Raw genomic sequence first — 288358 nt, 5'->3', positions numbered from 1 at the left:
TTTTTTTAGAAGAGACTTGTACTAAGGTGACCTCTACTGTTTAAAAAAAAGGCTTGCAAAAGCAGCCCTCTCCTAAATCATCCAATGGTCCTAAATTGCCAAGACAGACATGGATACTGCTGTGCTTAAAACTATTTGCTTAATTCACTGCTGTTTGGATTACTACAAATGATTTTAAGGTTTCTTTCTCATGCACTGGAAAGTTCCCCTGCCATTTACTTCCTAGCCATTTGCGTGCAAATTCTGCCTGTACTGGGATCTCTGCCATTAAATTTTCTTCACACTGAAGGGTTTTCTCTGCTCCTGGCGGGGCAAAGTCGTGACCCAGAAAAAAATTGATTCATGAATTCTCAGGGTGCAACTAAAGAAGAGAGGAAATATGCCTTGGCTGAGCTCCTACTAGTGACAATTTAAAACCTGTAATTAGTTTGGATTCAAGCTGCAAAAGGAATCTGAATTTAAAACGCATTAATTCAAACTGATATATTAACTTTAACAAAGTAGATCCCTTATTATGTAGAATCATTATTACAGTCTGTTTTGCTAACTGTTGGATTCCAGACTTTATTAACTTAAATTTTATTAGAAAATGCAAGTAATTGCTGGTGAACAACTTATCTATGTGATGGTTTTCCTGGCGAAACAGAACTTTTTATTGGGGTTAGTTAGCTTTAACACCTCAGTTATGGATTCTATTTTTGTAAATTCCCATCATCCACATGCTGCACAATGGCTGAGGCCACTTACCCCCCGCTGGTATCAGGACCCCACATCCCCTTTAGCTAACTCCCTGACATTTCTATGAACTACACAGCTGAAATGTTATACAGTAATTAATGTTGATCCTAGCACACACACAGCCTCCAGTACAAATTAGGATAGAAAAGGTTATCATAATATTTTGCTAGTCTGTTTGGTAGACTTGAATTGCTCCCTGTGGGGGACAAACAAAAAAGGTATTTTTTAAGATTTCCATGATGAAGGAGCGTCCAGGTATTTTTAGTCAAATAAACTAAAAACTATTTTGAACATTTTGTCTAAGAATATTTAGCCGTGCTGTTTGCACATTTTGATACCTGCAAGGTCGCGGGTCCGTGAGGAGTAGTTTGTTTGCGGTATGTGTTTTTGCAGATGAAGCGATGTATGGTGACTGAAACTCTTCACTAAAGCTCTGTTATCTTGCGGAGTTCAAATCCAGGTACAACTAGCAGCTGGATCCTCTCGGGCTGTCAGTGGTGTCTGAAAAACACCCAGAGACTAAATAATTTAGATTACACCATTCTGACCTGTATAATTGTTTAAATGAGTAATGCAGCCACTAACTGAAAGAGGTCAACCATCTGTAGAGGAAACATAGAATTTGGTTTCATTTCCAAACAAACTTTTGAAGCGCAATACTGTGGGAGGTAGGAAAAAGTCTGCTGACAGATCAACGGCTTATCTGCTACACCAAGGGTAAAACTTCTATCACTTGCAGAAAGTAACGTTAATAGAAAACGCTCCTGAGAGAGTAGGTTTAGCACAAATAAAGTTTGATCCACTCAATATGCCATTAATTGTCTTTTTTATTTTCCGTGCTTTACCATGAAGGTGCCTTAAACAGTTATGATTAGTACTGATGGATTCTCATTACTCGTTAAGGAAGACCACAATCTTATTTAACTATTTTTGAAGAAATTAGATTCATGGTGGAATTGCTGAAAATCGTATGGCTTGTCAGTTTTCTTTTCGGGAAAAAGAAACCAAACCCTAGAGAAATTGCTGCTAGGTTAGGAATTGCAATCCTACGTCCCTTCTGAAATTGCAAAGAGAATGGGTTCCTCATCCTGAAGCAGGCGTGTGAGCGTACGTGTCCTGAATTTTTATTATTTAGCACATGTAAATACATAATATTTGCCTTCCCACTCACATGCTAATATGCCCATTTTCATAAGTAATGAAGAATTTTGCATGAGTAAAGTTTTTTTTCTTTTTTTTTTCAATTTAAATCCCAAGGTACATTTCTTCTCACCAGTTTGTGCACAGTAAACCCAATGTGAAACAATATTCCCAACGATTAATGTCCTCTCAGTAATTTTGATAGCATCTATAGCTGCATCGAAGTTTTCCTGTCATTTTCTGTCTTACTTTTTTTTTTTTTAATTGGAGAATATATTTTATATGCAGACTGAACCTTGCTTAACACTGTGCTTAACACTGCACAAGATTGCAACTTGACAAACATATATTATTGAATGACGCCATTCATCACATTCAGAAACAGAAGTGAAGGCCAATTCCATTTAACAGACAGTGTGAGGACTGCTGCTGAATGCACAAATGGTGCTCTGTAAATGTTGCCCCACTCGTTTATTAAGGCCCGCTTAAAAGAGAACTATTCTTCAGAGATGGTAGACAAGAATCTGAGACTTCATATTGAAATGCTTTTCCCTGAAAACATGCTCAAACTCATATAGACTCATAGAAATCAATACAAACTGATGAGTAGGGGAAAACCAATGTGCTTTCTCACCCGGTAGTGAAATTCAGCTTTGTGCTTGTGCAGATACACTGCTTTTATATAGGTAACAGGATAAATCTGGGGATTATCCCAAAGCAATGTTTACCAACCCTCCCCCAAAATTCTTACGTAGTAGAATGCTAGGACAATGTTTGTACAACCCAATAAAATAATGTCAGAAAAAAAACATGTTTGTGCCTGAGAAAATACTCAGCCTTTTGAAATGAGGACTGAGCACCCCAGACCCAGACTATTCTAGTAGAAAATCTCCATCACAGGTCTGTGAATTAATGTGTCCTTTTGTTTACTTTCTCTCTGAACCCTTTGCTGCTCAGTGTCCTAACCCAAAGAGTTAAGGAATAAATTATGTCCTACCTGAGACTGCTTTGTCACAAGATGCAGGTTTGGGACAGCCCAGAACCTATATTCTCTAGCTCCTGGTTAAATATGCTAGCCATTATAATATAATGTATCAGAAACCTTTTGGCTTCCAGAGATATAGTGGGACAAAACAGGAGACAAAACTGAAAGGGGTGATTTGAGAGTCAGTCAAGAGTAAGAGGGTGAGCTGTAAATCTCAGTCTTTCACAGGCACCTATGTCAAGACTTCAGAGAATCCTGACAGGTGTATCACAAGGAGAATATATCACAAGGAGAGTATATCACAAGGAGGTCATATCAGGGATTGATTTGGAATAGGTATGTTCCAGAGATGGACATATACTCCTTGTTTTTATAAATGAATGATGTCTTCTTAATCTTGGCAATTTCAACTCAGAATTTTTCTACCAAAATTCAATTGTTTGAGAATTGCAATATGACACTGAGTTACTGATCCATAAATCATACCTGACATTTCAGAAATTCTACGCACGTGCCATGAATTCATTTGTATGTCCTCCAATACCACCCAGGCCAGACACTAACATTATCTTAGAAATATTTGATGTTTTTTAATAAAGCAGTTTTCTGAAAAAGTTTTATTAGAATCGAAAAGGGTTATGGGATTTCAGCATTATTTTCTATGAGAAAATTTTAAATAAATATACTTTTATGACCATATGTAGACTGAATTTTTTTAGAATTATCATTTTTGAAAAAAAAGTATGAAATATTGATTTATTAGCACAAATATGACATTATTTTTACCACCATAAATAGTCTGTATTATAACACAGATTGAAAATTATGCAAATAATCAGATTCTGCTATATACATTGTCTTAAATTAGAGTCAGTTGAGATAGCTGGATTTTAACTAGTGTGACTGAAAGCAGAATCTCTTCTGGAATAGAAAGCTTTTATAGGCAAGTAGAAATAGTCATCTGTTTAAAAGCCTAAGTCGGGGCTGAGCGCATCAGGGAATTTGAAAAATTGCTAGCACACATTGAACCACCCAAGCAAATGAGGTCTAGGGAATGGATATCCAACAAGTAGAGAAAGGCAACGTGATCTTCACAACATGCCATGTCAGGGAAACTAGGAGTGAGAGATTATGGCACTCACGCAACAGATCTTCGCTGCCTGTTCCTCCATCTCTAAATTATAATGTTTCAATAGAGTGGAAAATTAGGTTCATAGAGGTACAAATTAGGACTGAAATTTATGGTCCTTATAATGACTTGTATGAATATGAACTTCTTAGAAAGAAAGAATTCCAAAAATGGCATTTGGGTTTGGTGATTTGGTCTTCACCAATAGTAGGTAGATAAGTGGTAAATAAATGGTAAATTTTATGGTAATGGGGCTTTTTGTGTTTGTTGGTTGGTTGTTTGTTTTCCTTGGTAATTGTTAATGTAATGATATTAGTACCTGATCTTGTAACTGGTACCCACAAATCTAATGCACCAGAATTTGCTCTTAGAATATTAATATGTTTTCTGGTATGTGCAATTCTTCTGTGAGCTCCAAACAGAAAGCAGACTATCTCAAAAAATACATGCATCTTTTAGTTCTAGTAGCAGAAGTACGTGAGCAGATAAACAAAGTTTGTTCCTTTGCATGATATATTAATCTCTGCTAGTTTACACAGTCTCTGCCAGTTCTTGAATATCTGCATTCCTAAACTAAGGTTTATGAACATCATGAGGAACACATGCAGTGCAGTTGATGTTTGTCATCATCTGATTTGTACATCATCAAAATCATGATGTAGGAGTGTCATGTTATGGTACTGTACTGTCACATTTAAAAGATGGGTATTTTAAAAGATGGGTCTTTTAGGATATTTTAAGGGATTTTATTAGAGTTTTTTCCTGTCTCTTAATTGATGAGTCAATTTTCCACATCCTGTTTTGAAGAAAAATTTCAGAATATTCATCTAACATGATAAACTCAGTTTCGCATTCCACCTAGAACAACTCCTCCTTTTTTTATATTCTTACCTATCAGATAACATTATATGAAGAAACGGGAGATGCAAACTGATTATTCAGGGTATCCACAAGTGTACTACCTGCTCCATGGTTAGTTAGGGCATTTGCCACCTATTTTGTGTTTTGAAAAGATAACTTTCTTTTAAAATGAGTTGCAGAAATGCAAATTAAAATATACTCATATAGTTGTGATGACACTTTTTCCATTTTGTTACAGTCTTTGCAATATTTTGTATTTTTCTTCAAGCATAATTTTGGAGACATTTAAATATGAGAGACACTAAACTGTCATTTAAAAAAAGTGTTTTGGTGAAGCGCTGGAAGGCCTAAAAGACTCAAGCGAGGGGAAGCAAATGAAGGGAACCAAAACTTTCTAGTTTCACACAAAATATTTTTTTATCATTTTAATTGAATGTAATTATAGTACTGGATTATTGACAGTGTGTACTAAGGGTACGAAGTCCTGGAAACTGAAATTGTACAATCTGCTGCATAGGCCACGTTGGTAAGACACAATTTATTTTTACATTATTTTATGCTGTAAAGATAAAAACATGTAAAGATCCAGAGATTCTTTAAGAGAATAAAATGTCTTTAAAATCAATGCAACATAAAACCAGAACTAATATTCTGTTTCTAATGGGAAGAAATGCTGTTTTATAATTGCAGTATACAGTTGTATTTATTACAGACGACATGCTTTCTCCTTTAAAGTCTTTTAAGAACTGTATAAGCCACTTTTAAGTTACCAAACGTGGGACCTCTTGTACAAAACTGTGCCATCACATCAGCATGTAAGTGCACTCTGCATAAAAAAGGATGGGGATTGATTTAGGCCGCACTACGGAGCCAACCCCAGGCTGAGAGTAGCTTTATTCTCTGCTTGTTTTCTCAGCTTTTTATTCATTTGCAATGAGGGAGTGTGGTGCTTTTTTGAAAATGACTCTCTTGATGAGGCCTCTGATTGTAAAGTACTTTCAAACTGGGAACTTCACCACCTTTGTTGCTGAGTGGATAACTTTTCCATTAAAAAATGTGAACATGCTTTCCACCAGCCCCTTTCCTCCTTCTCATTATTGTTCATGTGCATCGAAAGTGACTTTCCATACCAGACCGCTCACGGGAAGCTAGCAAAAAGGTACCCATGTTCCGGTGCAATCGCATGATAGCAACCAATATTTTCATTGCCAGATGGTACTAATAGCAGTTCTCTAAATACAACTTGAGTATTTATCTAATCCCCTTGATCTCTGCAGATCTCTTACAGGCTTCCCATTCCCAACCTCCTCTTCTTACAATACCTGTTCACCGAGCATGTAGACACGAAACCATATAGTGAATTTTAGTCTCAAAATTAACTGACTTAATGACAGACTTTTAGTGAGAATTTGTCCCTGGAAATGCCTTCGTTTCTGAGCATTTTTCCTTTTCCAAAAATAGGCAGGAATACACTGCATCCGTACAGACTACTACTCACTACCCACGGTACTTCCGCTCTTCTGATGCTTCTGCCCAGACTTAGCCCACATTGACTTACTCTCTTGCTCTCTCTCGGAAATAGAGCAGTATCCTTCCTCATGAAAACTGGATGGTTTTTTCTCATCATGATTTGGAATTTACCTCTCTGATACACCACCCGTTCTTCCTACTGTACTATGGCTGTAGCTGTCAGATCTTCAAATCAATGGTAATTTACTAGGGAAAAAAAAAAGATAGATACTTAACATTTTAGCAAAAGTTTGGGCAATATTTAGCACTTGAGTGTTAAAGGAAGTGAGAATTCAAATTGTCAGCACTTAGCACTTTCATTCATATTCACTAATCTCAGGAAATTATGTCCTGAGAAACCAGTACATACTTAAAATTGAAACAGGCAGTTTAAAAAAGAGTCTGCGTGGCATCATATTTGTCAGTATTCAAAGCAGAGACTGATTTTTTTTTTTTTTCTTATTAGATTGGTGGGTGTATCTCTTAATAATTTATTGCCTCTTTGTTTGCAGCATCCCAGGACAGAATCGCTCACAACCTATTATTGGAAGACGTTACCAAACTCTGTCAAATTTGGATGTGAGATTATGTTATACATTATAAATTACAGCAGCAGATGTTCTTTTAAAAAGTTGTGGTTTCTTTAAATGATCTAGCTGATGCAACTCTTTGAGTCACTCTGGTGAGAGACAAAATTGATGACAGGCTGATTTAGTGGTGCACTTTTTAACCAACAGTTTGAAGAGATTAGGAGGTTGTCAGAAAGATATCAAGAGAGGTAAAGGGATTAATTTCAAAAGTCATTTTAAATTAAAAACTAATGGGTAGCTTGCTTTGAAAACTCTTTTATAGTTGGGAGTAACTGAATGGAAAATCAGCCATAAAGAAAACTTTTCAATTAGTATAATTTTACTTTTTTTTTCTTAGGCAGATGATTTCTGGATGCCCAGTAGCATGCTAACTTGTCTCAGAAAAATGTAACATGAACATTTCTTCGTAAACAAATTAATCATTTAAGTTTCTTAAATATTTCTTCATCCCTGAAAGGTTTAAATTTTAACAACAATAAAAGATGTCTATCAAGTCAATAGACAGGAATGTGTTCGGCTTGACAGATAAATATTTTAAATAAAAAGTGTAATTGTCATTGAAGAAATAACAATGAAGTTCGAAAACTACAATTAAAATATTTTTTAAAAACCTATAGCAAAGTAAGCTAATGAGCAGGAAATGTTAATTAAAATATGTTTATAACTACAAAAGAAAAAAGTTTTTTATCAGAAAATGTTGGCATGGAAGATGAGATATAGATAGATCGATAACATGTGAGGAAAGACAGTACAGTTGCCAACGTTATGAAAAAAACATGCCTTGATAATAATATTGGAATTGTTAACCTACAGGTCCAGTATTATTTTCTGTAAGGAGAAATTCTACTCAAGCATAAAAAAAGAGGACTGGGAAATGCTTGAGGATTTTACTCCTTGGTGATTCCATGTAGTGTCTTAGATCACATGATTCATTGTACCCCCAGAACTAAAATTATAGAAACATAGAACCATAGAATCATAGAACGGTTAGAGTTGGAAGGGACCTTAAAGATCATGTAATTCCAACCCCCCTGCCATGGGCAGGGACACCTCCCACTAGACCAGGTTACTCAAAGCCCCATGTGCCTTGCCACCCTCATAGTGAAGAAATTCTTCCTTATATCTAATATAAACTGTTCAATAAGTTGTTCAGTTCTTTCTATTACGAGAACAAATTTTTTTTCAGTATGTCCTAGCTTTGTCAAAATTTAGCAACCTTACCTGAACTCTACCCAAATTTCTACGTGATGTGACATTTCAGTGTTTTACTTCAAGCTAATTTTATTTAATTATTTGTGTGTGCATACATACATGTGTATATTTAAAAAAAAATAAATGTAAAATAGAGCTGCCGTTTCTAAAATCAGGAAGAAAAAAACCCACCCTGTTTGGTTCATGTTCAAAAAATTACTGTAGTTCATTTGTTCAGATGCTCTAGTGCAGAGCAGCTCACAGTCCTGTCAAGAGTAACAGGCAATGAACATTTGATGTGCACACTGAAATTTGGCTAAGATTAACATAGCTACAAGACTGTGAAAAAAATCTTGAGTTCATGTGCAATCAGAGTTCTTGTATCTGGATGGTCCGTCTCCAATAAGGAAAGCTACCTTTGCAAGCAATCGTCTTTGCTGCTACAGCTGAGAGAACTGAGGACAGAACGTGACCTCCCAGATCTCCGAGCGTTGGCCCCTTTTGGCTCCCAGGCAATGTGGACGGAAGTGGGTATGCCCTCACTCAAGTAAGCGTTTGCACAGAATATACAGAAATATAGCCAAGAAGCGGAGGAAGGTTGCAGAAGCTCGAGCGACGCATTTACAGAGGGAAAAAGATCACTGGGAAGATACTAGGCAATTGCAAAGGGAGGGCTGAAGGGAGAAGTGGGATTTGGTGGGTGACCAGGAAAAAGCAAGGAGAAAGATTGGAATGAGACGCAAAGGCAGAGTAGTCTGATCATTAAGGCTGAAAACAGGAGTCCAGTGAGTCTCACTCTTCTGCAGTTAAAAAGTAGGTATGAAGTTATTCATTTCATACATGGACCAGGGTTGGTCCACATAAAGAGTAGTTACTGTGTTGACTTCTGATACCAGAAACTCCATAGTTCTAGGAGTCTTCCACTAGACACAAAAGTCTATTTTTTTAAACTTAGAAACTTTTCTAAACATGAGGTGTTTGTTTTCACAGGTAATGAAGCAGAAGAACTAAAGATATTGTATTTACTAAAATACTGCAGTGAATACTTTAGAATGCATTATGATGCAATTGCATAGATGCATTATGATACAGTCCTTCACTAGATGATCCTCTTCTATTTCTTCCAGAGTAGCCACATCTTTTTCAGTTAAACCAGTAATTTCTCTGTGCCCCAGGTTCTCACCAACAGAGTGGGGTAACACCACCATGCATCTCCACAGAACTTTGTGAAGATAAATTCATTAACTTTTTATAGCATTCAGATGCTGTAGTAAGCATACCAAAATACTGAAGAAGAAATCTGTAATACTGTGGTGAATACTAAAAAAAGAGAGATCACACTTTGAATAACTAGTCAAATATTGAATAACTAATCATTCATTAAGAGAGGCAGAGACTGTACAAAAATAGATAGGCTCAAGGAAGGAAACAGCATCATGATACTTGCATAAAGGGGCTGAATTAACATTGCTCAAACTATATTAGTTTTAACATTAAAAGAGTTTGATTTTGTATGTATAGTCTCTTTTTATAACCTCCAGGGTATTATTCTATATCTCTGTCTCTGCATGAAGAACACATATGACCCACTATAGCAGAGTAAATGTTTTGAAATCTTCCTTTTACTTATGTTCACAACATATTCCCTTGAGTCTGGAAAGGACTGTTTCTCTGATTTTACTTGTTTAAAGTTGCATATGAATATTCTATCAGCACAAAAATTAGTCTGGCCTCCCATTTCCAGCTTTTATTTTATCCGTCAGATTGCATTTCATTCTCTGTTTGTCCCTATTTTAAAGGAGTGAAATGAAGTAATGTGTAAAAGAAAATAAAGGGTTGAGAGGTAAAGTACTAATACTATGTAAGGAACAGCCATACGGGAATTGTAAAGTATTGCCTGCGCATTACATAGGAAGTGATGCAAGGCACTGTGTTCTAGTCCGTGTTCATGCATGCATGTAGTGCCTATAACAGCAAAGAAAAAGGGAGAGTGAGCGGTACACTTATTTATCTGTATGCTTGTGCCCTACGCTTAAACACAAAAGATGGTAAAGTGTACCATTAAGTATGTTTGAAGTGATCCAGCTGGAAGCAGAGTAGTGCTCTTTCTAATAATATGTCTGTATTCCTACAATTATCATCTTCAGGCTACCCCTACTGCCATGCAGCAGCTACAGCAGTTCTTTGAAGTTTTCATTAATGCAGGATTTTGCAAACTTATTTACTACAAATTCTGCTGTTCTTTATTTTATGCTTGTATAATGCAACCTCTTTTGCATTCTACCACAATTCGTCACAAAGGAAATGTAAATGATTGCAGTGTGAAAGCAAGCATCATCTTTTAGCTCACTAACCAATGGATTATTTAGATCTCAACATTCCTTAATCGCATTGAGATTACAATAGCGTTGAGTAATAAATAGGAGTTTCAAATATTTTGGCAGGACACATGCTCTCACATCTATTATACATCCCAGAGTGTTCCTGTATGCCTGTCCCCTATGCTGTGTTTTTAACCACACCAAAGCAGAGGTTGTGCTACCTCCAGAAACATACTGAGTTGGCTCAGGGCCCCCCAGCCTGTCCTGTGCCATGACGCTGCCATCATTACCACTCACTGCTCTTGATACTTCCATACCACCTGACTTTCCCATACTGCACGTGTATTTTTCAGCACTTCTCATCAAAGTGGTGTAAATCTCACCATCCAAGTGCTTCAAAAAATATATATCATATACATAGATATACTCCCATACTACCCAGAAAGGAGTAGCAGAGCTGTAGGCAAGCAAAACTGAGACAGCCAAGACAGAGTGACCGAGTGAAAGGCTGGGATGCAGGGCAAGAGTTCAGAATAGTCTCAAAGGCAGAGATCAGACGTAGCCATGGGCTCGGTAAATCCTTGGCCAGAACCAGTCTGTGGTCAGAGTATTCTTATTCCTTTACTTGCCAGAAATCTGTCTGGTATCGCTTAACAGGACTGAAACCTTCATCTCAAGCCTGGCAATGAGACTTAGGAATAGCTCCCCTGTTAGCTTTGCCACTGATTGAATAATTTTAAATTAATTTCAGGTACTGTCGGTAGCCCTGAAATGTACATCAAGGCTGGTATAAAATCCAGATGATTGAAATGCTGTCAGCAGTGACTCCGAAGACTGTTTGAGCTATAATACAGTCATATTGGTCTGTTGAATATTTTGTATGGAAATTCAGTGTATTGTGTCCACTACTTGAGGTTGTTTAGTCTAAGACCTAATGGACATAAAATGTAATGTCATAAATTTATCCAGAATAGCTGGTATACAACTACCTTTTGGGGTATAGACGCACGAGGAGGTCAAGTGTGCACATGTATATAAGACCTAATACTTTAGACCTACCACAGAGGCCTACAAAAGCAGGACCTGCAAATGACAGAATCTGCATTTAAATTAAAAATGCTTCCTCAGGTATTTGGCTGTAAGTTCTATGGCAACTGGCATTTTCTAGGGACATTATATCGCTTTGTTTCACAGGTGACATGCCTGTATTTGACTAGGACCTTAGCAGACATATCCCAGAAAAAGAGAGGGCAGCAAAAAAATTTACCTTTGCCTTCTTAATGTTACAGTGCTGTTTGACGGATTACATAAATGGTTTTTTAAAATGGTATATGAGAGAAACAGATCCAAATGGAGTTTATTGTGGAATGTATTGTTCCTTAAACGTTTCCACAATTCAGGTATGGAGACCTTTTCCATTCTTTTAAGAAGTTAGTTGTGGGTAGGGGGGTTGTGGGTTCTTAATTTGTTTGTTATGCTCAGAATAGCTGCAAGAGAGAGAATAAAGAAACTTGTTGTTGTGTGTTTGCCTATGTTCAGTGTAAACTTTTTCACAGAATTTTCAATACTCTCAGGTTAAGCTAAATCCTTATGTAACTAACAAAATATGACATGGTTTAGTTCCTGAGTGGTCAGTGAGAATCACGGGTTCAACTCTGAAATCTTGGTAGCTACTTTTCTATAATTCAAGTGACTCTTATTGTCCCTGCTACACCTTCTCTGCTGGGAATGTTATCCCGTAATCAATATACAAAGCAACAAGAGCAGGTGATAGCAACCAGGGATCTGTTTCTCTAATCATAGACCAGCTTGTGAAAAAATGTTTGTGGGAAAACCAAAGATATTGAGTCCGAGAGGACAAGAAATGAGGATCCGATCAGATTCCGTATCCAAAGCAAAGACTGTACCTTGAATATCTTCCTAGCCTAGTTTTAGCAATCAGTTTCAGGCAATCATCAGCAGCAGTTCGGTAAGTCTACAGTAAATTAGGATGCTATAGCATGTTTTCTGTTCAGAAACAGTAACTCTGCTTCAATTGGGTTTTAAATGTCTTCCTAGTCCTGACATAATCCTAGCTGCAGGCTTTGTTGAGCCAACTGGTGTTTATTTTGAAACTGACATCTTAATTCCAGTAATCTGACTGCTCGTTGTAGGTCATTATCTCACCAGCAGTGTACTGACCACTATACAAAGAGGTGGAAAGGGTAAAGAACCTTTAACTGATGTGTTAAAAATCATGCAGTTTTGTTTGAATTACTGTGAAAGTTGTGTTCATGTTTCTGTTTTCCACCCCGCTCATCAGTTGTTTGTAACTATGCTAGAAAAGATTCTCTCCTGGCTGGAGCCCAGCAGATTGGTGCTCAGCTTGAGAGGAACAGTATTATTTAACTTTGAAAATATTTATTGATTCATGTTTTAATTAGCAGTAAAAAGCATTTTGTTTATTTTCAGAACATTTTCCCCCTCATATTTAAGGGCAAATTCTACTCGTTTTGTGTTTCACTTGCATAAAGGTGACATTTTCATAGATGCTTGCTTGGCACACGGCAGAATCATGTACTTGGTATCCTGCCCTTGCTTTTTGGAAGATCCAGAATTGGCAGCTATGGTTATGCGTAGGGGGTTTTTGCTCTCTCTATAATTTGCTACCCAGATCAAATATGGAAATTTTTAACCCATATTTTGTGGGTTTATTGCATTTTTGCATTTGTAGGTGTTTTTCCTGTAATATGCTTTGTTCTGACATTTAAACACAGAACAGATATGTTTTAAATGCTTATGCTTAAAATACCATTCATCATGTTTCTAAGTTTGTACAGCGCATTCCAATGAATAGTTAACATTTTGGGTCCCAAAATAATCTCTACAAAGCACCATTTGATGGAGAAGCCAGGAAAAATGGTGGCAAGTAAATCCAGGTTTAAATGATACTGCATTCTGATCCAAAATCATGCGTCTTGTCTATCTCAGCAGCATTCAGATTAGGAACTTTTAACAATGTCACTAATGTTACTGGTACTTGCAATGAATGTCAAGTACTGATAGAAAGTATTAATTATTATCATTGCAGCCTTGAAAGTTGAAGCAATGTTATTTTATAACACAAATGCTTCAAGCATCCAACGCCGCTTCTAAAACAGTAGAACTGGGCAAAACATTCATGAGGAAGGCATTATTTGTTTGTTTTCAACAACAACAAAAAAATCTATTTTCTAATCTGCAATTGATTTAGAAGAAGATAATGACATTTTCAAAGTAGTGAAATTTCATTATTCATGCTGCAGTTATTTACAGAAACTTGAGACATACATCCTTTCATACCCACGTTTTCACTTGTGAATTTTTAAAAAAACTTAATGAACTATATGGACACTGTGAGCTAGGAAGCTTTTGCACATTAGAGTCCTTCTTATCAGATAAATATTTTTAACCATTCCTTATGTACTGGTAAACCAATGCTTAGATAAGTGAAGGCATGTGCTCTGTATATCACAAGCCTGAGCACTTCCAAACAAGCTCTGATGTTTTGTGTTGTGTTGTTGCAGACCACAGCTGACTGTCTTGTTTCTTTGCCGATCGTTTCCAATGTAGAAGAGACAAAAGAAAAGTTAATATGTATGTCCACTCCTCAATTTGTGCTCTCCAAACCACAGCGGGCTGAATTAATTCATTGATGGCTATTTAAGTACATGCATTAGGGTGTGAAATACAAAGCTTCCTTTTGCTGACCAGCTTCCCTGATTGGGTGCAAATCTCTAGCAGAGCAGATAACTAGAGGTGATACTTTTTTACGTTGTCTCTCCGTGAACTATCAGAGCTTTTCTGGAAGAGCCCTGGGATTCCTCTCAGCCAACTTTACTCACATGAAAATTAAACATCTGGTTTAACGTAATTGTTTAGGCTCCCTTGCCATCACCTGAATGGCAGATGCCTTCACAGAGGGACCAACCCCTTTTGCCTCGGAGTAGGATGAAATGGCCCTTAGTGGTTTCTTCTTTTCTCCATTGCTAGAAAAAGGAATAGAGATGACAGCACAAGGCTCGTCTGGACAACTGTTTACAGAGCAGATGTTAGGTGAGGTGATCACCACACTCAGGGTGTCTGCAGAGAAGTTCGGCAACCTGCGTGCCTGTTTAAGAAATTACTGTCCTCAAGTGTCCATTTGCATGAGAGGATTACCTCAATAGAAACAATGCCAGAATGGCTGGTATGTCTTTGCCACCATCCCTGCAAGTTGCTGCAAGAGAATCCAGAGCAAAAGCCAGGGTGCTTGTTGCTAGTTTTCAGAGCTCCTATGCTTACAAACAGTGGTTTAATTGTCCAGTAATACCTTTTATACCTTTTAACTCATGCGATTAGTCTCAGGTTTTTTAGCGCTTTGGTGAAAAAGTTTGTGAGTTTGAGTTAATTCATGAATCTATTAGTCTCATTTTGACCCATTGGCTGAGAATTCCTGTAAATCAAATCAGCCCACTCAAATTTCTTAAAATTCAATTTATATTTCTTTTTCATCGACAGTTTTTACACTTCAGAGAAAAAAGAAAAAAGAATGTTGCTAGTTTCCTCACCAGCAGGACAATAACTCCTCTCAAGGCTTTCACTTGCTCATCTCCCCACTTCAACCTCAGATATTTCTAACATTCTGTCACTACCTATGTCTAGCAGAGAGGTTCCAAAACTGCCATTCAAAGTGTTTCTCTCCCCACAGATGGGAGCAGATCTATTATCCATAGCATCACCAATCTTTGTCAGCCAATCTGTCAGCTATGAAGTCATAAATTATAGCATCCAAAAATTCTTTCTGTTCATACTTTTTCCCTATTATTTTAAAAAATATTTTAAAAATATTTATCAAATCATATAAATAAAAATCTGAATTTAGCACTTCTTACAGTGGAATTCCTTTTATTCTACCATAAATCTCTAATGGTGGTGATAGAATGGCATAACCATGGGGTTTAGAGCACATCTTACTAGAGACATATACCATGATTTACAGTTTACAGTTTCCTCTAAGTGAAGACTTTGGATGAGAGAAAAGGTTATTTTGTGTCTTTGAAAGTGTTTTAGTCATGATGTGTAACTCCATGCAGTTGCACATCTAATAAACACAAAAAGAACAAACAGTGTTAACCTGCAGGTCTACATCGGCACTGTTTCCATTAGTGCCAACTTTATATCTGTTACTGCTGTCTTTCCTGGAAAGGATCTTCACGATCGCTGAGTCCAATACGCTGCCACCACACAGACAAGCATTATATATGTGTTCATCTATCAAGCCCTTAAACCCAGCTAAGCAGCTTGCCTGCACTACAGGCAAGGCTTTCTTGATGTTCACACATGCTCCTGAATTGGTTGGGACATCTATCTGAACTTCATCTGTCTGCACTAATCAGGGTAATCTCTATTAATCCCTTCCTGTAAGATCCACCTCAATCATCCCAGTAGTTCTGTTCGCTGGTTTCAGTATGAGTTTATTTGCAGTGACTATGGATGACCAGACCTACATACAGTAGTAAAATAATCTTACCAGTTTCTTGTGCAATGGCATTAACAGGTACATGGGTCTTCTGGAAATACCTCGATTAATCCAAAATTAGTAAAGTAGAAGATTGTATTTTGTTTTTTCTCTATCCCTCAGCAAAGAACATGAATCAAGTAAATCTCACAAGTCTGTCTTTCCTTTGATTTTTCCAGATAATGATTTCTCATATATGTTTCATTGCATTTCTCTAATTTCACTCCTTAGTATTTTGATGTCTTTCTGTGGAACATTTTGATTATGACTCTGTTTTGCACCATTGGCAAATTTCAAAACCAAATTATTTTGGGGGCTTAGTGTTATTAACAAAAATATTAAGTAGCATCAGGTCCCACATCATCCCTAGGGAAAACCAGTAATCTGCTGGTTTAACAGTTTTTCAGTTCAGTTCATTCTTTTCTCCCTTTTAGCAATCCTACATCTCTTTTACACATTTTCCCGTTATCATGTCTCTCCAGTTAAGTTAATCACTAGTTAAGATAACCTCAGGTGGTTTATATAATCTACTACATTTCTACATGAAAATTAGTGTGATGATTGCTTTGTAGAAATGCAGTGGCTTGAAGAAAGCTTGTATTTGTGTCCTGCTAACCTTAATTGTTTTGTAGTCCTAGAAGCCCCTGGTCCTTCATTTTTCTTTCTCTGCATTGTCTTTTTTCCTTCCTCTTCTGTCTCATTCTCATTTGACCTCTTTCACTGTTCCAAGTGCTAAATTCTGTCTCCTCAACCCCTTCTTCCCAATCCTATTCACATTCCTCTTCCAAGCCAAACCCTAGACTTTGCCTTTTCTTTCTGAAGCACGTAGCCTGTCCCCTTCGAACAATTCCCTTGGTGTCGTTCTGTTCTTTCCACAGCTTCTCATCACTGGCAGTTGTGAGGAGAAAGGAGGATAGCAGAGCAGAAATAATTAATATAAGCAGACATGAAGGAAAAATACTGAAGTGCAGGAAAAAAAAAGGTTTTTTATGTCACAGACTTTTATGTCACAGGGAAATAAATTTTTCAACAAGTTTCTTTTCTGATGTTGGTGATACCTGAATTTTGTTTATGAGGTGATATACCTGAAGAATGCATGTATTCAAGGTCATATAAGAGTGTGATTAACTCCTTGTGGCACAAGTATCCAGGACTATGACACCCTTATCAATTTTAGGCCATTTATAAGAATCATAAGTGTTTTACAAATTCTGAAAAAAATATTTTTCACACTATTTCTTAAGTCTTTGAATCTTTGGCCTCAGATTTACACAGTGAAGAAGGAAAAAATGCCAATTGACAATTGTCTGCATATATATAGAGAGAGGCAATGCTTACATGTATAGGCATATGTATGTATGCACATACATATACATACATATTTATGTGTATAAATCTATGATAATCCTAAACTAGTTACTCTGCAACAGTTAGTATGTATAATGCACATTCCCATGAGGTGTCACACAGCATTCAGGGAACTAGATAAGAGACTACTATATAATTCACAGCTCTGGAAGATTATGTGGCCAAAGAAAGAAAAGACCAACTCTATCATGTCTTTTTAAATTTAATTTATTTATATATAGAATATAGTTGCAGTATTAAAGACCTGGCCTCCGTAAGTATACCTTGAATAAGAGCACATTAAATATAGTTCAAGTAAAATCTCTATCAGTGAGATGTAGGGTCACAAAGAAGACATTTCAGCAATTGTGTCCTTTTTCTGCTACCAGAAATGTAGTTGTAACAGTCAGTGAATTGGGTTGTTTTATGCAATACAGGAGGTACCATTTTACCGTGTAATTCAGGAAACTAGTTTAAATACAACACTCTAGATGATCTGGTCCGTAGTTATCTCGGAGGAAACCTCCAAGGTAGCCACTCCCCTCTCCTTTTGTTACTGAAACAACAGCTGAAAACACCTGAACCTTCAGGTTCAGGTATAAAAGCAGGGCATTGTCAGTGGTAACCCCTTATTCTGAAACACATTTCATGCAATACCCTAACGAGAGGATTCTCCTGAACTTCAAGGCATTAAATCTGTTAACTCTAAACTTCTCAGACACATATAGATGAAGGCTGCTGCTGCAATTAGGAGAAGATTTCATGTACATGATTTTGATAATTTTGTATTTCTATTACACGGTCAATATATTTATTGTGATTTCTTTTGAACTGAAAACATCTGATTGACACCATAGAAGTTAAAATAATGTTAGCCAATGTAGAACATTTGGAGGAATATCTGTATTCACTCATGAGGGATGAAAGAGGGGACTGAAAACATCGCACGATGGCACCGGACTACTATAGTGTGATTGTGCCGTAGAAGTGTGAAACAAATGGAAGGTATGGAAACGTTTTGAACTTCCACTGAACTACAATCTGAAAGCCTTGGTTTACAAATACATATGAAAATTCTGCTTTGCAGTGAACAAAATATAACCTTTTCCAAAGGAAAAAAAAATGTGGAAAAGAAAGAGCATGCAATATACCCGTGTTACCAAAAAAAAAAAATGATTGATTTGTTTGTTGCTAAATATAGAGTAAATCTTTCAACAAGGTTCCAGCCCTAAATTTATTATTACCAGTGCCTATGATCTCTGTGGAATAAAAGTAGGATATTAAAGCTAGAACACCAATATGAAGTTTAAAACCCGTGCTTTCTAAACCGATATTCACTGAGTTCTACTAACTTCAGACTCAGGTGAGTGCAGACCCAAGGAGAATATTTGTAGTTTAACTGATCTTTAGGGCTTTTCTTTTAATTTTGCTAATATTTTTCACCCTGCATTTTCTTGCAATTTAACTTCTCTACTAAACATTAAACCTTATAATTGTCTAGTTTATAATCAAGCTACCACAGTATTTGGTTATTACTATCAAAGCTAGGGTTTAGTTTATACGGTTGCCTGTCTAACACGTCTTTTCAGGATTTCTGTTGTATTTTATGCACTTCACGCTGACAAGATCTCTGTTTTAGGGAGAACTGGGCTTCTTGATAAAGAAGTCACTTTAAAGGTATTATTTCATCCTGAAATATAGCCATACATGAAACACAGAATTCTGGATATTCACAGAAGTTGATAATCAAAATTGTTTAATTTTGATTTTATAAGTATTTAAGTAAATTTTTATTCTGGACCTACCCCTGCATTTGAAATACTGCATCAGCTTTTACTACTTGTTCCCTAACCATTTCTTCAAAGTCTTCATTATTTTATTAGAATATTTATTATTATCTTCATTGAAAGGCAGCTATTTAATAATATCAATTAGCATGTCTTCCAGCACAAAAGATGAAACCATTTTTTTTTAAAAAAAGCACCCTACTTTTATTCAGTTGCAGTAGTCTTAAAAAGAACTAGCTGCTTCCTCCAGCTATATATTAGATATATATTTGTAAAATGCTGAAAGAAAGAAAACAATGTGTACTCCCTTCTTATTTTTCTTTTCCCATTACATTTTTTTTCTGAGGTTGTGTGAAAATTCAGGCTGTCTGACATATCTAATACAGTCAATTAATTCTAGAGAAGCCAAAAATTATATCAGTCATCTATCGTTCTTCCCTCTTTGTAAATGAAATCTCATTTTAAATAAAAACTTCCAATTTTTTAAAGTAGTGGTTTAATTTTTATATCAATATAGCATAATTCAGAATACTTCTCAGCATTCCCACAGTGAATACAGAGACATGTCTTGAGTTAGTCCATAAATGCCCTCTGGTGACTATCTCCAAAAATGCAAGCAATTTTTCCTTTGATATTACTTTTTTCAATACCCAGTAGAGTAGTTCAGCCAACTGATGCTGAAAAAATAACAGAAAATAAGCAAACAGCAATTTCAGAGATCAAACTCCTATGCTTGGTAGGCTTTCTTTAAGTTCTGTTTTGTTTCTCAAGACCGAGGTTTTAAGGGAAGCAATGGCAATATTAACCAGATACAACTCTTAGTTCCCATGGTATTAAAATTCTATTATAAGACATATATGATAGATAACTTTAATTTATTTAAAGAACAACTTGAAAAAACAGAAATGAGGGATCAAAGGGAAAGTGGATGAACAGATCAAAGGAAAAGCAATGCTGAGAATTTAGACATCAGAAAAATTGTCCATTATACAAACATTAAAACATTATACTATAATGTTCTGACCTGAACTATAAAGGTCAGACTGATAAATTGTACGAAAAATTATTTCCCTAAAATTTTAGGTCAATGAAAAATTATTTGCACAGATTAGAGTCTTTTAGTTCTTTCTCTAACTAATAAATTTCAGTATGTATTATAAATCATTGTTCTTTAGATTGTGACAAAATTACTGAATTTGCTGCAATTTCATCACCTGTGCACAGGGAAGACACAGTTTGTTCATACAGAAGTGGTCAGACTTTGTCCCTTGGATTTTATCAATCTAATATAAATAAGGAATTGAAAATTTCATTTGAAAGACTGTAGAATCAATAGAAATCTGCCTAGCTTATACGTATGCACTGCATTCCATTGAATTTACTCACACAACTGGAAATTTTTCTCAGAACAATTCCTCTAATTGACACCTTGTGCAAGTCTGTTGTAGCAAAATTTCTGAAAGAAGGTCAAGATAAGCTTTCCAAGTTTAAAAAGTTTGAAGATGCGCAGAGTGAAGACAACGGCTCAGAACTGCCAGTTGTTAAGAAAACTAAGAATTTTAGAACTTGGAAAGGTAAGGATAGCAAAATATGTCATTACCCTCTGAAAAGAACCTGATGGCCTAGTAACAAAAAATGTAATTTACTGTCTCAGTTCCCATAAGACAATGGGACGTTCACTAGAAAGTATCAGGCCAATAAATATATACATGTTTCATGCTCACATTAGGAGCATTCTAACCAAACACTGCATGCCCTAATACAAAATAAATAAAAAAATCAGATTACTCTGTCCTCATTGAATATTTTTCCCTGGGAGATATAAAAGGCTTTACATTTACTGAGACTAAAAGATAGTCTGAGTGCATCCAGAAACATTCCAGCAATGAGTTCAGGGAATGATTTTGTAACAGTTGATATGATCCAAAATTTCTGTTTTGAAAGATAATCTCAAATTCAGAATAGTCTTAAACTCACTACAATGACACAAGCTACTGTGATAGAATAAATACATAAACAAAAAAAATTCACACCTTGCGTTTCAATTCTATTTGGGGAATCTGGCCAAGACTAAAGTATTGTTTTTGTATGAGTTAACAAAGAAATGCTCATCTTTTACAACTCTCTGATAATATACCTAGAGAATAACAGCATGCAACGTTCATATTGAGTACTGATTTGATTTGCTACATTAACTCAAATACATCGTTAAACAGTGAAAATCATGTCTTAATAAAGACATAATAGCTGTGTCAACAGCTTCATCTTAAGAAAAAAGTCTGATTTGTGCTGTGTGTGACAATATGCCAAATCATGAGGTTTCCTAAATTACAAGCAGATTTACTATACTCAAGTGTTCATAAAACCATATATGTCCAGACAACTAATTTACTTCACCAAACGTAAGCACTGTCATGGGAGAGCACAAAAGGGAGTCGTTTCGAACAAGAGCACTCCAAAAATGCAACCCCAAAAAACCCCAACCAAACAAAAACCCCCCTGTGTCTATACTACTGTAAGTAAAAGTGGTAACATAGATGGTTTATGTTGACTTTCACTAGTTTAGATAAATTACCAGAAGGGCTCGATAAGTCTAAGTATTGATTGAAAAAAAAATAAAATCGGTAGTTTAAGTGCCTCAAGACTGTTCCTTGGACTAAGAAATAAGATTTATTTGCTTAAGGAGTTTCTGTGTTACCTCGTATCAGGGACTTGGGATGTTGGGTTAAGTTCAGTGTTTGTGGTGGGAGACAATTGTAAGAGGCAAGTAGGGAGGTAGGTAGAGAGATCTCTAAATGTGCAAATGCACATAAAAGTAGCTTCAGTGGCCGTGAGTTATACCACTGCCATCTACTTCATCTTCCTGTAGTTTATCACTTTTTAGCTAAACGCATCAGTTTTATCAATTTATTTATAAGAAGTTTGCAGTTTCTATCATTTTCCTATGTTTTTATCACATACCTACCTTAGTGTGGTGCTGAAGCTGATAAATAATACTGCTTATTAGATATGGCAGGTGGAATGAAAATGTTCCATGTAGACTGTAGCCCCTGGAAATGGTCAATAGCTTTATTTTTACATTCAATGTATTTTTGGTGTTGCTGGTGGCATTGTTGTAGACAAAGGAACCCTGCCCAGTATGAATACCATACTTTTATCAAGATGAATCTGGAATGCTTCCTAGGTTATACATCTGCTTGCTCCATCTAATTTACATATCAGAAGATATGCTGACCAGGGGATATGGGGAGTAATTATATGTATTACAAGTTGTTAGGCTACTATTTCTACAACTGCCAAAGACTCATCACCACCACCCCCTAAATCTAAATAAGCTTCTGGTTAGCTGGCTGTCAGAAGCAAGTTAGGATGCTTGTGTGCCAGACAGGACTAGCTGTACTGCGTTTACATGCTATCATGGACATGTTGCAAGACTTGTCACAGGCTAAACATTTTGCCACTGACTAGAGGACAATAGCTTTTAAGCATTCTACCATCATACATTGTACTTGAGATTCTTTATCCTTTTTTAACGATTTCCTGTTTCTTTATTAATTGTTTTTCATAAGCTGTGTTCATTGTAAATGGGCTCTGAACAAAAGCAGTGGTAGAGGCAGAATGAAAAGAAAAGGCTTGCCTTTAAGGCAGAGACAGAGCTTCTTCTTACAGTAGCCTCGACAGTTGGTGCTTCTGTCCAGCCTAAAAGTGCAGGGACAGTGTCAAGACAGCAAAATGCCACTATGTTTGCTTGTACTGTGCTGCCTAAGTGAAGTGGCATATTATAGTAAGGCCAACACTTGAGCAAGCCACCCAGGTTTTGCTACTGTGGATGTGGCTTGACATGCATCCAACAATGAAGAGAAAAACTATTGGATAGTATACTAGCTTGTACCTTAGTTTTCAAGAATTTTAAATCATTTGTCTGAATTTCAGCTATCTATTGGTATCCATCAGTACTCAGGTCAATTACTAGAGAAGAACAAGATTTTGAATGTTTCCCCCGAGAATTTGATACAAAGCTTGGTTCTTCTTCATTCATCCTCCCCCGTCAGGAATGATGAAACATTAGCCCATGTCTTTTATACACACATAAATTGTGTAATATGGTGTCAGATCCAGAGTGTTTAAAAAAAGATTAGCAGGGAACATGTAGTCTTAAGTAAGTGGATGTATTGCTCAGCAGTGAACGCATTTAAGAGGCAGCCTGTCATTGTGAAATGGAGAGAAGAACACCACCTTGGTGAATCCAGTTAAACATGCACCTGTATATAAACCTTATGGCATCAATCTGAATTTGCACTGTACTCCATACTTGGTCAAAATTTTGCTTGCTACTGTCTATATGAGAAATATAAAATTAAAATTCTCTGACACAGACTTTCAGAAGTGTCCAGGCAGGGTTAGACCATTATTTTTTAATGGAGACACACTGGATAATTTTACCATCAGCAGCTCAGCGGAAGGCATTGCTCCATCTACTCACCCAGCCAGGGCATGCTGCCTTCAGAGCAGTGGGACACTAAAACTCTCCTGGACTGGACTGGTAAGAAATGAGGGATGTCCAGCAGAAATGCAGGAGGCCTTTTATGTCCACGCTCTTGAAGAGATAAGGGCAAAGTTTAGCCCAGGTCTAGGTTCAGCTGAGAGCCTACCATTTGATTTGATACAGCCATACTGAGATTTCTTTGCTTGTTAAAAGTGCACAGTCAAAAAAGCACATTTCTGGAGAAAAGTCGTTAATATGTGTTAACAATGTGTTAATACAGGTACCTAAGCTCGTGTTCTAAGCTTCAGTAGACACTTTTGAAAAATAGTCCTCATCTTCAGAAACTTTATGTAAGCACAAATACAGGCTGAGGCCCTGAGGAGAAGGACCTGGGGGTGTTGGTTGATGAGTAGCTCAACATGAGCCAGCAATGTGTGCTCGCAGCCCAGAAAGCCAACCGTATCCTGGGCTGCATCAAAAGAAGCGTGGCCAGCAGGTTGAGGGAGGTGATTCTGCCCCTCTACTCTGCTCTGGTGAGGCCCCACCTGGAGTACTGCATCCAGCTCTGGAGCCCTCAGCATGGGAAAGACTAGGGCCTGTTGGAGCAGGCCCAGAGGATGGCTACAAAGATGCTCAGAGGGCTGGAGTGCCTCTCCTATGAAGGCAGGCTGAGACAGTTGGGGTTGTTCAGCCTGGAGAAGAGAGGACTCTGGGGAGACCTTATAATGGCCTTCTAGTACCTGAACAGCCTACAGGAAAGATGGGGAAGGACTCTTTATCAGGGAGTGTAGTGATAGGACAAGGAGTAATGTTTTTAAACTAAAAGAAAGGAGATTTAGATTAGATATTAGGAAGAAATTCTTTACTGTGAGGGTGGTGAGACACTGGAACAGGCTGTCCAGAGTTGTGGATGCCCCGTCCCTGGAGGTGTTCAAGGCCAGATTGGATGGGGCTTTGAGTAATGTGGTCTAGCGGGAGGTGTCCCTGCCCATGGCAGAGGGGGTTGGAACTAGATGATCTTTAAGGTACCTTCCAACCCGAACCATTCTATGATTCTATGAAAACTTTCAAGTTAGTAGCTGTAGCTTGTACAAAGTGAATCACAGTAATAACTGTGAAAAAACCCCAACCGTAACTATGATTTTGTATGAAACAGTAGCCAATAGTCAAAAGTTTATTAGTACTGATATGGTGTAGCTAGTAAATTTTCCTTCATGTGATTTAAGCTATCATCTGCCTCTACCAGCAGACAATGACTTTTGCACAAAAGGCTTATGGTATTTGTTTAGTATTATATAATTTGTTTTAAAACATACCTAATCATCTAACTTCTCTATAACAGTTGTGAAATATGCACAGACACCTAAAGAGAAGACACAGCATTATATTTGATAATGAAATTGTTTTGAATACTTAAATCAAAAGAAAAACAGTATAAAATCATCAGTGAATTAATTTTATCCATTTTTATTAACTCCAGTCATAAATCAATACAGAACTATCGGACCCAAAGTTTTCCAAAAAGTTCAGAGTCCTGTTGACATCAGAAAGTAATTGAGATTGCACTATACAGTAGAAAACACCTTCTTTATTCTGTATGTCACCACTCCTCTCTTTTTTCTTATTTCATCCTTTCTGTATATAGATGAAGAGATTATGGATCTGATCCTCCTGTCTCTTCCTGTGATATGACTGATTATGATGTGAAATAAAATTTGAGGACTCTACACATTCTCTGGATCAAATGCAGCTACATAGCTCCCATAAAAGTTCTGTTACCCTCCGGTTCACAAGATTTTCTCCGTGTTCTTTCCTTATTAAATACGGTCTTTAACAATATCAAGTGTTCAGTGTTCCCATGTGATCTTACATCACTATGACATCCAGCTTCCAGCATGGAATTTCATTTGAGAAGCTAAGAAAATATAAACTTTAATTTCCTCAGATGACTGTCTTTGAGTTAACTGAATGTTGGATGTTAGCAGAAATCTATAAATTTTAAAAGCTACCAGTAATGCAGAACTGTGTTTGTAGTACTGCATTTAACAACAGATTTTAGGTATTCGATTAGCTATTCCTATTTATAGCTGCTTTGTTAGCTATAGCGAGAGATTATTAAGTGTCGTACCTACATTACTTGAGAACCATCCGATATGAGTAATTGTATTCATTGATCTTTGAATTATACAATAAATAATTAAAAATAATGCTAAAAATAAATAAATGCTAAAAAATATTATCATCTCAGTCTAGAAATGAAATTTGGTTTTACAGGTGACAAATATATTTTAAAGGCTAAAGTACCTACAGTTAAAAGAGGACTTTTTTCAAACTTTACAGATTTGTTTTTATTCTTCAATAAATAAAATGAAATACAATTAAAAAATTGATTAGCTAAAAAAAAATAGATAAAATATTTCGCTGTTAATTTCTGTGACCAATTCTGTTCTGTGACTGTATTCCAGAGGCAACTTACTACGAACTATTTTACCGTAGCTTTTTCTTTTAATCTTTCTTTGCAGAAGTAGTTCGCAAGACTGAATAAGATTTAACAGAAACGATTCCTGAGTTTCATTAGAAAGTTCCATAAATCCTCTTTAAATAACCTCCACAGCATTACAGATTTGTTAAGCATGGTCTCAGTGCAGTTTTAGAAAGATTTTTTCTTTATTTTTGAGAGAGTAAATTGGCCCACTCTCCATACTGTGATAAGAAATGGAACTGAACCTTTACAGGGTATGTGCATTAGTCCAAATAACTAAAAAGCTGTAAACACTGCTAACAACTTATTAAGTGCTTGTTTGGGATGCATGCAAAAGAGAGTAGTTTTACTAGAAAAATGTTTTTTTTCATGACAGTGATATCTAAAATGTAATGTTGTTTATTTTAGTATAAAGTGATTCCTATGCATTACAGATGTAAAATGTTGGTTGTTAAAAACATGCTTTTGCAGGTGCACAATGTCCTAAGAACAAGGAAGGCTGAGACCATTCTGCAGGTGTAGATTATAATAAGAGGAATTACTTTTCTCTTTCTCCATTTCTTTTCCTTATCAAATCTTTGCAGTATCTCAATTCATATTAAGTATCATTTCTGTCTGAGGCATATAATGCACTTTTATATATATATGTGTGTGTGTGTGTGTATCTACTTCTTCAATGAATAAAATGTAAGGTATGATCATTTAAGAGAATGGAATACTTTAATTCCAGTATTTTAGCGGTGTTAAAATACTAAGAAACATCTGGAAGAACAGATAAAAAGAGATAAATGTTTAGCTTTGTTATGAGTAACACGCTAACATGCGATTAGGTTGTAATGGTTGTAACTTAACAAAACTGTTGTATGAAATATTTTGTTTAGCATTCGTTAAAAACTGCTAATGTACTTGTGGTTTTTCGTGGACTGTATTTTTATGCATATTATTAGTGGAATACAAATATGCAAAAAAGCAAACCGCTTGGTGTCATAACGTGAAAAGAAATTTTACACCAATCTTATTTTTAATTTGTATGTGAACATTTTTACCACAAATTCCATATTTTAATAATACTATCCCAACTCTATTTTTTAGACTCATTTTGTCACTGTTTTGTAACAGAAACACTGTAAATATTATAGATGTGGTAAACTATTATACTTGTTTTCTTATAAATGAAATGATCTGTGCCAACACTGACAAAATGAATTAATGTGTTACTAAGGCAACAGTCACATTATATGCTTTCTCTTTCACAGTATGCGGTAGAGCATATGGTTTACTCTTAATGGAACACTAGCTTCTCATTAACATACCAGTAGCAATGTCAGAACTTACAAACCAGCATAACAGGGAAATGGAAAAACTTATAAATTAGACCCTTTCAGCATTATTGAGTAGGAAATGACTGATGTTGCAAGGTACAATATTTAGCTAATACCGTGCCCTTTTCTGCATCTTTCCTCTCCAAAAAGAAAAAAACTTTTCCTTGTAATGAATACAAATATTGAGGTGCATTTCTTTTTTCTGCTTTAAAATTATTGACATTCTTATCATTTTTAAAACCATGTTTCAGTATTTTTCTTTCTCATGCTGTGCTTTACGTAAGCTTCCTTTCCTCTAGAACATATTAATACCAACAACGTTATGGGGAAAATAAAAAGTGTTCACCTCTATAAATGGATTATCCCTTCAGCAGCTCCAGTGAAACAAACAGGAATTGTAAAACGAACCACATACATAACTTCCTTGGCCAGTCAGGATCATGCGAAAGAAATGGACACACCAGGCCACTGGCTCATCCCGTGGGGACAAAATAACGTTATCAGACCTTCACTGGAGTTGTTTGGTGTTGTCTGCCAGATGAAAGACAGTTCCCCTAACTGCAAAAGTTGCAACTGGTTTATGCCCACTGAAGTATTTTATCTTTTTTACCTAGTGTCTCCCAGTTTAGAAGTGTCTGTGTCAGGACAGGGATTACCTGTAAGAAGGGATTACCTAAAACTTTCTTATTTTCTGCTTTTACAAAGAAATTGAGTGTGAATTCTGAGTGTCAGTGAATACGGCAGAATAAAAGCTCTATTTATGAGATTAGTATTTCCGCTTTAAAAATTTATAACAACTATTATTTCCCCCTGAAAGTAAAAGAAAATACTGTAATAACGAAAAAAGATATGCAATTACCCTGCATTTCCTTCACTTCAGTACTCTCATCTTTACATCTCAACCCAGCAGTGATACAATCGGACGACCTTGTTGTATGTGGTTGTCTACAGTCCAAGTCACTGCAGGGGTAAAACTCGAGCTGTCTAAGACTGGGTCAGTCCAGAGTTTCGTGGGAACTGGCACCTGGAACTGAAATTCCAAACATTTCATGCCACAAATTATTGAATCTCGAGTTGAGGAAAAGAAAGTGCCACACGTGAATGGGTTCAGCATGACTGCAGTACTTTTACTGACAGTGAAATTCTCATTTCAGAAGTAGTTCTATGTGATCCAGCGAAATTATATTAAGTAACAGTACACAGCATAAGGAAGATCACCACAATCTTGTCCTCTGTGTTATTTTGCTTTAAAACACATATCTATAGGTGGTTTTAGAAGTTTAAGGCTGTTATACAGTACTCAGGGTATGAGGAAATCTTGATTAAAAATATTATGTGCAAGACAGAAAGTTTGCTCAGCTTAGTCTGCTGAGGTTTTTCTTCTTATTCATTCTCAATTAATTTTTTTATCTCCTCCCTTCCATTTTTTTTTTTTTTTTTTTTTTTTTTTTTTTTAGTTCTACGACATGTTTTTCTGCTGTTTTCATCACAGTTAGGGAGGTTTCTAAAACTACCGGTTAAGGACTATGTTTTAAGAACTAAGCCAGACCCGTCGCTGCTCCTAAAGGGTTTTAGCAAACAGTAACGAGATCCAACACAGACTGAGGGCAGTGAGCTAGCAGTGCTTACAGCCAAGGCTCCAAAGTCAAACAGCAAGAACTGTTTACACCCAGGTGTGGGGGTGTGTGTGTCTGTGTGTGTGTGTGTAAATAAACACGGTAAGGCATACTTCGCTTGCGGAATCCTATTCTTTCATTGAGAGGAAGTAATCAACAAAAAAGTGTAATTATCAGACTAGCTTAGCTTCTCTTTTTTTCCAACTGTATTGTGTATCTGCACCTGAGCGAACCCTTATCTCACCTCATCGAGGATACCTAAGCTGAGTATCAGTTTAACTTCAATAACACAAACTGTTACTGCAATTAGTTCTATACTAATTCAGCAGCGATGTTTGTGCTGTATATATTTTTACTAACTAGAGGTAGTACATCCATGTCATTTGTACAACATAAATAGGGTAGGGACGAGGAACCTTTGCAAACTCCTTGAACTTTATGAAACCCCAAGATAATTGCCCTAAGCACAAATTGCTTGTTAACTCTCTATTCTTTCATAACCAACCTCTGCTAAAGAAGCACTCATTTTTACCATTCACCTTTGCACCTCAGCATTATATGAAGCATATTGCCATTGAACAGCAGCACTCCTAACTCCTGCCACTTCCACAAAAATGAAATGCAAAGGGTTGTTTACTATTTCAATGTAGACCGTGTCGTTACTTGATCTGGTCAGTCCTTTGTTGGACTACACTGCTTCTATAGCAAGAAATCAGCGTTTGCAAAGAAGTTGTACAGTCATTTGTAATTACTTTACAATACAGTAGATGGTAATAAATGTCTCTGAATGAAGTTCCTGATTCAAAGAGATAATTAAAATGTATGTCCATCTGACCCCAATTCCTGCCAGCTTTATGTAGCCACCATGCTTCCAGTATCTTTGAGACAAAGAAACTCTATGTTGTATTAACAATAACATTGAAAACAATTGCTGAAATAAATATTTGGTCCCAACTGGACTCTTCTAATTCTGGCGAGGCTTGTGTACTATAACAATGGTTTCTTTTGCCAGGAAAAGCATTATTTCATTGAATTTCTATTGGTGTTAAGACTTTAAGACTTAGCCTAGGCATCGTGCAATTCTAGATACCCTCTTCAAGAGAGAAAATTAATTAGAGAGCAGAGGAAGCCAGCATGCTTATCATTTGATCAGGTCATTGACATAAGTGCTTCACACTTTTTTAACGCCAAAAGCTGTCTTGTACACCTGCTCAGAGGTCTCATCAATTTTATCTGAGCAAAGCCAGTTCTTTTAAGCTTGTCCAGGGAAAAAGGTGGGAATTGTGATGGGGAGGCAAAAAGAGGGAAAGATGTGTTGCAAGCTCTTTATCTTGATCTGACTGTTTGTTTTTGCACTGATGTATGTAATGAAACAAAGAGGATTTAATTGTGGCAAACAGAAGCCTATTGGCACCCAGAGGGATCTCATTTTCTCTCTTACAAGTCTTTTTCGTTTCAGGTTGCAACATCATCTTTTCAGCCTATCCACAAGGCTGAGTTTCTTACCTGGGGCTTAAACTTGTGAGGCGTGAAGCTCTTTTGTTTTGACAGGTGCTCTTTGCTACACATCAGCCTACCACTGGCAGTGCTAATACACAGAACAAACTTCAGATATGCTAATGACTGTAGTTACCAAAATTCTGTCTCTAATGAGTTTTATTAGCTTACTTCACTTTTAGTTCTTAGGATAAAGTGGTAAAAACAAATTGTGCCAATAGAAGACCAAGAGAGTTTGTTGCTTGTTACACATTGCATGAATATCTCCAGTTTTTATAAAACCTCTGGAGTAATGATGATATCATAAACTAGTATGTAACAATCAGACTATAACCTCTTGCATAGTATAGCTGCATGGAAGATGTTTCAAGTATAAAGAAAATGCATGGAGGAAACTTAAAATAATCCTTTAATTAATGGCTTCCCAGCTCTTCCAGAAAGGGACTTCCTTTTAGCTGATCAGCTACCCTGAGCCTAACATATTATTTACATATTTTGATCCTTAATTGGTAGTCTAGAAGGTCATTATAATATCAATAATGAATAATAACACATTTTTTAAGATGAAAAAGTGGACATTCAGGCCTTGAAGTTGTGAAGCAAGTTGTGACGGCAGTTGCCTTGCCTTGCCTTGCCTTCCCATCCCAGGACCCGCCGTCACTGAGGTACCTCGTAGGTACATCATAGGTACCACTTGATGACTAAATTCTAACTATCTGTTTTGTCAATTAAATAGCATAGAGCTGATGTACATGTTCTCTTGCAGTTTAGAAGGAACTTTAAGGGCCCCAACTGCGGTTAAAAAGCCTGAAGGAGCAAGGAATATTGGGTATGGACAAAAGGTAGGGAAAAAGAAAGAACTCACCAATGTTCTGTAGTTAGTGGGTAGAAATTGAATACATGGTACAGTGTAGCAAAATCATTAGTGAACAATAATTCAATTACAATTTGTTTCACAGTTCTAGTGATTTCAATACAGTTCTAGAAGAACATTTTTTCCAGTGGCTTGAATTCTGTTTCCTAAACTTGTCTTTGTACTTCGAAAGAACAGAAGTCACAGCTGTGGAACCTTGTAAAAACAAGAATGCATCACCTCTCTGCAAGCTATTCAGATGTCAGTATATCTGAACAGCCTATGAGAGGTCAACCAACTCGGACTTGATGGCATCAAAGATTTTTATTTTTCTCACCTCTAATTTTATCCTATGAGTAAACTTTTAGAGAAGTAGATATTTCATTGTCCCATTAAGACACTGTCTAGAAAGGTATACCCTGTCATCTCTATTTCAAATAGCTATGAAAGAGTATATCTTTCTTAATCTTGCCACTTTGAATAAACTGGCTTGACTACTGTGATTAAAGCAATCATTAAAAATCTTAAAACCAGAGTGCAGTACCGCTTGTTGGAAATTGTAGGTTTTTAGGCCTCAGCTTCTTTTTCTTGTAAAAGCAAACTGATTTTTTTATACCTAGTGTGTCAACCTCTGATTTTTTTTCTGGAAGGGACACTTGATGCTTGAAAACATAATTCTGCATACACAAGTGTTTGGATGGAAAATATTTGATCAGTTTTATTTACAGCTTCCAAGAGCTGCATTCAAACGGAGTCTTCTATGAGGAGAAAGGGCCATTATTAAGACTGTGAAATTTGGAAGGGTAATTTTGCCCAGGACCACTAGCACAGTACTTACTTATGGCTGAACTTTTAGGAGATATTTTGACTTAGTGCTGGCAGGTGCTCATCTTTCGAGGTTTCATCCTGATGTTCCATGCTTACTTCCGTTAGGTTCTTTAGAAGGCTGAAAAGTTGAGCAAATCCTGCTGAGATTTGACCTGTGAGCCCAGAGTCTAGATATTGGCGATCTACTCTTTTTTAGTATACTCCTCAACTTGTCTCAGTGAACCATGCAGGAAAGAGAGAGGAGAGCCTTCCAACATTACCCTAGTTCTTTTATTTTCAGGTGGCTCTACTTAAAGCCATAGGTTTTTGTAATCTTGTACAGGCAGATGGACCTAAAGCCTTGCAATTCGGACTAAAATTTACATGAAAACATATGCATGGAGGAGAACTGATACATGCGACAACTTACTAAAAGTCAGTAGGGAGAAACTGAGCTAACGAGGTTTGTTGGTAAATGTCTGGATTACAGTGAAATGCGCCACAAAGTGTGTCTCCATTAAGCTTGGAATCACTGAAGTACCTCAATGGCTTTCAACTCCAACTTGGTGTACTGTTGGCGAACCTTTCCTGGCTGTTAGAATGGCCACTAAATCAGGTTTCTGTCAGGACTACAAAGACGAAGAACTAACAGAAAAGTAGTCCAATGTTAATCCATAAACATTTTGTTATTTGTTGGTTGGTTGGTTGGTTTTTTTACAGCACTTACACTCTTGGATGCAAGGGCTGTCAGACCGGGGGATGTCTTGGGGCATAGCTGCATTTCTTTGTAGGAACTGAGGATCAAAGTCAGAAGAGTTGGACCTTTATTCCACCATGTGGAATGTTACCCTTTTTCATTTCCTCCTCTAATCAACTCTGAAACAGAAACAGAACAACAGAAAAAGTATATCAGAAGGAAGTTAATGCCTGAAGTTTGTTGAACAGAGTTGTTCTATAGGTCTTATACAAAACAGCTTCCTACCCCCTGACTGGCTTACAAGGAAAAACTTCCGTGACTGGTGACTCGACTGTGTGCTCTGCACAGTCTCCAGGGGTAGGAGTTTGTGACAGTACGTCGTTCTTTAGCAAGATTTCCTGGCTGGAAATAGAAATTAGGCATCTTTTATCAGAAACAAGGTGCACATTTCAAACACTCAGAGCTCTCAATCACTAAAGAAAATTTGGTAAGTAACAAGGTGGACCCTTTACTGTTTGAAGTATTTAATTAAAGATTTGAGTTCTTTCTGCAATATTCAATTAAAAGTTCTAGGGAAGATGACTAGGATGAGATTCTACAGTCTATCCTGTGAAAGAAATTAGAGTCGCTATACATGTGATTTCTCCTGGATTAAAAAAAACAATTGTCTCAATAAGCTTTATCCCTGTCCTTTGGTCCTGTTATTTTCCAGACTTGTGACAATTGCATCGAAGAGAATCTACCACCCTGCCTTTGCACTTCCTGCGTACTGCTTCCTTTCTGTTCCGTCTTAACTCAGGCCAATACAGTGCTTTCCTTGAAGTCTCTTCACAGCAGGTTTATCCTGGTTGTTTCACAACCCTTCCGCCTTTTTTATTGTGCTATAAAATATTTAATTTGATTTGTCTAGTTAGAAATATTTGCTACTTTGGGGGGCTGGTGGTGGTGTATTGTATTCAGCCCATATTCTCCTTGGAAAAACACAATCAATGTGTGAATCTATCACATATTTTCCAGAGTGTGAACTTCATATTTATTCCTATCAGATTGCAAAATCCACCTTGATTTCAAGTCTAACTTATGTTTTGCTAATTTCACCCTTCAGCTTTTATTTCTAGGGACTGCTGGCACAAGACCTATAGCTGCGAGCTATAACTGCTCTAAGCAGTGGAGAGTCATCTTGGTAGCAAAGTTTGCCTGCGAATTGTAGGAGCTGAAATGAGAAGCTTGCAGCTGATGAGGCATCCTGCTGAAGGAAGGCATCTTCTTTCACCATTTCCTGAAGACAGACAAACTTTCAAGAATTTCACAAACAGGGAGAGATAAAGAGAAGTCATTACATTTATGATATTTGTTTTTTTCCAGTGATTTTTAATCTTCTCTATTTTATTAAGTAAAAAACAACCCTCGCTTAACAGAGAGAGGGCAAAACTTTTGCTACGAGGAAGCTTGATCACATCGCTGATTTGGCTCTTGAAGGGTTAAATTGTAACCAGAGACCTCACTTTTCAGGGAGATTCTAGTAGTTTAAGTGACAATGGGAGTTTGGACTTACTACTGGGATAGGAAGTTGGACGGCAAGGTTCAGCTCTTATGAGGGAATCTAAGAGTAAGCCAAGAGGCCAGAAGGTTAAAGGGCAATGCTCAGGCTTCCCATCAGCTCCAGAGACTCCAAACATTCAAGCATTCAGAGGCTGGATTCCCTCATGACAATCAGATGAATGGCCAGTAGGGACCCGGAACTAAAACTGATCCTGCTTTCACCTCAATGTAGCTTGTCATCCACCCGCATTCATTTAAATGGAGGTAATAACGGAAGAATAATTCTACTAGAAGTCATAGACAAGAGGAATTAAAGAGAAAAATGGTTTCTCAAATGTCTTTAAGTCTAATTCCCTGTATTTTGAACTGCAAACGGAAATGTAGACAAAACCAGTACATGCTCAGAGAGCTCCGACTCTATTGTATTTTTTGGCATGTCTGTGTGCAGTAAGGTATATTTTGCACTAAATATAGCTTTTTAGAGGACATAGCTTACTAGAGCTTCTTAGAGGATGTAGCTTAGAGGGCTTACTGAAGTTCAGAGCACAAGCTTTCGCAAGTTACAGCAGTAAGACTGGAAGTTAGGAAAGATGACGAAGAGCTGTTGCAACAATCATTCCACAGTAGAAAGACTGATTAATATTATAACATTTATTAATGATGCCGAGCAGCTAGGCAATATGTATGGTCCTGCGTGCTGCTGTTTTTAGGATGAGAAACGAATTCTGAGTTCTGGTTTGTTACGAAGATCTTGCATGATTTTTTATTTCCCTTTCCAATGTAGATAAGAAAAAGATGAGAGCATCTTTGTTCACAATTCCATGTGGTTTTCCAGTTGTTGCTTTTCCCCCAGTTTTTTCCTTTTTGACAGCATTACACTAGTGTTAATTTGTTTAGGCTGTTTCTACAACGAATAAAATAGCACTGTACTGCAATCTTTCTTCCTGGTCTCCTCATGATCCCCAGTTTGCTTTCAGTGCCTTGTGTTTGCTTTCAATCAGTGTGCCCATATATTTTACCTTCTGACTGGTTTTCTATGTTTTGAGCAATGGTTTCTATAATTTCTGCTTTCTGTTTAGCAGAGGAATGAAGGCTGCATGTCTAGATCCTACATGGGCACTAGCAAGCTGCAAGAAAATTGTACGCCATCTTTCTTAGAACAGCATTTTCATCACAGTTTTTAGTGCAGTCTAATTGAATATCCCCTGCATGTTTCCACATCCTGGCTTCTTTACGATAATACACACATACAGCTCCTGTCCTAACCCCACTGAGAAGTAAAAATTTGAGCTTGATTTTTGTTTTCTTTATTTTGGCCCTCTAAAAGTTCACCATGAAATCAATGAACAAACGAAAAATCTTAATCTAGATATTTTAACCATGCCTAGAGGGGCTTCTTTGCCAGAGTTTGACTGTCTTGCAAACAGCTTAATGCAGTGCTTGTAAAAACCTATTTTACAACTCTTTCTGGTTGCATTTGCAGAAGACAAAAGATTTATTCATAATCTCATATGCTGTGGCATATGAGAAATGCAAGTTTGACAACAGATATTGGTAACAAGGGATTTTTTTGTTCAATTGGTTTTTTGGCAGGAAGTGATGGGGAAGACATAAAAAAAGGAAAAAATCTGTAAACACCAGATCTATATAATGAGTCCTTTAAAGCAAAATACATGAAATTTAGCTCCCTGGGTGCCGAAGCAATATATATGAGACTAGTTACTATGATTCACAAAGAGCCATCTTGCTGTTTAAGTACACTTTCAGCTACAGCAGCTGTTTTGATTCATAATCTGTGCTATAGCAAGGTTTATTTTAAAATACCGAGCAGGGGACAGGGCATTCAAACATCAATTACTTAACCGAGAGGATTCAAAACCTGAAGTGCTTGAAACTGAAATGAAACACATGGCAAATATTTTGCTTCCTGTCATACGAGGGATCCGATCCTGCAAGCTGCGTGAGTGCAAAGCTCCAGTTTGTCTGCAGTCAACAGGTGAAATTCTGACATTATCGTAATCAACCAAAAATCTTTCCTTCACCTTTCACAGGACTGCTTTGGCCGCAGGGATATTCTGTGAGCAGGGTGGGGCGAGGTCTCAGAGTCTTTGAGTTCTTGACATTTTCAGTTGGATTCGCTACAGGCTTGTAAATATACATATATATATATATCTCATTTAATGCTATTCTTTGGAGGTGCTGGAAGAATGACAAAGAACGTCAAACCTTCAGTCTCCTGGAAGGAAAGTTTGAATACTCACATTTGGCTCTTGCAACCATAAGCGGAGCCAGTCCACTTCACATAGGTCCTTCTCTGAGAATTTGCTTTCAGTTCTTCGTGTAACTTAAGTTGCAGCCTATATATGGCAGAGTAAGATTAAAAAAAAAACAACAAAAAAACCCAACTATATATTTATAGGGATATATAGCTTCAATCCCGTATCCAAATCAATATAAACATCTCAGGGTGGAAAATACTGGCCAGTAACTATTGGCCTCTTCCTGTATTTGATAAGGCCGCCCAAGCCCTGTACTCCCAACCCAAGCTAATAAGTCACCAGTCACGCAGCCTGCAGGATCCTTTCACCATGCCTTGGATCACTCACACGTGAGGATTGCCTGGATAGATGATTTGCAGGATCGGGCTCAGACAACACCTGGAATTGTCAAAGCCTTCAGACATACAGATGGTTGAGAGGAACTTGTATGTGGCACTCAAATTATTTTGTTAATGGTGCCATCTCCTGGTAGCAATTTGCTAATCTTTGCCCCCACAAACTTGTTAAATACATATACTTTTTTTTTTTAATACCGTAACACTGAAGAGAGCTAAACAGAATAATTTAGATTGGTTTGTCTGCTGATTTTGTTTTTATTTTTTAATAAGGCATTTTCAAGTAGGAAGCAAGCTCTTATTAAACAGTGGTGCATTTTACAAAATAACTTGCAGGATATAGACCCAATGCTAATTGAAAAGATTATTTTTTTTTCCTACTCAAGTTGTTTTCACTTCTTGCTTTCATAAGTATCAAATAACATAAAACCGAGTAAAAGTAGATGATACTCACAGAAGGCAATGGTTTGCATACCAGAGCAGATCCTAAACCAGCACATTTTGTGGAAAGCAATAGTGGAGTTCAGAGTGGGTTCAAGAATGTTTGACAAATGAACAAAGGAACTGTACGCTGGAAGAGCCTGATGTATGTCTAAGTCAGTAAGAAATCTGTCTTCAAATTTTGAATGGGACTAGTACTGTTTGAATGCCACGTTCAGAGCCTCGGAAGGGCCCTCTTTTCAAGAGACCTAAGAAATAAAGTGCTGTTGAATTTGGAAACACTAAGACATCACAGTGGAATAAGTAAAATATCCAAGTAACAGATCTAATTACCTGATATTACACCGAGGAAAAATGTTTTCCTAAATTTTTCCAATAAGTTCTTTCACCAGCTTTGTATTGTGGCAAAGATATTGTAAACTCATCTTCTGGAGCTCTCATTCTGTTTCTGTTCTGGTTGTGCCGCAGACTTTGTTGTTACTGGGAAAAAACCCGCTTAACTGAGATACATCTCAATGCTTTTTATCAACAGAAAGAATTTGTAACAGGAGCGATGGTAGTTTGTCCTTCACAATACTTCTGTAAAGATCAATTAAATAAAGTTTGCAAAGTGCTTGTATACTAGAAAGTTTGTAACAACACAGTAGCTAATCTAACTTGTAGTACAATTCCTGTAAACAGGTAAACTTCTTAGTGATGCTGAATTTAGCTTTTACTGTACTTAGATTTGATACAAATATTTCTGTAGAAAAATACACCGTCTCCTGAATGTATGGATAAGCTTCACTTACAAGCAGGAACAGACATGCTTTCTGCGTAAGGACTTTGCTGCTGCAGATTCCATTTTGATGCGGTATTTGGGTTTCTTCACATAGCTGTGCTTGGAAACCAGCACCAGACTTATTCTACTCTGCACTTGAACAATGTTATCATACCCCAAAGTTTAAGCAGCCAACACCTCTGTCTTTTCCCAAGTGTGCCTCTTTGACTGGAGGAAAGCAGTCTTGTATTTTCATTTGCCACCTATTTGCCCTTATTCTTCCATGCTCATCCTGTTGCCATGTAGGACCTTCTCAGTCTTCCAGCTAAAGAGAAGGAGGAGATGCAAAGGTAATGCAGTACCAACCTGTCCACTTCAGAACTGCAGCTGGTTTGCCCTGACAAATGGAAAGACCCTCTCGCAGAAACGCCTTGTTGGAAATAGGTCTTATTCAATAAAGACATAAAGGAGACCAACCGTAGCCAGTTTTGGGAGACCTCACAAAAGAATCATACAGGAAGGTATTCCAGGGGAAAAGAGAATTTCTATCCACATGTGATGCCTGATGAGCAACGAAGCCGAAAGGGTAGCAAGGGAAATAGGGGAAATGTCACCACATGTAGTGTGTGGACCACAACACAAGAATTTGCAAGGGAATGGAGGACTGGGCTGCACATCTACTGGGAAAGGTCAAATTATGAAATTGTAGATTATTTACTTGGGGAACTCTAATGGTGGATACATGCGAGATGCACACTAAATTGCTCGATAGAGTTGAGCATCTAGATGTTTGTACAAAAAGCTTAGCTGAAGATAGGCTTTAAAAACACAGAATTAGGAGCAGATTACAATCAAAATGTTGAATAACAAAGCAAACTGTCAAAGTTGTCAGTATATACTAGAAGCCAGACACTGAACAGTTAGAAAGCAAGAGAGTGGTGGGACCAAAGAGGAAGAATATCAAGATGTATAAAGTAAGAAGGAAAAAGAAGTCTAAGAGCAATAATGAGCTCGCATCAATTTTTAGGTGGTTTTATATCTTACCTTTCTTTTTGTATCCCCAAGTGTATCTCACTACAGTTTAGCTGTGGTTTTTAACTTGTTTTTCCACTGTGCCGCTGTATTCCAGAGAAAAATCACTGAGATCTAAAGATAAAAACATTGCATTTGGCGTCTGTGGATATAAGTAAACCAGATTAATTTTTACTCTTATGAGTACACCTGTCATTTGACCAACCTTTCTAAAGAACTTTCAGGATCTTATTTATATTCAAATCTTTTAAAAATTTTTAATGCGAGCTAACCTTTTTACTTCATGGAGGCTCTTTGCACGATATGTTAATTATCAATTAAAGGGCTAATAATTTCAATGAACGTATTTGAGTTATATATCTCACTATTGTCTTATTGACTGCTGCCTTTGAACTGAAAGTTTGACATTCAGCACTCTTTTCGATGCAGCATGATTTTAAAATTTCGCTGGAACCGGCTGCCTATTAGTATCTTGGCAGCACCGCACCGTGAACTCTGCCGACTAGAGCCTGCCAGAAGTACTGTATTGATTCCTAGCTCTTGGGTATATCTGCTTCTATATTTAAAAAGAAGTTCTTGCTTTATTATGGAAATTGAAGGCAGAGGGGAACCTGATTGCTCTAAAACAGAGAGTAATTAGCAGCAGCGGTGGAAACTGAACCATTCTGACATCAGACAGGAGGAGACAGCTACCTATCTTATAATGAATTATTCTATTTTCACATTAAAAATTTCATAGGAGGCTGGCATATTACATACTTCGTATACGCCTAAGGCTTTCTAAAAACAGAGCGATCACTGCTTCATTTGAGAAAAGCCTCAGGACTTGTTATGGATCTCCGAGTTAACTCATTTATGCAGATATCCAAGATGGCCAGTAGGTGGCAAGGTACACAAATGCACAGAGCTGCTTCTGTGACTGAAAGACTACAAATCGCATGAGAACTACTTAGCAGTAACCCTGAAAGGACTGTAAAGCAAAAGCCTCCTCCCTACTGAAAGATAGTCTGTAGAATTTCAGCATTTTCAGTTTTCCCTAAGTATGATTCCTTATTGAATACTACAGTTTAATAATAAAGTCTGCACTGAGTTGGAAATAAGCTGTTGTAAATAAGTATCTTATACAAAACCCCAAAAATATGAAAAGATGTTGGGAATGGAGTAATATCACACAGTCTTTTATTTCACAGGTATCATGCACATCAGCCAACACGAGGTCTGGCTACTGGTTGGCTCAGAAAATTGGCAACACCCTGGCGTTTTTGTCTTTGATTACTGGTTTGAGTTCAATCCAGGATGGTAATAGTTACCCACTAGGCTCAAAAGAGATAGCTTTGGCAGTTTCAGGCCAATGCACGATTGTCCACATCATAAAATGATGACAGCTACTTGGCAGAGTGATTTGGAAGGGGAGGCTAAGGCTATGCCTGAACAGTGAAGTTGTGCTTCTTATGCGGCATATTTAGTTAAAGTGATATTATTGTCTGGATCTAGTCATACTTGCATACATATTTCTGTGTGAGTAGGGATTTAACCTCTATAGCTGTAAGAGACTTTTGTGTCCATATGAATATGTATAGTCTAGAGGCTGTGCCAATATAATTTTACTGGTAAAAAGCCCCAGCTTAGCCAACAAAAGAGTACAAATATTGAGAGAGGATTAGAGTAATAAATTAACAATTTTGTCACCCTTAAGGCTATGAATACATGAATAAGTCTGCAAAACAAATTAGACATGGAGTATGTGAACCATGATTTTAAATATCTGTGATAGCAGAGTTATTAAGCATGGAAAACACTGCAGTATTTATAATACTAGTCCTGCATCCTCTGCACTACCTAGCATTCCCGCTCTGTTGCCTCCATCCCCAGAGCCGAGGAGGTATTTTCTTCATAGGCTGTCTGCTACAACAGTGGAAGAGTTGGTACGCAGTCTTCTTTCTTCTGCCCAAAAAGCTGCCTGAGTCTCCTTTCAAGCAAAAGCATCTAGCAGATCTACAGTAAATCTGGAAACAGTGGAAGTCTGCGAGATGCAAAAGGAACTGGGTGGGTGCAAGGGGTCATGAAACTGCAAAGGGCCCCGAGGCTTTTAAAGGACGGACAGGGATTGTCCCCTGCCCCAGGGGGGCATCCTGGACCCTCAGCCACAGGGTGATTCCAGGTGCAGGCAAGGTCAGCTTTGGCTGGAAGGCTGGGGAACAAGAAGCAGAAGAAATGATAGTCCTGGTGTAGGCACTGACAACCCTTGATCAAATGAGTAAATTATGTCATGCGAGCACACTTTTTTTCATATAGGGCTGTGAAAGAAATGACACACTAGTCTATTTGTGCGTGTGTTCTTTATTACATTGAATGGCAAGATTGGTTTCTCGGTATTCATTGAGAGGTGCTCCGCATCTTGTATAACGTTAAGAGATACACAGGTGCAGTTTAATCTAACATCCTATGAAACTATATCCTACTTTGCCGTAGTACTTTGTTAGCCACGTCCTAAGAGATTTGTAGTGAACAATGTTGGAAACCCACGGATCTGCCATGGCTGGCTAGTGCCTGTTATGAGGACTTCAAGGGCTGTGCCTTTACTCAGCAGCTACCGTGTGGGGACTGTGATCTCTGAGGCAGCTGTGGTTGTAGTTGTAGGTACATTTGCAAGTTCTTTAAATGTCTGACAAAAAGACTTCTTTGTAAATGGCTTGCAATTCCCACTTCACGCACACAGTATAGCCTTTGCCTCCTACACAACATCTCATCTAAGGATGCGTATTCTTTGGACACATCCAAGGTGACCTGGAAAGGTGAGAAAACATCACCCAGTATGCCTGCCTTTTCTTCGCCTTGCGTTCCAGATTACTGCTCTCTGCTCCCAAGTCATTCATTTACTTTCTTTGTCAGTTTGCCATCTACAAATGGAGTTAAATATAGAAACGTAATGAGGGGCTGACTGAGAATATTGTACATTCCTGCATATTTTTGAATGTTGTACTTTCCAAGTGTCATTAATTCCATAAGAAAACTAATATAAGTTGGAATAATGTCTGGCTGTGAAGGTATTCTTGTTTTGAGGCTGCTTTTGAGGTTGATTTTTTTTTTAATGTGAGCTTGTTTTGAGCAAGCCAGTTTATTCATTTAAACCTATGTTACCCTGGCTGTGAAGCACAAACAGTGGTATTTGCCTACTTTCTCACAGACAAGTGGCTAATAGTCATAAATCTTTAGAAAAGGTCAAAGTATTGCACATCAATAGTTGTAAAAAGGGGAACAGGACTCTGGATATCTAGCAGTTTTTCTTTGTGCTGTTTCCAATTTCTAAGTATGGATTCATCATCCCAATCCTACAGCTTTCTCTGAATTTCCTGAAATGTTGTGACCTTGAAAATCAACAGTCTGTGAAACTTTTCCCTCATGTTTTACTGAGTTCAGAGAAAGAGAAGGTGTATTTCAATTTTAAATACATAACACTATCCTTATGATGCTTTGCTTAATAGGAACTCGTCCAACTTTCCATTAATGTATATGCATATATATAGATATGCATTTTTTAGGCAAGGGAGGCGGTTTTCAGGCCACAATGAATATGGAAAAGCCTTTATCAAACTCAAAGCAGTTAATCTTGAACTGGCCCATTTTCCAGATGGAACTTTGATGTACAAGTCTTCCCATTAAGATTAAGGTAAAGTTGAGTTTAGCCCAGGAACATAAAAAGCGCTTCTTATTAAGAGCTCCTTATTTCCCTATGAAAGACTGCAGTCATTATGTTTCTACTAGTAGGTCTCATTTTGCCTGTTAGAGGTTTTCCAGCCTGGGGCTGTGAGCCAAAAGCCTACTCTTAACTTTTCACCACTTTCTGCCATGCGTGTTCTTGACTGTACAAGCTTTTGAACTTACTTCCTTTTGACAGAATAGGGCCTGTGGGTACATACATTTTACATGAACAAGGGTTTTTAACATCATCTTAATTATTGTTTTTATTAAGATTGCTATTCATAACACCTGTAGTGATCATTTGTGGTGAGTACATGTAGAGGCACAATGCCATGAGCAAGAGTGGCAGCGTTAGAAACCTCAGCAGTCCTTAATTACTCATGAGGACCTTAAATCCTATTTCAGAAGAAATCAGGAAGCCTGAGATGCCTAGAAATCCTCAGGGATTCAGGCTTGCAAGATCCTCATTCACTTTCGCGAAATGCAATCAAGGACTCTGGCCCACGATTTCTGCCAAATCTGGCTACAGTAGTTCAATACCTGCACTCTCTCTCCTGCACCTTTCCCAAATGTCTCCCTGTAACAGAGCTGGCAGAATGGAGCAACGTAGCTCCAACTCACAATCCGGCAAATTAACTTAAACAATAAGATAAAAATTGTCCTCAGAGGCTTTACAGTGTCAATTAGAAAAGTTGAAATGTTCTATTTTCGCTCTAAGTCCAGTAACAAAGACCTGGGGGCTGAGACAATAACGTCTTAAACTGCTGCAGCTGTTTACTTGGTGAATGTGAGCCAGGTCCCTCAAGTCAATTTTTATTTTTTCTTAAGAATATGTCAGTACTCTTTCCACTTATTAAATTTAGTGACCTAACGGCTCAAAATTAACTCATGCTTTTGTACGCCTAAGTCAACAGTGGAAGCAAAATGAACTACTTCTCAAAGGGTAGTTATTAAGACTCGCTGAAAAATCAGCCCCCATTAAAAGTGTAAGAGGTCATCATCAATAAGTCGCTATTCATTTTGGAAGTTATATCAGAAGTTATTTAGGTTATAGTTGGCAAATGTATCATAAATTCATATTGGAAAATAGTTTGTCTGGATAGAAATGCTTCAACAGAATCTGCCAATTTTTGTCAAACTTTGGCAGCACACATGTGCTTGCAGATTTTGGTATTTGCCTTAAAGGCACGTTTTCATCGTGCCTGTTTTCCTTGTTGCTCCCCTGGTTGGCACCCTGCCTGGCAGACTTCTGCAGCATGAGGCCTCAGGCCCTCCAGGCTCACAGCAGAGCTAGACGCCCTTGGGTGTAGGACCTCAGTGCTTGGGTGCCCAAGCAAAACATTTCATTTCATGGGACCTTTCAAAATAGCAACTTTTCAGGCCAAAGCATAAGTAGACTTTTCTTAAATTCTTATTTCTGAACAGCTGATGTTCAAGTGAGTAGATGTGCTCAGTGAGGCAGCAAAACAGTTCACACTTTTTATAATGCTTGTTCCCTGTTCTTCACCTAAGCAAAGCAAAGATTCAGTGAGAAGCACAGACAAGCATCAGCTCACCCAGTAGACCCTGATTTCAGCATTCACTTGCTGCATTGCTAGGAACGAGCTGAGCAAAAAGCAAGTTGAAATTCTGCATCCCATTTAGGTGTCAAATTTGTCACCACTGAAAAGTATGTGACCTACCAAGTCAGTTCCTCTGGCTTACATTTGATTTTGTTGAGCTCTTTACCATCTGGCACATGCAGAGTAAACCCCAGGAATATGAGACTCTCGGTTCAGACATCATGGTTCTGGTCATAAGGTAGAAGGTGGCCAGTGCAGTATGTGGCTGGCTTCCTTTGTTGCTAGAATAAATTATAGCCTGTCTTTTGTGTGTGTGTGGGGGGGGGGGGGGGGGGGGAGGGAGAAAAAATAAATTAGCATCTCCACATCTCCAGGAAAGTGATAAGTTGAGCAAAGTTTGGGGTGCTAAACAGCTACAAGGACAGGGCTCTGGTTTATCTGCATGAAGCAGAGCTTTTCCAGGGTGTCAATATTTTGGTAGGTCTATCGGAATAATACTGCACCATAATCTGCACCGTAATCCATAATTATCCAACTCTGAGCTTTCTCACTATGTCTTATGTACTGAAGTACATGGGGGTTAACCTGCCCAGTGATTCACTCTTAAAATTTCCCTAGGAGTTTTTCTTTTTTTCCTTTCTCCCCAGTTTCACACAATGCCAAGTATCTGTTCCTGTTAGTCCAGTAAGGTTTTGTTGGGTTTTTTTCCCAGTTTATTAGCATTTTCCATCTCACCTCTGTGACTTCACTGTCAAGGATAAATTCAGGTGTGCAGAAGAGGTGTTGATTTACCCAATAACGAAAAAGAAATAACCTGGTTTGTTTAACCTCTCAAACAAAAAAATGACTGTTGTTGACACACAAACCAGATGGTTCTCGCCTTGCCATGAGGTCAGGTTTTACAACTTTATAGTCACCGGAGAAGTGAGATTCTAGGAAGGCTTTTCAGTAGCGAGGTGCAGAGGGAAAAGAGAAGGGAGGAGGAAGAAAAGGGGAAGGCAGAATATCCAGATAGTTTTGAAGAGATCCCGATAAGCTGAGAAAAAGGAGGTCTGATGTAGTATCTGAGACAACAGGAGACAAGGCTTACTGACAGGAATTCCCTTCCGTCCTGCGGCGTGAAGGTGTGGATGGATGGTCACACGCGGCTGAGCAGCTACGCGACAGCTGAGCTGTAAAAGTTGCGCAAGTGCTTGCTTTTTGCTCACCTTATTATTTGCTGAGTTAGTTAAACTGCCTGCACAAAACAGTGGATAAAGAAAGTATATATGAATGAATAAAGGTGATGGTAGAAGTGAAAATGGCAACTTAACATAAATCAGAAGTTCTAGCTTCCACGTACGTGTTGGCTACTTCTCTGCACTCCACAGCTAAGCTCTGACACAATAAACGTGTCTACAGATGCATGATTATGTGTACGTGTGTGCTTGATAGGCATATGATATGCAGTAGGACAGCAGAAAAGGAAATCCCATCAAAACATCCCCAGGTCGGTATTTATCTGCAGCATAACCGTTGTTGCATTTTGCTTCCGTGATGCATGCGCAGGAACTGTTGGCCTAATGGAAAATCTAAAGGGCATGGAAACATTACTACAGGGCAGCCTACCATTCCCTTTCCCTGAGTAAAACAAGCAAAGGAAAATCATGTAGGATGACACAACCCCAGATTTGCTTCAGCACACTTTGATGCTGATGTATCTGGAAGACAAAGTTTCCATTTAGGCTTTGAGTTAGGAATCAGTGAATTCATCTGTCTGGCTGAACTGCAAACAGCTCAGATTTCACAGCGCGACATTTTTGAACAGCAGCAGGGAAAATTTTAATTTATTATATTGGCTAATGGCAGATTCTTTTTTGAAAAGCAATGAATATTTGCACAACAAATTCCTTAAAGTGATGAAGCTTCAGTACTAAAAATAAAAGGCTTGGGGAGGAAAAGAAGTATAATATGCCCCTAGTAATAAAACAAGAGTTCCTTTGAAATCATGTTTAGTAGCTAGTCAGAAAGTATTGCAGAGTAGCAATTTGTTAATACTTCTGTCTCTGCTCTGTTGGTAAACAGTTTATCAAAAGTGCTCCATGATATTAAGTATGTTTATCAACATAGGCCTGTGCTTAGCAAACCCTTGTGCATGCTAAGTGTTGTTATGGCAGAAATCAGCAGGTGATGGGGTTTGGCATAAGTACTTGATGTCCTTCCTCCATTAAAAGTTGTGCTGGTTTTAGTTTTGTCACCCAGCTTCTTAGAGATGCCATCGCAAGCTGCAAAGTAGTTTGCTTTCTCTTTTAATCTTCCGACTAATGTCTATGGTTGAGAACAGCATGCCAGTATGCTATTTGACATTTTTGAGAATTTGTGTCGTTCAAAATTACCTTTGCTCAAGGGTTGGTAGGCTGACTGTAAATAAAAACAAGCCACTAATAAAAACCTGACTCACCTAAACTGATCAGTATAAAAGCAGAGCTCTAAATCTCTGTTACTGGTTAACACAGATGAGTGAGACAACAAAATTAAGGCACTTCTGTGAGGTCATGGCTCCTTACGAACACTTGATATCAACATCTGAACAAAGTCTATATGATTCTGATAATTTTCCTCAATTTCCGTTTAGAAAAGTTACTTAATTTGGCCCCAACTTCTGAAGCTGTTAAAATACAGAATATAATCTTCATGTATCCGTGAGTCCACCACTGCGCATTTAAGTAGACTTGCCTTTAAACATACATACACACTTTGACTGACAGAAATTTTATAATCATCCTGAATCTCTTTTTATTTTACGTGATTTAAGATTAAGGCTGGATGAAAAAGAAACAATGGCCAATGATTAGCCAAATTCAGCCTTGTGGGAAAGTCCTGACCGAAAATATAGGCATTAGAGCATGGCAGAAAAGTCAACACGTTTGAACTCAGCCCAACCAGAGCTGTTTCAGGACATGTTACACGGCTACTGTTATCAGAGAGCTTCCTTCCAGGGTCCAGCTGAAGTGGCAAAGGATTCCTGAGCTTGAACTGCTGCCTGTCTTTTCTGGCAGTGGGAGTAGGGGAAAAGGGGTGGGGAGGAGGAAGAAGAGATTACAAAGTCATTTGTCACAACAATTTTTCATTTTCTATAAAATACAATTTTTCTGTTTGAATAAAGGAGCCTTTTCTTTATTTCTTCTACAGTACACACTATCCGTCCAGTAGAGATGCAAAGTAAGTAGAATTCTGTTGGCTCTGGTCACGTTATGTATCTGGCCTAAACTTCCCCTGGACAAAGCTCTTCTTTGAGGAAACAATGGATTTATCTGATGAAAAGCTCATGATTGTAACATAAAGCCAAGTACATCAGTAGAAGTTTATCACATGTGGCTCTAATCATTGCACACTTCTGCCTCTCATCCCATGCATCTCTTCTTTTTCAGCCTCACACTTCAATACCTGTATATCAACTGGTTTTTTCAGACATGGCCTGTGGCATAGAATAATTTTCATCTTGTCACCGAGTTACCCTGGCACGTGTTTTACAGTGCAGCCTGAACCTCTCTCACAGTTAAAGCTAAATGGGTTAGGTTGGAACACTAAGTAACGGTTAGAAATGAAAATTAGTATCTTTGAAGTTTTCAGGGGAAGGAGGGTCGGAACCTTGTCAGTTTAATAGAAGTCAGTGGAAAAGCAGAAGCAGCACTTTTCTCTGAAAAACAAATGCCCATTCATTTCACTAGTGCAAAATCAGTGTACTCAACTCCCCACTCCCCAGTACATTTCAAAACTGACTGGACTTCTGATATAAAATCGTCTGAGTAGGGTCTTACAAAGTGTGTTTTATAGGTACGCAGGTTAGCTGGCAGCATTTTCCTTCCTACCTCCACATGGGCTTCTTAATGATTAACTAATCTACTCCACCTGATGCCATTCTAGGGATATTTTAAACAGAAAGATCAATCAAATGGACCTATTTTAACAAGGCTTTTATTGAAAACATACACAAAGTCAACATGTTATTTAGCTTCTGAATGTACATATTAGAGAATATTCATATTAGAGAAGAATATTTTAAGAAAAGGGCAAATACAACCGACATATGCTGCAGTTTACATTACTAAGGCATTTAGGCTTAAGAGCAGGTTACAGTGCATGTGTGTGTGTGTCTGTGTGTATCTATATACACAGACACACACACACACAGGTTATCTGATTTGAAACTGTACAGTGCTATGCAATTCGTTATTTTTTGCTTTTTCTATTTTTTTTGACACTAAATAAAGCTTTTATCCAAATGGTAGAAGTTGTTCACAGAACAGCAGTTATAATCTACTCTTCAAGAGTTTGCTTACAATTACAATACTAACGATGCACAAAAAAACCCCCCAGATCTTCATGGGAAAGTTCTCTCTTACCAAAATGAGGCTCAAGTAAGAAAAACACTAGTTTGCAAAGGCACCGTGGAGACAGGTTTTAATACATTAAATACAACATGAATCATTCACAATAACAAGTTTAGTGTTTCTGGGAACTTTTGTAAATACAACACAGTTGGTCACACAAAAATGTTTCTGTTGATTTGTCTTGGCAACTCAGATACATCAACAGTGTAACAGCATAACAGCTTTGTTCCCATCTGACAGAAAATAATGGCAGTTCTGCAAGGCAAACGTTAAACCTGACCGTATATATTTATTAATTCCACAGTGTTTTGACAGATTATAGGGGATGCAACTTAAAGGATGCTGACACGCTCACTGAGGGCTTTCATTTCTGTTTCTTCTAGCTTGGTGTTTTCATTATGGTTAGCGCTTGGACTGATAAGGTGTGCTGGATACTGCAGTCCATGTTCTCCTGAATACTGTTCCCATCGGGAGTCGTCACTTTCATGGGTGATGTAACGTTCCCCCATTTTACATTCAAGCTCCCTTAAATCTAACCAGGTTTGATAGTCCTGAAACAGAATAACAGTATTACTTTAAAATTTCCTAAAATAAATAGCATTCCCTTCTACTACCAATAATATGCAAAGTGCTATTAACTCGGCAATCTAAAGGTCATGCATTCCTCTTGCTCTGGAATGGAAAAATCTTAAAATTAATGAATACAAAATCTGCCTATAGAGATAGGTTTCATCTCTAGAGGATTGTTTGATATAATAATTTTATTAAACTCTGACATAAGTATAGTATGGAGATGTTATGGGTTGTTTTGCAGAATGTATGGATGGTCTACAGATTTCCATAATATCTAAATGAAACATGGGTGGTAAAACAATTCCTCACAGTAGTCATAAGATGAATATGGAAGAAGAAACATCTTTAAATCATACATGTACATCCTAGTGATCTGTATCACACAGTCAAGGCAGGCGCTCCACCTCAGGATAACGGTGCAGTATATAAATTCAGCTTGGGCTAGAAAAAAATCCGTTTTTCCAAACTTAGGCAATTACTGGTGTGCTCAAAGAGACATACACGTCTAAACACCGGGGTATTTTGGAATTCCTTGTTGACAGTAAACACTAAGGCTGGAAACTGGTTTGGTTCTCATGCTGTTTAGACCATCATGGTGTGCAGCCTCTGATTTGCCTAAAGTACATCTCAAATTTAACAATTCCTTTTCTTATTCCCACCCAAAGCACACATGAAGCTGCAGTAATAAAGCCAATCCTAGCCCCATGCAGACTAACCTCTGCTCATAATCCTGTATCCAGTTTTCTTTTTCTCCTTCACCTTGCCTCAAGCTAAGACAGAACCCTGGTCACCCAGCCACAGCACCAGAAACCCACATGCTGTAAACGCATGAAAGCATTCATCCTTACAATCTCACACCCTGGCCCAATTCTTACCCAGGCATCCTCTCAGAAATCATCTCTACATCCCACTGCCCTGCACCACTGTTATCTTTCCTTAGCCCACAAGGTCGGGCTCGTCTGGAAAGAGAACTCATCTCATCCACGGTGCCAGAGCTGCTGCTGTACTGCCTCATCTTGGTTCACCTCTACTCACTATTGCACAAGCAATAAAAAAAAAAAAGTGGATATAGAGAGGGGAAGGACTGTCCCAACATGTGAGACAGCGAGCACCCTTGCTGCAGGCCTTAGCACAGATCACCTCTTTGGTCCCCAAAGGCTCAGAAAAATGCCTTCTGCAATGATTGCCAGGGAGAAGAGCAGTCTTGGAGGAAAAGACTGGAGCGTGACAGGAAACCTGTGAGGAAGAAATCAGGCCCAGGAAAAATGTCCCTGAGGAAGGAGGGTGCAGGGTAGGAGGTTGCAGCCCTTTTCCTCCTATACCAGCAGGTCACCTTCTACTTTGAGAAACAGTTGGAACTGTAAGGTACTGGAGTAGGAACTAGTTTTCAGTTTGGATAAAGATTTCTTTGAGACTGTAGATCACGCATCTGATCTGTGCCGCGTCTATGGCATGAGCACTTTCCTAGACGCAAATGTGGATCTCTTGGGAGATCCCGAGGGCTGAGGTCTCAGCCTGGCCTCAGCCTATCCCGGTCTCCAGGGAGGGGCCCAATGCCCCCAGCCGTCCCTGCTCCCTGACTGGGGGTGGTGGGACGGGCCCTGGCTGCTCACTGCACTGGTTCTGTTTTAGGTCTTTGACTTGCAGTGATTTGGCTGCTGTCAGGATAAAAAAATTACCATATGAGGAGCAGAAGACAGTGTCTGCTAGCATCTCAAAATTTCCTAACATTTCAGTTTTTTCTTGAAGATTTCAATTGAAGGTGGCTAACGTATTTTCCTGGAAAGCATATAACTTCACTAGTTCTTCTGATGACTGCAAAGTGAAAGCTGACTAATTAGTTTTAATAAGAAGTGAATCAGGTAGGCTCCAGGCAACAAGATGATTTAAGTCAAATGACTCTAAGGCTTATTTTTTAAATATATATACATATATATGTGTGTATATATATATTTATATCATGTTCTCAGTGGAAAAAAAAAAGAAAATATTTTTGTAATGTATTTTGAAAACATGAGTTTAGTATTGGAATCTAATACTTCAAAAATTAATAAGAAACTATAGGTAAATTGGTGAAGGAGCATAAGGTTCTCAGGATCTGAATATATCTTCAGGTTTGTAGATTTGCTTAGATTCTACTGCGCTTAAAGATGAAAATTTGTTATATACTGAAAGCCTAAATGAATAAGAAAAGACACGGAATTTGTAGCCATACCTGTAACCACGGGTGGCTTAACGTTTTGTCCACACTGTAGCGCTTTCTCATTTTCACTTGCAACAAATTATTTATGAGATCAATAGCTGAAAGGAAATAATATTGGAAAATGTCAGTTTAAATATATTTGTTTCAACTAGGACATGCAAACAGAGAGACAGACAGACATGGTAGTTGTAAAAAGAGGAGACTGCTGAATATTATCTTGGAAATCAAACCAATTGTGGGAATGAGATAAAAAAAGTCTCGGGACTTCTGACAAAGGCGGCACTGCCAGGCGTTCTGAGACATGCTTTTCCTGGAGCAGATGGTCATTAATTTTACTTTTTCTGTTGTGGACAAACAGATTTTTAGCTTTTTTTAGAGTAAAGTATAGTTCACGCTAAATTCTTTAACTCATGTTTATTTTGTTCCCTCTCAAAATGTCTGTGAAATGGATATGGGATCAGAAATCCAGTGGGTAGCCAATAAGACCACTACTGATAGATGGTTTGAAAACTCATTTGTTTTCCAAAATCATGAGGTTAATCTTTTTCCTCTTTGTTGGTAAAAGAAGTTCTCAAGTTCCAAGTTATGAGGAAGAGACAGAAAAGTCAGTCATACGCCATGGTTCAGTTAAAGAGTGACTTCTCATACAACCTGGGAAAAAGTAGTGGCCATAGTTTTTATCTGATGCTTGGAAGAGGAGAACATAGTTCTTACCCACTGCAGAAATCTGGGTATCAGCAATCTTTTTCAACACTGTCCCCTTACCCTTAAATTCAGCAGAATTACAGTAAGACTTCAGTCTGTCTTTTTGATAAATAGGCCAGTGCTGAATGTGAATGTAATAAAGTTCCCATTTGTTTATCTTCAGTGGTATTCAGGTGTATATGATCTTCAGAGTTAATTTTTCATCATTTACTAGGAATCTGTTTGGCAAATAAGTCAAGAACTTGATGAAAGAACTGATTGTCCTGGTAACTGATTTCAGTCAGCCATCTGTTGAGATATAAGTGCGTGTTTCCCAAGATGTGCCTCTAACTGCCAAGTACCTACTGAATATTATTCCTGCCATGGAGTATTGATAACGTCTCTATCATGCATCTTCTGTCCAACCCACTGGAAGCAGATGTGACTGTGAGCCATAGAAGTGATGAAATTACCCATTCAGCCTCCCTCAAGTTACAACAGGATGAAGACCCCTTTGCCCCTTTTTTTCCTTCAGGACAATGACATACTACATGTAATAACATATTTCTTTGTATTCTTGGGGGAAATTGCCAATGGCTTGTTGAACAGACTCAAAAAGCATTGGTCTAGAAATAATCACAACAGAAGGTACATAAAGTAAGACAGAGAAGGAAACTAAGACAAAAGTGAAAAGGCAGCTTCACAGGATGGTTGGAATTGTCAGTGTTAAGGAATCATTTGTTCTTCACAGCAGTTTACACAGATAGTCTGCTTTTTTGCCACTGGAATATTGCTGTCTCTGTAACAAGTTTTGGTGTTTGTTTTTTGTTCTTTATCTAGGGTTCTTTTTGCCAGGAAAGTTTCGAATATCACTTGCCTCTTAGCAATCAATAAGCACCAACGTGACTATTATGAAGACTTAGGGCCCAAACTATTTGATTCAATTCCATTTGCTTTAATACACAAAGTTTTCAACTGTGGGTGAAGAAAGAGATCAAACATGAGTTTCAACAGCAAAAAGCATTAGCTATTTTTTACCAGGAAATCATGCAATCCAAGAAAAGGCACTTCTCAAGCGTAAGAGTTCTGAGTATCAGAAGTCAAGATGCAAGTGACACGTGCTGGCAAGGCAAGAAAAGGACAGTGCTGTGTAAAGGGACGCAGAAACTAGGGAGTTCAATACAGACAGGCTGAGTGCTGGAACTGAAGGATTAAAGGATTTCCTTAGGGATCTGGAATAGTCTGTTAAGGAGAAAATTCTGAATTTAACTGGTGTTAAATAAATTGTGGAGGTTGACACTGATAGGTTCTGTGGGACTATTTAAAGGAAACGAGGAAAGATCCTCGTTATTCTCGGTTTCAGCTTGAAAGAAAACCACCCTGTCCTGATAGTGTCCTCACAGCCAGTATCTAACACGGTTTGGTCTGGCTACAGTTCATATAAGATGTACAAACAGTAACATTCATGTTGACTCAATTTCTGAATGAAAAAAAAATATTTCATATAATTAGTACTTTGATGATTACATTTTGAGTCGTACTGCTTAAGAACATTGGAGATAAAAATTTGGAAGGTATTAACATTTAGTTTAGACATACAACTTCAGTGTGATTCAGGGGACAAAACTGGGGCATCAACTGTTAGGAAATTAAATTTTCTGTCTAGGAAGATAAAGCAGTTTTGAGGCAAGGGTAGCAACTACACTGTATTTTAAAGTAAATTTTATGAATTTTCACTAGAGACTGATTATTGTTTTAAAACCAGGTTTTAAAGTAATACTTGTCAGACATTTTAGGACCTTTATAAAGTTTGACAATATTCCTCTGTAAAATCAATAATTCAATAAATGCAGAGCGTTAAGAAAGACCTACGGCCTGCACATCATCCACGGGAATCCAACAGATTATCACCAAGGAAGCAACCTGAATGAAAGTTCTGAGAGGATTATGGGACTGCGTTTTCTAACACTTCTGTGGGCCCCTGTTTACTTCCTGTGATTTAAGGATAGCATAAGTAGCTAGCTGAGGGCTTATGAAGTTCCAGCAGCTGGACTTTTTGTTAAAGGTGATAAACTAGCCAACTACTCCAATAGCACGGCTACTGGTCATTTAGATAGGTGATCATTTAGCAGAATCCCCAATGGGAAGATTCAAACACGACTTTAAAAAGCTGTATGTGCCCTTGATTTCAGGAAGGATTGCTCTTTAGTTGGTTCTTTTACTGGAAAGCACCTCCGGAGTCAGGAGGTTCATGTTTCTAAACAGCTTATGGCAGTTTATTAATATGGCAAATAATTAATTGTACTAAAGACATGAACAATTTTCACTCTAAGTATTTTTTTATTTTCACAGAAGTTAAAAAAAAGAAATTACCTTAAGAATATCAAGAAAGGCAGTCCTAAATTAACAATAAATTTATATTTGGTCCAGAATTTTTAAAGTACACCCATAATATTAGCTACTCTTACAGCCATCACTTGTAAAAATTTAAGCTGCTGACATTAATGTAAAACTAAGGACTTCCTAGGCCCTGGATTCTTCTGAGTATAGCTCTGCTGATCAGTGGTATAATTTTTTTCATAGACATAAACCCTTTCCTTATTGCGGTCAATACAGCTTTGTTGACAAATGCTGTAGTACAAATGCAGTTATTTTTGGCAAAAAATAATCTTCAGCTGGCAGAACTTATTATTTTCAGGGACATGGATTCAAGAAATCCTTGGCAATTAAAAACTGCACCTCTGTAAGAGAGTTTTTTTAATACTAATCTATCCTAGCAAACATATGTAAGTAGAGCTAAGACCTTACTTTAAACAGCTAGTTAAACATTTACTGAGGTAGTGAGCATCTTTGAGCTATAACATGCATTTGACCTCCTCGTACTTAATGCTCATTCCTGTGACTTTGTCATTAACGCGTGAAACAGAGTTCCTATTCACATTATGCTGAAACAAGTCTATATAAATACTGTCTTGAAGGCAGCTGTGGTATTTATTCTGACTCAAAAGCAGTGTAACAGGCACACCATGATCAAATTTAATGCATGGAAGAAATTGCATTGTTTCTTCCCAAATTATTTAATAATACAAAGTAATGTGAAGCAGTGTAACAGGGACACCATGATCAAATTTAATGCATGGAAGAAATTGCATTGTTTCTTCCCAAATTATTTAATAATACAAAGTAATGTGAAGCACCTAATCAACACTGCGCATATCACATAGCTCATCAGCCTAGTAGTAATAGCTGTGTTGGTAGCTGATGGAAAAAAAAATTATGAATACAGTGATTTATGAAAATTCCACAACAGAACAAAACACACCATGAATAATCCAAAGCTAGACACTGCACATTTTAGGACCATGCAGTTCAAAAGAACAGCCACCACAGTGAAGACACACTAGGTAAATTACGCTAACAGGCAGAGGAGCAAAATCATTCAGGGAGTTCTGTCTTTATATTTAGTAGTGTTGTTTTTGGGGTTTTTTTTTGTAACCTGTAGCTAAATCAAAAGAAATCTTTTGAGATGATGCAGATTGGGTGGACTGGAAAGTCAAAGTTGGAAACGAACAGTAATGCTGTTGTAAATAGGCTCCATGTTTGACAGATGTGAAATTTAAAGCTGTAAACCAGGAAATAATTCTGCAAGTAGATGCCTCTGTATGAATATCTAGCAAAATTCCACAATGAAGTCTGAACCAAGGTCAAATTGTCATACAGCAATTCAGTGAATTTGGAAATGTAAGCTGGCTTCAAAACAATTGAAGACAGAACAGAACTAGCAGACTGGGCAATGGAATGTTGAGTGGCTGTGACAAAATCTGGTTTTCTAGAAGATACCCAAAGTTTACAACAGCAACTACCTCTCTACTGTAACGTCTTACAGTTCTGTTTAGGTGTACAAACACAAACTTGGTTTTGGGGCAGTATTCTTTCAAAAAAGAGAAGCTATTGTAAAAAGGCGGGAAAATGCAGCTGTTTAGTGGGGGTGGAAATCAGAATTCCCTATTGAGGAATCTCTGGAAAACCTCAAAATGTAAAGCAATTGGGTTTGGTGAAGTTAGAAAAGGGATTTCGTGCATGAGGGCTATGCTTCGGGAAATTATGCTCACAGGAATGTTTTGAATGGATAATCAGTTGGGAAAAAAATACATTTCTGAGAGCTACAAAAATTGAAAATTCTTTGTTTTTATAGGTTAAGTTTTAATGGGGAAAGAGGACAGACAAAGCATTACACAAACCCCCCCTAGAATTTCTCAGCAGGAAGAGTTGATGAGATTAATCCAGGTGTTATGACATCAGACAGACACATTATGGAGAGAAAAGAGAAATAGTCAATGACTAGACCACACTCCTGAGTGGCAGAAAAGACAGAACCATTGATAGCAACCGAAAGACATTAGAAACACAAAAATATTATCCTCAAATGAATTCTGCCTTCTCTCTTGGCTCGTGACTGTAGATTTTTATTTTAAAAATTGCTAGAAAATGCTACAGAAAAGTAATTCTCAAGAAAATAATGTAATAGTGTGGTCTGAGTTAGTTTTATGACACACTTTTTCTCCAAAATACAGTTTCCATATGTTCTTGCTCTGAACTTGCTAGACGTTAAGTGTATTATTTATATAATTACGCAGTTTAAACTGTTATGGGTCATGTTATGGGTCATTTATAAATCTATCGCTTCATCAGTGCAGTTTAGAATTTTAAAAGCCAATTGAATTTTACCTTAAGACCAATAATTGAATAAGGAATACAGGATGGGAACATTTAGGTTACTTTAGTACTGTCATTGCTTTTCCAGACACAGTGTTTAGGTATGACCTATCTAATTTTTTTTTCCTTTTAAAGTTTTGCTCCGCTCTGTGTTCCAGCTCCCAAATTAACATGTTGTTGCTTGGCAATATGAGAAAAAGCATTTACTGAGCACTAAAACCAAAGTGGGGATAAACAGAGCATCATTCACTCTAATTTGTGCACTATTCATTAAATGCAATGAAATATGTGATTCTGCTAAAAAGTAAAATATCTGAGCTCTTAATTCCTTTCTGTTTACAATAAAAATAGAAGTAAACGTGGCAATAACTAAGTTTAGCTACTCTTAAAGTTTTTACATGAGTAAAGGTCTGAAAAGAGTACTGAAAAAACTACAGTCGCAAGAAGTTTTACATCCAATTTGGCTCTCTGAGACAGAGTAATAGTCGTAAGCAAGAAACAAAAAGGTTGAGCACTGTTCTGCTTTCCTCAGTGTCGATTTTTGCTATAGGCATGCAAAAATTCCTAACACTGCTTTCATTAATCATTTTGCGAAAAATTATCTGCCCTTTAATAAAATTGTTTCACAGACACTGGCAATGCACTTGGTTGATGATCACTTCCTTTAATCTAAAGTGAAACTTGCATAACAAGGTAAAAACCCCACAACTTCTGAAACATTTACAGTTCCACTAAACGTACACACACAGAATTTCGAGCAAACGAGTTCCTGCGGTTTCAGAAGTAACTAGCTCAGTTGTATCATCTGCGTATGTTTGCAGTCCTAACTCAGTACAGTTATGAAGTAACCCCCCCTATCTATTGTTTTAGGGTATCTGTCTTATCTACCATCACTTGCATCAAGCAGGATTGTTGATAGAGAAAGCAATAGGTTTGAATAAACACTTATTTCTTTTTAGCTCAACCTGATACGTAATTCCTTGTACTACTTCTCACTGTTCTACAACAGTGTTTCTAGGATTATCATACCATGAACATTCACAGCAACCAGTACTGACATATTTCAACAGTAAAAAGAGAGGAGAGAGTCATGCATATTGCATTTCATATGTTCAGCGAACCTGAGGATTTTTATTGGCATGCATAAATCAGAGTTAATACTAATACTGTGGAATGATAGCCTAGCTCTTCTAAGAGCACTGAATTCTCAGTGTCTGGCTGCTACTACTGAGGCATGTAATATAATCTCTGTATGAAGGTACCACTTTTAAAATCTAGCTGTAATGTACAATTCATAGAGTCCATTGTTGAGGACTGCTTGAACACAGCACTGTCTTTTGGACATACGAGAAGAATGCAGTAAGTAATGGAGAAAGAAAGAGAGTATTTACATTATGTACATTATTTTTCCTTATGATAACCTTTTGACAAATGGCTCTTATTTGTCAAATTCGCCCAGCAAAACACTTTAAAAAGATCTTTCCTACCTGCATTAAAAGTAATACTTATTTTCCATTTCTTTTATCTGCAATAATAATACTGGTCTAATCAATTTTGCTTTCAATTTTTTAATGCTATAGCAGTGCAGCAAAATTTTGGTTGAAGGTTTCTGTGAAGACTGTGGGTGTTTATTATGTGTTAAACTTCTCTTAAATATTTGTAGAAGTTTTAAAATGTCAGTAAATAAATTGGACTAACTGCTGGATCTTCACAATTTTTTTTTTCTTTCTTACAACTAAAAATATAACTTAAATAAATTTGTTTTAATTTTAAAACAAAGAATAATACTTCTTAGAAGAAAATACCTGGGTAGATCCTTCAAGACAAACAACAATTTCAAATCATACCAGCTTGAAGAGATAGGTTGATCAATGCTTATTTATAAAGAGCTTGTCGTATTCTGCTGCAGGATTACATTCCACATTGTGATATAACTCCCTTACAAGCTTGAGTGGAAGAACTAGGAGATGATAATTAATGTTCTCTTGGGAGAATTATTGCTTGATACAAATTCCAGGAAACAGTTAAACAATAAGTCTATTATGCCTTTTAAAAAAATCTATTACGGATCATTTATATGAAAACTTAAATATTAAAAAAAGTAATCAGTCATGTATGCTAAAACTTCTGTTGAAAAACCTTCAATTATTAATAATAATTGGCAAAAAGAATAATGGAAAAGATGTATCAGGCAAATACCCCATTCATTATCTTAACCTTTTTGGGAAGCTGAAAGACCTTATGACAAGCTAAAGGAGGATTTTCAAGTGCACAAATGTAACCTGTTGGGATCGAAACTAATTCCCTGTCTGAACTTCACAGATTTATAGCATTTAGTGCAGAGAAATTTATGAGCCCCAGTGACTGTATTTTAGTTACCAAAGTTCACATTTAATTACACAAATGGCTTGATGTCCAAGTGCTGACCAGTGATGAGTAGTGTTCCTCAGGGGTGGGTACTGGGACTGGTACTGTGTAACATTGTTGGCAACACGGACAGTGGGATTGAGTGCACCCTTAGCAAGTCTGCTGAGGACAGCAAGCTGTATGGAGCAGTTGACATGCTGGAGGGAAGGGATGCCATCCAGAGGGATCTCGACAGGCTTGAAAGGGGTGGGCTCATGCCAACCTCATGAAGTTCAACACGGCCAAGTGCAAGGTCCTGCACATGGGTTGGGGCAATCCCAAGTACATATACAGGCTGGGCAGAGAATGGATTGAAAGCAGCCCCGAGGAGAAGGACTTCGAGGTGTTGGTTGATGAGGCACTCAACATGAGCCAGCAATGTGTGCTCGCAGCCCAGAAGGTCAACCATATCCTGGGCTGCATGAAAAGAAGCGTGGCCAGCAGGTTGAGGGAGGTGATTCTGCCCCCCGACTCTGCTCTGGTGAGACCCCACCTGGAGTACTGTGTCCAGCTCTGGTGCCCCCAACATAAGACCTGTTGGAGCGAGTCCAGAGGGTGGCCATGAAGATGATCAGAGGGCTGGAGCATCTCTCCTATGAAGGCAAGCTGAGAGAGATTGGGTTGTTCAGCCTGGAGAAAAGGCTCCAGGAAGAACTTATAGCAGCTTTCCAGTACTTAAAGGGGGCCTACAGGAAAGATGGGAAGGGACTCTTTATGAAGGAGTGTAGTGATAGGACTAGGAGTAACGGTTTTAAACTGAAAGAGAGGAGATTTAGATTAGATATTAGGAAGAAATTCTTCACTGTGAGGGTGGTGAGTCACTGGAACAGGTTGCCCAGAGAATCTGTGGGTGCCCCATCCCTGGAGGTGTTCAAGGCCAGGTTGGATGGGGCTTTGAGCAACCTGGTCTAGTGGGAGGTGTCCACACCCACAGCAGGGGTGTTGGAACTAGATGATCTTTAAGGTCCCTTCCAACCCAGACCATTCTATGATTCTATGAAATAAGTTCTATTTGCAACGTTGAGTAAGAAACTTCATAAAATCTTTAAATAACCACCTGTGTTTCCCCCTCCAAATGCTTCAGCGATTGATAGCATCGATTATCATGGCACTGTTCAGGACTGTAATCCAGATTAGATGAGTTAGGACACTGGGTACAGATTTGCATTTTAACCATGATATATGGTCACAGATAACGCAAACTGGATGGGGCCGGCAGGTGTACAGGGCCCATGCACGTGCCCTCTTTTTGACCTGCACAGGAGCGTGGACCAGAGTAGCTTGCATGAGAAAACCGTTCCTTTATCTCCCCTAGCTAATCTGGAGTTTGAGTTCAATTTTGAGCTCTAAAAGTCAGCGTTATCAAATAGTACTTGGACAGATATCTAGACGCCAACTCCCTGTGTTAAACACAATGGATCTGTTCAGATTGTTTTCAGGTTTTTGTTTAGCACAATAGAGTGGCTCATCAGTTAGGAATTCAAAATATATAATAAAATCACAATGTATAAGCAGATTTTAGTTTAGTCATTTGCTTAAGCGTATTCTTTCTCAACCTTCTGCATGCTTGCAGCCTGATAACCATCAACTCTTAATGAAGGCTGTGATTCTATGAAAGGAGAGATAACACCCCAGTAGGTGAGTTTTCTGTAGGTGCTCTACTGAATCTTCACCTCTGAATGTAAAAATTGATCTTCTGTCTACCACAGTAGAAACTTGTGGGAGACAATTTCTTGCAGCCTCTTCAGTGTTGATTGCTGTTTGCTTATCTCTAGCGCCAGATAAAGCATTGCTGCCAACAGATTCTGTCAGCTTACATATCAGAAGTGTGTGGAGGTTCAGGAGGACTTCAGTGTGTAATTGTGCAGATTTATATCTGCTTTTTTTTTTTTTCCCCCAACAGATCTCATCAAACTTCATCTGCCACTGAGATAAAACAACAGACAATGCTCTCAAAGCATTTTTCAGCTGAGAATCTCTCACGGCTATATTACAATGAGCAGTAGCCACACTTCTCTAAGGCACCATTAACACACAAGTTAAACATGTCACCTGAAACCCAAAAATCTGTACTGTAACTAATGGAAATTGTAAATGCTAATATTTTAATCAAATTTGGTACATACTAATATTCAGAAAAAAAGATAAGAATCTGATGTTTGTATTGTTTCCTCTAAGACTTACGAAGCAATCTTGCAAAAGGTTAAGGACATAGAGATAATGATTTAAAAAAAACAACCCAGGGAAAATCAAGCTGCCTGAAAATCTTTGTTATGTACAAGAATTGTTGGTGAAACCAGAACTATTATTTTTGTTAAATGCCCTACGTAACTGTTTTCAGAGACATCTTTAATAGAATTCATTTACTTTCTTTAAAGATGTTCATAGTGAAGCATTCACATTATTCTTTTACTACCAAAAATCTCTGATGTCTTTGACTAGAATCCTAGTTTCCAAAGCCTCATTGGTTATCTCCAAGCCTTCCCCCACCTGCAGAAAGCCTCTTCTATGACACTTTCTCACACTGTTCTTGAAACCTTATCTGCTTGGAATGGTTCGGTATCTTTATCTTCTCCACAGAAAGACTATCAGGGTACAGCATTCTACTGAATAAAACTAAAGTATTGGCACAAGTAGAATGAGAAAAAGACTGCAGAGGTACTAGAGCTGAAAGAAGAGGTACAGAAGTAAATATAAGCCACACCAGTTTCAGCAGCTGAGGTTCCCCACAAGATTCTATAGCAACTCAACCTGTAGGTGGCTTCGTGCCTCCTTCAGCGCCTCCCTGAGAGATCCCAGGTTACAGGATTATGCCATATGCAGTCTAGACATGCTCTGCAGGAAATGTCTAAAGCAGCTGACAGCACGAAACAGAGACTTCACATTATGGTACCTTGAAATTTCAATTATTTTTTTTTCCCCCCACTGGTACATACAGGGAAAAAAACATAAGAGCAAAATACAACTACTCTTTTTTAGCATTTATATAAAACCAGCCACAAACAGATATTACCTTCATGAGAAATTTCTTTCCAAGGATTAGGTGGATACATGAAAGCAGCATTCTGGATTTGGTCGTGTATGTCTTCATCTTCATTGAATGGAAAGGTACCACTGAGGCTTACATAAATGATGACACCCACCGACCACATATCCAGAGACCTGTTGTAGCCTTTGTTTCTCAGCACTTCTGGAGCAAGGTAGGCTGGCGTTCCTACAACTGAACGCCTAAATGATTTCTCCCCAATGATTCGGGCAAAACCAAAATCACAAAGTTTTACCTGTTTAAAGAAAAGTGCTATAGTAAGACAGACGTTATTTTTATTATCAAACACATACTTGAGGAACTTTTAGCATGGTTTAGTTGCAAGATGCATCTCCTACTGTTTCTTCAAGGATACTTTTTGTCGAACTCCTCTTTGAGAGGAATAAATACCCTTAATTCCACTGAGACGTTAGACCAGATTATCAGTTCATTGCATCTCCTCTATTCTTTCACTCCATGAATACACCATGGTAAACTCAGTAACACAGGACAACTGAGAATGAAAGAAATGCAGTTTCAGGTGAGCCTAACATCTCAGGCTGCTGGTGAAAGTAGTAACACAAAGTAATACTAATTCATTCATAGCATAAAAACACGGCAAGCAGAAAAATTTTCTTACGTTTGGCTTTTTTCCTAAATCACGTTAAGTTGACAAAATTTAGTTCTTGAACTTCCACTTTCATTTTATTGTGGACCTAGTTACACCCTGCCTCTCTGCAAACTTCCTTGTCTGATTTCTTCAGAGGCAAAGATTTATCTGCTTAAAAATTCTCACTGAACACCTCAGTATACATCCTTCCTTTCCAATTACTGATACTGATATTATTTAGAAATTACCAACAGTGCTCCTTTTGAATACGGGCAGTTGGAGGAGATCACAGTTGAACTCTGCAGATCAAAGGTAACAGGAGCTGATAGAAATACTTCTTAATGAGAAATACAACAACGAGCCAGAAAGGATATTTAAATAGTCTGCAATCTACCTGGCATTTAAATGCATAAAATTAAGGAAGAAGGTCTTGTTCTTCATGAGCTCTACCCTAACTTTCCGAAAAATAACTGCCTTTCCGGTGACTGCTTGCAAATTGTCACTTATCTGGATCAAATCAATCAGATAAGTAATTTCTGCTGTAAATGTGCGCAAATTAGAGACAGCGCACAAGTAATGTCACACTTGCAACTCTGGTTGAATATTTTAGGCAAATGACAAAAGGCAAGGATTTTTCAACGTTTCTTGTTTGGAAAGTTTTTTGATTAAGTAATCTGTTTTTTCATATCTAAAAATCCTGTGTAGTTCCTGGAGGAGATACAGAGAGGTCGCTAGTCACTTTTTTGTTTGTTCATAAAACAATGATTGCTAACACGTAGTAACTTAACAATTTATCTTAAGAAAGGGCACTTTCTACTTGCCTGTGGGAAAGGATCAGCTGATGCCAATAACACATTTTCTGGTTTGAGGTCACAATGAACAATATTTTTGAAATGAAGATGTCTTAAAGCAACAAGGATCTGTGAAGAAAGAAATCAGAAAGAAATTCAGTTTTGAATGATGTAAATTTTTTTTGGTTTTATATTGTTTGGACAATATCGGTGATCAGAGAATCAAGGACCACTGTAGAGAAAAACAATCCAACAAGAATGTACCTTTTACAACAATGTCTACAATGGGAAAAAAACAAAGCACAAAAATGTCAGCTATTATTTGCTGTGCCTCATTTTCTTGATGTTTTACTGTCTGAAATATGATTTCTTCCCCCTCCAAAGACTTCATATCCTAAACACTTTTTTTCAAAAACTGGATTCTAAGTATTTGTTTACTTTTTTTTTTTGTGAGAACTTTGGATGCAGGGACATTTGCAAAATGACCTTCCAGATCTAAATTCACTCAAAAAATTTCACAGAAATATTATGTGATCCATTTTAAACTTTTTCTTGAGGAGAGAAAGCATAAGGAGCCTTGCATGAATTTTTATTCCATTCCACACACAAGAACGTGGCAACAGAGCATAACAGAAATTTTTATCCTATTCCTGTGGCTTTAATTCCTTTCCTTGTGTCTGGTCAGGGGCTGGCAGAATTTCCCACTATATTAGAGCGGGGAATGTCGAGGAGGCTGAATGAACCTGGGAAGGCAAGAAACCAAATTCTGAAGCTGGTGGCAGTTTCTCCCATGAAAGCCTAAAAAATAGGGAACCTACTACAGTCTACCCTGAATAATAAACTTCCACCACAACACTGTTGTTCCTGCTCCTTTCTTTTTTCTGACTGCTGAAACGTGGACTGCTCTGACTCTGGGGCAGCTCACTTCTCAACTGCGTATCCAAATGTAAATCAGTATTACGGGCAGCCACAGAAGCACTATGATAATGTGACAACAGGAAGAACAAAAAAACCCCAACCCAGATCACACTGTTAACAGAAGTCATACAGGAAACCAAACTAATTTAATCAGAGGTAGTGCTGAGATCCAATCTCAGCACAGAAAATATGCACAAAAGTGCATAGTACGAACTGCAATGGTTAGGCATCGGGCAGCTCAAGAGGCTCAGATTTCTTTGTGTAGGTCTTCGACAGTTTGCTGTTAGTGCTTTGCGTCCATTTCTTGTGCTTAATTCTTGAAGCATATGAGAAACTGTAGCTTGATGGCCCTTCCATCCAGCAGCCAGACAGCTGTACACGTGTCTAGTTCTAGGTCGTCTTAATGGTTTACGACCTACCAGACAATGTACACAAAGCCGTCTGTACCATCCCTGATATTACAATTCAAGCTTTCATAAATCAGACAGGTAAATTATGCCAAAAGCAAAACATAAGAAACAGTGATAATAATTGACCTCAAATCTCCTTCTAGGTCTATAATTAATTTCTTACCTGAGTAATTAAAAACTTTGTTATTCTTTCTGGCAACCTGCCCTTTTCACTTGATAAGATCATCTCCAGCATGTCTCCATGGAGTTTTTCCATAACAACAAACACTCTTTCCGGTGTCTCAAACATACACTCCAGATTTACAACTCCAGGATGGTGAAGATTCTATTAAAGATAAATACAGCACTTGAATAACATAGATTTCCCAACATGATTACTAGGTTTTGTCATTACATAGCCAGTCTTCACACCTTCCTAAACCAGACAACATTTCACTCTTTCATAATTTAAACTGTGTGCCTAATCTGTCGGCAACAGGCATGAAATATCTAGGGAGAGCATAGGAGGATGGATGAACTTCAAATAATTTTAACAAACATACATGTTCCTTATTGTGCCTGGTGGTTAAAACTGCAGAAACTGTAATTCCTAACATTAGATTCCCAATATATTTGGTCTTGGCTATTTATGCAGATTAAGCAGCAAAAATACTAGTAATTTTTGCAAAATACTAGTGATTATCAATTAAAATAATTATCATATTATCTGATATTTATAGTAATGTATAAATGGAGTTAATATGGTAAAAAGAATAGAAAAATACCTGTAAAATTGCAACTTCATTACGAAGTTGACTTTCCTGTTTAGTTGGAAACCTTAGTTTGTCAATTATTTTAATGGCAACATCTCTTCCTGTTTTACGATGTTTTCCTGCATTAATAAAAGAAAAGGTCTCTATCAATTAACATGATTAATTCTGAAAAATGTTCCACTTCCACTGGATTGTACAAATGAACACAACCAAGTAATTCTCAGAGCAGGTTTACAGCAAATTAAGTCACGTAAGTCATTAAAAGTTTTCTGTCCTTTCCCTTCTTCCTACCCTTTGACAAGAGAACTTTTCTCATAATCATCTGACAAAGCTGTTTAAACGTGTAAGAAACATACAAATGAGAAAGCAGGCTCTGCATTTCAAGAATATAGATGCAAAGTTAACTTTCTAATATATATATATATGCTTGTTCGTATACTTAAGCTGCATTGTCTGTAACTGGCAGGTTGGAGGCTTAGTCCTTCAACAGTAGTTCCAGACTAGCAAATAAGGAAATAGGTGATTGCCTTTAGGCATGTGAGTGCATGTCGCAGGTTTATCAGACTCACAGAGATACTTCAGTGAGAAATTTGTAGTTAGTTCTCACTTCACGCTGTCTCAAACAACAGCTGTATGTAGATACAGCCCCAAAAACTGCTGAAAAAAGGGAGGAAAACCAGGAAAAATTATTAAGAAAATAAACCCAAAGAAACAATTCTAACAAACTACTGAGAAACAAAGGAAAAAAGCTCACAAAAACATGCCAAGAAAAACAGCAGGAAGAATAAAGTATACATTTTTTTCTTCTTCAGTTATAGTTCTCGAACACTTTTCCGCACTTACAGAGAAGATGAAGCTATTAATATACACTGACCCACTACTGGGTAGAAAACTTCAAATTACAAAATGACTTTGTCAACAAAACCCAGTTTCATTGTTTAATGAATGCTCCTTACATGAAACAATGGGAGCTAATTTCTGTAACAAAACATTTCAGAGTCCAAATACTTTCACCATTCAAAAAATTTTCTATCTTAAATATAAGCGTAAATGACACCAAAGCCTTACCTCCATAAACAATTCCAAACTGTCCTGATCCCAATACCTCATCTGGGAAGATCTGGTATACAGTGCTAATATCCTGTTTATATAAACACAACAAATATTAAGCCTTGAGAAACAAAATTTGTATTTCATTTGCTTTTTCTAATGAGAAGTAGCACACATTTACTATAGTACATTTCAAAACATATTATCTGCCAAAAACATTCATACAAGTTTTCTTAAAAGCCACGTTAACTGCAATTGCTGTAAAAGCTGCTGCATCTTTGACAGGTTTCAGCTGCTGCCATATTCCAGGCAAGTAGCCCTCGGTGCACAACATCGCACTTTATCTTTGTGAAACGTCATGATGAAAGTAGATATGGAAATGAAGAGGGTCTTGTTAGCAACGTTCTACCCAGATGTCCCAGGATCCCAGATCTAGGAATTGCTGCTGGTTTTACCGAAAAGGGAGAAATTACAAATTTAAAATGTTCTTGCAAAAGTTCCTATGTCAGCTCACATCAACCACGGAAATGCAAGTGGTTTCTTAGTTTATAGAAAGCTTTGTGAGTATCAGCAGTTCTGGGCTTTGGCTGTCTGTGTTTGTCCACTGAGAGGGGTAAAATATTCCATCCGTGCTGGAGAGGGAGTCTCACATCTCGCTGTTTCTTAGTGCCCAAACACAGGCTAAAGCACAAGCTATTAGCGGATTAATTTCGGAGACTCAAACAAACCTCAAATCTTGAAGCTCAGTTTCATTTTCCTGGTTTTTAACCAGCAGCAGATACAATGAAGAGTAACAGAATGCCAAGGACTTGATGATAAAGTCTGTCTTGCTTTTTCTTAGGAAACAAACGGACACATCTTTCCCTAGGATTTTTCCGGCAAATACCAGAGCCGCCCCAAAGCTATTCTGGGCTGCAGGCAGTCCTGTTTATTTCCTTTGCCCCCGAGACAGAAAACCAGTGGTGTGACCGCATGCCCTGTGTCTAACAGTCCTAGGTAAAAGAAACCCAGACTTCTTTACATGTGCGCAACAACATGTGTAACTCTTCCTTCGGACAGAGCTTCATCTCTGTACAACAGAGAATAGCTGATCTCTCAGTGACGACAGGAAACAGTATATTTATCAAGGATTGTGATTGGCTTTACAAAGTCCAGCTGACAGAAATCCCACGAACTAGTAACTCCTACAGCTCACTTTTTCTTTTGGTAATTAACTCCCTACAAGGACACGTAGTTACATTCTGTGTTAAAAGAAATTACCCACGTGTAATTCTTGCATCTCAAGACAAGGTGCCATGAAGACGATTTTTCTCAGAAGTTCGCAAAGCTAATTGTTTGTTAATTTCTACAAAGTAAGTCAAAAATGGCTGATGGGAACTCCTCTCCAACATTCCTCTTTGCCAAAGAAATCAATGACTTCGCAAGCTTAATCATAGCACGTCTAGCACCAGCATCCAGAGAACACTCACCACATTTTCTTGCACTTGGCAGTTTGACACAGAAATACTGATGGATATATCCCCTGGGGAAGAAAGTAAAATATACTTTAGATTGCTGTGCTTTTAGTTCAAACATGTGGTAACAGGAAATGACATTTACATTACATCAATATCTACTGACAGCTCTAGAAACAGGACCAATTAGGTCAGCTTGTTCATCTAACAGCCAATATAAAATCACACCAGCCCACAAATACGTGACTTCAACAAGTTTTGTGGTGCATGGTAAAGAACAGAATTATAGATTTCATTATTAATTTTTAATAGAGGAATCTCTTAATTCCCATTTTTAACCTTACTATTGTTTTTTGTGCATTCTTTTTTAGGGCTTTATAGTTCATGCAAATAACGTAACTGCAAATAGGGTAAACTGGTTTTATTCAGTGAATGTAATAATATATTTTTTATAGTGTTATCTACAGAGTATTTGATGCTCTTCACGTCAATACACATTCAAACTGGGATATGTACTGTTAAAAGTAATACACATTTCAACTGGCTTAAGAGACATTATTAAAACACATAATGGAAATAAAAACTTGCACTTGTGCTTTAATACAACAAATATCAGATCCAAGCTCTACAAAATCAGAGTTTAGGATGCTAACATAAGCATTTTGAACTGTAAATCTATTGAGGGGTTCAATAAAACCTGAGGATATGCCTACTGCTGAGTGTATCACACAAAGACGTCATTTTCAGGAGGAAAGAACGGTTCTTTGGAGCATCGCCACTTCTGTCTCCTACCTCTGCCTAGAATTTCTTAGTATGGATTTCAGCCTCAATCAACATCAGTGTTCTCTACTATAAAGCCCGTACTACACTCTGAAGACACTCACTCCTGCCCATCAGCACCTTCCATTGTTGCCTAAGTAGCATGAGTAAGTTCTGCCCCGTGTGACTTATTCCCTTGTCCTTTCCTTAGGAACAGAATGATTTTGGAATGGAATGTTTCAGTTACATAGAGGCCTTTAATCACTGCCAATTTGTTTTCAAATGTATGTGCTGTTTTGTGTTTACCTGAAAAAAGGCAGGGACAAAGACTTTGAGCAGAAGACAGAAGGTTGCTGTCACCCTCAGTCCCCACAGGAGCTTGTTCTAAAGGTCTCAGATGACCTCAATTTTCGCATAAAACCCCCAAAGATAACTACTAACTTGTAAAGAAAATTTTCGAACTTCCCAAGAGAGAAGACAGCTGTCATTCTGGGTACAGCATTTTAGGTGATTTATTTAGCTATGCTGGGCTCAAACCAGGGGCACTAGGCAACTAGCCTGATTGAAATGACACCCAGAATTTGACACTATTTTATGCAGGAACCCAGTCGAGAAAGCAAAGGATGGAACTGATCTAATCTGATATGTGAGCTGTTGTGCCTGGAGACGTAATGCCACAGCCTGTTGTATCACTTTGTTTCTGAAGGGCTTGCGGTCTTATTAGCATCTCGCGCTGCATTGATAGCATCCAGACATCAAGTGCTAAAGAGGGTATTTATCACAACAAAAGTTCTAATCCAAATTGTGTAGCCATACCCAAATTTGCTTTACACTAACTAGGCTGAGTAGGAGAAGCAAAGCAACCACAGCAGCACATGGCCAGTAGTGGGGAATTGTTTCCTCTGTGCTACTTTGTTATCAGTCCCTGAGCTAGATTTAAATGAATTTCATGTTTGGTTTGCATAAGCTGTCATCTTTGCCAGAGAATTACCCAAAGGTACGTAAATTGGAGGCAAAGATATATTCAGTCTTTTTGGTCCTGCGTAACATCTATGCCTTGTTGTGCTTAGAACAGCTGCTCTTCACACTTGAGTTCACTTCATCTCAGCATGGGACAAACTTTGCGGCAGTTGTATGGCCAAATGTGATGAAAGGGAGCATATCATCTATGCTGCAGTGACCTAAAGAGTGAAGAGCTGCTTCTGCAGATAGCTAGAAACGTAAATGACAGTTGTGATGGGAAAAATCTATCAGTTCCCAACTGGAGCTCAGAAAACTTCATGCCTCTGCACAAGGACGCTATTACTCATGTCAGCAACGCAAATGTGGATGAGATGCCTTATAAATAGAACTATTTGCTCGCTAACAAATCTGCATCTTGTATGTTAATAGAGACGTCCTAGTATAAACTGGAAACACACGGGTGAGAAACTGTGGCATTTAAAATAATGTGCAGACAGGTGATATGCCATGACAGAACAGCCTTTACTAGCTGTGCAACACTTCCGTTTTGACGTGTGCATAAGATTGAGTAATATCATTTGTGATATGACTCTGCTTATCTGAAATGGAGGAAATGAATAAACTTACTGTGTAGGCTGGGTCCTGACCCAGTTGATGCCCCTTTAGGGATGACGGGCATCAGGGCGTGCTGTATTGCCATCTCCCACATGCGCGCCACATCGATGCCAATACCACTGGTGATAACACTGTTATTCAGTGGGACACTTGAGAGGATTTCTATGTTTTCTCCAACATAATAGACTATATTTGCTGTGCTTATTTCAAAACAATGAGGATTGGCTCCTTGAGGCAGTAAAGTGAAAGTTTTTGCAGGTTCCAGAGACAAAATTTCAGACAATGGGATCTCCTAAATGAAAAAATGTATCATTTTATATGTTGATAATCTTGACACAGAAAACTACAAGCATAAACTTTATTTAACTAATTTACGATATTAGCTGTTGCTTTTAACCACGTGCTTCTTGTAACCTGAAGCTCCATGACACTGAGGACTGTTGATGGTAAAATACTAAATGTTTCTCTCCAAGACCAAGTAGAACTTTACTTATTTAATTAAACTTATCGAAGAGAGGAGCGAGGTGCCATCAGACAGTAGCAGCACCACCCATATATCAACAGAAATACACTAGAAAATTAAACCCTGTTGAGTCCTTATTTAATAAAATGTATTTGAAATGAATTATTTGCAGAATAAATCTATTCAACATGAAGATTACAAATCCACATTTCATATAGGTGTAAAGTTGATTGTTTCATCTTGAATAACACTTATGGCATGTTTCACTGACATATTTCCCCGAGAGGAAGGCACATGAAAAAAAATAATTCCATTACTAAAACTCATTGCAGTAATGCCTAAGGAGTTTAACTGCCTCAGATAAAATGATATGAGCATTAAAATAATCTTTTACCATCAAAATCACAACATAGGGTCCAAAGGACAGAATTTAAATAATATATACGATACCTAATTGTTTGGAAAGACTCTGTATTATGAATGACAGAATGTCAGATGAGTTTCGTGCCAGAATTTGTCGTTGGTACTGAATTGCCCCTGTATAAAAACCTTCAGTTTCCACAACATGTATTTTACAAGTCCCCGTTAGCTGACACCTTCCTGATCTGAGACTCGTTTGTGAAAGGCAAAACACAAATATGCAGCTTAAATAATGAAAACAAACATAGATCAAAGTTAACCTACTAGTGTACTTGTAGTAAGTATCTACTAATCCAGCAAGTCAGTCATTATATTCTGCTGGCACAAAAAGAGATTGAAAAATATTCCTTACTTTGTAATATTTGCTTCCAGTATCATTTTGAAAAAGTGTGATGCATTTGCTGTCCAGTCTCCAGTAGTGTCGCTTCCTCTGCAATGAAAAACAAGGGGAAAATCCTTCTAGCGTTTTCCAAGTAAATTAATAAAATGTTCATTTCTCAAAAGCATCGCTTCCAAAAGGTTTCATTAAGTTTGAAAAGATCAGTTCTGAATGATAAGGATTCACTTGCTATTACAAGATTTTTATGAGGACTTCATATTTAAGTTTAGGATTTATAGGGCCACCCTCTGTTGTTTTGGTAATAACCGAGCTCTGTTCAAATTGTTCACATTTTAAAAATTTAAAATGTCCCTTTGTTGTCCGCATTACATTCAGCACAATTTGCTGCTAAAACAATTAAACTTTCTTTTTCTATCAGTTATAACACTCCAGCTCACTTTAGAAGGCCACACACTAAAGTCATTACTCCTGCTGACTCCAGGTCAGACTGAAAATAACTTTTTCCTACGCTAAATCTATTTTACAAAACCCTCAATTCACCTAGCAGTAAGATATCTAGGAGACCGCAGCTGGAAGGTAAAGCTACTTTCCAGAACCCCTAAGGTGCTAATATTATTTTTTACTTCCTTCAGAATGTCTTCACATTTGGCTGCCTGTGTTAATGCAACTGACACATTCAGATATTTTTTTGTGTATTTCAGCTGTCTCCCGTTTCTTACAAGCAGTGCCAGTCCTCAGTTGTGACATGAGTCAAGACATTAGGAATGACAAATACTGCAAAAAAAGCCTTATATGAGTGACTGTAAATTCTCAGAGTATTGTTAGGATTTGATTCTGTACTATCACATAGTACGTACTAAGACAGGAAGAAAGGTCTTCCTTCACATTTCTTACCAGTGTGTCCTTGCTTGTATAGTGAACCATCCAACCCTCCTTCATTACTGTGCTACTTCTCCTTTTTGTGTGCTTCACAGATTGTACCACTCTCATTAATGGAATATTGTTGCTGGTTGAAGGGCTTAAGAATAAATCAATAAAGGCTTTTAAAAAGAAGATAACTTTGGACAAAAAGAAAAAAATCTTTTAAATCAGAATATACATATACATCCAATATCCACATTTATATTTATCATCGCTATCAGACCTGGACACTATTTTATTTTGTCATTCCAAGTATCTTGAGATTACAAAGAAAAAACAATTGTAATGCTACATCAGGAGAAGGCACACACACGCACATACACAGGCACACACACACACACTCTCTCTCCCAAAAATATTCCTAAAGATGAGCTAAGAAAATGGGCAAATGACTAAGGCCTCAACCAGGGTGTGGGAGCCACAGCTCAAGCCTGTGCTATGCATGATTCAGAGCAGTACTTGATCGCGAATCTCTCATAATCTAAGTAAACACTGCCCATCAGATTACTGTCCTGTGATCTTCCTTGGGTTCAAACACACAGTGGAGTTATGAAGGTTTACAGAATAAAAAACGCATCAGCTGACCAGCTGTGTGTACCCTGGCAGGGCATAGCAGAGAATCTGCTGGAACCTCTCAGAGAAAGAGGTTTATGCTAATACATTTTATCCTCAAAGACCTAAAGCAACATCCCATTGCCGTGCACTCTGGGGTATGCACACTGAAACTTTCCACGACTCGGCTAACACACAGTAAGTCGGGAAGGCATGGGAACTTGACAGCATGCCTGATAGCACCACCAGATAACATCTGGAATATCTAGTTGGAGAGGTTTAAGACGCCAAGCCCATCTTCCCACTTTCCTTGCTGTTGGAGTTAACCATTCCTAGAGCAGATTCTGCATAATGGACTATGGACTCAGAATCTGCTCAATCCTAATCCTAATTGCTAAATTATTTCTGGCAGAACTTTACGTGGAGATGCTGCATTGTACGTGAAAACACAACACAGAGACCTCATGCATTCTGCCCTGCTGGCAAAGCTATTGGTGCAACAACTCCAACAAAAAAGGGCAGAAAGTGCCCAGGAAAAGAATAATATCTGAAGTTTCCACAGTTGTTCTGACTGTGGGTGTCTGCAGACGGCCCTGCTTCACTATAACGCATCCTGGAATGAAATAACTATAACCAATCCTGGAAATAAAACATTTTCTACATTGGCAATTTCCAATGAAAACACAGAACATGCGCTGTCTTAGAGTGTCATTAAGAGTGTAACACAGAGCTAATTTTTTTTTTTTTGCCTAAAAATGATCAAATGAGCTGCAGAGTCCCTATATAACTATTCTGGTCTGTACTGACAAGATATTAAGTTTTCATGGGCTTTTAATAGATCACTTAAAAATAATCCATGGACATGGAGACTACCCTCACAAATGTATTATTGCATACATTGCAAAGGTATTACTGGAAATACAGGGATGCCCCTCAACTAAGTAAAACACGTACCTTGGTTATCAATGTTTTTATTAGTTGTAATTGGGTATTTATATTTTTTTTTTTAAATGACCAGGCATTGTACTTTTAGTTGGGAAAAAATGCTTGGGAAAATAAATTTTAAAAATTGTTCTTTATTGCTCACGCACAAATACAGTTTCACATCATAATCTTCATAAGAGAGCAGATCTGTAACAATTACTTGTGCATCAGTTTTCAGTTGCTACTTCAACTTGACAGTAACTTTTAAGTTTCTCATAAGTTCCTAATGCATCTATTAGTGAAGCAATCTCACTGCAATTTCAGAACCGCCACATATCACTAGCTCTCTCCATTCTCAAGGAGTGAGAATAGGGTCCATATAGATTCCCTTAGGCATGACACTTCCAAATAAATAGAAAAGAAGATGGAAGGTATGTTCACCTGATCATCCTGTTAGACTCATCATGATCTGGATCAGCATCCTGCATTTCCCCGTTGTCACTATGGCATCCTGTCATTGACATCTCAGAATCCTGAGCTATAGATTCTTCCATGTCATCTATAAAACCACTGTTTCTTTCACTGTCATTGTCGTCACTCCCTTCTTCCATGACCACGTCAGACTCAGCTCCAGGACTAAGGAGATCTGGAATATAAGTTCTGAAGGTATTATCTGAAAACATACAATACTCCAATCACAACATCCTGACACATTTTGAGCTCCAGGAAAACTCAGGTTCTCTTTGGATCTGTCTCTACTCGGTATGTATTGGTGAAGTGTGGTCTGCAACCAGCCATTCAGAAAATCACGACTGAAAACTGTAAATGCATCAAAGCAAAATACTTTCAGAAATACAACTTTCTATTAAAAACATCAAAGTCAAGGCAGAACTTATCCATGGACTCCTATCAAACATTCTACAATCACGAACTTTATTTCTGAGATCTGGCAGATTTTCTATACAGCTTGAGTATTGTGTACTGGCTTGATGGCTGTTGACAGGCTACAGCTGCAAACTGATGCTAGGATAGCAGTAATTTCAAAACTAGGAATTTTGTAATATGATGATGACATGGCGATGAACTACTGAAATAACTCCCAAGACAATTACTTACAACGTGAACTATATTTTGGGGGAAAAAAGATACTTCCTTTGCACCAGTGTTCCCTGTGAAGGCTGCATAATATGGCACAGTAATCCATAAGCTTTAAACTTACTTACATAAGGACTTACTTTACAAAAACAAACAAACAAACCCAAACCAAAATAAAAAAAATAATAATAATAAAAAGGCATTTTGTTAAAACTCAGCCTGCTGCTATACAGGCTGTGATCTAACATGTCAAAATCATCGGTACTGTCAGATAGGAAACACACAAAGAATTTTTCTGGGATGTTTGCAGTGTTTTAGGAATTTGAAGTAAGGTAAAATCACATAGAATACACCAAATATTATCATCAAGAAACTGTTGCCTAATTGTGTGGAGGAAGGTTTCTTGACAGTCAATGTAGAGGGTGCTCCAAAAGAAAAAGCAGAATGAACTGGCTGACAGCAAAACGTTATGAATTGATAGCATTTCACTCAAATTGGAAGTGCACAGCTGAAAGGTTTGTTCCCATGTACAGTAGTCTTAAAATGTTTGGGTATAAGTTACTGATTAAGAGACACATCATACTTCATCTCTAGCAGAAACAGTCATCCAGTCATGAATGACACTTTACAGTGCAAGGCTCTCTCTTTGCTATTTGTACAACACTTTTAAATCTCTATTTTTAATAAACCAAATCACTTAAAAATAACCTCCCACATTTAGTGCCTAATGTGTTTCTTAATGAGACCATACTTGGAATTTTGTTGCTTCAGCTCTTCCTTCACTTACTATTCTGGGGAAGATGCATCACACAGCAGATGGACAGAGTGACAGATACTGTATTTATTTATTAAGTTTGAAAATAATGTGAACCAAATTACTGTAAAAATAGAAATGAGATACCAGGATGAAATTGCCTTTGATAATCCTATGGACCCTGCATCAGTCATTTAGGATACACAATTAAGAATTCTACCGTGATGCCATGGATACTATACTGTGGATATTATTTGGTGGGGAAAAGCCAAATTCTATAAATTTTAAGAGTACACTCGGAGTAAGCCTGGTGTACGCGTTCTCACCCCAAGTGGCCTTGCACAAGCTTTCCTCACTCAGATCTTCCTCAGACAAACCATCACTTCCCATCAGGCTGGCATCAGTCGTGCGTAGTCATGCAAGTCAACAAAAGTAGTGTGTTGCTTGTGGGGCAAAGGCGGGGAGAGGGCACAGAGGGTGTGTTGGAGGGATGAAATACAACTGCCTCAAATAGAAAGAGGGAACTTCAAGGAATAATTCAGAAACAAATGTAAATTTTGTTCATTTAGTCGAGTTGTCCAGAAACAAGGCTTGCCTTCCTGTCTGCTCTTAAGGCTTTTGATCAATCATGATTTGCACATCTCGCTACAACTGCACTTATGAAGGAAAAAATTTATCATTCATAAACAGATTTAGTTACTTTCTCTGACTGCAAATCCCAGGGAAAACTCTATACTGTTATCAATGGAATTAACATAACATGCATGTTTAGCTCTTAGATTTGAAAATCAAGCTATAAACTTCCATAAGCATTGTTACCTGCACTCCTGAAGAAATAGTTATGTTATGGGATGGTTAATGGTTAAGTGAGCTATAAATGGTGTAAAGATTAAATAATAATAAAAAAAATAGTAGTGACTCCAAGGGTCCAGTTTGAGGTGCATCAGAGAGGAACACGCAGTAGGATTACAACATCAACCTTCTAGAAAATCATGCAACTTATCATGTTTCAAGTTGGATACTCGGCATCTGAAATATTTTTGCCTACACTAATTGCCATGAAACAGAAAAACAGTCACACTACTATGAGAAATACTCTGAAAGATATTAGTTAACATTCCTAATTTTGAAAATTCTTGATATCTCTTCAGTAAAGTAGATCCCCAATTTAAAGTTTGAAAAAGTACACCTAATAAGGCGCTACTTCATTAACTTCAGAAGCAGTTTAGCCTGACAACTTAACATGGTCATATGCATTAGAAACTGAACACTTTACCACACTTCTCATTCCCTTATCACATAGAAAAGTGACATTTTCAAGGCAATCAACAACTCATCTACAACCACCCTTTTTTCTCCAGTACCGTCTGTCAAGCCTACCCATACATTCCTATACTTGACACGAAACCGACAGCACATGTATGGGAAAATCGGCAGATACCCAAGCTTTTATTTCTGGCAACTGATATGATTTATTTTTACGCCGACAGTAAGTGGTAGAATTTTTTCCTGGAGGGCCTTCCCAGTTCTTCCAGGTATACTTTTCCTTCTCAGGAAGATTATCCTAAAACAAACACTTTTTTCTCCCCCCAGATTAAAAAAGCAATTTTGTGCTTGCATCTGAGAGGTGAGTGCCAGCTTCTCATGCGTGTAGCTTTTTGCTTTATTCTGGCATGCTGCATTCAACAGGCCATGATCACCCAGCCGTTTTGCTGCTGCCACCAGCTCTGTGAAAGTGACTCCTATTTGGAAGACACGTGCTCAGAGTTGATGGCGTAAATCCTACCACTCGTAGGGTTCCTCCCACACTTCGTCTTCGATGTTCAACAGAAATATCGCAGAGGAAAGGCCACTCCCAAGCAATGGAAAAATGTGTCTTAGTACACATCACAGTTTTACCTTTTTATTTAACTGATGGCTTAAACAATGACAGAAACATTAACGCAACTTACCTCCATTAATGGCAACTTCCCCCAGACAGTTATTTGGCACTTTAGGAGCACAGCGTTTATGACAGTTGAATCTACAGTCTGTTAAGAAAAAAAGCAATACAGGAAAATTATTTCTCTTTTTCTGTGACACAATGATATTTTTTTCCTGCTATCCAGACTATAAATGTTGAGCCCTATCATCTCACTAGTATAAAGTTAACATGTCCAGAGAGCGTTCCTTAGCCTGGCTGTGTGCCACCTGCCTGCGGATGGGACAGGATGAAGATGCCAGAAGCTGCAGCCAAAGCACATGCTCAGCCCATCTAGGGGAGCGATCGGGAGACCTGTCTGCTTGGCTGGACAGCCAGAGCTGCTTTTCCAGTGAAAGAAAGAGACTGGGCCGCAGTACACCCACTGCAGCTTACGTGACTGTCTACAAATCAAATGGTGAAGACTGAAAATTGAAACAGCAGAACCCGAGCCAACAACTGTAAGCGAGAAACTATTTGTTCTTTTCATCGCAAAGCAACTTTTAGGCAGCTTTCAGTGGAGGGTTCCTTCAATACCTTCCTTATTTTCTAGATACTTTCATTTCACTCTACCTTGACTTTTTTTCCTATCTGTAAGCAGTGCTTTATTAGATGTCATCTTAACTGTTTTCTTTTGGCTTATGGAACACATTTTATGTAAACTAAGATCTGTAACTTATTAACACACCTGGAAAAGCAAAGACTCAGGAAGGAAGAAAAATACTAAGGATATCTATATCCTTAAAATTATTTAACTTCAGATTAATCCAATAACCAACTGAGGTACAGCAGTGCTAAACTGTAGGTAAATATTTTTTTAAAAATCAGGTTAATATTTGCTTATGTCACTGGGATTCAAAGTGAACTGAAACAGGCGATGCCTTTACAGAGATTTTGCTTTAGTTAAAATCACATCAGAATCACACCTTAAGTTAAAGGAATGCAGCAACTTTGAATCTTTGCAGGATGTTAGTTCAAAGAAGCAACACAAAGCATACTGATTAAGTCTGTGACAGCTGCTGTTTAGTTTAAAAGAAGGAAGGTGATTTTAAGGAACTGTTAGCTGACGTTATCTAACACCGTAGCACGCACAATGCTTTGTATTTATGGGCACTCTAGCTGGCTAAGGTGAGCCAGTAGTCTAGGCCACCATCCAAGGGGCTTGACTCACTTTGGCACCTGCTAAGGTACACCACCATGAGACCTGAGACCACATTAGTCACACTGAAAAAATGTTCGTTTATATTCTCATATAAGCTCATCTTATTTTATTTCCATTACAACTCCCCCCCAGACCCTGAACTGCTGGGACTCAGGCACATGCATCAATTTAAGCATAAGACTTTCTAGCTGGGAAACAATGAAGATAGAACACAGTCCTTCGTGTTAACTATTCTGCTTAACTGCCTGTGAGCACGCACCAACCTCGTGCCAAATACAAGATATTTTACACCTCGATGAGAAACATGCGAGCTACTGCAGATATACCGCAGGGTAAGAATGAACGCAGCCAGCTCCCGCAGAACAGCAATTACTGTAATTTTGACTCCAGCTTAATCCAATGTAATTGTACATGTGCCTACACCTAGACAGTTTAGTGAGGAAATCATGAGTAAGGCTACAGCGTAACTACTCAAACGCTAATTTACTGATTTTATTATGCTTAGCTTTTATGTTCCTAAAGGGCGTTTACTTACCTTTGCACTGCAAACCCTGTCTAAAAAGCCCTTTGAGAAGCTTCTTACAGTACTGGCAAACTGTTGGCCGTGTGTAAGAGTGGATGACAAAAGTGTGAGGCACTTTAACCTTGGACATTAAGATCTTGTCTAGCTGAATAGGTCGTCCAATGTAGGACTGTGAATTTGATCTCTTCTCTCGCCCAGTGAATGATTCTGACGGTGTCTTTTGCTGTGAAATACGTAAAAAGAACATTGGAAATAATCATGATGTATTCATTTTTAAAAGATTTTCATATTCACATATACTCACCTCAAGAACAGTAAGTCATATGTCATAAAAAGTAATGTAAGTGCTTTTAAACACTAATAGAGCGTGCAACATACCCCCTTCTCAGACTGCTTTTGAAAAATTGGAATGGTATCAAACAATATCTTTGCCAATGCTACTATCATACTTTTCACATTGTGGCTGAAACAGGTTTTTATTTAAAAAAAAAATGATTTTTTTAATCAAAATGAAAGTACTCACTAAATATTTCTCAGAAAAGCATTTTCTGTTCTGATAAAAACACAAGCCATTTTTACCTCTCTTATTTTCTGTTTTATATCAAAAGTAACTTTGAAAGGCTGTATTTTATGTATAAACATTAAGAAAATTATTACTTTATTCCATGTACGTGCAGGTTTTTGATAGAAAACAGAGCAGTACTTTCCAACCCATTTATTTATAATTTTTGCTATCGCTAACCTTACCACATTTAGATTATGCTCAATAGATCACAATAGGTATTTAAATGCATATACATATATATAAAAAAATAAAAATATGTACGAAGACACAGAGTCTAAGGTATCTAATCAAAAGAATTCCTGAAAGAAAAGAGTTACCTTATCTTCTCTACTAAATTAATTTAGATGTAAATATGCAAATTACCCCAGAAAACAACTGACCCAGAAAACTGCCTTCTCCTAAGAATTGCACCTGAGAAACAACCAAACTACACCCATTGCTAACATGGAAAGGAGAAAAAAGTGACAAGATGCAGTCTGATCATTTAAAACTCGGCATCTTCTTACCACCATCTGCAAATAATCCGATAACTGAAGGCTAGGAAATGAGTCGTTCCCCAGTGAGCCTGCACTGTTCAAAAAGTTGTAGTAGCTGAAACTTCAGATTGGCCTAACTTGAAAAACTGTTGTTTCAAACTAATAATGTTATAGGAAATCCTGAGAAGGGTGGCTGATTATAATTTCTTGGTCACCAAAATATAAAAATACATTTTTGTATGCTTCTGTCTGAGAATCTTGGAGTAAAGAGGAATTTGAAAGTCATTTTGATGGCAGAAGAAGCTAAGGAGGTCCAGGCTTTGCCTTCATAACGTATTTGCCATAGGGGGAAGAAAAAAGTTTCTTCCTACCAAAGACCAGATAGGTTTCTTGCTGTGAAGTCCAGAATTTTTCTATTGGTTATACTGCAGAACTATCTGTCTTTCCAAAGATGCTGAAATTTCCAAATTTGCTGAACATTAGAGCTACCCTGCTAATTGACAACAATGCCAACATCATATGCTTATCCACTGCGTAAATGTCATCCTGTTAAATCAAGAGAAATATGCAAAATACATTGTATGAGCCCGGCACATGTGGTCACCATAAACAAACTAGACTGAAACAAGTATAAGAAAGCATCTGCTTTTCTTCATCACAAATAATAGGGGAAAAAGTACAGGTATATACTTTGATATTACACGTTTACTTTCTGAGTTTTAGATCTTCATGCTCTGTAAAGTACTTATGTATATGAACAAAAAACCCAAAGCAGTCTCAGTTTAGGATTAAATTTATTTGTTAGTTATCAATATTGCTTGCCTAACATTTCCAAGGCAGATTGCATTAAGTCTTACGAAGTCCACATGAGCAGGGCTTTGGAAGGGAGGGCAGAAGCCCTTCAGGAAGGGAGAGAGAGCCCACGTGTACAGCACAGACTGCATTGCTCAGCTTATGCAATCTACCTGCAAATGACAGCCCTCACTACTTGTGGACACCACAAAGCTCACACAAGGAGCCAGAAATAGCGATGCGGTCCTCTTAGTCTTGTGTGTAGAACAGGGACAATTTTGGCCCAGACTGATGCTACTTCAGTCTTTGTGTGGTGCCTTACAAGTTACATCCCCAACCCTACACTATGGTCAGATACCTAGCTCTGAACGTGCTCTTCAGCGCTCACAACAAGAACAGTTATACGTGTGACATACTAAATTTAAATATAAGTGTTTTCTTTTTGAAGAAAGCAATTCTTTAAAGGTTTGCCTTAATTCTAACCACTACCTGCAAGGCATTAGTCACAACGCTTTGCTGTCTTTGTCTTGAATATGGACGTTTGGTGGACTTTTCACATCTAGTGACACTATTCTCTTAAAATGTACCTTAATTGAAAAGGAGTAAGAATTTCTAAGGAGAAAGAGTTCTGTTGTTTTCTTTCATTATGTCACTAAAACAAATTAATATTTCAGTTTACTGTTCTTACCACTAGACCTATTTCTTGACAATCTTTCTCTTGTCTGAAGTACAAGTGATCCAATATTTCCTAACAGCATGATCCCTCTTCAAACCCTCTGTAATATCGACTAAACTAAATCTACTTTGTACTCTTTGCCTTCGCTTTCCAAATTATTGCCAAATCAAAAATTATTTTGGCAACTAAATAGTGCTAAAAGCTTTAAAAAGTCTAAATTACTTACATTTAGTTAACCTCATGCTCAAAGGATTTTAGAGAGCTGGTGTGGCCCAGTTTTTCCACACCAAATGCCTTGCAGGTTTTAGAAACATCAGTAACGATGAAATGTACTGAGACTAATCTCAGGCACTTACATGATTAACAGAGAGAGACAGGCTTTGCTCCAGCTCTGACCACTGAGATGCGCTCCCTAGATCATGTCTGATCAAATCTCAGGTGTGGTACAGTATGAGTGTGGGAAAAATTATTTGCTATATTTTTTGCTTTTTCAGTTTGATGGCAAGTTTTTCCAGTTTTAATGTATGTGCTTCTGGATGGTTCTGAGAAAATATCAGGTTGGACAAAAAGTGAATTCTGCGTGCTCTACATTGACTCGACCATTTCTGAAAGATAAGAGTTATAACTCATCATACTATCAGCTTTGATCAAATACCGAGTTACCACTGATACAGCATTGGTACTTTTGTTTACTAAACTTGTTTCTCAAAATTTCTGTCAGTCAATGAACAGTTATAATTTTTGAAGGATTTACTTCAAGTCTCACTTCTCATTTTTGTGAACAACTACATTTTTACTGGTAATTTGGAAGTGTTCTCCACAGTTCAAGGGGTAATGGATACTAAACAAAAGATTTACCTTTTTGGAAGACCCACTGCAGAATGTCAGTCTTCAAGACTGGTTCCTACTTTATTTTTTTAACACAATATCAATATTCAAAGTGCTGCTTATATTTCTGTTAAAAATAATATACTGAGAATGACTAACAAGCTCAATAACAAACGAACATGATTTCACCACGTTTACCTCAAAACAAGTGAAAGGAAATAGGTAGGCCTAAACTCACTCCAACTGTTTGTAGAAAATATCTTTCAGCTTCTTCCAGTTACAGAAAAAGTATTTCAACCTTTCGTTGCCATTCTGCAAGCACTGGGCTGCTATGCAGTAGCAACGTAGCACACTGTAACACACCAGCAATTCTTAATTTACAGTGGCTTCAGGTCGAGTAAGAGGTAAAGTTGAGCTTCACCCTTCTCCCATACTCTAGAAAAGACATCAGCAGCCCTGGATCCGATCTCCTGCATGCCCAGGCCTGATACAATGGACTCGTGCTCCCTTCTTTCTTCCAGCCAGAGGGAAGTGACCCTCAGCTCCTGCTTAGAGATAGCAAAGGGAAGGGAAGCTGGTGACAGAGAACTCAATGGCAGCAGCAGGCAGAGCATCACCCACACCCCTCTGGTGACTGACTGATTAGAAGGAGGAATACCTCCTCCCTCTTGTCAATGATAGCTTCTCCTCCCAATAACTTCCAAAACTCCTGTCAGTATCCCTGAACTTTTAACTTCCAGCACTCCCAGCACCAGGCAGATTCCACAAATTAAAGTCCCTGAAAGAAAAGGAAACCAGGAACTATCCTATTTTCACTGCAAAAGCAAGAATCTCTTCCACAAAGCACCTCTTCTTCAGCCGGTGTGCCTGGTTTGTTAGAAAGATAAATTAGTTTTTCCTGGTAGTCAGCCAGACTACTGACTCAGCAAATCTGGAAACTTCCCAGGAAATGATTGCTTAACTGGATTACACCATGGAAACTAACAGCCTGCACGGCTCCAAACACTAACCAGCCCTTTAGAACAATCATCCCAGCAAGGTAATCTATACTTTAACAGCTCAGAATATGATTTTCCAAGTGACACCACATACAAAGAAACTAGTGCAGATATTTAACTGTACAGATGCGCAACCAAGACAGTGACACTGCTCACATCCAGAGACTTCAATTCAATTATGCCTTAAATTATGAAAATATCTAACAGAATCCAGTGTTTGGTAACTCTTATATTTTGAAAAAAAAGTTGTTTGGGTTTTTTTTTATTCCAAGTAGGAAGAGGTGACGAGTTTTTCCACAACACGGGGCATTCTGCCTGACTCTTATTAGCTGATGCCTTGCCCCTCCTTCTTGTTCAATTTCTTCGAATTTTTGGAATATACTGAAGCTACTCATGGTTTATCTGGTGAGCTTTGTTAAAAGCCATTCAAGGGCACAAGAAGTTTGTCTACAGTAGCCAGAAGTGCAGCCATTGTGCAGAACCCTGTCACTGTAGGAAGGAGACAGTCCTTCACGTAAACCTTGCCCAAATCCATTGCAAAATACAGTTAAGAAGCTGAAATAAATAATGATTCCCTGCCAATGGATTCAGCTGTTCTTACTACCCGGGTGAGTGTGACTGTCTTCTAGCACCACATCTATCCCTGCCAGGCAGAGAAATCAAAGGAACTTCAGGGAGATGCTGAAGGGACTAACGGGAAGCAATAAAAGCTGCCTGACTGGATGCAGAGTCAGCCTCCTGGGAACAAAGACAAGGACCAGCCCTGCAATCCAACTGCCTGAAACGCAGAACAGACTGCTGACATTGTCTGACTTCTAAAAGGTTTCAACAGCCCCACTAAAAATTCTGACAAAACTTTACTGAACAGCTTCATGCTCTAGAAGAGTCAGAAAAGAAATACTTCAGTTTTGACATTTGATCATCTTACTTTAAATCATGCTTGTGGAAACATGTTCAAGTCAGTAAACGTCACTCAGAAGAGAACAGGCTACACATCCTATACTCTCCTAAATAAATAATTTTTCAAAATTGTTCACAAATAGGCGCTAAACTTTTGCAAGACTAATATCTAAAAAGTATTGTGACATTATTCCTGTACTTTACACTGAGATATTCAACCTAAAACAACATAGGTACTCCTACAATTCTGAAATGTTTGCTTTAACAAAAGAAACAAACTATCATGAGCTATTTTTTTTTTTAACAATTGGGAAAATGGATGTATATTTAAAAAAAACCAAACAGCAATAACTGTCCGCATGAAGTTACTTTTCCAGTGTTGAAGCATACTTGTTGAAACATGCACTTCCTTCCTATACTATATAGGCAGAGGATAAAGCCTTAATATGTTCATACACAATTTCTTCACAGGAAGCTACTGTCAAATGGGGTGCTAGATATCTCTGTAACCACAGGAACTACTATGTTTTTAATGTAATGCAAATGTTGACTTTCTTTTACAAATTAAACTATGTGACTGTAATTAAGTGAATTCAAGGAAATAAATCTTCAGTTAAATGTACTGAAATACCACACTTAGAATGCAATCAACTGTGTTGTCTTTCGAGGCTTCTTGCACTCTTCTCTTTAAGTCAAGTGTATGAATTAATCCTACAAGCACCATAGTTAGACAGCAGTGGTCTGAAAAACACTTGAGTGTTACATGTGTAAACACATCAAAGAACTGACTCCAGTACAAGCTGCTAATATTAAACTATCCACAGATGGAAATTATTATGTACCCTGTTCCTCCACTCAGACATCAATACCAGCAAACAGCGGTTTGAATGCTCTGTCTGTAACCTGCCTTATTTTGTAAAGCAACAAGAGAAGATTACTGGGTTTCAGCGGTCGTCGTGTGACTACACTAACTTCTCAGAGTCAGGGATTTCCCAAAACAAAAGCCCATTGCTGGCAAAGGATTTGTTAGTGACAGCAGGCATAGTGGGGCTCGTATAGCACAAAGCTTTCTTCCTGCATCTTACAGACTCAACTTCCTTCAAAAATATTAGGTTTAGTTTGATCTTCTATTATGTGCGTCATAATTTTAAGTAATAAACTATTTTCATGTAAGTCTCTTGCACTACTAGAATGCCCACATCATGAGCCAGACCCTGCAGCTCAGTTGTTCCTACTGCACAGAAGTAATTAGAAAGAAAAAAAAAAAAAAGGCACGTACCATGATACAAAGGTGGCATAGCCAAGTTATAGTTCAAGACAAAACTCTTGAGGGAATTGTTGTATAATTCTGGTCCACGCTATCACATATCAATAGTGCCCTTTTTACATAGACATACAATGTCTATGTAAATGCATCCCATTTGACACTGTCTCCACGCAACCCTTACTGAATCGGGGATAACCAGACAGCCTTTGGGCTTAACCACAGCCACTGGTTTGGAAAAAGTTTTTGCACTGGACAAGGGAGGTCTAGACCAACCAGCTTGGCAACGTTAGTCTAAAGGGAAGAGATTTTGGGGGCAGTAGGATGTTACCAATGCAGAAAAAAAAGTTTATCTATTAGAAAGGAAAGCACCATTGAACATGTTTGGACCACATAAGTGGAGATAAAAGATTGTGCTGATTGCCACTATTCCTCAAAATAGAAATCACGCTTTGGGATCTTGTACCATTTCAGAAGACCCTGCACTAACATGAACGATAGGAAAGTAAAATTTGTGCCGCAGGGTTTGCCACTTCTTTGTATTTTCAGTATGTGCAAACCCTTGTGTCAGTACTTAGAAACTCCAAAACCTTTGCTCTGAGTGTATATTTGCTTAGACGTACCATACACTCCTAAAGAATTCCTACTGTCACAGTTGCAGAGCACCTACAAGTCCTCAGTTAAAGTCGTGATGACTTCTACAAAAGATCATAAACTGACAAGTATTATTATTGTTTGTCTTTCCTAAAAACAAAATAGGGAATTTAAGAGCAAGTGGCAATTACCAAAGGAGAAGAACATGAACCTTGCTCCTCTTCCAAGCTGAAGAATCAAATACCCGTAAAACCTCTCCAAGGGATCACAAACAAGTTGCATTCAAAAACATCAGCAGACATGGCACATACGAAATTTCAGAACACATATATCTTAAGCTATTTACCATTTCCTATCTGTCTTCCTAGATATTTGGAAAATATTAGGTGCAAAATTGACGGAATATTTAACACTTTCCTAAATATACATCTTTTAACTTAAAATAAGTGGTTTGATCATCTTTTAGATCTCAGCTAGCTGTAACAAACTTCTGAAATAATCATATTTGGGCAAATTAGGCCAGAAAAGCTCTAATGCAGTTTGAATTAGTCACAAGAAATTCAGTCCTACAGTATCTAGTGCATGGCAGCTAGTACTAATTGGGACTACTATTATTTTATGGCACAGCAGTATATAAGGTAAGCCATTCCAAATTTATTTTCTGTATCCTACAATGTTTTAATTCAGGGTTCAGCTGGACTTTGAATGCATAGACATGCAATGCCTCGAAGAAAAAAAAAAAAGGAAATTACATTTTCTAATAGTTTTTGTTGAGTTGCTTTTTACCTTTAATATGTTTTAATATTTCAAATAACGGTACAAAAACAAGAAAACTAAAAAAATTATACCTAAAAGATTGTGGAATTAACTTAAATTCCTTTTTAAGTATTTAATTTTCAGTGTCAGATTCATTGAGTTCTTGATTCTCAGTTCTGCTCAGTGCATGAACCTCGACTCACCTGGTAAATCTGGCACTAAATCAATGTAAACATTACTTAGGATTGGTTTAGTTCACAGCCTACATCTCACACTTTTATTAATTCTAAACAACATTTAGATTTTGGACCTAGCCAAATTTCCGGGGGCATTCCCCAAAATAGCATAGGGGTTTTCATTGAACAAGTGAGCACACTGAAAATAAGTTCCCATAGGACAGACAGGAATGTACACCGTACATCACTGCAGCGTGGCAGGATAACTTGAGGGTGACAAGAATAGACCATAACTATGAGGGGTATTAAGAGTTAACTTGAGTGTCTTTCTTCAAGAAGAAATACTGCTTTTGCCTCTGAGAATCTTCGGTCTAATGAACTGTACTCTAGCCATTAGAAAAAGGACTCCTACTAATTACAACTGGCTTAAGGCACGAAGCTGCTCTCAGCTGCAGCACCCTACCTCTTCTTTAACCCTTCCCCCCTCAAGGGCTCCTTTTTTCCAGTCCAGTGAGTTGGGGAGGCATACAAGGCTCTATAAGGACTGGGAAAAGGAAATGCGTCTTCTGTCTAAGTGTGGAAAACGAAGGCTTGGTAGAGTGGGAATTTTTAAGTCATTGGAAACGAGGATTCCTTATCTCAGTGGAATAAGAAAAAAGAACAGCTGTATTAAGAGCTGAGTGTAAGGGAAGAAAGAAAATGGCCATCTACAACTCAAGACAATTCCCACTCAGACACTCTACTGTACTAGTTCTGCAAAATCATTCTTCTATATATAGCTGAGAAGCCTCGAGCCAGCTCTGCTGATAACAAACCTACAGAGGCAGGCAACACCTGGTGCTGTGTATTCTGTAATACGTAAATAATCTTTTTAACTAAAATTATTTAAAATTATTTAGTAAAATATAATTCTTGATTCTTCATCAAAAAGCAAAGATAATATGTAAGTAACTCCAATATTCCACTTACCTGTGCCCTGTAAGACACAGCATTCCTATTTTAAATGCAAAGCTCAGCTAGGCTTTTTCTGAGAAATCACTTCGAATGTGTCTATAGGATTGCCTTAACACATCAACACTCATTGCTTCTAGAAGAATGAATAGAGCTTACCAAAATAATGGCAACATATATAAAAATACAGAGAAATAAACTTCTATTGTGTCATATAAACGTGTTTTAAAGCAAAAATATAGACAGTTAACATATTTTTTTTCTTTTTAAAAAACAAACACAATTTTGTTTTTCCTCCAAATATGTCTATTTGTTTTCATTACTACTTTTAATCACTGTTCGTTTAGCGTAATCCACCACCATCGAGACTGATGGATTTACCAGTTTTCAGATAGCTCATACTTAGAATAAAACTATCTTAGATATTACAAAAAAACTGTTCTATGTATGCTTGTTTGTATCGTTTTATGGGTATTCTGTGGAGTTGTAATTCTGGGGCACATTACGATATTTAGGGACACTAGAATAAGAATATATGTGGTTTAGGAAGAAATAAAGTTGGGGGTTTTTTTAAGAGATAAGACTGGCCATGATAATCTTCATGTCAGTGTAACAAAATATTCCTCAGATTAACTATGCAGTATTTCTAAAAAGGAGAACATTTGCAAAGCCTGCTCTTCTCTGGCTCCATCTCAAATACATGCTGCAAGGGAAAGATGCCAACATTTCATAGTTTCAAAAACTTTTGAAACTTTAAACAAGAAACAAACCTATTTGGAAAATCCATATTGAAAGCCAAAGTGGACAACCTTTGACATGAAGTACCCATTAAAAATAAAAAAAAAAAAAAGTTTTCTCATTCAGACTTTATACTCTTTTTATATATAGCTGTAACTTAGCTGTATACTGCTCATGTCTATTTCCACAGAAATACAGAATCCTTGGCTGCTTTTTTTAATGAAACAATATTCTGGAAAAAAAGCTACTACACCGCATTATGGTATTAGAAGTTTATTGCTGGTGAGCACTTAAAGGCCAGGTTTGTTCAGCTTAAAATAAAATGTTTATTTTCTACATTACTCCAGCAAATTCCCAACGTTCTGAGAGTGAAGTTAAAAATTTCTTCCCATGTGTTACTACCAGTAAAAAAGGGCTTCAGTCCAACCAATGACTTCTATCATGCCTAAGAAATGGAAAAGCCACTTTTGTATCAAAATATTTTAATGTTAGCTAATTTTACTGTTTAATGTAAGAATTATGACCTTCCCTTTGGAATCCGGACTTCGGAGTTTTGCACTGAATATACTCTTTCTAAAAGAAAAATAGATGCTTTTGAGTTCTAAAGATCATAAAATCTAATCTGATTAAATTCCTGCATTTCTTCGTGTTGACACTGATAATCATAAAAGAGCATGTTCCTGCTATCAGGGTAGGGAATACAGCAAATACAGTACATACCTCATAGCCAGGGCTGACAGGAGACTGAGAAAGGAAGTTGGAAAGAAGAAAAAACAGAACAAAGAATTAAGGGGGGGAAAAGACAGAAAATAATGTTACTTTTAGAAGCAAGCATGAATATCTGATTATTTTATATTTTCATTCTTTGTTATAGAATACAATGCAAAAGAATTGCATTTGAGCTAAGACAGGTAAAAATCTGGGTTACATAGCATCCTCCTAGTTCTACGTGGCTTTAGCATTTCTGTTTGCTGAGTTATACGCTACTGAGTTAAGAATCAAAAAAAGGATATTGCCCAGATTTTATTCTTTGGAGGCAGATTTTTAAAGCTGCACTCAAATGTAGCCTCCAGTCAATTTCCAGCTCAAATGAAATGCTTTATTGGCAAATGAAAACATTTATACCCAAACCGAAACTGTGTCTGGGTGTAGTGGTTCCCTATGAAACAATAATTAAAGTACCCTTTGCAGGATTCCACAGTATCCTGTCTCAAAGATTTTTTGAATGCCAAAATTTCATAATTTAGGGCATAACTTCTTCACTTTGTAAGTGGCATTTTTCCAGAAGCCAGACTGACAAGCTAAATTTAACACTGTGACCTAAAGTTGGCTTCTTTCTGGTCCACACAACATGTAGAAAAAAGGTTCTGAAATTATAACTTGGTTAATAATTGCATCTATGAAAGATCTCCAGGAACCCTTCCTCTCCCAACTGTTCTGACTCTGCATAGTAAATAGGGGTAGAAATAACATTTATTTTAGTCCTGTTTAAAGAATTGTCAGATATCTGATTGAATACAGTGTTCACAAACCGAGGTTATGCTTTGTTACCAGTGATTCAAGTGCTACACCAATACTAGTAACAAATGATACGATTTTGTGAACAAGGATGATGTTTCTTAGTATATTCACATAGACCGTAGAAAAATGAAACACATTCCAAAGTGCATGCTTTGATTGGTACCACAGTATAAACTGCTATAAAACTTATCTCACAACTAGTGCAGAAGAATGGAGTCCAAAGGACAGATCTGATACAGGAGAACTGACACCTTACGCACACTTAAAAAAAACGGGGGGAAAAAAAAAAAGTTGAAACACATTCAATGCAAAAAACCCAAAACAAAAAAAAGACATACAGAAGCCATATGTGACAGCACAGTATTTATAGAGAGTATACCAGGACGCTCACTCATACAATTTTTTAACCAAAATTCAAGAAACAATTCAGAATTAGGACCAGCCTTCCTCAAAATTTTCTGCCTTGGTCTGAATAAGTCAGCCTTTCTGAAACAACCTACTGAGAATTACGAATAATCTATCAAGATTTGTTGCTGCAGTTTTTGCAGAACTTAAGCACCTTACTCATTTATGCAGCTTTTCAATTAAAAATACAGATTCATAATGTTAACGTTAATTTCCAAGTAGCTTTAGGCTAATGATAATTAGCAGCATAAGTACATAATTATGGTTCGTAGATGGTACTGCATATAACACCAAGTCTACATCATTTGCAATAGTGTCCTTTTAGTATGTCAAGTTTAATAAGTTTAATATTCTAATTGGGAGGAAAACATGATAATTGTTGTGTGTACTTATAAATTCTTTCCTCTCTTTTAAACCTTAAGGTTTTCAAAACTTTCACTTAGGAGTGGATTCATTTACACACAGTGTAAATTCTTAAGTATTCAAGTATATTATGACCATGAGTGTTAAAAGGAACAAATATGCCAAAGATAAAAAATAAATATCATTCTAACTTACTCCAGTCATTACATTTTGTTCTCAGAAGAGTTGTTTTCATGATGGAAAAATACAATATTAATGCATATACAAGTATATTTACGTGTGCCTCTGTTATACTGTATATCTACATATACATCTACACGGGTATATACAGATATATACATATATTCACTGCAAAGATCTGTTGAAGGAAATAATGGAGATTTTTCCTACTTTCTTCTGAACACTTAGAAATATGCTAAATACACAGGCCCCAACTAATTAAGTATAGCCTTGACAGTGGCAGATATTCAGTTTGATACTGTGGTGTTTGGGTCACAGTGCTCTCCTGAGGGCAAATCTTTCCTGTATTATAAACCAATGGATATAATGGTCTGATACGGAAGAAATTCAACTTCTAGTTCCAGAGACGACATCCTCCAAGACGCAACTACTCAAATTAGCATGGGTGTCAGGTTTAGACCTTCAAAATAACCTAATTCTTGACAAAGGGAGGAGACTCCTGGGAGTGTCAGAAGTGACACATACCTTAAACCCACATACCTTAAGCTGGTGACCTCCCTTTTACGTCAAGATGCCTTTTCAGCAACACTTGATGATTGACATACCACCCCCTCCTCTGTAGTCTGTAACAGGCAAATCCAGATTGTGTAGCACTAAACGTCATTGTTTCTTATCAGCAACACCCATGGCCTCTATAGCTAGGAGATCTCATACCAGAAGGGCTTCATCCGGCACGCTGGGCGAGGGCTCTGCAGAAACTGTCCGAACCGTGCTGAGTCCTGTTAGGGAAACGTTTGACAGGCGCCTTTTCCGTACACCGCTGCAGTTGTTAGGGATTTTAAACGCACATCTCTTATGGTAATTCAGACCGCATCCTGAAAAGAGAAATTTAAAACCATCTGATTGAAGTTTATTACTGGAAAAAGCAAAGAACTTGGTTTTCTGTTAAAAAACAGCAGGGGTTCAAAAAACACCACCCTTGTTTTTCATTAAGCCTTTTTCCTCTAACTCGGCTGGTTTAGTTCCTATATTCTAGAATATTTTAGAAAGATATTGTTATGAGCTCTGAAGAGTTGTATCTATAAGCAGTGTTTTTTCTTTGATTTTTCAAAAATCTACGGTCTCGATGTGCAAGAAATTTTTGTGATCCGCATTTGGGAGGTAAGGAAGTCTTTCACTGGATGTGGCACTGGATACAGTCTGACAGGAGTGAAATCACTGTGGCAAAATGAGAAAAAAATAGTACAAGTTCATATGGGCTGACAGTAATTTCAGTTAAATGATCTGAATTAATGTGATATTGCATTAGATATAGGCCCAGGCTCATAAGGCAAGTGTAAGACACAGAAAACCTTTTCTTAAAAATACATATGGGCCAATTATTCTGCACTTTGGGTTACAGAGCTGTATCTAGGAGGCCTCGGAGCAGTCAAAAGGATTAGTTCATTAATCAGTTAATTATTTTGACAGTTCTTACTGTCTCTACCTACTGTAATTTTTTTCCTGATGCCTAGCCAATTTAAAAGCAGCATCAGAGACAATACGCGTAAGTGGAATGGATGGGTCTCTTCCCGAGACTGAAAAAATCCCACCTCACTGCAGCTTACCTTCGCATTTGAGCCCCTGACGCACCAGCCCCCACAGCATTTCTCCGCAATGGTCACAGAAGGCTGGCGCTCGATACGAATGCACAAAGAGAGCATGCGGCCGGATTTGAAAGTCTTCAAATGTAGCAGAAGCTGCAACAGGAAGATCATTCAGGGAATGAGCAAAATTAGTGACATAACTAATACGCTTCGTTTACGTGGTAATTCATCACAGAACAAAGGAAAACACTTTTTTGGTCATTGTGATGATGAACTTTCAATTTTGTATTGGTGGTTATACTGTATTTTGAAGATAAAAAGATTTATGACATACCATCAAACAATGGTATATCATATAAAGTGACCACCGGAAAAAGAATAAAACTGATTTTACAAACTTGCAGCAATAACTTCTCTGATAATATTTATCCAATAAAACACAGGAGGATAATAGCATGTCAAATATTTATCAGAAACTGGCAGAGTTCAATCAAATGTTGTAAATTTTCCAACATTCTCTTTTAGAGACTGTAAAGGTCTACATACAAAAGATAAACTGAATACATCCAGTAAAGAAACATATGGGTTTTTTTTAGACAAGTAAAGAAAAATGTATCAAAAATGGGCCATTTCAGGTGACCACTTGGTATATCGTATTCAGCAGCCCGTGTTGGTATCAGTGAACTGATCGCTCAAATTGTAAATATACATCAGAGTTTAAAAAGAAAACACCCAATCATCAGCAAAGACAAAAACCTTGCAGAGCAGTCTGGAAGACTCCTCTACATTTCCCTTGCAACTAGCGTTAACAGTTGTAAAAGTTACAGGGGCTAGTTAAAGGCACCAGTGTAAACTATAAAAATAAACAATGACATTTTTAAGAACTATTTAGTATACAGAGGCAGCCAGTACCACATTCGATTTTAAAATATACTTTAATGAAATATTTTCTTTTTCTTATTAAATATGCTAAACTTGTATCAGACGGTCTCAGGAAAAATACTATCTGTCAAATGTTATTAAACATTAAGCACATATGCAAAAATTTGATCTCCTTCAAGATGATTAGGGGACTGGAACACCTCTCTTATGAAGAAAGGCTGAGGGACTTGGGTCTCTTCAGCCTGGAAAAGAGAAGACTGAGGGGGGATCTTGTCAATGCTTATAAATACTTGAAGGGTGGGTGTCAGGAGGATGGGGCCAGGCTCTTTTCAGTGGTGCCCAGGGACAGGACAAGAGGTAACAGGCACAAACTTGAGCATAGGAAGTTCCACCTAAACATGAGGAGAAACTTCTTTACCCTGAGGGTGTCAGAGCGCTGGAACAGGCTGCCCAGAGAGGTGGTGGAATCTCTGTCTCTGTAGACATTCCAAACCCGCCTGGACACGTTCCTGTGCAGCCTGCTCTAGGTGACCCTGCTCTGGCAGAGGGGTTGGACTAGATGATCTCCAGAGGTCCCTTCCAACCCCTACCATTCTGCGATTCTGTGATTCAAACTGCCATTTAAACAAGTGATTTAAGTTTGTGCTTACTCTTCGCAGATAACAGTATGAATGAACCAGGTATGGAGCCACTTTACATAGAAAAGCTTTGTCTCTCAACAGAAATACTTTCCTGATTTGCAATTGAGAGGAAAGAAAACTTTTTTTTTTTTTAATGGTTCAGTTCAAATGAATTCCTAACAGATTCAAATACCCTTAGTCTCTGGCTTGTTCTTTGTGTATTAGCGAAAAGAGGACCAAAAATCTACATACCAATCAAGAAAACACTTTTAACTAATTAGAGCAGAGTACCAATAAAGACCTATGCCCTGGACTCAGTTCCTTCTGTGCACAAAACTGCTACTTTTAGGAAAAAATTTTCCAACAATGTCTACAGAAAAACATGTTTCTAGTCTCAACCAATTTCCATTCTAGGAATCTTTTAACAGAGATATTTGGAATACCATCACAAAAGTAGGATCCAATGATAACAAACCTTTTTTTAATGTTTATTAAAACAATCCAAATCACCTAACAGTCTGTTTAATTCAGGATTCCATTTTCTTTCCCCAGAATTATTCTGTTCCTAGTTTTCATAACAAGCCATGTTAAAAAGCTTACTTAATTCATAAAATTAGGACTTCATAAAACAGTTAGAACATCCCGAACCTGAAATAAGAGAGTTTTATATTTATTTAACAATGTTAGGCCAGCCATTTTTTTCAGACTCGAGGGCTTCCAAACACATAAGGATACTTGTTCAAGTGTGTTATTTTTCTAATTTTTTTCCAGTCTACAGCAGTCAAGTGCACTACTGTTAAGGCAATGCTCACTCTGTACTGGTAATGCTGTCCTTGCTATACTAGAAAACACAACTCATCAGAACACATTTTAGATGTTGAACAGAATTCTTGTGATTTTACCTTGGATAGGACTTATCGGCTTCCAGCAGAACTGCAACGTACACTTCTTTGCTATTGTCTCTAGTTTAAATTTGCACATAACAAATATAAAACCAAAAAGCTCACTAAAACAAGATTCTCAGTGAGCATGCATTTCTCCCCAAGGGAGAAGACAAGGAAATACACTACTGTAAGACCCTCAGACATGATAGCCATGAATTTTGATAACACGTGAATTTTAGAGATGCAAGCTTTTTGTTTATAAAAATACACTTTCCTGAGGTTATTTCTAAAAGCACACAAGTAATAATCAAAGCACTATTAAAATATGAGTGATGTGTAAAATAAAAATAGTGTAAGTCTCAATGTAGCAAAGGACTTAAGTATGTATATAAGTTTATGCCTATTTCCCTGAATATCTACCTAAAGTTAGGCATGTATTCAAATTCTATTTTAAGTAACTGACGTTTGCTAAATTGGAGATTGGAGCGGAGTTTTACATGGATATGCTGGGTGGCTTTTCAAATAGTACAAACAGTGCAGCAAGAACACAACTAAGCTTAGAAAAAGCAGTAACTTCAATTTAGCTTAGTAATGTAGATAATGGATTAAAAATTCTTTACTCTACCTTAATATCAAAATACCAGGTTTTGTAAAAAGTAAATATCAATATCTCTGTAGAATCAAATCTGACAGTAAGACCTCCCAAAAGCCGTTTTGCCTTAGGGATTTGGTCATTTAGCTCTCTTCCTGTGTCCTGAATTCAGTTCCATCTGAAGCTGTTAAGTGAATGGAAAATACTTTGTTGTCGAGTGTCACCCTCTCAACTCCATTTTTGGTGTACTGGTCTCTTCCCACCCCCCACCGCCTCTTCACAAATGGTGAAGAAATAATTGATATCCTTTCCGTTAAAGCTGTAACTGAACCTTCTGGTCTCCCTGCAAATTAATTAATAGGTTATCATGGCTCATGATCTTGTAGGCAAAAAAAGTAATTTAGAAATAACTTTATTATATCTTTTCTTTAGTTCACGTTACAAATATACGTGATATTAAATAAATACTACTCTTAGCAGTAATAATGTTAATACAATTTTAGGGAGACAGAAATCAAATACAAAGAAACCTCCCAAAGTACTGAACTTGAAGTTGTATGACTTACGATAAACCCACATGCAGTATTACATATTTAGCTTTTTTTTTATTTAGACATCCTTCAATTTAAATGTCCTTAAAATTTCTTGTACAGTACACGTTGCAAAGCAGAGATGACCAAATTTCAAAGAAATTTCCTTTCAATGGAAGCTTAAATTGCTCCAATTAACTGCTTAAGCATTTAATTGATTACTAAATTAACATTGGTATTTTTTTCCTTGACAGAGAAGTAATTGTCTGAGCTGAATTACAGCTGGATTTAAATAACTCTGCAGCAGGTTAAGCTGTTGTTTTCATGGCGAACTCACCCTCCTGTATCTGTCATATCTGCCGCAACAGCAAGTATGTAATGGAGTTAAAACTCATCAGGGATGAGTTGACTGGCGAAACTGTTCACCTACCGTGAACTCTGAGAACACCTGAACTATATTTCTGTAATGATAAGGAGCAGGAGCTAGAAATGAAAGGTTTGCCTGACCTGAAGGGTCCTGAAAGTTATGGTTAGGAGCTCCAGAAGCCAAAGACAAAGCAAAGAAAGGCAGGAAACAGTTTCAGGGATTGTTAGATCCTACCTTTGTACAAGGTTTTGGGGCTGGAATACAAGAAAGTGCAGACCAACATCCCAAAAAATCACTAACAGGGGACTTACTCTACAGCATAAAGATACTCTTAGGCACTATCCATAGAGAAGGTCAGCAACAAATTGAACTTACCAACAAACTTACTAGATGAGGAACACCAATCTGTTGGTTGAAAAGGTAACCGAGGCAAGTTCTAGGATGTTTCCATCATTATCAAAAAAAGATACCAATAGTAAAGATAAGCGGTGATAAATAACATTCTTATTCTACATTTCAACCCTCCTGGCTGAATAACTGGAACTTATCATATCATTTTACATAATGGTATGTTAAAAAGACCATATCATTTTATACCGACATGATAAATGCTCAAAAATAAGAGGCAGGGAGGAAAAATGCATTTTATTTTAAGAAAGCTTTAAATTTGCCAACCACTGCAGAACACAGCAGTAAGAGGAATACAAAACATCATCCTTTCTCCTTCTTTTCAAACTGTTTTGGCAATGTTCCACTCTGTTGAAAGGCATGGAAGTGTTTTGGAATTTAATTTTTAAGGTAAACAGAGTGTTTTTACAGGCTTCAATTTACGTGTTCTCATCAGGCCCTGCAGACAGCATTCTGTTTTCTTGTCTCATGAAATGATGTTATTTCAGAATACTATTCACTGAAACTAGTGTGACATTAGGACTTGATCTGCAAGAACTATGTTAACCAGCAAAGTTACACAAATCTTTAATCTATATAAACATGGATAATTTGTATTTCTTGTTCTGCCACCTGTATGGCATAGTTGACTTTCTATGGCTAAACCTAGCACGGCTTAGATTTTCAGATCATGCAATTCCAGAAGCAGTCATATATGAATTAGGTTCTGCTTTTAAACTTCTTTCACCATCTTGTAATTTGTAACTTTTTAAAACTGCACGTCTAGAAAGGCTTTCATATAGCTACTAACAATCAAAGTTTTAACTTTCAGAATAATCCTGTGTTACTCACTGAAAAAATGAGAGCCCTGGTGATGAAGAGAAAGATATGTATACTTTTTTCAAATTAAATGGAGACCTTTCTTACTAACGAAAAAACTTCTGTCATGTCAGCCTGCCCTTGCACTTTGATGGAGCACTGATGCTGCAAAGGCAACTTTCTGGCCGTATGTAAAATGGTGCAGTAAAAAAAGAAGTAAGTTCCAAATATGCCTACAACCGTATCCTGAAAAACTTACTACTCTGCAGAAAAGTCTGCAATATTACGTTCTTAATATTATACTGTTACACTGCTAACTCTCAGGCTAACTTGTCATCATCTATTTAAGCATTCCTAGTATCACCAAAACACAGACATTGAAACTACAACAGTTTTGACAAGACTATTTCATCAAGTCTGTTAATGACTTGGCTGTTAATGGCTAGTACTCCTTGTTCTGGGCTCAGGAGCAGATCTATCAGTCAGCACAGCTGGAAATGAGAACAAGAAGCCATTGCAACTCACAGAGGCAAGGTCCTGCTTTCAGAAAGAGGCAAATAATTTACTGATTGTTTTGAGTTCCAAGTCCAAAAGGGCTTTGAACTATTAGCAGAGGTGAAATCCTGCTATTACGAGCAACAGAGCTTCACGTAATGGGAGCTGTCAGCTAGCATCCATGCCTCTCGTAGCATAAGAAACCACCAACCACACGATCAGCGGCATCTTGCAGACATTCTCCTGCTACCCTCTCCCATTTGGAATGCCTTTAAGAGTAATGTATCCCGATGACTTCCCGCAGGCACTCGTAACTGAGCCCTTCCCTAGAAGAACTACTGGCATTCATCACTTAAAAAATAAATATAACATACCGTATACATTATTCCTCTTCAAGCACTGATTAAACCATAACAATTAATGAGCGTATACACAATTTTACTGAGCTAAGAGAAAGGAAAACATTTTATTCTTTTCACTGTTCCATCCTGGTAATTAAAATCAGCCTGAGTTTTCAGAGTTCCATCAGTCATCAGAACTAGGGCAGTTCATACAAACCAAAGATTTGATCTCTGATCTCCATCTTGAAATGTGATTTAAAAATCACATTAAGATTATCAGGACCTTATACGTAATAGAAATTACAACTTCCTAAAATCTAGACATGTACAGATTTATAATCACTCTGTCTCTTTTTTCTGCTCTGAAATAAGGAAACTTAGATATGGCAAATTTGGATTTAATGAGCTTTTTGGATATGTATGTGAATATTACAGCACTCTAAATTTTACCTGCAGGAAAATCTTTCCATTTCAGTAAGTTTTGTTTTGGTTTCCTTACCTGTTATTGATTTATCCCAATGTCTTAGGTGAAAAATAGCTTAAATGATGAATGCTAACAGTTGGCAGGTAAATCTCTGTAGAAGGCAGGGATGGAGGTGGAGATAAATTTTCAGAACTGAATTCTGAACTCTCAAGCAGAAGCCTGCTACTTCCTAACTGCAAATGGTACAGGCTAGTTGCAATTTTTCGTAACACCCAGACTAAGCAAAAGTGGCATGCCCTCAATCCTCCAGTGACAGAGAGACAGGAAACTGAACCACAAGGCCAATCACACGTTGTGCTTCTGCACATGGACGATTTAGATTGGAAACACCGTGAGCTTGGGGGTCTAGAAAGAAGAGGAGGTGGAAAAGAAAGACCCCCAAAAAGCAGCAGTCATCTCAGACAGAAGAAGGGGGGCTGGAAAGATGAAGGTGAAGATCCTGCTTAGAAGTAACATGCTGGAAGTGGGGGGAAGAACCCAGAGATCAGAGAGATGGAGGCCAGGGGACGTCCATGCATTTTGGTCAATGACGCCCATGACTGGAGGCTGCAAGCAGTGGCACAGCAGGAACAAACATGACTTTGTGCCCAGCAATTCAGTTCTGGAGCCACCAACATAAGATGGACATGAATCTGTTGGAGAGGGTCCAGAGGAGGGCCACGAAGATGATCAGAGGGCTGGAGCACCTCTCCTATGAAGGCAGGCTGAGAAAGTTTGGATTGTTCAGCCTGGAGAAGAAAAGGCTCCAGGGAGACCTTATAGCAGCTTTCCACTACCTGAAGGGGGCCTACAGGAAAGCTGGAGAGGGACTTGTTACAAGGGCATGTAGTGGTAGGATGAGGGATAATGGCTTCAAACTGAAAGAAGGTAGATTTAGATTAGGAAGAAATTTTTCACTATTAGGGTGGTGAGACACTGGAACAGGTTGCCCAGGGAAGTTGTGGATGCCCCATCCCTGGAGGTGTTCAAGGCCAGGCTGGATGAGGCTGTGAGCAACCTGGTCTAGTAGGAGGTGTCCCTGCCCAGGGCAGCAGGGTTGGAACTAGATGATCTTTAAGGTCTCTTCCAACCCGAACCATTCTATGATTCTATGATTCCCAGGCCAGCAGCCATCTCCTTACTGGGCAGGACAGTGGGGAGCTAACAAATGTAAGGCTGTGAAGTGAGCAAATGAGCCAGCTTGGGAAGCATTCAGGTAAGGTAAGAGCTCTGATCTCCTTGGTTCTTAAATAAACTCCACTATCCAGATTCACTATGGGTTGTTGTTTACATTGTCTCACCCATGATTTAAGCAATAAACCGTAGGAGATAATAAACCATTTGCAATTATTTGTCCAGTGCTAGCTCAGACTGTTATGGAGAGTTTTAATAAAAGATTAACATTTATGAGTCAACACGCTTGATTCATCTGTACATTCTGTTTTTTTAAAGTTCAATTTTAATGTACTTTTATTAATTTGACAATGATTCCACAGTTTCAAACCTACAAACTGTACAGCACAGTAGGTTTTATATTAATTTGAAATCCCAGCATAGAATTCTTTCTTTATGAATTTACCCATTTTTCACCAAAGTAGAAAAAACAGCAATACCTTCATTCACGGATTCAGGCCCTGTTAATCATAAAATTACACTGCAGAGGTATTAATTTAGCATAGGAAAACAAAATTAAATACTCTACAAGTTTACTGGAGCTATTGATGCAGTGTTCAAAACTAACTCTGACTACTGGCAATAAGAGGCAGGTCCAAATTAAAAATAAAGCCTCTTGCTTCTTTTCTGTGCTCACATTGATCTGAATTAAATTAACTGATCACAAAGTAAACACTATGTGTCTTTCACATCTTTATTTCCTCTGACTTTGTTTTGTAAGTTCTTCACAGATCTTTTCCAAGGCTTCCCAAAAAAAAATAAATCAAGTGATGGATTACATAGTCACCGTGAGAATTTGCACCACAAAAATTAGAGGTGTTCAAGAAGAATTAGCAGTACTTGTAAAACTTAATGAATTCCTTCAAGTTTCTTTCATAAAAGGTTAAGAAAATGGTTTGTTATATGGCGAATAAATGCTGATGGCCAAAAGTGTAATGGAAGTAAAAATACAATGTTATGCTGAATTCACTAAGGAACCTCTGTGTACATTAAACTATTTTTAACACTCTTCAATGTGAACAATCTGCAAAAGTTTAAATATCTCTTAAAATTATGCTAAGAATTCATAAATATATATCATTATACACAGAATATACACAGGTGGGGGTGTGTGTGTCTGTGAGGTGTTTGCATGGCATCATCGGATGCCCATGGCCCCTGATGGGATGCACCCAGAACTGATGAGGGATCTGGCTGATGTCATTGCAAGGCCACTTTCCACAATCTTTGAACAATCATCAAGACTGGGAGAAGTGCCCAAAGACTGGAGGAAAGCAAATGTCACTTCTACCTTCAAGAAGGGCAAGAAGGAGGACTCGGGGAACTACAGACCAGTCAGCCTCACCTCAGGCTGGATGGGGCTTTGAGCAACCTGGTCTAGTGGGAGGTGCCCCTGCCCGTGGCTGGGGGGTTGGAACTAGATGATCTTTAAGGTCCCTTCCAACCCAAAACCCAAATCTATGAGCCTATGAAAGTGATGAAACAAGTAATCCTGGAAATATACGACTACTTCTGGAATATGCTTTAGCGTCTGCCTGACACATAATGCTTTCTTCAGGTCTCAGATCTTTTATATGGGAACATCAGAGACAATTAACAGAAGCATGACTGTATACAACCATTGTGTTTTCTCAGCCCCACTCTAATCTTTCTAGGATAACACTAGAAAAGGGAGAAGGGAACCTAAAAATGCTAAGGAAATGCACAATTTGCACATGAAATGCCCAAGACGACATAACCTGGAAGAAATAAATTAGTTATGGCTCTGAACTGTGGTTGATTTTTTTAAAATGGATTACAACAATTCAAGAATGACTCATCATGGAAACATCTCCAGTCCCTGGCCAAGTAGATCTAAAGGTCAAAGATAAGTAAAATGTTTAGCGAATGTATCACTGCTCCACTGAAGCTAACAAAAGTGTTCTATTGACTTAATAAGTTTACCCAGGATTTCAACCATGCACATAAATAAATGGGATTGAAATTAACATCATGAAATGGTGATACTAATATTCCTCACTTGACATTCTGTGTTCAGTTTCTGTGAGACCAACCCAAAAAGAAGTATGGTAAGAGAGAAGAACTGATGGATGAGAAAAAACACTGGAGGCATGGAAGAAACTTCCATACAAGGAGAGATTAAGACTGGAATTCTTTCATCTGAAGAGGAAATGAGTAAGAGTTTGCTGAATTCAAGAAGAGGAAGAAGCCAAAAAACCAAACCAGGAAACAAACGTAACCTCTGTAGTATAACCTTCTGCACCAACAAACTACAGTGACAGGAGTCTTCATGTCCTACAAAGCAGGCAAGTTCTCCAAACTTCTTTTTGAAAACAAGTTACACCTTAATTAGGTTAAGAGAAACGTTCTTGGGGCCTCTTTAAGAGCCAGAGTGAGCCAGAATTCAGTTAGAATGACATTGTCTCCAGGCTTGAGTCACACTACCATCCAGATATAAAAACCAGCAGACTGCAACCTGTGGCAGTTCCTGAGACTCTTCCTCCTTAGTTTCCGTTTCAAATTGTTATATTCCCCAAGGGAAGGAGGTTTGCTTGTTTGTGCTCAGACCTGCTTTAGCTACAAGCCTCAAGCACTTCCTAAAAGAAGATGTGTATCTTACCACAAAGGGTTGCAAACTTCATCTATTGGAAATAAACATGAGACTCTGTATTGCTATTTGCTCTCTCAAAATACCAAAGCCAGCTGTCAGCCAATTAAAGTAAATTTGATGAGTTTAACAGTGATATTGAAAGACATATTTTTTTACGTAAGCCATTATTTAACTCGAAACCTACTGGAGCAATGAGTTATTGAGACCATGAATTCAGAGAGACTGAAAAAGTAGGGAGATTCTCCAAACAGTAGATTTTTTTTTTCCTGGCATATATCCTAGCAGTGTAGAATACACTGTTGACAGGTTAACAACACAACTCGTCTGATAGGCAAGTTATTCCAAGCGTTCCAATTTATTTTTCAATTATGCTACTCTCGGAATCATCTACAGCTACTCTGCATTCAAGACTCACTACTGTCAATTAACAAACACAATAATACAAACGTTTGGTCAAGCACATATTGGCCAAAGAAAGTGTCAAACAAACATATCAAATAAAAACCTTTATGACAAATCAAAGAGTTTTCTGCTTAGCCTAAGCAAGGCTTGTTCCTCATTACATGTTGTAGCTAGTGAAAATGAAGTGGGAGAGGTAGTTAGTTGATGGAAGAGGATGGAGTCTGATCAGGAAAAGAGAAATCTTCAAGTTTTGGCAGTTTTATGATTACAATCTGTGTTAGTAGCAGAAACAACTGAAAGAATATGAAAAATTGAGAAAATGAGAAAGAAAATTTAATTGAAGTTTCCTTATTCACATAATCAAAAAAATATTTAAATTTTTTGAAGAGGTGAACAATTATTTTTCTAAAATACATCTTTAAGTGAACCTATAGCAGTGGTCTCCAAAGTGGGGTGCCCACACTCCCAAGTGTGCACGAGACAATCCATTAGGGTGCAGGACAAAAATATTAGAACATCAGCAACAAATGTAAGTTATAAATAAATAAAGATACATATATTAGGGGTGTATGCTCAAAAAATTTTTAGTGATAGGCTGCACAATAAAAAACTTCGGAGACCATTGATCTATAGGACTTTGTCACTCTACCTTTAAGAAAAGCTCAAGTGCTATTAAAGACACATCCTGTGAAATAATTCATAGCCATGTCCAAGTTTCACACACCACAGAGTAAGGAAAGACTAAGTAGATTAAATAGATTTGTAAAACAGTAAACAGAGTTGATTCATCATTTGATGGAAATATGTTTTCTATAAACATGCACTTCTGTTTTCTCCATCAATGCCTTTCTAATTATAAGCATTTCATATTGATTCAGAATGCTAAGCAGATGAAAACACCACATTAAAAGTCCAAATGAACATAGAAATATCCATTAAAATATAGGACAATGTACTACAGACTCCAAGTTTCATTCACCACCTCAAGTCATTTGAGAAACGGTCAGCTGAAGTAGGGCCTGAAGTATAACACTTGAATAATCTACTGAGCTACTGTTACTAAGTGGGTTGTGTTAGACTCAGTCAAAATGAGAGTATCTCAAACCTTTCAAAGAAGGATAAATGTAATGCGTAATATGTTAAAAAAAAAAATCAGTAAAAATGAATAAGAAAGGGGGGAAAAATGCCTCATCCAAGTGAAAATAAGATATTTTAAGGAAAATAAGGGGGTTTGTAGTTCAGAGGATTTAACATACTTACCTAATATATAACATAAAATGAACATTAAGAATTAATTAGATCTACCTCAGAAGCTGATAGGCATAATCTACGAAGCCTGGAATCCTGCCTTTCAAAGAGAAGTTCCTAAAGCAGCATCAGCATCTGGCGATATTTCCCCAGACCACCACCTCAGATGCCCACGCTTTGGAGATGAAGCATTCGCTGAAGCAGAGAGGAGGTGACCAAGACAGATGACACAAGGGCAGTGACATTACAAGCGTTTGCTGTTTTGTCTGTATTCCTTTCCTAAGAATTCCAAGACCTGTAACTTGCTTTTCTTGACTGGTATTGAGCACTAAGATAAGATTTTCGTATTATAACTTGAACTTCTCTATTTTTGGTAGTATCAGCTAACTCTAAGCCCCTTGTTACGTACAAAAAAAAGCAAGAAATTCCCCTGACACTTTATATTGATCTATACTGAATTTCATCTCTGGTGACACTGACACTTTACTGATCATGCTTTCCAGATCATTTATGAATATATTTAACAGCACAGACGTAGGAACCTCTGCTAGTGACCTGCTTCCACTGTGAAAACAGCATATATTTCTGCTCTTTGTTTCCTAAGTCATAAATAGTTATCTATCCATTTGAGCATCTATTCTCCTCTTTCATGAAAGCATAGTTTCTTTAGGAGCCTTTGGAAAAGAAAGTGTTTGTAGGACTTCTGGAAAACCAAGTACACTATCACAACTGAACAGAAAACTTGATATTTTCATTAAATAGCACACCACTAAACTTAAAATGTATTATCTCTGAAAACTGGACAATTAAAGGTGTACAATGTAAGAGGTCCAATCTATTAGCTAGAGGTGGAACAGTGAGACCTCATAAACAGGTCCTGCCCTGAGAGAAGGATGTGTGTGTATTTGTACACATGAGAAAACTCATCTTCCTTACCAATAGACTTCTTCCCAAAATGTGATTTAATTTTTTATAAATACAAGATGACTTTGTTTATGATTACCAATTAATCAAGCTTTAAAATGACATCTAAAATATTGACATGAGAGAAATTACTCATGTTCAAAAAGCTTAAAAGCATGAAGGTAATTTTGTTCCTATGAAGAAATACACTGCTTGCTTTCTTGCAAATCCACATTCACAAAATCTTGCAATTATTTCAGATTTTCATCTGCTGAAATAATAATTAAATACAAAAAACATATAGAAAGACACAAGGAAGAATAACTAGCATGGCCTGTATTTCTGTAAGAGCACTAGAAGCAAAGTTGGCACATTACCTGCTTCCCTACTAACATTTTCCTGTCGCATATCATTTTACTCAGTGTGTACTGTTGATGATGCAGCCAGAGAATATAAGGAAGTGATGATGTTGAGATAGGATATTTATTTTTTTCATCCTAGTTTTACCTACTCCCTCCTGCAGCAGAAAGAAAGGAATGGAAGGGCAAGGACAGGCGAGGAGTTCAAAAAGATTACAAATACGAATCTTGAAGTCTGTATCCAGAAGGTAACAACATTTTAACACTTACGAGCTGAAGAAAAGACAATCAATCAGACAAAACATAAACAAAGAAGGAAAGAATTTTAAAATCTTAAGAACTTCAAACACAAAGTCATCTATCTGAAATTCATGATGCAAGAACGACGTAGGCAAATGAACAGCAAGGGATACAAAATCAAGCCACTAACCTAATCAGCAGTGAGCCTTACTTCTACAGAAATAAGAAAAAAGATGACAGCTAGAAACAATTCAAAGGACATAGAGGAAGAATAATTTTAAAAGGTATCATCTTGGACAGGGTAGAGAAAAGACAGGAGTATTTCTTAAAGACACCAGAAAAAGAGGGTGTTAAGGTAGCCATGAAGACACCAAGAGAATGATGTTTTTCAATCACAACAAAGCAAAGTCACAAACTATGAACAACTACGTAAGCACTATAAAATGATGTTCAAAGATACAACATCATCAGGAGCTGGAAGTCTGAAGGAGCGGGCAGTCAAGCTAACATTACAATCCAATTATATGTTGATATATAGCATTTACTATAACTGCGTAGTTATCCAAGGCTTTTACTCAGTTCAATATATTTTATCATATACAAGACAGTATAAGCTGCACTGAATCCAAATAAAATGTCAGCATCTAATGATCAGATGGTGTACTGTCTATGTGATATTAAAACAGAAACAGCCTCTTAACAAAAGCAGTGGATCAATTCCCACCCTCATCAGCTCAGCAAGAGAACGCAAAATAGCTGCTATTTGACTTTCTTGCTTCAGGAATCCTGCCAAGCTGAGCACAACTGTTCACAGCAAGCAGATGAAGTACATTCCACTAATTTGCACAAGATGCTTACATTTCATCATCTGCCTTCCAGTGGCTGGGAAAGATCTCTTGCATCCCAATGTAATTTTGCCCAAAATAGACAGAATTTTTATAAGCAAACTCATATTAAAACTCTAAATATAAAATTGCTTTTTGCTCTATATAACATAAAAAGACTTAGCAAATTTACATAGAAGTTTTTAATAAACTTTCATGAACAAGGTAGAGCATAGGACATGAATTATGTTGTCAAGAACAAAAACCTGGAGGTATCCAAAGTAATTGTTTCCTTCAAGGCCTCAAAAAACAGAAGACAAAAAGAGTCAGAGTACAGAAGTATAGAGCCACAGCAACTCTCATTTGTCAGCTTGTTCTACAGAGTCAGCGTATGAAGGACTGTACCTCTCGATTCTTAGTATCTCTACATTGGTGTTAACTAATAGCAGTTGAAATAAATAATTTTTAAAGGCTAGTCAAAAGAATAACAAACAGCTTCAAAAACTATAAGTTAAGCTTAAAGAAGCTAGCTTATCAGAGCAAGCACATGTTCAAATCTACTGTGAATTTTATATTATATTTTTTTGGTGATTCGCATTGGCATCCTTCATTTCATGAGTGGAACATGAAACTTACCTTTGCACAGATCCAGTTGAAGCTTGTAGCCCGTCTTAATCACATCAAGACGGAAGAACACTTTTCAACTTAAGCTCACCTTACATAAAATTTACTTCCTTTTCCTGAGCAAACAGTTAAGACTGCATCTTAGAGAGAGACCTTCAAAGATGCAACTTTCGGTTCCTCTTCCTTTCAGTGTTTACGACTGACTGGCTGCTCATTTCAAGCCGCCTTTGATTATAGCTTTGACTGCAACTTCTGTACCTTGCTTCCTGGTTTGGGCTGCCTGCTAATTTTTGAGAGTATTCTAATCAAAGGGAACCCTTCCTACGAATAGAACATGATAAAAATCCTTTCTCCAAAGATTCAGATCCTGTGGCAATCTGAAATGCAATTTAACCAAGTAAATGTCAGGTTCATTGAACTCCTTAGTGGAGATTTCCACGGCACTAGTAAAGGACTTTACTCTTCTGCGCATCAGGAGACCGTTTCTTCTAATATTTTGAAGAAGAAACGAAATAGAATATGCACAGCTAAGAAAACGGCAACATGGCAAGCGATACGTTACTGACAGAATGGTATTAGTGACAGTGTTCAATGAACGCCCAGGAGTATAGGCTAATAAGTCAACTGGGTTCAACATACAAATTTGTGGTTTTAAGTAATACATTTCTGACATACCCCTGTATCTCCTATACAAGCACTATCACAATCCCATGTAGTCAATGGAAATAAAGTATTAAAACAGGTAATATTTAAAAGACTACATAAAAGGAAGAAACCGTGTAAGAGGTGAAAATAAAACTGTATTTATGAGGGCTACTAATGCTCATAATGAAAGTTCCCTTTTCCTCTTTTAATGTGCGATTGACTGAATCTGTAACTCAGCACACCCTTTTGCTTCCACTCTCATAATAACGCCCGACTTTCCAGTTCCAAAATACCAGAATCTATATTGGCACTGAACGGCAATTCCTCTGGCTGACTGCAATCGCCTGTGCTTATCTCCTCTGGAGCAGTCGGCAGACAGACACACAACATTTGTTCAGCGAGTTACGCAATTCTTACACTCCATTAAAATCCTACTGCATAACGCACCAATGCAAAATGGAAGTAATAGTGTTCCTTATGAATATAAAAGCAGAGCAGGTGCTCCATTCTGAGCTGATTAGATTTCTTGTGTTTCACCAGAAACCTCTAGCTCTACCACAAACTGTTTCACTTATATTGTATGACATCTGCAGGTACAATTTTCTTCCCTAAAATGGACTAAAGTGCTTCAGCTACAATGAGCAACTCCTCTCAACTATAAATTTTTCTAGATAAATTTTCTTATTTTTCGAGGACCTGTAATAGGAGCTCTAAACCAGAAGATGATCAAATTTATTATTCCTTAAACTGTCAAGAACAGTACGGTAAGAAAAAAAAATATTCATCACAGGTTGTCCAGCCTTTATAAAAGACCTTGTAATTAAGTAAACTACAATGAAAATTAGAAAACACATAGTGTTTGGATAGGAACTCATTGTATAACCCCATAGCACTAGCACTGACAGTTCAGCTTTGTCTACCCTGACCAGTATCGACATGTGCAATAAAAAATGAATGCAGCAGATCAGTATAGCATTTGACATCAGATATCAGTGCCTCAGGGGATGCTTACCCACAGCACGTGGAGTTTTCAGCAGCAAAGCTGTAGCAGTAACACTTTGTTCTACTGCCTCTTTCAGACATACCATTGAAAAACAATTGCTGTAATATACCTTGAATTTACAGACCTTTAGAATGTATATTCTGTTCAGATATTTGTAATGTAAGCTAAAAATAAAACACTTCAGCCAGTTCAATGTTAGCATCTGAACATATATTGCTTTTTTTTTTGTCCTCCCCACTGCTCAAATGCTCAATATCACCAACCGTGATTGGCTCAAGGCCAATCTCTCCTGTTTTCAGATGGGTTTTTCCTCCCTTCAAAATAATTTTTCAAGGCATTTCTAAATTATTAAGCATCATGAAAAAAAAATAATCTTATGGCTCTGTATTTAGGTAGCCTTTTTCTTTTTAATTAAAAAGGAGCGATAACCCACCTTCCGTTAATTTGTGACGCACTATTGCCAAAATCTATAATAATTTGAAACTATGTCTGAATATATGTCAATAAAAAACTGCCTGCATTAGTTCGAATACTTCCCTGAATATTACAGACTGTTTATACAGTTTTTTTCTGTTCTCCGGTGTTGCAGAACTGGGCATACTTTCATTCCCTCCATGACGCAGGAGTTTTAACACTGCGGAAATGAATTGCTGCTTTTAGTTAAGGCTTATCTATGGGAGGACACTGATGCTCTTGAGCGTTTATGGAGGAAATGCATTTAATTTCTTGTACGACTTGAGACCTGACTGAAGGCTTTCATTTGTAAAAGTCTAACCATCAGTCATGCCATGACGTATTACAAGCTTCATTTGCTGTCCTCTGCATTTAGAGAGAAAGGAAGTCTTCTGAGCGCAGTGCTGTCCAGTGAAAAACAGATGAGTCGAACTAAATCCAGCAATTTCTGCAATGTTAAAGTTCCTGTGCAACTGGGGAAGGAAACCATTCCCAATGCTTTACTATTAGAAAAGGTACTGTGTGGCTGATCTTCTACTTTTGCTGTAGTGTTTAGGAGCTGATAATACAGCATGTCAATATAGAAAACACGTCTTAGCAATTATTCTTCACTGGGAACTCCTGCAGTAGGACAGGACGAAGATTGAAAGCAGACACAAGTTGATGAAAGCTGGGATTCCAGCTTCAGGAAATCACACTGAGGAATCTGGTATGACAGTGCAACTGAAAAGGTGCAAACACCTGACCCACCCCTTTTCTCGGTTTTCAGCTGTTAAACTCCTTGAGGTATCACCAACTGATGACTGAGGGGTCTCCACTCCTCCTCCTCTGGCAAACCTCATGTTGTTGCCAAGGTTTCATAATAAGATCTCTTTACATGGCTAGGTAGGTAACAACTGGTTTTGTCTGGAGCTTTTTGTTTGGTTTGTTTGTGTTTGATTTTGGTTGGGTTTTTTTGTTTGTTTGTTTGTTTTTTAATAGCTGATTTCAGTGTTTTATTAAAAAATCACCACAGTGGGTCTAAGAAGCAGCTTGCATCAATTAACTACATCACTTTAAAACTCCCTGTGTGCAACTGTACTAGCAAAGAGGCATTTGTAACCTACAAAGGTAAGTCACATGAAGATGTATGAGGAATGAAATGATACTTCTTGCTGAACTCACACCATTGTAACTGGGGAGACAAAAAAAGACCTCAACTCCAGAACTATGTGAACTAGATGCTTCACCAGTCGTTCTACATGAAGCCCCATATAATTTTTGGATTATTTATTCAATTCATTCAAGATACAACAATTTTCTTAATCTGTGAATTTCCTGCATTAAAATGACTTTCTAAAAGATTTGGATGCCCTAAATTCTCTATTTTCTTTTTATTTTTTTTATCCCATCATGACACACTGCTACAGTTGCACAATTTTTTATACAGTCGATGCACTTGGTGAATTGCAAAAGAAAAACAGTCCATCACAGAAATGCTATAAATCAATAACAAGAAGATAATAAACACATATAAATTTCTTTCACGTGTTCATCATAATTAGAACCACATAAAATGATACAGTTCATCAATACTGTCAACAACTGTATAACAGAAGTATTAGGGAGCGTATAATAGTGCACTCTGAGGATTTACCTTTAGCTAAAATTTGGTTACTAGAACACGATACAACAGTACTTTGCGATATTAAAAATTCCAGGCCTTCAGCCATCAATGTATACGCTAATTTGGAGGGCAAGAGGAAAAAAATATACAGATCCTTGGCAATTGTAGGTACCAGCCACAGGTTGACACAGTGCTGGTTTAATATCTTTCCTCTAAATATTGCAGAGTTGCTTATGCTTCACCACTTCTGTGGAGAGATGCTTCACCTAAAAAATAAAACCATAAATCCCCTAATTCTCTTAAACAACATAGTTCTCCTTTATCACTTGCAAGTACTGCATGAAGTGCTGCTCTTAAAGACTTAAACAGCTACTTGCCCAGTTTTAGCCAACTGGAAGATAGGTGGTCTCCATTTCAAAAGCACATAAGCAGTACATCAAATAAAGCAACAAATTCCTTCCTGATTTTTTTCCACCACATCTGATTTACTGATCTGGAGTGATTATTTTCTGTGGGAAATATGAAATAGAGATTACTGATATCTTTTCAAAAGGGAAAAATTTGTTTCCTGATGTGGAAAAGATGAATGATGACCTACAGGAATGACGTGCATTATTCCTTATGGTACTTCTTCCTACTCTAATCAAAGAGTATCAAAAAGGGTAGTATACAAGAAAACAGTATTTAAAAAACTCAGTTGGCTTAGATTATGTGTCCTAACTCTTGACCCCACTCTTTTCAACATCCATTAGGACTCTGGCTTTATCTTCACTAATCCTACACTCTTCTATAGATTCAACTTCTACCTTTATATGACTTACGCATCTCCCTATTTTTAAGCATCTTTCCAGAGGCTCTAACTGCATGTTCCAACTGAAAAAATGAAGTGCTTCAGAATCTTCTATGTTTTATTTATGAAATACTACCTTTATGTCTTTACAATTCCAGCACTCACTCTACTGTGTACCCTTGTAAACTTTGCACCATTCCTAGTCACATACCTCATCCCTTCTTACATCTAAGGTTTTGACAAGTCCTATTGACACCTAATGGCATCCCCAGACTTCATCTATATTCCAGTCACATAATTTCTGCTCATTTCCTACTTCAATTAGAGTAATCCACTCTTTATAGTCACTCTGCTGACCAAGCATGTTCCTTAAATCCATTTATTATTCCATTGCCTCCAAAATTTGGTCTTTCACCTCATGATTCACTCAGACTACACCTCTTCTTACAACCCTTCACCTGCTAGTCACCTTCAGACTATAACTTTCATTGTCTGTTTTTGCACTTATATTCTCAACCTATCTCCTCTGAGTCCTTTTGTACTTCATAGGATCTAAATAGTTATTTTCTTTTGTTCTACTTTTTCACCTTCCACACCATCATTTATACCTGTCACACAATCAATAGCCCTGTACAAGAAGCAACTAGCACTTCTCTCGGACAACCATCAATAAATAATATATATTTCTAGAATTTTATTTACTTCCCCACCTAGAATTTAAGTTTTCCCCTTCCTTTCCTAAACAATTTTAAAAATAAACCATGTAAGGAGTGAGACCAGCCCTGGCAGGCACTGTTACGCAAGGCTTTGAAAAAGCAGTTACTCTATTTCCAATGGACATTTTTATGGCGCTTCATAAAAGCTAGAAATCCTTACTTTAAAAGGAGCTAGGTCACTGTTAGCAAGAATGATCTTCACAATTTCTCCACAGGTAATTATGAACTGACTGCACCAACTAATATAAAAAAGTATACTCCATCCAATTAATATTAAACTGTTGATACTTCATGTAAGATATATGAAGACCAATTCTAATTTTCAAGCTAGTCCGTTAATTAAGTAAATGTTAAAATATCTGTTGTATTTTGTTGATTTCATTGTTACTTAACATTTTGCTTCTAACGTGCTTCTTTGAAAAGGGTTGTGCTGCCACACAGGATGATTTTTTCATAGAATCACAGAATCATAGAATTGTTGAGGTTGGAAGGGACCTTTAAGATCATCGAGTCCAACCTTTAGCCTACCCTGACAAGAGCCACTTCTAAACCATGTCCCTAAGTGCCCCATCTACCCTTTTTTTAAACACCTCCAGGGATGGTGAATCCACCACCTCCCTGGGCAGCCTATTCCAATGTTTAATAACCCTTTCAGTGAAAAAATGTTTCCTAATATCTAATCTAAACCTCCCCTGACGTAACTTGAACCCGTTTCCCCTCGTCCTATCACTTGTCACCAGGGAGAAGAGGTCAGCCCCCATCTCTCTACAACCTCCTTTCAGGTAGTTGTAGAGGGTGATAAGGTTTCCCCTCAGCCTCCTCTTCTCCAGGCTAAACAACCCCAGCTCCCTCAGTCGTTCCTCATAAGGTTTGTCCTCCAGACCCCTCACCAGCTTTGTAGCCCTTCTCTGGACACGCTCCAACACCTCAATGTCCCTCTTGTAGCGAGGGGCCCAAAACTGAACGCAGTACTCGAGGTGGGGCCTCACCAGTGCCAAGTACAGGGGGATGATCACTTCCCTAGTCCGGCTCACCACACTATTCCTGATACAGGCTAGGATGCTGTTGGCCTTCTTGGCCACCTGGGCACACTGCTGGCTCATATTCAGCCGGCTGTCAACCAACACTCCCAAGTCCTTTTCTGTTGGGCTGCTTTCGAGCCACTCTGCCCCAATCCTGTAGCGCTGCATGGGGTTGTTGTGACCCAAGTGCAGGATTTATAATATGTAGATTATACATATTTCAAATGACTTATTAACCTGTTGCTTAACTAGTAACATGGACAAAATAAAGGCTGTTAAAAAGTATACAGTGCAATAGGAAAAAATAAAAGGAATTAATAGGCATAATATGCCCGTATACGTCTGCGAAAAATTTTGACAACATAGGTGAAAGTCCATACAAACAAAATCTTCTTTTTCTTGAATCCTAACTGGAACAAAAATACTGTAGAACTTTTTGGTTGCAAAAGCTTGACAGTAATTTTCACTGTTTTTTAGTTACCTGACAAGACAACTTCAACTAGGTCTCCTTCTTGAATATCTGCAGCTGATTTCACCAACTGGAGAATGTTTTCAGACGTAGGGTCATGGCGGAAGAGCAGAATTTTGTCGTACATTCCGTAGAAACCACATTCAGGAAACTGCAAATACAAACCCATGAGAATTTACTACACTGTAAAATACAATTAATATAATTAATTTTAAGGGCAGAGTAGTCCATGCCTCAGACTAGTACCAAACAGAACATATATATTTTCATATATGACAATATTTATCACTATATTCTGAAAAAGTTTTCCCCCCAAGCAAGTAAGATCATTTGCCTTCCTTGTCCTCTGTGAGCAATGTGGTATCTACTAGGAAACGAGAGAGAAATAAGCGCATCCCTTAGCCACTGCTGATAACTTTTCAAAGACAAGTTCCTGAGCAAGGTGATCTAATTAGACCCTCCTGGAGCAGGTGTTTGGACCAGATGTCCTACGGATGTCCCTTCTAGTCTATATTATTCCATGATCTCTCCCCAGATTAGTGACAAAAAGGAGGCCGGAAGAAATATATTTCAGCTCTGTCTAAGATGCAATGCCTAAATGATAGCTCATTGGGAAAAACCTATTTCTTGAGACTAAAGTTACTAGACACCTACTACCGTAAGTTACTACACACATAAAACCACATTTCCTTGAGCACCTTTATCATCTACTAATTAGGAACTGAAAGAACTGGCAATCTATTACCAAAGTTTGAGAAGGTTCGCACCAACATCAGCACGTGTACTTCTGAACAGGCATCACAATTACATATATAAGAGATATATATTTGTAAAACTTCTCTAGTAATCAGTTAACCATTCATATTCACAATCTCAGTCAAATGAAGAGTCACAGTAACAGCAAGGTGTACTTTACCATGTTCATAAAGCTGAAAACGGCTTAGTATGTCATGTTCAAGTTTCCAAAATATTTCTCACTGATGATTACCAACTCTATGTGTACCAAAAACCTGCTCTCTAAAAGCTTGGTCTGTTGCCTTCTAAAACTGTTATGCGTGGGTTTATTCTTGTTAAGAGGAGCAAAAATGGTATTTTCTATTTTCATGTTCCTCTGTAAAATAATGAACACTAAATAACCTAGTTCTGTAAAAGATATGCATTACCATAGTCAAAACTTACAGAAGCAACACCAGGTGGAATGAAATTAGTAAAGATGGATACCAAATTTTTGTTTATTTAAAATAAAACTGTCATATAGGCCACACTTCTAATGGAGTTGTTAGCCAGCCAAAAGTCACGTTTTCTCATGAAATAACCAGTGAAGTAATGAAATGCTGCCCTATTTGGACAATTCCACTGTGCAGGCACCTTCTACTTGCTTCATACTCTCCTTAGAAAAGTGCCTTTTCCTATGAAGCAAGGAATCATTCTTGATCATACACAGGCAATATTATTGGTGCCTACACATCAAAACCATTCAATGTTTATTCAATTACCAGAAGACACGTTATATGAAGGAATCATATTAGCTTTAAGTTATGTTAAAAGTTTACGAAGAAGGTAAAACGGCACAGTTTTGGAAAGGAAATTTAGACAAAACTGATTTTCATTACCCAAGAACGCGAATCCACGTGTTGTTTTGTCTTCCTGTTACTCTATGGCTATATTTTAATGCTAAAGTAATATCCTCTATCATCTTAACTGAAGGGGAAGAGGAAGAAGAGACTTGGAGTTCCAGTATAATTGAAATCAACTCCTAAATATAGCAACAACAGTAATGTTCACCTAAGGGAAGAATTTCTGAGAAACAGTGAAAATCCTAAAAAAAAAAAAAAAAAAAGTATCATGGAATATTCTTAATTTTGCATAAAGACAACATAACCTAGATGACATTTTCTCCCACAGTCCCAAATGTGAAGGTAAATACTTCAAGTATCACATACTTAAGATGCAGTAAATATTAAGGATTAAAACTATAAAAATAAGCAAAATGATGTTGAAGGACCTTAATTCTCAATTTGTTTCCAAATCTCATTAAAACAATAAATTATTCAACCTAGTGCCAAAAGGATTTTTCTAGTTCAAGAATTAATTAATTTCGTGGCTTAGATGTGAAATAGTTACTCTAGCTTTTAAAGAAATTTGCTTTACATTAAACCTAAGTGTGAGTGAATCAAAGATTTCGAGAGATGTAATCGGAACTGCAATTATCCTCTTCATCCATAGGTGTGCTATCATGGCCTAGGTAATAGAAAAGGAGATGACACAGGCACTAATGGACACCTGAGTGTCCTACAGACTCGTCTAACCCAGCAGCGCTGAGCTGAACATAAAAGCCTGCTGGAGCCATTCCGATGCCTGCGTCGTGGATCTCCATGGCTGGAGAAGCTCTTCTTCCCTCACTCCAGCCCTTGAGCTGGCAGCGGGCAAATTCACTCTTCTCAAACATTTTAAATTTAGAACACGCATGAGAAAGTAATCCCACTGGGATTATAATTTTAATTAAGCAGATTCCTACCTTGATACAGTATGCAAGCCTTATGACATGTCATAAGAGAGAGAATTTCCTTTTACAGAAACAGTGAAAAATTTAAAATATCTTTCAAAATGGGCACTGCTGGTCTTTTTCAAACACTGAAAGAATTTTCTCGTTTCGCTGGATTTCAGAGATAGTACAGGCATTTCCCTCTAAACTCACTATGACTTAAATTGTTTGTTCTCTCTTTATATTCCCATTCCATTTGCTCTTTTCAAATTAGCTCAATTTTTTCTACCTTTAAAAGTATTTGCTATATTACATGTATAAACATGTACTTTGAGATATCCTTTATTATATTCTGTAGAGAAAAATAAATTCAATCACAACATTTTTTGGTAAATTATATACAAGAGTTATCTTCTGGGTTCGAGTTAGTTTTCCCCAGATAAACTACTCTCATGCCAAGAAAGCCATTTTGATGGTGTGATTCTCCAAATACAACATTGTGTAAGGACCAACTGTTGCAACAGTGACAAAAATATTCCCTCAGCTAAGCTTATTCCTGCCAACAATAATGTTGATATGCACAAACAAAAGTAAATAAAAAGCAGCCACATTGCTTCGTACTGCAACACTATAAATAGCATTTATTTTTGCCAAATACAGGGCAAAACAGGAAATTCATATATGTCGAGCTACTTAAAAGCTAACTAAAGCTAAGCTAACTAAAGCTAAGCTAACTAAAAACTAATTAACAAGAATGGCATTGGATCTAAATTCCCAACACTAATAAAAGCCCTTGTTTTGGTATAATAGCTACATAAAGTGGAACTACCGGGAGTAAAACGGTCATTGTAATTCCTATAATAAGGAAATAGAATATTTCTGTAGGAATCAGAAGAGTGGAAAATTGTTTACATGGGGTTCAGAAAAAGAATCTATTTCTGGATGCTTAACAAGGCATCAATAGTCATTAAGACAACTGTCCAACCAACACCCTGGTTGCCTACTCCAAGTGTGGAATAAAATACATCTTCTTAAACTGCTTTCAGTGTGGTTTAATCGAAGGTACATTAGTTTACAACTGAAACAGGACAAATTACCTTTACAGCATAATAACTTGTTAAACTGCCACAGCTTAGTTATGTATTTTAGTTTGCATATTTTCAAGATCAGCCCTCTAACATGATTTACATCACTTACAAACAATTTTGTGTTCCAGATCAGGCATTTAGCAAAATTTCTTTATTAATATGTCTATCCACAGTCTTGATGTTGTTATTTATTAGATAATTTCCAGTATAAAGACAAGAAATACTGGACAGCATGCTTTTAAGACACCTGAAACTACAAAATATATTTGGTGTAGGAATGAAAAGTTCAGCACATCTGAAAAGAAGTTGAAAATATGGTTTGCCATAGACATTGAAGTTCTGGAAAAGCTGAGAGTACTTTTTAATAAATTTTCCAAACTTGTACTTTCAACTTTGTTACTTAAGGTCAATTTATGAGGGATGTGTAAGACCATTAGGAAGATATATCATGTTAGATATATCCGTCATAAAAAGGAAGGTTCTTTAGCCTAGACACACACAGTCCCTGTCTGGGATCCGGGCATAAATGGTTGCAGTCTTAAAATACATAAAAGACCGATGCCGATAACAAGGGAACAATTTGTTTCTCCTCTGCACGGAACATTAAGGATTAGCAAATCTTAAATACAGGAAGGTGTACAATACAGGGAATTAGACTGGGGACAAGGAAAGCTTTGCAAGGGTAAGAATTTTAAAAAAGATCTTATTGTTTGCCTAAGAAAGTGAAGGTCTATTACTGGAGGGGTTTTTAACACAACAAAATCAACAAATGTCAGGAATCTGAGAGCTGATCTTTTTATGTTGGGATAGAAGGATAAAGTAGATAACCTCGTATGACCCAACGATCATGATGCTGAACATCTAGTACAAATGGGGACAGTTTTGATTAAAATGTATGCCTAAATGTGTATTACTAATTTTTATAGTATTTATTTACTTATTAAGTACAAGTCTCTGTCCGCAAGCAATGCTAAATTTTGCGTGTGCCTATCCACAGTCATATTAGGTCAAAAAAATGCATGACATAGCACGACTCTTCTTGATAAAACTGTCATTATCATACAGAGGAAACTGCATTACAGATCCACAGGTTTTGTTCATTAATTTACTAAATCAAAGGTAATTTAATAGGAGAAAGATTTTTGAAAAATTAAAATATAAACTATCCCAAGATGATGTACAAGTACTAGCTTTGCTGTAAGAGCAGTTAATGTTGTCCAGCCTCGCTATGTAGATGCCATTCATTATTATGTTTATATCAGTGCAATAGCACTGTATCGTTCCCCCATTCTATATTACTGGTAAACAGCCTGTAATGTACCACAGCGATATCGTAGTCCACTACGGGAAAACTATTTTGAAGGCTGCATCACATATAAACTACTACCACTCTCAAAGCAAACTATTATCTACTCTATAACATCCTCTTCTGCTAGAAAGGAAATGCAATATACTGTTGTTCATCATACTGACAATGACATTTTTAAAAAATTAATTACTCTCACAAAGAAACAAAATTCTCACAGTAAATAAACTGACTGTTTACCAGGCTTAAAATTTCAAGGAAGATCTGGATTCTGTGCCCTTTACAAGGCTGCACTGAGTTGACTTACAATTTGACTACTACTGATCAGCGCAACTATTTATAAAGCACATACATATAAGTTTGCAGGATAAAAGGTTTCAGTCATTAGTGTAAAATAGCATTCATGTAGACAAACAATTATGTCACAGTAGAGTCAAATTCATTTCAGGCAGCTTGATTAGGAAAACTTGTAATTTAGAAATCATCTCCCCTTAAAATCAACTTTCAAGGGTGGCAGAAGGCGACTGAAGTTTTAGCAAGATGATGTTTCTGGATCAAGCTGCAAATTATTTCTTACTTGTCCACCTTAAAAAGAAAAATTGAAATATTCTATTAACAAGACAGTGTTCATTACTGTTGCTTGTAGTGATTACAAACTTATTACAATTCTAAATACAATGGGTTTACTGTTGGCTAACAGTGATTTAAATTTGTTAGCTTATTAGCTTTAAAACTATTAATATTTACTGAATGTATGTGCAACGATCATTCACAGACTGTGAATACCACTTTAGTGCTACTTTAATCAGTCACATCTCCACAAGGAATAAAATGTATATACACACTTCAAGGGGTGTGATTACCCCAAGGTTCACTTCTAAAAATTTCAACAACAAAGACCTGAATGTCAGTTTTCAGTATTCCCACTCTTGAATTTTCAACCATGCTGGTCTCATATTACGCCAATAGCTTCTTTTTAAATGTACTGTAATATTACCACAATATAAGTGTATTATTTGGGAAAAGCATAACAAGACTTTTATTCTAAACACTGAGCCTTAGAAACCTGCTGTCTAAACATTCATATAAAACATGTTTCATATGATATTGTAGCAGCTTTTATGGTAAAAAACAGGAAACACTACTAGCATTTGAAGCCACCCATAAGCAGACTGAAGTTGTGTGCTTCTTTCATTTCCTGAAAATATCACGTAACCGTTATCTACCCATAAGACTTGGAAAAAAATTAAGTGTATATATATATATATATATAAAAAAATTGCTTTTTCAGATGAAAAAAACTGCTGGTCAGGATCTCAAGTAATAATTTGGTACTTCCCAGGTTGCAGGCACTATGGCAGCAGATTATCTATAAAACACAGGGCAAAAGGAGGCTCGGCATTAACCTTTCCCCAGCAGATATCAAAGCAGAAGCAATCATTGAAGTGTTTTTATCCTTAGCAACTGTAAACATCTCAAGAAAATCCACCAAAATATTTCACCAATAACTGTACTGAAGCCAAATGATTATGCAAATTCTGGGTTTTCATTTAAAAAGACTTCAAGTGATACTAGAAAAAATATTGCAGACTCATATTAAATTTCACTAACTAGAACATGTAATTCTAAGTATTCAGTAATTCATTTAATCCATTATCCGTTGTATCAGTCAATAATTTTAATGGCATGTGTCGATGCACGTGCAAACACAAGCTGAACTACGTATGTCCATAACTGTACTAACAATTGTTCTCAATACAAGGATCAAAGACAAACTGCTGAAAAAAAAAATTGGTGGTATTTAAAAATGTGTCCAACTACTGTGACAATCAAATGGTTTTACTCTTAAAGAAACAGAATTTTCAAAGACCTGATACACCTAAATTGTAATGTATTTCCAATATGAACTGGGAAGCTTTCAATAATTAATAATAATTAATCATATACATAGTTATTTGATGGAGAAAGTATCTGGCCTTCCTCTTTGCCGTAGTAAAGCACAATTTCTAATAGAAATTAACTAAAATGAAAGGTGAGATTATCTAAAGTGAGACAACTCTCTCACCAGTTTGTTTTAATAATCATGTGTGTGGAAGATTAGCACAGTAGATATCTCAAGTGAAAAACTGATAAATAAATATCTGGAAGAGCTGGAAAACGCATCCTCTAAACACCGATATTGGTGTAATCCAATAGTTGAAAAAGTGTGTTGCTGTACTACAATTTTGCACATTTCCTGTAAGGGATAGTTTCTGTTGCTTTATTCTAGGAAGTAATGGGAGTTCTTTTTAATTTTTTCAGTCCTCATTGACTTTTTTCTTCATATTAAATTGAACTATGTCTTTTTTAGTGATAACTATTTTTTCCTTCTAAACTAGTTAGATTTTTGCAAGCCTTCCTCTAACAGAAGTCTTGGTGATTACCATAACAGCAACAAGAACCTTGAGAAAACCTGGAAGTCTTTGACAGCACACAGATAACACTCCACCACATGCAGGACTGTGGGCTAAACAATGTCTTCACAGTGTGGGGAGAAGTTTAGTCACACTCAATGTTTGCTGACCTAACCTAACGTGCTAAAACACAGGTCAGGTTGACCCAACCTAAACAAGGTTGTTGACCTAATCCTAACATGTTTAAAAATAAATAAATAAATAGTCTTACATTAATACAACTGTTTCAAAATAAATAACAATGCATTTTATTTTTAGAAGTCAGGATTTCCTTTCTCTACAGAGGTTATAACACTGCAAATTCACGATACTGAGAAGCAGAGAATTTTTGGCCAAGAGGACTGCCTAAATTCTCGCTTAATTGTGGCAGTCATTATTAACTCACTTGCAAAACTCAAGACACTGAGTTTGGGACCACTGTTCTGCTAACATCGATCCCAGGCTACCCAGGGAAGTGGTTGAGTCACCATCCCTGGAGGTATTTAAAAGATGGGTAGACTTAGGGCTTAGCCATACGGTTTACTCATGGTTTTTGTCAGTGTTAGGCTTATGGTTGGACTAGATGATCTGAAAGGTCTCTTCCGACCTAGGCAATTCTATGATTCTATGATTAATGCCACATTTCTCTTTCCAAGGCAACTCGGGGACCTCAGCAGAAAGGCTCTCATAGTTCCCATATACGTTCTTTGTGCAGCCCAACACTGTCCACCCCAGTACAGAATTATGGAGTTTCCTGTGAAACGTTTAGGAGAAGAACGTGACAACAACCGTGTCAGATTGTTGACAGGCATCCATTTATGTAGATGCTTCACGAACAGATTGCAGTTCTCACCAAAGGGGTTGAGAGCTGGTGCAGAAATTTTCATGCCCTCCAGGGAACAGGCAGAAAGAAGATGATGAATCCCTAACAAAATCAAGTATTTTTCCTAGTTACTAATCAAAAAAGGATTAAAGATAGTGACTAAAGAGTCCCTTGCTCACAAGCATTCACTGTTTCTGAAGCTGAAGTCTTACTAATTTTATGCCCTACACATTTCCCACATGTAGTGGGAAAATAAACTCCTAATTTAAGAAAGATGAAAAGAAACCAATTCAAGAGCCAATTCTACACATTATTGGGGGGAAAAAAAAAACAACAAAGAAACAAACAAAGAAACAAACAAACCCCAACCTCCCCCATTTCTGTGACAGTCTACCACCAGATGTGCTCCAGCTATCTCTGAGCAAGCATTACATCCATTCAGGAGACTCAGTCAGGTACTTAACTCAAGAGACTACACAGGCATAGAACAAGTGTCTTTTTACAGATTGCACAACATGTAAACTACTTACATGCAGTCAAAGTTTCTGTGTATGAGGTAAGAGATCTAGACAGATCTAATAAAGTTAAGAGATCTAGAGATCATTCTCACTTGTTAATACCTCTACTCTTCTTCCAAAATGCACTTCATTTCCTTCAAGATAGATGTCAGTTTAGGTAATTGCTTAAACATTAACTTAAAACTTTTTTTTTTTTTTTGCAAAGAAACAGAAAACTAAACAGCTCTACTGTTTCAATTAAAACATTCCCAAATATGTGGTTTCCTCGTGAAAAAGCAGAACTCCCTTATGTTTAGAAGTTCTGAAAATTACTTATTCTTTTATTCACTCACAACATTAATTCTATATTCCAGGAAATACAGCAAGAGCCATTTGAAAAATACTTGTAAAGGGCTCTCTTCTACTGAATTTGATAGAAATGTGAATGTTGTTTTAACTGTTAGAGGCATGTTGGTTCAACTTTTAGTACTAACAACTAGTTTGCTCCTTGGTCAGTTGCCTATTTTACTTCCATTTGTTAATAACTGGGATCCTTATTAATAAAGGATAAAGAGACAACACCAAATAACAGGATTACTGGGCTCCCTAATCCTTTAATGAATATAATCAGGAGGAGATTATAGCAGGAGAAAAGGCTGAAGGCGCTTATTTTGGACACCAGTTCAGCATGAGCACACAAACCTAGAACAAGGCCTGCACAGGGAGTCAGATGACTAACTTACCAACAAGAACTTATAGTATCATGTTATACACGTTAATTCCCCATTCAAAATGTATCTTAGAAAAGCCAAAATAGTAAGAGGAAACTGTTCAGAACAGCCAGTAAAGAACATTAGGACAGAAATGTCTGTAAACGATTTTATGTAAATTTAGCATCTCTGCAGATCACAGTAACGTATGTGATGGGAGGTTTGGGATTCATTGTCCACAACACCCAAAAGGATTTTCCTTGCCAAATACCTGTTTGGGGATAGGAAAACAGCACGATTTTATTTTTTTTTAACATGACATAAGAAATTCCAGCTTTATATTTATATAGTACTAGAGATATATATAGAGACTTCTAGATAGCAAGCCACTCAGGAAGAGGCCATTTGGGTTTCTAGGCCTTCCTACCTGAAAGTTTCAAAGCTGGACTGTACAATTTTTCAAACAGAGTCCTAATCATTAGGCTAGGACAAAATCACCAAAGAAACAGAAACCACTGAAAGGTGTACGGGATCACAAACAGATCACAACAGAAACTGGACACCTAAGAGATTAAAACTAAAAAATCCTCCTGGGAGCAAAGGCCTAAATTAAGATTCCCCTCCCCAAACATCTTGTCAGCAATATTGTTTCTTAACAAAAGTGCTTGTAGCTGTTGTGTTTCCATTTGCATGCAGTATGTTCTTTAGTAACACTTAGGCACTGAAGGAAAAAAAATTGCTCAGCACACTCAGGCATAAAGATTTAACGTATGTTTAAGTTTTCTGTGAATCTAGGAACACTTTCACAGAACTAGGAAAATCATTTATAGAGAAGCACATGAATAAACCTTAAGCTTAGTTAATTTTTTTAATCGATTTCAAAAAGTAAATGCACTTAACACAGAAATTGCTGGGTTGCAAAAAGTATATGTCTCATACATACAGAAAAATAATGTTCAAAACATAAAGTTGATAGCAACAGATATAAATAGAAACTTAAGAGTTGTAGAAAACCACTAAGGAAAGCCAGAAGATATGCGGAAGTATTACTGTCAGCACACTTAAGGCACATTAAAAGTTTTGCTACTACTTTAGGAACAAAGAGAACTGTAACAATTCTACCATCGATAAATATTTATCAATCACTTTCCTTCCACCGACCCCCCAGCCCCAACCCCCGTTTTGGGAAAAGGCAGTACTAGGTATTAAAAATGAAACATTTTCTATTCTAACACCAGTTTGTTTGGATGTTGAAGAGGACTCACTGAAGCTGCACACTTATACTGGCACATCAAAAAACTTAAAAGCAAAATTGAAAGAGCTGTAAAGTCAATGGTTGGGTTCCGGAGCAATCAAAAGGAGGAAAACTAACATGCTGCTTTTTAAAAGGGGAAACAGAGCTACCTGCATAACTGTAGACTTTTCAAAATAATGGAACAAAAGATACACGGTTCAACAAATGAAAATATGAAGGACAGTACTACCATTTCACTACCACCTTGTCTTACGGAAGAACTAGATAACTTGGCAATGTAAGGAGGGGACTGCACAAGCATAACTTAACAGCAACACAGAGTCAGACTTTGCAAAATATTGGCTGGCCCCTGGAAACAAGAATGCAAGGTGCTCGGATATAACAGGGACTCTATTCTGAAAAGCAATGATGAAATTTAGCTAACGTAGTGGGTAATTAGATGAACATGCACTCTTAGTGAATTGCATTTGCCATAACCTGGGGAATATCAAAGAAGCATACGGATTTATTACCTCTGCTTTTGGCACTGATACAACTGCAACTGGAATTCTGTCCTCATACCTAGCATTTAAAATTCAAAAAGACTAGGACACCAGAGAAAGGATTCATGGAAGAATGATAGAATAATTAAGGAAATGAAAGACATGCTCTCCTGTAAGTGGCAGGAGGGGATTAAACTGTTTAACTTCTAAAGGAAGGTCAGGATGAGATTTGATAATTTTTGATAAACATCAGTACGAGAAAGTGAAATCTGATTATCTATTGATTCATCTGCCTTGCAGACAAAGAAACAGAAAGTTCCAATTTCTGACAGGTGAGGTTATGTAGAATTAGACTACGCAACAATCATTTTGCTGATCCAATTTCTTTTTTTTTTTTTGCTTATTTGAAGTAGCTAAAACAAGTGCTCACTGAAAAACAAATATGGTAGTGCTATTTCCACATTATTGGATTGTTGTTTCTAAAAGAGACACTCCGTTTGAAAAGGAATTAATTCCGACAGCTCCTATGGCCTTTCTTACCCAAAAAAATAGAACAAATTACCGTAATGCCATACTCTCTTAATCAGCTGCAACACTCCCAGTCAGGCTAACAGCTTTCTTGTGACTCTTCTCAAAGCATCTTTTTCTTTTTTGTTTAGTTGCAGGATGACAAAACAGGTATCTAATACCTCAGCTATCTGACACTATCCTACCACTCGATTTTGGCATTGGCAAGACCTCTAATGTAACACTCTTATCTAGTTCTGGATGCTTAGAGATAGTCTAAGGACAGCACCAGGGAAAGAGTTCTGTAAAAAGTGATGTAAAAGGAAAGAGTTGAAGAGCTAAGCAATGATTATGGGAAAGAAGATAGATCAAAGTCTTTGACAGTCTTTAGTTCTCATAGTTACGCAGCAAGGATACAAAGGGAATTTAACTTAAATATTAATTAAGGCTAGTTTAAAAACTGGCAATGACTTTTTGGGGTGGCTGTGGCATCTCCGGCACTGGAGGTTCTCAGAACAGGTTAAACAGAGAAGGTTACAGATAGAGCTGATCTGGACTTGGAGAGGAGGAAGGCCTTTTGGGTCTTTCTACCCCTGTGTCTACAACTTCCGTCTTCTGAAAGACACAAGAAAAAAATTGCTTGCAGTTTAGAGTAAGAAAAATAAACTATACAAGGCACATTCCTACAGTTTAACGTTCCTTTCTGTAAGTCACATTCCTGTGACTTTCCTTTCTGATTATCTGAAATTCCCATTGTAAGTTCAGCTGGATAAATACTTCCCCATTTTTTATTCTGAACTGTTGTGTAGAGCTCCTCTGCAACATTACAAAGCTGCCACATTTCGCAAGGGAAGTTTTTGCATCTCAGTGTGGGTGAATACATGTCCACCCCCACTGACAGTTTATTTGACAGTTTAATTTCAGTCAGACCTATCTGCCTCAAGAATATTTTTAAAAATCAAGACAAAAGTTGCCTTAGAGTTTAATATATTTGGGATGTACATCTTAGAAATCATCTAACAGATGAAATGAACACACTGTCAACCCTAAATTCCTGCATGGGTTTGCCCATCTTCAACTCTCCACTCTCATCTCCCAATACTTGTTTAATTTTTCCAGTACAGAATTTAACACTCACTAAATCTCATCTGTTCTCATACAATGGGATCGATATTCAGCAGTATTGTTCTCAGGGCCAAAAAGTGACTGAAACTCTTCTCTGGCTCTGTCCTTCTGATGCTCCTGGTGCTAAACACATTGTAAATCCTTTTGTGAATACATATTGACTTCATCATGCTTCTGAAAATTTAATTTCAGGTGCTGTCTCCTGCCTGCTTGCAAAACCAGTATCATTCAATGTATTTTTAAAAACTCTTCTTTAATGTACTTTTTATTCATTGTGCAGTGCTACAATTTTCAGTTGCAGAACCCTGTTTCACAATTGATGCTGGAATTTTAAGAAAACATGGTGGGTGGGGTTTTTATTTGAGTCATCTTCTTAACAATGGCTTAAACATGGCCATAAAATAAAGATATAAGATTATGATATTTTTTTTCTTATTTAAAGTCAGAACTGTTAAATTATAAATGCAGCAGAAAATACACTTATACTGAGAACAAAAAAGGTAAATCAGCTCCTTGAATCTACTGGTTCACCGGGTAATTTCATATAGAATACCATATTAAAAATATATGGCTTACAGAAAAGAAATTATGGCTTCCTGCCTTTTATAAAGAAACTGAAGTCTTTGGCACAAGCCACAATATTTTGAAGAGCACTACAAGCAAAGTCAAAATTCTGTTCCTGCCAGGGGAAAGGCAGCTGTCACATTAAACTAAGAAAACTTTTCAGACCTTCATCTAGCATGTAAAGAAACCCTTCTAAGTTCTAATAACAAACGAGTCATTGTAAAATAATCTCATTTGCTTGAAGTCTCAGCCATTTGGCATCCAGCCAGCCGGGGGTGAAGAGCCAGACACTTAATACACAAAGTTCCTAGCAACTAGAAGTCTGCAGGGAGCAGGAGATTGTATTACCAGCAGCTGAGTGAACAAGACCTCAGATATTACAGAGGAATACACAGAATACAGAGGAATACACGCCTTAGTCTTTTGCGATAGATCAGAAGCAGGAAGGCAGGCAGAAAGTTCCTAACCAAAGAGGGCAAAAACCTTTATGTCATGTAAACTGCATGACCCTACAAATGTGGAGTAAAAACGCTAGGAGACTAACTTCTAACGAAAGGAAAATAAAGGGAATGACATGGATGGCCGCATACATCACCATTTTAAAACCTAGTAACTCAGTTAAGCTGTTTGAATTTTCTGCTCATTGCTAAAGACAAAAAAACTTTTGAGTTTTGTTGGTTGAACCTTCAAATCCTCTCCCTGCCCCACTCCCTCTCTTTCCTTACACAGCAAAAGAACGAGGCAAGTAAAGTGACATGTAACTAAAAATGAATAATTCCATTTTTTCATTCAAATCCAGTGGTGCTTAATCCATTTAGCTCTGACCGCATTCATTTTTCTTGAGTGCTGCAGCGAGCCACAAATTCTCAGTGTGCACCACCAAGAACAGACTCCTGGCTGGTTCAGGATTCAGAGAATATGCCAGAGGCCAAACCAAGACAGATCAGCTGCAGCAGGGGCTTCTGCTCTATATCCTTTACGCGTGATACTTCCCCAGCATTTCCCATGCCCAGTATTGAATGTTCAAGGTGCTCCATACACAAACATCTACATCCTCACTACCCACAGGCAACCTAACATCCTTCGCTCCACCCAGCTCCCAACATTTTTACCCACTCCTCAGGCACTGAGGGGGTCACTGTGATCATAAGAACATTTAATGATAATTTAGAAACATAAATCTAAGTATTTTCCCATGGTATGTTCAACTGTTTTGATTCTCTACAAATAGCAGCATTCTTACTATGCGTCACTAAATCATGAAATAATGTGCTATTAAGATTATGACAAATACATCCCTCTCTTGCATCAGATCCTTTGCAACTGCAAAGAGAAAATTTAGGGTTTTTTCCCTTGCAATGTTTATGAAAGTACTTTAGAGATAAAATTTGTGCTTCTTGAATGGCTTCTCTTTTTTCCTCACAGCAACGAATACTTTTACTCAACTAATTATGTATTAGCAGCAGGTAATTTCACCTCAATTATTTCTTGCCTCTAAAACCGACGCGTGCACAACTGTGTGAGAACAAAGCTATAAACATTTCAAATAAGCACTGATCTGAGTACAGCGATCCAGCATGCTATCTGAGCTGCCAATATGTATGGCTTCAACAATAACAAATGGCATTTCAGAAGCCTAAAGCAATCACCAACGACTGCCTCATGGGTCATGTCACCTTTGATTCATGTTACGCAATGTACCATTAGAAGCATACGTTGATCATTAATTGCTATGCTCCAACAAGGTAAATAGGCACTTGAAACCGGATATAATGCAGATCAATCTGACTTTTTGGAATTTTCAACAGGCTAAAATGACCGAGGCCATGGTTTTTAAAAGCATCTGTAATTACTTTTATGGACGGCAAGTTAAAATTGACTTTTAGGCACTAGACTCTCTTGGTTCACATTCATTTCTTACTGTTGTGCTGACCATTTGCAACCTGTACGCCACAGTAAAACCTACGACGTATTAAGAAAGCTTCAAAATTCAAATGGAAATAATGAAATACGTAACTCTCTGTTACGAGGATGCATGCAAAAAGAATTCTGTTCTGTACAATCAATTATATTTTCCTCACCAAATGATTCACTAATAACATCATTTCCACCATTGTGTCACCTATGCACAGAAGAAAAAGGGGGTTTTTATTATTCACAAACAAACTTGAAATCCAGTAAAATGAGAACAAGAAAATCAACAAGTAGCAAAAAGAAAGCTTAATGAAGCAGAAAAAAAAGTCTGTATTATTATGCAGAGTCAAATCTGAATATAGACCAAATTATACTGGGGCCAGAAACAGTTTTGCATGCAGATGCAGATTTCATATCCAAAAACAGGTGTACATTCAAATTATGCGCAAGTTTACATTGTGCATATCGGTTTCTGACCATTCCCATTCCCGCCCGCTGGTCCTTCTTTGGACCTATCTGATTAGAGACTGCAGATCATCTTAGCCCACAACCACAAACCTGGTTGTAGCAAGAACCTCTGTTTACAGCCTGTAGAAGTCTGTGCAGATAATCTCCTTCAGAAAGCCAAAAAATTCACTACTCTGAAAAAGTTACATTTCAGAAAAGCCATAACAACTGATTATTTCTCATGACAGAGCATGAAATACAGATACGCAAGGTAGGGCTTCTAATCTCAACCACTTAAAAGGTAATTAAATAAGGAGTAGTCTAGAAATCTTCTTTGCAACTGTTTGGTTTTATTGTCTTGTGAAGGGAAGAAAAGAAAATGTTTAACGCTCTTTAGTGCAACGATAATACATCCATCGTTCTTCGACATCTCTCAAAATCATTCCAAGTTGCAAACTTGCCTACATTTTGCTAAACCTCTTGTCTTAAATCCAGGCCAGTTCCTTTTTTTGCCCTGAATTTTTTACAGCCACAAAAGTGGAAGAAAATGACCATTCTGCAGTGGTTGTCTCAGAAAAAATAGTCTGTGTGAGGACAAATCACCAGTAGCTCTGTCTGCATACTGGGTTTAAGAACCAAAGAGCCCATGGCAGCTTTCCCACACCACAGCAGCCTCCTCCTCCCTTCCCCCTGGAACTACAGCTGGCTTTGAGAGAAAAGCACTCACCCAAAAGCCCACACCAGAACAATGGAATCACCTGATCCTGAATGGAACTGGTTGTATTTATGAAAGAGCTGAAAGAAAACAAACAAACAATCTCCCCCCTCCCCGTCCCCCCCCCCCCCCCCCCCCCCCCCCCCCCGTCCCTCATCCCCACCCCCCACCGAACTATGATGTTAAGAGGAATTTTTAAACAGAAAGAGAACTCTTCGCACTGGTATTTAAAAAAAATAAAAAAATCATTCTTCCAGTGATTACTTCTGCCAAACTGGAAAAAAGTCCTCCTGGTTAAAATGAAATATGCATAAATATACAGCAGTGACAAAAGACTATTTTTTTGCTTTCGGAGCACTATAATTTCATTTAAATGGTAGGTGTTTTTCTAAACAGAATGGCATTTCAAAAAGACATCCAATCCTGTATTTCAAATGCAGCAGTCATCTCTGAAACAGGGTCTTTAAGAAAATTTCAAAATAGCAAGAAGCAAATTAGTGGAAAAAACTTATCAACTGTATTTTGAATAAAAACATAATCATCAGGAAACAAATGCACCTCTCCCTACCCCCCTTCTCCTTCCTCCAAAGGCTATGCCTGCACAAAGATATAAGAAGCCACTAAACCACAGAGTCCCACGCCTGCCAACCGCAATGGCTAAATAACTCACCGTGTATCACTGTCATTGTACATGAATGCCTTCCCTCAAGATTTGGAAATAAGTAAAAATGTATATAGCAAATTGATCACTGAAATTAAATGAGAACACTTTAAAATCCATACCTTTTGACAACTATTTTTTCTTGACTGAAAAAGATGAGCTTATGTCTTTACATTTGCATACAATGCAGCGCTTTACAGTGGCTTGGGTGGATCATCAGGTCGGAAGGCTTTTTTCCCTAATGACAAAAACAGCAAACTTGCTACATAGATTACTTTTACTAATTGATTCTAATTGTTTAACTTTCACAACTATGATTAGAGGAAAAAGAATAAGGAGGGAATATGAAGGATGAATTTAAAAAACAAGAACAGTAAGTTTGGCCAAGGCCAGTGAATGAGCGTGATGAGAAGAGAACAGGGCACAAATTCCTTGAACACTGAGTCCAGAATTACAATGAAGGAGGATCTGGGTCTCATACCCAACAACTACTTCAATCTCTCCTCCTCCTAAAGGAGAGCAGAAAGGAGCATTTTAGACTGTCTCCCAACCAGCATTCTTTGCAAGGCCTGAGAGTGAAAAAGAATGTGTACACCACATTTATATCCACAATTACAGGATAATCAAAGGCCACTGATAGCAGCTCAAATTCAAATACCTCTTAGGTTGTTACTTATATTTACCAGTTTCATATATGTCATGCTTTTTTTAAATATCAGTGACTTCCTTTATGCATTGCTACCTAGTATAACAGATAATATATCCCTTCGGCACTAAAAAAACACATTTATTCATTTTTTTAATATACTGGTAATATCCTAGCACACCAGACCTGGCTAGGCAATGGTATCTTTTATGCGGCTTTTAGCAACTACAAAGTACTGCAAGTATCATAGGAATGGGGGAGACAGAAAAGTGCAAGACAATCTAGTGGTGTTATAGGCTAGAAAACAGGACAGACACTTTCCAGCACCTGGACCCTGATGTCTGAGAGAAGCCTACAAGCCATCCACAACTTCTCTTTCTACTACAATTTTTTAATTTTTGTAAATTTTTTTTTGTGACATGCAGTGGAAAACTAGGTTTCATGAGATTCTTACTGTCATTTCATATACTTCAGGTGCGTCACCAGTACAATCCAGAGACACTCCTGCCCCCTCTTTCAGGTCAAACAGAAGTTGTAAAATACTGAAGGCAAATACATTTAGACTGGCAACTCAGAAAAGAGGAGCATATCATGTCAAGAAACCTTTTTCACCCTCTTTTGAACTCACCATAAACTCCTCCAGAAACAACTCCTGTGTTCACAATTTCTTACTAAACTAGACATTAACACTCTGCCTCATCATATCCGGCGGAAACATGCTGTTACCTCGTTAAACAATGGCAGGCTGACCTCACGTTCAACAGAAACTGGATCATAAAAGAACGTTTTGAACTAGATCTTAGAAGTCAATTAACAAGGATGTTTTGTACGGAAATCAAAAGACTTGTGCTAATTTATAGCCCAGACAGAAGCACCTTTTTCAAGACATGTCATATGAGGACACGAGGTCTGGTATTCACTTTGATGTTAAAACTTTACAGACTTTTACCAAGAAGTACAATGTTGCATTTAATCTTAACCAGGCATACACCCTAGAGTACAAAAATGGAGGTGTGCCCCTAAAAGAATCTATATTTTAGGTTCTAGGCATATTCAATAGAGAGGGGCCATAGTACAAAGCACTGGTACGACTTCAGTGTGGGTATGATGCATAATCCCTACACTCCACTGTCAATCAATCAATCAATAATCAAATTGATTAGATGGAAAGAAGATAAAACTCATATGATGAAGGAAATGGGTAGTGTATCATATGGGATGAGACTAAGCTTTTTTTGGTTAATCTGTCTCAATGAATGTGAAAGAGAAAATACTAGTAGCCTACACATATATCAAGATCTAGAACAGACGGAAAAGAACAAGCAAAACCAAGATAGAGCCTGACAGACACGAGTATCAGGTGACTAGAGAGAGAGTCAGGCTGCATATTTAAAGAGGATTCCTTAGCTTCAAAGAAACTTATCTTTTGGATAGCTCTTCCAACTAAAGCCCCAGGGGCAGAAAGCCAAATCTTCTTAAAAGTCAAGTTTGACAATTTCATGACACAAGTTAAATGATACCATTGTCTGCACCAGCAGACGATAATACAGGAGATCCTTTTCAGCCCTAGAAACCTATTTGAATGTAAAGGAAAAAAAACATGTCCATGTTGATACTAATCTTACCAAAATACTAAATTATTACTAATCTGTTAATCAGTTTTATCCTCTTACAAGTAGGCATAATGAATAAGCTGCCAACGCAACGCAAAATCTTTTGAACCAAGTCAATATTAAAGCTGAAACATGCAGAAATCTCCCAGAGACAAATTTTCAGTGTTTTATACTACCTTGTGGTAAAGAAATAGTGTAGAAGGCATTAACTTTTACTAATGTGCATATATAATTTAATACATATAAAAAATAATTCAAATAATGCAAGTTTTCCTCCAGAAAGTTCCTTAAGATTAGAAATATGAAACCAAACTCATTAATTCTGTTTTCATCAGCCCAGTTTTCCTCCTATTGACCTGAGAATTTTTTGTAACCTTTTCCTATATAATATACCTAACTGTATTACTACAAAGGCTCTCTGTTGTTCTACTATCTATATCCATTATGAAAATTTACTTTAGATATTTTCATAACAAGCTACTTCTGTTGATGTTAAACGTCCAAATGAGGTTTTCTGTACACAGAAGATCTATTTCTGAGGTGCTGCCTCACAGGTACAGTCTAGACTGACCTATTTGCTGGCAGGTAAAAAAAATTACAAAAAAAGAAATGAGCAAAAGGAGGGGAAAAAAAATAAAGTACTGTTGCTGCTGGGGTGATGTAGGAATACAAACAATCCTCAGTGTTGCACAAGCAATAACTACCTGTCTTTCTTATGGAGGCTAACAAACTTATTACCACTCCCTTGGCTAATATTTCTCTCTGTCATGCAGGTTCCAACTTCCTTTTCACTGAAACTGTAACAGGAATTAACATAACTATGAAAAGCTCAGAACTGTTCTCAACCGTACTTAGTTGCAGAGCCACCACTTCTACTTTAGCCCTAAAGAAGGGCTGGCATGATTTTTCCAAACATGCCAGTTAACACAAAAAAAAAGTTACCTCTTCCTACCACAGAAGTCAAAGACTACAGTTATAAATGTTTTGTCTTGTTTTTGAATTTATAATGAAACTGACTATAAATCTTTCCTCATGCTTTGGAATTCTTTCCATTTCACATTACACATTCTGCCTTCAGCCACCCCTACAGCAGAGGCCACCCTCACCAGGCCTAAGTATTTCTTTCCAATAAAGCTTCATTGCTACCACTGGCATCCGTACCTTCTGTGATGTTTCAATTACCATCCAAATTGTCATTATCTCCTGCATTAAGTTTTATACTCTTCTAGTTTGACGGTGCTTTAGTCTTACGTCTTTTTCAAGGGGCTGGATATTGCAATTTCCCATGCTTATAGGCAATTGCTACAAGACACTGTGATTAATCCTCTCTTTGCTCTTCTGCATTCTTCATATGTGAGTTATTTCATCTGCTTATACAATTTTAGTTATTGTAATAGTTTATTTTACTTATATTTTTAATAATTTATCATTTTTATAATTTACATTTATTTATACTTTAAAAAATAATTTATTTCTAAGTAACTGTTTTCACAACTGCGTATCTTGCACCTCCAGCAAGTCCTCTGACAACTCCTCCCATAAGCTTATCAACTTCGAAAAGAATCAAAGTAAATCAATAGAAAGCAATGTCATCGGGACTGAGGGCTGACAGGGATGCATCACCACATTTGGTCATATGAATTTGCAGAATCAGGTCTTAACTTTATACTTGAAAAAAATGCACACGTTGTTGAAGAATGATCTAGTGTTCATTTTTAAAAGGCACTTTCTGAATTTATATTATCTTAGTCATTGCCTTCAAAACCAGTCAACCCAAACTTATAGGAAGAGGTTACAGCAGCACTAACATCCTGCACTTATGCAACAACTAATGCACATAGAAGTGTTTAGCAATAGCAATGCCTAGAAAGCAAGCAGCATTGTGCCACAAGTTGAGCAGCAAAAAAACAACATTTTTTCTGTTTTTAAGCTTCTTTTTGGAAAGTCATTTACTACTTTGGGTTTTAAGCACCTCAAGCTAAAGTGGATGCAGTAAAATCACATAGTTTTTGATTGCCTTCTGACTGAACGGTGTATTTGCCTGCTAAATCTACCCAACACAATACCTAATCACTTGTTGCCAGAAATTCCTCACCATGGGAACTTCAATCTTTACACAAGCAAAAGGCAAAGCAGTGTTGCGTTTAAGTCTAAGAAATTAAAAACCAAAATCCAGAGCATGAATTTCGAGTCGAATTTCCCATTTATCTTCTAAATGAATATGATGGCTAGTACATCACTGGTGCAGTTTAAGGAGTATTCAATTTGTGTTGGTATTGGTATAGTCGGCATCACCAGGAAACCACTGCTATGCAAAGTCCTCCCTGTTCGTGTCTCCTGCTCCTCAGAACCCCAGCAAGACGTGAACTTCTACACAGCAGTTAACCGATCAATGCATGCCATTGCAGAACGGAGTCCGACAACACTCTATCTAGTAATTTAAATATCTGCAGACACCAAGCGCTTTAGGAAAAGTAAAAATGATTTAATCAGAACTTTAGTGACTACATGCTTTTTCTTCACAGAGCTAAACACACAGTGGGTGCACCACGCACAGGCAGTCTTGACTTTAGTTAACAGCAAACATTCCCAGCAGAATATTTGCAGTAAATTTTAACTTCACTCCCTTCAGCCCTCTCTTGTGGCTGAAAAAAGGCAAATGTGTGGCTATATGTATATTTATATTTCTTTAAAATGTATGTATGCACACAATAAAAATAAACCAGTGCTTAACATTTGTACGCAGCGAGGGATGAATGACAGTATCACTGGACTAATATTTTCCTTTGGTAAACCATCTTTTATGAAAAATGTTCATTCATTACTGCACCTGAAATGTGCAGTAATGTGAAGAAGAAATTACATCTGCTACCCCAATGAGGACAACTGCAAGTGATATACAAACATTTTTCCACATTAAAAAAAAATGTACCTACAAACTGTCTTTATTAAGAATCCATTCCAACTGGGGTTTGAACCATGATGCTTACAGGAAAATGGTGTATTTAGGAGCTTTGAAGACCCTCATAAACACAAAATGGTTTCAATATACGCACCTGATTGACCAGTAGTACTAAAATACTGCCTGAAAATATTTTTCCTTATTTTGATTCACAGACAGCTGCAGCAATACAGGGGGCTAATTAATGACTGCATGCATCAGTTCGCTGAGTAGTTATGTTATGAGCAAAAATAACAATGGAAACTGTAAATATTCACCATATATTCCCAGCTTCATCCTTTACTACTCCTGAGCCCTATAGTAACTATACTTTCTATCAAATATACATACTCCTATCAGTTCTCTGCCTAATTACATCAATGAACACTTCTAAACTTTATTCACATTAAATACATATTTACTTTATAAAGGTTTTATGTAAAAGTACAAGAAGACAAGAACCACATGTTACCCTACATTCAGAGAATTTTTAAATAAAAATCTAGCACCTTTTTAATATGCATTTTGTTAAGATAAGACAATGACATATTTGCATAATATTAGATTTCACTCTAAGTCATTGTTCCATTTTAACATTTCTGTTTGCATTGGTAGCTGGGGAATGCATTTCTTAAACCTTTTTTTTGTGTGAGTGATATAGATTATACACTTCAGCGGCAAAAAAGATCTCAAGTCTCACAACAGTATGAAATAGCTTGGAAGAATACCGTCGCTTCTATTAGCCAATAGCAGAAAACATGGACTTTCAAATCACAGGCTTTGAAAGCTGAATACATGGGCAACACAGTGTAAATACTTTGGATACTTTGGACAGAATTTCCTGATTTCCTTCACTTGCTGAAGTCCCCTCTCAACGGTCTGACAAATGATAAAGTGTTTAAATGATAAAGTGTTTTCCTTTTGTTTTTAAAAGCGCAGTCCAACCCAAATTATGCATTACATTGACTAACTCCCCTGTAATCTGTCCCACTGTATTCTTTCCTTACAGATTTTAACCTAGTATTCTAACAATATCAAGTCATTGAAAATATCAGAAAGATCTTTACTCCCAAGTAACGGACAGAGATTAAAATATATCTTTTCTCTGTAACAGTCTTGAAAAAAAAACCTGTACTCTCTTGAGAAGTATATTACACTACCAAATCTAGAACTTGCTTAAATTTTCAGGAGGTTTATTAAATTTAAGGTGTCCATATACTAAACAGGAATGTTTTATCATCAGCCACCCCACTCCTTAGATACCTGTTATGGAAAAATGAACAGTGATTTCTGAGCGTTTTAATGCAAAGACAGAGTACACTTGAAAATGTACACTCATAATCCCCATGTGCAACACAGATATCATTAAATGTCTCTTGTTATAAAATGGATTACAAACTGAGAGGTTAAATACTGCTAATTCAAAAGTGTGAACACACGACATATTATCTAGCCATACATCAAAAAAACACAGATGTTTTCAACATCCATGGTCTAACATCAGAGGCTGAGGAAAGAAAAACCAAAAACCAAAAAACACAAACAAAAACCTACTCCACAAGACTACACAGGTAATCTATAGATCTTAAAATGAAAAAAAAAGAAAACTAAACCAAAAAAACCCAACACCACCCTGTTTTCTCAGGGACCTATGGTTTAAAGTTTTTGATCAAACAATCTAAGTACTGTATTAAAAAATGTTATCTTGCATTCCTGCTCTAAAACCAATCAGAGAAAAACAAATTACTAAAAGACATTAAGAAGCACTGTGTAAAATGTTAAGTAACTTGAAAAGTTTTAATAAATATTCATGTTGGACTATTCCCTGCCACAACAAAAAGAAAAAACATAAATATGCTTTCAGCATAAAACAATCATTAATTTCAAGTGGTACTTAATTAGTGAGCCTGGAACAAATTTACATAAATTCTCATTACAATATAAAGCACATTTATTTCAATCTTCTAACTAAAGCTAACTGTGGGTAAATTAAGGGTTTGACCATCCTGTGTCAGCACGGTGGTTAATGCTTTATCTCCCCGTTTCCGAAGTTTCGGTTTCCTGTCCCTGCACCTTCCGCAAAGACTCACAATCCTATCTAGCAAAAAAATACATTGACAAGAAATTACCAGTGAATTAAACATCTTTTAACAGAATCACTGGTTTTAGCAACTGATTATGATTTTGTTAGTTGTTTCACAAAGTTTGCATTTAAAAACCTGCCATCCTGCAACGTAATTCCCACCTGTTACTCCCTCATCCAGGATAATTTACCACAATGGATTTGGATTTATGGCCCCACAGTGCAACGTCCAGTTTATATTTGCTAATGTTACCAGATGGAGGATTCACAGACATGCTCTGTATTCTAGTATCTGAAGCATTTTATTGCATAGCGTTCACAATTTTAAATATGTGAGAGGAAACCTATGTTTCATCTTCCATTTTCTGGCCTGCAACATCAGGCCACTGCTTGCACCTTCCCCAATGTTTTCCTTCTTACTAGCCCATTACCGATTCGTTAACAATTAGGCAGAGCTGCTCCATGCCAATTTAGCATCATATGTTGCATTCTAATAACAGTTGACCACAAGAGCCCTCATCTTCATAGCTTGTATCATTGAGACAAGACCATACCTTCCTCCCTGCTGGGATCCCCCAGGACTACTGCTACTATGTGCCTCGACCAACTGAAGGTTTTACCAAGCAGTTTCTGCACTACTTTCCAAAAACGATATACAGCCATGCAATATATAACCATTATGTTTTATTTCTTACTTTCCCAAGGTTTAAGTTTCAGTTATCTTCGGGTTACCAACCCATATTATGAGTATCAGTGGAATATTTCAGGAGGACATAAACTAATATTGAAGGGTAGCATCTTTCCAAGTGCAAGCACAGAGAAGAAGCACTAAAACCCACACTATAGCTCTTCCATCTTCGCTGATCCACGGGCAGCAGAAGCCCACATGGAGCAAATAACAACAGTTGGAAATAGAAAAAAACTGCCTGAGATTTGGCTCTTATATTGCAAAAAGGGACACAACACCGCATGCGTTTCAGATGCCCTCAACTTCTTGGTCCCAAGACCGTATTTTAGAAAATACTTTTAAATATATTAATCTATATTTTGAAGTACATGCATTACAAATTATTTAACTCATTTATTACTGCATGTGACAAAAATCCAGGTTTCATCTTTAGTAAAGGTATCAGAAAAAAGAAAAAACCCACAAAACTAAACATACCCAAAAGTTTTAAAAAAAGACCAAACACCTAAACCACAAACCTGATGTTTATATTTCATAAAATTGTTTGGGATTTTTCAGTGGTTTGGTTTTTTTCTTCTTCGAGTGTCTCCACAATTATATCAAGACAGCAAAACCTTAAAATAAAGTCAAAGATGGGAAGAAAAGCGGGGTCCAACCATGGAAAAAATACAGCAAGCCTCCGAACGAGAATGACAATTTAGCAACATGTTCCAGGCAGTGTTTAATAACAATCTACTGTGCGCTTTCAACGTGGAGTGGCTAGCTTACTGCCTGTACTTTGTCCTGTAATAAACTGACTCAAAATTTTGTCATTTGTTTCCTCATAAAATTTTCCATTTCTCATCTGGCACCAAGGACAGCCCAAAATTTGATAAACTGTTTTGCCAGATTTTGTACACAAAATCCCATCTTCACTGACATAGGTTTATATTGACTTATTTTCACCTCCTGTACAGTTATGCAAATTCTGCTATAAATGTAAATGTATCTTGTGACAGTTTTACACTTTGGCAGATTGCAAATGCTGTCAGATTAGAGTCGGTGTCTTTAATAAAGTAAATAAGTTACATGGAATCACTACGGGAAAGGGCAGTGGGGATGAATGCCCACATTAGTACTTGATGCTGAAGCTCTCAGCAGCTGAACATTCATGCCTAACGGCTAGGTGTTGCTGCTCATCATATTAAAAGTCTGGTTTACATAAAGCAGTGACATATTTGACTTTTGTTTTTATCACTTTTTTAATCCCTGTAGAAAGGCTCCCGTAGTTTCCCAGCAGGTATATAAAACAGAGAAGAAAAAAAAAAACTCAATCCACAGTATAAAAACATCCATGCACACAAGGATCACAAGCAAGTTATTCTGGGGGTCGTTCTTCTCTCTTTTCAGCGTTAGCCCTCAGCTGAAGCTCTGAGAATACTCTCGCAAACTGGCAAATTTTGTATCGCTTCAGATTGTCATTAAGATTATGACAGAAATATTTATAGCAACAGACAGGAGACAACACAACCTGCTGTGACAGCACCAAGTATTAACTCTTCAATGGGTTCAAGGCAATAAAAATACAAAGAGAATAATTATATATGTGTGTGTGTATATATAAAAACACTAAGCATCATTGGTGACAGTTTCTGTTTAATTTCAGGCAAAGTTGTATGTAACAACTTCAAGCTGGTGCTTAAAGGTGGGTGCCATGAACGTGTTCCATGCACTTGCCACGGATACACTCTTTACATTTACCTTCAACAAATGCCAAGGAAATTCCCTAAAACCCACTGGGAGTAAGCAAATCTCCAGATTTATAATATGGACATATGGATGAATGTATTTAGAAATTAGTTTCCTACACTTTCTAATTCCAGAAACGGTTGTACTGGCACACAGCAGTGCCTGAGGAGAGACCTACATATATACAACTTTGGACCAGTAATTATCCAGGAAGGCCTCATTAGGAAAAAAGAGAGCTGTGAGTACGTGGAGCACGGAAGGAAAGGGGGACAAGTCAGTGTTTCCAATTGGTTTGCCTTCATGCTTCTTATCCCCCTCTACTTCTGTTCCCCCCTCCAACACCTAATATGGCTTGTTTCCCAGACAATAATCAAACATTTATTTTTAGAGCTCTTCATTTGTTTGTACTACATGTAGTTGTACTCTAGCTTAATATTCCTCACCATCTTATTCTCATCTTACACAACTCTCTTCCTTTCTGCCTCTACTTCACTTCTCAAATTTCTTTCAAACAGTTGCCCTCCCTGACCCGGTTCCTATCATTTTACCTTACTTAATGTCTCTGGAGATCAATTTTCTTCTGTTCTCCACAAAAAGACTATGGCAGGTGGAACCGCCAACCTCCAGATGCAAGTTGGTCCTCAGACTATCACCATGTTCTTTAATCCCATCACCATTTCACCACAGAGCACTGCAGCACCCCCTCAGCTTCCACAGCCACGGTAGCTTCCTGCATTTCCACTTTGCAGAATCAATCATTACAAGGGAGCCTTGCTGATAATTAGATCGAAGATGCTTCAAGTCAGCCACGCAAATTCTTCTCATAGGAGAATCCTGCTGTAATTAATACAAGAAAAGCAGCTACAGAAATATTATGGTATTGCAGAAACATTGTCTATTGATTATGCTATCCTCTTATCCAGCAACAGTTAAGGCTTGAGTAAGAAGGGAGATCACGTATTAGTCTATCCAAGGAGCACAATGAAAGTCACAAAACTTTTTCTAAGATAATATAACTGCAAATGATGCAGTTTTTATACAGTTCCCCCAATAACAACATAGTCCCCTGAAACACAACAGTTTTCATAACAGGGCCAGCCTATCTTACCATACACCTTCCTATTAACTGCAGATCTTTTCTATATTGCAAACATCTGGCTACAGCTGTTCTCAAGCAAGGAACTGTAACCTGTTGATTTTTAATAAAGAAAATCTAGTTTAGTTTAAAAACATAGGGTTTAATGTTCTGAGAAACATCAGGTGGAAATTGTATCAAATTAGAGAGAAATCTATGCTTAGTCCAGACACTAGTCTTGAAGTTGTACACCTATGGAGAGCCAGATGCGACTTGTATGAAAACAAGAACTTTCTAAGAACACATTAATTTTAATGCCAGTGTTCAGGCAGAGCTACAGTTACCATCAACATTAATTCACTCCTAGCAAACGACTGACAGGAGGGAAGACCTGGGTGAAGTCACTTTAACATCAAACTCTGACACTGCTCTAGCCACGTAAGTTCTCCAATGAAGCCAGAAAGAAAGCAGTTTTCACTCTATCCAGCTTCATGAATTCTCAAATATTCTCTCTCTCTGCAGCAGAATAAACCTCAGTTCTTACAGAGTTTCACAGAAAGAAAAATACGTATCACACCAAAACAGCCAACAGCTACTCATCAGCACACTTTCAGGGAGTTAGAGAGTTTGTGTTTTGGCCCTAGAGCTCCCCAACTTAAATAACAAATTGAAATTTGTTACTATATTCCCCACTTTTTCTACAGTGCAATTCCTCCTTGTTGAACACCATTAATTCCTGGCCTTCTGATTTTACTTTAAAAAAAAAAAAAAAAAAACAAACCACCAAAAAAACCACACCCACAACCCACAGCACAACTCTGTCTAAATCAGTGTAAAAATATCCTTAAAAACAGATATTAGAGTGAAAAACCATCTGTCAATTATGGCACAATAACAGTTTGTATTGATAACTGCAAATAACAGTTCTGCTTTTGGGTCATTTTTCACACATTTTGATGGCTTCTATCACACACACTGGCAGGCTCGAAAGATGAAAGGTATGATAGCGAAGCTTTAGTGAAATCAGAGCCATCTTTCATTCTGCAGTTTTAGGCCTACTAGAAACAATAGTAAGTGCTGATCTCCTCCAGTAAGTTCATTTACTAATGAGGAAACTGCAAGCAATTTTACTGAAGACTCATACTCATTTTAGGTACAGGAATTTTAAGCCATTGCAAATACGATAGGAGACATTTGGGGTTTTGTTCATTTGCAATCTGATTTCCTTAAGAGCTAATAAAAAGAGCTGAGCTACACTGCCAGACATTTGCTAGCAAGAGGGTTGGCAAAACAGTTCTCGAATTGAACATAAATGCTAATTTTAATTATTTTAACTTCAAAGTTAAATACATGTATAAATTAAAATGGTCATGGAATAGTTATCAGATTTTAGATCCTAAGTTTACTATTCATTCAGTAATAACATTGAGAACCTTACTTAAATGAAAAATCAAACCCAATGTTGGTGAGAAATCTTTCACATTTCAAAGCAGTGACTCTAGCCAATAGCTAGATTTTCTTGAAGAAAAAAAAGCCTATTCAGTTTGCATAGAATTTCTCTCTTTGCAGTGTAAAATCTGAAATATGTATGTACTATAAAATATAAGAAGCAGAAAATTCTGATCTGGAGGCAAGCCACATCTATAAAGAAATATACTGTAGAATAAAGAACTACTCTTAGTTTTCTCCACCCACAACTCACACCAATTTAGTGTCATAATCTATATTTATACAAAATGTCCATACTTGTAATCAGTAACCGTGAACCAGTGCTGCAAACCAACTCAGTGAATCCAATTCTTTGTACATTTAAGGACTGGTAATTCCTTGACTCTACATCTACCAGCATCTAGCTCACAGATTATACTCACAGTCACTTTTCTCCCATCAGCACAGAAAGCAATCTAGTTTTCTGGATGAAAGATTTGAATAAATAATGCAGAGTTGTTTAACACAAAGTATTCATTACACTCAAGATGAAGAGCTCAGTCAGCAGCAGATCAAATTTGGTAATTTCAACAGCTAACACAGTGGCTTTATTAACACTGTCTTTTTATCCCCCTAAGTTTAAGACTGTGATCTGGCATCATTTATTGACAGTCATCTATCCAAATTAAATACCAGTCAAGTAGTTCCACCTTAATAGGAAAATATGATAATCTATAACAGGATTCGTTCTGTAATTTCTAATTTCATTGTAATAATTGATTTTAAAAATAACTAATGCTCCTCCTTTAGAAACTGCTCTCATGTTGATAATCCTTCAGTAAACAAGTAAGACTGTGAATAAGACCATTCCACTAAAAAAAAACAAAAAACAACTTACAAGATTTTACAAAAAAAGTTACCCTCAGTAGGCAAAAACAAGGAAAAATTTAGCCATGACAACAGGATTCAGTAAACTATCTAGTGTGTGTTATCAGTTATATGACTAGTGCTTATACCGAAAGCATACAAAAACTGAACATCTGCGCTATTACCTATGCATCAATGCTAGGTTTTTCCTTTTTCTTCAAAAGCCCTTTCGCACCTGAGAAGATTAAGAAGATTCTTCTCCATTACTACTTTTGTTACCCAATTAGTATGGAGCAGTGCGATACCAAATGTCTGCCTGTTCTCCATGAGCGAAGTTCCCAGCGTACACTGCAAGCAGCAATCAGAACACGCACAGTTGGAAGTCAGCGCTCAAGGCACTTCAGTAGTTTAATCAATCCATGTGCATTTTAAGTGAGTTGTCTGCAACAAGAATGGTGGTATATGCCCAGCAGTGGGTACACAGTTACTCTAAGCAAACAACAGAGAGCAGAAAAATATTTTCATAGTAGAGAAATGGGAGATATGGAATAAAATAACACTTTGGGGGGTTTTTTATTCTTCAGGTGGGTATCAGTGGTCCACTGATACTTCATTGCCTGCAATTCCCCTGTGCCTATAATTTATCACCTGTGCTGGATGTGAAATTTTAGCCATCAGAAGCCTGCAACTACGTTACTAAGACACTTGGTTTATAGGTTGACTACGCAAATTTGATATATCTGTACAATCAGTTCCAATAACTGCAGCCATGAAAATACTGGAGTGCCCAACAAACAGAAAAGCTTAGTTTCCAGGATGCTGACATTACAATCTCAGTTGGAGGCAGTGTGAAAAATTTCTTATTCACCTTTTTTTTTTTTTTTTTTTGATTCAGGGATTTCAATGTTTTAAAAAAATATTTTGCAGTATTCCGGATGCCTAGGTGACACTTCTCCTAAGAAACCAATACAGACAAAAATGTTAAGAGTACTAACAATTTCATACTAATATATAATTACTCTCCAGTACATCAGCATGTTCCAGTACTTAAAAGTGTGGCTACAAAGCACACAGGGGCTCCCTCTTCCCTCCACAATGAGCCACGTGGAAAAGACAGGTGGAAACAGGTACAAGTTGTACCAGGAGATGTTTCACCCCAATATAAGAAAGAAATTTTATACAGTGAGAGCAATCAATCAATGGAACAACCTCCTCAGGGACATGGTAGAGACCCCATCACTGGAGGTTTGTTGAGATGCGACTGGACAGGGTGCTAGATAATGGCATCTGGACTCCCTTTCCCATGAAAGGCTGGACCAGATGATCTCTCAAGGTCCCTTCCAACCTGGGCTGATCTATGATTCTATTATATAAAAATCTGGCCATCAGAAAAAGAGAATAAAATAATATAAACAAAATTTTGTCAGTACTGCTTATAAACAACCAACAATGACTTTTAAATCATGTGATCAGTTAAATCAAATTAACAAATAAAGCAATTTTTCTTATTTTCTTTGTCACTGGAGTAGGATAAAATTTTAACAAACAGGTTACTTGATTACTCTTTTGGGTTCAGTTACACTGGTTCTGTTCTGCCTGCAAGTCTGCTCTGTAGCTGTCCTCCATCAGTCTGAAACACCCTGGAATCATCATGTTCTGCAGGAACCCACACAAAGCCTACTTCTGTTCAGCAAGGCTGTAATAACATAGTAACATATGCAGGCTCCTTTGACCATGTCTGATAGAGGAGAGGTACGCGGAGATACAGTTTTTATTCAACCAAAGTAAGTCGGAAAATTATACCATTACTAAATGGTCTGTCATTCTTGATTTTAAAAAATATTTTGTAACATACTCAACTGCAGTACAGATAGCTCCTACAATGAAAGTAAGATCTGCATCACTTGGCACTGTCAGCAGCTCGGACATCAGCCATAAAGAAAACGTGGTTTGGTTAGCTTTAACCTGTGTATAGTACTTACTAGAACTCTTTATTGACTTCTCATTAAAGTATCTGTGCAACTTACTTATTTGGTTGGAGGCACATGCCTTTTATCAAGAAAAGCCATTTAATAAACTCAAGTATTTTTTCAACGCAAATATTTGAAGAAGAAAAGCACACAGCTTTGAACTTGGTTTAAGTTAGCTAAATCAGGTAACAGAACAAGACAGAGATCCAACAAGTACTAACTGTTGATAATAAAAGCATTTTAAGGCAATTATTTGAAATTAAAATAGACATATTTTATCCTTATTTTTAAAGGCTAACAATTACATGTTACAATTTATTCAATAAAAAGATATATTTGTAAGAGTTACAATTACTAAATTAAAGCAAATTAAAAATACTGTTCCAACTGGCAATGAAGCAACCTTTCTGCCAAAACTGTAAAATTCTGCATATCTAAACAGAAAGAAGTTCTACTTAAAATTTAACTACATTCATTATTGTCCAAAATTCGTTAATCAGTCCTTGGTGATAACAACTTGTACTGCCCTCCTAGTGAAATAAACAAACAAAAAAGGCCTCTGATTTGGATACTCTTTGTTGTTGACAGAATTCACATAAAGCTTTTATTTATAGACACACACATATGTATATAAAATATTAATGAAGTAACAGTGTTACACGCAGGCATTGCCTACTTTGTCTCTTTCACTTGTAAATACATTTTAAATGAGCTAATTGAGACAACACATTTGCAACTGCTATTGCTTTTTCTCCAGCTTTTATTCACAATTCACATCTTAAAATAGCTAATCTACAGCATTCTGTGGATAATCTATGGATACTGTACTTAAAGTGCATTGTTTGAGCATCTGGAAAGCTAAAAATCTACTAAATAGCCAACCCCCTAAACATGTGATTAGAGAATAAAAATCTTAGATCAGTTCATAAAAATGGCTTGAAACAGTATATATCACAAACTGTACTTATTTCTGCTGAATATGTTTTTTAAAAAGTATTGATTTTGCTTAGGCTTAATTGAAATCCGGTCTGGAAAAGGACATTTACTTCATCAAATTAACTTACTGAAAATTTAAATTATTCCTGTTAAGTAACTATTTAGGAAATGTGATTCTTAAATATTAATTTAGCTCCCAGACATCATATGGTATCAGTCTGTCTTGGTAATGTCTTTGTGCAACATTTGAATTAGATGCCATCTGAGGGGCACCAAAATATTAATTTCCAGGCATTAACCTATAGTTAAGGTTCAACTAGTTTTAAGTACTGTTATTATTGTAATAATAACAACACATTACGGGTAGATTGTTTTAAGGTTGTTGGGGTGTTTTTTTTAAGAAAAAAAATGTATAATGTAATGTTTTATTCATTTTAAGTGACAATGTTACCGAAATTACTATGAAGAATTGGGTTAACACTGAAATACAGCTGAAGAGAATGATCTCTTCAGAGAGTTCATAATGACAAGATGACATGTGTTTTATTTAAATTTTGCTCACTGGGGCAGCCTCATGAGATGCATATCATTTAAATGAGGACATTTGGATGACAATTGTAAAATTTGACTATGAAATGTAATGACTAAGCTCTAAACTGCTTGAACTTACAGACGTAATTATTCAGCATCTACCATACAGTATAAGAAAGTGAAGTGAGAAGATATATTAATCAAGTTTAAATACAAGGACAGCATGGTACAAACGGCATCCAGCAAGTGCTATAAATAATACTCTGCGAACAGTACAAACTAAAGTGCTCTATGAACTAACATTTATTGAAAGATTTCTCAACATATTTAAGAGAGTTCCTAGTCATTTGATGGACTCAGCCCCATCACCACCCCAGGAATGTGCCTACTTAGAGGTCGTACAGGCCATCAGGGCAAGCCCTCATTTAGGTGCTCTAAATTGCATGGCTCTTAAACTTACTTCCCCCATCGCTATAGAAGAAGAGCACAGGTGGGTTTAAGCATCTGTCTTGGATATCCCCCCAACCCTGCAACTGGCCTCCTTACAGTGCTACATTTCTACGCCACTGGGATAGAAAACCTGTTAATTGTACTATCGCTTATACGTATTTTAGCTTGTTTCGACTTGACATTATAATATGATCTCTGCAGACACAGAAGGAATAAACTTCACACTCAGAAAAAAATTAAATTAACCTCAGAAGAGCAGCAACCATCGTTTTGCAAGTCTCAGGAACTCCTTTTTAGTTTCTCCTGTGTATTTTGATAATAAAACAGTGGTTCTTGGCTTTCATCACACTAACTCCATGTTACAGTAGACAAAAGCATTGAAGTCTTTATCCATCTAGTCATAATTGAGGGTAAAGAGGCTACCTATATTTAATATGTGTACAAACACATTTTTAAAGAGCATTTACAAAAAGATTAGTAGACCTGCTGACTGACTGCCTGATTGAATGTTTGCTTGACTGTTTACAGAAACCAGGGGTAAAAGGCAGAGGGATCAACCAGCCAACCCAGAACACAAATCTCTTTATTTATGGGTTAACTTCAACTTCAGTGGCAGCTCGTTGTATTCCCTATGGAGATGAGGCCCCTGAAACAGACATGATTTTCAGGTTGACCCGTAGTATAATTTTATGAACCAATGCTGCAGTTTACCCTCATTTCTTTTTAAACATACAAATATCCTCATGATTAAGGTATCTGCTAAGAAGCTGTGAAATTAGCATATTTAGTTTCCATTGAAAACATTAATATGCAAATTGATGAATAGCAAACGAGAAAAATAATGGAGTTCACCTTTGTGTAATCAAACATTCTGGGAAAGACATTCTTTTTCTCCTCAAAAATGGAAAAAAAAGGAAAGGCAACATAGGAATAAGGCTACCATCAGTCTGCCAATGTAAGTAAAAAAAAGAAAATTGAGTAAATTTACTGCTGATCACTTTTAGCTATACGTTCTTTGCAAACGATAAAATCAAATGGGTACAAAATTTAAGTTCTGTAAAATACATTTAATTTTCATGGTAAAAATCTGAGAAAGCAGTTGAGATTTTGAGTAACAGATTTAAAATGCAGGATATTTACAAGGCAACCTATCAGTAAACAGTATACTCAATTGGTCCAAGTCCAAATCTAGCAGGACAAGCAACGATGGCTCATATCCCAAGTTTCTCAGACTATTCCTTCTAGAAAAGTAGAAAGACAAGACAAGGTATCCAGAACACACCACCACATAAAGACCCAGCAAAACGTAAGCCGGCTTTGGGAAGTTTCCACAGCATAAAAAACCCAGTGAAACATCCTGGAAAATCTTTTCATAGACAGGAAAGTTTGCACTGTACAAGTAAAATTAATATTGAAAAACAAAGTCTATTGTCTGAAAAATAAAACTGAAATTGATAAAATGTGGCTGAATACATACATACCTCCTTCCTGAGTTTTGGTATTAGTGGCAGTTCAGGCTGGAAAAAGTGCATTTTACTTCTATTTTTTCCACACAGACTTGGTTGAATATTGAGGTTCTCTTCAAGTTCTGGTGTGCCCATTAATGTACCTCCAAAAAATAGACCTGCTATTCCTACACCTTCATTGAACTAAGAAGATCCATCTGGACCAGACATAAAAAAGGGCTTGCATATTTATTTCATGTATTTAAGCTTAAGGAAGTCAACAGACAAGTTCTTGTATTGACACAGTAATTCCTTTGCTTAAATTCATTAAGAGACTAGGACTCCAGGACTCTTATCCTTTTCCTATTTCTCCCCAGAATTTACACCAGAATTTGGCTTGCTGTATATGAATGTAAAAAAGTCACACACCCTATATACTCCAGTTATAGGAAATCCTATCTTTCGCTCTCACTCTCTCTCTCTCTCTATATATATATGTGTTTGTGTGTGTATCTATATACATTTGTATAATGTTTTATCATTATACTTTTACACTTCAGGAATCTAGATAGCATGATGACAGGTCTTCAGCAATGCCTGAAATGGATACTCAGATCTATAATTTACCCATACCTTGTATAGGTACAATACAATAGATGTGTACATAATAAAAACAGTATTCCAAAACTATTTTCCACAGCCCAGGAGGTGTAATAAAGTACTAATGAATCATTGCTTCCTAAAGAAAATAATAGCATTTGCAAGAAAAAAAAAAATTGCTGGGAACATCATCAATATTTAAGTAATGAAACTGAAGAACATCCAAAATCCTCACTACCTCCTGCATCTTCCATCATTCATAGGGTATGAACTAAAAATACTGTTTTGCCTGACGAGCTAATACTCACCTTTCAAACTTGTGTCACTTTTTAGGGAAGGGGGGGCTGAAGGGGGACAGGAAAGAGATAAAATGAAAGCAAACACTGTCGTTCGTGCACATGTTGCTTAGCAATACACCATATGAAAGTAGCAGAAACAGTGACATTGGCCCCCGGTTGAATTTACATAAACACTAAATGTGCGTCACTGAAAGAGGTGTGAATGCAAAGTGTCAGGTATATAACCTATAATGACAATAGAGGCATACTAGCACGCACAGAAATGTTACTTCTTTACAGTATAGAAATGTTTAAAGCAGCAGTCTTTCCCTTTTACGATTTAGAGAACTGATACGAACTAAAATTCAAAATAATTTTCTTTTCCTGATTAGCACCATTATAAAAGAAATTAATTTTATTCGTATAACGATGATTAAATACATCTTTAAAACACGCATTTCCCACAAATAAGCTTTGCCCTCATAGCACTAGTTTTTCCTACTTTATTAATCACCTATTTTTATTATGAATAAAGTTTTAAAATAGTTAGATAGTACTACTGTTACCAGTAGCACTTCTGTAAGCATGGCCCACTGATCTCAAAGCACACCACTGCAGAAAGAGTGAAATATACTTGTCCTTTTTAAAGGTGAATAAATAAAGGCAGAGAGTGATGTAATGACTCAGTCACTTACATGAAAGTGTCAAAGAGTAAAACTTTCACAACAGAGACAAAATATTGAAAGTAATAATAAATTAATGTCAGCACTTTCATACCACATTTCACACCACAGTCCATACATAAGGTCTGTTCTATCTACAGCAATACGTCAAAACACAGAGATCAAAGACTTAGGGGAGAATGGCTTATGTTTTAAAATTTTTGCAGGTTTTAGACACACTTTTAAACATATTATCCACACACACATAGAAGAAGCGTGTGTATATTCCCTTCCTCATTAAAATGAAATCTTTAGGAAACAGTTGAGGAAGTTTCCTAAGCAGTTTCCTAAAACATAGTATACAAAATAAATCCTTTTTTATCAAAGCAGGGGGTGGGGGTAATAAGAAAAAAAAATATTAATCAGGAAGCAAAACTTTTTTTAAAGACTCAATAGAAAACAGTACATGTTTTGATGACAATAACATGCAACAGCCAAAAGAGATAACAAAGGATACAATAACTTCATATTATAATGCCTCACTGCTACATAGCCAAACTTCTTAAGAACAATTACTTTTCAAGCAAATAGTGATTCAAAACATGAAAGGTCATCACAGGACACTAATTCTACATTAAATATACTAAGTAAGAATGTAATCTACACAATGAAAAACAAATACCACCCTCTATCTGCAGATAAAGCCACTATTTTATTTTGTTTTTTTTTTAGAACAGGGTTTGAGTAGGGGTTTGAATTTTATGATAACAAAAATTCATATGGTCTATTTCTATTTCCACTTACTGGTTTTCACACACGTAGCAATTAGTTAAACAGCTGAAAACCAAAAAAACCTGCCAGATTGTCTTTTTCAGCTGTGGATTCATATTTGTATGAACATGTCACTGAGTATTCAGTCTGGTAAGACAGATGCAGTGATTATCGGTGATCATCTTAGGGGGTAGGGACAAAGAGAAACGCATAAAAATCCTCTTCCTGACAGCCTGCCCAGTGCCATTTCGAGTGAAATGCTCCACAGTGACTGTCATCCTACCACCTCGTGAGCACACAATACCCTCACTGGCCTTCAGAAGGCAAATCCCTACCTTACCGCAGAGGAGACATACCTTTATTTCCTCCTCTGAAAGAGCTGCAATTGTCCAAGTCACTCTTTTTTTGATAGGTGATCAGCTGAGTTGGAAAAATTATGCAAACTTGAAATATAGTAGGATGTAAAAAAGGTTGCAAATTGTTGTTGCATCCTAAAACTTTTCTTCCTGAGCCGTTTAGTGTCTATTCTTTACATACACTAATAAATTTAATTTTTAAGCAAGGATGTTTGCTATTGTTTATGTTCATGTGTACCTATTTCTTCCTCTCCTTCTGAATTAGGATGCATAAATAAAACACCAGCATTTAGAGAAATTGTCTGTTAGTCTGCCAGAGGAAATACAAAGTGAAAGAAATAACGTATTACTGAGTTCAATATATTAATTTAATCTCAGAAAAAAGTCATTATACATACTGAATTGTAAACTATTGTTTTTCCATACGACAGATACTCCCAGCTAGCCAAAAATGTAAGGAGGCTTCTCATAATCTGTTCAGAAGCAACAATTACAGTAAATATACAGGGGACTTTTATATACGTCATCACAGTGAGGAATGCCAAGTACTGAGTTTTTCAAGCTTCCTGGTAAAAACTCTGAAAAAAATCTAGTATTCTTGCAATATGCAATTCAGGCCCAAAGAACCCAAGTCATGATGAATTTTGATTGATGGATAACCAAATGATCAATGTTTACATTATGGCTTAAACAACATGTTTTAGTTTGCAATTAAGATGGACTAAAAATACACTGAAGGATCAGTTGCAGCATCAAATATGACGAAAATAATTTAACCATGCTTCATTATCTGTCCATGCTCCAGCTACCTCATACTAAATCAACCTAAGCAGACTTAAAGTAAGCGGTATCTAATACTCACATACCTATGTCCGTCATCTTACCCTACCAGTAGTGTCCATCATGAGGCAGAGGATGACTGCATTTTTCCCCACATGAGAACTGTACATGCGACTGTTGAGTAGCTGCAAGGATCTCATGAAAGAGGGTGCAAGGCACACTTACAATGTACCAAAACAACTGATTTGGCCACATTCATCACTCACTTTACTCAGGCCCATAGTTCCAAAACCTTTTGGTGTATTCTCAGACCACCGGATAAAAAAGATGACGACAAGATATAAGAAAATTACCCCTGATGAGAGAATGAGATTTACACGCACAGCCCTCAGCATGTTCCAACTGCTAAGCACAGACAACCCTTTCCCTGGAAACGGAAATACCACTCTAGCAAGAAATACCTGAGGTTCCTCATGCATTGAGTACACAGACTTAAAGAAAACGTGTACGCTCGTGTTTTATATAGCACATAGCGATCTTCTGGAATTTATGGCAGGAAAACGTGGAAGCAGAAGTAACCGGATCAAAAAGGCTTAAGACAATAAGTGGACCACAGGTCCAAAACAAATCCTAAAATAAGAATGTACGTGCCCTCTAAAATCCCTAATCAATGATAGGGAATTGGGCGGCAGCATGGGAAATAAGTTCATAAGAGGGGACAGGCTTGAGTGGCCTCCTTTAAAGAACTTTTCCTAACTACTACTGCTGGAGACAGGAGTACTTGGCTAGGCAAACAACTGGTCTAACTCATGAGATTTTTGATGTGCTGAAGTACTCATGTCCAAGACACAGATTCGTGCAGTACGGAGACCAGAAGAAAAATCAAGTATTATTTTCTAAAATGTAAAAAAAAACACCAAAACTTTTAATTGTTCACCACAAGGGCTACAAATGCTATGGCCATTTTAATCCCTTTCCTACATTCCTCTCTTAAGCAGAAACAAGTGATGGCAACTGAGGAGAAAGGAAATAGAATTTCTACTGCAGGTAGAAATTTTGTTTTAAGCAGAAGAATGTTGGTAATGGCATGCACTTCTTATGTCCTTCATGAGGCAGGTGATTTTTCAAACTTTCTGCCCTGTACAGAAAGTGCTTGCCTCAGGGGAACCAAATAAACGAAACTTCCAAGCCCTGCATATATTTGCAGAAGGGACAACACATTTAGCTGCCTAGAAGTAAAGTTAATTGCACCATGAAGTTCCAGACCATTGGACTGGAAGAGTGATGAATGGACTTGATGTGAGATTATGGGGTTGAATTCAATTTACTAGGCTGCTCATTAGCATTAGTTAACATATATAATTTTCTCCCATATATAAAATGCATTCATTTAAGATACTAGTGCTCTTAAACGCAATGCATACAATATATTTTTAAATTAGAGGATGTGAGTATACAAATTAGAACCATTTCTGAATATGAATCTGATTAATGTAAAAAGATTCATAAGAACCATATGACTTAATTGCAAAGTCTTTGTCCTGGCTGTGATTTTCTTCTGCTATACTGTTCAACAAATGACCCAGGAAAACAGAAACAGAAACTTTGATCACCTGAACTACTTACCCAAAACCAGTTTGGCAAAAATATTTAATTATAGCACTATCTCAGAAATTTTCTAAATGAGAAATGTTTACAAATATTTTCTAAACATACAATATTTCATCACTAGATGTAATGACATGACAAGCTGCAGGATGAAAACAGAAACATTATACACATTTGCCTAGAGTATTAGGTCAATTGGCAAAACGTTAAGAAGGGTTTAAGGTTTCCAAGCCTACTGATAAAGCACATAGACATCAGTACAAATAACTTCCATTCCCTTTGTATGTTTTTGAAGTAGTACATTATACATCTTAAACATATACAAAATTATTTTTAAGTTTGCAAAGCCAGACATTTTAAAATTCAGAAGTGCTGAAATTAAGACTGCCTATGAAAATTTCATCTGCTTCGCAGGACCTTAATACTGATAGTCGTTACACTTGTAATCGTAGTACTTCTGATGCCTCCGCCACTCCATGCCTGGGATTAAATGATTTGTTTTCTCCTTGCTGTTCAGATACTTATTTTGGAGCAACTTATTTTAAGATGCTGATTTTTTTTTTAAATAATGTTTGAATAAATTGTCTCAATTACTTTTGTATGATACTCACTGCTATAATATATTAATCATTCAAAAATATTATTATGACAACAGTCATGTGAAATAAGAAACATCATTAGGTCTGTTTGAATTATCAGGAACTTGGCCAAAGGGAGAGAAAGCAGAAGGCAGCTGTCTATGCCTAGTTCAAATTTACACATATCTGTTCGTTTGACTGTTTCCCAAAGTACTTCCCATTACATGTGCCTGATACGTATAATGCAAACCCAGAAATGAAGGTGGCACATCCTCTGTGTTGCAAATTATACGGAAGGAATGTGGTTGGAGCCACAGCATAAACACTAGGAGAAGATACTTTTCACCTTCATCACACTTTTCAGGTGATGAAGAGTAATTGAGAAGATAAAGCTTCCAATAGTTGCCTCCCTTTTGCTCCTTCCTTACACCCAAAATAAATCTGTATTTGTTACATGGTGTTCAGTTCATTCAAAATAACACACTTCGTGTAGTTGCAGCTGCAAGCTCCTACACTTCTACAAGCCAGGTCTCATGGTTTGAGATTGGATACACAGGAAGTGATGGTGCAGAACCAGTGAAAAGTTACTTGAGGTGCTCCACAAAGGCAGTTAGCAGCAGGCAAGAGGATGAACACAATCCCCCAAAATGGCATCCAACTTTATAAACTCTGCCATTAACCCATCTCTTTTTCCACTTTTTTCCTGCCTCATTCATATACTTTATACATATACTTTCACACATACACTTTAAAATTTGCAACAAATGAAGATGATTCCATGTTGGCAACAGCCTCCTTCACTGTTCAGTCCCAGTTCAACCCCAGAGCTATAGCCCAAAAGTTCAAACACATATGTATTCCTCTGGGTGCATTCTGAGTTTTGGTTTAGTTTAGTATGGAGGTATGTGGTATTTCTCTCCTGGCGACATTTCTGCTCATCTTCTGTTCATTAGAAAAAAAGAAATAGGAAATGCTTTCTCTACCAGCGGAACAGCTGGCATGGATCTATTGCTTTAGATCTACTAGATCTTCACTTCTTCAAGGTACTTGTGCAGTGAGCTGCACAAACATGATTTCCTGCTTTAATATTGCAAATAAATTAGGACATAGCATATAAGTGGTTGCAGATACAGAGGTTGCATAGAGAACCAGATGTTAGCAGTTTTACAGCTCCGCCCTAATCGTGTTTTCTGCTTTTATAAAGGTCAATCTCAGTTTGTGTATTTTATAGAATATATCATCCTCAGGTTAAAAAAAAATAATATATTTTTATTAAAAAAAAAAAAAAAGGTTGCCTACACCTCTTCATGCTTGATTTCAGTCAGTAAATTCCACCATGTTCTTGTTCCCTAGGTTCATCTCAAAAAATCCTAGTCACTCATCAAATGCCAGGGAGAGGTCAGGTTTTATTAGCCATGGAACAAAGCTCTCCGAAAATCTGACTCTCCTGTTACTTATGCCTCCTAAAACTGATCATCCAAGTATTTCTACAGCTCTGAAAGAACCGTTGGGCTTCCTTGAAAAGACTCCTAAAGGTAAAAGAAGCAGAAGTACCAGGTTCCCCAGGAAACGGATTCCTTTTGTGGATACACAATCTGAAGTGCCCTCAAGTGCTGGCTGACATTCAGGGAGCTATGCAAGAAGCATGCATGTGCAAACACCCCACACAGTTGATGGAAAAACAAACACAGAATAGCCTAACGTTGGAAGTGTGTAGCAAATTAAAAAGTTCACAGACAACTATTTCTCCAGGCTTGGAGATCAGATCTAAATGACCACTTCCATCCGGTCTCAAGTATTTATTTTATTGTTGCTTAACTTATTTTAAGGAATGCAGGAGACTCTCCTCATCCTGACAGAAACGTAGAAAATCTATGCCAGTTACAAAGAGCACTAAGGAAGTTAGTTAGCTTGTTTATAATTACCAAAAGAATTGTTCTAAAAATAATTATATTCTTAAGAGTCAAACCACAGAAAACTTTTTTTAGCTTCAAACTCCAACCAAGGTATAAGTGCAGTATTTTCTAAATCAGCTTAAACCAAATTTGTTCTCTATGGAAAAATGCAGTCAAGATTAAAACACAACATACATTACATACATTCTGAACTAAAACTGTGCATTTTCTTGCACATTTTTTAGCATACTATCTCTGAGCTTAATTATACCTTGTACATTCCAGGAAACTTAATATTTACACTTCTCTATGGGAGTAAATTACATCCTCTTAACAAAAAGAGTTGTAAATAAAAATGTAAATGATATTCTTCTGTTCTTCTTTTAGTCTCCTTGAGTTTTAAAGGTTTCTTGACCTAACCTGATTTAATAAACTGAATCTTTAATTTTGTTGCAGAATCTTTCTTCTACAGTCCCTTCTTCATAAAGACTACAATGCAGACAAACCAATATGCTCCAAAATTCTACATCTAAACTAGACCCATATTTCTGTAGTTTAAAAAATTACCCTTGTTCTCAGTTGTAAAAATAAATATTCTCAAAATATACATACATCCACAGCTATTTTTTTCTCATCCAGCTCCCTTCTTCTTCCTCTTAAGTTAGCTATTCCCATTGTATCGGTCACTGCTTACTCAACTGACTGATTTCTCCTTTCACGGCAACACAGCTTCTGCTTCACTGTTACCCCAAGAAGGTCATGAAAATTGTAACTCTTTTTTTGATTGCAGAGAGAAAAAAAATGGGTGCAATCAGAAATGATTAGAACCCTAGTTCAGATTCCCTCCACATTTCATGAGACAAAGAAAGACCAAATTAGGTTTAGTGTATGATGGGGAGAAGCACACCCCTTCAGCTGCAGCTCCTTTTCACAGGCATTCATGCATACTAATATCATAAAAACAAAATGCTAGACTTGAAGACAACTTCAGAGTATCTGGTTTTTGTTCAACAGATTTGCCATTATAAGCACAAATAACATGACAAAGAGTCTTAAATTTACATTCTACTGCTACTGCTGTATCGTAAGGTGTCCGAGATACTGAAACATGGGCCAATTTATCCTATTAAAATGTGCAGAAAATTGCCATATTTTCAGACATGCCGATCTATTTAGATCAGAAGGTACTAGAAAACCATTCCAGTATCTTGCTGCTTTCAACCAGGATTTTTCAACCTTTGAACAAGCAACCTCACAAATACTGAAAATTTAATTCTACATTTTCAACTGAAATACAGTATTTCTTCCAATGTGCAATATCTCTGCGCCTGCTGCTTTACTGCTAAACCTAACCCAACAAGCTTTATTCATCTTGGAGACTTCATAAATAGTTCAGCAAAAATTATGGCTGAACTTTCCTGAATCTTGTCCGATAGGAAAAAGGAGACCACTTAGAATCACCAAGAGACACATTTGACAATTTTAGGATGCAGATGTCAAGCTGCCTGAGTAGGCATTGTTCCACAACCATCCTGTTTACTTCAGAGTTCCTACAGAGAATATTTTTGATGGATTAAAAATTGTCACTCAAATGTCTTCATGTCGTCCTGAAATTCACAGGTTCGTAAAACTGATTTACACTTTTTGATTTTGGGGAGGAAGGATCACCTTTTAATTTTTATATATATGTATGGATTTCTATTGATAAATACTAATTACATCCATCTATTAAAAAAATACTTCTTTATAGAGTTTTTACAAATTACCATTGCAAAAATATGCAAAAATAGCATGTTTTCATGTTTGGGTAATACAGAAAGAATTCTGTCAGAGCTTAGTGAAAATACTCTGTAAGGTACAGACATCCTTCAGCGAAACTACAGCTGATGTCCACATAATCCAGACAAGATAATCTACTGTTTCAGATGATCCATAACTTCACTCAAATCCATAATATAAAACCAAGTAGTGGAAACTCATGTGGATAAATATAAAATTCATCATCTTCATATTTTCTTAAATTTCTTAGATTCTTGGTCAACTAGGGTTGAAATATAGCTTTTTTTATTTTTTTAAGAATAGGGCCTTAGCAAGGCCATTGTGACAGTTTAAAAAACTGTAACATATATTCAGTAGTAAATATAATGCAAGATAAACTACTTCTTTGTTTCCTACCAGTAGCAAGCTGGTGCTTGCTGGTAAAAAGGAAAACATACATGTAATTTTCAAATCTTTAAGTGGGACTAAGAAAAGTGGAAAAAGAGAAAATTTCATTTTGAAAGTCACGATGCTACATAAGTTTATAAACACTTTGAAGTTCATTATTTGAATTTAAAGACATTTTTGAATATTCTAACATAACCACACCCAAGATGCCTTCAGATTTATGAGTCACATTTGATTCACTTGTAGCAGTCCATTTTAAAAATGGGTTGGAGAATGAGTTGAGGAGCTGTAGGAACCTTTAACAAAATACAGCAGTGCACACATTTCTAAGCCTTATGCTTTTTTACATCCTATGAATTTACATGTTTGAATATTTTTCTCCTCTCTGGATAAAGTGATTACATGCAGATCACTCTTTCATTCCCCCAGAAACAGTCTGATTAATTTTTAAAGAACCATTTTGTCATTAGTTACGGATTTGACAGAAGCAAAGACAGCTGAGGCACATTAATGTAGTTTCTTAAAGCAGTGGGTGGAAGATAAACAGAGTCTGAAACTCTGGTACATAAGCAAGTCTGCACACAAGGAAACAGAAATGTGACAATAAATACAGGTAAAGCAGTGGAAAGAGATATTTACTTTTTCACTTTTTTCCCTGGCAGAAGAGAACAAATATCCACAAAGACAAATAACCCCTTCCAAGTCACGTTCTTGTTTCTACAGCTCCTAGCTGAAATTAGTCTTTGTAGCAATAGTGGCTCACTTACGTGGCTGTACCACAAACTGGCACATAATTGAAGACATACAGCAAACACATCTATTCAATGAAGAACAGATGTGTTGCACTTTTTTTTTTTTAAACAAAAATTCAACCAAGAAATCCAAAACCGGTTTTTTACTTACCTAAATGGCTTTTTGTTTCCTTCTTGTATTTAACAAACATTATTAGTTGATCATTACCTAAAAACAGTTGCCAATATGCTGTTCACTTTTAGTAACACAGCTAGTTAGGGAAGTTTTCAACAATCATTTATCTTCCTCCTTGCAACTGCTGCCCACAGCCTTCCTGGGCTGACCGCACCACACCTCATTTGCACTTGGAAGCCCTGGACCTGGTACTTGAGAACCACTCAGGAATCCTTGACATCACACGTAACCCCGAATAATCAAAACTTAGCGAACATCAGACTGTAGACATCAAATGCACGAGTAGGGGAAAAAAAGTCTAAAAGTAAGACTGTACCAACTGAAAATGTTGCACAGTATATTTACACAAAAGACAAGAGACCAGAGAAGGAATGTCAAGTGAGGAAAAGAACTTTAAGTCTTTTTTTTTTTTATTATTTCACAAAGCGGACACCTATGTTTCTGCAACCTTAACTTGGACTAAAGTCAAAAAAATGACACAACTTTAACTGTAGAACAGCATGTTTTCCTTAATGCACTCAAAATGCACAAGTACAGTGTTTATACTTTTGTAAGTGACATTTAATGGGGTTTGCGCCTCTCTGTTACTCTCCCTTGCATATTAGATCTTTAGTAAACTACTAATTAGGTCTTTAGTAAATCGTTTCCCTGGGTGTGTATCTGGAAACACAGTTAATAAAATTCAAAATTGTTTCTGCAAACATAAGTAAGTAAAATCTAGTTTCTGATAGAAAGCAGAGCTTTCCCGGTATAACTATTAAAAACACTTACAAATGTTTACTGAAGTGCAACCACAGGTAGAAAAAAAAATACGTTGCCTTCAGCTATGTTTCTTTTGGTGAACTGACAAAGTTATTGAGAGTCAAGACTACATGCTGAATATTTACTGTATTAGTTTCTTTTTAGGTGGTTTATTAATTTGATAAACTGTTCTTTCTATACCTCCAATTGGTATAAATTAATTTCAGAATTATACTTTCAAATATTGCATGTATCACAAGAAAGCTCAAAAACTCTATTGAAAGCTGCAAGAAGTTATTTTTCATCTATGTATCAGTGTACTGTTCACAGAGCCAGTCTACAAGATGACTAAATATGCAATGTTGGGCACAGTAGCAGCATGGTCCCTCAGTAGCGTGGCCCAGAATTCTTTTTTAGACAATTCTCTTTGACAGGATTGGGAAGAGTTTGTAAAAAAGGTTAGTAAATCACAGTACAAGCAGACAAGCAAATGCCACTCCAAACATTTTTGATCCCACGACAATAAATCAAATTAGTCCATTAGATTTGTGGATACCTCACACAAATCGCTCACTGAAACACTCCAAAAATTCTCAGGACAGGAGTCCAGGCAAAATGGTTAAATTTCCAGGAGTCTGACTTTACTTCAACAGTTGACACAGTCTAGGATGGCAGAAGCCACAGTTTTCTATTCCTGTTCATTACCTTATTTCACAGAATGGTTGAGGTTGGAAGGTCCTCTGAAGGTCTTCTGGTCCATCCCCCCTGCTCAGCCACCTAAAGTCAGCTGCCCAGGATCATGTCCAGACAGTTTTTGAGTATCTCCAAGGAGGGAGACTCCACAACCCCTCTGGGCAACCTGTGCCAGTGCTCAGTCACCCTCACAATAAAGAGACTGTTTCCTGATCTTCAGATGGCACATCCTGTGTTTCAGTTTGTGCCCATTCCCTCTGGTCCTGGCACTGGGAACCACTGAAAAGAGCCTGGCTCTGACTTCCCTTCAGGTATTCATATACCTTGGTAAGATCCCCTGAGCATTCTCTTCTCCAGGCCGAACAGTCCCAGCTCTCTCAGCCCTTCTTCACAGGAGAGATGTTCCAGTCCCTTAAGCATCTTAGTGGCCCTTCACTGGACTCTCTACAGTAGCTCCATGTCTCTTTTGTATTGGGAAGCCCAGAACTGGAGACAGTACTCCAAGTGTGGCCTCACCAGTACTGAGTAGAGAGAAGGATCACCTCCCTTCACCTGCTAGCAATGCTTTGTCTAATGCGGCTCAGGATACCATTCGCTGCCTATGTCGCAGGGGCACATTGCTGGCTCATTTTTGTTTATTAAAAAAAATAAATAGGGAAGTAGTAACTAAACTCCACAATAAAGATTAAACACAAAAACATGTACAAAACATGCTTTGTATGAAATAGGATAGAGAGATGGCTACTCATAGGAACATTACAGGAGGAAAACAACTTAGAGACCTCACACAAAACAGCTTAATACATAAACATGGAGAATAAACCAGAGGACATGGATGTCCTAATGCATAATTAAGACTTTATTAGCTGGTGAAATGGCTCGTATAACTCTTAAAAATGAGCTGTACCAGTCTTCTAAATAGCCAGCAGACTAATTCAAAGCACACAACTTTAATTTCTTTGGGATTTGAGAAAAGTACAGCAGGACAGAGGGACATACCTAGGTTAGTGGTTGGTCTCCTGATGGGATTCTTTCAGGTGCAAACGTGCCTTGCATTCATTGTTGGATCTACACAGCACACAGCAAAACACATCACTGGTGCGTTCATAGAATCATAGAATTGCCTAGGTTGGAAGGGACCTTTCAGATCATCTAGGCCAACCATCAACCTAACTCTGACAAAAACCATCACTAAACCATATCTCTAAGCACTATGTCTACCTGTCTTTTAAATACCTCCAGGGATAGTGCCTCAACCACTTCCCTGGGCATCCTGTTCCAACGCTTAATAACCCTTTCAGTGTAAAAATTGTTCCTAATATCCAGTCTAAACCTCCCCTGGCACAACTTGAGGCCTTTTCAGTACATCTTCCCCTCTGGTGGAACCAAAGTTGAAGTTGTGCATAACAGCACTGCACATGGATGGCAGACAAAAGGTACCTACTATATCAGAATGAAAGCGTATCTTCCCAAAGCTCCCCAAGCAGTATGCTGCTCCCTGTGCATGCACACAAATCTGTAAAGAAGTCTGCTTTACATCACACCGACGTGTGGTACACACCTAGGACCAACACCTGGTGCAAATTTCCCACAGGTGATAAATATGCCATGCGAACATATGCTCCTAGATGTGTAACAGACTGCACAAATAAAATCCTGGTTCCTTTCTCTTTGCATTTTACTAGTCACTAAGGCACCAGACTGTCCCTCAAGTTCTTGGAATGCATTGGTAAATATTATTAAAAGGTGAAAAAAGTAGTAAAAGGCTCTTCAAATTCTGAATACAACCAATACAAATGAGAAAGTGACAAGCACTTTGGCAAAGAGCAGCTACAGGATAAGAGAGTTCACATTCCTCAGAGAAGGTAGGAATGAGAAGAATAAAATGAAAGCAATGGCCTTGCAGTCCTCCATAATCTCAGAGTTGAGAAAAGTCTAAGGAGGAACCCAGACCTGCAGTTCCATTAAAAAAATTAAACAGGCTGAAGAAAAAACAGTAAGTGTACTAAAGGACTGACCTAGGTAAATCATGTGGTTTTGATTGACCTCAAACATAAAAAGACAACATTCAGAAAGTGGAAACTTAGTATAATTAAGAAAGTTGAGTACAAAGGAACAGAATAAACATTTAAGGCCAGACAAAAGGAAAAAAAAAAGGCACAAGAGACTGCATTAGTAAAAAGTATTAGCAGTAGCAAGTAATAATTTGACTTCAGTTGTATAGTCTTAGACATATAACCAGTTTGCCTACTACTCTGTGGAGAGATTGGCGATATCTTTTTGATATCAAAAACATTTTCAAATGTTTTTCTTCATCAAGCTTCAGTTAAAACATCATCAGAACAAAGATGACTAACCCAGGCCAAAGAAAAAGAAATCGGAGTACAAATGCAAAGTAGATGTTCATTTAGCATTTTATAAAACATTTCAATGCATTTTTAATACCCTTGGCAATTGCATTTGAAAACTCATTGATGAATGCAGTAAGGTAGGACTTAATGAATGACCATTAGATATAAAATCAGGGGGAAAGAGAGGAATTCGGGAATTACAGACTGGTCAACTAAACTTTCATCCTAGAAGTACTGGCTCCTGATTATCAGATTACTTATATGAACCTGGAAGATAGATAGGAGTGAGATGGCAAACTATCTAAATATGCTAAGAATAAATTAATGCAAACCAAATCTAGCTTCTCTGATAGGATAATGTGAGCTGTAGAGTTAAAGGGGAAGCAGCTGAAGCTATGTATTTTAATTTCAATGTGTCTTCAAATATTGTTTGACATGACCTTCTTAGAAGTAAATTTCACATTACTTATCCGAAACTGTCTTAAAACAGAGACAAAATTGATGGGATAACTAGACCCAGATGGAGTACTTAGCACTGTCAGAAAGCAAGGACATGCTGAAGAGGGCCGGAAAGGGCAAGTTCCAAAGTGGAACCTGAGCTTGGTTCAGTTCTTTACAATGATTTCATTGACTATCTGGATGAAGGGCCAGAGAAAATTCTTCGCAAATCTTCACACTATATGAAACTGAAACACACAGCAAGTGCATTAAGAGACAGGATTAGAATTCATAAACATCTCAAAAAAAAAAAAGGAGAAGTGACTTGAAGAAAAGAGGATGAAGTTTTACAGGGATGTGTTACTGGAGAAACAGTTTGAGAAAAGTAAGCATGCAGAACAACTGGTTAACTAGCACTTCTTCAGAAAAGGATTAAGGGGTTACATGTTGAATATGAATGAACACATAAATTTTGAAAAGAACAAGAATAATGGTAGGAAAACTGATGCTGCTTCTCCAAAAACCATTTCTTGACATCTCATTCCACCTCTAAAAGAATCATGAAAGAAATAGATGCAGGCTCACGTCTGGACGGCAACTATTATGTTACCTTATTCACATAGGCTTGTTTAACAAAGATCTTAGTCCTGTACTCAGCAGCAGACTGGCAAAACCAAATTACACAGATGAAAATTTTACATGGAAATGGGTACCTTTAGAATTTATTAACTTCCTCTTAGCAGCTGAGAGCATTATAAAAGTCAGTTGATTTCATCTCAGTTTTGGCCTTTGTTTCATTTACCTGCCAAATACGCAGAGTTAGTTCGTAGATTAGGACTTGGGGTGCCAGGGAAGATATCACCAACTCTGTAAAAATACCCGATTTATTCAATATATAGACTGATTACATCTAGTTAGATTTTGCATGATCAAAAATATTTCATCGTATAAAAAAAGTTCCATTTCATACAGCGCTGTAAATCTCTCCCTTGCTATCTCACACCCTAGAACAGTTCCACCTGACAGATATATACTAGGTAATCAAAAGTATATTCATGTTTTTTAAAATGGTATTTTTGTGAGCTCAAGTATAGCACATCACTAACCAAACCCTCTTCTTATCACAGGCATATATATTTCCTTGGGAATGTACAAGTATTAGTAACAAATTATTCCTAGAGGTCAAGTGTTAGGTTGTTTGTTGTCTTTTTTTAAATTCATTTAAAAAAAAAAAAAACAAAACCAAAAAACAAACGAACCAAAAAAAACCCCAGAAAACAGAAGCCCCCATGAAAAATTTGTTTTCTTGTATTCTATCAATTGTTTAAATCCATGTCTTGCAAGACATTTGTCCTGGCACCTAGCTTATCAGCTGCTACCTCACAAAAGAGCAGATATAATCCATTTGTCAAGTGTCTTCAACAAGCAACCGCAAGAATCTCATATCAAAAGGTGGTATGTCAGCTAAAAAAATTTGTGTCCAATCTCAGGGATTCTGTGTGATTCTGGTAAAATAAAGTATACAGGAAAATAAAAGTATTTTCCCTAAAACTTAAAAAAAAAATAGTATCTTTGGCACCAACACAAATGAAACTGTACTATTCAAAACACAAACTAAGCAACTAGGTGGAACTGCTACCTGCAGCTAGGTTTAGTTGCAGCCATTTCATTAGGCTAAAACTGGCTTTTATTTGTGATGTAAACTAACTTGTAAAAATAAAATGTATGTCCTTACTTGAAGTTCTATTTTTACAAACATCCATGAGCAACAAAAAAAACACCACAAAGACAGAAATATGGTCATGCTTGTTCTTCTTTACCAAGTAAAGCTACTGGAAAGGATATTTGAATTATTTCTTTGACCGTAAAAAAATTGTTTCTGCTGGATCTTCTATACTATTGTGGATGTTACAGTTAAAATTTTAAAAAGTCAAAAGTGCACAGCAAAAGACAGCAAAGCAACTTCATTTTTCATGGTCTCCAAGTGAGATATCCCAAATTCATTGTCTCAGCGATATCAGTCACTTTTTCATAGAGCTGCATTAGTCTATGTAACAGACATCATACTCAGTTTATATTTTGTGGGGCAGGTGTGCTCCAAGGTAGCCTGTATCCCCAGGCCCCCAAGAACGCAGACATAGCACTCACCTACATCTGAAGCTGGGAATGATTCCCAGCCTAGCATAGAAGAAACCTATGTTAACATAGCTTTAAAATGCACAAATAACATCAGTGGTAAGTTATGCACTTTCAAAGCATTCCAAAAGTTTTTCCACATGCATTTTTACTATATTCTGTCCCTTGTTCTAACAATCTTTTAGCCAATCTTAGTAAATCAAACTTATGCAATGAAAATTTAGAATAGCGGGAAGTCATTGGCAATTTCTTCTAGCAATCGTGTCACACTAACTTTAAAAAAAACACGTAAAGGTCATCTTTAAGAACCCATATTTTCATGTTTCATTAACGATATAAGTGGTTTAATGACCATTCAGGTAAAAGAATGTGTCTAGCATACGCTTCAGGCCATGTTTTTGTTATTATACGGATTCCAAACAAAAATATATGTACACAGATAACTTTGATAGCAGTTTTTCATTGGGTGCCCTTCATTTTTTCCTCCAGCTTTCATGGCCCAAGTCACTGTAGAACAGCCTTCAGTATTTACTTTCTAGAGGAACGTTCACTTGAAGATTTTTTTCCTTCACCTATTCATTCTTGTGTGATTTTTTTTGAAAAGCGTAAATTGTCACTGTGTCTTGACATGAAATTGCAAGAACAGAAATCGGACCTTTCATTATGAATACTCTTTGGCCTGAAGCGTTCTATAAAATATTGTACACTCCCACTTTCTGTATGCCAGCCCTGTACCTGCCTACATTCCCATTACTGAAACTCCCACTTTACAAGAAATAAGAGAAAATTAATTCCAGAATGGAAATTGGCAAAAAAAAAAATCCTAGTTTAAAAATTTTATTTCAAAAGCAGTTCCATTAAGCTCTTGGAAAAAATATCAAAGAAACCACCTAGGTAATGTTTACAAAGCTGACAGTTGTCCTATGAATTTCAGTATGTTTGGGGGGGAGGGGGGGGGGGAGCAGAAAGTGAGGCTGCACAATATCCATAGTAGCCCAAATGTATAATCCAACCACATAAATATCTGTACAGAGTTGTCCTCATACATAAATAACATTGCACAAAATAAAAAACTATCAGTTTACAACACAAAATAAGAGAATTTAAAATGAGAAGCAGAAGTACACAAGTATTATTCTTGTGTAACTAAGCTATACACACAATATGTTCTAAAATTAACAAAGTTTTAATTAATTTACCAAAATAATCCTAATAAAAAGCTCGTACCAGAAAAGTGTAAAAACATAAAGTGAGTTGTAATCCAATCTAACCATGGTTTTCTGGAGCAGGTGAGGTTGTATATATACATGTAGGAAGAATGAATTATTATAAAGCATCTTTAAAGTGCCATAGATATTTTTGGTTTTTGAAAACTCATGTTTACATGCACATCTGTCCTTTATAGGATATCTTCATTCAAATTTGCCATTACGAATCTCAAAGATAACAATATCTTGTAGCAGAGTTTTAATGGGGTCTGTTCTTTTGAGGTTTTCTTTTTGGTTTGGGGGACTTTTCTAAAAAAAGAAAAAAAAATAAAACCACACAAATTGTTTTCCATCTAAAATTGCATATTGGGACATACAAAAAGATGCCAACACATCAGTCTGTCCTGAGAAGGGGTAAGAAAAGCGGTCTTGCTTATGTAAGAAAAATGCTAGTTAGGATCTGCCTGTCCCATAAGAGTCATAGCCCAGATCATGACATGCTAGGAGAGACAGTGTGATGAAAGACATTTAGAATAAATAACTAATTTAGGAAAGCTCATTAATATTCTATCAATATTTAAGAATTTACATATAACTAGGGAACCTACAAACAACTCCTTTAATTTTGTCTGGTGAGGCAAATTAGAAGGCAACAGAGAATGTAAGGATGCACAATGATTTGCATCCATTTAACCTAGTAATAATAAAGCTTGATTTCCTACGCATTTGTCTCACGATTGTTTGTAAATTCTAATGGAAAATTTTCTATGCCTAAACCAGTTGAGATGTCTGTCTCCCATATGAATTCTCTGCAACCTAATAAGCCTGAGCTCCAGGGCAGCCTCCCTTCAGTCAGGTTATTTGGCTCCTTGTTCCACCCAGATGTTGGTCTCTTTGAAAAGACAGAACAACTAAATTCTCTTTGATACCTCTAGTCTTCCATCAAATGTAACTGAACCCAGCCAAGAGGAAAAAAAGAAAGGGGGGGTGACGGGGCAGGTGGGTGGAAGGTCAGAGATGACAGAATAACGAACCTATAAACTATTAGACCTAGAAAACCAAGATCTAGTTTCTTTCTCTAGTGTCCACTCCAGCCGCCTCTCATTTCTGCCCACTACCCCATTGACATTTCAGAGCACCTGAGCAGTAAACTCGATCAGATAACTGATAGAGGAAAAGTTAAACGCACGCTTAAGTGCTATATACATAATATTCAGTTCAAAAGAAAAACTAAGTGTTCTGAAAACACCTGAAAGGGGTAAGATATACTTGGTTGACATTTGCGTGGTTGACATTTTAGTTACATTTTTCTACCTTACAAAAAATGCATTAAAAAATAGTCCCTCCCACAGTGTATCTGTGTCTGGGGAAATTACTGAAGAATAATGCTAAGAAATTATAAATCAGAAAAATTTAACAATATACTGGAACGAAGGGTAACTTCTCTGTACCAGAAGAAATGATAATAAATACAGACCCAACTCTAGAATTTGCACACAAAATATGTGTATTCAAACCAAGAATTCATTAGCAGAATTCTAGCAAGATTTTCATGGTCAGAAAGATATCTAGAAGCATATTTTATGCTCCATACAAATTTCTCACACAATTTAAAACCAATTCTTAATAAACACTGTAGTTTATACTACTATAATTCATTGTAATCCTTCTTATTTGTTATTTTCAACTAGCAAATATCTACACACTAACAATCATCATATCCTAACATTTTAGAAACATTCTAACAATATATTCCATAAATATTCATGAATATTTCTGGTTGTATACACACATCTTTGTACTGTAAATTCTAAGATTCATCAAAAATTACTTATAAACTTCTGCATATGAAATTCTTACATATTTTACAGACTAAACAATTCTGTTAAGATTACTCACAGTCAAAATCCTGCGTTACTCATATTTAGTCCTCCTCAGTATTGATATGCCATTCAGAAATGGAAACTAAAATGTTAGGGAAGGAAGTGACTTGTTCAGTGGCAACTATGGCCAGCAGGAGTCAGAGAAATGATCAAATCCACGTTTCCCAGATTCAGTATTTTCTGTATCCCTTAATACCAAAGTTTATAAAGCCAGCACAGCAATGGATTTCAATATACCTGAAGATGTGACCTTCAAAACGTTAATACTAGTGCTTACGTTTATAATTCTAATACAAAGGATTCATTCCTCAATACAGACAAAATACTGTGTGTGTAGAGAAATCAAAAGTTCTCTCATAATGCTACATTCACATACCTAAGCAATTTTTTTTCTCTAGAGAAAGAATAAAAATACAGATTATTCTAATTTAAAGCTTCATGTATTTTCAAATTGCTGCAGAGCTGATTGATTACTTAATTCATGAAGATCTGAATGCAAACTTTGGAATCTGCATCTGTCTTGGATTAGAAGAAATGGAATAGGTATTAATCTTTACAGATGTATTTGTAATTATCATGATGTTCAGCCTCAATTTTTTTTAAACTTGTCCTACTGTTTATTTGTACTAATATAAGCCTGGTATCAACATGGCAAGTGACACTCAACATTCATTTCTGATTGAAACACGTTGGGAAAAGAAGGGGGTAACAAACAAGCCACACCAGTGAAAGATGTTTATGCACTCCTATTCAAAAGATGGAAATTAAGCTTTTGACTTGCTCTTTGTGAAGCCTCTCTTGCTATATAATGATTTTTGTTGTTTTCAGAACCTCCCTCTTGTACTGCTCAATAGCGGAAAAAAATGGTGACGTTATTACTCAAAAATTGATTTCTTAATAGAAAAAATATGGTTCCTAAATTAAAGGTAAACAATGCAGCTTCGCTCATCCACAATGGACAAGATACACACGGTATTTTAGGGAGACCCATGAGGGCGTTTTTTTCCTTCAGATCTTTTCCTGAGGCATCTCCAAATACACTTTTCAAGGTTTTACATATTGATTATTTACCTCTCAAATAAGGAAGTAGACATTTACCAACATTTTAAACTGACCGTATGAAGTTCTTTGTTCTTAGGCCATCTTGGAACAAATAGGTCTGATTTTCAGAAGCTTTAGAAGTTCAGAAATTCTTGTTTTGCACTTCAGTCTTCAAAAGGGATTTCATCCTTATTCTCTTATCTATGTTATACCCAAAAAAGTGAAGCATGCCAAACTGTCAGTAAAACTGACACAAATTTGTTTTTCCTTTTGTAACAACATGAAGCACTTAATTCTGGGTAAACCAAGATACTTAACAAAATTATGTGACCACATGAAACAATACACAAACTATACAGTATTTTGAATATTACCAAATTGTTAACATTCTTAAATTTACACATACAATTGCACCTACAATTATGTGCCGTCTGTGAATGCATAGCATATTAAGATACGTTGAACAATCAGCGGCCAAATATTAGCTTAGATTGTACGTCCTTATTTTACTCAATGACTCTCTATCAGTCCAGGATATTAACTTTAGATCCCTAAGTTACATAGTGTGACCATTTGATAACAGCCTGTTAAGAAGCACAGGAAAAATGAGCAAAGGGGGAGGGAAAAGAAGTAATACGACAAATACTAACTGCAGCCTTGTTGTCACCTTGGCCTTCCCGCTAAGCCCTAACAGCAAGGTAGGCTCTAAATAATGCATCTTTTTTGCTGCGGAACATCCCTAACATGAACATGTCCTCCCTGCAAAGACAGATAATCAAGCACGTCCTCATCAGTTCACTTCTCAAGCAGTATATGGTCTTCCTTACTTGAAAATTTACACATTGTTCCACTTAAAGCAATCTTTGCAGCAGATGGGTGTATTACTTCGTTTTATCATTTCTTCCTTTCATCTCTGCAAAGACCAACCCTTCACCTTTCCAGAAGGATAGGTAACTCAGGAGGCCCCTTCCCTACACAACATTTTTTTTTATTTCTAAACCATAAGATTCAAGGCCTTTATTTCATATCAAAAGGGCTGGTGGTTTTACTAACCACAGGTTTCCATGAGGAATCTCTATGCTTTTGCCTACAACCTAAGATGGATTTCTCTTAGGGTTTTCTTCAAAGATACTGCTGATAAACTGCTGGTTTTGATGCTGAGATCTCATACCACATGGCGTAAGATGTGGTGTAATAACCAGCTGTCCAGTCCAGTATGCCTCGACTGCAAAGTACTGAAGGGAAGGACTTCTTCCCTCTACATAATGTAGTGTATAATAAAGCTCTATCATAATACAGGCTGCTTAATATCTATTAGGCATTAATGCAACAAATGTACATAAACAAAGCTTCAAAAGCACTATTAGAAATAGTTTTTTCCAGCTTTTTTCTACCTCCTTTTTAGTAGGTATATTTAACTATAAGATATAACTTTTAATTTTTATCAGATATAACTTTTCATTTTTAAATATTCAAATCAGAGACAAATGAGAGACTACAGATACAACATAAAGCATGAAGAAAAAAAACCAGATCAATTAAAACCATATATAGGCTATGTCAACTGATAAAAAAATTTTAGCTGTGTCTGACAGGGGAATGCTGCTACTGTAACTTGAATATTAGTTTAATTATTGACCACGATGAACTGCATACTTTGAGAATCACAGAAACACTGGAAGCTCTGGAATTTATCCAGTCTGACTTCTCACTTACAGCAGGACTATCTCCAACACAAGGGTTTGTTAATCCAAGTCCAAAAATGAAAGATGAAGTTTCCACAGCCTTTCTGGGTACCTGCTCCAGTCCTGCACTACTCTCCTAGCAAAGAAGTTTTTTTCCTAATGTGCAATCTGAATCTCTTTCAAACCATACTTTGCAGTCATTGCTCTTTGTTTCACCCTCTGTCATTGGCTACAAGAGTTTAGCTCCATCACCTCTGTAACTCCCCTTAAAGAACTTAGTTCACATCAAGAACTAATTCAGCCCCAGAATACAGCTCAGAACCTCCTCAGTTCTGTGACAGTTGCCAAAGAAAAGAAATCAAATAGAAGGAAGAAAGAGAAGGTTTACATTGGATGATCATTTAACCTAGATTAAGAACTGAAAGTCAAAACACTGGCATTTGTTTGTAGGTTTGAAAATGTGTTATTCTCTGGGTCAAGTACAGATGGCATGACAACAAAAGCATGATCATAAACACAGATTGAAGATAGACTAGAGACATGTTTCTAGATATAAAGCACAAATATTTATTTTCCAAATCAGTTGATTTTACCATATTTTGTGCCTAACAATCTGTTACCTGAACCCTTTCTGCTACAATGACTTATCAAGCTTCTTGTGACAAACAGGCCAGCAAACATAGTGATACATGACAGGCATAACGTACAGACAGCAAAGGTTAATTTTGCTTGGGAAATGAAAATAAAAACATATAGTCTAGTATCAAGAGATCCTCTCCCTTAATCTAATACACACACAAGCACACACACAGACTCTAACCAGATTCTTTCAATTTCCACTCCACTTTTTTTTTTCCCCTCCTATATTTTTTGTACAGGACAGACAATTCTTTGGGAAAAATTGCAGTGAAAACTATGGGTTTGGAACAGGACAGACTCCTACTCATATTCTACATATTTTGCTGCATGTCTTCTTTTTAGAGGTAGGTATAATAAATGTACCAGAACAAATGCATAAGTTCACACATACTGCAAACATATCAAAGGTTGCATTTTATGATTTTAGTGTACAATTTTCACATTTTCCTAGATGTAGTTAATTTTGGGTGGCAACACGAAATCCTCAGGCAGATAAGATCAGCACTTACAACATTAGCTAGCATGGTCAGCACATCTAGAGTCACGTCATGTAAACAGAGAGCAAACCTGTAATGCAACCCTATAAAGCTGATGCAGAGGGGGACAGAACTCCAGAGGAAAATGTGAAAATTGTTACAGCTAACTGAAAACAGTGTCAATAACTCATGCTGTCCTCCTTATCAGTAGGGTTTCCTTCACCCCACAGGCCCTCATCCCATGGATCAAACCCACAATTTAAAAAGTTTATATCACATAAACAAGCCTTTGTGGCCCAAGGATCTACAGGGCTTTCAGTGCTGTTTCAGTCTGAATACAGCCCTAGCCTAGCATCCATACAGTACATAAGGACATATGGTGCTGCAAAGAGGGAGACCACGGTATACTTTACCATTATTGTCCACATACATTAGTAATTTCAATTTTCATGTAAACGGATTTCTCAGGTGGTAGGAAAAAGATAAGGCAATATGAAAGGTGCTGTTTTTAAGGATAAGCATCTTTTAGGCAAAATGCCTCCTAGCCAGAATGTTGCTCCCAGTCCCAGCTGTGTCTTGTCTGCGCTTTTGCAACTGACAAGATGCTAACAAAAACTATTTCTAACACTTTAAAAAAAAAAAATGCATTTCTCAAGGTCGACTTTTTTTTATAACTTGAAGAGAGAAGAAACAGAACATGCTTTCAGACTGCACAGGACATGTTCAGATACGGTTCTTTTAAAGTGTACAAGATAGAGGCTTAGAGCTGATAACTGTGGTCATGGTTTGCACCTTCTCTTCGTATAGTTTTGCATATCTTGTGCTTATAATTACACTGGAAAGACCTTTTTATGCCAACGCTAATAAAAGCCTCTTAATGCCTCTTTTCTTGTCTTAGAAAACAGCCAAGATCCAGATTAGATGAAGTATGTTCGTGTTTCTTACTTTTTTAAAAAAGAATAAAATTCGATATTTGATAAATTTTCATAAAAATAACCAGCTATGTCATTACACTGTTTCTGAATGCAGAAGAGGCACTGACAGCAGACTAAAGCTATCTGAGAGAGACAATCACAGTACCATTATACACTGAGCATGGTGGGAGAAGTGAAAGCATATGTCTTGACCAAGTTTTCCACGGCTGAAGAGGAAAACAGAATTACAAGGAACAAGCAAAAGGAACCCACAAATACATGGAGGAAGAGAAAGTAAAGGACAGCCAAATACACTGAAATTCACGTCTATGCCTGTACCACTGTAATATGTATCACACTATAATGTAGAGGTAATAGTGTGGACACTACACTACCTTTCTAACCTTCAGATGTTGTTCTGGCAGATAAAACTAGAAAAGGATTTAGAAAGCAAAAATCTGCTTCATGAGATAGTTGACTTGAAGTGCATACTTCAGGGTTTTACACTTTAGAAGTTCAAGACAGACATGTACAAGTTATTTTAATCTTATACACAGTTTTTGAGTGACATCAAGTCTGTCATCATCTTAGACTGTTACATGGACAGAAATATTTAAAAGCAAAGAAAAGTCCCCAAAAGCAAGAGATCATTTAGCAGTACTAAATGTCTTGTGTGAGGAAGAAGAAAGTTGAAAGCCAGTCAAAGAAATCTGGTTTGGTCTGCGAAACCCTGGACGTTCACAGGGACACCACAAGCCAGGAGAACGTAAACGAGGTGTTGTCCGGGCAGAGCACTAAGTTCATGCTGAGCATCCAAGCTTACCCCAGTGAGTGCCCCACCAGCCAAGCACAGAAAGGCATTGCATCAAAAGTCACCTCTCACAAAGTGGTAAAGCGCGATGAATGTAAACACGTATGGAAAGAAAATCCCTGTCAAAGATGGGGTAAACAATATCTCAACAAAATGGGGATTTTTATGTATTTTTTTATTCTGATATAACCCACATTTTTTGGAGTTAATGAGACATGACAACAAAACGCAGCTAGCCTTTCTAGCAGAACCTCTGCCATCAACCCTGTGTAAGAGACACTGAAGTCTGACGTTGAAAAAGGAAACAATTATTTTACTGAAACACACCCTAAAGCAGATTTCAAATATATCCCAAAACTGACAATCCAACATTATGTGAGAAGTATATAGAAGCTCCAGAGGACAATTTGAAAGAGAAGTCCTCCTCTAAGTGGCAAGAGCCAAATATAAGTCTAACTAGCAGTCAGCTAGCACTGACTGAAGACAGATATTCTGTGACCCTGTTGTATGGGGAGGACTAATCAAATATTTCTAGAGAATAGATCGACCTGTGGCACATGCTTCTGTATATAAAGGCAAAACCAAAACATTTCCCAACAGCATTTAGAAATCTGCACTGGATAGCTCAAAGGAATTCGCCTCCACTTTGGATAAAAACTTCAGAGAGAGGTTTTATTTATATACTTAATTGCAGCTGTATGACTGCAGCCATATTACATAATATCAACATAAACTTGTCTGGTATCAACCAGACGGCAAGGTCAAGAAGTTAGTGATGGCCTGTAGCATTGTACAGAAGTGATATTTAAAAAAAAACAACCAAACAAACAAACAATCCATGTCCTTATCACAGGTTGCTTGAGATGGACAACCCTCGGTCTCACTGTACCTAATTTGTCTTTACCAGTTGAATTTTTAATTTCACATAGCCATATCTTAAAAATTCTACAGATGTCCTTAAAATAATTGCTAGCATAGAGTCACCAAAAAAAAAAAAATCAAAAAAACAACCCACCCCCAAACATACATTTGGCAAAAGTTTTTAATCAAAATAGTTTCATATACAAAATACAATAAAAATAAGAAACCAAAAGTAACAATGTGCGGACTTAAAGAAGTGTGCTTGTTTCCTTGCAGGTAACCATACAGCCAGATTTCTCTAAACATACTAAAAAAAAAAAAAAATTAAAAAAACCCAAACATCTAGATAACAAGAGCAAATAGTTTTGGGTGTTTGTGAGGGATTTCCAGAAATCATGGGAAAATACCTGTGGACAAAGTCTGTACAAATCCGTGCAGGGGTTTCACACATACTGGGTGTTCCACACATAATCCACAGCACAGAGCACTTGCCTAGAAGCAGTAAACCCACCACACCTTCAGGATGCGCCGGGCTTACAGTGTGTTCTCAGGTCAACCGTGTGGTTTATGGCCAGTATGTCTTGTATCAGACAGTCAGCCCTCAGGTATTTCAAACTCACTGAGCATGTGTCATATGATGTCCACATATATACTTCTGTCTGGGAAATGTTGCAACTTCATTAATAAATTCCATCCTTTCTCTGGAAACAGAGCTTCATCTCATCGGCAATAAGAGAAGCATCTTGTATGCTTATTCATCTTCTACTGTTTTAAAACCATTATGGAAATAATATATTTCCTGGGGGAACCATCAGTAGAACTAACACAAGATCAACACAAGGCTCCTTTTACAATTCCGTTAAAAATTAAAATGTCAACTGCTTTGTTGCAAGTCTGTCCTCTATTCAAAGCACCATCTTATTTCCTATTCTGTAAGAATTCATTTGATAGCCTTTAATCTTTGGCAAGGAATTTCTCAAATGCTCTAGATAAGTTTGTGGCAATAGACCAATTTTCCTCACCTGGATCACAGACAGGATAGATAACAAAGTTAGCATTTCTTAAAAAACCCACAGTTTTTTTTAAACAAATTCAGACTGACTCCCTTTCATCAAAGTTATGCTTTTCCTAGTGTTTTCTCACATATGCTCCAAAAGCAATTTTAACTGATCTACAGACTACTGTTACATACACTGACTTACAGTTTACAGGGCAGAGAATAATAAATGTAAAGTCAATAAAAGATTAAACAGTAAATATCAAAAGTCTCACTTGAGTTTATAAGAGTGAGATCAGTAGAAAAGTACTTTCACTTTGTAATATGTTTATGTGCATAATGACAAGGCACCTTGCATTCCTCAAATGAAATTTAACAACTTGGTGTTTTCACAACACAGGCAGAAGGAAGCATTCCATGCAGAGAAAGACTCCCTTTAGGGAAGAAAGCTTAACATTTTGTTACCAGTGTACACCAATTAAAGACTCCATAAGAATGTAACTTTAAGAGATAAACAGCACATCTGTACTAACTTTTGCAGAACATATGAAGTCTGTGACTACAGCCAAAAAATGTAGCGAATATATAAAATGCCTACACCCATGTGTTTGATTGAAGGTATATGAGTTTAGGTCAGCGTGGTAGAAACCTGCAACAGTTTGTTTATCCTGAGGCTAAAAATCTTTCTAGTATACTATTTACCCTGAGTCCCTATCCCACTCCAAAGGAAATGATTTCATTACCACCAGGCTCTTGTTTATTTTAGGAAAGTTTGTAGATTGGGGGATGGGGGGGGAGAGGGGGAAGAGGGAAAAAAATAAATAAATACATGATCCATATAAACAAACCCCATATGTTTTCCATGGCTGCTTGAAACCCTTGCAGAGAAGGTTAAGCATATTTTCATGTCAAGCTTTAGAAAAGCTCCTTTCTTCGCTCAGACCACAAGTTTGGAAATTCTGGCCTGAGAAAACAAAACTAAGGTTATTTTGGTTTTCCTATTTTATTTATTTAAGAATAAGTTAGATTTCTCTTACCAAGGACAACCAGAAGCATAAGTGGATGCCCACCTGTTTCTGAACGTGTTTAGTTCGATACTCAGGAATATTTTTAAAAGGTTCTTGGTTTGATTTGTGATAATTCTTCTAATTTAACACTGAATATGTTAAAGATGAATCTGGGGACAGTATTCCAGCTGCAGTATGCCATTTGAACCACCTTTTCATTACTTTTCTTTCTGCCCTTTCCCCTTCCCGAAATGGCCTACTTTCTGTTTATTACTTCTTTTTTTTTCCCTACAGTGAAATTGCAGAATTATCCAAACCAGTGAACCGTCTACAACACTACTTTTATAAATCAGTCTGAACCACACATGGCCTATGCAGATCAAATTTTGTTTCCTCTGTTTCAGATCAAATTTTGTTTCTTGTATTTGTTGTCTGTGTTTCCTATTCCTCGCTACTTCTCTGCCTTCAAATGCTGAAGGCCAAGCCAACATCTGATCTTAACAGCTGACCTAAGGGCTATTTTATAAAACCCACATTCTCAAGTCAAATAACGTTGCATCATATATTTACTTGAGAACTCAACGTTTTCAAAACTTGGCAATGCCACTATAGTAGCCCAACACATCGTATGTGAGGTACAACAATGAGAAAGAATTTCAATAAACAGAAAATATAAATAATAATTAGTTTCCCCTTTGAATTTAAATTGTATGAATTTGTATAAAAATTTGTATAATGATTCCTTCCTTTGTCTTTTGCCAGTAAAAAGAAAAAGTCTTTCCAGACAATTAAAAATATGCCACGTTCTTACTTAGTGAGTTTTGCATTACACTTTTGCCCTGGAGAAGTGGTTCTATTGTGTGCAGCTAACCCAAAAAGGGCAGTAATTCAAACTATTTATCTTCAGAAAACAACGATTGTATTTTACAATATCCTCCCACTGTTCTTGTGGGGGAGTTGGCCTAGAAGTCAAACACTGACACACATTTTGCAGTTGATTCTCATTTCTCATCAACCACATCATCATTTAAACACTAAAATTCCTTTTCAACTGAAGAAAAAATAACCCCACATGAACAAGTCTCAAGGTTTTCATGTCACTGGTTCTAAGAATACACAAACTCAAAGGAATCAAATTTTTTTGTCTTCAGAGCAGTTCTTAACAGATTTAAATGTGTTTGAATTTTTGCCTGAGACCAGTACGTACCATATCGTCTAAAGATTTGTTAAGAAAATTTCCATACCGTTATCTCAGGATGAAATTCCTGAAAGAAGTCCTCTCATGGACAATGGAGAAAAAAACCACACTTTGCTCATTCCAGTTTTCACATCATATGCATTAGGTTATTAATGAAATTATACTCTCTACCAAAATTAAAAAAAACCTAACCTTTGCACTTCAGATGCTGTTTAAAGTCCACTAGTATAAATATATGCAAACACATGTTTATATCTAAATCTAAACTTCCAAATTACACATAGTAATAACAGTTTTACATATGTGCATGCAATGTATATTATATATTATTTATATATAAAACCACTTATAAAGATACAGAAATATGATGGGTTTATACATGAACACACATGCATACATAAATACAACTATACACACACACACACACCCTCTATGTTAACAACGTACTCAAGCCTAAATATGGTCCACTCTGCACACTTTGAGAAGCTTAGTTCAATTTAACGTAAATTTTGAGCAGCACTAAATTAAGTTGGTGTAGAAAGCTGTGCAGAATAAGGGTCATAAATATCTCGACTCAGGTATACCCACATTACCATGGCAGAGGCTCTCTATAAACAGGTCATCTGACACTGATACTGAAGAGAATTTGGCACAATCCTAAAAATAAAGTTGTGTACAAGAGGACTGCTTAAATATTTAATAGCACACCACAGAGACAGAGTTGATTTTAGCAGTCTAACACAACAGACAAAGAGAAAAACAAAATCACATTGTCTCATGTTTTTATACTGATTAAACAATCCAAACCGGAGACTTTGGGACAAAACTGTTACCTGGTAGGCCACTACTTTACAGACCCAAAGAAGCTTGAAAACAGTGTTAGATTTCATAAAATATTCTTTGTAGTATAGTCTCCTGCTTGGTTTTGATGAGCAAATACATCTTCCTCATAAAATCACGAGTAAGCAATGCTTCAAATCATTTCAAGAAAAAAACAGGAATCTACAACACCCACAAAGTTACCTCACAACAGTTCTAGATACCATGTAATTTTTCTTTAAAAGAGAGTCTCTACCAGTATGCCAAGTTACTTTGTTACCATCCCATCATGTTTCGAGAAAGGACATGTGTCAACAAAGTCACATATACAGACATACTTGCAGGTTTAAGCTTAAAACAAAGATTCTGAAGACTAAACATACAAATTAATCTGTAAAGCAGGGGAGGTAGAGGCCACCACCTGAAAAGAAAGATAAAACAAACCTAAAGCCTATCTTTCTTCCAGTTTTCCCTTTCTTTGAGCCACTTCCATCTCAACAGCCTTGGAAAAGCAGGTATTTGGGCTCTGACAAACTGTGACTAGAAGAAAATTCCTCATTCAAGTGTGTTCTGCAGAGCAGCTAAATGATGCTCTCTTTTATGTAATCAGGAAACTGCAACAAATTAAAGCATTCAAAATTTTTATGTCAGTACTTACTCAGTTAACTCTGACTCTTTGAGCGCAAGCTAACACATTTAGTTTTCTTTAGACAATGGTACATAGGTAGGAAATTAGGATTACACTTAAATTTATAGCAAACCCATGAAATGAATAAACTAATCAAACACAAAAATATAAAAAAAATACATGTAACAATCTTAACACTTCCATTATTGCTGGGAGAATAACTTACACATGGTGAAATATTAAAAGTATTTAAGTTGTGTCTGACATCTATGTGACCAAGTTACAAGTGTTGGCCTAGCTTTGAAAGCAAATACGGCTAAACAAAAGGGTATGCCTTTCTTCAGAATTAAGTTTAATAAAGCACGTAACCATTTCTTAAACTAAGAAAAATACAAAATTTAGAAATGAAGGTGTGTATTTCATACTTCTTTTGAAAACACTTAACTAGTTGCTCTTCAAAAAAAAAGTAAATGCCACTATTAGTGACATTAGTGAATTTCACTAGTAGTAAAGTTCAGACTGATGGGATCTACAAACAGGCATAAGGCAAAGCTATCAACTTGAATAAACAAATAAATACATAAACCCCTGCCTGAAATTATTTTACCTTAATAAAAACGGGGCGGGGGGGGAGGGGAAGCCCAACTTTTTCCATTACAACCGTCCTGAACGTCTTTTTTTTTTTTTTTTTTTTTTTTTTGCAATCACTATGATACTTTTCTGTGGGTCTCACGCAGCAACCACTGACACAGTAAAACTTTACTTTAGCTTAACACCAAGACTGTCAAAACACAGACAAAGGCAAAGGACAGCGGAGGGACAGACGCAGAGCGAGGTGGATTTCGTCGTGGTGCGCCGATTTTAGCAGACTGCTGGCGGACTGCGCCCGGCGATGCTACCGCGTCCCAGGAGCGGCGGCGAGTGCCACCCCCGCAGGCGGCGCCACCACCGTTGTCGCCGGGGCCAGCGCGGCGGCGGCTCCCCGCCCTCCCGACCAGTGACCCACCGCCGCCCGCAGCCCGGAGGCTGCCAGCCGGTCCCCTCTCGCCCCGCGGCCACCTGCCCAGCTCCCAAGGCTGGCAGCCAGCGCCGCCCCACACCGCGGACCCCTCGCCCCCCGACTCGGGCCCCGTAGCGCTGAGCCCCGGCCGGGCTGCCCGGCAGCGGGAAGGCGTGCGAAGCGCTGGGCGCCGCTTTGAATCCTGGGGCTCTCGGGGTTGGGTTTTTTTTTTTTCCTTGTTGCTGTTTGCCTTTTTTTTTTTTTTTTTTTTCAGTGGAAAGTTTCCTCTCCCAGCAGAGGCCGGGACAACGCGCACACTGCCCCAGGGCGCCGCGCTGCCATCACAGCTGACAGGTTTCTGCCTTCCTCCCCCCCACACACCCCCCCCTTCCTTTCCGCAGCATTAAAAAGCAGGCAGATAGATCCGGCTGGGGTTTGTTTTTAATAACAGCTATTAGTAGGGTTAATTGCATCCATCGCCAACAAAATAAAAGTCAAGCTCGCATGCGAGCATCCCGCACGGAGCCTCCTCGGCAGCGGGGCCGGGGGGGTCGAGGCGGGGGGTGGCAGCAGAAGAAGAGCGGGGGGCCGGGGTGAGGGAAGCGGGGCCGGCGGCAGAGGAGCAGAGGCGCAGGAAAGTTGCGATCGGTCTCGTTAGCTCTCCGGGAGGAGGAAAGTTTACAGTCACCGTCAGCGCCGGCAGGCAGCGGGAGGGGACTCGGTGGGGGGAAGTTTTCGTCTTACCTTCTGGTCGACGATGGAGCAAGCCATTTCCCGGACGTGTGCGAGGCTGAAGTCCCCCGAGGAGTCCTGCAGCAGCAGCACCGGCTCCCGGCTCAGCCCGATCTGGAGGTGGAAGGCGACGCCGCCGCCGGCAGCAGCCCCCAGCGGCGGCAGCGGGCTGGGCGGCCGGATCAGCGGAGGGGCGCTCATCGAAAACTTCCCGCCGGAGCCGCCGCCGGAGCCGAGGGGGTCAGGGACGGAGGGGGGAGGCGGGCGCCGCGGCGAAAAGTTTGCGGCCGCCCCGGAGGCGCCGGGCGAGTTCCCCCGCGAAGTTTCAGGGAAGTCCCCGCCGAGCTCCTCCCGGATTGAAAATGGCGAGGGGAGGGGGGGGATAAGGGAAGGGGGAGGCGGAGGACCGAGGAGGATGCAGACAGGAAAAGGCGGTGAGACAAACGCGCAGAGCGAGGGGGGGAGCCCGGCCCAGCGCCGCCGAGGTGGTGTCGCCGCTCCGGCTGTTGGCGCTGTGCGGGGGCGGGACGGGCCGCGCCCTCCGCCGGGACGGGCCCGCCGCCCAGCTGGGCCGGGCCGGGCTTGGCCGCGCCGCTCCGCTCCGCCACCAAACGGCGGCCGCGTCCCGGCAGGCGGCAGGGGCCGACGGGTGCCGCACAGCCCAGGCGGGGACGGCCGGTCCCCGTCCCCCACCCCCCCACGGCGGGGCTTCGCCTCAGCCGCCTCTGGTCTCCCCACCCAGCCCAGTGAGTGGGCGGCGGTGCTGGGGAGAGGAGAGCCTCCCCTTCCCTGGCCACCCCCGCCGGGCAGTACCTCAGAGCCGCCTTCATCCCGCCTCGCCTCGTCGTCTGTGCCCTCCCGGGCCGCAGGTGGAGGCAGAGCCTGAGGAGAGCCTGGGTTTTCCCTCACTGGCGGGCAGCGCGCTGGCCGCTCCCGCGCGGGGCGGTAAGAAGCGCCAGGGGAGCGGGAGCTGCGGCCTGGCCCCGGCCGGCACCTTGCCGCCTCCGCCGGCGGCCCCCGCAGGTTTTGGGGAAGGAAGAAGGGGCAGCTCGCACCCATCTCTTCCCTAAAACAGCATCCAGTGTCGGGTACGGTCTATGCTGAGGAGGAGCCCCCTGACACCGAAAGCCAGGATCAGTCTCTGCCCGGCGCCCGGGATCGGTGCGAGCCTCGTCCCTTCGCGCAAGCGGCACGGACGGCGGGCAGTCTGAAGAGTCCATCCCTAACCTCCACCTGGAAATCTGTGAAGGCAATGGAACCGTGAACAGAGAAACTCTTAAACTATGCATATGGCACCTGTAAGGATGGCGGTACTAAGTGTACATTTGTGAGTGCAGTGGTTGATCGAATTTACAACCTGTTTCTTTACAAACTGCTTTTTCGGCCAAACGTACAGCTGCAGCGTTGTTTCATTTTGATCAGCTGTCTTATTAGGATCAATTTTACTATTGTCAGCTTGTTTCCCACGTGGGATTTGCACACACAGAGCACCTTACTGTCTATATAATTTTTGAGTGCATTTATTCTTTGGTGAATTTTCTTTTGAAATCATTGCATTTTAATTTCTGTCTTCTGCAGACTACCAAATCTGCTGAAAATGTCGCCCCTCTAAAATGAGATGATTACTAGTCCCGCTTACTACTTTTTCTTATTGCATGAAGAGTAATAATCATCTTCAGCCATATTCTTTGGCTTTGCTGTTGGAAATCATGCTTAATTTTGCTGTTGTATGCAGTATTTCCTTAGGAATGAATTGGTTCCAGTACAGTAGTGTACCCTGGCTGTGCTGGTTAGTATTGTGACAGGCTGTTTCCTAACAGCTCCCCGTATACTAGATGTTTTGCTGCTTGATTTTGGACCATGTACATTAATACTGCCAGATCAAAGCCTGCTGAGGCATTATAACTACTGCAAGCTTCCTATGATCCCATGGCCCAGACAGCTTTTCTATACAGGAGTCAGCATGGGAGAACTGTGAGGTCTAGCTGTGAATCTGCAGCAGGGAGGGCATGTGAGGTCCATCCCTGAATGGCTGTCATTAAGTTCAAATGCAAATGCAATGCCAGAGCCACATCAGGTAGCCAGCTGGTGGTAGATTTTTTTCTGAGCACTGTAGTTTCTACTTCTCTCCTATTGGAAGAAGCATACTAGAAGATCCTGCAGCCTTGCTTCGTTGTTCACGTGATCCTTGAATGCAGTAAATTGTCATAAGTGTCATCAACTACTCTGAGTGCTTCTTCCTTACAGCTCACTGTGGCAAAAGCAGATGTGGTTCTGACGGCAATAGAGGTGGTGAGTTGTCCTCCTCTCTCCTGCTCTTGACATCTTTAATTACAGTGTCACATAATTGAGCATTTCACGAGTCACTTGCTGACACTTACTTTCAAGGGAAAGAGTAGAAAAATGACAGCTGTTTATGACCTTAGCTACTATACACTGTGTTACAACTCTTTTGCAACTCCTAAAATAACCAAAGAGGAGAGGTAGCAGTAGCAACGCTGAGAATTATATATCCTTGATTTTCTCATCTATGTGAAATTTAGTGATAGAGCTCATAGGTTGTGACTCGTCCACAGATCCACATCCTCTGTGCAGACGTGGTAACAAGTTTTTCTTCAAAAAGAAAGATTACAGTATTTTTAACAAGTTGTAGGTTCCCGAGTTGTTTGATTAGCGTATCGTCCATGCTGACTACACCTTTGTAATCTGAATAGATGGGGGCAGGACTTCTTCAATGCTGTGTCAGCCAGCCACATACAAATGCTATTTATAAAAGGATTTAGTGAAGTCACATGATGTGATCCCGAGTACAACCTGGCCTCTTGTACTGACTGAAATGTCATCTATTTCATGATCCTTCCAGATGGGAGAATTATTGCACTGATGCCAGGGAGGGGAAAAGACCGTCCGCAGCAACCCGTTCTCTTTCCTGTGACCTCATACAGTGTGTATGCCTGGTTGAACCAATCTGTACATGCACAGTTGTAAAAACCGCTGGAAGCTGTGGTTTCACTGCACCTGTACAGCTCGATTAAGCAGTCCATGAACTGCCACACAAACTTGTAGGGTGAAAAAAATGAGTTTGCTGCGCATGGCTGCACAGTTTATGCATGTAGCTACGTACAGGAAGAGGGCAGTCAGCCCAGGATGTCACTAACATCACGTTATGAAAACCTCTCCCAGCTGCCCCCAAGGTACAGTTGCTGTAATGTTCCTTCTAATTACTCTGTATTACTACAGTATGAAGGGTGGCTAGTGCTCTGTCGATGTTCTCATGGATTGTATGCTTGACCCTCCACTTAGATGCCTTTCTGAAACTGATACCTTTCTTTTCTTTCAGCTTACTACAGTATAGACGTAACTCTGTTCTGTTCATTGGGGATATAAAACATCCCCTTCATGAAGTTTTTACTGCTTTCTGCCTTTTTGTGTCTGTGATGTAACTGGTCCTTTTTGAACAGCTGGTTGTCCATTTAAATTTCTGCTCTTTAACACAAGCAGTTATATGTTGGATATGTTTTAATTCAAAAAAAAAACCCCAAAACAACAAATACCTAGCAAAGAATAATGCAGGATATGCCTAAACAAGGGAGATATTCTATGAGGCAGTTTCTTTGACACAGGTGGTGTTAGTTTTTAGGTCAAAGTTGTTGACCTAAAATTTAGTTCCAATGTGCTTGTGGAGAGAGTAGAAGACAGGTGATTATGATGAGATTATTACTACTGGTTTTGTGGGGCAGATAGTGGAATATCCTATCTAATTCTAGGATCAGTATTTTGAAAAATAGGTTGCTTGGCAGTGTACTCAATAGTATAGCATATCTTGGCAAGGAGAAAAGAATAGGACTAAAGCAGAGAAAGCAGTAAGAAGAAACAGCCTCTGGAAGCTGGCTAGAAAGTGAGACTGGAAATAAAGCTCAAAATTTAACCATGAAAATGATTAGTCATTAGAATGAATATGCAAAGAAAGTGACAGATAACCTTTTTTTAATGCTTTCAAATTTAGACTGAGGGTTTACTCACACACGAGCTTTTTGGGCTCAGTACAGCGGTAACTTCGGTGTTTCCCAAGGTCAGAGTGGAAGATAATTGCCTTTAGCTGTTTATTATGCTCTTAGTGGGATCCAAAAAAGACAGGCAGATTTTGTTATCTGTGACAGCACACATGAATTCGAAGATGTAAAGATAGTCATCTTTTTTCCTCCCTTGAAAGAAATGTATCTTTTCTACCTCAGAAGGAAGGCAGGAAGAAGTCCAGGAAGAAAGTGAGTTGACATAAACCCTTTGTTCCATAGGTCACTTCCACTTGTTCACCTCTGCTGGACTCCATAGGCTGTTCCAGGCAGAGCAGAAGCCTGTGGAAGAGGGGCTTTTCCAAGCCACTGATGAAGATAACAACACCTTTTTGTACTTGAAAATTTACACCTTCACCCTACAACAACAAATCAAATATTAAAGTAGGCAAAGACAGTTTTTTTTGCTGAATCAGGCTGATACCCATTTTTGCATTCTACCAGTTCCCCTAATCTCACACATTCCTGAACCACACACATGCCTCTAGGCTTATGGCTTTGATCAGGCATCCCAATGCCATTTTTTCAAACAGTCCAGCTTCTTGGCATATTGACTTGCATCCAGAGCACAGTCCATTATAAGCTCCAGGTCTCTTCCCGCTAAGTAATTATTTTGTTTGAATTTCTGTGTATCTGAAGTTGATTATTCCTGCACAAGCATCCTACATTGCACATACCTGTATAGAAACGCATCCTATTTTTCCAGGCTGTTACAGCAATTTGCCAAGATCATTTGAATTTGAATCACAAATGCTTCCACAGCATTTGCAGTCTGTCTCTTTTTTGAATAATCCACAAGTTTAAAAGGTATAGTCATTATTCAAGTTATTAGTGAAGGATTGAATAAAACAGGATGAAGTACAGAGTCCCATGGAATTCCATCACACCCATACTCTTGGGGTATTATAACCCAACTAGTTATTTGCCCACTTTATAATATTTTCTTCCCAACCTGAATTGTTCTATTTGCTCAGAAGACTGGTTTATGAGACTGTCAAAAACCTCATCAGTCAGAATACATCACACCTGTTGCTTATGCTCTGTAATAAGAGGAGTACCTGAAGGGGGCCTATAAGAAAGCTGGGGAGGGGCTGTTTGCAAGGGCATGTAGTGATAGGATGAGGGGTAATAGTTTTAAACTAGAGCAGGGTAGGTTTAGATTAGACGTTAGGAAGAAGTTCTTTTCAATGAGGGTGGTGAGACACTGGAACAGGTTGCCCAGAGAGGTGCCGGAGGCCCCATCCCTGGAAACATTCAAGGCCAGGCTTGATGAGGCTCTGAGCAACCTGATCTAGTTAAAGGTGTCCCTGCTTACTGCAGGGGGGTTGGACTAGATGACCTTTAAAGGTCCTTTCCAACCCAACACATTCTATAATTCTGTGAAATTTGATTAGTTTGGCATGATTTGTCTTTTACAACAAATCGGTGCTGGCCCGATACTGATTTTATTATTGTATTCCCGTGTTTACATTTTTTGTATTGTTCTAAGCTACTTTCACACATCAGTAATGCCCTAAATACTTTTTTTTCTACTCTGAATCTTCCGGTCTCTCACTCGTCTACTAATCTTCAGAGGCAAATATTTATAATTTTGTGATTGCTTCAGTGAGATATTTAAATAAACCCCTAGGTTCTATCAGACACTATTTGAAAAAATTAGCTAAATATAATTCTTTTGCCCCCTACTAGATTTATTTTTTTCATTGTTATTAACAATGTTACTGCGCTGGTCACATGCTTGCAAAAAAAGCATTATGGATGACAGCATTATCCAATATATCTTTTCTGTTGGCAGTGGATCAATAGTTCCAGAAGTTACTTTTCATTATATTATGATCTGTGAAATGGAAATAATGTATTGTCCATTGCAACTAACAGACTTGAGCAGAAGCCTCAAATTTTACAAGGAGTAGCTCTCGCATCTGGATGTGGTTTACATCTTCTTTATATAGACCTAGATTTTAACACTGAACTTTCAGCCAAATCTCTTTATGTTAAGAATATATGAACTTTTCCTGTTTCTACAGTTGAGTACAGACTGTGGTATTTGCATTCTTACTAAGCAGCAAAACATGCTTTATTAAAGACAGGTCTGCAAAAGTGAAACCATTTTTTCTTTCTACTGTTTTCAGAGACTGAAATGATGTTTAAAGTGAGCTGCATGCTCCTGTAACTTCTTTCCTGAAGCAGATGCTGTTGAGGAGGAAGTTCTTTGGTTCAAAAGCAGAGCATTAAAAAAAAAATTAACCAAGGAAGTGCAAAAAAACCAGACTGGTAAATACATTGCAATTAAATTTGGGAAGAAATGTAGAGACTGTGACGGAAAGTAAAAGCACACTAGAGTTGGACATGCAAATGTCACTGGATCTGGGATCAATATTGTGTTAGGGGCTGAAATGGTATGTTAAATGGAGCTGTCATCTGAAATACTAGCAAAATAGTTTTACAGATAAGCTCCTGGGTATTTATTTGGAGAGAAGAAGCAGATGTTACTGTAAAACTGGTTAGGGATTTCCTGATGAGTTACTTATTTCCCTGAGAAAATTATAACATTTTAAGATCTAAATGGTTGATGTGAATACGGTCAGTAAATCTCCCAAATTGTTTTGTTTGTTGTTTTCGTTTTGTTGTTTTGGCGGGTTTTTTTAATGTTTCCAGTTGTTGAAATTGCTTCAGCATTTCTAAAAGGAAAGTTTTGGAGTATTATTTCCCATGACTTTCTGCTAAATGTTTTAGATAATTAGGACAAAACATTTTAAAGCATTAAGCTTAAAAATTCAAAACTCGAGTTCAAAAATCTGAGACAACTCAATGTAGTATTTTTTATAAGTGGATCACAAAAAACCTCAAATCTTGGGAACCGAACTTAAAATCTGATTTAGGCTGGCAAAACTGTTTTCTGCCTATGTAAGCCTACCTCTGGGAAAACTGACCATGGACATACAATGTACATTAACATTACAATAGAATCTCTCTTATGTCAAATGTCTGCATACTCTATTTCTTTTCTTTGAGAAAAAAGTGTGCTGGATTGGAATGGAAGATGTTTTTTGATGTGTTGCGTTTTTTTTCTCTGTGCTCCAAACTGTCCTCGCTATACTTGAAAAATTCTGGGATAGGACAGGCTCCATTTATCCCAAAGTATGCTTTGAGGATGTTTGTTATGGCTTGCTGATAGAATAACTGATGCATTCAGATAAGCATGAGTATCTTGGCATTGTTTGTGCAAATTGACCTCACTAGCTCTCTGGTTCTTAGGAGCATGATACTTCTGGAACAAGATGGTCGTTGCTGCTTAAAACTGCTGTCTGAGAGACGTGCTCCCCATTCTGAGGATACTGGAAATAAGGTAGTCATTGTACCTTAAAAGAAGACACAGCACAGGTTTTATTCAGAAATTTCTTAATTCTACTTCTTGGATGATTTCTGAATAGTGTATTCTGTGTGAAGGACACTTTTTTGTTGCTTACATGGCATGATTTCACTAACCAGTCTCCTGAATGTCACTGTCATACAATTCTACAGAATTCTGGGCTGCAAATTCTGAAATTTCTGGGTCTGAGAGTCAGAATTTGTAATAGTATATAACAGCTATTTCCTCTTCAGAAGTGATTACATGATTTTCACTATTTAACTGGGGATAATTTTCAACAAGCAGCTAGTGTGTTTGCTGTATTTTGGTAATTTTCTTGAAACTAGATTGATAATTCTGTTAGTAAAATAGGTATGCTATTGAAAATCAGTTATACTGTATTTCAGTTAAATTTGGTTTTTATTATAGCAAAGTTCTTGAAGTACTGTTCACTTATTAATACATAGGAGCATAACCGTTTTACAGACTTTGTTCTTTTACACATCAGGAACCTGTTATATTGTTATTTCACACTAATATTTTTGTGGCTGCTGTCCAGGCCTCCATGTCATTTCCACTGAAATTCTTTGGCAGTTCGAAAAATACTTCAGGTCCTGGGAATGAGAGTACTGCCCACGCAGAATCAGATATGTATGTGTAGTCCCACTATGATTAGTTTTACCATAATTTTATGTGGTTTGATATTTTTATCCACAAAATTTGGTGAAAAATGTCATTTGAATAAATTAAATTATGGTTAACCTAAATTACTTAATGATTGTTGCATGAATGCTAAGACCACATACATGCCCAGGTAATACTTAGGTGGGATTATTGAGACAATAGATGTAAGACAATCAATAAACACTGCTCCTCTATTCTTTTGTGCCTTACTTGTAATGATTTAATGAGTTAAGAGAGATTGCCCATAGGAAAAGGGAATCAATAGATTTCTTACCTAAATTGTCATTGATCTTTTAATGTTTATTGAAGTTGGTTACTGCTGCTGCTTTGGTTTCACTGCACGAAACTGAAAAGCCGGAGCTAAGAATAACATTATGGGGGAAACTAGTATTTTACACAGGAGGGGAGAGGACGAAGGAATGGAATGATGCAGGGGATCCCAAGGAACCTGCGGGAGGGAGGCAGGTAAAAGTGGAAAGAGGGAAGATTCCTAGGAAAATAATTTATTGCAAGGAGTACTACAGTTGTGCATCACAGTGTCTCACTTGAAGATGTTTGGATTTAAAAATTTAACCTTAACAATTCAACAGGCTGGGTTTTAAGATAATTAGAACTATATTTTTCTTTCATTTACAGTCACTGTCTTGCAATCTTAACTTCATCTTATCATACCTTTTCAGTTTGGAATTCAAATTAAGAAACATCTCATTTAATTTTCATATGCAACAAATAAAAGACTGATAACCCATGTAACCACCTGCTACAAACCATATGAATACTAAAAGTTGTTCCATACAAGCCTTGTAAATAACTTAATGAAAGTTTACTCTTACAACAATTGCATCATATGTTTATTTAGGATAACCTCGTAGAACTAAATACACACAGGAAACAAAACCTCTGTTCCTGCGCCTTACTCCAAGATAGGAAAAATAACTACACACAAAAAAGACTTGATTGCTGAATACTTCCTTAAGTAATAAAAGAAAATACCCTTTCATTTCAACCAAAACTTGGGCTTAATCACAGGTGAAAAAAAAATGTATCTTTTCCTTGTCATAGTAGACAAACATCTCAACACAAAGCCCTACAGAATGCTGCAGCATTGTCATCCTTTTAGATAAACAAGGAAATTGTAACATAGAGTAGGAAGACATTTCAAACAAATTAACTGTGTTTGATTATGCTTAAATTTAATGAATCTTGACACAATGAAGCATGCGAAGAGAGTCTTAAAAATAACTTGATTAGAATAATGTCTTTCAGGGACGTAAGAGAATATAACAATGTGAAATTAGATAGAAATATAGATAGACAAACAGGAGAATATAAAAATAAACATAAGGAATATGATCTTGATCATGCTAAATATTACCAAGGATAAAGGATTTTTTTAGAAAAAAGATGACATTTTAAAAAAACCTGCAAGTTGAAATCAAACTTACAGAAATAAAGCACCTGTTTTCATCTTTCTCTTTGTAGTCTCTCAAAGAAAGTGGAGAAATTCTTGTGAATATCTTCCAAACACAAGTGGATGATTTTCTAAAAGTTGTACAGTTTGTATTACACATTATTTGGTTCAACAAGAAAGTATCAGGCTAACATTCTGGGTCTATGTTGTCAAGACATGATAATATGTTTATCTCTAAAATCTCTCTTCTAGAGGTCTGTAAGACAAATTTGTTTCTCATTTCTCAAGAACTTGTTATCAACAATTTTATACCTCCAGAACTAGGAGAGAAAAATTGGCAACTTAACTTGGTCGTCTTTGTGAGTGTGAAGCTCTTGGAAGTGTATACCTTTCTAACCACCTCTAACCACCTATTTTGTCTTTTAAATGCAAAAAAAAAATTATTTTTATATTGCAAGTATAGAACCCAGTCCTCTAATTGATTTTGCATAGGTAGCAAAACTAGCAAAGAGCATCACTGGATTCTTTGTGAGCACATTTGAAAATGTTTTGAGGATCACATCTCCTAGAGAGGGAAGCATAAAAAGAAGCCTGTAGAGCCCAGAGAATTTTCCACGCACTCTTAAACTGAGACAAAGAACTTAATACAAATTTATGATTCCAAGAGGTGCTTTTTGGTTGTCACCTGCAGCAAACCTATGTTTCATAAGTATTTTAAGATGCTACACCTTTTCCAGCCAGAGGTGGTGCTGGAATAGCAATCAGTATCATCAGATCCTGAGATGACATTGACCAGCTGCAGCCTGCATTGATGACAAGCGTTGTGCACAGCCATGTATCTGATGTCATCATGTCCCTCAAACCTCTGGTGTTCATCAGTGACCAACTCTGGCTGTGCACTGCGTTTGCTCCCCTACATTCCTTTCCTTCATTTTTTCCTAATAGCTGTACCATTTGTAAATGGGTAATAGGACTGTCTGCAGCTCTGTACCACTGAAACAGAAAAGCAGGGTAGATTGGCCATTACTGTGATACAAAATATGTTCTGAGCTACAGAGATGCCATTGCCTGCACTGACCCCTATGTGTTTATTTGGTTTTGAGATAGGTACTTTAATATAAACTTAGATAGGTACTTGGCCTTTAATATAAACTTATGTGGAATCTGTTCCTTCTGCCCAGCATGACTGAAGTTCACAAGTACCGTTTTGAGTATGGTGTTTACCCTCAAGGGGAAATTTGCTCTGTATCGTTCTCTGTACAACAGTTACTGGAGCAACTCCAATCTTGACCTGGAGGCTCAGACAATAAGGCAAAGAAGAGGCCGCCTTTGGTGAGACTCTGCAAGGTACCAGGGCACGTATGTACAGCAAGAACAATGACAAAGCTTTAGCTCCTGATACAGGCTGCTCTACTCCTTCGCTTAGTAGTATCTCCCTAAGTCAGGCAGTTTCTTTTCTATAGGTTGTAGGAGCTGGAACTTGGTGAGTGCATGTCTATGGACAATCAGAAAAGCTGATCTTCAGGGTACCACCAGTGTCACTATACCTTGATAGTGTCAGCACAGCTGTGTAGTAAGACATTAGAGGTGAAGAAAAGGTTGCTAAATATTTCACCTTAGGATCTCAGATTTCTTTCTGTTCCATTTTTAACTTGATTCTGAATAACTTCAGTTTAAAAATAAATCTTCTTAGTCACTTAAAATGGAAAAGAAAACCAGTTAAAAACTGATCATGTACATGAATCAACAAGCGTATATCTGTAAATATATATATCCCTAATACCAAAAACATAATGATGGAATGCTGCGCTTGCAGAGAAATGATGCTATGGTGCATAGGGGTTGGTCGCACTGGCACAACAAAATGTTATTTATTAGTTAAAGATTATTTGTTTCAATGAGCAAACTGTAGCCAGCTTTGCAGCATAGAGCACAAAAGATTTAGCTTTTTCCTGTATTAGTGATCCTGACTAGCAAGAGTCTTCAATAACCTTTGTGATGTTAGGGGTTTTTTTTATGCATTATGAAAGCAACACACAATACAGCTTCAGGAAACTGCTCCAAAACTTCTAAAGAAAAGCCACTTCCTATTTTGGTTTAATTCAGCAACTGTTGAATTATTTGAATTGTACAGCTGGAAAAGGATTTTTGCTTTCAGAAGGACTGTAAGTGTCACAATGTGAACATAGGGATTCGAGCTTTTCTGTGATGTGGGCAGATAACATATCTTTGTGATTTAATCCAGACTATGGGCAATACATTTTTTTTAAATACTGTTTGTCCCTTTGCCACCACATTATTTTCATATTGTAGTTATGGATCAGGGTAAAGACTCATTTTTTACTATTTCTAAAAATAAGAAAAAAAAATATCCTTTTTCTTCATGTTTTTCAGACCTACTTTGAAGACAAATCTTTGCTAAGGACACAAATCAGTGGACTTCCACTGGCTACCTTGCAGGTATTACAGTAGGAATGTATTAGAATTTTTTTAAGTGTTCATCCCATGCTATCTGAATACCTCACTGTTTTGAAGTATATTTTTATAGCAGCTTTGCAAAAGCAGAGCAGAACTATTATTCCCATATTGAGAGTCATGGAATGAAGTACATTTGTAATTCATGATACTTCTTGAAAACAAAGCTATGCAATCTTGCTTTAAACGAGTATAGATATATGCTTCATACTTTGCAGTTAGTACAGGGACACAAATTAATTTATTTAAAGCTTAATTTCATACGAGTGCACTGTGCTTTACAGCTGAGACAATGTCTCATAATTTTATGGACCACATTGTTTTGTGATAGCGCAGGGAATTGAATTCAGGTATCACCAATATCAAATTAGCTCAATAACCGTTTGCCCCCCGCCTGCCTCCTGCCAAGAAAGAAGGAATATGCGCTCCTCTGAGGAGGAGACTGTGCATGCACGTGTGTTGGTGCAAACCTTCAACTGCTTCTTTTGGTTCAGACTTGAGGACACAGCATTGCTGAAAGTTCTTTATAAATGTGCAGGTAAATGTCTTACAAGGTGGGGTTTTTTTTCATAAATCCAATTTATTTGAAGAAATTTGATGAAATAATAGTTTTAGGTAACTCCATGTCTTCTTTCTTTAGGACACTGAGATGTGACAGTCCTCATAGGTGTAGCAGGCATTTGTCTAAACCTTGGCTCATTGAAATCCTAGGTGGTCTTGTTTAGCTGGTCCATATTAATTGTAGCAATGACAGTTGGGGTCAGGGGATCATGGAACAGCCGGTCTGTATTACTTTGACCTAATCTCAGGTGATGTGGTCTAGGAAACAGTTAATTATATTTATCAGCACTCCAGTGACTCACATCTTTAATATTAGGGTGATTGATCTTTATGCTTTGTAGACCCTTGCAGCTGTTCCTCATCATAAGCTTCCTTCTCTGTATTCACCAGAACAGTCAAATACATTCAGTTAAGTTTCATAAATTATGTGAGTCTTCAACCAGCAACACAGTATCTCAAAGGAAGCAAATACAAATCGTACCAGCACAAAGCTGTACTGGAAACTCTTTAGGGACTGTGGAGGGAAAAGAGGAGCAAATGATCAGAAAATACTTTTTTCTCATTTCAGTCAATCCTTCCTCCCCCAGGGGTTTCAGTTAAAGTCTCAAAAAGGTTGCCTTTTTAGACATTTTGCAATAGACAAAACATACAAACCATGAACTGAAAATATCAGCTATTAATATATTTAAAGATTTGAAGTACATTTAAAATACAGCACTTCATTAGACCGAGTCAGTAGTTGGTATATTACATATGTGCTTTCCAATGAAAAATCATCTGTATTTCTAAAAGCCAAAACAATTCAGTGTGGAATGCCAAATATTATATTCATTACAAATATTTATGTTAATTCAAGAGGATGTCAACAGTGTGCAGAAGTCGTGAAATTGAATTTTATGTTTTTCACAGCAACTGTCACTTAACTGCACCGCGGCCACAGCAGCATATACTCTCAGCATTGTTCTAATAAAATTTTACATCTCTGCAAAGGGGCTCAATACCAGCGGCTGTGAGAACCTGCATTTTTAATTTCCTGAGTCTGGCATATTTAAATTTTCATCTATAACACTAGATTAAATTAAATCTTTATGTTGAATATATGGTAAGAAGCCGGATTAAGCTCTGAATTCTCTAGTTAACACTCACAAAGTGCTTCTTGAAATAAGATCACTTGGATCATTTATCCTGTATACTGTTCATGAAGATAGATGTTCAACATTTCCGCCAGAACTCTTTGTCGAAAGTTTATTCTGCCTGCGATAAAGTCCAGCTGTTGTAACTGAAGAGTTTCATGGCAAAGGTCTGAGCCTGCTTCCCTTATTCCTTTCAGGAATACATTAACACATATTTGCAGGGATAGGAATCCCGTGATGTTCACGAACGTTATCCCACAGATTGCTCTTTGCAGACATGGTTTTATGAACATTTTGAAAATGTATTTTCAAATTATTAGCTGGGTCTATAGAATTAGTTTTTCTTTTTGCGTTTAGTGACTCTGTTTTTATTTCTTTCGTTTTATTAAAACTTCGAAAGCTCTACATAAATACTTGACAGTAATTTCAAAAATATTTCCTAAATATATTTTAAACTTTAAATAAACAAATTTTCATTCATATGCATGCATATTCTGTTCTTTTACCACAGTACTACATATTTTTATTGACAAAAATCTTCACAGAAAATCAATAAACTTCAACAATCACAGTCAAATGTGCATGTAATATAAATTACAATAAATTCATCCAATTAGGGTTTATCTTAGATATCACACTCAAACAAGAAGTTTGGATAGAAAATTTTAATGTCTGTTCATGATAAACAGAACTTTAAAAAGTAGTTTGAAAGGAATCCTTAGGTGATCTTGGCTGAAGAATGGATTGGGTTTAACTGTAATCTGTTTAAAGACATTTCCACTGACAGAAGACTGTCTGTGAAAGCAAAAAAAGCATAATTTGATAATTCTTTGAGATCTTGTACGTACTCTACATTTGAAAACAGCAGCTTTTATACCAACATGATTCTTCTCTAGTAAGTTTCTGGTATTTGTGAACGTTGTACAGTTCCACTTTTGATATTAAAAAACTTCTAAAACATTCTTTCTGGATGCAATTGACCTTTTTTTCTGATTCAAACATACATATTGCAAAGAACAGCCTACTCAGGATAGCATTTGTCTGGCAATTTGTCCTCCTTTAAATTTGCAGTGAATTAAATATCAGAGTTCCAGAATGAAAGGAAGATCCACCATGTTTCCTGATCAAAGTTTGATACATGGCTTTCTTAGCATCAAACAATCTTCATAATACTTCTGTAGTTCTGTCTTGGGGAAAATGGTGGTTAGGAATAAGAAGATATGATAATAAAGGCAAATCAGTCATCTGTTTTGCAACACTCAGCTCTTTATTGCATGCAAGTCTTTATTAACAGACCAAAGACTTTTTTTTATTCTTTCTGACTACAACCAGAGCAAAACAGAAGATACAAATTGTGATCTGGCACAGTTCTGAAACATAACAATGGCCCAGCATTGAAACATGCGGACTGACAGATCATTTTATTGGAAATATCCAGCTATGTCACACCCCAGTCTCTGACACCTGAGACTCTATTAGACACAGGAGAATTTGTTAGCATGCTTCACTACAAGAATTACCTTAATGTAAGACAAGACATGGCAGCTGGCTATAACTATCCTGGAAAAACTGGGAATTAAATTAGGTACAATGAGGTGAAGACAAATTAAATAGGCTAGTTTATGTGCAAAACTTGCAGATTCCAGGTTTTTGTCTATACTATGTCTGTACTATGACCTACAGACAATTTATTGGACTGTAAGCTAAGAAGATAAATAGTTTCATTTATTTTATTTTACAAGCAATTAGTTCAAAATTGAAAGTATTGTTTTCTCTTTCTTCTGCACCAGGCCTTCTTACCAGGATCACCTCCTTAGTTAGACTAGTTTTACTCAGTACTGAAGAGACAATTAAGCTGACATAAGTTCCACAACAGTAATGGATCCATGGTGATGTGATGATTAAGACAAGTACGCTTTCTATTCTCAAAAGAATAAATACGTGGCCAGGATCATCTTTGGTGCTTGTACCATCATCGCTTCAAATGTACACTTCTTTCTTCATTCTGTTATCTTTCTTTCATATGAAAAAAACATTGAAACCTTTCAAGAGGACTGAGAATATTTGTTCTCATTTGATGCTCACATTTAAAATCCCAGTCTTTGTAATATCAAGAAAATTATTATTTTTCTTTTCTCCCTTTTAAAATTGTCTCTATTCTGAAAAAGATTGACACTGACTTCAAGAACAATTGGATTAATAAGGTCTTAGATATCCACGCACATTAAGCTAGTTTGTCTTTAATTTTTTGCGTCAGTGTTCCTTCTCTGTTCCAGAGCTATTGAAAAGTCACCCAAAATCCTGTACCTGGTCCACACTAATGCTGAACAACTTTATATCCTGCCCCCTGAACTTTTTGAATTCATGAAACTAGTGATCCTCTTGACCGTTAGTTCAGATGAAGCCCATGTTTCATAAAGCACTTAGCAGAGGCTCCTACAAATGAATTATTTTAAGTTCCTTAGATAGTCAGAGGTGAGAGATACGCACCTCTGAGTGTTTTATGAACTGACTTACCCTCTGCAGCTGCTTGTCTCTCTCCATTGTCTATACAGGGACGCTGAAGTAAACATGTTCTCAAGTCCTATGTTCTGCTATTGCTATTTGGGGAATTTGTGCCAGCATTCATGCTTTTAAAAAGTTTTGATGGTGTTTTCAAAATGGCCTTGTTAGTCCAGTCACACTCGCGATTTCAGAGAAAGCTAGCTGCTGTATTTCAAATAATGATTGTGAAAATTCCAGTAAACATCTACTTCAAACTTTTTTTCCTCATAGTTCAATGACTTAATTTCCTAAGACTAATGGCTCCCACTTCCATGCATGTGTTCGTGATTAGATTTTTGGCCTAAGCCTTTAGAGAACAGGAAACTTGCTTTTGACATCTACAAGTAAACAAGAAGCCAGGGGCTGCTTTAGAGCTCTGTCTGGGTAGAGCCTCCAGAGGTGCTGCATTTGTCACTGAGCGAGGAGGAAAACTGATTAGGCCAGGCCTTGTTTCCACTACGCACATGGAGCAGCTTGGAGCATTTCAGTTAAAGCAGATCTTGTTTGGAGAAAAAAAAATAATTATTTTTATTATCCTCTGCTGACAGAACAGGTGACAAAAGAATGAACTGAAAGCGCCAGGGGAAATAAAGTAGTACAACTGTTTGTGCAGCTTTTCAATGAAATGCCTCAAAATACTGCCAACCATGATTTGTGGGGGATATTGGTTTTGGCTTTTGGATCTCCTTTCGGGGTTTTGTTGTTGTTTGGGGGGGGGAGTTCCTAGACTGCTACTAATACTGGACAGTTTGCCAGTGCAGGTTATTGAAACTACATAAACAAGGTAATTTCTGGGGTTTTGTTGTTTTGGTTTTTTTTTTTTCAACTTTCAGGAAATTTGTATTACTGGAACAATATTTAAATAATTTCATCTGATAGAGATTTACTGATAATTCCACACAGCAAGATATCTACACTGAATTCGAAGTACACAGGATATTCCAGAAATTAATTTGAATTCAGATATCCCTGTTCATCTCTTTTGTGTTAGTCTTTGTCATGTATTACTATGTGTCTTTTGGGGGCTTGCTGCTTTATATAATAGTGGTATACTGAAGATTTGCATTATAGGAAAATCCTCCTGCAATTTTCTGTGTTGTGGTCCTGCTGGGTGGTAATGTGAAAAAGAATAAAAACATGCGATGGAAATTAATTCCTCAGGAATACTCTGCAGTTAATCGTGGCAAACAAAGGAAGCACATTTAGGGTACATTCACTCCTACCATGCTGCAAGAGAAGTGTAAAAAAAAGTTATTGTTATACAGTGTTATCCCTAAATACACATTTGAAGCTTTAGTTCAAGGTCTGTTTGACATATTTGGAGCATGTGACAAGATCTTCAAAAATTTTCCACTTTCTCAACTAGTCTTCAACACTTGTGAAACAAACTGACTGCAGAGTGCCATGTTGAAACTCCATTCTCTCTTCCTTGTCTTTTTTTAACAGTAATATGTTCACAGGGAATAGATTCAAGACTCTGGACTGAATCGGGCTGACAAAGTCTTGCAATATTATTAAGTAGTGAACGTTGTTTCATAGAATCGTAGAATCATAGAATCTTCATGGTTGGAAAGGACCTTTGAGATCATCGAGTCCAACCAAACAACCTACAATCTCTGCCCTTCAGAGCATGCCCTGAAGTGCCACATCTAGACGTTTCTTAAATACCTCCAGGGATGGTGACGCAACCACCTCCCTGGGCAGGCTGTTCCAGTGCCTGACCACTCTTTCAGTAAAGTAATTCTTCCTAATATCTAATCTAAACCTCCCCTGCCGCAACTTCAGACCATTTCCTCTCGTCCTGTCGTTATTCACCTGGGAGAAGAGGCCAACACCCTCCTCTCTACAACCTCCTTTCAGGTAGTTGTAGAGGGCAATGAGGTCTCCCCTCAGCCTCCTCTTCTCCAAGCTAAACATGCCCAGCTCCCTCAGCCTCTCCTCATATGACCTGGTCTCCAGACCCCTCACCAGCCTGGTAGCTCTCCTCTGGACATGCTCCAGCGCTTCAATGTCCCTCTTGTACAGAGGGGCCCAGAACTGAACACAGTACTCGAGGTGAGGCCTCACCAGTGCCGAGTACAGAGGCACGATCACTTCCCTACTGCTGCTGGCCATGCTATTCCTGATACAAGCCAGAGTGCTGTTGGCCTTCTTGGCCGCCTGGGCACACTGCTGCCTCATGTTAAGCTGGCCGTCCACCAGCACCCTCAGGTCCTTTTCTGCTGGGCAGCTTTCCAGTCGCTCTTCCCCAAGCCTGTAGCGTTGCTTGGGGTTGTTGTGACCAAAATGCAGGAGCCGGCACTTGGCCTTATTAAACCTCATACAGTTGGCCTTGGCCCATCGATCCAGCCTGTCCAGGTCCCTCTGTAGAGCCTTCCTACCCTCAAGCAGATCAACACTCCCACCTAGTTTGGAGTCGTCTGCAAACTTACTGAGGGTGCACTCCATCCCCTCATCCAGAACATCGATAAAGATATTAAACAAAACCAGCCCCAAAACTGAGCCCTGAGGGACACCACTGGTGACCGGCTGCCAAGAAGATTTCACCCCATTAATCACAACTCTCTGGGCACGGCTATCCAGCCAGTTTTTTACCCAGTGAAGAGTACACTTGTCTATGCCGTGATTCGCCAGCTTCTCCAGGAGAATGCTGTGGGGGACAGTGTCAAAGGCCTTACCAAAGTCCAGGTAGACAACATCCACAGCCTTCCCCGCATCCAGAAGGCGGGTCACGTGGTCATAGAAAGACATCAGGTCGGTTAACCAGGACCTCCCTTTCCTAAACCCATGCTGGCTGGCCCTGATCCCTTGGCTGCCCTACACTTGCCATGAGAGCTCACTCAAGATGATCCTCTCCATGATCTTTCCTGGTCCCGAGGTCAGGCTGACAGGCCTGTAGTTCCCTGGATCCTCCTTCCGACCCTTCTTGTAGATGGGCATCACATTAGCCACCCTCCAGTCATCTGGTACCTGCCCTGTTGACCAAGACTGTTGATAAATGATGGAGAGAGGCTTGGTGAGCTCTCCCGCCAGCTCCCTGAGTAGTCTTGGGTGAATCCCATATGGCCCATAGACTTATGTACATCTAGGTGCAGAAGCAGATCATTGACTACTTCCTCCTAGATTATGGGTGGGTTGTTTATTTTTGCCTATTCCAGAAGTCTTTTATTCTTTTATTGCTTGCCTTTTTTCTATACTTTCAAGGAAAGATTATTTTTCCCACATGAAAACAAGTGACCAAAAATACGATAATGGCTGAGGTTAATAGTGCTACTCAGTTCTAATGAAAAATCATGTCTTTTCATCAGCATTAAGCATCCTTATTATCCCAAAAGATAATCATCCTTTTCACATTTGTATGGTGTCATTTTGTTATCTTGCATAGCATCTATGTATGTAACATGGATATGCAGTAAGCCATTTAAATGAAAAATTATTAGCTAGAATTTTTAATGATTTGTGCAAACTCAATTTTTTAATCTAAAGAAATTCCACTTTTGAAAAGCTTTTTTTTAGGGACTTTTTAGTTACTTTTTTTAGTAACACATTTCTTGTAAAAGTGGCTAATGGCTGAAGACTTAAACAGTTCAGGCTGATCTATAATTAGTGTCTATATTTTTTAATATATTTATAATTAGAGGAAACCTCTCGATGGGTTTTAAAAAATGTACCTGAAGGTGGATGAATGAAAAGATTGTGTTGCATGTTATGTCTATGTGTATGGGAAAGGAGCAGCAAAAAGTACCACAAAGAATCAAAGAATGAAGTGCTACAGAATTCCACAGAAATGCCAGAAGCCTGAACCACACACACAAAAAAAAAAGCTTGGGAGCAGCTTTTTTGTTCTGATTGCTAACTGAAGCATGGCAACATACACAAAGATAATATCTCCTATTTTATTCCTTCTGTGTACAAAAAAGAGATTTTTGTACTTTTTTGATAAATAAATAAGATTGCATTAACGACATAGTTGGCTTCACTAGAAATTCCTCTTCTACTCAAACCAAACCAACTCTCATGATCCAAACTATGACCTCAGTGCAATGACCAAAGTGGGAAATAGGCAGAGTGCAGATGAAACACTGGGAAAATTACGAGAAGTGCTTTTTTCTGTAAGGCTATTGCTACCACATCTGCTTTGTATGAACACATATTAAATGTAGAGCTGGTATCATCAGCTGTTGTTAAAGTTTCCTGCTTTTTATTAAGGTTACTTTTCTATTATCTGTTGTGTACAACTTTATTTAATTTATCCATTTCGCTGAAGTCTTTCATGTTTGGCACCTGCATGAAAATTTATTTTGTTTTATTTTTTAATTCAACCAAAACTAATTGCATGTTTTCCAAGAGTGAAGCCAAGGGAAATAAATTAGCATGTAAAAAACTTTCTTGCTCTCTTCCTTGAAAAACTCTACAATTCACATATTTATAAGCAGAAAGGGAGATTTGGCAACTTTTCTATTCCTATGGTAGTCTTCCCATTTCCTTAAAACCCAAAAAATTGTTCAGGTAATAGGCCTTTAGGAGACTTCAGTTTGTACATGCTCAGTAGATGGTTCGTAATGTTCAATGTTGATTCCATCATCGGTTGCGTCTCTCACACCTCTTATTACTGACAAGGTTGGACTTTTGCCATCTTCACAGTGGGAGTGAGCAGGCAAACTTCAGAGTACGTGACAAAAGCCAGGCTTCCTTGCACAAGCATCTCTGTTTAGGGAGAGAGTCAATATTAGGCACTGGACTAAAGAGCATAATAGATATTGATGTGTTCGTGGTCATCAGTTACTTTTTTTTTGTCATTAAACGACATAATACCTTGTCTTGTGATTTCCAAACAACAGAAAAAAAGGAAAGCATCTCATTCCAGGCTGGTGTCTTAGAACTGGGGTGAAGGGACTCATAGCACCTGAGTCTAGGAGAAATAATGGAGGCAGAAGATGGGAATCAGGTGTCTAAACTGTGAAACACTGAAGGTGGGCAACGAATTGCCATGAAACCAAAACCAAAACTGATTTTGTAGGAAGACTGAAACAAGATACCAGGGTATAGTCTTCAGGAAAAGTTGAAGGAGGGATAGGAACCACAGAGGAAGATCTGACCTGACTTGGAACACGGAGGAAGAAGTGAAACACTCTGGCAGATGTGTGGACATGAGAAGCCAGGGAGAAGATTGGATGAAAAGAAAACAAAAAGGAAAACCCATGAATGCCAATATTGGTTAGACGACAGAAGGGTTAACTAAGGACAAAGAATTTTATGAGGGGTTGTTGGGGGATGTGAGCTGCAAGACAGGAAATAAGTGGAATAATTAATATTCATATAGTGAGTTTGAGCAGAGAAACCAAGAACAGTAAACACGCTTGTGGGATGACTCCACCCCCTTCAGAGGATGTCTAGGGAAACCAACTAGAGAGTAGGTTCTACTCTGATGTGTGCAGAAACTGGAATAAGACATGGAATAGAAAGAGCACAAGATACGGTTTCATGATGAGGATGGGGAAACCTGCCCAGAAATTGTATTTAGATGGTGATTTTAGTGGCAGTTTCTGTGTGATGTTAGTCTTTAAACCATTGATCTCAGAAATTGTTACTAGGCGTGCGGTTGTCTTTTTTTGCATTCAAGTAGCATTCATGACTGAAAATTAATTAAAAATGTTTTTAACATATTTTTAATGCCATAGCACTTAACACGCACCTCCACCATCACCAAAACACGTCAGACAACTCAATGAACATTTGCAAATACTTTTGACCTTAATCTCAGAACATCTCTGTTTTCCCCTTTCTAAAACTGAGATGATATCAGAAAGTCAGCTCACCAAACCTTGGGCAAGATAAAGTGACATTATAAAACTGTTGAACACACAAAAAAGCACTTACAGAATAATAAGATAGGCCTCAGAGTGGTTTGAAGTTGTAGCAGTGCGCAGGGAACAAGGCATGGGCTCACATACTGAACAATGGAAAGAAAATGAAAGGTTTTGTCCCTAATTGCAACTGAGTATTAGCTATCCTGTGCTCGCAGAGAGGGGGGACTCCTCTGCTGCAAGTAGGATTGTATTACTCTTGCAGTAAAAAAATAAAAATCATCGTTTCTTGTGTATGTTGATCTTGGTTTAGCTGACAACCTTACTGCTTGAAATCTCTGGATTTGTAAATGCTCGACTGTCATTTCATGGTTCTTTTCAGTGACACATAACAGAAAATTTAAAGTTCCTTTATAGAAAAAAATATATTTGTTGCCTTAAAAAGAGGCAGATTGCTGAAAAAGAGAAATAAATACAAAGTGTCTTTTTTCAAATTCCCATTTTAAGATTGCCAGTTGTAGCTTTTATTTTATTGTGAATGTTATTCTGAGCATTCCAGTCCGTGTGAGTGTTGTTGAGTGTGTTCTTTCTGTTTTTATTACTTAATAATTTGCTTTACTAAAAGTATTTAATATGTTTGTGGTACATGTAGTATTTAATGTGTTTGTATTAAACATTCCTGTTCTTCTTGGTATATTTTCCGTAATGGTATTAAATGTAAAAATACATGTATATGGAAAGACTGTTATATTATAAGCAAAATTTCCCAGATAATAGCATCTTATTCATTCAAAAAATTAAGAAAAGAGTTTTGTTGAGTTTTTAAAAGTTTGAAGTACTATACCTGCCATCTACTGGAAGTACAGGGATGATGCATTTAAGTTGTATTATGTTAACTGTTCAACTAATAGCATTTATTATCGTACTACTTTATTATCTAACTTTTTCTGGTTTAAAAAAATTGAATGAACTGTAGCCTGCATTATTTCTTTTATTACTTTATTTTAAAGTGGCAGTCTTAAAATTTAATTCAAGTTTTCAGCTCCTCAACTTTCATGGATTTTTAATTAACCCACAGTAAAATCTAAATAAGTGTTAAGAATCAAGTGTAAGAAATAATTTGCCTTGTTCTTCTGCCCTGCTGTACATGACCATTCATTTTTAAGGATCTGCAGCATCTGCAACTTGCAGTCAGGAGTAGGGGTGAACTGTGTATGGACAAATAAGTTTTCAGATGCTTATTTCTTTGGAAAAGAATAGTTCAGTATTTTAAAACGACACCTTACATAAGCAAGTGGGGGGTTTGTTGTTAAAGTTTTTTTCTTTTCATTTTTAAAGGACTGGTAATTTACGTTAGGTCCATTTTCATCTCTTCTTGACTCAGTTCTAGTCCCATAAACCACAGTAATTTCATTGCAGCATGGTCATTTGGACTGATTAATAATCGGACAAAGTCATATAAAGTGGCAACCTATGTTGCCACTGGATTTGGGACATTCTGACTTAAATATAATTTGATTTGGTTTAGTAATCCAAAAGTTCTTGGCAACAGAAGAAAAAAATTAATGATTAGTTATGGCTGTCATGAGATAGGAATTCCCAAGGTTGCATACAATCCAGTAGAATCCACTTTGATATGAGAAACAGTATTTTTTACGTATATTAACAGCAAAGGCTAATGTAGATTCTTTGGTAAGCTAGGTTTCCATCATATCAAACTGTGAAAGGGAAGAGAAATAATCATGTGTATATTTACCTTTTAAAAATCTATTGTTAACCAAACCAAGACAGGCCTAAAAGGAAAACAAAGTAAGTCACCGGTTATCATCAAGGAAGTATTGCTGAATTCCTAAGACATTATTGTGAAAATAAACGTTTTCAGCCCTGGGAAGGTTCTTTTACAAGACTGGATACCATTTAATTTCAGGTACTACTCAGCGTCATTTTTATTGTCCATTATTAGACACTTTCAGAGTGTTATATTCTGAGCAATTTATGGCTAAAATTGTTATCCCTTTCTAGAACTGTTGCTAAGCAAGAAATTTTATATTTATTCTACTCTGTTTGCTTTCTTTTAGTTTATTAACATCTGTTAGTATATATTTATCCCTGTACTACAGAAAGAATGATTAGACAGTTAAATTCATTTTCACTCTCATTAAAACTGAATTTCTTCTTTGTCTCACCAGGCTAGGAATCATTTGAAATCTCTATGCCAAAAACAGTCAACCTTGGACAATAGTTACTTTCAGTGGAAAATGTAAATGCTTTAGGCAAAGAAGACCTTGAACTTTTGCCTTCTGTTTGAACTGTATATATGCTAGTTTAATTATGGAAGAGTACACAGGCGTCTGGATTCTATAATATTGAATTTAAAATTGATTTACTATGGTATGTATATTATGTTCCCATATTTCTGACTAATTAAATGTCAAGTCTAAACCCATAAAATTTCTGGAATCTTTTGAAAGCGGGATTAAAAAAAAGAGGTAATTTGTGTTTTCCCACAAATGGAATTTTTTTGAAAACTTTAAATATAGGAATAGTTATTTGCTTATTAAAGTAAACTTATTCATTATGAATGATAAATATATTTTGTTAGCGTCATTTATTAATAAAAACTGTAAAACTACTTTTGAATAATGGCAAATTCACTTAGTCTGAGAGATGGAGTTCAGCTCCATGCTGAGGCGGGGATTCCTCTATGCAAAGCTAACCACATCCATCTAAACATCTGACAACCACAGACATCTAAGATACCTTTATCATAAATGCTTTGCGTGTGCTCCCCTGACAACCTCTAGTTCAACTTCAAACTCTATTGTAAGGTATTCCTGTTTTCCAGACATTTTAATACCGGTAACCCTAAGGCTGCTGGGCTTTTCGGTGCGAGCTAGAAACTTTTTGCCTTCCTTCTCTGCATATTCTGGGAAAAAGATATTTCACATAAGCAATCTTCATATTTTCCAAAATTTTTTTTTCCCTCTCTCTTTGACCTTAGAGAAGAAAGAAGGGAAGGGAAGTTGAGGGGGTTTTGTTTATGGATTTTTTTTCCCAGATCTGCATAGCTCTAGGCCAGACATGGTTAACTATTAACAGTTTAAATTAAACACTTCACATGCATAATAAAAACCAGGTCTCTTGTGTTGCTGCTGAAGCAGAATGGCTCTTTTTATTCAATATGTGCTTTGATAGTATTCCAGATTCATCTTTCTGCATTTAGATAGGTTAAGTGGTGCCTGAAGGATGATTCGCAAATTATTACAAACAGTGTAGCAGACAGTCCACAGCAAAAGAGGAAATATTAAAAGATGTTTTTCTTTTTTAAGGAAAATGTCATCCAAAGTTTAATATCCATGTGGAGCAGACATATGCTCATTCTATATTTCCCCATCAGAATTGCTCTTTTACTTTATGTCAGGCAAACTTCTGCGTCTTTCCTATTGCCATTGGCTTCCCCACAGATGTTCATCTACTGCCACCTGATAGGAAAAATCTCAGCGCTATCTACCCAGTTGATTCCCCCCAAATGTTACTTTAAGGTACTGTAATCTCTTTGTCCTATAAATCTCTGAAGTTACTTTTTCATTATGGAGATATACTGTGTGAGATGTTCCCAAGCGCACAAGGGTCTCACCAGTTAGATTTATTAAAATCAGAAGAGAAGGAAAACATTAACTTAATGCATGCAAATATTTAATTCCTATGAACTAAACTAAACTCAACTAAACTAAAGTTGAACTGTATAAGTTTCTTTTCATTGAGTGAATGGTTTCTTTTCTTTCCTTTCAGCATCCCAGGTTCTCTTCTTCAGTAACTTTGGATTTGGATTCTAGGGAAAAAAAAAAAAACAGTAAGAAAACACACAGTTTCATTTTTATGATGCCTCCCTTTAACACTGTAGTTCTGTCAATGGGATTTGCTAAGTTACTTTACCTCTGACTTTAAAAAAAAGGTATGATTTCTTGAGCTTGCTTTTATCATACATGAACTTTTTTTTTAGATTTCCTTTTGTTTTGGATAGTTGTCTAACAGCACTTACTAAATTAAAGTTGTGATTACTTAACGTGGCTATCAGCACAGCACAGAGGTTTTTCAATGCTAAACTTGTTTTCTTGGAAAAAGAATTTGAGGTAGCGTAATAGGACTTTCCCTTAACTATTTCAATTAGTGAAAATCCACCATTTTTTTCAAAGATTTTCTGCATTTAGTCTCTGCAGGATAGAAAGAGAGGAAATTATTTCATTAAAGTGCTTTATAATAGAGGAAGTTAAAAATTGAAATTTAATTTATTCATCAAGTTTTTCTACTAGAAGGAACTATGTATTTGCTGGAATGTCTGATCACACTATTTTTATAAACTGGAATGCTTGGAGGAGCTTTAAGAGCACACTGCTGAGATCTCTGCTATCTGCACTGCATGACTCCTTTCCTCATCCTTGACTGAAGACTTTTCTAAAAATTAAGAAAATACCAAAAGATACTTAAAACTAAGATTGGTCAATTAAAAAAAAAAAATCTGAAATGCTGTTTTTAAAGTATTCCCTAAATGGTTGGGTAAGTATTCAAAAAGTCATAAATTGGAGAGAAACCTGTATGTAATATAAGTGAGAAATAGATTAAAGGAATTTGCAATATCTTAAATGAGACTTTGGCCTTTTAGTTATGCCTGCAGAGTAAGCATTCTGGATTGACTCCAGAGAAAAGATTATTTTCCTGAGGTGCCCAGTAGAATATGATCAGCCTTTTCTTTGATAAAGATAGTATTATTTCCGCTGTTGAAGCCATTCACAACCAGATGCTGAGGACTGCACCTCTTTCTGGTATGTGCCATCTATAAGGTGATAAAAAGGGTAAAGTCTCATTAATTCCATGTACACATTTCACCAAATTGAGTGGGCGCTAAAGGATCTAAGAAAATGAACGATATGCTGAATGATTTTTGGAACTGGCAATGGCATGCTGGAACCACTGCATTTACCTGGTTAATAATAGAGCATAAGAAGAGAAGTGGGAAGAAGACAGATGGTTATGTGTGGATTACAGCATGAAGCCTATATGCCCAAACTGAATTTCCAGATCTCTCACACTCGTGTGACTTTGAGCACTTCAGTTAATCTTTCATATGCTCCAGCTTTGTACCATCAGCAATGACGATATTTTTCGTATCTTCCCAGAGTTCCTGGGGGAACTTTGTGGTAAGAAGTTCTATGTAGCAATGACAAACCAAAATTTAAAAATTGCTCTGTGGCTTTAGCCAAATAAGAAGTGCACTTTTATCATATACACTTCATTTCAGTCTAAAGCATTTTTAAAAGATTAGGCATAAAAATACCACCTGGATAATCTTGTTTTGAATAAATCACTTGTTTGTCTATACTGTTATTATTCAGTACCTTAATTGCTAGTCAAAATTTCTGTTTCATTTAAGTTGATTATTCATTTAAGATATCTAGTAATGTGGGTCACTTACCACAAAAAAAAAAAAAAAGAAAAAAGTAGAAAAAGAACCTGATGTTTTTCTCCAAGTCATATCTGGTCTCCTAGAAAACCATTTCCTTCTTTAGAAAAGCTTTCATACAGAAATAAGATTTCTTTCAGCATTAGTGTATCCGGGATAAATGACACTCTCCACCTCTGTATTTTCTTGGGTGCCTAGGAATAATGTAGGCAGCCAGCATCTGTGCTACACACAAGCTCTTACAGAGAATCTCCCAAACAGAGTGAAAAGATCATTAACAGCCTGGATTTCGATCTTCTTTATGCAGCTCAGGTATCAAATGAGTAATTTGCTGTCCGTAGCTTTGAGAAGCTCAAATATAAAAGCTACAAGAGACAGGATAATGGTATCTTAGTGATTACACTGTTTTTCTAACTACTTCCAAGGCTTTTGCTTTCAGTTCTGCCTTAACAAAAAGATAATCCTGAAAATGAGCCACGTCCTTATTAAAAGCATAGCATATGTCTAGGAAAAAAAGGTCTTGCTGTTCAGATTTATGTCTTTTGGCAGATTTATAAGGTGTTTATGTATAGTAGGTTTGATCCCATGGACAAGCGCTGAAGGCTTTGCTTAGTTTTGTAAGTGCTTGGAAATTCTGATTAAAAGACGTTTTGGGTAATTTAATTCTTAGTAACAACACTATTCAGGACCAAAGAAGGTGGTGCTTTTGCCTTATTACAACAAGCAAGTTTCACGACCACGGCTGGAAGGGCCAACCCGTGAGGAAAGGATGGGTTACACGCTGCATCTGTCCAGACTTTGACATAGTATTGCTCTATCGAACATATAATTGATCATCATTTTTTATTCAGACATATTCTCAGTAGGCGGTGCGATAAGGTCCTGAATTCCAGACATGTAACTCTTATAACTGGGTTTGTTATGGGCAGGGGTTTATAACAAGCCTCTGACAACATGTTTTCAGGTCATAGTGATTAAACAAGAATCAACTATAAACATTTCTTCCAGATACTTTTAGCTAAGAAGAACAACGCTTCAGGCACTTATATTCTAAGTATACATAATCTGGATATCAGAAAGTGTATGCATGCTTAAGTGAAGTAATTCAGAAAGGGAGAGCATGTGAAAAGGATTAATTCTGTGACATACTGCTTTTGCTTGATTGCCGTAGGGAACTAGTATGTGTTTTACTAGTATCTTTGGTAAAGGTTGCGGAAACATAGGCTTAATCGCATGGTAAAATGTTTGCTTGTGACAAAGGATACTCAAAATGGCATGTTAAAAAGGATATAACGTACCTTCCACTGAAGGTTTGCCACAGCTCTAAATTGCAGGTTTAATATTTTTCAGGAAAGCAGAGGCTGGTTTGTAGATTACTTTTTATTCTGTAAAGACCAAAGAAAAAATGCTTTTAGGTATTACTGTTCTCACATTGCTACCTGAGTCGCTACTTTTTGTTCATTTGGTAAACTTGTAGATGGATTGTAGTACTGCAAATAATAGGGACGTTTAAAATGACATGTAGAATCCTTCCTGGACTACCTAATTATATTTAAAATATATGAATCTGAGTTTTCAGATATGGATTTTCTCCTGCTGTCTTTTTTACAGTATTTCTTTCCTCTTATTGTTCTCTATATGTCTACAAATAATGGAGTAAACCTTGAAATTCTTCAATATGCAATTTTTCATTCTTAATAGGTCTAGCACCACTTAGAAAAAGAGTATGTGGAAAAAAAGCATTCAAATGCCTTTTGTTGTAAGACAGTTTCAGCATTTCAAATAAAATTCGTGAAGAAATGCACAATAGAGGTGGGCACTAAGGCAAAATAATTTCACCACAATGTTATTCCATTGTATTTTTGTCAAAAGCTAGTATTCTTTATCATGCAACCGGAGAAAACAAATCAAGATCCTCTTCCTCTATCTATTTAAAAGTTTGCAAAGCATTTAAACATTTCAAGCATTTATTTTGCAGTTTTCCTTTATGAATAAAGAACTAATAGCTACATAAGAAATGGATGACAGAAAGGGTGCTGGCTAACGATCTTTTTTAACACTGGGACAGCACAAGTTTCATAGGCCTTCCTTTTAGAGTTTTTATTGAACAAATCTTATGACATCAGTAAGTTGTATCTAAAACAGGGTAAAATGTTCTGTATTTCTCCCTCCCTCTGCTAACCCTAAACTTCTTCTCTATATTTAGTCCACGTGGCTGGTAGAACAGCACTCCTACTCCTCTCTCCTCAGACACCACTCCTTGTCACTCATCGCCAATTTATGCACTCTGTTGGTAATGGTTTCAGCTTACAAGTGTCTGTGCTCCACCGTGATAGCAATCTGCAGAAAGCCCAAAGCCTTGCTAACAAAAGCCATGTAATATCTCAGCTTAATCTCGTGCTCCATGTATGATTTCCCTGGTGTGATGCTGTGGACGTCTCTACCGGTTTCTCAGCAAAGCAGGTTGTTCATTTAAAAATGTGCCCTGCTGAGAGAAGTAGATATCTCTCTGCTATTCTAAGCGATGTTATCAGGGGCTTTTTGGTGGGTTTTTTTTGTCGTTTTCTCTGTTTATGGTTCTCTAAAAGTTGTCTCTAGACTGTTAACTCAATTGCGTGAAGAAGCAGGAAGAGAACACTAATTCTGATCTCAGTGAAGTGAATGGGAATTTGGAGGTTTTTGCTGGAATGCAGGTTATCGTGTTTAGCAAAAAGGTGCTTTTATGGAGGGAAGAACATTGATAGTTGCTTAGTGACAAACTATGGGCCTGAGAAGGCAAAGGTACAGTCTAAGATAAATAAAGCTGTATAGTTAATTGAAAGTGTATTCAGCAAACATAAATCACAGTCCTACTTTCTTTCACAGGTGCTGCTACTTGTATCAGAAATCAGTCCCCTTCTCTTGAGACTTTCAAGACCTGCCTCGTTGCAGTCCTGAGTAATGTGCTCTAGGCAATCCTGCTTTAGCAGGGGAGTTGGACTAGGTGATCTCTAGAGGTCCCTTCCAACTCTGAAATTCCGTGATTCCGTGATAAGAAATCAAATACGAGAAAAAGGATGAACCAGAGAGACAGACATCAAAAAAGCTGTCAGGTGCTCTTCCTGTATTTTAAATGTGAAGGGCACGTAACACATACAGATCAGTGTTCCAGTTCTTTCTCCCAAGGGGAAATATGCTACCAAAAAAAAAAAAAGCTAAGTGAAGCGTCATCTTTCTGATAGATATCTGTAATATGTACTTATTTTTGCACTGCATTTTCCAAAATTATATGGAAGATTGATAGCTTTAAAAAACAAAATAGAAAATATTTTAATTTGGCAGGGCCCTAATTTAATATGAAATAAACTTACATATAGCAATAAAATTACTATGATATACTACAGAGTCTTCTCAAGAATTTTAAATCTCTTGAAAAGTCTGTTTTAGAAGTAGCACATTTGTTACTACCTGCATCATCCAATTAACTTTAAAATCTTTGTGAACTTTTCTAAATTGATATAATTTTTAAAAGATATTTTGGTACTTGTAGGTTACATTTATAAAGCTTAAGAAATGACAAGTCTCATAATAAACTCAGACTTCAAACCTCGGTTTTTAGATCTAGAGACATTCACCGTAAACTCAGTCAGACTGGGAATTTTGCTTGCGTCCAAGAATTGAATACTTGTCAACAGTTTTCTTATAAACTGTACTGAGTAACAGATGAGCAAGACTTCAGGGACTAAACTGAGTTAGCTTCAGCTGTGTTGTTGATGGTACCAGTAACAACATTTATTAAAACAATTGACGATTGATTATAAAAATACTCAGCAAAATTCATCAGACTAATATGTCACCAGTGCCTAATATTGTAAAACTGTATAATAACTGTACAGTCATACTGAAATTTAATCTTAGTCTTTAAATATCTGTAAATATTTTGTCATAAACACTTCATGTTTCAGCCTAAGCAATGTGCTATTTCTTTTTTAAGCAGTGCAAGTCACAAAATTTACTGTGCACGTTCAGTGTTGAGTGCAAACAATTGGATTCACAATGAGAAATACATGCTGGAGTTTGCAAATTAATTTCCTGAGATGTGAAGTCTTTGATATGTGGTGAACTAGGTGGCAACCTCTGGGTCAAATGTCGCTGTGAATTATAATAATTGCAATTTATGGTAAAGACTAGAGTAAGGTTTGAAACCTGTCAGTACATATCATGAAGCAGAAATAAATTACAGCTTGTCATAAATGACAGATTTCTGCTAGGTGCTTTCTTTCACTTTGACTGCATCAGACCTTTATCCACCCAGCAATTAACTTTATTCACATTAATATTCAGCAGTGTTGACAAGACTGACACAGTAAAACTCAGTTTGTATAAAAGTAAAGACAGTTTGATGTAGAGTTATTATATTGTCTCATAATTCACCGTTGAGAGGTAGGTCTTGAGAAATGAAGAACAAAGCTATTGACTCTGGTGTTGACTTACTGTGCCAAAAAGGACTCTGATTTTCTGTTTTTCAAGATACACAATTTTTTGTTTGGAAATAAACAGTCATTTTATCTAAAGCATTACTAAAAGTAATATTAATGCACCGGTATCACCCTGTTTATTATTCCTATATATTCACTGGTTCCCCAAGTCTTTTTTGAATCTTTAGAATAATTATAATTACATATAATGTTAAATAAGGCTAATCATATATCTAAAGCATAGTTTTAACTTCCCTGGGAAAGAAAAATATGTATACTGTCGCTACCCCCGCTAAGGCTGTGGCCACACAAAAGGAAAAAAAAAACAACTTTCCAACTAAACTGGAAAAGAAATAACTACTGAAAACAAAAAAGTCCCCAATAGTTGGTGTATCCGTCCTATATAATATTACCCAACAAGAACTTCATCATGAGACAGAGCAGGTTTCCCAATGTTTAAAAGAAGTGTTACAGATGTTGTCGAGAGATTTAACAGCTGCTCTTTTTAGGTTTTATAACGTTTACTCAAAATGCATTTACAAAATTGCTGATGCACAGTTGAAGCCATTACACAGACAAAAACTTTAAATTAAAGTACAGATAGGAGCTTTCTTCTGGTACCATTTTCCTTTGATAGCGTCTTTTATGGAAGAATCAGAAAGCCCTTAATTAATCAAGCCTTACCTCAAGCACAGCGTTTGCGTTAGTTAAATAAGATATTACATTGCAGTAGTTGACAAAGAGACTTCTGTACAGCTTCTCGCTGAATGTGGCAATTTTACAGCACCTTTCTCAACAGGGGCTCTGAATGGGATGGAAACAATAATAATTCATACCAGCATTGCCTATAAGTTTAGTCTTTTTTCTTCCTTATCCTTTCCCATTGAACCCATAGATTTAGGTAGAAGAAATTCACATAAAAGAAGTCTGAGTCTCTGTTGCCCGATAACCTTCTATTACTACTTCAATATAATGAGACTGCAATACAGGTAAAACAAGAACATATTGGAGAGAACTCATGAATCCTCCACAATATATTTCACCGTGCACTAAACAAAAAGGAGGTAAAAGTCACGGCAGAATGACTAAAACCTAGCTTATTGTTATTTCTTGGTGTCAAAGGGTTTCCTGTAGCAAGACCAGCTGAGAGCAAATTGGGGGTGCTCCTAAGCTGTTGTAACGTACACCAACAGCTTTGTGTCCTAATAACAAAGGAAGACTTAAGCTTGCTTAAAAACTATGTTGTTTTTCCTTTCTATTTCTCATTGTAGGCTTATTAAATAAGGAACTGAGTTTACTTTCTGTGCCTTTTAAGAGACTTAAGTGAGGTTTGTCCTCCCTTCAGAGTTAACTTGGCCACTGAACGTAGGAGTTGCCAATCATGCTACTTCTGTCCAAACACGTGGTCCTCTTACCCCAGTGTGGTGGTGCTTTTCAGTCTGGACCACCCACCCCTAAAGAAGAAATTGATATTGTGGGGAGAGTGCTAATGGTGTCATTCTTACCTCCAGGACCCCAAAATGAACATGAATTCTTTGCTCAAAGGAAACGTCCCTTTGTTTGAAATATATCATCACTCCTCATCAGGCTTCTGAATCTAAGGTGAAATTTTAATTTTAGCTAAACTGTTTGATAAATTTATGAATAGTTTTATGATGAGTTACATGAATGAATGAATTTATGATTAATTGTATTTTTCAGATATGCCCTTTACTACAAATGCACACCAACCAGTATTATAAATTCTGCCTGAGGCTACTATTGATTTCATTTCGTAGCCAGAAATAGTTTTCTTGCTATTTTGTAATCTCTTCTGTCTTTGGCTTTACATCACATTTACTTATTCTCATTTCTCCTGCTGAGTTTAATCATAATTTTCACCAGTGTCAAAGACCTGCAGAACCCACTAGAACTTTTTTTTGAGATATAGGACGTGAAAATGAGACTTACAGTTACACTAGTGAAGGACAGACCTCGGCAATTGCAGCTTTTAGCTCTCGATCGGCTTCAGCATACAAGCAACCTATGCAATGCGTAGTTGTATCTGATTCCTAAGAGCCAGCAAGCCAACTGGGGCTTTATCTTGGCTACTTTGGGACACTATGAGCCATGCTGCATCTAGATATTTACTTCTATATGAGTTCTGGTCTGCTGTGACATGCTTAGATTTGATCAATCCTTTTTTAAATGAGGCAGGATGAACTGCAATGTTATATTGTTACAAATGATGCATTCAGGGGCAGGCAACTTATTTTTAAATCTCCATTCTGCCTGCTCTGAATGAATACTTGGAATACAGGTCTCTGGAACATGGAACAATTGTGAGGCTCCTGGGTACTTTTTAGATGAAGCTCTCTCAGTCATTCTCTTTTTCTCTTTTTTGATGTAATATGGATATATGCTCACACCTGACTTTCCATGGCACTGTGAACTCTTCTGATCACTGGATAATAGAGTTAACCTTCTGAGTTTCTCTTCTTGGTCCAACAATCACAAAACTATTGATCCACAGTGAAAGTTTGACCCAGAATGCCTTATAATCTCTGTGCATGTTCTCTGTGTGCACAGAATAACAGAAATGAGAGCGGGCTGCTTAGATGCAGGGGTGATCCCACAGGTCTTCTGTCTGCTAAACGGAAGTCCTAACCACACACTGAACAAAGCAGGTCAACCTCATTACCTTCACAAATCTTGTCTTTGGGCTTGAGGGTTCCCTTTTCTGTCTGCGTTTTACAAATGTCCTGAATGGTCGAGTTCCACTTTGGATCCAACATTTGTGTGTCTATCTCAGATTAACAGGATCAGGAAGAGACGAATATTAAGCAATGGACAACACAAAGCACAACTACAAAAAAAAAAAAAAAAAAAAGGAGATGGGTTGAGATTGACTGGACTAAACAACTTTCAAATTCTTTACAATGTATTGGCTATTAGAGCAACCCTTTTAAGCTTCACACAGCCTACCCTGTAAATATTTTTATAATTTTCCAGACTAGTGTGTGGGAAAATAGTTATGAAGGAAGAGAACTTTCATTTGGATTTTTCTCTATCAGTCAGCAAAGTTATCATGATTAAGTTTCTGTGAGTATAATCCTCATACTTTCTAATTGGTATCCAGCCATTATGCCAACAGCGTTGCCCATATTATAATCTGGAAAGCATTATTGGTATTCTGTAGTAGTGTAAACATTTCAGTATACACTATGGCTCTTCAAGAATATCATCAGGAGTCATTCAGTTTTCCCTAACTTCATTAACATTAACCATTGGTTTACATATTTGTATCTCTGTTGATTCTAAAACACTTAGACTCTCACTTTTTCTTGGGTTTCCAGCACCAATATATTACCTTCTTGTCTTTCAGGATTTGAATGATCTGCCATAGCTTTCTAAATTTATTGATTCCCTTAACCACAGGGCAAGCCTTAGAGCATACTTGTATGAGCATTATCTGCCTTGCTGCTTTCTTTTCCACATTGAAGAAGCTGGATCAACAGCCAGACAGACCTCTTTGTCACTTTTAGTGCCTGCTGGTTTACGTTATGCAACTCTGTTTGCCTCGAGAATGGTAGAGTTCTTATTTTTGTGATTCCTAACTGTCAATGGCTGGGTATTGCTGCTGTAAAAAAAACATCACTAAGACCTTCTTATCCATTCCTCATGCTCATCACTTATCATCAGGATACTGTTGGCTAGAATTTGTTTTTTAGTGGCAAACTGATTAAGCTGTTACTTGGTTAAATTTCATAAACCACAAACTGGCTGCAAGCCTGGAAACACTGAAACTTTTGCCTAATTGGAATCAATTGCTTCTCTATTTATACTGGATTACAATGTTATTGGCTCAATTTAGCTTGTAGGAAGTAAATTGTTGACGGTTTGGCTGAGCAGCTGTAACAATGAAAAACTGGAAAAAAAAAAAGATGTGAAGATAACAGGCACAGCCTGTTTAGCATTGCTAAAGCCATTGACATTATCATGGAGAAATGGCTTCAAGCCAAGAGAAGCTCATTTGGACAAGATGGAAGAGAAGAATTGCGGAATGTTACTGAACGTTGCAGACTCAAAAGATATGTTTATACTGTCACATTGGCCCACTCCCTGTTTAATGCCAAGGTCCTAATACACTATTGTTCATGCTGCATAGATGTTAATGTGCACACAAGCTCCATTCTGGGATGAACGAAATATTTCTCTTGAGGGGAAAATCCTACCCATGTGATCTCTGTAGCCATGAAGGATAGAGTATCCTGGTTTCTTAGCCCCGCAATATGCACTAAGAACGTAAGACATGCTGAAAGGACCTCTCCTGATGACTTTGGACAGATCCTCTGATCTTTCTAAGAGTATTAAATCCATATGCCCATTCCCTTTATAGTGTTATAAGAATAAAACTCCAACAGCCCCAGGCAGGAAAAACTTTTAGGAGTTTACTAAAGGAGACATAATGGCCTTTTCTTTCCTTCTTCATGTCATCAGTACTCACCTGAATTCACTTTTCCTGCAGACCAGCAGAACTCTGCAGAAAAATGAGCACCTATCTCAAGGCTCTGCCTTCTAACTTAAGTCCATGCACACTTGCCAGTAGCTGCTATGTCATCTTGGACCTCTTTAGCAATTCTCAAAGGCTGCAAAGGAATAGGTCTATCTTGGCCTCAGCAGCCACTTAGACATTTGGGAAGTTTACTGAGGCTTCGGTATGTGGCGTCTGTTGCACGTCACAATCATGTTGCTTTTTGAACAGCAGTGCAGTATGTCCTGCGTTAACAGGCATATTGTGTGTCACCAAACACTACGAAGGATTGGTGTACTTCTTTTAACTCCACTTACTGATAGTGGACATACTTGAGCTCTGACTGTTTTAAGACTAACTTTAGTAGTAACATGCAGGATTTTTCATTAGTAGGCTGCCCACTGTAAGGCCCGATGACAGAACAAAGGAAGAGCAAGAGAAATCCTTCTCACCCAAGCTAGGAAGGACTGGGACGATAGAGATAGATGTGGAGAGGCATCTTCAGAGAGTGCAGAAAAAAGAAGTTACCTTTGTGAAGGTGGCCTGGAGGGCAGCGCTATTATGTGTCTACATGTGGTATGAAATCTTTCTTGAGGCAAGTTGTGGAGAGCACAGCAGGCCAAGCGATATGGATGGCTTTGAGTAGAACAGTGCCAATGGCATCCCTGAGGACCTGCCTTCCTCCTCTCAGGCAGCTAGGCTCATGCCTGACCTCTCTCCCTAGAAGTTCCAGATTAAGTATCTTAACAGAGCGCAAGTCTGCCTCTGATGGGAAATGCCAGTGTTTTGGAAAAACAGGAGTGCTATATATCTGAAATGAATGTGGTAAACCAAGGATTTTGGACTACTACTGACTGTGGGGAAAAAAAAAAAAAAAAAAACCAAAAAAAACAACCCAAAACCCAATGTGCCCTGTTTCTGGCTTGGGCTTTCAGATGAGAAAAATCAGAAACCCTTCCCACAGGACATACATGCATCTTTGCTTTACTTCAATATTGATGCAATGGTATATTCAGATTTCATAGGTTTTAACCTTAACCTTAAAAAGAAACCCAAGCTGTTGTTCTTTCAAAACAAACCATAAAGTAGTGCAAACTGTGTTTGCAGACAGGCTGAAACCATGACTGCAATGTTGAGCATTTCCCATCTGCCATTAATCTCATTGTCGTATTTAGCTCTAAAGCCTGATGATGTTCTGTTAACAACCATATTCACTGTTTTAGGAGTGATTATTTTAGTCTACATACCGCAGAAGGAAAGGAGGTAAAACTGTTGGGAGATATTAAGAATTTTTCATTGAATAAAATATAGAGGGAAGGACTGAATTAGGACAGAAACAAACATGAAAGGATTGAGAAAAGATAACAGCAGGAAAAGAAAAAATAGAGAAAAAAACTATAACTCTTAAAAGGAACCCTTTTCTCACAGGGATCGTGCATGTGACGTAAAGGCACTGAACGAAGATAGTAACAAAACCTCAAAGTTTGATATCTTCCTTTAATCTCTAGGCTTGTCACTGATATCCGAGAGCTTTTCACTAGGAATTGAGAGCAAACCTGAATTCATCCCCAGCTGACAGGAAACTCTACTATCCCTTTAGAAAAAGTTTATCATTCTTATCCTAGTCTATCTGAAACAATAGCACTGAAAGAAGTCTTACATTTACCCATACAAATTATTGTGGTGTTCTCTGAACTCTGATAAGGATTACTTAGATACTCTAGTATTAGTTGCTTCTATGCTGAAAGATGCAGCAGATGTATTTATCCAATGTTTTTATCCTGCACATCTGGACAGACCTGCCACATCTTAGAATTCCACTCACCTGAACAGATCATAAAATCATAGACTCATAGAATAGTTTAGGTTGGGAGGGACCTTTAAAGGTCATCTCGTCCAACCCCCCCTGCAATGAGCAGGCACTTCTTCAACTGGATCGGGTTGCTCAGAGCCCCGTCCAACCTCATCTTCAGTGTTTCCAGGGATGGGACACCTACCACCTCTCTGGGCAACCTGTACCAGTGTTTCACCACCCTCATTGTAAAAAATTTCTTCCTTATATCTAGCATAATCTTCCCTCTTTTAGTTTAAAACCATTACCCCTTGTCCTGTTGCAACAGGCCCTGCTAAAAAGTTTGTCCCTGTTTTTCCTGTAGGCCCCCTTTAATTACTGAAAGGCCACAACAATAAGGTCTCCCTGGAACCTTCTCTTCTCCGGGATGAACAACCCAAACACTCTCAGCCTGTCTTCACAGGAGCGCTGCTCCAGCCCTCTGATCATTTTTGGATTTTTGGCTCTCTCTGGACCTGCTCCAACAGGTCCGTCTCTTTCCTGTGCTGAGGGCTCCCACTACTCCAGGTGGGGCCTCACCAGAGCGGAGTAGAGGGGCAGAATCACCTCCCTTGACCTGCTGGTCAAGTTTCTTTTGATGCAGCCCAGGATACGGTTGGCTTTCTGGACTGCGAGTGCACACTGCCGGCTCATGTTCAGCTTTTCCTCCACCAGTACCCCCAAGTCCTTCCCAGCAGGGCTGCTCTCAAGCCATTCATCTTCCCAGTTACTTAGCTTGACCTGGATGGGAACACTAAATAGTGGGTGCTGGCCCAGGAAGTCATTTAAAGGGATGCAAGGAGCAGTAAAATAGGCCTTTGTAATTTTTGGCCATTAAGCAAAACAGATGAGAACTCAACATCCGCCTGTTATGTTGTCTTTTAGTATTTCATACACGTTACAGAAGAGTAATTACAGTAGATTTTCAGAAAAGGGTACAAAGAGTAGTACAAAGTCTTGCTACATAATTTGAATGTTCTGATTTATGTTGAAAGTATCCGACGTGCCTGTGAATAAGAAGGCTCAAGGTCTAGTAAATCATGTTCACTCTGCAACCAACCTCTACAGGTTTTTATTTTGTGCTTGCTTTATCTAAAAGATTTTGTAAGCAAAAATCTCCACAATGCGGTAAAAACTGTAATTCTGGTACATTGTATTCTTGAATTTAAGAAAAATGAGAAAACCTTAGGACATTAGAATTAGATTTAGAGTTTGCTGGTGGGAATTTATTTTTTTTTTTGAGTTCTCTGCTGTAACCATGCACCGAGCACAATAAAACTGCCTCTATTCAATTGAATATTCGCTCCTGTCAAAGGTTAATAGAGTAGGTTCAAATTCAATCAGTGTAAGAGGCTTTGGCTTTGATGGGTTTCAAGGATACTTTCAGCTTGTCAATGGAAAAGTATGAATCTCACTTTGGCCTTGAAATAGCATTAGGAAGTTTTTGTGCAAACTTTTGTGCTTAATAAAGTTCTTTGCATTCAAAATGTCACACCTTGACATCGGTTCATTTTCCTTTTGTGTCATCAACTATTTCTCCTCTGCAAGGCGTACACGATGGGAAGAATATTTGAAACATCAGAAAATTTGAGCCAGGATTTCAGAATTAGGAGACCAAAGTGCATCCGTCAAAACAAAAACTTTGCGACCAAACTAAACACATTGCAAGCCTGACAACGAGTATGTGCTCTTATGAATAACTGCTGTGAATTCCCTGAAGCTGCATAGAAGAGGTGTTTCATGTTTGCTACTGTTATGAGTCATGGCTAACAACAGGACCTCTGACAATTGTATTAAGCTGACACATTTGTTAAGTCATTGTTTTACCAACTGTCCTCCATATCGCAGCCGCTATGAACCCAGCATGATCATGCATAGCTGTGTGCAGTAATGTGCCATATTTGCATTTGAATCCTGCGCAGGCTTTTTTGAATCTTTAACAGATTAAATATCATTCGTCTTCGTGTTTTCAGAGTATGAGTACGAGAATTGGTTATTTGACTGACCATCTATAGCTAAACGTCTTTAGAGATTTTCTGGCTGGATTCAATGTATTTAAACTCAATTTACAGTTCTGAGTCACAAAGACTTCTTTTTAGAAGGGCTGTAAAGCAGATATAAAAAATGAGAGCAACGGGGGTTGAAATGGCAATGCGTCAGAGCATAAATAATCTGCTTTGCTGTGTAAACTGAGCAATGGGAATTTTTCTGCATCAATTTATGTAGGAAGATATTTAGTTATGTGACAAAAACAAAACAAGACACAAAATGTTGCAAAGTTGGTAATAGATTAATTTGCTGCAAAGAAACAGCATTGAAAAGAATAAAACGAATAAAAGTTCAAGTGCTTAACTGAGTTCTGAAGCAACTGTAAGCACTCGGGAAAGGCTTGAGTATCATGACAGACATTGCAGTGAAAATCTTTTGTTGTATAATGTTCTTGTTTCATGTATAAATGGTCAAAAAAGGAAAAATGTTAGAAAAAACATTTGAAAGGTAAGTTCAGACTTAGTCTTATGGACAGACATTTAATTTTCTCTTTCCCAAGCTTCACATCAACTTCTCCCTTTATTTTAAGATGATACTGCATAAGATTTTACCTATCACTAATAAGACCAGAATAACCATGGTATATGTAACACTAAACAATTATTTTTTTATGCTGTGTTTCCCACTAATGGCACATCTGCATTTGTGTGGGTGGATTTCTTGGCAGAGCTGGCTTTATATGGCTATAAATCTTATCTCATTTTATCTGTCATTTCATGGATCGGTAATCGGATGATCTTTAGGAGAAGCTTTTAGCTTCTCTGAACGCATAGGGACATACGTGTAGAGCAATCTTTTAAGTGACACCAAATGTGGTAAGAACTGGAATTTACGGTGTGCATGTAGATAAAGGATGATGAAGTTCTGAACTGTAGAAGACAAAGGGAAGAAAATGAAACTCCAGGAAGGATCCCTTGCAATCCAGAAGTCAGGGATCTGAAGTCGTTGTACCTGCAGTGGGTAACGTAACTTAGTGTTTCCTATCCAGTAACTGCAGAGTGCTTTGTTGACATTGTGTGTTGTGTTTCGTCACAAATGCTGAGACCTCTAAATCATAGAGTCACAGAATGTGTTGGGTTGGAAGGGACCTTTAAAGGTCACCTAGTCCAACACCCCCTGCCATAAGCAGGGACATCTTTGACTAGATCTGGTTGCTCAGAGCCTCATCAAGCCTGGCCTTGAAATATCTGAATTGCCGGTGTTAGTGCTATTCACATAGGATATTTTAAAGCTGTGACACTTTCTATCAGAATGAAATCTTGCAGAATTGAAAATGGGATACTACAGAATCTCAGCCTTTTGTCTTTTAGGCTTCCTGCTGTGTTTCTAAAACTAAAGAAGTATGAAAAATTAGATACGTGAAAATAAATGAAGCATTTCTTAAGCATTTACTTGGGTTCAGGGGGGAGACTCCCTTATTGAAAAAAGGGCAGATTTTTTTTCTTTTTTTTTTTTTTTTTGGTTTAGATTAGTCATACACAAAAGGTCAAAATTGATCCATGTGAAACAGGGTCATGTGAATACCACTATTATTTTATTTTATAGATTCCAGAAGACTAGAAGATCATAGACACAGCCTCATTTTCTTGTTTGGCAATGTGGACTATACTTAAGATTTATTTTACCTATTAGCTGAAATATAAAAGCAAGTAAGTATAGGAAGTATTGGCAAGCAAGGGCATATGTGCTATAGAGGCTTGAAATCACTGGTGAATAGTACTCTGCCTGCAATCTGTTACATTTCTATCTAATTGTAGAATGGTTTCAGACCATCAGAAACTTTTTCCAGACTAATTCCTACCTTATCCTAATCTATAAATAGAGGAATTTAATATACTACGAAAGATACCCTCTTGCAAAGCATTTAAAATGGCATGCTGTTTATCAGTTTAATTATTCTTCCTTCATATGATATAATTTCATTTTATCCTACCCTCAAACTTAGCAATGAAAGCTGCATCCTAAGACTACAGATCTTTGATTTTTGCTGGCTTTTTAAAAAGCTGGGGCCTTTTCTATTGTAAATAAAAGTTTACCAGACTGGTGTGGATAGAATTGGACTCGAGAAACATCAATGTTTGAGTACCTCAAGAAAAACAAAACCTGATATATAAAATCTGAGAGTTTTTTAATACCTGCAGCATTATTTTACATACCACAACCAACTACAACTCAGCCCCATCAGAAGGCAAGGTTAGGTTCTAGAAAATGAGCTACATATGTAATCATTGCACCAATTCTAGCAACAAGTGTAACTGGGATCTAAAACCAGCAAGGGAGAGAAGATCAGTTTATTACAAATTCACTGACCGAAAAAGGCAGATAAAACTCTTTTGTCTGACACAGGTGTACCTCCCAAGCACTTTCCGCGAACAACAGGCAACATGCTAATCCCAAGGAAGAGGTGTTTGCATTATTAGACTTATAAAACATGACCATGGTCACCACAAGCTTTGAAGGCACAGATCATCAATTACGCACTAATTGTTTGTTCTGTTTGTGTCTCAGGCTAAAAGGAAAGAGTCACTGAAGCAAAAATGAGACACACAGAATTGCTACCTCAGTGACAGTTCAGTTTCAGCATCTCATTATTCATTATTTGTTTTGTTGTGTATATGTGACTTTAAGTGGAATGTACTCATGTATACTCCAAGTCGCATACTGTGCAACACTTTGTGAAATCATTATGCACATTATTCTGCAACTCCAGGCATGAAAGGTGCTGCTTAAAGTTCTGCCAGCTTCTTTCTTAGCTTTTGTTTCCAACCCAAGTAAGAAATACCACAGCCACCCATTTTAGGATTTGGATATCTCTATTTAGATTTGAAATCCAGGTGTTAGCAAGCACATCTCTGGAGGAAAATGCCTCCACCTGAACAAGTGCACCTTTTGACACATCTTAGAAAACAGATTTCTTTTTTAAGCCCTGACTCACTCATCCCTAGATTTCTCTTCTGAAAAAGGATCCAAACGCAATATCTTAACAGCAGTATTGTCTAAATGATAAAATAGTGAACTAAGAAAGTTCGAAAAGGACATACCATTGATAGTAGAAGCTTCCTTGATTATGACTGCTTCGCAGACATGACATTTTCAACAGTCATATAATATATTTAATCTTTATTCTAAGGTTATAAAAATTATCTTTCACAATATAATGTATTATAAACATTATAATATATACTAAATATATAGCAAAGCAGTAACCAGAGCAATCTCTGGTAGCAGGTGTACCTGCTTTGCTATCTTATCACTAGAGAACTACGGTCCTTCACTAGCCCCACACCATGCCATCTCTTAGCTTGTATTATCTTCTTTAAAGTTATACTTGACTTTGAATTTTACAATTTTTTTTTTCTTTCAAAAAAATAGGTCAAATAGATCAAGTCTGTAGAAGAAGGTATACATACCTAACTCCAAGAGACGCTTTCACTGATATGTGATAGAAAGACCAAGGAATTTATGGGAACTCATGCGCGAGAGGCCCTCCCCCATCTCAAAAAGTACATTTTTTAAAAAGCAGAGACTCTTCTTGCCTACTTTTATTACATGAATAATGTCTGATTTTGAAGAGTGGGTAGTAATACGTCTCTATATAGCATCTTTTTAATTGTCCTGTGCCAGCACTAATAATACTTGCTTAAAGAACATCTGAAAAATGCAATTCCTACCATATTCAATTGTATTCAGGCTCCAAAGTCTGAAGAAAATATTTTCTTGCCTCTGAGTTCCTGTTTTTTCCTTGCAGAAATTTGTTTATAAAGAATTTGTAATTTAAAGAAAAGACATAATGTTGCAAACATGCAAAAGAGTTACATTCATTTGGTTTTCATTTAACATTCAGCAACTATATCAAAGTTTTAAATGTTTAATTCTTTAAAATTTTGTGTTCAATGTAAATTAAATTCTCATTGTACAACTCCAACTATAGATTACATAATTTTTTAATTTATAATTTACTTTAATTTACTTTAGCACAGACGTACTGGTGATCTCATCTATGTAGTTAAACAGAGATTGTATTACATTCAATAATAGCCTTACATTTTATTATATATAATGGTTTGATAATATCAAAGGTATTTCACATATCACTCAACTGTTCAGAAAGAATTCACACTTTGAAGAGGTATCAAAATTAGCTGGTATTTTTATGACGGTAAGTTAAATTTTTTGACGCTAATACTTAGATTTCAGTGGTGAATTGAAAAACAATCCTACATTATTTGAAAAAATGTTAACTCTTTAACATTCTAAAGTTTACCTTAAAAAATGACCTCCTAATATGAATGAAAACTCTATGTGAAACGTGGATCTTCTTGCTAATCAGATTTCCTTCTACTCCCTCCCATTTGAGATATACACTCAGGTGTATTAGGTGATGATTTTTTGTGCCTTTTTGAGACAAAAGGTAGATTTCGTTATTAAAAATGTCGGATTCCGTGGACAGAACTAATTGGCACAGTTCAAAACAATATTGAAAATCTGGTCATGTGGATTCAGATGAAAGTTTCGTCTAGTTCTGCTTTCCTGCCGCTGCCTGGACCTGCACAGTGACTGGGGTTTCAGGCAGAGCCCGCCTGTGTCCAGTCCAGGCCAGGCTGAGGAGAGATCTCAGTCACCTACCAAAAGCTGCGACCAGTCAATATCAACCGTTAGAAGAAGACCGAACTGGTGGGCTGCTCCTCCCGGAGCAGGGTAGGAGTCTTTACCCCCAGGGTCAGCTGTCCTGTGCTGGTAGAGGCTCACTGAACTGAAGGGGAAAAAAAGGCCTGGCTATAAATGGATGTCTGGGGAAAAATAACAGGGCAAGCACGTATAGTCATAATTCCCTGCTTATACTTTCCCAGGCTGCAAATCCTTTCAGCTTAGGGGATTTCCTGAACATGATGCAGTTTGGCGCTGTGGTGTGGTTTATCATTCACAGAAGTGCGAACTTACCAATAGCAGAAAGTTTGCAGAGATGTCTGTGACAGTGTAAATGGAGCAAAGAACGCCGCAAAACAGAGCGCAATGCGTTTCTGCTTCAATGAGTTTCTTCTTGTCTTTATGTTTTTAAAATTGGAAGTTCCAGGGAGACACGCTTCGTTTGTAATGGATCACGCTTCGTTTTGAAGCCATTCTACTCCTGTAGGTTTGGACTAACAATAAAATATAATACATATTCCTTAAATGTGATGTTATACAATGTAATTTAGATTCTTCTCTGAATAGAACTAAATTTAAAGGTTCACCTACTATTACGTATTTCAGATTTGTAGTAATTCAAGGCACAGTTTATCAGCAGCAACTAAAAGCCTTTTTCTTTTTAATAAATTTATACTTGAAAATAATGAGCATACAATCATAGTACAGGATGTACAGGTGATAGTGTTTACCTTTCCAATGAAATGCCACATTTCAACTTTTCTTCTGATTTTGCCAAACAGTGACCCTGGGTAAGGTTTGAAAAAACAACATTTACAGAAGATGTTTTTGTTCATCTTTTAAACATCATTTTCTCAGAAATTCTAGCTCCTCACAGTTTTGCTGTATGTACTTGTAGTTTTGTGGTGACAGTCAGTGTGGTAAAAGACAGGTGACTTTCACCATCCATATATAAATATACTCAAATCCAGCTCGTGGCTAAATCTGTGAAAAATCTCAGGCAGAGAAATTCTGCAGAGAAAAGTTCTTAAAGTCTGTACAAGGACAACTTTGTATTCACTTTCTAAATGGACAGTTTCACGACACTCCTGAAGATAAATTTAAAGGCATGACAGGAAAAGAAAAATTGACAAAACAAACCCAGAAAAGATCTAGGCGTTTTGCTGGTAAACAGGAAGCTGCCTTTGTGCAGCTTTCATACAAAATTACTGTTCTCCCTTGTTTACCTTTAAGCACATAATCAATGCATCTGGGTACACTAGGTCAGACAGGAGAGACTAGTCACGCTCTGTAGCCAAAATTCTCGTCCAGGTTTGGGACCGAGATGGTTGTTTCCAGCAGCTAAAAGTGAGATTTCTGAGTTTTGACTGTTACAGCCTTTTTCATTATACAAACGGTCACAAAGGGACCCAAGTTTCCAAATAGGAATGGGAAATAATTGTGCAGAGAAAGACCAATGCGCTGTTCCACGTTTTAAAAGACACAAAAACGAGAAAGAAATCATGGTGATGAGGGGCTATAGGCAAGAAAATTAAACCAGTGGACAAGAAATATTTAAGAGCAAGAAGAGTCTCTGTGATCCTATGGATAGCTGTTTCACTAGCCAAAGTAGTCAACTTCTCTGCATGAAATAGTTGCTAAATTTCCTGAAAACTCTTTCTAACTAGAAATGGGCAAGTGCTATAATTTGGAGCAGATTTGTAATAGCATACTTGGGCACTGATAACGCCTCCCTGCACTAAGCGAACCTTGTGGGTATCATTACTTCCTACTTATCATTTTGCTGAGGAGTTGCCGCTGAAACTTTTTAATGACATTTTATCATGTTTCAGAATTCCCCTCCAGCATGCGATACAATGAAAAGGCAAAAGAAGCAGTGAAGAAGTGTGGGTAGGAAGTGTAAAGAACCAAACCAGAATATGCTGAATTTCTTTTACTGTTCATGATTCTATGCTACTTAATTTTGCTTAGTCAATTTTTTGCAGTCTTATATAGCTAATTGACTTTTAATTATCCAGCCAGCAAGATGACAAATAAAACATTATGTGTCAGAGCTTTATAAATAAATACTTGTTCTTTGTTTGCAACACAATTAAAAAAAAGACCATATATAACCTGAGAATCACAGCATGGTTGAGGTTGGAAGGGACCTCTGCAGATCATCTTGTCCGACCTCCCCCATTCAAGCAGAAACCTGGAAGAAGTGTATTCTGCTCTCCCCGCATAAAGGTGTTCAAACCCATTTTACTGACTTACTAGAACAGTACTGTACGTAGCTCGATTTGAATTAGGAGGTACTACAGTGTCTCTTATGGACTGAGTGACCTTTTCACCACTTAAAATTTTGTTGAGCTGTTGAGTGCAATTGAATAAGGCAGTGAACGCAGTACATTCCTAGTATGTCAAATGTCTTCATTTGAATTCCCTTTCTCTAACCATTAAATAATTAAGTAGTACCTGTAGGAGGAGCAAGTAGGTCAACATGAGCAAATGAGATGACCGTGTCCTTACAGTACAATGCAGTGGACAGAACGTAGTGATCAAGACTCAGAAACCCTCATGAAAGACCTGAGGTTTTCCATGTTGCATGTAAGAGATCTAATTATTGGATGGTTAAATAAATGACAAACTACCATCAGTAAAATAGAACTATCATGTAGTATTTATTAAACGCTGAAAATTAAATGTTTAGAAAGTTCTTTTGCGCATTTCAAATTTAAGTGCTGTGTCACTTCTGTTTCCTCTGAACTTGACCAGTAAATTTGAATTGAACTTGCTGAAAAACTTCATTGTCTTGATTGTGTTTTGAAGCAGAAGTATATTTGACTCAGAAGCCCTGTTCTTCTCTAATGAAAAAGTTTATTAATGTATTTTTTAAACTATGTGCTATTTTTACCATCGTAATTTATTGTTATTTCCCACCTGCACGATTTTTTGTTTTCTTTTAGAGGTATGATTTCAAGTGCAGAGAGGTAAGCTAAAGAAAAGTCTCTGCTACGGTTTTACTGGACCTGAGTAGTTTTACAGTTTCAGTTGTTACGCCTCAAGAACAACAGCATCACTCGCAGTGATAAAAATAATTGCAGAGATAAAGTTCTACAAACTTTAGATCAGTCTTAGTTCTGGTTCAGTTCTGTGAATCTGCAACACTGAGCTGCACATTTCATAAGAACATTTAATATTTCTGCATAGATTTAGTAAATATCTTTTTGGTATAGCTGTCTGACATTTCTATTTGGATTCTTGGCTATAAGCAGTCCATAGAGAAGTATAGCTGAGGAAAGGAAGAGAATTAAACCTCTCTCAAAGGTATCTATTTGTTCATTCAGGGGTCTGTAAATATCAGTATTGCAGTGATGTAAATTTTGATCAAGTGGTTTTTTGCAAACATTTTACTTCCCTATTTTTCTGTCCCTTCTTTAGCCCGTATCACAGTTTGAATTTTAGCTGTGCAGGGCACGTATTTCCGTGATTTACCACAACAGAAAATGGTCTTTATTCTGACAGTAGGGCAAGAATTAAACCATTTGGTTTTTATTTTATTTTTTTTCTGCAACAACAGAAATGAAAGAAAACACATCAGCTGGCAAAATAGGTTCTGATAGTCTAGGATGCAGGCTCAGACAGCACACACAAATCTTCCATGTTGCATTTCTGTTAGATTTACATGAATTCTGAGGTCTTTATGAATCAGTCTTAAGGCTTATTAGAAAGTAAAGTATGGTATCCTCAGGTCATCATATGGGCACAACTTCACAGACAACACAAGCTTTTCAGTAAATACACTGACTTTTGCAAACTGTAAATCGTCTGTGAGCCACTACTGTTCTACTAATTACAGTAAGAAGCTGTGCTCATTAGCTGTTCTCATCTGGTTCACTGCACGAGCTAAATAGCCCGTAAATGAGCCAGCAATTATTGTTGTGTTACTGCTACCAGCTCTGTTCATATCAAAATATCTTCACCAAATGTTGTACTTCTTGGTATTATCATGTTAGGAATTTCACATTTCATGTTGAAGCAGTTAATTGGGAGATTGTTCTTGGAAGATGGAGGAGCTTCTAAAACTTCCATGAATGACTGGCTGCCATAAGTATCTTCAGCTTATTTATGACAACCTCTTAAACCAGGCAACTACACAAATACATAAATATTGTACCTAATGAACTAAGAAAGAAAATGCACACGTTGCTATTTACCTTCAGTTCTTCTAATAGTAAACTTTAGTTAGGTACTAGAATTGAACATTTAATTATGAAGGGGAAACTTTGGTAGCATTTGTAGGCAGTGTGATAAATTAGTCATATAAGAGCTGTTAGTAGTAGATATACTGTATTAGTAAAAGAGGAAATACAAACTTAGTGTTGTATTCCCACTGGCACCTTCTACAGCAAGATTTTTAAAGCAATAACCTGTGTGCCAAATACAGCCTCTATGTCCCATCCAAATACCCTGCAGATGAGTTTTCAGACAGGGAAGTGTACTTTAGACTCAGAGGGACAGGTAGGGGATATGAGCTTCCCTTTTCTTACCTCCAGTCTCACACGTATACTAAGCTGTAAACACTTGTCCCCTGTTGGTTTGAGGACATCTTCCTCTGTTTTCCAAGTTGCGCGCATTTTAAAAATTCTGAAGTTCCTTGACGTGGAATTTATACTGAGTCTGCTTATGTCGGTCAAAAGGCCACCCATTTGCTCTCCCCGTTTTTTATCAATGAAGTTCAGGCTTCTTTTTGCTGCCTGTCTGGTTCAGGAGAGTTTTGCCACAATACATAATGAGAACTATTTTTCACATGGGGCGCTTTCTGATGTTGCTGAGAGCGAAAACATTCAAAGAGGAAATAAATATTGGTCTTAAAGATAAGGCTTGTCTCTCAGAAAGTTGAAAAGGCATACAACAGAGAAGCAATTCCTAAACGACAGCATATTTCATGAACTTTGTAAAATTGATGATTTAAATAACGTGACAGTAGACCATATGAAGTTGTGAAAGTATCTGTCCTTTAATATGTGAGAATTGCTCTATACAACTTCGAACAACACGAGCACCATTAATTCAACTCAACTGGCACACACAAACGTCCCTTGGTTCTTAGTTCTGGGCTTAAGCCTGCTGGGCCAAGGCTTAGGAAGCTAGGAGCACTAACACAATAAAGCAGAGATTACCATGAGTAACTGGATAATTACAGTTATGTACTTTCAAAACCAGTTCCAGGACTGTGGTGTGCTTCCCCCAGGTGCCTTTCTAGTGCATGATCAGTGATGCCTTTCCCTACCTGGACAGTAGGCACTGCCTAGAAGTGGCTGCTCTGCTCCTGCGGCTGCTTCTCAGTGGGGGATGTTAGGCATCAGGAACACTTCAGGTGCAGCATGAGACAGGATTCTTCCGAAGGACCTTATGGTGAGTGAAGAGGAAACGGGAGAAGAGCATCAGGACGTGGTCCATCTGGAAAAGGAAGGGGGAAGAACGTATTTTGAAATACAGTGACGGAAATACTCAGACTGCTGAAGCTTCCAGGATTCCCAGTTTGTTAGAATATTTATTGTCCTCTACATTTTGGCAGTTATCAGCCAAGTAAACCAAAGGAAGATCATTAAATTATGGTTGTGATAACTGCCCTACTCTTAGGCATCATTTTAATTGAGGATTAACAGAGTGAAAAACCCCAACATTCTACATAATTTATATTTTCCTAATATGATTATCCTCCACTTGCAATAGAATTATGTGCTATACATATTCTGAAGCCACAGAGTCCCATTCCAAATAGATACTAGGAGGAAACCATTCTCTTGGATAGCATTCAGGTACATCCTAGGTCTAACATTGGTTATATTACCCTAATCCTCAAACCCTCAGCTCTTATTCCCATTAAAATAGAGCAAGATTTACAGACGGGGTATCAACAGCTGCCATCATTTCTTTCTGTAGTGATCATAAATGATTGTACACATTATTTTCTTGGCTGTTTCTGTAATACTATTTTAAATCAGGACCTCTCAAAAAAATCAAACTTTTGTCTTTCAGATACTTTTAAGGCTTGTAAAACTGTTCATCCTGCATTAGAATGAAAGCAAACCCTTCCAGAAATAGCAGGAAAAATGTGAGAGAAAGAGGTGTAATGCAAAGGAAACAGAAGCTCAGAATTTAGGGCACCTAAAGGATATGGGAGTCCCTAGGGAAAACCTCATACTTAACTCTCCTGAACAAATTATATATTTATGAAATCATTTATTTTATATTGAAGATTATATTTTTAAATTTAAAACTTTGTTTTCAGTGGAACACTACTTTCTGATGATAAACATGTTGTCAAAATATTCCGAAACAGCTCTGGTTAGGACTTCTTCGTATCAGGTGACTGTCCTGGACTTGTTAGACATTATTACGCCTAATGTGGTGGGTTGACCCTGGCTGGACACCAGGTGCCCACCACAGCCACTCTATCAGTCCCCCTCCTCAGCTGGACAGGGGAGAGAAAATATAACAAAAGGCTCGTGGATCGTGATAAGGGAGAGATCGCTCGCCAGTTACTGTTACGGGCAAAACAGACTCAACTTGGGAAAAATTAATTTAATTTATTGACAATCCAATCAGAGTAGGGCAACGAGAAATAAATGTTAAATCTTAAAATACCTTCCCCCCGCCCCTCCCTTCTTCCTGGGCTCAACCTCAGCCCCGAATTCTCTACCTCCTCCCCACCAGCAGCGCAGGGGGATGGGGAATGGGGGTTGTGATCAGTTCATGACACGTTTTCTCTGCCGCTCCTTCCTCCTCAGGGGGAGGACTCCTCACAGTCTTGCCCATCTCTAACATGTGGTCCCTCCCACAGGAGACAGCCCTCCACTAACTTCTCCAACATGAGTCCTTCCACGGGGTGCAGTCCTTCAGGAACAGACTGCTCCAGCGAGGGTCCCACACAGGATCGCAAGTCCTGCCAGCAAACCTGCTCCAGTGTGGGCTCCTCTCTCTCCATGGGGCCACAGGTCCTGCCTGGAACCTGCTCCAGTGCAGGCTTCCCAAGGGGTCACAGCCTCCTTCAGGCATCCACGCACTCTGGAGTGCAGCTGCAGGTGCTGCAGGTGGATATCTGCCCCGCTGTTAACCTCCATGGGCTGCAGGGGGACAGCCTGCCTCACCAGGGTCTTCACCACAGGCTGCAGGGGATTCTCTGCTCTGGTGCCTTCAGCCCCTCCTCCCCTCCTTCCTCACTGACCTTGGTGTCTGCAGAGCTGCTTCTCTCACATATTCTCACTCCTCTCTCCGGCTGCAGTTGCTGCTGCGCGGTCTTTTTTCTCTTCCTAAATATGTTATCCCAGAGGCGCTACCACTGTCAACGATGGCCTCGGCCTTGGCCAGCAGTGGGTCTGTCTTGGAGCTTGTTGGCACTGGCTCCATTGGACATGGGGGAAGCTTCTAGCAGCTTCTCACAGAAAACATTCCTATAGCCCCCCTGCTACCAAAACCTTGCCATACAAACCCAACACAAAAGTAAACTATCACAGACTGCTAGCATCTTAAACTGACTAAGTAGCCTGACTTTTCTTTTAAGAGGGCGTTGTTGACATGGAGGGATGAAAGATATCTTTGAAGTATTTTTTCCTTCTCAGATGAAAAAAGCCAGATGCAATGTAGTACTCGCATTGACATCTTTTTTAAAAAGTTAATTAGAAAAGCAACTTTGGTGAATGTATTATGTATATGTTTTTCTTTGAGAATTTTGGATCCACATTTTATACAATGAGGAGTTTTGACCTGTTTTTCAAAAGTGCGTTACACCTTTAACTAACTGCTGTTCCGCAGAAAAACTAAAGCACAACCTGTGCATGTCAATGTAAAGGGTATCTTCAGCCAATAAGGAGTCATCTTTTTTGATAAAAGGCCCTTTGGATTTAGCAGCCTTTACACTCATTCTTCATTTTAATGAACATAGTTCATTTTAATAGAAAAGAATCCAGTGTAGATGGTCCTTCCTTTTGTTGTCATTGTTACTTGCAGCAACAAATGAAGGGAGGAAGGATACAAAAACAGGGCTGCAGTAAAACAAAAGGTCATACACTGACGTTTCGTGTTGATTCTGGAGAATTATTAGCTGCAGAGTGACTGGCACACTTAACAGCACCTTCATGATTCATTTGCCAGTCACTCTGCAATTATTCCAGGTGCTGCTGGGGAAATTACTCTCAAGTTTTATAGGAGTAATCAGCATATAAATGTTGGCAGGATAAAACCTCCAACACAGGCTTCAGGTGCAGCACTCAATGCAGATGGAAACACTTCAGTCAGTTCTTAAAAGGGGTGGTTATATCTTGGCTGGAAAAAAAATTGTTCTGGTGGAACCTTGGTTTTTATCCTACTGTAATCTGAAAAATGGAACAGAAAGTAGAACTTAAGAAACTTTTTAGTATTTGAAAATAAAAAACTGATTATTTTTTTCTAAACTAAGTCCTTTGTGTAAGGAGCAAATAAAAAGTCAGAACAAAGGATGTTGGAGTTCAGGGGTGTGTGTTTTATTTTTATTTAATGGAGTGTCCTGTCTGATCTTTCTAGTTCCTTTTCTTCAGTAAAATAATCAATGATGTTAATGTGGCTCAGGTCAAGGGAATACAGACAGCGCCCTGCTTTTTAAGTCTTGGTGTTTCTGTAAGGTTCTAATTCTCTTCCATAAGGGTTTGAGTCAGTTTTAAAAGATAACATAAATACAATACAGTCAGTCACCTTACTTTACAAATGCCACTGACATAATTCACAGCAAGGTGTTTTCTGTCACTTAATGATCAAAAAGCAGAATGAAGGGGCTAATCAGTAAAGTTGTCAGAAATGTTTGGTTGAAAATCTTCCTCACAAACTTTTAGAAAAACACAGTTTGACCTAAATGAAATTTTACACCTGGAAAGTACTTATTTCACAAGATTTTTAATGAAAATGCCTGATACCCAAAATTTTGGAAATGTGGAAAAATTGTATGTTGATTCTGTATATTGCTTCCAGGTGCAGTGAAAGCTCCAATATATTGTCTCATGCCTTCATTTTTCTTTATGATATAGATTAACCAGATGAATCGGAGTCGGATCCACTGAGGTAGACATGGCTTCGTCTCAGAGTATGGAATGTCTTAGAAGAGAGTACAAGCACCTAAAAGCAACTTAGAAATGAAATCTTTTTTGCTTGCAGCTTTTCTCCAAAAACCGATGATTGCCCCATCAGCTCTAAAAATTATGTATACAAGTTAAGCTCATTCAGTTATGTATCTCCAGGAAATAATACAATGCCACTATTCCTTAAATAAGATTTTAAGGCAGCTGTAGGTCAAAGAATCATTGGTTTGGTTTGGTAAACTGTGATTAATTTGTGCATATTCTTTTCAGCTAGCAAACCTTAGGTTTAGTTTGGAAATTGACTTCCATTTCTTTTAAAAAAGCATCTGAATGAGTATATTTCATTGTGTCCTTGGATCATCCTTCTTGTTATGAAGGTGAGAGGAGGCATCTGTTGGGTTCCCATCCCTGCACTGAATAGGCACTAGGAACTATATATAAAACAATAGCATTGCCCTACTACTATTAGAAACCATGAGGCAAGGTCTTCTTAATACACAGCATCAGAGAAAAGAGCTTTAGAGGAAAGTATTTACTGACAAATGAAAAACTGAACTGGAAAGAATAGGATGAGTAAAAGAACTAAAGTCTCTCTGTGGCATAGGTGACCTGGTCCAGTAGGCCTGAAGTCTACTCTTCTCTTCTTGCACAAGGACTGAAAAAAAAATAATGGGATTTTTTGTCTTTCTAAAGCTTTATATCACTCGGTTGTTACCTGTGTGATGCTAACTACTTCACCAATCATAAAACCTAGAGTTCTGCGATGTAGAGATTCCATGAGGGAGCACGTTTAAGCTCCTAGACAGTCTTGGGGTTTACGCTGTTTCCTGCACCAGTCTTGGTTTTGTAGCTGTGGCAGTATTGGAGAGGACAGACACAAATTCAGTGTCTCGAGTGCTGCTCAGGCTCACTAATCTTAGAAGCACAAGGGATCCGCACATTGGATCAGCAACCCGGTGACTGTCCATGCAACAGCGTTCAGGGAGACCGTAACCATAAACATTGGTGTTTTCAAACACAGAAAAGTGGTGTCAGAGGAATGAATTTTGCATTTGGCTTAAATGGCTTTAAAGGAGATGGCTATTCCAGTTTATTTTTTAAAAATAGTCTGAGTTGCAAATCTGTTACCAAAATGTCACTGTTACGGTACAACTGTCAACACAGTGACTGGCAGTTCTATGGAGCACAGCTGTCAGAAGATTAAACACTGTAAGATTTCTTGGACATAACCTGGACAAACGTTGGTTCAACAGACCTTCCTTTCCCATACCATTCTGAATTCTCTGTTGGTCACTTGAGAAAAACCTTTTGGTTTCTGTGAAAAAAAAAAAGAAGGATATTTTTACATTTTCAGTCCTGAAGATGCACACTCTAAAAGCTTCTCATGTGGCTGCTTACACAACTGTGAAATTATGAAAGGCAGGATAGTCTGTCGACGTGGATGCAATCATCTAAACACATCAATATGCCACAGCAATAAGAACCCTGTTAGAAAGCAGTTACATCCTCACAATTGTGTTTCTGTGCAGAGTTAAAGGACAAGCAGGAGCTCTGCAGTTACGATGCAATGTGTAAATGGGAAAAAAATGTGAACCACAGCATAAGTCCATTATAAACTTAGTACATGAGGACTTTGAGACAATGCATTTGTGTGACTTCTTAGTTCCTACAAATGGTATTGCTTCTGAAACTGAATGGATTTACACTACTGCTGGAAGTCTCCACAATTATAAGCTCTAAGAATTTGTCAACAGTGACAAAAACTGCTAATTATTTGTTATAGTTTTCATTACAGGTCCCAGTGGGAGAAAAAAGTTCAGTTGGAGAAGAATTAAGAACCTAGGGTGTCATTTCAAAATGCTTGGAAAGGTTGTGGAAGTAGAACATGAACCTAGTGCTGATGAAGTGACACTATGAGACTGCTTGTTAGCGTATAATGAAAACTGCCTTATATGTTCAAAGTTCACATCATTAATTAATACACAGTTTAAGTGCCAAAACAGATGAAGTCAAGTCAGTTTCAGGTTTTCTACACTCCAAAGGCCGATCAGGTTACTGTAGGTTGAATTAAACATGTCAACACAATGACTTTTTTTAATGAAATGACATTACCTTGTCATCTCGATCTGCTCATGCAGTCGCTAAACTTAGTCATTTGGATCAAATTTATGTGGTCTTTTTTCCTCTAACACATTTCATACATGGAATACTACTAGTGTCTTTGAATCCACTTGTCATTTCACAGAGACCTTCAGGGACGTTAAGGGTATGGGGCTAACACAAACTATTTGTCAGTTTTCTGAAGTTATCTATTGTGAAACCTTATGAGGGTTCTAGAAAAAATTCAGCCCGTTATTTTTGCCTGTGTGTGTGTATCATTCAGTGACACGCTCTCTTTTAGTTCTAGCAGCTACAGTACAGAGCTGCTTCCACAACCTCCCCAAGACCCAAGGACAAGAAAGAAAATCTTTTCATTAAGATGGTCTTCTATGAAATGTCCTTAGGAAACTTCTGGAAAACTTCCTTTACATTTACTAAATTTGTAAAGAAATCACTGAAGTATACTAGATTACTAGACAGTTTAGAATCATGGAATCACAGAATTGCCTAGGTTGGAAGGGACCTTTCAGATCATCTAGGCCAACCATCAACCTAACTCTGACAAAAACCATCACTAAACCGTATCTCTAAGCACTATGTCTACCCGTCTTTTAAATACCTCCAGGGATGGTGCCTCAGCCACTTCCCTGGGCAGCCTGTTCCAATGCTTAATAACTCTTTCAGTGTAAGAGTTGTTCCTAGTATCCAGTCTAAACCTCCCCTGGCAAAACTTGAGGCCTGTGCCTCTTGTTTTATCTCTTGTTACTTGGGAGAAGAGACCGACCTCCACCTCTCTAGAACCTCCTTTCAGGCAGTTGTAGAGAACGATAAGGTCTCTCCTCAGCCTCCTTTTCTCCAGGATAAACAACCCCAGCTCCCTCAGCCGCTCCTCGTAAGACTTATTCTCCAGATCCCTCACCAGCTTCACTGCCCTTCTCTGGGCCTGTTCCAGCATGATTTACTACGAATATGGCATTTTAGATACATAAGTAAATGGTCGTGTTATATTTAAAGTACAACCTTTTCTAGTTATATAGTAATGAATCTTTCAGATTACTAAATGAAGACTTTACTTGGTATCAATTATTTTCAAATAAATTTATAAAAAGAACCCGTGATATTTCTAAACATTTTGTAATTAACAAGTATTTTCTGCAATTCACTCTACTACTATAAATATTTCCTTAAAATTAAGGAGAGACTTTAGAGCAGAGCTTTATAACTTTTTTTGCGTGTGCAATAGCCACCATCAGTAGTTGCAGTCACTAATGTCCCTGGCCATGACCAGTTCTTACTTCTGTATTGCGAAAAATGGCTTGTGTGTTACGTACCAGACTTCGGCAGCTGCTGCAACAGAGATTTTATAGAAGCAGCAAATTCATTATTGACATTTTTAGTCCTGATAGGATATTTTACTCCTGACAGGACTGAATAGTCTAGATAGGAATAATTAGTTTTTCACCTTGGTAGGATATTTGTATTTCAAAAGAAATAACTGATGGGATAAGGAATTATATAAATTGGGACTACCCTCCACATCAAAACACTACCTGTCTGTGTCAGACCTGTTTGGTCTGACTGACCAAAACTGAAGATGAAATGTAGATTTTCTCAAGCTCTGTGACCTGCAAAAGGTAGCAAGAGTATGGGGGTTGGCTCAAAGCTTCTTCTGTGGCAAAAAAATACCCAACCCAGCAACCCACAGTATGACAGTGAAAAAAAAGTATAGGATAAGGTTATGGACCCCTGTCTTTCAGAGACATCCCTTTAGTATTAATTTCTGGCAATGATGGGTTTTTTCAGCTGTGGGAAGAACTCTCCATGAGCTGTTATCCTCACGTTAGGTCAGCGTAAGTTTTTAGGTAAGTTAGGTAAGTGTTTAATTGTAAAATGACAGGGTGGACTGCAGATTCTCAAGGCTTTTTTAAAAATGTTGTGGAATAAATACTAAATCGGCTAAAAATACAAAAGTACAGCATTGTTCACACATTAAGGAAAAGTATAAAATCAAGAGGCTTCTGAGGTAGAAAATAGCCGCAACTGGCATGAAGAATACAACATCTGTGGTTCCCTGATAAGCTACATGAGGTACAGGACGGGATGCAATTATTCCGCGGCTTTACCTTATGATGTATAGCAGATACGGGAATGGGATGATACCATGAAACAGATAAGCTGCCAATTAGCTGCCCGCTCAATACTCGGAGCCAACATTTTGTCAAATTTTGATGAAATGCTGTCCTTTGTGCGAACTTTGCTCATTATAATGTCATTATAATACCAAAACACACCTCCACCCCGAAGGCTACCCGCCTCCAAGGTGCGACCACTCCTTCTTGAGTCTGCGCCCTGAATTTCTCGTAAACTATACCTTTAATTGTGAAGCGAGAAAAATTTACACCAATCATGATAAAAGTATGTATGACTAAAGTCACTCAAACTCCACCTTGAAGATAACAAATAGTATAAAAATAGCCCGAGAGAGGGGGGATACCCAGGGAAGACACCATCTCAGTGAATTACATCACTGACTTCTGGGATCAGTCGATGGGCTGAGCCTCTCTTCCCTCCCATAGGGACGCCTTTGGGTAAGACTTTGATTATATAGAGATTATATAGATTATATAGAGATTAGATTATACCGAGTGCTTTCTCGGGAAACTTAGAAATTTCTCTAGAGACTCTCTTTTCTACATTTATAGCCAGGCTGTATCTTTATAACTTTGTCGCGCGTTTTGTATATGTAACAATACTTTCATTTGCGCGTGCTTTGCAGACAGTGTATTTATCACTGGCAATCCTAAGAACCTATATATCTGTTGTTTAAATAAACTGCACTTTTTTAAGTAGCTAGTCGTTTCGGTTTCTCACTGAACGCGACCAAAGACTGGAGAGTGGCCGTGCTAGTTCATGAGCACGACTAGACTGAAGGTGCAGTTCACTATTAGTGTATCCAAATCATAACAGTTTAATACATATTAAACGCGATTGGACTGATAGTGCTGAATTGGGCATCACTCAGAATTTAAAACTAGCCGCACCTGGCCTCCCACCTCAGTGAGGAGTGTTAGAACGCAAGGGGGTTTATTTTCTGCCAAAAACCGCTTTGCCCCTTTTCACGCAACAAATGTGTTTCCTGATGCATAATTAATTTATGTGCTCACAATTGAACATCACAATACTGAAGCTGTTGACCAACAGCCAGTTGTCCACATGGGACTGACAACTGTCCTTGCTAACTAGACTTCAAATGAGATCCTAAAAAAGTGTTTATCAAGGTGACAGCAATCAAATAAGAGACTAAGAGATGCCTTTAATGTTAAACTAGGAAGACTGAAGATCTCTTTGAACAGCATAATGAACAAAAAGCAGAGGTACTTTAAAATACACAGCCCAAAGGATAATGGATTTTGCCACTATAAGTGGGAATAGTAGCATTCTGTCAGATACTGAGACTGGCATATTCTGCTTTTTTCAGAGTGCTTATAAACCAGCATCTAATTCTGAAGCATAATTAAAGTCAGAGAGCAAAGATATTGAGCTGTTTTTTATAAATACTTGACATTTACTAGTGCATAGCTTCTCTCATCAGGATTGCTTTCCTCAAAATGTTTGCAAGCTGTACAGGAGCAAAAACATTGAAATGCACCAACACCTAAGTGGTAGGAGCCAACTAACTTAGCAACAACATTAGCAACATTGCTAATGCTTGCAACTTCAAGACATAAGCACAAAGTACAAGCGACTTTTTAAGTATCCATCAAAAATACATAGAAATTGGTGCGAAGTGGAATGCAAAGGATAGACAAGCGAGATCGATTTCTTTTAATTCAGATTTTCAAAGGGATGTATTACCTCTGCAAAAATTTACATCTGTGTGTCCCTGCCACTTTTCCTAAGGATTAGCGTTGTCCTTGACTTCATTTCAGGGCCTCAGCAGGAGAGGTGGATCCTGGCTGAGAAGACAGTTCCTCTATTCAGTCTCATGACTTGTCAAAAGGATGGGCAGGTCTGCCACAGGATCCAGCTTGGACCATGAGTCTTACCATATAGTCTTATGCCCTGGATGTGCCTCCTGGGTGCAGTGTTTGCTGTTCTATTTAAAAACTAGTCACCTTGCTGTAGAAATTATTGAAAAAAATTACCACCCTTTCTGTGGCAGTAAGACTATGAAGTAGCAGGAAAGAACAACTTCAGGTTTAGAATGAGTATTTTAGTAAGGTGCAGTAGAAATATGTATCACATGAGTATTGGTACTAATTAATTTAGCTTGGAGTATTGTTTGTGAAGTAATGGAAGGGAAAATTCTTCCACTTCTGAAGTGGAAGGGAAAAATGTGTAGTCACTTCTGTGAAAATGTAGGAATTTTGTTTTGTATAGCTATTCGGAGAAGCCCCTGAAAAAGAAAGAAAAAAAGAACAAGTAATATATTAGATATATTAGGTGACTTCAGTCTTCAGTTTCAGGGAATGATTTGTGTTCTCCTTTATGTTGCTTGCACATACGCACATGTACTGCCTGATCTGATTTCTGTCTTTTTTTAATCCTATTTTCACTACCGAAAAATCCCTGCTGCTAATCTGGTAATGATGGGAAAAGTGTCATTGTTCAGACTTTGCCCTTCCCTTGATTCCATTCATTGTTATTTATGTAATAATACAATAATTCAGTATGCCAGATCAGCAATGCTGTGTTTTAAATTTTAGGGAAATTAATATTTTGTCATCTGCCTCACTGATCTATAAACAACAGTTCTTCTCCACTGTTGTGTTATATTCTTCTCATGCGTGTCATATGAAATGCTGATGGCACAATATTTTGTGTATGCTGTGCAAATTTATGGGTAGCAATTCCATCAGGGACCGTAAGCATGAAATGTGATAAAAATTCTTATTTCCTGAAAGCAGAAAAAAGTTCCAAATGTGACAAATAAGAGAAGCGGCAAGGGTTAATTGTCAGGACACCAAACCCACCTATAATGGTCCTTTTTCTTCAGCAGGATTTTGCAACTGTAGTATTAAAAAAAAAGTCAGATGTAGCTCTAATTAAGGCTGTAGTGTGGTGGTGGTGTAGATTAGTTTTTTCCTGATCACACTCACACTTGAAAGCGCGAGGGTAGCATAGATGTAAATCTGTAATGAAATACATTGTTCACCTGATGTGCTGGAAAGGTAAGGTAGATGCAGCATTAAGTCGTCTTTCCACTAGAGTGAAAATGGTACATTACTGTTTGGGGTAATGTTTGACATGGGAAAATTCTATATACGTGATTTTATGGCATGTTACTCACCTTTCTGCTATGCAAATTAAGGTACCACAAAGAGTAATCTGATGTGAAAGTCATATTATTAGTAGATTTTTGATGTTACTAGTGTGCTTTGCATATGCAAATAGTTCAATAAACTCACAACTCATTTGATATGATTCACACAATTATCTAAATCAACAAGGTTGTGCCATGTTGCGGTTGGATCATTGTAGGTCCCTTCCCACTAAAATATTCTTCTCTTCTCATCTGTTGTGCTTTTAAGACTGTTATTAGACAAAAGAACACAGGATATTATAAATAGCATGAACTCAGTGGATTATCAGACAACACACAGCAAGACATGACAGCACGTGGGCATCCTGTGGAATTATTTTTTCTCTGCTCGCTGATGGTTACGCCTCAGCAGTGCTTAGAAGCTTTCCCTCACAGGTGGTTTTCTCACATGATTTTGCGCAAACACCCAGGAACAGGAAGGATCTTCATTTTTCCAGGTGGAATTTCTTCCACCTAAAGCATTTCCCTTTGAAAAGTGGATGGGAGAATTAGAAGAATTTGGCAGCGTAACTAGGTCAGAAAGGTATACTATTCCAAATAGAACTCCGTGTCCTGTCATAATATACACTTTATTTCTGAAATATCATATTGAATGTTTTGATTTACTCACCTAGCTGGGTCTATTCTCTCATAACACTTGTTAAGCACTGTTGCAGGTGAAAAATGACAATGGGAAAGTCTTTTGTGTTCAGTAGGAAATGTCCCTTTGCTACGATCTTGTCCTTCATGTGCTGAGAGAGTTTTGGTACAGTTAAAAAAATAACAGACTAGGATGCTGAAAGTACCTAGTGAACCTAGTAGACCCTCTTCTGGGGACTGGCCCCACAGGGTGGGACATGCTGGGGGTCCTGACGTGGGTCGTACTCACCCACAGACTCAGTGCAACCCCTGCAGCTTGATGCTGTCTGCCTCCTTGAACATGCCCATGTTTTGCTCCAGCTTGAGGACACGGTCTGAGAAGCCTTGGTAAATGTTGACACAGGTGGTGCCCGATGCCAGCAGCCTGGCCAGGTGCCCTGCCAGCCGAGGGGGCCAGCGTGAGCACCCAGACCTTTGAGGATGGAGTGCACCTCTCTCCCAGGGTGACCTGGGCACCCCTGGGCCACCTCAGTGCCATTACCACCCAGGCACAGTGAGCTACCACTTCCACACGGGACACACATGAACCTCATGCCACCCCTCGCCCGTGCCCAGCCCTGCCTGCGTTTACAGAGAGCCTGAAAGCGCTGCTCTGCCAGGGCAGGGAGCCGACGCAGGGGCAGTTGGGGCACCCAGCACCCCCGGCCCTGCCCCGGTGGGCAGGGACAGGCCGGGGCGGGGGAGGTGGGAGGCACCTCACCTGCCTTAAGGATTTTGTATTTTCCATCTCTGTGGCCTGATCCTGGCTAGTGCTCCATGAGTGCCTTTTCCTTTCCTACAGATAAAAGGGGAGCAGAAGGTTTCTTGGCTGCTTTGATGGCATCACGGCAAGGGTCAGTCACCTCAGAGCTCACTCTGCTGGTGACAGCTTTGTTGATGGGGACACTGCTCTCCAGCAGCCCATGAACCCCGCTGGTGCCCAGTGCTGTCACCTCCATAAGTGGGACCTCCTCTGTGTACAGGGACCCCCTGCCCCCAGGGTGGCAATGCCAGCACCCCCAGCCGCCTCCAGCCCTGGGAACCCAGAGCAAATGGAAACCACATCTCTGAAACGCCACATGTGCCCAAAGAAATGCAATGTGAAGACAGAGAGCCTGGATCCGAAAAACATAAATGAATCTCTTTATTTACAGAGATGATACATTAAATGATAATTTTAAATGACTCGGTAGAACTAACTACAAGTCCTCCTTTTGGAAGTTCCCCTCCCACTCTGCCATTCCCCACATCTCCGTTGTCCCTGTCAGAAAAGCAAGCAGCATGGCCATTTGGCTAACGAGCAGCGCTCGTGGAGCAGAGCTGGGGGTTCCCAAGCTGGCTCAGCGGCACCAGCTGCTTTGGGCTGTGGTTCAACCTGATGGGCATTAGATTTGACACAGTCCAGGGACACACTGGGGAGAGTGGGACTCTGCCACCAGTGCCAAGCCCCAGCTGGGCTTTGGGTTAGACTTGCACTGCCTGGCCCTAAGAAATCGCTCCCTTCCCAAAGCAGAGAGGTGCTCAGGGCAGTGTGGTGGTGGTGGTTGTGCTGCCAGGATGGCGGGACCAGGTGCCGCATTCCTGCAGTAGGGACCACCCACCCCAGCTCAAGTCCCAGCCCCAGCCTGGCAGCAGGAGACCCACCCTCGCTGTGTGCAATGGACAGTGAGCACGTGCCTGTCCTGGGAGCATGTGCTGCTGGGTCCATCCCCATTTCCATCTCCACCTCCCAGTTCACCTCCATCTCCACCTCCATCTCCATGTCCAGCCCCACATCTGCACTGCTGGCAGCTGCCTCTGTATCCTCCAGTGCAATGTGGCATATCCTAAACTGAAAGCCAAGCAGAAAAGTGCATTGGTCCTGCTCTGTCCAGCCAAGCAAACAGGGGGTCTCAGCACCCCTGTCCCCTCTCGCCACCTGGGGAGAGCTGTGGGGTGATGGGGCCCCTGGGCATGTCCCCAGCAGGAGCTGGCTGGAGGCTGGGTGGCTCCTTAACCACCAGCATGCACCAGCACTGACAGGCCAGCGCCTGCAGCTGGAGGATCCTGCGCTTCGTGCGCTTGAGCAGCCTGGAGAGCAGCAAGGTGCTGTGGTTCTGCCAGAGCAGAGAGGGCAGGGATGAGTGGCCCTGCTCCCTGCTCCATGGGGACCGAGGCAGACCCTAGCCCCACACCTGCCTTGGCACTCAGAAGCTCCTTACTCTGCGCAGGGGGCCTTTTGGCTCGTGCTGCTCCATGGGCAGGGCTGAGCTCCCATGGCGCCAGCCTGGAAAGGGGCAGAGGAGGCACTGGCTCAGGCTCTGGGCAGGACCCAGCTGCTCCTGGCAAGCATCCCTCCAGCATGAGCCTGGGGTGCCTTGGGCTCACACAGGGCCATGTCCCCCCATGCAAGGATGCCCAATTTCAGCAGGGAATGAGCAGCCCAGAAGGGCTTCTCCCAGACCTTGGCCTTGCAGGGGTGGGTGGAGAGGGCGAGCCAAGCTCCTGGCAACCTGAGCTCCCCAGAGCTCCCCACCCCGTCCCTGCAGTGCCTGTTCCAGCCTACAAAGGCATTGGCGGGATGCCCACCTCCATGGAGTGGGACTTTACCTCCAGCAGGACAAGTGTCTTCTTCCTCTAAGGCTTCATGACGCCGCTGAGACAGCAGGACCAAGACGGGTACCAAAGTGCTGGGAGCGGGCAAGAAGGGCTGGGTCGTGTGACCGAGGGAGCAGAGCAGTAGAGAAGGGCTGGGCTGGGTCCCCGAATGATCACATTCTATTCTCTCCTCATTCGTTCTGCCTGTTGCACCGCTCTCACTAGGGACAGTAAACCTGAGTATCTCATTTCGGTATCGCTGAAAAGAGTGGGAACTAAATTCCAGTGGTCTCTCTGGCCCTTCAGGCCCCTTTTGCCATAGGTTGCAATGAGAACCATGCTCTCTAAATTCACATTCTACGTGGATAGGGTCAGTCAGGTGTACAGGACCAAGCTGTTGGAATAGCCTTAGTTCCTTTATCAACAATTCTAGTGCATTTGTATGCTGTTCAGTCCATTCCCATGATTTTCCTTTTTTGAGCAGATTGTATAGGGGATGAGCAAAAAAACCCCAGGAATATGTTTGCACCAATAACCTAAGGCTCCTAAAACTTGCTGTAACTCCTTTACATTAGATGGACTTTTTCCCTGTTCTATTTTTTCTAGGGTGTCCTAAGGAAGAGAGGCAGCTCCTTTAATCCACCGAACTCTCAGGAATTTAATATCATACACTGGTCCCTGACATTTTGAGTCTGGAATTTCCGATCCTAATTCGATTAGTGTTCCTTGAATGTTTTCCATTGTGTCTTTTACACTTTCTTGGCTTTTTCCCCGTATCAGGATGTCATTGATATACTGGTATGCTGTACTGTCAGGTGGAACAGGAATCTCTGCTAAAACCTTAGCCAAAGTGTTGTGAGCAATAGTGAGGTAATGTTTATATCCTTGCGGGAGCCTGTTAAAAGTACACTGGATCCCCTTCCATGTAAAAGCAAACTGCGCTTTATCCTGCTCAAGGAGAGGTATAATGAAAAACATGTCTTTATCATCTGAGGCAGCCATCCAAGGATAAGCAGCTCCCTGTGTTAATGTTATTATCTCCACTTCTCTTCTCCTCCTGTCTTGTATTATTTTGCTGAGAAGTCGTCCTAGCAAGATGAAGATTTAAACATTTGTTAGCAAGCTTCAGTCATCTACACCTTAATTTCTGACCAAATGAATCTCCCTGCCTGATTATTCAAGCTATAGAACTATTGGATTAAATAAAAATGCATTATAGAAACCTGAAATTTATGTGGACTATTTAAAAAAAAAATCATATTTTAACTTTCCTTTTTCAACATTAGCTCTATCTTCAGTTACACCAACATTTTAATGATTAGTCATTACCTCAGTGACTTCACTAAAGCATTCTATTGCTCTCATCCCATTCCAAAATAATGCTGAGACAAATACCTGCAAAATACGCACACAAGAACAATTTGGAGAAAACCCATCCTGCTGTACAGCTGGAATCCTCCCTGCGTTGTTGGCGTGGGCCACTGAAGGGAGAACCCACGCGAGGGCAGGGGTATCTGCTCTTCTTGCTGTACCCCAAAGCCGGTTTGCCTGAAGTTTGCAAGGAGCTGTAAATCCCTTCAGCCAGGCCCATGGCAGGGTCTTTCCTGCCGCCTTGGCTGTCGCAGTACAATTAGTGCGGAGTGATCAAGTGAACTCTAGCTCGAAACCGAGCTGGGACAGAAGGGGGCTTTTGAAGCAATACAAGTTTCCCCAGCCCCCCTTTACAATCACCTCAGGAACATATCAATTACAGAGAGATCCCTGGGCACACCACAGGACTTGGAGCAATTTTCTGCATTCCTTGCCAAGTAAAATGGGCCCACTTCTTCCCATCTCATGTCAGGAGAACACTCGACCCAGGAATCAGCAGCTCTCTGCAATTTGTCAGGGCTATGGGCAAGCCCACCTTCTGCAGCCTTTAAACACTCACCTCAGCCCATGGGGGCCGAGCAGCCAGTGCAGAGCAGGTTCGGTAGGAATGGAAACTTGTAAAGCGAAGCTGCTGCTGCTTTGGTGGATGAGCCTGGTACCCCCGGCTCTGCGGCGGAGTGGGGGGTCTGAACCTTACCTCAGCCCCTTCGCCGGCGACAGCTGCTGCGGTGGCGCTGAAACTGTCACTTGGCGGGTCCCTGTGCCCTGGCTGTTGTCACTCTTAAGGGCAGGATCTTTTAAGGGCCCCAGAAGGGCCTCAGCTCCATAGGGGAGAATAAGGTTGAAAAAACCAAACACAAACCCAACCCTACAGCTCCTTGGATCGTGGAGAGGTTCAGGCGTCCCCCGGAAGCCAGAGCTTTGACTCAATCCCCTCAAAACCAAGAGCTTTCTGAAACGGCTTTCCTTCGGCTTCAGGGCCCTCACAAAGCTGAGGGAGCCGAGGCCTGGGCCTGGGCGTGGCAAAGGGACAGGAAGGGAGGCTGGGCTGTCCCCAGAAAACCGCATGTCCGCTTTATCCCCCCAAAACCCACGTTTCCTCACGAGACCAAACCGGGAGGTGCTGCGGACAACTCCGGAGGGATGAGAGGCCTTGCAGAGGGGTCTGGGTAGATCGGAGCCTTGGGCAATCATCATTGATTTAATGAAATGGAACAAGAACAAATGCCAGACCCTGCACCTGGGAGGGGGTAACACCGGGCACAAGTCTAAACTGGGAGAGGGGTGGCTGGAGAGCAGCCCGGCAGAACGGGATCTGGGGGTGCTGGGGGGCAGCAGGCTCAGGAGGAGCCAGCAGTGTGCCCTGGCAGCCAGGAGGGCAAACCGCATCCTGGGGCGCATCAAACACAGCACGACCGGCCGGTCAGGAGAGGGGATGATCCCGCAGGATGGAGGGCTGGTGCCGCCTCACCTCGTCCTGCCTACCTGGTGCTCTTGCTTTGCCCTGACGGTGCTGCTCCCAGCACACATCGGGCCTCAGCATGAGCTGGGTTAGCCAAAACCTAAGCAGGACTGGAATGAACAGTCACAAGCACACGGCAGTGAGATTTTCCAGTGAGGTCTCCATATGTACAGCACGTGGTGCTGACAAGTGCGCATGGGAGAGGGAACGCATCCGGACATCTCAGCCCACTTTTAGCACAACTCGTTACCACTTTCATTTTAAAATCGGGAATATTCCCTCTCTACAGCCCCATGGGATTTGGGGTGATGGGCACAAGGACTCTTTGGGTCTACTTGTACCCACAGAACAAACCGCCCGGTCTTCTCACTGGCTGGAGTATTGGTACTTTAAATGCATCAATTGTTCTTAGGAAAGATCAAATCAAGTTATATGTGTGTTACTCTACATTACAACCAATATTTCTCATGTCTCAGTTTAAGCTTTATATAGACAATTTACTTTAAGGCTGCATCACTTACATGCCACCTCCACCACCACTTGTCAGCAGAAAGATTGCATTGCATAGATTGTGAGAAAATCTTGGTAAACTCTAACTATTTAGTTACCCGCAAAGGCTACAGTCCATGTGAAATACCTCAGGATCCTCAAGAAAACTCATGTAAGAGCAAGCAGGGAACGAATAGGCCACACAGAGAAGGCTGACTGGGAAACTGATTACACTTAATCTCTTTGGCAGTTAAATTTAAGAGCAGTTTATCTGCAATTGACTGTAAGTCTAACTGGTAGTGGACCATTCATTAGGAATATAAGTAAAACCCTTCAGTTGCTCAACATGCACTTATAAGGTCTGAAATAGCTCTGATTTGAGTGCCTCTTGTACCTGTGCCTCTGGCCTCCTGTCATTTCATCCTCAGTTCCCACTCGGCTTCTGACCAAAGGTACATTCTTGACTTATTCCTTTCTTGATCGTAGGCTGATCCTAACTGCAACTTTACTTCCTTTTTTTAGTCCTTTCTGGAAGTCTAATTCCGTGTCACTACCCTGTACAGTTAACGAAATAATGCTTTGGTATATTGTGCACCTTTGAAGAGAGAGCCTGTAACAATAAAAGACACAGAACATGAATGTCTCTGTCTTTAAGATTTCTTTCTGATATCATGTTTTGTACCGCTCAGTATTTTCAGGTCTTTCACCTAAATGACACAGGCCAGTCAGCAGAGAGTGTAGACTGTGTTATTTGAGCATTATGAGAGTATTATTTGAGCATAAAAGTTGGTTTCCCAAGAAAGCAAAATTATCAGAAGACAGACATTCAGTAACTGCTGACTGCAGATGGTTGACATGGATATTTGCTGATTTCTCTAAAAGTCAGCAAACGGCAACTGGTGTTAGACAGGAAATAATCACTATGCAAAATGAATGATAACACACTCCCACGGTTTTTCTCCTGCAATTTTACTGAAGTTTCTCTAAACATTCTTATGCTAACCAAGGATTTATAAGAAACTGGGTTTAGATTTACTTTAACAATTACATGATTGAGGCAATAAAACAATATATTTTTCAAATTAGCTTAAGTGTAGCTTATACTAAATAATCTAAAGCATCTTTCCATGTTGTTTGTGAGCACTCAAACACATCTCTACTGGATGTTAGCATACTTCAGGTCAACAATACTTGATAAAAGGTAGATAATACTGTAGCATGGACACAGTGTCCTGTCAGAGGTGAAAGAAACTAATTCTGAGCTTATACTGCTGTCAAAGAAAATAAGAATTATAGCATTTTTATGTAACATGGTATACTGTCATGCATAAACTTATAGACTCTTTAATATATAGATTCCGTTGAAACTTGGACGTTGCATACATCAGCCAAACCATGGAAGAAGTGCTGATGGAGAAAACGAGTCAATCAGTTTACCAGTTGAGATTCTTTTTCATCATGGGAAAAATAAATATGCTTCTTTTACTTACTGGAAAGTTTAATAATGTTTTGCTTGGTTCCTTATTATTATGGTTTGCGTTACACTTGCCTTCTGGGACGCTTTTGTTAGAACAACATCCCCAATGTAAATAACATCTTGCTACAGTAAAGCCAGTATAACAGATGATATATTACTGCTTAAATCAATATAGCATATATAGGTTTTGTTTTTCAAAAACTCAACTGCTCAGATCTATTGACTCAAACTCAAATAACTTAATAGACTCCTGCCTCCCTCTTTTTCTCAGGCAGACAGAAGGCAATGCACAATAAAAAGGACAGCCTATGTCCTTTGACAAAGCATATTTTTTACTTTAGGGAATTTCTCCTCTCTGCTTAGTACTTGTGGAATACCCATGTTTTGTCTCTTGTTAGGCTTTGCTGGCAAAGGTGCTGTACCTGCGTTGCAAAAAGTAGAGCATACAGCCATCATGTATTCCTCTCCGCAAAGAATATCAGGCCTCTGATATCACAGAATCATAGAATTGCCTAGGTTGGAAGGGACCTTTCAGATCATCTAGTCCAACCATCAACCTAACTCTGACAAAAACCATCACTAAACCATATCTCTAAGCACTACGTCTACCTGTCTTTTGAAAACCTCCAGGGATGGTGCCTCAACCACTTCCCTGGGCAGCCTCTTCCAATGCCTGATAACCCTTTCAGTGTAAAAATTTTTCCCAATATGCAATCTAAACCTTCCCTGGTGCAACTTGAGGCCATTTCCTCTTGTTCTATCACCTGTTACCTGGGAGAAGAGACCAACCCCCCACTTTGCGCTACAACCTCCTTTCAGGTAGTTGTGGAGAGCGATAAGGTCTCCCCTCAGCCTCCTTTTCTCCAGGCTAAACAACCCCAGTTCCCTCAGCTGCTCCTCATAAGACTTATTCTCCAGACCCCTCACCAGCTTCATTACCCTTCAGCACCTCAATGTCTTTTTTGTAGTGAGAGTCCCAAAACTGGTTTCAGTACTCAAAGTGGGGCCAAGTATTATTAAACTGAGTAGCTGATAGAGGGTATCTTTTAGAGAGCAAGTACAATGCTACAGGAAGTTTTTCTTGTGTTTGATTAAGCACTTTTTTCCTGAGCTCTGTACCATTTTGTCCATTTTTGAAGATGCCTCCAACATTTCTACTAAGAAGGGGTAAGTATGACTTTTATTAGGTTGTTTTGATATCCGAGGGGAGAAAGAAAATTTTAACTCACAGCAATTTGTATTACTTACAAATTCTAACATTGTTAATTAGAACCTGTCTAAAGTAGGGAAAAAATTCTGGCATACCCATGCAGAATAGTAATGTAGTCACTTTCTCATTGATTTAAGCTCTCGGTTATGGTAATTACATATTGGACAAGTTTCCCAGGGAACGTTGCTCACACTGTTTTTAACCGGACCTAACCTTGGGAACACTTGGGCTTGTCAAGCTGGGTGGAATTCAACAGACTCCAGAGATATCTCTAATTCTAGCCTCTCTAACACAATGTTAGAAATCAGATATTATATTTAATATTATTTCTTGTAATATCACAAGGCGTCATTTTAAAGGTAAACGACACATAAAATGAAAAATGTAAGCCTTGCATATCTGCTTAGCTGTTAGGAAGTATGAAATAATTAGGGATATAAGTACAGCAATACCTTGGTACAGTTTCTCTCTCAAGCTTCCTAAAGCCTCCTGAGAGACTCTACCTATGTCCTTTATTTCAAGGCCTCTCAACTCTAACTCCACTGATCCACTCCAACTTTTGCTTTCTGCTTCTACAGTGAAGTAACAGGGAGCGACCTAGGATGCTGAGTCCCACTCCTTGTGACTGCAAAAACCAGAGAACAAGCAAAGAAGTGTTCACAGGTTCTCATACCTCATATTTTTCTCTGGTTTTGTTGGGAATTTCAATATTCCACCATGCAGTGTTGATAGAGGAGAGCGATCTGTTCAGCAGTACTGCCTGAAGCAAACACATTATTCTACCAGCCTTTCACATTCATAGATTCAAGAAGGCTCTGCTTCCATCTGCAGCATACCATGTTTCATTCACCTGGAAATTTGTAATTGTAAATGCTAGTAATAATAATAAAAAAAAAAGTAATTACATAAATTGCCATATGTATTCTCTAGTCATATGTGTTCACAGTCTTTACGTTCTGTCTTTAACAGAAGTGAGGAACAGTTCATTGAATGTAGCCTACAGGATCACTCCGTCTGACTGCTACCTTTGATTCTGAGGTATTAAGAAACAGCTAAAATAGTGAATGGACATTAATAGTCAAATGCTTCCTGCATTGACCATGTATGGCCAACATTTAGAGGCAGAAATAGTTATACTGAAACTACTTAGTCCAAGAGAGAATGCCATACTGGAACTCAGCCTTCTTTGCAGGAAAGATGGATTGCCTTGTTTTTTGAGATGAAGTGATTTGCTTTTTATGGTTGGTAGGTATTTTTAATGTATTTCTGTTTCCTCTACTCTCTTTTCACATTATTTTGGAACTTAGGGATTTCAGTTTACTTTGGCCCACGTTTTGGTTATAAATAATTTCATTTTAATTGGAAACTATGAGCTGGTACAGCTGCAGGAATCTGAACAACAGCAGCTCATCTCTGAGAGTCAGTGTCATTTTTCGTAATTCCGGAGCTTATTTTCTTTACTAAATAAAAACGGTCAGTTCACATCTCACAGTTATTGCTTTACCTCTCTGCTAACTCAGAAAAGCATTGTTCTGTGATTTATACTGAGGCACACTTTCTCAGTTTCCTTCACAACTGTTTGGCCTAAAGACTTGTTAAAAGTGAAGGCTTGGATGCCAAACAGCCGATTGGCTTGTCCATGTACCCATGACGTCATCTTGCCTTCCAAACTGTTGTTTGCAATCCTTTAGATGGAGAACAGCTCCCATTGTGGGAGGTCCCATTCCACTGAAACGTTTCATCTCATAGCATTTTGCTGCTTGCCAAATGTAAACAGCATGCACTTTTTAGAAGTACTGGAAACAAGTCCATGTCTCCTCTAGGGATCACTCATACAAACATTTTCAACCCATTAACTTTAGCATGACTCCACGTTCATTCAAGATGTTCTGTCCCAGCTGCTAGAAAACCTTAGTAAAGACAACTGAAACAGCTCCTTTAGTTTTGGGTAGTTAATTAAACATTAATTTAAATCTAAAATGTAGTCTAGTCATTTTCCACCGATAACATAATCTCCTAGACCCACAGTGTATACATATGTTCTTCTCTCAATTTAGAAGATTTCCGTAAGAAGCCAGGTTAAATGCTTTAAATACTAGTTATTTTGTTTCTCTTCAACGTGCATGCGCAGTTCCTATTGATTGTAATGGATGCTATGTGTAGTTATCATGGGTAGAGTATTAGACAAATAATATTGTTTAACAACACCCCTAACACTCCCTTATTAGCATTTGCTTACATTTACACACATGGGCGCATAATCTTGGATTCTTATAGGCAATCATGTTAATGTTATTTAGGCTGACATTATCTCTAAAGTGATTTCTGGTAAAAAGTAATATAATGGGAAAGGGGACAAAGCAATGGCAATTACAGTTGAATGACACACGATATGGCATATCTCCAAATATCTGCTACTTATCTCCAAAACCAATCCAACGTGATAACTTAAATTTGATTAAATATTATGCATTTCCAATAAAATAAATAACTAGAGAAAGTTATATTAAAGAAATTGCACTCTGTTGATTGAAAGCTTTGTATTACTATGATGTAACCCCAAGCACATGACCACACTGACACAAAAGTAATTGGAATCAATATTATTTTTTCAATCATTTTGTATAGCAATAGGAAATCCACTTACTACAATTTCATTAAAGTTTTGACACAGAAATTTGTCCATCGTACTAGATCTTAAATGCTGTTTTTAGTCAAAGAACTCAAAACACACATTTCAGCCATGAAAAGCTGAGGTACACAGAGGTATGTGACTTGTACTGGTTGACACAGCAGAACGGTGCCAGGAAGAATGAGAATTTTTTTGAGTCTTTGCCTGGTTTCCCTACAGAAGAATATTAATTTCTATCAAATTTCTACATAATTTAACCTCTATAAGAGGCCTTCATTACCTCAGAGATCATTCTCTGTTTTACGCATGCATAAACATTTAGTAGGAACCTGATTTTTTTATACTACACAACTAATTCTTGAACATATACAGCCATCTCACACACTTAGGAACTCTAATTTGTCTGTGTGTCTGCATCTTAAAAAGAACCAAATTCGACTAGTCTGTTAGGTTTGCACCCTCAGTAAGTTTGTAGACAACAACAAATTGGGCAGGAACGTTGATCTGTTCAGGGTTAAGACGGCTCTACAGAGGGATCTGGACAGGCTGGACTGATGGGCCAAAGCCAATGCTATGAGGTTCAACAAGGCCAAGTGCCGGGTCCTGCACTTGGGTCACAACAGCTCCATGCAGCCCTACAGGCTTGGGGCAGAGTGGCTGGAGAGCTGCCTGGTGGAAAAGGACCTGGGGGTATTGGTCAACTGAGAGCTGAATATGAGCCAGCAGTGTGCCCAGGTGGCCAAGGCAGCCAACAGCATCCTGGCCTGTATTAGGAACAGTGTGGTGAGCCAGACTAGGGAAGTGATCATCCCCCTGTACTTGGCACTGGTGAGGCCCCACCTTGAGTACTGAGTCCAGTTTTGGGCCCCTCACTACAAGCAAGACATTGAGGTGCTGGAGTGGGTCCAGAGAAGGGCAATGAAGCTGCTGAGGGGTCTGGAGAACAAGTCTTATGAGGAGCAGCTGAGGGAGCTGGGGTTGTTTAGCCTGGAGAAAAGGAGGCTGAGGGGAGACCTTATCACTCTCCACAACTACCTGAAAGGAGGTTGTAACGCAAAATGAGGGGGTCTGTCACTTCTCCCGGGGGGGTCTGTCACTTCTCCCAAGTACCAAGTGATGAGACAAGAGGAAACGGCCTCAAGTTGCGCCAGGGGAGGTTTGGATTGAATATTAGGAAAAATTTCTTCACCGAAATGGTTGTCAAGCATTGGAAGAGGCTGCCCAGGGAAGTGGTTGAGGCACCATCCCTGGAGGTATTTAAAAGATGTGTATCTCTGATAAACAAGTTACTTTGAGGTAGCACACATTCTTCCCATCTGGTATTCAAAAAGCAGCCTGACACTGTATTTGTTAAGAACTTTATTCACTAACTTTAACTTATTGTTACTTTTTTTTTTAAAATGTGCAAACAGTTACAGTAGTTTCGTACACAAACCCACAGGTATCATTTCTAGCTGTCAAAATTCCAGGAGCCTGCGGCGACGCTGAGTTGAACCGATGTCCTGTAGTGACATCTAGTGGGAGCTGGAAATCACAATCCTCACTGGTTTAAGTAATTGTAGCCTTGGCTTCCATGCTTACATGCATTCTATCAAGTTTATATCTTAAGCAGATGTGTGAGTGGATGGTTTATACTTGTTATCCTTGAGATCTTAGGTGTCACCATAGAAAAATAACAAAAAGGTTATTTAGCCCAGGTTTAACAGAGAGACGGTCACTCACGCCTTTTCTGTGTCACCTCCTCTGTTTTCTCTACTTAATACTATCTCTAAAAAATAATCCTTAGAAATAAAACATTTTTACTGTTCTATTTCATCAATAAATAATTATTTTTATAAGAAGTTATTTAAATAAATCACTTTTACTATATATAAACAATGTTTAGGTCTAACTCTATCAATAAATTTGAAATCAAATTGCAATCTAAATTACTTAAATCAGATTTAAGTAATTTTTATTTTTAACCATCAGCCCAAACTAGTTTGGCCACGTTTAATACTTTGTCCATAAAGTATGACTCTGGATGTGGGCCCCATACTTTGCTACCCTCCCCCTGCAGCAGAAGATGTAAAATGAAAAGGCTTTTAAAATCCAACAAGGTAAACACAATTCCTCCTCACACTAAGCAGATTATTCATGTGGGGAAGAGCCTTTATTTTGCTCCATTTTCCTTCCACCCTCTCTCCACTCTTAACACAGTAAGCCAATTCCTTGGAGAAAATCTCTTTAAAACACACAAGCTACTGTAATGCAGAACAGGCTCAGAGGAACATGAACACATAAGCCTTTCCTTTGTTTAACAAAAGAAAGCCCGTTAGTGTCAGGCATCATCACGTCTGTAAAAACTATTGTAGCCGGTTACCTACGTAGCAATTTTCTAAAAATACATATCTCAGCCTCCTCTCAAATGTGTTCCTGAGTTTTGTACTTGGCTCTCTGGAGATTTGTTTGTTATTCAGCATGCTTGTAAAACAGTGTCTGTTAAATATGGAGAAACTGCCATTTTGCTTCTGTAATAATGTGTTGCAAAATGAAAAGGTTTTAATTTTTATTAACAGTTCTGTAACAGATATTTTTCTGTGACAGACATTCTGTTGAGACTGCAGCAGAGCTGGTTGAGCAGAGATGAATAACATACCTGAAAAATAGTCTAGGTTTATATTAATCTTTTCCAGTGTCCACCATTTGGAAACCACGGGAATTTTCTTAAAACCCAAATTACCTTCATCACCAAAACTCTTGAAATGTGATTCCAATTCACAGAATAGCTATGAATTGTGGAATCTTAAGCAGAGTCTCAGAAATCTTCCCATAATTTGACGATCTAATGACACAGAAACTTTAATTCCATTAGAGCGCAGATAATTTTTAAATCACAAATGAACTAGAAAATACATGGAAAACAGCAGAGAGGGGAGAGAAGCAAGACAATCACTGAAGAATAATTCTGGTTCTGCTTCTCTGTGGTGAGAACTTTCAATTCTGAAACCACAGAAAATTTGCTCTCTGTAGTGATGGGTCACCAGCTATTTGGGTCTGAATATTGTCTGATAAAATGAACTTTACATCAAGTTATTGTTATTCATTATGATAGATTTCAGAGTATTGTAATCATGTGATAATGATGCACATGGAATGAAGGTTTTTTGCTATTTGGAAAAAGTAAGTTAAAGCAAGAAAGCCAGGAATAATGAACTCTAATTTGGAAGAGATTAGAAAACCAGATTAATTTAAGGGTCAAGTATGTACACTAAATCTATATCACTAAGACAAAACCTCTAGAAAATACTTGTCAGTAATTTGAACACATTCTCTGATTCTTCCTTGCCGTCAGGGATGATCTAGAAAGATTATCTAAGAATGATGAAAATTATTGTGCTTGGGTGTGCATAGTCAGCTTATATATTTAAAGCATTTGTTTTTCTAATACATAGCATAAACTGATGCAGAATCAGAGAAATCTAAGAAATAGAAATGTACTCAGCACATTTCTTTGGCATAGAATACATACAGGATTTTTCCTGAAGCACATTTCTTTTTGTCAAGTTCACTTTAAAAATTCTCCTTTGATGGCATTTCCATCATTTCCCTCAGGAAATCACTCCACTGGGCGTTGTATCATTTTGTCAGGGAACTTTTCTTATGATCAACCTAAATATTTTCTCTCTTCCTTTGGTTGATTAGTTTTAGCTACCTTTTCATGTATTTTATCACTCAGCTAGCAGCATTGTGCCCTACATACTGTGGTTGTTCATGTTAATGTATTTCTCTTGACTAACCACCATGCGAGTGTCAGCTCACGAGAAGGACCAGAGTCAGGAAAACCCTTTGTGTCTTCTACTTCCAGTAGTTAGAATTTCTGAGAGGTACAAACCTCTTAATTTTTGTGTTTCTCAGTAGTAAGGTGCCATACTCTTGGAGCATTTGGAGAAAGAGCACCTGCCCCACCTGCTATGCAAAAAACTGTCTGAAGGATCTAGGACGAAACTGGGGAGAACACCATTTTCCACATACTCAGTTTTGCTGCTGTATGGTGCCACAACCTCTCTCCAGGTTTCCATGTGGTGAATGTAATGTTTGGGAAGAGCTCAATTAGGCATATAGGGCCTCAAGTTACAACGAAGCTGCTTATGATTCTGTCACTGCATCACTCACGGAGGCCAAAGGCCAAAGGCGCAACTCTTGGTGTGCCACGTGTTAGAGTTGACAGAGATTGAAATGAAGAAAGAACAGAGGGAACCTCCATTCTTCTGTGCAGGAATTCAGTGGTGCCCCAGAGAAGATACTGAAGAGACAGAGCATACCTGGGTTACTACTGGGTGACAATGCTGTGTTCCTACTCAGGGCTGCAGTAACAGGCAGCTCAAACTATTAGTCTGCTCTCCAAAATTAGTAGGTCAAAGATTATTACCTCTGGAGGCATATATATGCACATGTGTGAACTTGCTATGTAAATGCACAGCATGTTTGAGGCATCCTGGGAAAAATTCGGCACAAACATAGGTGAATTTACTGTGTGTGTGCTGTAGATCTGATCTGTTCAGGATATATTTGACTCGCTGTGGCAACAGTATGGCCTCTATGCGTATATGCACTGGCCATTCATTATATACCTGGAAATCCAGTAGATCACCATCTAAATGGGTAAAGTGAAAGGTTAAAAGCAGAAAAATTGGTATGACTGGCAGATGTTTTTGCTTCTTTTGTATTTACTCTTCACGGACCCGATTGGTTTTGCGTGCTTCTTCTCTTGTCAAAGATTTATCTGTGCATATTAGTTCCACGAAGTGACTCTTCCCATGAGCTTTCTCACCTGGATGGACGATTGCATCTCCAGCTTTAAGCTGCGTCTTACTGAATCATGAACCATAATTTTACTAGTAGTTATTTATCTTGCTACGTCTCCCATAGCAAAGTGATACCTTCTATATTAGAAAGTCGTACAAATGACCCAGATGTTTTAAATATATTTTAGAAAATATTTATTGGCTTTACTGCTTAGCATACCATCCCTTTTATAACTATTTGGAAAAATGCAATGGAATATTTGATGAAGTAAGCTTTATATAAAGAATGTATATATGTTTTTTATATACCAAGGCTAAAGATTAGGTATATGAATTGACGATTAATATTTATGACTTCCACAGATTAAATAAAAGTATGAATGTCTTTTAAGATCTAAGCAATCATTTAGAAGTCTTAATAAAATGTGTCATCATGCTCAAATTAGATTACATAAAATGGGAAGCTACAGTTATGATATTTTCCTTATATATCCAAAGAAGACATGAACAGAAGTGAAACAGCTGGAGAGGAAAATGAAATGTGTATTTTCTCTCAAGTGAAGGAATATATAAGAGGTTTCCATTTATCTATCTGTCTATCTATCACATACCGATATTACTGCCTCCAGAGATAAGATGAAGATTCTTTCCTGGGAGAAAGGAATATATTTTCGTGCTTATAGATAGAATTTCCTTAGAAAGATGTGAAAATATTGATGAGATTTAAATTTTCAAAAAGTATGTAAAGAACTTGGAATATAATATCCCATTTTCAATAGACTTAAGAACCATAAGAAACAGAGTAACGTTTTGAGTTTGGAACATTATGAGACTAAAGTCAGAACTAATCAAGGCAGAAAAGAAAATTTGCAAAGGTGCTTTTATTTCACATATATAGTTCAATCTATTAATTTGGACAATCCAGCAAAACACTTATAATAAACATCTGAATAATCCCATTATAATCAGTTAAACTATTCATGTGCTTAAAATTAAGCATATACCAATGAGTCATGGGTCTTGATCTGTAATCAAATATATCCCCGAACATTTAAAAAGTCCAGCATCCATAGAAGGGCATCCATTCTGATGTTCTTTTCCAGTTCATTTTCAATAGCATCCATGGCCAGGGGCAATTCAGTATTCCTTTTGATTTAGGAGACAGGAAAATACACCAGTATTATATTAAGAAGCAATATTTTTTGATGTTAATGTGTACTTTAAAACAATGAAAAATTTGTAGCAGTAACAATTTCACTGTTAAGAGCATCACAGTAATTTCCTGTGTGTGTCTACGTGTGTGTCCTGTGTGTGTCTCGTGTGTGTCTCTTCTCTCTTGTTTCTGTTAGGGTTCTGCTATGGCATTACAATTTTTTGGTTTGCCCTTTTCTGCACAGTTGCAGGGAGACAGCCTTTCTTTTCAGTACCTAAGGAAAGAGAAAAGACAGCCAAAGATTTCATAAATCTTACATGATATTTTGTTAAATTATCTGTATGTTTTCCCTTTCAAAATAATAAGGCAGGAACATCTTAGTTGAACCTATTTTTCAAAGTAAGTAAACAAAATAAATTACTTAAAAGATATAAAATAAGTCAATCACAAAGTAGTATACAATTAACAAATATATGGTGAGTATACGGATAAATGTTATCAGATTGGTGCACAAGACCGTTCTTGTCTGTCTCAAGTGTTGCACGCAGTCATTGAGGGAACACATACCAACTTTGCATTAGACACATTAAGGTGTCCTACTCTTCAAGAAATCAACCAGAAATAAAATTGAAATGCAGATCTTAGCTGCCTTCACCATCTTTTTAATGAGGGCAAATTCCATGAAGTGTCTTCAAAATACAAATGCACAGAGCCATGTCTCCTATCAGTGTACTATGCCAGTAATTTGCCAAGAGTGAAAAGCAAAGAATTTAAGGCCTAAAGACTTTTTCATATTAAGAAGGCCTGAAATGTTTAGCATGCGTGTTTTGTTTTTTAAAATCATCCTTGCTTTGTCAGTTGATGAATATGAAGTCTACTGTTTCTTTTATGTATTATATGCCTTGTAGGGCCATGGGGGTGACAGAGTTGTGTTTAAAAGCCCAACAGTTGCTGCTACAAATTCTAACCCAAACTGCATTTATACCTGCATGAAACTAAGTATGTAAGTAGTAGCATTGATAACAGCTTTTTGTTTCAAATAAATTATTGCACCAAATGAGAAAGACATTATAGCATTCTCTCAACAGTACCAAAGTATCACCCCATCTTTCAGGATCAGGGAATGTGAAGAATGCAACAAATAAAGGTTTTTCTTTCAACTGTTTGTTAGATTTTTATGATAAATGCTAACAAAGTTGAATTAAATATTAAGGGCCTTTAAAAAGTCTACCGCTACGTTCTCTTACTCAGTTTGACAACTTCAACGAAAAATTTTAGCATTATTGTCCTGGTACCCATCCTAAATTCCTGCTCATCCCAACAAAGCTTTGGGGGGGGCTCAACAAGATGAATGCAGCCATTCCTCTGAGGTGTGTGACATGGCACGCTGTCCCTAAGAGTGGAGAGATCTACCTGTACCACATTCTGGAACACCCAAAAGTCAGACTTCCATACCTTCAACGTCTTTGGCAAAAATGGTGATTCCCCTTCATTAACTCTTACCTCCCTAGGTTGGGTCTTCACTGCCTGTGCAAGAATTTACTGAATCTGTCATTCTCTAAGCGGCACAGAGTTCCTCCTGTGCTGTCATGCCACTCAAGAAAAGAACGTGCAAGATCAGACAGTGAACCACGAAAGCTCTAGCCTAGCTGACTGAAGGATCAACAAGGTTGTTTGACTGTTCTCACATAGCAAATGGAATCTGGTTCTTAGTAAACTTTCCTTCTCAGTAATGTTCACATGTGCTATTGTCTTGGGCGTCTCTGGACACACTGCTCTACTTGGAAATGCTTACAGAAATGAAAAATGCCCTTTCTGATGTATCTGAGAGCACTTTCTGGTTTTCCTGCTTGCTTAAACCTCAATGCCAAAGTAAAACCCCATTAAATTAACGCAGAAAGGAGAGCTACTCTTCAGACTCATCACCTCACCTCATCACCTTCATCATTCTGACATAGTAAAGATGTCTTTCAAAAGCAATGGTCACCAATAAGCTGTCACAAAATGCTCTGGCAGGTGACATTGCCAGGCACAAGGTTACAGAAGAACTTTTAAACATCCAATTAATATTTTTCTGTCCAATTCTGCTCCCAAGGTCATGGCTCTAAGTTTATATCTTATTCTATCAGAGACAGGATTCACCCAAGCTAGTCTCTGATTTCAAATACGCAGACTTGGGTACCAGGCTTTTAATTTTTAACTCCTTCTGGAAGAAGATGAAAAACCTTCCTTTTCCTAATGCACCTTTGATAGCCAGAAATACAGCTGAAAACTGTCATACTTGCTAGTCTCAAGCTTGCCTGCAAACAGGTAGCTGTCAAGATCACGAATTACCTGTGACTCCCAGCTTGCCAGACTCAACCTCTTTCAGCATTGTGCTATGCCACTGAAACCTCAAAATGAAAATGGAAAAGGATAACCTGATCAGAAAAGCATTGACCCATAAACCTGTAACTTAACACACTGAAATTGAAGGAATGAGCTGGCAGGAACAGGACTAAATATGACACTTTGTAAGACACATCCAAGATCTTGGTCATGACTGAATCGAATGAATAATGTACCACAGCTGTGCACCACTTGTGTCATTTACCAAATAGTAAATTACTGGGGGAACAGAAATGGTAAGTCAGCATACATTCAGCTGACTTTTTAACCATCACACCAATAGAGGAGACTTATGCATCTTGGGTTGGTAACCGCTGAACACACCAAGAACCTTCCTGTGGTCCTAATCTTCTAGAACTGGTGAGAGTGTGTTAGGGGTCCTAACAACTTATGGCTTTATAATATGTATTGAAGGTCCTGTCTGGCGGGACATTGCTTCCTACTTGTGTGCCTGCTGGGCACACAAACAGTCACCTATTAGCAAGTGCACAGTAGACTGTAATAAGGTTAATCACAGGTTCATGTGTTTAATTTGCATTTTGGGTCGAAATTCCATGCATCTCACACCTAGCATTTTCTCACAATACACCTCGATAAAGATGACATCATTTTGTCTGTTTTCTAACTAAATACATCATGTGAATTAAATAAAGACCGATAACCACTACACAACTGATAAAGACTGATAACTTTTTTTTCAGGGGGAGCTGGTCCCTACATGCTCTGGGTCCCACCTGATTCTTACTCCTTTCCTCTCTTCTCTCATACAATTGATTCCTTTTCTTTTAACAATGAACTGGAGATGCCAAACCAGAGCCAGGTTTAGGTATTTAAGATTTGTCTAGAACACCAGGTTGGCTCAAATAATAGGTTTCAGACTCTGCTGCTTTGGCAAAAGTATCAAAACAGCCTATTAATCTCTGCCTCCTACCTGCACATTCAGATAATGTCAATATGGCTGTTCCTCAGCCCCTGAAGCTGAAGTAATCATCAAAACCAAACATCTCTTCTAGTCCTTTAATAGTAGAAAGAGAAATTACTGCTCGCTCTCTCTCTCTTATTCTCTCTCATAGCCTCAGATGTATAATTTTATCTTTAGCTTTAGGGAACTAAAATCATTTAACACCGCTGAGAAGTCTTGGGCTGACTCTGAGTCACTTCTGCCAACCTCTCTGAATTCTGTTCAGCAAGTCCCCACTGACAGTAAGCCTATTTTTTTAGAAGCATTACAGACCCCAGAGTAGGAAGACGAAACTGCAATGATGATGTGATGCATTTAAAATAAACTTCTTCTGCTCCTTCAGTCTTTTTGCTTCTTTCCTGACTTGCATACAAACTGTTTCTTCCCAAATTTTCCTTTGATCTGAGAGGCAAGAGGAAAACGTCTGGAACTTTGAGTTGCTCATCAACACTGCTGCAAGTACCTGGGCTGCAGAAAGGTTGCTGTCGGATTACAGCTGCTCCTACTCACAATAAATAAACCAGGGAATACGTAGAACGTAGTCCTAGTCTCAAGGAACTAGTAGAAAACTCTACTCACATCCTGGGTTGGTGCCACATGATGCAATGCTGGGTGACCAGCAAGTGAGCTCCTGCATCCCAGGAGAAAGCCACGCGCCAGCCCTGCAGTTTCTTTAAGGAGTTAACTAGCTCTTTCAGCATGTCATCTCATCCGTTCCCAGACTCCCTAGTGGGGTCCTGCTCCCACCCCCGGCTGCTGTGTTGAGTCAGCTGAAAATCCTTCCCATGTGCTTAGTTACATACCTTAATACCTGTCTTCTTGTTGCCGTGATTGCTCCTACCAGATCTAAATCTGGACTGAATTCTGGCTCATAAACTTTGCTGTTGACTTCTTTGAGACAAAAAAAAATAGCCAGTCAAAGGTTCTCACGGAGGTAGAGCTGAGGTAGTACATCTAGGACATTTTAACCTTTATGTCTTTGCCTAGATCCAGCCAAATCCTCTAACTACAAACGGAGGTGAGAATTATCCATTGGGCTTAAAGCTTTCATGAAAAGGAGAAGAGACAATTCCATAATTTTTCCATAAAACATAACTGAAAAAATAGCTAGGAGAATAAAAAAGAAAAAAAATGTTCCTCAGGTTTTCTTTATATCATATACAGAAAAGTCAAAACAAATAAAAGTGGGTAATTTTTTTTTTCCCTTAACCTGTCACCTATAAACTACAATTTTATTTTTAATCCTCTTCTGTTTAAACAGCAGACCTATTTTTATGTAGTACTTCTGTTGGCAATTTTCCTCCATGTGCTTTGAATGTGTTCATAATAAGAGTGTTAGTTTAGTGATTGCTGCACTAATGTGATGTAAGGAATGAAAAGAATGATTCATTTCTTATTCTAAAGCTTTAAATACAAATTAACACCAAAAAAAGCCCCACTAATCTTCTTTTGGGGGGATTTAGATGTTACAGTATTACACAGACTACTTCAAAGCAATAAAAGAAATAACCTTAGAAAATTAAGCGAAATGAATTTTCAATTAGTTTCAGAAACCACGACAAATGCATTTTGAAAGGAAAGAGTAAAATGCAACTTTGTTCAGTATAAATTGAAATTGCCTTTTGTGCTTAATATAGTTCACTTATAATTAGCTGAAGATTTTGTTCTGGTTTGAAACAAAGTTCCATCTTGAGATTACTATGTACTGTGTACACAGAACTTTTATCAAGAAAGGCTGGTGCTGCAGGGTTTGCTTTGACAGCCTTTATCATAGCTTTATAGAAATGAAAAGTGAAAGAACACAGCTGGTTTTAACAATGGAGCATGTTCAACATTAGACCAAAACACATTAGATATTGCAAAATATTGCACATTATATTTATAGCTCCATGCAAGTTTTTCAAATTCATGCTGATGCTGCTCTAATCCAGCTTCTTAGAACAATCTGTCCCCTAATGATGGAATTAGATTTCACTTTGAGAAACTGCTTTTTAAACCAGTGGCACGAGGGTCTTATTCAGAGCACTGATAACAAAATAATGAATTTAAGCATATTCTAAAAACACTTTGTGGTGCAATTTGAAGGTCTCAGATTCTGAAACTACATTTGCAGTGCTCTGTTTGTCATTATGCCTTATGGGTTTTGAAAATGCCATTCTGAGAACTTCCTGGCATCCAGCCATGAGGTCCTTTGAATTATGCTTATACTAAAAACGTTTAAGATGAGATTTCCCAAACGCATTTAAACAGCAGGTCCAACATTTAAGCACCACTGAAAGCTTCAGAACCCCTACTCATTGCTTCATTATTCTTGAATAATCTAAATTTCATAAATTCTGCTGAGCATACACAAGGTCACTTAAATCTTGAGGTCTCTAATCCGTATAACACCTGAGGTCTCTAATCAGTATAACACCTAAACCTTCACAGATAGATTAATCAATCAGGCGTTTTTGGTTTGGTTTGGGACACGAGGCCTTTTTTTAGCTACTTAGAGCACGCCACACCAAAGACAGCAGAAAAGAGCATTATTTTTTCTAGCAGGTTACTGCTTAAGGCTTCTCCAAATGTATGAGAAATTGAGAATTTAATTTCAGCTCTCCCTGTTTAGGAGACAATTTCACCACAGATCTGCCTTCTATGGAACCATTCTTAATATAATAAAAAAGAAAGAATGTCTCATAGAAGAGAGTGGCTCTATGGCGCTAAATGAGAAGCTTTGAAGAAGATCAGTGCATGAAGTGGTTTAAGCAATAGTCCATAAATCACTAAAGCTGGTGAAAGACTCAAATTTAAAGGATTCTGATCTTTATTTTATAAACGCCTCTGGTTTATCTATCTATAAACTGTAAGGCTGAAGTAAAAATGAAGGACTAGCACCCTTGCCAGTGGGAAGGGTCATTTCAGTATGAATTTGTCCCCTAAGAACTCTCAGACAACGGCAATGATGGAAATGACAGATCTAGAAGATACTACAGCCACAGAGAATAGTATCGTTTTCTTTCTGTCCCCTGTCCTTCCCTCCATTTCCAGAACTTTCATAAAGCTATTAACGCCAGTGTTTTGGGATTGTCACTTTCCACTTGCCATCTTCCTAAGACTGATGGCAATCTCAAAGGTTGGCATACCCTAACAGAAAAACTATTCTCAGGCAGCTGGAGGGAATCAGAACTGATAGGGAAGGGATTCTGAGGTGATCAGACTGTTTACACATAAAATAATAGCATAGAAAATCGCTACATTGTGCTACCTTATCTGTAGATGCGCAGCATTCAGTACTGGAAAATCACAGATCCAGTTTAAGGGAAGAAGCCTAGCAGCGCTTTATTTCCTGTGTTCTAGATGAGGTAACTGTAGGAAACAGTGAAAAGGCTCTGTTAGAAACGCCTCTCTTCTTGACGGTGTTGTTCGGTTTGACCGTATCTGCTGGCAAAGATTCTTCATCATCTTTAGTGTCAAGATGTAAGCATGGCTAATGCCCACAGAGCTAGCGACACGCTCCTTCTCCCACTGCACAATAAGGGCAGATTCCTTCTGCCATCCCTAAAGAAGTCTCCTCAGAACGTTCCCAGCCTGCCCCAGCCCGTGCACCATGCCTGCTCTTGGCAAGGAGAATGCCAGCTGATCCAGGCCAAAAATATGCCGAACAGCTAAATGATGTGGATGATCACATGAGAGTGCCAGAACTCAAGCCCTGAATGGTTTAGTTAATTATTATAGATTTAGCCGTTGCTTACGTAAGAGATTATAGATAGGGCTGCTCCTCGTTTACTATAGAAGCTAAAGCATATTGATACCTAATGTGGAACAGGTTGCTCTTTATGATGTTTGGAAGAGATTGCAATCAGCTGCTGCAAAATAAAACTCATTCCAGATTGAATCTTTTGATCTCTCTGTATGTGATCAAAAAAATTCAGTGAAAATAATTTTCAGTGAAAACCTGAGATAATACCCTGCGTTTTCAGTATTTTTGCTTATATTTGTAGTCAAGCTTTGAATCCATTGTTGTGAGCTTGACAATAAACAACAGCTGAGACTGAAATAACAAGATTAATATTTATAGATGCTATAAAATATCTTTGCCTACCCCGTGCTATACTGAATGCAATTTCAACATCAGAACGCAATCCTATGTCATTAAGAATAAAATTATTAATATTTTCTATATGTAAGGAATACATTGCATTGCTGAGCTGTGGAATGCCAACTTCTCATGCTCTAGTTTGATTATACTGATGTTAGCAACTCAGGTGACCCGGCAGGCAGTCTGGTGATCCACTGTGGAAGTTCAGCCTCTTTACAAGCATGAGCATCAGAATTCTGCTGATATAATTGGCTTGACAAAGGATTTTTAATAATGAAGTATTATATAGATATTTTAACCTATTTAGCATTAGCACCAGTACTCGTACTCAAGGAGTACAAATGCTGGGTGTAAAGTCATTTGATAGACTGTGAAAACATAAATAATGGATATTTAAAACACTTCGGGCTTCAAATGAGAAATTGCTGCCATTAAGATAGTCAGGATATACCTTTGGTTACATGAAATCATTAAGCGTGGCCTTTTCTTTCTAATTCCATGGTAGTGGAGTTACTGCACTAACAGCAGCATATTGAAAAAATTGTAAATCTTACATTTTCCATCACCATAATTACTAGATCAATTTTGTAGATGAAAGGTAAGAGTATGATTTTGGTGTTTGCTTAACTCAGCTGTGTGAAGTTGAGTGTCTACAATAAAAAATATTAAATGTGAGACGGCGTGAAAACTGGATATTCAGTCTAGCCAAGCTCCCTAGTTTGTATCTACAATCAGTCCCCTTTCTGCGATTTCTGTATGTTTCAAGAACTGCTTGGTAAAAATGGTAATTTTCTTATTCCATGCACTGTGTTGAGTTTGTTTACTTGTAATATAGGTTATTTCTACCCAGAGTAATGTCTAGCTATGTGAATGATATGATATGCTTATGCATATCTTTAATTGCATTAGTTCATCATGTGTTATTAAAGTTGAGAAGGAGAAAATGTGTTTTCACTTCTGTTGGTTTTCATTTTCTAAAGATCAGTTTTGTCTTAGCAGAGACATTATGCTGAACTGTGTCTAATGATACTTCATTTAGGTGTAGTATTTCACACTTACGGATGCAAAATCAGAGCCTTACACATCTTCAGGACTGACTTGGCAGTAACAAAGTTGTTGTAACAATGCATAAAAAGGAGCATCACTTACGCACTGATGGTGGGAACAAAATCATTTATTTTCCTTGGGTTTGTTGTTGGTTATTTTTTGTCTTAACTTGCTGAACAAAACATATTGCGTAATGAAGTAGGCTGATGATGAAATTCTAAATGAATGTGTGTTGCAAATAAATTATTATATGGCCATTTTATATCTTAGTCAATTGCATCCTTTTAAAGTTTGGTTATAGATAAAACATTACATTGGCTAGTCACATCCCATAACTATTTTTTCTGCATTTATGAAGAAGAAAGCAAAGGATGAGGTGGAAATACAGTTAATGACTCTAATATCAGGAGTCCACTTAACAGAATACAAGAAATATAGATGCAACACACTGGTCGATATGGTCAGATGTAAATCTGCTGAAGGCAAATATGGCATTTTTATAATAATCTTGATTGCATCAGGATTTTACCCAAAGTCTTCTCTCTCTACTTTGGAGATAACAGTACATGTCTGAAATGTTTGGTGTCTGGATAATGACATTCTATCCTAATCAAGCAAAAAATTATTTTTGAAGTGTGACTGCGGTAGAATAGAGTGGAACAGTAACAGCAATTAAAAAGATTGACACGTGGAGAAATTGCAGCAACCTTTATCATACATCAGAAAGCATCCCTACAAGTATCCTATCACAGAAAATGAGGGGTATACGTGTTCTTCTGGTTTCCTAACAACTGTGTCTACAAGTGTGGCTCGTGATTGGGAATGTGAAGACATGCCCACTAACAAAGGTTGCAAAACATTGCTTCAAGTCGATGTAGTTGTCAGATATATCATAATGTTGTCATTTAATGATTCAAGAGCATATGAAGTTTGAAGTCCAAAACATCAAACAGTTACGAGTATACACAAAAGATATGACATGCTACCGTATACATAATCTAACTCTCAAGATGGCATTAATCTTTATGTAAAGTGTTTCATTATATAATTCATATGGAAACATGTGAAATATCATTTTCTTGCAAATATAAACATAAAAGCATTACGATAGTAAATATTTATAATTGAAATATTATTTTACAAATCAAAATTACAAAAGAAACAAGAAATTTAAGAAGCTGACTTCTGAATAATACTCTTTTATATTAAAATATTAGGTACAGTAACAACAATTTTACTGAAAAAACTATTGTTACATTTTGCTGGAGATTTTTGAAACATGAAATATCTGTATGAATAGAAATCCACATATTGTTTGACAGTTACGGGTATATAGAATTTACCACTATGAGATGACGCCATTGATCAGTTTGCTGAAAGAACTAAATTATCATTTAGATTACTGAATATTCAAGAGTATAAACGAAGTAAATAATGCATTACGAATGCATAACTGAATCCAATAAGCCTATGACATTCTTGCTAATGTTCAAGCTGTCTCAGCCAAACTTGAGTAAATACATAAATAAATGGACTGTGAAGTGGGCCTTATAAGCCAAGACAGGAGGCCTCCAGTTCATTAAGAGACACAGCCAAGGCATGCCCCTCTGGGGTCGGACAAGTAAGTCTGTCGATCCAGAGCAGTATTCTCTCTCCAACGACAGCAGCAGGAGATGATATGTACTGAAAGCAAGCGGCCTCTGCCTGCAATCCACCCCCTTCCTGCTCCCCAGCATCCACAGGTTTTTCAGGGGGTGCTAGAGAGTACACCCCTCCTGTTTTCAGTAGTGGTTGTTTATGGACCTTTGTCTGTGAAATTACTTAATTCTTTTTTGGGTCAGACTTTTGCACTTAGGACAGATCCAAGTTATCCTCATGGAGCCACTTCAGGTTTACACCAAGTTGCTCAGCTGATATTAATTTCTGCCAGTAGAAAGAACAAAGAGAAAAGGAGTCACCCAACGTAGCCAAGTCAAGACCAATTATTGAGTAACTTAGAAAATAAGTTATTGGACTATGCCCAAAAACAAATAGAAAACCAGTGCACTTAGCACATCAGCAAATGTGTATGTTGCTACATTACTAGGCCAAAAAAGTATAATGTTCCAGAACTGTGAGAGGATGCTATATTGTTACACTTTGCAGTTGACAAAGGAAGTTGTAGGAGCATCCAGACACCAGGATTATATACCACCTTATACTAAATAGTCATGCAAAAAACACCTGAGTGCTGATGCACAGAAATTAAAAAAATAAAAAAAAGCAAAAAAAAACCCCACCAACCAATTATTATCTCTTTCTTGAGTGAATTTACTGAATGTGGAATTCAGTTTGATGAAAAATATTAGTATAGATGACAAAGTACGATTTAAGATAGGTCAAAAGTGCAAGAACCTCAATTTATTTGACATTTCACAGTTTCAGTTTTGCAAATTCCGCTGCTTAGTAAAACAAACTGGTATAATCAATAAATACCTTCCAGTTAGCTGTAGGAAAGTGCTGATGAATGTAGAGCGTTTAAAATATGTTTTTATTTTCGCTGGGATACCCATCAGATCAGACGTTAAGGAAGACCATATGTGTGTGAATGGGACTAAGATCCTTTTCTGCTGTTGGAACAGACCTGCTCTTCCATAATTTTGCATGAACTGTTTTCAGGAGAGGAAAACTGTTGAATTAGCTCAAAATAGCAGAATCAGCAGAATCTACATGTAGATGTAGAAGTAGCTAATTTCCAATTTTGCGTACTTTGGTATGCTTGTAATGCTAAGGGCTTTGAAGGTGGGAAGTGGTCATGTTTTTGTCAGCATTACATAAGTTGTGTTTGATGTCTTTGTTAGTAATATTTATTTATATTATCTAACTATTTATATAGTGATATCTGATATTTTATTACAGTGTGTACTACATATTTGTATATGATAGTACTAAAACAAGACTTACTAATGAGGACAAGGAAAATGGTTACTACTTTTATGATCTTTCTGTAAAACATATGAAGTAGAAAAACATGTTCAATGAATGCATGAGGCATCCACAGGAGCAATTTTGTGTAAGTAATTTGGTGAAACCGAGAGACTTGCTATTTCACCATCAGAATACCAAATACAGAAAAACTACTAGAACAGGAATGATAAGAAAAGTTGTGATCCTAGTTCATAGATTTTTTCCCATCTCTTTGCCTTCTGTAAGAAATTAATTTTACAACAGTTTTGTGTGATAGCAAGACAATGAATTACAGGCAACAAAGTAGTACTAACATGCACTTTAAAGGTATACGTGGATATGATGTAGGACAAGGCTGGATTCAGAAATTAAAACTCATCATGACTTTAGACAAAAATGATTTGGTACTTTTATAGAATGTTTCGTCCCATTACTTGAAAAGGATTGATTCATTGTCTTTAAAATATTGTGAGCCATTCATTTTCAGAGAACGGATTAAGAAAAAAATTACTTTTTTAACCTTTGTGCTTATGTTTATTATACTCCTTCTAGAAGCTATAGTCCTACAGTCTCGCATTTTCTGTTCCTGTGAATTCTTTTAACTTCTACAGCACAATCTCTATGTAGACAAAACCTCCCTGAAGTCTATATTAAATCAGTCAATTACTAATTACAGAATGAGTTTGATGGTACTTAAAATATATCAGTTCTCTTCTGTTTAATTCTGTGAAGATTATTGGCAAAACACATATAATAAAAACACCTTATAATGAATGACATATTTCTTCATTTCTTCCTCTTTTGCTTTTTTTCACTTGCAATCTAGTTTGCTGATAAAAATAACAGATTCCGAGTTAGCAAATTGTAATAGCTTGTTTGCCAATCGTAAGAAAATCATTCTTACCAGTTCTAATGTATCACTATTTGTGAAAGCATCAGATTGATGGCCTTGAAATCTGACCTTTTGCAACACCAAAGGATGGGGTGGTGAGAAGAGGGGGAATTTGAAATTCACAATGCATTGGCAAACGATGCTTTAAAGGACAAGCTCATAGCCTTTGATTCTTGGCGATCTGTTGTTTATAAGACCATTGAATTTTTGCTTAAAGACATGAAAAATGAAATAGATAAATTGAGCAATGTATTGCGTAACAGGGTCTTGGCAGTACTGTCCATATGTGCCTGAAAGTTCAGGACCTCTGAAAAAGATAATGGAAAGACACTGTACAGGTTATTTCAGTCCTTGGCTTTTCCATTAAAAATGTCGTTGATTTGTATCTCCAAAATTTCCCAGTTCGTTGATGGTAAATTAGAGCACATGCAGAAATGGAAACGTTTTTTCTATGAAATATCAGCAAGCCTTCCCTGCAAACAACGGCATGTCTGTTATTAGCTGTCCTTCGTACCATTGAACTTTGCTGTATTAAAGAGTTAATCACCATTTATGCCCTTGGTTTGCCTTTCTACAGTAGATTTTCAGACTAACACAGATTTACTGTAACACAGCGTCCTACTGCAAAAAGAACTAAGGCTGCCTTCCTACATATTCCCCCAGCCCTACAGAACAGGATCGGCCACTGTACAGAAAGGCTGGGATGTACTATTATTCTAGAGGCCAGAAGTTATAAAGGCCATTTTTATTAGGCACTGTTAATAGTAAGCCATTAGCCTAATGGAGAGATGCTTAATCTTCAAAAGTTCTCAAACTTTTTTAAGTCGGTTGAGAAAATTTCTCGCTCAGGTATTTTGTTGTCCATAGACAGTTTTGTACCTAATGTCATGAAGGTTGTACAATATCACTAATCCGGTCAGTAGGGTGCACGGTGTTTACGTTCTATCATTAAAAAACCCAAAGCAGTAAGTAGAGATAGGGAATGCCATGTCTGTGAATATTTTGGATTAAGGAGAGTTGGGTAAATTGTCCTCACTTCTCACCCCATTTTTTTGTGTTGTTTTTTTTTTTTTTCAGTGCCCAGATTCTTCTTATCATGTATGTATCCTAAAGACAGGGTCTGCTGGGGGAGACTTTGGGGGAGGGAGTAATCATCTGTATAATCCTTGTTATTGTATCTAAAGTGATAGTTGAGGGCTAGGAGCTGAAACAATATTTTATGAAAGTATCATGTTGAAGTTTTTGCAGGTTTCAAAATATTTAAATATGTAAATTTCAATGAAGAGACTTCAGATTTTTTGATAGCCTAATGATTTTAAGCATCTCATTTCTAGTCAAACACTGACAAAAGATGTTCAGATTGCAGTGTGAGATGGTTTCTATGGTTACAGTTGTTTCCTAGCATTTTAGTGACATCTTTTGTGAGCATTGGCTGCTTCACTTATTTGTCACTAATGTATGTGTAGAACTATAGTTAATAGCCTTGGGCGGACAATTTTTTTTTCTCTGAATGGTGGTATTGTTTTTTAGCAGCATTTTTCAATAAGGTGACAATGCAGTAGAATACTAATGGTATGTATGGTATTTTAAGATGTCAAGTTTTCAATAAAATGGTAATGAAAATTTTGCATTTCATTTAATAGCTAAATATTCATGAATTTTTCACAGCATGATCAAGTGAGCAAAAAATAAAGAAACTGTATAATGTGTAATACTAAACATCATAAATTTAACTTCTTTTCATAGAATCTATTCAAGACTTTTTAATAAGTAGCTCTTTATAGATTTAAAACTGCTGTAATAAAGGTATATAAAACTGAAACTTTAAATTAATTTAAAGTATTTTGATACATTTTGTTTATATTGTAATGTGAATGAAACATACATTATGAATAACATTCTACATGTGTAGAAAAACTGTTATGACCAAAGACTGGGCACTTACGTGTGATAAATGAGGGTAAACAATTATATATTCGGATGCAAAGACCACTCTAAATCAGAGACTATTTTGTTAAAAATATTTGGATTTATTTGAATTTATTTAATCACAGTGTCAAAGTGTGAATTATGATCAGCTAAGAAGAAATGGGTGCAGCATTATAATTTGTAGAGCATAGTGCTATCAGTTCCTCGGCATAAGAGTTTGGTTCTGTTTCTATGTTAGACAGTAAGAGTTTGCTGTTGTCTTTAACAGAAGCAGAATTAGGTTATCAGGTGAGTTAATTTCCTATATATTGACAGTGCCAGTAACGATATGTGCAGTGATTGATGACATGATTTCCCCATTTAGTGTTATTTACAAAGTTCTTTTTTTGCTGAAAGTAGCCACTCTATGCTGGGCAATTTTTGGCAGCTGAGTCAGTATTTTAAATGTAGATTTTTTAAATGCAAGTATAAAATATATTATTCAGCAGCAACACAGTAAAGGAACTAGGGGTTGTTTCTCCTCTGCATATGAGGGAGCTTCCTATGGATTGAATTCCAGATCATAAGAACCTGTACCATGCTGTACCGTCAACTCCATCGCTGCTGCATGATTGCAAGGCATATTTTTCCTTACCTCTAATTTCCTTTTTTTTTTTTTTTACAGGTTGGTGTGTTATTTCAAGTTATTCATTCTGCATATCTTTACCTACAAAGATGGTACAAGTAAATGTACATACAGCATCATATCTCCCAAAAGTCATTCTTAGAATACAGACATGCTCTAGTGCAATGGAATGTACAGTCAGTTTGCTCCATTATCAACCTGTCAGTTGGGCTGAGTTCAAGACCTACAGCAAAATACATGAAGTAAATGGCTGGAACAACTTAGACAAAATAAAAGCAGGAGACAGACAGATCAACTATATATGCAGGTAGGCGATAGAGCAATGTGCATTCTCTGTGTAGGGAAGCACTAATGCCATGAAGAAGTGAACCATCCCTGTATAGTGCATCCATTCTCCATTCCATGACATAGTCAAGACAGCTAACGGGCCACAAAAAGCCAAAAGCCTCTGGTTACTTGGTGATTGCTTCCGACCAAACTGAAGCAAACTCTAAGCTACCCTCCAGACTCTCATTACATGCAGCTGAACTGAATTCTTTACACAAATACGGACTGTGACCACAATGGAAAAAATCATTATGTTACCATGATTTTATTTTGGTTTTAATATGCCTGAATAGAGACAAAATAGAAAAATCAAACCTTTGATCTAATTTAGATCCTGGCTTCTTTGGGAAATTGTTAAATTTTTCATCTTACAGATTTTTTTGCATATTTGTTTAGCCTCTTTTTCCTGTCTCTTTTATAGGGAACTGTTATTTATTAAGATGGCTAATTGACTGAGACTTTGATTTGAGTGGTAGAATTATCCAGAGGTCTCTTGCTAATTTGCTCCTAACAGCAACTGTTTCAGGTTTAGCAGTAAAACAATTAGACCACATTCTTATCAAATATGTCTACTTGAGTGACTCAGAAATTCTAAACAGAGGAATCAAATTCAGTACTTACAGAGAGGATTGGCTATATATAAGTCTTATTCCTTAAAATTTATGCATCAGTGTGCCAGCTTAAGCCACAGCAGTGACTTGTGCCAATTTAAAGGGAGGACTAATGTATTGGGTTTATTTTATGTAAGCCTCATCTGAGAACTTGAATTTCTAACAAAAATGGAGTAAGAATGCCTTTTGATGATTATACCTGCAAGAGAAGAAAGCTCACTTCCTACATGCTGTAGAAGGCCAGATCTTCATGAGTTACACTCTGATACTATATGTACGCATGTCATTTTGATTTCCTGTTTTGCATACCAAAGGAACTGACTAAACACCATAGAATAAATACCCAAAACAAACTGTACTTCACAGGATTGTTGGCTGAGTGATTTTGGATTTGACACTTGATATTCCTCATTAACCTCTTCATTCAAAGATCCTCTTGTTTTATAATAAGCTCTCTTCACAAGTTTTGTCTTGGACTAGAATTATAATGCTCCATTATTGTTAAAACAGTTCACTTTTAACTACTCAATAACTCGAATAATGAGAGGCATGGGAGGAAACTTAAAATCTAGGGCAAATGCAATGTAACTGGGACTGAAGTGCGTTGTATTTGCATATAAACTATGCACATTTTCATTGGTAGAAGCTTATCTATAATCTGTCAACCATGTCACTAAAGTTACTTCAAAAGAAAGAGGTTTGGCTTTTAAGAGTGCTTTAAGAAGTGTACAAACCTAAAATGAAAAACCCACCTTCAAGCAGAGGCAGCACTGGTTTGTTTTTTTACATATAACGTAGCAAGTGCTGTAATGAGTTGTAAGTTTCTATCTGCAGTTCAAAGCATCTTAGAAAACAGGAGATAATGTTCCATAATTATATTAAGCATACTGCATTGTATCACTGAGCACAAAAGTAAAATCGGGATTTTGACTGAGTAATGCTACAGCAAGAGGCATGCTGTAAAAATGTCCCTGCAAGGATTTCCTCTGTAGGAGGATATGTGTATTGATGAAGCGTGTGCTGACAACGTTACTTGTGAACCTGAGAATACATTTAAACCAGCATGTAACTTTTTCATTTCTGCAGTGCTGGAGGTTATCGGAGTCCTTTGCATCCAGATTGTACTGAGAGTGCTACCATACTTAGGATATCTGTTGCTGCAGTAATTCATAGGATGTCCAGGTTGCCACTCTCAACTCACAAAATGTTGAGTACAGGCAAGGGTGCAACATTAAGTCTTGAAGTGATTTTTTTTTTTTTTTTTTTTTTTTTTTTTGGATGTCTCAAAGCACAGCCTGGCCCTAAGGTGATACACATCGTAAGTTCTGTAGCCCACCACATGCCACAACATGACTCCATCTTTTAAGGTGTTTTTCCTGGGAATACAGTAGAAGTTTGTGTTTAATAAAGCGAAAACAAGCTTCTGTTAAAATTTAAGAACATTTCTGCCTCCTCCAAGCTGCTCTTTGGAGAGACAGAAATCATTCTTGAGAATTTATATTACAGCTTCAGACAAATGAAGTTTTTGTCTCCGGGAGGATCAGCCAGCTGCTCCAGCTCATTACACTTACTAGAGGAGCAAGCGGTATGTGGTGGTTCCTAAAGATCAAAGCATCCCCAAACTGCTGAAGCTGCACTTTTTAAGCGCTCTGACTGAAAAACAGGGCTTCTTTGTTGTCCATTTCCTGTGCCTTCAGAGGCGTATCTAAGGTACCACCACACCAGAGGCTGCCATGGAGGCGCTGCTGCTCCCTGTGGGACAGGCAGCCGAGCACAGTCAGCCCCAGGGCGGGCAGGGCCGGTGCCGCGCCCGCCAGGGCCCGGCTCCACAGCACGGGGCAAGCGGGGCGGGACCACGGAGGGCAGGTGGAGTCCAGATCATCAGGTAAACACACGCTGAGCAGGCAGGCCCGCGGCCAGTCCGGGAAGCCGATCCGCAGGTCAGGATCAGGGCTGGTGACGGCGACTTGGGTCAGGCATGGACCAGTGTCACCCGGGTAGGCCCAGGCCTCCGGCAGCCCCACAACCCAGCTCAGGCAAGGCGTGAAAGCACAGGCCTGAATTTAAACGAAGCCTGTGGGCAGAGGGTGCGGGTGGAGGCGACTAGTGAGTCCGCTCAGGGCCGTTAAGGCCTGTCACGGCGTGCTCAGGGCCCTGACAGCGGCTTCTCTGCCGCACTGGGTGAGCGTTCAGAAGGGTGTCTTGTGACACGCTGGTCCTTATGTACGGTAAGAATTCAGACTGCCCTCTTTAGGATAGGCTAAAAACAACCCTCAAATTACACACGGCCTCAGTAAAGGTAATCTGATGCAGTCAGTGTAAGATTGAACATTTGAATGGTACACAAAACCCCACATCTTCCGTGTCACAAAATGTCTCGCAACCCCAGCAATTGTATTACAGGAATGCCAGTCACAGCAGTATTAGGCATGAACTTTGTGCTATACAAAATGTAAAGTAAAAAGTGTATTTATGATATCTTCCAAAATATTTATTTTCATACTTTTATTCACAGTAACTGCGATTTGGTCATAGAATAATTTTTACAAATCTGTATTTCTTTATATATACTGGCTTTTTTAGGAACAACAGTAGCTGTTTTCATCTGAAGCAGTGTCATTTCTTATTCAGCAATAATATCTTGCATTTTAAAATGTTTAATGACAGTAACTATTGTACTACCAAAGCTGATGGTAGACAAGGTATGGAATTTTGTAAGATGCAGGTGATACCTGAGAGTATGGTTGGTGCTTAAAAGAGATTGGAGATTAGTCAAAAAAATCTTGGAATAAACTATGGAAAATCATGAAATCTTTCTAGAAAGTTGCCTTTCTCGAATGTGCTGTGAGTCCTGTTTCTGCCAAGGATTATTTTTACAAGGCAGCTCTCTACTAATGGAGAGCCCCTCCACGACGCTGTGCCTGCTACTGACTGCTAAGGGTTTTTTTTCCTATTCACTATTCATAGTAGATTTTGAGTTGTTTTTGTGCCCATGAAGCTGAAGACTAACAGTCTCTGGAGCCAAGCATAGTCTCTTTGTTGAGTAGAAATAAAGCCTACAGGAGAGGATGGATGTGCTCAGCGTCCCAGCAAGTGGCTTGAGATGAAGTGATATTGGCAGGATTCAGGCTGAAATTATTACAAAACATGAATGCCACATGTGCAACTGCTGCCTGGCTGTTTCTATGTTTCCCTCCTTTTGTTAAAAAGTGCTATCTTAAAAAAATAGTAATAACCTTGATCTTGTGCCATTGCTATCTGAAAATTGCAGGGTCTTACAGATCCCAGAATGAAGGATCAAGGGGGAAAATGATTGTTCTGCCAAACATGAAGCTTTTGTGATGACAGTATTGTGTATTGCTTCCACAGAATCAGCCTCCCATTTAGCTTAGCTTGTAAACTAGCCTTACCTAGAAGTTTGGTGACATGCTGTCTCCTTCCCAAAACAATCTGAGAAACTATTTAACAATGGTTATTATCCAAGTCTGGCAGTTATTAATAGTAGATTGGCATATTTTCAGTTTTATTCATTTGGGTTGTGCTAACACAAAGTTATATGGGATTTCCTTTAGGTTAGGCAATCACACTAGGCTTTGTGATATTAAAATGAAGAAAAGCACTGTCTCAAGCCAGTTGCAGGCAGGCTCCCTCCGTCCTGCCAGTACTTCTCAGTCCTAGTTGTGCTATCCCTTTTAGTCAGTCCTGGGTTTGTCAACAAGAAATCATGCCAGCTGCGTAGTGGTTTTGTGATAAGAACAGTGAGATCATTTTCACCTTAGAAAGAGTTTCCATGTAGTTTCAAAAGTGAAAAGCTGGTACTTCCATCATTGTCTCTTGTTTCCCTTTTGTGAAATAATGTCAGGGTCTTCTACCATAACCTTCATTATTCCCAGTATCATGTGGCACTCTATTTTTGTTAGGACAAGAATAAGATCATTATAAGCATGTTAATCTCAGAGTCATGAAAGCTAAATTAAATTCTTGACTTTGCCAGAAATGTTTTAGTAGTAGTGCAATGAAAGAAGATTAAAATATCTTGGTAGATATCCTATGGTCCAAAATTAGAAGCAAGGACATTACTGAAGCCCAGTTGCATGCCCTGATCCAATGAATTGGACTCATTACTGAACTGGCATCATTATCAAAGCCCATTTGCATTTCTTAATCCTGATACTCTCCAGGTGAAAGAACAGCTACTATTATTTCTTTGGTAATGTTACTCATTTTGGAATTACTGCCCATGCATCCTTGCAAAATCTCAATTATGATCACACACTCAGGCATGACCCTCTAAGAACTCACTGTTCTAGGGCAAGTCTGGTAATTGTTCTAGAAAATGGATTTTCTTGGCATTGCTCCAGAAAGCCAGGCATTTGGAATTGGCCTCTCAGTCCAACCCGTTTAACATCCTCCTCCTTCTAATGGTAATATCCTTCAACGGATCATGACACACATAAGCACTGAAGTTCTGCTGTTAATGAATTAGATTTCAGTTTCATTTCTACACCGTTTTGTGTTGTTAATCTTGCTTAATCTTTTCTTTCTGAAGATGACTTCTCTTCTAGCACACCCTTTTTTGAGTTATGCCTTCCTCACAGGTACCAGATGGGATCATTGTGGTAGCCAGATTCCCTTTAATACTGTCTTTCCATTTCTTGGCTTATGTAAAATATAGTCAGCCTCAGTCTTTAGTATAGTGCCACGCAGGCATTTTACTCAGCTACTGTCTAGCAATGGTTAATAGAATCTGAAGAAGCTAAATTTCTGTAATTCTTTCCCTTCATATATTGGCTTAACCAATACAACAGTATATTGCCTTGATTCTGAATCAATACAATTCAGGATGAGTTGTAGTTTGTTGATTTTCAAATACAACGGAATCTTTAAGTGAATGCAAAATACTTACTTTTTGGCCTTCCGTTTGTGGGGAAAAATAAGGACAGGATTACTGACACTGCCACCAAAAATCCAGGGCAGCATTTTTCACCTTTACTCTTGTGAAGCGGTAAGAATATATTTTCGTAGTTTTTAAATCCTGACCTTAGAGCAATGAATGTGATCATGCTGGCATGTGAATAGGCTATTTACTGAATGAATTCATTTAGCTTTTATACAGTATAAAGGACTAAGAATCACATTTTGTCTCTTTCTCTAAAACTTACTGGTGATTTACAAGCACATATTGAAAATAGAAGTTAGAACACTGTTGGGTTTCCAGCTGCTGTTTGATGATCATCCTAATTTTTCTTCACCTGTGGTGGGTTGACCCTGTCTGGATGCCAGGTACCCACCAAAGCCTCTCTGTCGCTCCCCTCCTCAGCTGGACAGGGAAGAGAAAGTATAATGAAAGGCTCATGGGTCGAGATACCAATTACCATCACAGGCAAAACAGACTCATCTTGGGGAAAATTAACTTAATTTATTACCAATCCAATCAGAGTAGGGTAATGAGAAATAAAAACTAAATCTTAACACACCTCTCCCCACCCCTCCTGTCTTCCTGAGCTCAACTTTGCTCCCGATTTTCTCTGCCTCCTCCCTGCCAGCGTTACAGGGGGATGGAGAATGGGGGTCATTCATGGTCAGTCAGTTCATGACACGGTTTCTCTGCCGCTCCTTCCTCCTCAGGGGAGGACTCCTCACACTCTTCCCCTGCTCCAGTGTGGGGTCCCTTCCCTGGGAGACAGTCCTCCACTAACTTCTCCAGCATGAGTCCTTCCATGGGGTTCAGTCCTTCAGGAACAGACTGCTCCAGTGTGGGTCTCCCATGGGGTCACAAGTCCTGCCAGCAAACCTGCTCCAGTGTGGGCTCCTCTCTCCATGGGGCCAAAGGTCCTGCCAGGAACCTGCTCCAGCACAGGCTTCCCAAGGGGTCACAGCCTCCTTTGGGCACATCCACCTCCTCAGGCGCAGGATCGTCCACAGGCTGCAGGTGGTATCTCGTCCACCATTAACTTCCATGACCTGCAGGGGTACAGCCTGCTTCCCTAAGGTTTTCACCACAGGCAGCAGGGGAAACTCTGCTCCTGTGCCTAGAGCACCTCCTCCCCTCCTTCTTCACTGACCTCGGTCTCTGCAGAGTTGTTTCTCTCACTTCTGTCTCCTTGTTGGTATCACACAGGGCCAAGGTTGGGGGGGGGGGGATGTGTACTTAAATATGTTATCAGAGAGGCACTACCATCATCACTGATGGGCTGGGCCTTGGCCAGCAGCAGGTCCATCTTGGAGCTGTCTGGCATTGGCATTATCAGACATAGGGGAAGCTTCTAGCAGCTCCTCACAAAAGCCACCTCTGTAGCCTCCCTGCTACCAAAACCTTGCCGTGCAAACCTAATACATCATCCTTAAAGACTTTGACGGATCTACAGCAAGTTTACAGAGATGTGTTGGAGGTTTATAGTTTTCTTCATGTGTTAGATCTGCTTTGGATTAATCTTTTCTGCATATTTCCAAAAATCTATGTTTAGAGGAAAATTTTGTTCACAACTTTGTATTGGAAATTTTTGTTAGTAAGAACCTTTTTTCCTTCTTTTTCTCTAATACATTAACTTCGACTTGCTTTTTAGTAATTCTACTATTTTAAAAATTATAAGCTGAAATATATTGGACTGTGTTACTCCTCTGGACTCTAGCGGTAACTACACATTCAGTCTTTGAATTATTTCCACCTGATTCTAAGTTTTGACCATAGTTATAAACTTACAGTTTCATCTGACTCAATTACCTGTGCTATAATATGATATTTTACATTCTAATATTGCAGTCTATCTAAGACTAGTTCCTGTTTCTTTATAGTTTGTGCTACATTTTATGTTCATGACTCTGCTTCATTCCTCTCAATTTTACCTCTACTGACGATACAGAAATGACTCAGAGTCCGTCACTAACATCTTTTAAATTGAAACCAAAGATAATTTACATCATTGACAATGCTAGCACAATGTGATTTTAAATTATTCTGTTTTCTATAAAGTGCTTGTGGAGAGATGCTGTAGAATATCAAGTGCTAAGGCAGACATTTTAACTGTATTTCATTACAGTTTCTGTTTTAAATTACATATACAATATATAGTGTTACTAGAACACAGTTGTGATCTGAAAGGCCAGTTTGGTGTTTCTCCTGCAGCACTGTAACAATGAAGGTAGATCGTTTTGGGGCTGAAGAGGAAGATCACTGCATCTATTTAGCACATGAATGAATTTATAGTTGTGATTTTGAGTGAGGAGGCCTTCTACAGGGACATTTGCAACAAATATGTGGGAAACATGAAATACTAACTTTCATTTCTGTAGCCTTTTCCAAAGCGTATTGAATAATTTTCAGTTTTTTGACAGGTCATGAGAAGAAATGTGTATTATGGTAACACATATTTTAGATGGGTTTTATCCAGGGGGATAAGCTCATATAGTTCTTTTCACAGAGGGCACAGCGAAGGGACAGAGGGCCTGTTTGATGTTGATAGGATGTTGATTAAGTCATCTGTAGAATAAAGAATATAGAATTTAAAAAAGACAGAACTCGAACTGTTACATTCTGGGCATTTCAAATAGTCTATAATTTCATTTACAATACCCTACACAGACATTTTACCAAAGGACAGCTATTCCTGACATGATGTAGCCTAAAAGCTGCAGCAGCCATAGCTCATTTTTAATCATCATTTCTATGTTGGGTTTTCAGAAACTATTTTATTAGTATATTTGATGTATCAGGGTAGATTTCTAAAATAATAACTTCTAAGAAAAATAATTTTAAGTCCACGGAGAGCTGACCATTATCAGAGAAGTTCTTTTTTTCTTTCTTCTCACTGAGCTGAGGAGGTGAACCTACTTAAGATCACTAAATACTACTTTTCATGGAAGCAGCTGCTAGCTGCCACATCAGAATTTGGATGCAAGGCTGTCAGAGAAGTTGTGGCATGTCTGTGTTTACATATGTTAAAAAATTTGACTGGATATGTAACTTAGAAGTTGGATCTGACTTCAAATTTGACCCTGCTTTGAGCAGATGATTGGAATAGATGACCTCCAGAGATCCCTCCCAACCTGGATTATTATAGGATTCTGAGTATGCTTGATTACGATGGGAGGAGATCTCTTCTGACAAAATAAAAATAAAATAATCTCAAATTTCTTGTTCAGATTTTCTAATTCTAAAAATTCTAGTTCTGTGCTTGGAATTTGGGTGATACTTAATAACTGTATAATGCATAATACTCAGTAGTAAATATTATCTTGTTTATTATTAGTGTGTCAGCTCAGCATTACAGTGCACTTAATTTTCAGAAATGTTTTTTCCCATCTTCTGTCCACATTTAAGATTTTATAATCTTGTAACCCTGTATGGGAAAGATCAAAGTTCTTGCTGATTTCTGTCTTGTGTAATTGATTGTATAGTGACTTCATGAGGAGGTTCCTTTCAGATATAAACTCTGCCAAGAAGGTTTTATCCAGTGAATCTTGAATACCTATGTATTCACAGAAAATATGCCCAATAGGAAAGCAAATACAGATAAACCAAATTCATGTTTAAATGTGGGTAAATATTCTCATGTGCATATGCTCTGCTTATTCCATTTGTGTAAATGAAGAGTTGCCTTAATATTGCCAGCAAGATGTCAATTCTGGCTCTTCATAGTAGATGTAATGTAGATGACTGGTTATCATAAGGACAGCGTTTTATCAGAGTGTAGGAGTAAAACCAGCTCTATTATACTGGACCATTTATTTCTTTTTAGCTAACACTTCCCTACAAGAAACTTACATTGCTGAATTCTATATTAAGGTGACTGACAGTTTGAATTTTAAAGAAAATTTTATAAACTACAAAGGAATTTCTTTTGTTGTTTTCTTTAAAAAGTGCTTATAGTTTTGTCCTAACAGCATTCAAATTCAAGAGAAGCTGTTACTGTCATCCTCTCAAATTGCAAGCATGGATTCTATTTTTTTTGAGGAATATGACTCATTTTCCAAGAGCCTCAGATGACAAATCAGTATTTCCTGAGAAACTGGAGTCTATTTGTATATTGTACACAGCGTCCATGTATTGTTCTTCATAACAGTTAGAAATCTAGAATTACTCCTTGGCGGAGTCCAGTACAGCTCCCTCAAAATTTAGGTGAGACTTTGAACAGCTATCTATCTATAAAACTTTTTTTATGGGGACAGAAAGTCTGTGACAGCTGATGCATAGATTACTGCACATTTTTCTTGGCAGAGAAAGATATGTCTTCTATTCCATAACAGCCTCTTTGTAATTTGCAATATTTTGATTTTAACCTTCTTCTCTATCTTCATAGTATGAACTTTTCAACAAAGTGCATGCTTTGAAAATATAGCTCACTTCATTGAGCAATCTTCAGTCTATGTTATTGAAAGAGTTTTTCAACTCAGTTAGAGTGTCAGTGTTTTCTAACAATCAGCTTTCAGAAAGGACAAAATTTCTTTTGTATTTGTTTCTTTTTAAACCAAAGGGACAAATTATAAAGCATGACAGATCTCAGAACCTGATAGTCCCAGGAATGGGAACAGTGGCAAGAACTCTTCCACTATGTATTGTAGTTTTAGGTTTTGCCTATGTGTTTCAGTGCAGCATCTTTCGGGTGGGGTTGTGGTAGGAATATCTTCAGGAAGCAGCTTGGCTCCTTTTTTTTTAATCTTATTTGCTGAAATAGCCGAGTATATGAAAGCTGCTGTAATTGTAACATTTTTGTCCACTTAGTGGAAGTCCGTAAAAAGTCTGACATTTTCTGTAGTATATTATTATTCTTCATCATGTAG

The 288358-nt window shown here is 37.9% G+C and overlaps 1 protein-coding gene across 2 annotated transcripts; it reads right to left on the bottom strand.

Moving 5' to 3' along the window:
* Positions 1–48483: 48483 nt before the first annotated feature.
* PRKD1 (protein kinase D1) lies at positions 48484–183863 on the bottom strand. Of its 2 annotated transcripts, XM_054198673.1 has the most exons (19): positions 183486–183863; positions 115195–115333; positions 93736–93867; positions 92843–93003; positions 90380–90403; positions 79958–80168; positions 78253–78330; positions 74893–75097; positions 72949–73072; positions 72067–72144; positions 70844–71123; positions 68510–68562; positions 67059–67131; positions 66003–66109; positions 65402–65563; positions 63941–64039; positions 62498–62765; positions 51691–51776; positions 48484–49453 (listed from the first exon to the last, which is right to left on the bottom strand). In XM_054198673.1, the coding sequence occupies exons 1-19, from the start codon at positions 183672–183674 to the stop codon at positions 49235–49237; spliced, it is 2688 nt and encodes an 895-aa protein (XP_054054648.1). In that variant the 5' UTR covers positions 183675–183863; the 3' UTR covers positions 48484–49234. The 2 variants fall into 2 exon arrangements, with proteins under 2 accessions (XP_054054648.1, XP_054054649.1); XM_054198674.1 differs by lacking the exon at positions 90380–90403 and having other exon boundaries at positions 183486–183862.
* Positions 183864–288358: the final 104495 nt, after the last annotated feature.

This window comes from Rissa tridactyla, chromosome 4 (assembly GCF_028500815.1).
Source record: "Rissa tridactyla isolate bRisTri1 chromosome 4, bRisTri1.patW.cur.20221130, whole genome shotgun sequence".
NCBI classification, from domain to species: Eukaryota; Metazoa; Chordata; class Aves; order Charadriiformes; family Laridae; genus Rissa; species Rissa tridactyla.
This window is presented reverse-complemented; position numbering and strand designations above follow the sequence as displayed.

Coding starts and splice junctions, on each gene's coding strand:
- PRKD1 (XM_054198673.1), bottom strand. CDS start 183,674: ATGAGCGCCCCTCCGCTGATCCGGCCGCCCAGCCCGCTGCCGCCGCTG. Junction 71,124..72,066: donor CTGGAAGCAAATATTACAAA/GTAAGGAATATT, acceptor TTTTTCATTTAG/GAGATCCCATTGTCTGAAAT. Junction 65,564..66,002: donor ATGAAGTTGCAATTTTACAG/GTATTTTTCTAT, acceptor TATCTTTAATAG/AATCTTCACCATCCTGGAGT.